Here is a 242,691-nt window from a genome sequence, read left to right on the forward strand (position 1 = left end):
ACATTCAATCCCTTGAACCATGCACTCGTCGAGACCTTAGGGATAATCGTGTGTAACCAACGACCGAACTCATCACCACTCCACATGCGCTGCCAACTTACGAGCGTATACTGACGAGGAATGTGAAAAAATTCATTATAGGCAATTTGCCTTTCAAAAAGTGTGCCTTCTGAAGCGCCCACCTTAGCTAGCGAGTCCGCTTTCTCATTCCCCGGAATCGAGCAATGAGAGGGAACCCATGCTAAGGTAATCTTGAATAATTTTTCGACCAAAACACTCAATAGTTGTCTTATTCTTGTTAGGAAATAAGATGAACGTTTATCAACCTTCATTGAGCGGATTGCCTCTATTGAGCTGAGACTGTCTGAAAAAATAAAATAGTGGTCGATGGGCAATGTTTCAATGATCCCCAGTGCGTAGTATATCGCACCCAGTTCAGCGACATACACGGAACAAGGATCTTTGAGTTTGAAAGAGGCACTGGAATTTTCATTGAAGATGCCGAAGCCAGTGGACTCGTTTATGAATGAACCGTCAGTAAAGAACATTTTATCAGATCCAACTTTCCCATATTCTGCCGAAAATATCTCCGGAATGTAATCGGAGCGTAGATGATCTGGGATTCCATGGATCTTTTGTCGCATGGACAGATCAAAATTGACAGAGGAATTGCAAAAGTATGGGAAGCAAACTTGGTTGGAGATGCCCGGTGAAGGGTGCACTTCATGGGTAAGGTACTCATGGTATAGAGACATAAAACTTGACTGAGGAGTCAGTTGGAGTAGATTTTCGAAGTTATCAATCACCAATGGATTCATGATCTTGCAACGGATGAGAAATCTGTAGGATAATTCTGTGAACCGAAGAGTAAGCGGGGGTACTCCTGCCAAAACTTCGAGACTCATCGTATGTGTCGAATGCAAACACCCCATGGCTATACGCAAGCAACGATATTGTATTCTCTCCAGCTTGAGAATATGAATCCTGGCAGCTGATCGGAAGCAAAAACTGCCATATTCTAACACTGATAATATCGTTGTTTTGTATAACTGAATGAGGTCTCCTGGATGGGCACCCCACCATGTTCCGGTTATTGTTTGGAGAAAATTGATTCTTTGCTGGCATTTCTGTTTCAAATACGCAATGTGTATTCCCCAGGTACATTTAGAGTCAAAATATACTCCAAGGTATTTGAAAAACATCGAGTGCTTGATCGTTTTGCCGGATAGGCCGTAGAGAATTCGATACCCAGCTTGAGAGCCCACGTGAACAGGTTGTTCAGGGTATCTTGCAAGGAATTTTGCAGAACGGCAGGATTACAATTAAATGTTGCCGAGAAAATTGCTCAATTCATGTATCTTTTCCACCTTAAAGACTGCCCAGAAAGTATGGACGCACCCAGATTTTAGTATAAATAAAACACAAATGTTAGAAACTTAGTTTTTCTTCGACATATTGTTAACATAAGATTAGTACAACAGCCCGGTGTTCTCAATTTCTGCTATCTATCGATTGTATGCAAGCTGGCGCACCTTCTTGCGAACGTTCTTCATGAGGTTCAGCACAGACTTCTTAGCGACGAGTCTAGACACTTTTTTCCAGTCCTTTTCAAATTGTTGAATGGTTTCTGCTGGAGAGACATGTTTCCTAAGATGTGCCTTCGTCAATGCCCAAAATTCGTCAATAGGGCGAATTTCCGGGCAATTAGGGGGATTCATGTCCTTTGGAACGAATGTTATATCTTTTGAGGTATACCACTCTACCGTTAGTTTCGCGTAATGGCATGACGCTAAATCCAGCCAGAAGACAACAGGATCGTTGTGGCTACGAATCATGGGTAGAAGCCGTTTTTTTAAACACTCCTTGATGTAAATTTCGCTGTTCATTGAAGCAGTTGTAATGAACGGTTGCGAAATTTTACCGCAGCCACATATAGCTTGCCAGACCATAGCCTTTTTACCAAATTTTTCGACTCGAACGGATGTTTCAGACTTGTCTAATACTTGCCCTTCTCGCGCCGTATAATACTGTGGCCCCGGCAAGGATTTATAGTCGAATTTAACGTATGTTTCATCGTCCATTATTATGCTCTTCGAATTCCCAGCAAGCATCGTATCGTACAGCTTTCGCACTCTGGGCCTGATCGATGCTTCTTGTTTTGGGGTTCGTTTTGGCTGCTTCTGCTTCTTATATGTTCGCAGATTCAAACGTTCTTTTGCGCGATGAACGTTTGATTTCGACGTGCCAACTTTTTTGGCCACATCCCGTTCGGATACCTCTTTCTTTTGCTCGAACGCCTTCATTATACATTTATCCAAACGAGGACTGGCAGGACCTTTTTTCGACCTGTTTTCGGTTTATCCTCAAAAGAGTTATCCTCACTGAATTTCCTGATCGCTGTTCGCACGGCTTTCTCACTAACACCTTCGATTTTTGCTAACTTTCTTAATGACAATCCGGGTTCTGTACACCATTTGTGCACAATTTTTCGCCGTTGTTCTGCTGAAAGGCCACGCATTTTGGAAAAACACTGCTAGAAAAAATATGCCACTGCACAGGTGCTGAGAGACAAAAGTAAACAACGGGACGCAGCCAAAAAAAAGGACCAAATATAAAGTATTGTGAAATGGCAGCGGTTTCTGACTGCGTCCATACTTTCTGGGGCAGTCTTTATGTCACAAATCACTTACAACTGCTGGATGTTTCAGTTATGGGCCCTTCCAAGCAGAAGCTGTCAGTTTCCCAGAACGATTGGCTACTCAACCATCCCGGAAAAACTATTTCTATACACGACCTTTCAGGTATAGTTGTATCGGCCTACAATGCTTCTTTCAATCTGAGTAATATCCTAGCTGGATTCAAAATGGCAGATTGCTATCCAGTCTCAAGACTTTCGGACAAGGATGTTGAATGTTCGGACAAGGATTTTGAATGTTCAAATGATTTCTCCTACTGAAGCGGAGGTAGCAACTGACCCATCGTGTAATATAACAATGCTGCAAAACATTGTGTGTACAGCACAGATAGATTTTACTTTGGCAACTTTGTCCCCGGAAAATGTTGAAGCACTGCCCCACACATGGGGCACATTCGGACAAAAAGGCAATTTTTAAAAATTCGAATAAACCATTCGTAATCGCATCAACACACACCTCTAACACGCTCATATGGTGTCCAAATGATAAACAGGATGAATTCAGGATTTTTTTTAAGTTTACAAAAAAATACTAAAAATTAAGGAAAAAAAAGTGTCCTCCTCTCTCCCCTACTTTTCCATGTGGCACAGACTATAGGTACACTTATTACGAAACTTCAGGAACACTATTACCATAATTGGCATATGGAAGTGACATTTTCAAACAAATTGTTTATACAATTAAGTCAATTGATCATCGTAATATCAGTGAGAATCTTCAAAAACAGAGTTCAAACTGCTAGAAAAAGCATACTTTTGTATACTTTTGAACTAAAATAGAGTATTTATTCGCAAATTTCTGTAAGTTGGTGACATATTTCATCCATTATTGGTACACTTACCCTACTGCAATAATCAAAACTCTAATCGGCGGAGTTGCATTTTTTTGCATTTTTTCAGATTTGTGACAAAACTCCCTGATTTTCCCTGACATTGTTTGAATTCCATGATATTTCCTGATTTTGAAAGTTTTCCCAGGTAGTCGACACCCTGTAATAGTTTGGCGGAGTAACGTACTTACCGGATATTTCATATTTTTTCCTGATTATCACTTGTTCTAACTGCGTAAATGATGGCAGAGTCATACAAATTTTGCTTTTGAGATTCCCAAAAATCGACACGGACAAACTATTTCTCTTTTTCTTTTCTGGATTCATCAACACTGGATTAGAGACGACTTTTATTTTCTACACATAATCAGTACAATTCGTTATTCTCTAATTACTAGAATACTATTCATTATTCGATCTTTCGGGTTTGGATAAGTTTCTTCGCATTTCCGTTCACTCTGAAAAGTATGGTCTTACTAACAATTTTGAACACTCCTGGAAAATGCTAAATATTATAAGATCTTTTCACTGGCGAGCTATGAACATTCTATGTACGGTAGCATTTTAATACGATCATTAAGACAATTTTTATATTACCTAAGTACTACCACAGATTCAACTACCATTGTAATGCCTATCGTCAGCGATTATTGAACCATTTGAGCAACCGAATATATGCTCATTCATAATTACTTGCATATTTTATTCAATGTGTTGCGTCACAACGTACTCTTTTTTTTTCAAAGGAAGAGGTACCACAGTTAATTATCGTTGTTTCGAGCAACTCAAAAGAATGAACTATAAATAAGAACACTACGCTAAGGCATCGTCTAGGTTTATTATATTAAGTAATAAGTTATATAGCAGCAAATCAACGGAACATTTCTCTGCCGGCGTGCATATTATGAATGCATCGAACTGAGGATGCGTTTGTGAGAAACATTCCTTCGAGTTGCGCATATAAAGTCTAATTGATAATAATTCATTAGAATACAACACTGGGTTGAAAATATCTATATTGAACAAAAGATAGGAAAGACTAACATGAAATAAGACACAGTTTGGATGGAAGACAGAACAACGTAAATTTAATAAGCGAGTTTTACAGGTAATGTATGAGGCACTTCGATTTTTTTTAGTTCAGTGTATTCCTTGCAGTGGAAAGTATGATGAAAGTTTTGTGCGGAATCAAAATCATAGTTTAGTTCAAAGTTGCACAAAAACATGATATTGAACATTTACTGATTGATATCACAGTATCATGAAAGTAGCATGATAGGCTTAGCTGTATGTGAGTTTCCTGAAGTACTCTTGTACTGAAAATATTACACAACGCGCGCAATTATTGTTTTATAATAGAATTCTGTTTATGTGATCAGTACTCATTTTGTAAATTGTTTGGTCATTTATTCATTTACGCGGTGTGCCTCAGGCTTTAGTGACCATGTCTAAGAGTGCAACTCAGATTACATACTTCCAGATGTAACACACTGCTAGGACAGATTTGAGGACGAATGGTGTAGTTTCTTAATAATAACCGTTGATTGGGCTGATGGGCGCTTGGAAGAATGGGTTGATCGAGTTTTGAAGAAGGAAAATTTCCTCAGGCCTTCCGTTGAAAATGAACGGACCCTTCAGATGAGTAATCTTCGAGTCTTGCACAAATGGATTAGGCCTAAACAGGGGGCGCTGCGGTGGTGGTCGTGCAGCGGGATATGGAAGAGCGTACGCTGGTTGTGGAATTGGAGCAGGAGTTGGGGTGCCGTTCCACTGGTAGATACCACTTGGTTTACCGTTAGATACGAAATTTATCGGCAAATTATAGAATGGACTCATTGTCACTGGAGGAGCCAATTGAGGATACTGCGGGACAGCCGGAGTCATTGGTTGAATAGTTGGTGGCTGGGATATATATCCGAGTCCAGGTACGAACATGTATGGAGTAGGTGGCAGACGGATGTAATAAATTGGAGAATTCTTATAGTTAGGACGACGTCGATTGGCAGCACCTTGATTCGTACGGGAAACAATTTCTTCATCTTCCAAGTTCTGAAGGTTATCGTTGGATGAGTAGTCACCAATGTTTTGGTAGTCCTGAGCTGCTTGATTGTTGTTTAAGTTGTTCAAATTGTTCAAATTGGGAAGACCCGTCGGGGACATCATTGGCAATGGGAGGTTGTTCATACTTTGAATGGCTGCCATACTCTGGAGAGCAGCCATATTTTGCTGGTAATTTTGTAGACTAACTAGTGGATTAACATTTGGATAACTCTCCAATGGGACGTAGTCATCGAAATATTCTAATGGATAGTAGGACGGGAAAGCCATTGGTTGTGGATAAGTTGGCTGCGGGTAGTATCCAAAGTATCCAAACATTTTGTTTTTCCTCTTATTGCTTTGAGCAGTTAGATTGTCGAAAAATCTAGACTTCAGTCCTTTGGATTTTCTAGATGACTCTTCAAGCTTATCACTTTCTGAATCCGCTATTGCTGGTTCCTTGGCTTCAATGTTGTCGACATCAACTTCCGGTTTGCTGTCGTCAACATTTTCCAACTCAGTGTCACTTGGTTCTTTGGAGAATGAGTCTGTGTTATCCTGCGGTGTATACTGGCGACCGATCTGCTGAACCGACGAAAGCACATGGGACCGATCCACGGGAGCTGCCAGCGTCTGATGCAGCAGTTGAGTAAGTAGGCAGTATAGGATGATTCGACACATCATGTTCATTTTTATCTGAAAGAAAGGAAGAAAAATTGTATGTTATTATTACGAGATTTATATGAAATGAGACATGGGTAGGTACATTTATTTTTGAATCATAATCATTTGCTTGCATTCATTTAAGTCTTATAATCAAGTGCTTGGTGTTACGGCGTGCAGAACGTGCAGAGCGATATGCGGCGGTGTGCAGGAAAACGGAGTATAGAGAAGGAGATTGAACGACAAACTGGCGCAACTCTGAAGAGAACCCAGCCTCCAGAAAGTCATCAAGGCTGGACGAGTGCGATTGGCAGGGCATGTTACAAGATTGCCGGACAGCAGCCCTGCAAAGATGGTGTTCACATCAAATCCAACAAGGAACAAGAAGGAGAGGAGCTCAACGAGCGAGGTGGTTGGACCAAGTGGACCATGATTTGGCAAGATTCGAGCAGAGCAAGAATCGGCTCTGCTTTCACGCTTTGACCGAGACAACAAATTATTTATGCTGACATTGGAATATTTCTTCTGTCCACAGTGTTCGTTCACATGACGCAGTATTTGTTTTCTGCATTTGCATTCCGAGCGACCGATTCACCTGCGACTGATTTGCAATAGTATGTAAATATAGTCTCTCGCTCGTCAATACATCAGTCGCTCGTTATTATAGATATGGGTAGACACACAAATAAACAGAAAAATGTATGGAGCAATTGGATTGATTCGAATTATCATCAATTTAAACCATCCACTTACAGAAAAAGATAGTGTAATGTATAGCATATCAAACGAATTTTGGAGAGTTTCCGATACGATTAGTATGCAAATCATAAAAATACGTTTGCAGCAAAAATAATTACTAACCTTAACATGATACATAAAAACGTGACTTCTTTTCTGATTTGAAACCCTTATTAAGAGACGTTGTCCTACGTCAAAATGAACTTGATTTATGTTTACAAAAAATATTTTATTATTGCATTAAAGCGCTAGATTCTTATAATCCGGACTTATCAAATCAGTAACATGCTCTATCTTTGAGGGTTTCGACGAAATAAAACATACTCAAAAATGATTCTGATGGATCTGGCATAATTGCAATTTTTAACCGCTACATATTTTTAACACATTTCTGTCCAATCTGAGAGATTATTTTATTTCACTATATCTTTCATTTCTGCTACATTCCAAGTCACCAAATTACTCTTCTTAGCCTTTTTTCGACGATTGCCCATTCCTCGATTGGGCGGAATCGGAGAGAATTGCATAGGTCAAGGACCTCAACTTCCTTGAGATCCACTCCGTTGTCACAATACTACTGTAGTACATTTCGGCTGTAATGAGAAAATGTGGTAGTATACGCTTTTCCTACACCCAAAATTAATTTTTAACGCATGTTTTGTCATCCCAATTTATTACATTAAGTCACCTTAATTAGGTGGAAGGAAGCCACAAATGGCTGCCACAATGGCGCTATTTCTTTCATCTCCCTCCCACACCCAAAAATCAATAATTTTGCGAAACAGTGTGAAGAAAATGATCGTTTCCGCACACTTCCCATCAAGTAATATCAACCAAACTCGAAACGATTACTCACAAGATATTAAATTTTCATCTGTGGTCCCAAACTTGAAAACAGAAAACTCCTATGCTTTCAAAAATAGTAAACGGAAAAGTATTACATTCAATCAAAATGCCTCGGCCAACGAAGAGAAGGGTTAAGGCTCTCCAACGTGAATATGTACAAACAATTGCAATACAAAAAGGCATCAGTCGACAATTTGACATTCCCCGCTCAGAATCGGCCCCCTATGTTTTTAGCAATTCGAATGTGGTTAACCCGTGACACTGCTACAGGAAGTACAATTTTATGGGACACAATTAGATAGTAGCAAACAAGCAAAACTTTCCAAAGTCAAACGAAGGTACTCAATGTATACTTTCCAAAGGTATACAAATTTTGAACTATTCCAGCTTATGGGTCCGAAACAGCACGTCAAATGTTGAAATGTCGACAAAAAGCTTTTTAGTTGCAATCGCTAACCAATTGTTTTCGATGAAATTTTTTCCGATCCTCAGAAATGATTTTGCTTTTGAATTTAGGATCGAGGAAAACCGATGTGTGTGACATCAGAGAATCTGCTGACTGCTTGCTAGTTGGAGCGAGAATGAGTATTATAAATCGTGATTGGCTTATTTATACCCAATAAGTTACAAACGGGCGAAGTTAATTTGCAATATCTCCTCTCTTCACAGTGTCCGTATGAACGAACGCAGCATTTGCAGTTCGAGCGAGCGCTTCGAGCACACCTTATGTGTAGTGGTATATAAAAACTATACTCCAGCCGTTCCTCGGTGTAGAAAGCACAGGTAATTCACAAAACAAATGTGTGAAAAATGGGTATGCTTCCAATTTTTGTTAATGTAAACCATTTATGAACTAGGGAATTGTAAAGCATAACATATAAAACAGAGAATTTTCAATTCCATTGATATGCAAATCAGTGTCTCTTCATCCGTCAACATCCGTTTACAGCAAAAATAGTTATTAACGTTCAAAATATTCCATGAAAATTTGACATGTTTTTTTATCTGGCACTTTTACTGAGGAACGAAATCTTGACGTGAAATAACTGAGGTTAAATTTCTTAAAACTGTGCAAAATGTCCATGATACTGCGTTGGAGTGCATTTAAAAATAAAACGCTATTTTAAGAGTAACATAACAGACATTAAAATTCATTCTGGAGATTCAAAGAGGCATTGGTTAAAAACAATTCCGGTTCATTTAGATATAGATAATAAAAATTAGTGAGATAAAAAGGTGGAACAAATAATCCTTACCAGTTGCAAATCGTTGTTGATAAATATTTTCAGAAATGGAAAAAAATATCTAGACTGTAAGGAAATTGTTAAGCTTTTATTATATTTTAATTATATTTTGGGTTTGCATAGTGACAAGCGTTGTTAGTCCATTTGATGTTTGCGCGAAAGAAATTGATCTTTGTTTGAAACTGGAAATGGATTTTCGGGTGATAAAACGCACTCCTATATCTTCTTCTATCTATACAAATAAAAATAGATCGCCGAATGGGTTGATAAGAGCAAAACTTGAGGATGGAATTGTTCGATTTATGGATGTCTTTAGTCTATCATATTTTCTTTATCAAACATTTATTCCATGTAACGGAGAAACATGGAGAAACATAAAGTGGTTGAAAAATCTTGAACGAGAATTGTGTCTGACAATAATCTTATATTATAACGACGAGTTTTGGTAGAAGTACTAAGAACTTCATAGTCATTTTAAATGGTCGATTAGAAGATCAATAAATGAACAGTTTTGCGATTGGACCCATGAACGTTCGTTTGGCAATAAAACGTGATTATTAGAAGGTATTGATAACAAAAACTTAAGGACGGGACGAAGTTTGCCGGGTCAGCTAGTAAAAGACCCAGTATAAACAAAAGTAATCATCAATGCTTGAGAAAAGGCTTCATAGAAAACTCCATAATGCATACACATATTTAAAACGCATTGTTCTGTATGTTCAAATAGAAAGATAAAAGGCGGAAAAAGCCAGGAAACCAGGAACAGTTACAGTTGGGAAATGTTTCAAAATGTATCAAACGAAGGAGAATTATAATATTAGGCTGTCAAAAAAGTCCTGCGGTATTTTTTTTTTGAATTTTCATTTGTTCATAAAATTAGTTACAATCATCTGTTTTAAGTCAAATATGCGCCGTTTTGTTAGATGTTCCCAAGAGATGCCAACTTCATAATACCCCTGTTATAGAAGCTCGCTTCCTTATTAGCAAAAAAAACTCGGATAGCCATTTTTTACAGGCCTCTTTTGTGGCTAACTTTTGACTACCTAGCTCGTTCGCCATGGACAAAAACAGGTGGTAGTCACTTGGTGCAAGGTCCGGACTATACGGCGGATGCAAAAGAACCTCCCATCCGAGCTCCCGGAGCTTCTGGCGCGTCACCAAAGAAGTGTGTGGCCTGGCGTTGTCCTGATGGAAGACAATGCGGCCTCTGTTTATCAAAGATGGCCTCTTCTTCATGAGTCCTACCTTCAAGCGGTCCAGTTGTTGACAGTACAGGTCCGTATTGAGCGTTTGGCCATAGGGAAGCAGCTCATAATAGATTATTTCTTGACAATCCCACCAAACATACAGCAGAACCTTCCTGGCCATTAATGAGGGCTTGGTCACCGTCTGAGCCGCTTCAGCGGGCTTCGACCACGACCGTTTGCGCTTCACGTTGTCGTAAGTGACCCACATTTCATCGCCAGTCACCATCCGCTTCAGAAACAGGTCGATTTTGTTGCGATTTAGCAGCGATTCACATGCGTCGATACGGTCAAAGATGTTTTTTTCCGTCAACGTGTGTGGCACCCATACATCGAGCTTCTTTGTGAATCCAAGCTTCTTCAAATGGTTAATAACGGTTTGATGACTTATCCCCAGCTCTTGGCCGATGCTACGGCTGCTACTATGCCGGTCTTTCTCGGCTAATTCAGCGATTTTGTCGCAATTTTCGACGACAGGCCTTCCGGAGCGTGGCGCATCTTCGACGACCTCTACACCAGAACGAAAACATTGAAACCATCGTTGTGCGGATCTACTCGAATCACACCTTTGAATACCATAAGCATTTATATACCATACCATAAGTTCACATACAATCCAGTTCACGTCATATCTTGTCACCACATTCTATACATTCGGACTAGGACGCTAAACTGGGACGCGAAGGAACAATTTGTATGATTGAGCGGAATACTGTTTCAACTATTTGATATGCAATACATGTTGCTGGCGCGAACCGCGCAATTCACAGATGTAGAAAGTTAAATAAAATTTACCCATGTTTTGCGCACGTATGAATTCAAGCTCCATAATGGATAAATTGAATTGGGTTGTCTGTTGTGATATTGGGTCGAACATTTAGTTCTGCCTGGATGGCTGATTATCGTTTCGCTTCTCCGTTTTTTCCCAAAGAAGCTGCATTACTACTAGAAGTTGATTCTTGTACAAAGGAAACACGTGAGTTCGAATAAGGTATATGAAGATGCAATGGTATTATTTCATACTTTTCTGTTGGATTAACCCCCTGTACCCATACTATATACCCATGACAATAAAAATACTCGAACGCCGGAACCGAATAACAAAATTTCAAGTTCAAACCATAGATTACCTTAAATTGTCAGACTAACCGACAAAACGCCATAAGGTGATTCATACAGACGGCTGTTGAATTAGTTTGTTCTTGAATCCCTCAATGAAGACAGAGAAAATATTTACCGTCAATTACACACAAACTGTAAAATAGATTCTCATAAAACGACTCATGAAGATCTCTCGTTGAAATGATATAATTCTTACGCCTACTTAACTGTGGAGGAAAAACAGAAAAACGGGAATGCTCCAAGATGTGGAAAGAAAGAAAAAAACAATCCTAATTAAACGAACTCTTATGTGGAGAAAGAAGAGCTAATCAATGAATATCTAGCACAAAAAAACTAGATTGTTACTTCAACAATGCAATTAAGCAAAATACCCCTTACCTTTCTCTCTATTTTACAACGGGCGGTAGTTTTTTTTTCCTGCTTCAATTTGCTTCGGAGAGATGGCCTGTAGGTACATTTACATTGTACGAGTAAATTAAATTCAAGTTTTGTTTCTGCTTTCTGCTAAATGGGCTCCCATAATGCTCACTCTATTTTCAGCTGGTAAACGGTGATGCATCAGCTGTTAAGCGGAGATAATGGAATGTTGAATTTCGAAAAACAAACATTCCATGTGTTTAACAGCGCTTGGTGCGTTTTTTTTATATTTTTAATGTTAATGAATTCATCTTCAATCACACCAAGCGACGCTGAATCATTTCTTGTAGATACATCAATGTTATTGGAACGTTGTCTGAATGTCGATGCTGTTCAGCGAACAGTTTAAATGCCACCCACAGTGTATATCATTTAAAATGCATGTTGATCGTCTGAATTGACGTGTTCCAGCATAATGAGATTCCCCATGTGTAACTGAATGCTGAAAAAATCGAGTATACCAGATACATCACAGTATGTACTTGAATGACATGATCAAACAGCAAGTTTCAGTCTCTAGATATGCTAACAGTTCCATTGAGACGTGCTGCGAATAGAATTAAATTTTGTAAAAATAGTAATAACACGTTTCGCGAGAGAATGTATGACACATGAAGAAATAGCGATTGGTCCGATTTTCCATTAAATATAGGTTGAACTGATGATGAATAGTAAAACATCGACATTGATCATTTTTATGTGCAAACCTTGAAACAAAACAAAGATTGGTGTGGCAGTGAAAGTATCTCAATTTTGTCAAGTGAATCTAAAGTACTTGCGGCGTCTTGGTGAAGCCCTCATGGTGTTAACGAACGATCGATTGTGATACAAACCCTTCCGGTTTATTCTCGGAATGATCTCATAATTTTGGAAACGTTGGGCCCAGATGGTATTCAGAGCTAATGGAAGAAAAAAAGGTATTCGTCGTACATCCAAAGACAGCTGAGGGCTTATATAAGGAGCAACCCGTGGCGTCATCTTTCTTCCCCGAATGAAAACAACGCATTGATTTCACTAGAGCACAGGCCTTTGTCCTATCAGGTCCTTACAAAATGCTAAGCGGCATTATCAATGCCAAAGTTTCTACTGATTAGGAACAGTACAACATCCTCACAGATTAGCTGAAAGGGGCAAGAAAAATACGTATGAATGCACAAACCAGACTATATTCATGGCAATAATTGGACAGACACTTCTAACCAGCTGAACCCCTATATCGATTATCGTAAGGTTTTTACATCCATACCACACCCGAATCCCGTCAGGCTATTGGAAATCTATAAAATACATCCCGCCGTTGTGAGATTGCGGCACCATGCAAAGAGGCAATAGAGCACGGCTCTGAATCTCAATGATATGGAAGATGTGTTGCAGATAAAGAGTGGAATATTCCAAGACAATTCAGTGGGACACACAAGCGAAACGGTCATGGTATGACAAGGGCGCCCACGAATATGTGACCCTTCCATTTTAAAATGGATGATCCCAAGATGTATGCCAATTCACGTCAGTATCTAGACATTGCTATCCAGGTTGTGGAAGACATAATCATGTACATTGCCATGGAGTCTAGATAAGTGCCGCTCTGTTTGCTTACTGAATGGGCTACTCACTGAATTGAGGGCTACGAGGTCTATGATCAAGAGTTAATAAGAGATATGGCTCGTGACGAGTTTTATAAATATCCTGAATTTCGGCTCTGACATCCAGACGAAGTTGAGAAATAAGTTAACGCGGAATAACGAGCACAATGTTTTGCTGAAGTACGATAACTCTGCGAAAATTTTGTGGAACGCCCCGACCATAACACGCTATACCGGGCTGTCTACGCCGCGGATAAAATATTTATTTATCCACATCTTCGACACAAAGTCATACAGATTGGTTACAGAGACTTAATACTATCCTCAAAAACTACTCTGTCAATGTCAAAATCAAAATATCTACACACGTCATTGAAAAGTCTGCAGCATTAGTCGAGTGCAATTGTAGCCATAGTCAGTACGGTTTCTTCAAATCCATAAAAGGCCAGTATTGCGAAACTGGCGGGCTGGTGCATGGAAACTGATGTCCTGTAGCAGACTACTGCAGTCAATATAATGACGAATGACAAAAACGAAAAATCTAATCGACTTGATAGCGTTTGTAGTCCGATGAGTGCATATCTCTGCTCTGCTCTGTGGAGGCAAATTGTCAGGGCATACCATGGAAGTCGGCGTAACGCAAATTTTACGAATCTTTTTTGAATCTGTTCATTTCGTAAAATGTGGTCAGTATGATATGGAGCCCAAATTTGCAATCCATATTCTAGAACACTACGAACCAACGAACAATACAAAGTTTTAATCGCATAAACGTCGTCGAACTGCGCAGCGTTGCGGCGTAAAAATCCAGACATCGCATTGGCTTTCGCGATCGAAATGGAGTTCATTGAATCGTAGTTTGTTGTCCAACATCAGTCTAAGATCGTTTACAGCATCGACTCTAGCAAGCGTCAACTGGTCCATCGAGTATTCGAATCTGATCAGTGACTGATCACGGGTGAAGGTGATGACCTTGCATTTGGCTGTGTTTACTTGCATGCCGTTCAACTGACACCACGTATTTAACCGAGCAATATCAGTTTGAAGTGCACAGCAATCTAGCATCGAGTTGATCGTACGGCATAGGTTAAGATCATCAGCGTATAGCAACTTACAGGAGCTTAAGTGGTCACACACTTCTTTGATGAATAAAACGAAGATCAGATGTCCCAAGTGACTGCCTTGCGGAACACCTGATGATATTTCGGTGATCTCAGAAACAGTTCAGCCAGCGAACAATTCACAGCGGTTCAGTTTTGAAGCGGTGATTTATGAGCTACTATATATAAAGCCTTCGAGAAGTCTTATGTACACGGCGTCTACTTGCCGACGCTTCTCAATGCTGCGGATAACTGTGCTGTTGAAGGTCATCAAGTTAGAGGTTGTCGAGCGCTTTTTCATGAATCCATGTTGAGACTACGAGATCATTGGCCGAACAGCTGAATACAACTTGTCATGCAAAAGTCTTTCTAACACCTTGGCCAAACAGCTCAAGATCGGCGCGACTGGAGTGAGACTGCTGCTTGGTAAAGGGTGTGTCACATCAAATTGCATCACGGAAAAAACGCTGTAAAAATTCGCCCAGTAGACCGATCCTTTTGAAAATTTTAGACAGTAAAATAAAAACTATTAAACAACTTTTGGCATTTTCTTTTTATTCATACTTCTAGCCCAAGCCCGTATGATCGCACCTTCCTCTTTACCCCGTCCATAAGGTTCTGTACAACGTCAGGTTGTAGTTTTTTTTAACAGAAATCCATTTTCTCTTGAAGTCCGCCTCCGATTTGACAACTTTTGGGTTCTTCCGGAGGGCCTGCTTCATAATCGCCCAATATTTCTCTATTGGGCGAAGCTCAATATGTGGCTCAATGACGTAGGTTTCGTCGTCCATTACCAGGCAATCCGGCTTCGTCAGCATTTCGGTGTACAGCTTCCGGGCACGCGTCTTCCCCACCATGTTTTGCCTTTCGTCGCAGTTAGGAGCCTTCTGAACCTTGTATGTACGCAGGCCCTCCCGCTGCTTGGTCCGCTGGACGAATGAACTTGACAAATTCAGCTTATTGGCGACATCCCGGACCGAACTTCTCGGATCACGTCTAAACTGCTTAACTACGCGCTTGTGATCTTTTTCACTGACGGAGCATCCATTTTTGCCGTTCTTCACCTCCCGGTCGATGGTTAGGTTCTAGAAGTATCGTTTTAGTACTCTGCTGACCGTGGATTGGACGATTCCCAGCATCTTACCGATGTCCCGATGTGACAACTCCGGATTCTCGAAATGAGTGCACAGGATTAATTCACGACGTTCCTTTTCGTTCGACAACATTTTTCCAAATTTACGAAAAATTGACAGTGAAGCATGGCCAACGTGATCTATACACTCTTATCTGATTATAAGCGAAAGCTGAAGATATAATTCCAAAAAATTAAATTTCTACAGCGTTTTTTCCGTGATGCAATTTGATCTGACACACCCTTTAGATCAACATACAGATGTGATGGAGGAACCTCAGCATGAACGAAAACGCGACGGAAGAATTCAGCAAAGAGATTCACAGAATTGACACTGGTGATGGAGTTTTGACTGCCAGAAGTTACGTCTAGAGGAATACCAGGTGATTTTTTTGCGAACATTCACAAACGACCAGAAAGCTGAAGGATTTTCTCTAAGGGCAGTCTGAAGCCGATCAATGCAGGGTAAGTTGGGGGGATTTGGACCACCCCTTAATCTCAAAAAGTACGGCTCAACTTGGATTTTTTATAATGTCATCTCCTACTATTGTTGAACCGCATGTACCTAACGTAAAAAAAACTTTGATAACTTTGGAACGCAGCAAGCACTTTGATTGTCAAAAAATGTGAGTTTTCCGATCGTGGTCTTAAGGTTTTTCCCGCTGATTAAACGAACTTTTCATGTATCACGCGTTCATGTATAAGTTATGTTCGCCTACAGAAGAGGAACAATTTGATGCAGCGAAACTGTACGTTTGATAACAATAAATTAATTAATTGCATTTTAATTTTTGCATGTTGTGTAGGGTGACATGGACACGTTTCTGTGGGGTGAATTGGTTCTACAGGTTTGAGGCTTTTCTTTGGTCTAATTGATTCCAGATGCCGCTGAATTACAAAAAAATATGGCAGACAACGTTGGATAAAGGAGGAGCTTGAAAGAGCAACGCAGGCCATCAAGGACGGAATTTCTTTGACCAAGCATCGAAAGTGTTTAACAATGCTCAAACAACAGTGAAAAGATCCATGCAGAATTCGACATGGTCTCAATGCATTTTTTATGGTGTGGAATCTGCCAAAGACACCTGGTATCGATCCCAATACACAGTTACCAATTGTAATATTATCGTGAACTATCGTGTAATATTTACATAAACATAAGTATGTTTTTTTTTCGATGAAACACACATTGGACCAGATCACCCCACAGACGGTTCAAAGAACCCCGCATGAAATTTTAATGTCAAAAATCATCTCTTTTATTTCATGACACATTTGGTAATTTAAAGTTTGATATAATGATTAAACATTATTGATTAAAAGAAAACAAGAGTAGCTCAGTGTACAATGTGACATTTTTTATTTGAACCGCATTGGTTTGAAGATATTAGGCGAGTTGCTTAGTGAGTCAAATTGCTCCCATTTCCCCTTCTCCCTAAAGCTAAATTCATGCAAACTACTATACTCGGTTTCTGCGAGCTGTACGCCATATTTCTTTTCTGCAGTCCTAGAGTGGAAGTAACGTTTAAACGCAGACGGTTTTGCAGCTTACGCTATTGCGGATTCCACCATGGTTGCCGGAATTTCATAGAAGGCATACGAGTCTATGTAATTTATAGAAGGCATATGAGTCTATAAATGTATACCGGTACCAAATCATGGATAATCTCATAAATATTGTCATAGAACACGGATAAGGCATTGCCCACGGTAGGAAGGTTAAGTAACCGTTCCAAATCCAATGCCGCTACTATCGAGTTAATATCTTCAAAATCGCATCGTGCAAAGTTATACTCACGGTATGCTCCGGAATCGGATGACTGATGATCTTTTATACAAATGTTCACTTTCAGTACGAGCGGTTTATGGTGACGGTCAACATTTAGAATAGCGGAAGGCGGTTCGAATGGAGTGGGGATCACTGACGAGTACCAGGTCGAGAAGCTTGCCATTTGCGTTGGCAAGATCGTTGATTTGTTTGAGTCTTGTAGACAGTTAAGAATCAACCAGAGCAACCTCCTGTTCGAATAAGTCATTGAGCGGCATAAATCCTTGTACATCTTCATCAAAATTTCATGCCAAATTGGGTAAATTATAATCACCCAATATGATGGTCGCGTCTCGTTGAATGTCGTTAGCTCTACTGAAATGTGCAGATAGTTCCAATCGTTCTCTCTGTAAATGGAATTGCCTCGAAGACTCCTGGAAGTGCTGAAGGTGCTGAATACGTAGCGGGACCGGTATCCTTGGTTAAAACTAAAGACCAACAGTACCGACATTCATCGAAACTACCATAGACTTCCATAAGAAATGAAAGCAAGATCTCCAACGCAGCATCACAGACTCTGGTGGGTTAGCGACATTCTGTCTACGACGAGTGATACGGGGTTAGCTTCACCGCGTTAAAGTTCCATGAATAGTGGATACTGAACCGAAAGACAGAAAAGCTGTTCGATTCTTGCAACTGGATTGCAACTGGGATAAAGGGTGTGTCAGATCAAATTGCATCACGGAAAAAACGCTGTAGAAATTTAATTTTTAGGAATTATATCTTCAGCTTTCGCTTATAATCAGATAAGAGTGTATAGATCACGTTGGCCATGCTTCACTGTCAATTTTTCGTAAATTTGGAAAAATGTCGTCGAACGAAAAAGAGCGTCGTGAATTAATCCTGCGCACTCATTTCGAGAATCCGGAGTTGTCACATCGGGACATCGGTAAGATGCTGGGAATCGTCCAATCCACGGTCAGCAGAGTACTAAAACGATACTTCGAGAACCTAACCATCGACCGGAAGGTGAAGAACGGCAAAAATGGATGCTCCGTCAATGAAAAAGATCACAAGCGCGTAGTTAGGCAGTTTAGACGTGATCCGTGAAGTTCGGTCCGGGATGTCGCCAATAAGCTGAATTTGTCAAGTTCATTCGTCCAGCGGACCAAGCAGCGGGAGGGCCTGCGTACATACAAGGTTCAGAAGGCTCCTAACCGCGACGAAAGGCAAAACATGGTGGGGAAGACGCGAGCCCGGAAGCTGTACACCGAAATGCTGACGAAGCCGGATTGTCTGGTAATGGACGACGAAACCTACGTCAAAGCGGACTTTCGTCAGCTGCCGGGCCTGTTGTTCTTCTCCGCAGAAGACAAATTCAGCGTTCCGGAGGAGATTCGCAAGCAGAAACTATCCAAGTTTGCCAAAAAGTACATGGTGTGGCAAGCGATCTGCTCTTGCGGAAAGCGGAGCGCCCCCTTCGTGATGACCGGCACGGTAAACGGGCAGGTTTACCTTAAGGAGTGCCTACAGAAGCGCTTACTACCACTATTGAAGCAGCACGAGGGCCCGACCATCTTCTGGCCGGATCTCGCTTCGTGCCACTATGCAAAGGACGTGTTGGAGTGGTACGAAGCCAACGGGGTCACCTTCGTGCCAAAGGAAATGAACCCGCCCAACGCGCCGGAGCTTCGCCCAATAGAGAAATATTAGGCGATTATGAAGCAGGCCCTCCGGAAGAACCCAAAAGTTGTCAAATCGGAGGCGGACTTCAAGAGAAAATGGATTTCTGTTAAAAAAAAATTACAACCTGACGTTGTACAGGACCTTATGGACGGGGTAAAGAGGAAGGTGCGAGCATACGGGCTTGGGCTCGAAGTATGAATAAAAAGAAAATGCCAAAAGTTGTTTAATAGTTTTTATTTTACTGTCTAAAATTTTCAAAAGGATCGATCTACTGGGCGAATTTCTACAGCGTTTTTTCCGTGATGCAATTTGATGTGACACACCCTTTATATACGCGTACTCAAGTCTACCGTGGTCGAAAAGAACAAGTACAAGTAATACATGTAAATAAATTATCACCAGTAGTGATGACTTTATGATTAACGTAAAGTCTCCTCGACAGAGGGCCACGCTTTAACTTAAGGTCAGAACGGCAGAAACACAATTTCCTTTCTTCCAATATCTCGTATTGCCAGATGCTTTGTCTCAGCTCACCCCAGCCATCAGCGATGTCCATATCCTCTATGTAGCGAAGAGAAAATTAAATTCACCCACCTACTCCGTCATCCTCAACGAGAGCGCTCCTTTTTGGTCTATAATCACCACAGTTCTAGATATGTGATGATGGAAGTTAGTTTTTTTTCACTCAACACTCGGTCGCGCTAGAGTGTGGAAAGAGAGCACACAAACTATCTACAGTGTAGCGGAGAATTTCACTGGAGAGTACACACTGGTTGTTGTAAAAGAACAGAAATGGCCTTCAATTAACTTTGCGCTGTGGTTCACTGAAAAAAAGAGAACCGAGGTGAAACATGCGTGTGGATTAAATGTCGAATGAGATTGCACTCTTCAGTGTACTCCTCAGTATGGCAGAGTGCGTGCTTTAGTGCTGGACACAGGTTTTCGCACACTCAAAACACTCCCAAGAGTAAAGAGAGAGTAAGAGAGTGTGACTCACTCGCACCAGGATTTCTCCCTACTAGCGCACACTGGCTCTTTATATATTCGCCGGTGAGAGGGAAAAGCGCATTGTTTCTCTTTGGTGAGTGTTGACTGTATCCTCAGTTTAGGCATGAAACTCGCGCGCGGGTGCATCGTTTCAGTGAAAATGCCATCACTGCCAGCCATCGCAAATTCCTACATTTTCTTCACTTGAATATGTTCCAGAATCGCATAGAAGTGCATGTAGAGTTTCCGAACACTGGTTTTTGTGGTAAAAGATTTGCTTCTTATTCCGGTTTGGTACTTTTCGCATTCGTAAACCTTTCATAGTTTTCTAGACAAACAGACATACCCCTAGCACTTTCTTTCTTTTCGGATTAATATGTTTATACAGTGCTCGAACTTTCTTGACCATCTCGGGGTTTATCTGAGCGCATTCACGGCCACTCCCTTCTTTCGACCGTTACACGCTTCATTATAGTGGTGATCACTTCGAACATGTTGATATTTGCGATTTTTTGTATAGCGGTAAATCGACGAGTAACTTCCGGATTTTCATTGTAAGTGCACAACATTCTTCACGATTGATTTGCTATTTCTAGGAAATTATTGTAAGTACAGTATCAGCGGTTATGAAATTTGACAAATGAAATCTATACCTTTTCAACCAATTTTACCCATAATTCAGATTTTTACTCACACGTTGGAAATGATACAATCGAATGTGTGTGTGCGTGATCATTCGAACCAGCTTAACACTGAGCAATTCAAAGTCGGGTCCTCGAAGGATCAGACGGTAATCTGCCTGATTCCGTACATCCTTTAAAAGTAATACGAAAGTCGAAATAATTTCTACGATCTTTGTGACATGAGGCCGAGCGATCGAGAGTCAAACACTCAGCGTGATCTTTGAACTATAATTAGGCTGACCAAACGTACCGTTTTTAACAGGACAGTAGCGTTTTTCCGACCCTTTTTGATTGTCCCGTCTTTTTATCAACTTGTACCGTATTTTGAGTATGAAGAGAAAATATATAGTTATCATTTCAATAACACATTGTTGCAAAAATTCAATTTTTCTTCTGACAGAAGCTCTACCTATTGTTTTTCATGGGCTTTGGGATAAATCCGGATTTCCTGAGTTTGGGGCCTTTTTTAACTTAATGGAGAGCGATACATTATTTTGAATTTCATTACCTATGGCCATATAAATCATAATTCTAGAGTTTGGGAATACCTAATCTGATTGCATCCATCTAAAGTTGTAGTCGTTCTTCTTCTTCAATGGCACTCACGTTCCTAGAGGAACTTCGCCGTCTCAACGTAGTATTACTTGCGTCATTTTCATTAGTACTTAGTTGAGATTTCTATGCCAAATAACACGCCTTGAATGCATTTTGAGTGGCAAGCTCTAGAATACGCGTGATCACAGTGCAAGTCGGAGGAAATTTCTTTGACGAAAAATTCCCCCGACCAGAACGGGAATCGAACCCGAACACCCGGCATGTTAGTTATGACGCTAACCACTCGGCCAAGGGAGCACATAATGTTGTAGTCGTACCTTTCTCAAATCTCGATCTAAAGTTTTAGCTGCAGGTCATCCGGAGACCATACGAATTATCCTAATGTGACCAAAAGCTTTGAAAATTGTCGAATGATGGGATTTGGCTCTGGTCATAAAGTAGTCACTTCCCTAGGAATCTTGATCCGGAACATGTCCGGTTTACGTCTATAAGGTCAAATAGGTTTAAATTAATCACGAATAAGCTATTTTTGAAAAATTATGAAGCTTGATACTCCAAATGACGGGTTTTGGTTGGTTTAGGTTCTGGAATCTATGGCACCTAAACATATTCCCGCCAAATGAAACTTGTTGCATTCAATTCGGTTCAGCCGTTTCCGAGAAAACTGAGCCTCAACATTGATTGTCTAGTCAAGCAAAAGAATTCAATTGCATGAGGCTTTTTTGTAAAATTGATTTTTCTCACTTGTTTTAATAGTAATTGTAACTATCTGGTTACTATTTCAATTCGTAAAGAATCAACGGAGTGTGAATTCATATGTTTTGCTTGTATAAATATCGTTTTGATTTGTTTAAAATGTGATTCTTTTTTCATGCTTAAAAATGGAAACGAAAATGCTGTTCAGAAAAAGATAAATTATTGTGCAATTTAATAAGTTATTCGATCAAAAACACTGACGAAAAGAACCTACAGATGATTATTGATTGTGTCATATAAAAAAGATTAAATTTTATTAAATAAAACCTTCAAAAATTTCAGTTTGTTTTCATTGGTACGTTTAATCAATTGCACCCGGTGACCAACTTGCCCCCGGATGACGGTACCAGTCATATGTTTTAGCAATGCATTTCGATTTACGAAATAGATCAAAAATCGCGCTTAAAACAGTAGTTCTCAGAAACCATGAAAAGCGTGAAAACGATTGTCTTTACGCTATAGGTAATGATCAATAAAATGAAAAAAAAATTAAACCTTCAGAAAGATGGTGAGCAAAGCTGGTGGATAGCGATGACTACATTGCGACATTTAGTTTTGAGCCAAACACAAATTAAAAACCATTAAAAAAAACAAGGGGAAATTTTGTAGTACCGAGTATTCATTTCGAATTTGAATTTGGATTTAAATATTACTCATTGTATTCGCAGAAATTTTACACAGCTGTCATCGACATATGTTTGACATTGGATATTGAAAGCCTCACTGTGAAAGTTTACAAACATTTTCATACGCAACTGAAAAGTTGAACAGTATGTATGCTATGCAGTATATGTATCTTTGTATGCAGCAGTATGCTGCATTGCTTAAGCGCGGTAACACGTGATTAAAGAAATAATGAAATCTTGGATCTTTTATCGAGAGGAGCATTTTTGACGGATTGTGCTCGTATTTTTTTCCAAAGGAGAAATGTCTTGCGCGATTATTTGAAACCCTATGCGTTAAACTACTACCTAATCTACCAGAGATCAGTTGGTGGCCTTCCAAACATTTCATGCCTTATTGAAAAAGACGATGCATTTGCCACTGGATTTTCTGTTATTTCTGATGATTTCATTAATGTTCTTAATAGTCTAGTAAAACTAAATACAGAAAGCTAAATTTCTCAAAGCCTATGAATAATTTCTACGATACGCTGTTGAACTTCATTGAAAAATGGAAGGCTAACCGAGGAGAAACACTACAGAATGTATTAAAGTCCATTCCTGAATGAGCAGTGATTGAAAGTAGCATTCGTACAAAGCAATTTAAATTGAGATAGACAAAACATATTGTATTAGTGAATAATGAATCATTGGAAATATAATAATTGGGACTAAAAGTAGGAACAAAAAATCTGTGCTAGTTGCAAATCGATGGGTGCAAATATTTTCAGAAATGGAAAACAAATTTCTAGAGTTTGAGAAAATCGTTAAGCTTACTAATTATATCGGAATACATTCAAGGCGTGTTACTTGGCTTAAGAAATCTCAACTAAGTATTCATAAATGACGCTAATTAATGCATACGTTGAGACGGCAAAAGTTCCACAAGGAACGTTAACGCCATTCAAGAAGAAGATTATCAAAATTCGATATGGAATGTGACAATTTCTATGATAAAATTTCCAAAAATCCTGATTTGCTTCGCAAAGTCTCTCCACCATCTGAATATGAAGGAATATTCGTTGTAGAGAACAAAGTACGTAAATATAAGAATGTTCGATTATTTGGGTTTATTCCCGGTTTCATTCTCTCATTCATGAAATACTACAAAAACTGCATTTTGTGTTTTTTTGCTTACGTGTCTTGTTTTTATTCCTGAACTTTTTAGTCAGCCTAACTATGATTGTTTGGCTTTGGAGCTGGAAACTTGGTAGCATCCATTACGGTTGCTCTCAGAGGAAAACCCATCCTTGAATCGTATTCAGTAAATGAGAAACAAACCCCCTTGATTTTGAATCGATGTATATGATAATCAAAAGAACTGATAATAATGTTTGATTAGCGTATAATCCACCAGTTCTATTTTTAGATTGACTCTGCAAAAGTTAGATGATTATTACTAGAGTTTGTTAAGCAAACGCTATGAAAAAAAATCAATACGTTGGTTAATCAATACTTGTGATAACCAAACATGGAAACTGTGTAAGAGATGCACGAAGATCCTCCAAAACTATCATTTGAAATTATGACAGGAGAATTTTATAATTGTCAGTAACATCATATATCATAATCTGCTTGACCTAGATCAGGGGCCAGCCTGTCATCGCGATCTTTTTTCCATGCGTTCCGTGGAGTGGTAACGTTGTTACAGCAAAAAAGCTATAATTTCATTAATCATGTTGACCACCCCATTGAGTTACCTTTTTCCTAGGTGGTAATGATGCGTAACAGTTTTTTTTGCATAGCGGCATTTTTACGATTTGAATTTTATCCTACGTACTTGAATTGATGTTTGTAAGTACTGCGGAACTTAATAGTTTTTAGCGAAACAAAGCGATTCATTGTCGTCTAGTCTATTGGTAAATTTCTGACCAAGGTGTTGATAACCAACGAACCTTATATATGAGATAATCAGTTGATATTTCTATATGATGAATGAAATTATTCGAGCATAGAACGGATTTCTTATTTTATCCACAAGAGTTAATTGATATTAGAATTAACATCGACTCAAATGAGAAGGTTCATCGAAACAAACCATCTTCACTCAGATTCTAATCAACGTTTGGTATGATAATTCATCCCAATCGTCGTTGGCTGACACTGATGTTGAATAAATAAAGTAATTTATTATATTAAATATATAATTCAAGCTGCTCTCATTTGCCTCCAGGCTACGTATCATCGAAGAAGCATTAATCAACAAGTCATACGAAACCGCACAGATGCATGATGAAATTGTGTAGCTCCGAACAAAGCCTATGACACGCTGGGCAACAGTAGTCTCCTAATGAGACAACCCTTTGCATGATGCTTTTATGAAGGCATCAAATTATAAATCATCGCCATAACGAAGGTAAGAGTAATATTAATCACACCTATTTCAGGACACAATTTTATTCTTTCCACAACAAAAACCAGGTAGAATAAGTCGGCGAGGAATGTCATTCCTCCAAGTTGGAAGCCTTCCCCACACGGCTATTAGGAAGCCTCGTAAGAGGGCAGTTGAGTCCAACATGGGACCCGTTTTGCACAAAAAGCACATGGACACGACTCAGACTGTTAACCCGGCATTCATCAGCAGAATGTTGTACCTTAACCCAGTATCAATCAGCGGAATGATGTTGTAATTTAATTAAACATGACTGGATATTAATCAAAGCATCAAACTACGCATGATAAGCTTACTAAAAGACAAATAAAATACATTTTCTCAACTGTTTGCATATGCTGGTTGAAGTATTTGTTGGTTTGTGAACCCGATGTAATTCATGGACTTCTATGTTCTTGTAACAAAATAAAATGACGTTAAACCTTGTTAGTCGTCTCAGTTCAAAATTCAACCAGTCATCCTACATTGTTTCAGCTGATTTTTACATGTAATGTAAATGCCGTTGACAATTCTCTGGCCAGAATAGACGACCCCTTGCTACTAATGGAAACAGCTACAGTATATTAATTGCGCTTAGATGGAATGTCGATGCCATGCCATATCACACATGGAATGTATTTCGAATGTCAAGTTCAACCAAATTTTGTGTGCTAGTGTTCACAAAAAGTGTGGCTCGTGTCCAAGAACTTCTTGTACAATGACAGACCACATGATGCACTCGGTAACTCTCGCGATGTTTCCTAATAGACATGTGGAGGATTCATAATTTGCTTGAAGGAATGACATTTCACAACGACTCAATTTACCTGGTATTCGCAGGAGAAAAATAAATAAACTTGTGGTCTGAAAAAGGTGTGATGATTGTTACGCTTACCTTCGTTATAGCGATGATATACAATGTGGTGCCCTCATAAAAGCTTCATGTCTAGAGAAGTATCATCATATGTCTTCTGTCGACCGAGATGCTTTGTGCAGCTACACGTGCATTTGTGTGCTTTTTCGATGAGGCCTCGACGCATATTCGGGAGCAGATTGCATTGTATATTTGATATAATAAATTGCAATAATAATGAAACGTTCGAACAATCATACAAAACGATTTAAGTTATAAATGGGAATTGAGTTTGTTTTTTTGAGCTTGCCCTTTCCGACGATATTCAGATCCAATTCAAATGGAATATTGTACATAAGTTTTGTAATAGTTAGCAAACCGATATTCAATTTCTATACAATGAAATTCTTAATATAATTCAAGTTTTGTTTAAATAATTGAAATAATTATTCATATCATTATCTGAATCGTTTGGTCAGTTGGTCATAAATCATGTTAGCGAATAGACGATCTATGGCTAGACTATGAATTTCCGCATCAGCTCTAATACGTAGGCTGAAACGCAAGTCATAAAGCGTGCAGCCAAGTGTGAAAAAAACAGTTACGTATCATTACCACCTAGGTAAACGGTAGCTTAATGAGATGGTCAAAATGATTAATCACATTATAATAACACCAGCAGTCTAAAGAATGTATGAATGAAAGATCGCGATGACAGCTGTGATTGATATGTAGGTCAAGCCGTTTCGAATACGTTAAGATCTACGGAAAAAGTATTGAAGGGTGAAAAAGTCAATGTGTTTTTTTTTAATAATTTGATCAACAGTAACCCTTCTTCAATATATGAAACCATCATCGATAATCGATGTATTGGCAATTTACTACGATGGCCTTCCACCATCTCTCGGGAAATTTCAATTGCTGAACATCCGGAACCACATTCATAGAACACTTAACCTTTCTTTACGTGAAATCTGTCAGTGGTTATTTGGCAGTTTCAAATGCAATGAAAGCATACTCATATCAGTTGAAGCCAGTTTGGGAAAGAATTGTATCTTGAAAACTACCGACTGCAACTAACGATCTATACTGGGGCTGCGGTGTAGAAGGAATTTAAAAAAACGAATTGGTTCTTCAGCTAAATTTGTTGGGTTTAAACCATTCTGTGGAATTCTCAAATCTTGTATGACAGGGGTTTTCAAATGGTGCAAACGTTGCAATTTTTTGTATTCAGAGAATAGAAGATGCAAAAAACCCTGTCGTAATGAAATCAGAGCTCAGAGTCAGAGAATTATCGCTGATTGACGTCATTTGGAGAGCTCTATAAACACTAACCAAATCGAAACTATTTAGTGCACTATTTCAGAATCATACGCAGCCTCTATTCTGTCCAAACTTTTATAAAACCAGATGCTAATCTTGCTACATTGTAAATCATTGTAAACAAACAACGCTTTAGTTTATATTATAGTGTATTGGTATTAGTAGATATTATACCCTGCATGCTCTTCAAACTGGTGTATACCCCACGAGAGCTGCTGTGATGGAGTGCGCGTCATGTTGGAGGGCACTACCTAATCGGCGCTCCGATGAGAAGAGAAATCCTGCGAGGGTGACTGTGACGGGGCGCGCGTCAAGTTGGAGGGCGCTTCCTAATCGGTGCACGTCTCGACAGGTAAACGGATACTGCCGCGTAGAACAGCAAAAGGCCTGCCTGACAACGCCTGATCGTGGCCTGGATGGAGGAACACCGCGAACATTTCGAAGGAACGAGCATCAAGGATGAAGCCATGATCAAAATGGTGCATAGCCCACGAGAGTAGTTGTGACGGAGTGCGCGTCATGTTGAAGGGCACTACCTAATCGGCGCTCCGCTGGGAAGAGAAATCCTGCGAGGGTGACTGTGACGGGGCGCGCGTCAAGTTGGAGGGCGCTTCCTAATCGGTGCACGTCTCGACAGGTACACGGATACTGCCGCGGAGAACAGCAATAGACCTGCCTGGCAACGCCTGGCCTGGCCTGGATGGAGGATCACTGCGAACGTTTCGACGGAGCGAGCGCCTAGGAGGGCGTCATCAAATCGGTGTGTACCCCACGAGAGTTGCCGTGACGGAGTGCGCGTCAGGTTGGAGGGCACTGCCTAATCGGCGCTCCGTTGGGAAGAGAAATCCTGCGAGGGTGACTGTGACGGGGCGCGCGTCAAGTTGGAGGGCGCTTCCTAATCGGTTCACGTCTCGACAGGTGAGAAACCCCGCGAGGGTGGCTGTGACGGGTTGCGCGTCAAGTTGGAGGGCAATTCCTAATCGGTTCACGTCTCGACGGGTAAATGGATGCCTGCGAAGAGGACATCAGCGCAGTGGAATTAATAACGAATAGAGAGAAAAAATATTGAGAAAAAGGGAAGGACAACGCTAGTTAGCGTTGAAAACTCGAGAAGTGCATGAGCACAGCCGCCCCCTGAAGTAGTCGCCTAGTTGTGGTCCCAGGGGGAATAAGGCAACGAGTAGAGGGCTTGGTTTTTGTGGGTGCGATCCCCACTCGACGTCTGGGTTAACCCTTCCCAGGTAAGGCTGGTAGAGCGTTCCTCACCTCTTTAAAAAAAATAAAATACCCTGCATGCTTTTCATGTGTGTGTGCAAGCGCTCAGCGTAAACAAATGTTATTGCATTTGTGTTGTCATTTGTAGTGTCAAGTTTGTACAGGGTGTGCCATTTAAAGTGGAAGCATCTGGCAACCCCATAACGTTGACAGAGATGTCAGATTAACAAATGTCATACCACGTTGGAAGCGTCATTTCAGTACAATTTTAACCATGGAACAATACACACCTAAACAACGCGCTGAAATTGTTCAGCTGTACATTCAAAATAACTTCTCAATTGTGTTAACTAAGCGTGCGTGGAAAAATAAAAATAAAGTTAAAACATCGCCTGGAGACAACACTATACGTCGATTATATGCCAAATTTATATCGTCTGGTAGTGTTGGTAATGCCAGTCATCTGTCCAGACAACGACCAAGACGTTTCGACGAGAATATTGATGCCGTTCGAGCCAGTGTTGCAGAGACTCCATCGACATCAGGTCGCCATCGTTCGCAAGAGTTAGGCATCGCTCGAACCACTCTCCGACGCATAATTCGTGTTGATTTGAAAATGTTTCCGTATAAAATTACCACGTCGACTTGATTTTGCGAAATGGACCATCGAAATGGCCAAAAATGAACGTGGCTTTTGGCAAAAAATCATAATGTCTGATGAGGCGCATTTCAACTTGAATGGAGGAGTGAATAAACAAAATTGTCGGTTTTATGCTACTGAAAACCCTCAATTCATCGAAACGCAACCTCTTTACGACCAAAAAGTTACTGTGTGGTGTGGCATTTATGCCGATAAAGTCATCGGCCCGTACTTCTTTGAAAACGAAAATGGAGCAACGGTAACCGTGAATGGGGAGCGTTATCGGACAATGATAACCGATTTTTTATTGCCATTTGTTCGTGAAAATGAATTGGACAATTACTGGTTCCAACAGGACGGCGCTACATGCCATACAGCGGCTGCCACGACCATATTATTGCGTTGGGAGGCGATCTGGCGTAGTGGTAACATCTATGCCTCTCACGCTAAAGGTCACGAGTTCAATTCTCACTCCCGACATTCTTCCAAAAATGGAAGTTGAAGTGACGAACCAGCCAAATGAGTTGAAAGTCACTATAATACAGATAAAAAAAAATTATTGCGCGAAATGTTCCCCGGAATATTAATATCGAAAAACGGCGATTATGACTGGCCACCGAGATCACCTGATTTGACGCCTCCTGACTTTTTTTATGGGGATATTTAAAATCCAAGGTATACACTGGTAAACCAAGGACCCTGGCTGCGCTGAAAGACAATATCCGACAAGAAATTGCTGCCATATCGAAACATTGGGCAAAGTGATGGAAAATGCCGAAAAAAGGGCACATTTTGCGGTCAAGGCCAGAGGCGGTCATTTACGAGATATCATAATCAAAAAGTAGTTAGAACAAATCTCCTTGGACCAAAATAAATGAATTTCAAAAAAAAAATTTAAAAATTTCACTTCTTTACTTTGCTATTGCAAAAACAAATCCTTCCACTTTAAATGGCCCACCCTGTATAAGACCAGTTACATTTTCCGTTGTTTTAGTTAGAGACAAATGAACTCTCAGACTTTAGAGTTTGTTTAATTCAAAACCGAACCGAACCGAACCGTTGTTTTAGTTGTTTTGGTCAATAAAGAGAGAAAAAAGTTGTTTTGGTCAATGAAGAGAGAAAAAGAAACAAATCGATGCATTTCACCATGAAAATGTTGCTATCAGAGAAATTGTTCGTCGGATTGGAATACCTCAAAATCGCATATGCAAATAAAGCCATTTTTGATTTCAAATGATTCCCGGGGGATAATTCGTCAAGTTTTGCCAAAAAGTACTCATATAAATAGGGCCAAAAAGGTTGAAGCTATCTGAATCTGAGAACGTTGAACGGTCTAAATTGACCGGACACTGTCCAGAAAGCATGACCGGAATAAATTGCAGCAGAAAACAACACTAAAAACTCGTAACAGAAACAACCGCTCAGAAAAAGTGTAGTAGGCTAGTAATATTGTGACGCGGAAAAAATAGTTATGAGTATAAAGCCTCACAGCAAACAAGCGTTATTCCTGTTTCTATTTTAATCTAGTGTCAATGTAAGAGGGGCGAAGTCCCCATTTCACGAGGATAAGGCCTAAGCCGCCAAGATGACGCGATCCGAGTCGACCGCCGAGCCGCCGTCGGAAGCAGCGGTGCCTCGCACGCAAACTTGTGTTCTACTGATTTCCCGGTTAGTTTGAAACATAGGATACGGTCCTTTAGCAAGGCCCAAGCGAGCTTTACCGAGCGTCGACGGCATATATTTCCCTGATGCATAACGTTTACCTGGTGCAAAATCATAACTCATACATACTCGCGCATGGTATCACAGACCATCTTCTACCCATGATGTTTCTCCTTACTACACTTTTTCTGAGCGGTCGTTCCTGTTGGAGTTGTTTTCTGGTGCAATTTAATCCGGGGACCCCGAATAGGTATCACTATACAATAACTGACAGGTGATAAATATTAATTCTATCAATATGATGCTGAAAGTTCGAAATACTTTCTAATCCCCCTAACTCCCAACGAGATATTGTCTACTTAACCAACAAGAACTTCATGAAGTAAGACATACCACTGTGGAAGGAAATAAAAAGTCCTAGAGCTATCACCTACATTCATACACCCAAAAATTAATGTTTAGCACATGTTTTGTCATCCCGATTTACTACATGGGCTGAAAACATGAGTTACGGGATGTTTCAACAGATAGCGCCACTAAAAAATTAACAAGATTCATATCGAGAGGTTCATCTGTCACTAGCTTATGTGTGAAGTTTCATGACATTTCGTTCGTTTGTTCATAAAATACAGTTGTTTTTGTGTCACTTCATGTGCATTAGTATAGAAAATGGTAAAAGACGAATATCGTATTTTGATCGCACATTATTTTTTGATGGGAAAAACTGAACAATCAATACAGTGGTTGACGAAATGTTATTCCACTTCTGCTTCTTCGAGAACAACAGTTTACTGTTTAACTTCTTCAACATGTATGACCATACGAAGTCCCCAGTTCTGCACCTGATTTACAGTATGAGAAAGTAATCCGTCCAGTTGAAACACGTAATGATCATTCGCGTACAATTTGCCATGCTTGGATTTACTACATTCTGCATATTTTATAATATAAAGCGTTAATTTTAGCGCCTTTTTAAATGAAAACAAGTGACAGTTTGCCACATTTGCTACACAAACCATCTTTTTTTTTAGATATCTGTCGCTATCTAAAATATTCCTCGAACTATAGGCCTACAATCTATCGTTTTGGACAAAATAATCAAACACATCCGCCAACGAATTGCACCAATATAAAGATAGTGTATGCGCTGCTGCTTCACCACTACAGCGAGGTAAAAAAAAGAATATATTGAGCCCGAAGTACATATACGAATAATAGGGCTGGATGTTATGTTGTTGAACGATGGTACCATTAGCACTTTTCGCTAGATCGACCCGTAGTCTAATATCGACATGACAGTCTGCAGGTATTCAACTGGTTCTTTCTAGAGACCAAAGGTCTAAAAACCTCTTCGTTTTGGCAGCTTATGTGCGCTGCGTTTCAACGGAGGCAGCCATCTTAGCCAAATTGTGTCTTTTTGTGCGATTGCTTTCATTAGTTTCATTGATTCGATACTCAGTGATTACTTTGTTTGCATAGGTTAGCGCCCGGCCATTTTCTGCATCGTGCGTGCGGTGCGATAGTATATGTCGCGGTCCACCTTGATCTTTTGTATTTCGTTCTTCTTGCCGTATTCCGGAGAGGAGCGGAAACTAGACTGTGCTGTACTTATCCTTAATTTCTGCAAAAAACGAGCCGCTGACATCTACTGGCCTCTGATGGAGGTTCGTGATTTCCGAAGCAAGTACCGCAAGTGGCCGTCTGCGGATATTTTCCTTTTGTGTGCCCAAAGGCCCAGCACATTAAGTTCTGCATGGGCAACGGGTAATAGGGCCTTGTTTTCACACGCAGATATCCGAAATTTACGAATTCGGATACGATTGTCGGTGTGTTTTCAAAAGCATTCGGACCCGTCTGTCGCTTGATCCGTCTAGCGCCGATGACCTTTTTGCCTGGAGACATTCGACAATCTCTTGCTCCGATATGTTGACGGTTTTGGCGCACTTAGTACTGGTGACGGGACACCCGTACCCGTGGTCCATACGTCAGGCAAGTCAGCGCCAACATACAAGAGTACGGACAGTCCAAACATTTATGTCCGGCACTGTGATCTTGTTTACCGCACCGGCGGGCAATTGTATGAACACGGAAGGTGATTCAACTGGTGAAATCCAAGATTTAGCATAATATGGTACGTTCCGTCAGAAAAATATTCAAGACACCAATGTTCTGTAACATCCATACGGAGGATCATCAAAGGTAATTTGCATACATCTTCTAAAGCTATTGTCTAGCGCCGCTTGATCGCAGAACGGACACGGGTGTATAGTAGTAATAGATTGGCAAAATGGAGGCCATGAAACATTGATTTGAACATGTTTTAACTGAGAAACCCTAGAATAGAAAACAAGCAAAAGAAAAATATTTGAAAGAAACAAAAAAAAATATTCGAAAAATTTATTAGCGCGCCCTGTAGAGCTAACAAATTCAACATTACAACACATTAGTACCCACTAGTACATTCAGACATTCTCAGTGCTTATTGTTGTTACCAAAAAATCACAATTTTCTCCAATTCCAGCCCATTTGTTGCACAATGTTAGATACAAATTTTTCAGTGAGGATTTAAAAATTCTCAATCACACTTGATTCATCAGACACAACATAAACAGGCATTGCAGATCGTATAAAAATGAATCACAGTGTCATTGCAATGGAATTGGTACTGAAGCTGATTGATTGAATCTATTTGAAGTCGCTTTTCAAGAACAGCCCCAACTAACAACCATTTATTTGATGCTGATGTTCAAACCTTGAAGGTTGCCACTACAAGCAACCCAATTACAGCGAGTAAGCAACATCAAATTTGTGCGCACAAAAAAGATTCGTGGTATTTTGATCTGAGGTCAAAACTGATCTTAGTTAGCAGACTAGGTAGTTTTATAGCCGTTTCATGTCCGCTATAAACATAGCATTCGGTGGTTAACGAGAGTGCATTATAGAGACTACTAGTTGCGCTCCTAATTCACTAATTCATAATTATTGCAACAGTTTGCTACATTAGCTAACAGCTACTCGATGCCGCTTTTATGTGGTATATTCAAATCCATTCATGGTAGATTTGAAGATATTTAATTCAAAATTATATATCGATAAAGTTCATGCAATAATAATCACTTCAGAAATGAAATCTCGATCTCACTTCATCAGAAAGAAGAAATAAAAAAAAATTTGATGTGACTAATTGGAAAAATATAGTGTAAAGATGATCAATCAGAGATCATTTATCAATCAGAGAAATTCTGAATAAAAGTGTTGGACTATTGGAGACATATAGGGGAAATGAGGTTAAAATGAACAGGGTTGGTAAAATGAACCAGCTCAAAAGTCGATAACTAAACTAAAAACCAATTGATACTTCTTCATTATCCTATTCTTAGAACATTTGAAGCTATTTAAGACACCCGATAATGCATGAAACTGTCAAATGTAAAAAAATAATAAATAAAACATAAATTTCTCTCGCCGTAGCCATTCGAATGTAATTTTGCGCGCATCGTATTCAAGGAATTTCCCATGAAACTTAAATTATTCGACCTGATATATTCGACAAATCATCCGTTTGGACAACTGTTCACATATTCAATGAAAGGTAAACAGATATTTTGTTTGGTTTTAGTGATTAATTCGCATTCGAAATGACTTTGTTGTTTGGGGTAAAATGGGCCACCACTAGATAACGACTTATAATGTTATGGTTTTCAAAGCTGATCTACCTCATCACATGTTACTTTTCAATGCGTTCCTTTCGTGGCTTTGACCCTGGAAAAATATGCCACCCCAACCAAAACCAAACCTCAATATATGAAGCGTTATGTGTTTCTTACTATGTTTTTGTACGTATGAGAAAATTCTAATTCCTACTTTAGGTGAACAAGTTCAGCTTGGTTCATACATGTACCTACTATTTCAATAATGATTTGAACAAATTTAGACAAGGAACAACGCATAAATCTATCTGATATGTGTAATTGTATTTTACCACCACCATGTGATCATTTTAACAGCATGAGAAAAAAATGATGGATTTTAAACCTTTTTTTCTTTTACTGAAAAATGTACCATTTTTTTATAATAAAAACCGTTTGGTATCTTGAACAACAATTAGTTAAGCTGTAATATTCTTTGAAGAACGGAAATTGTAGCGGTATGTGGATGCAGTAAATGGGCATATTCCTTAGGGTGTTCATTTTAACCGCTTTTCCCCTAACGTTAATATCATAGCTTTGAGCAGGATGGAGTATGAATCCATCGTCAAAGTATGAGTATAAGGTTAATGGATCGATGGAGGAAACCCTCAAATTTTATCAACATTCAAATTTAAATTAGTCAAAATATTAACTCAATTTGTTTCGGATATTAAGGGTGATTTTTAGGAGAATCGTTTTGCATTCGAAACGTCGTAGAAATGTATGAAATTATGACTCAAATCGACTATCGACGTCTGTCATTTACTTTTTGAAGATGATTTCATGTGCTTGGTCTTGGTGAAAACTACAATTTTGCACCACTTTTTCTAGCTAAATTCATACCCTTGTAATCTCCCGAGGCCCCAATTCGTAGCTGCCTTATCTGCATAGACGAGAGATTGTACGTGACACTATAGAAGATATTCTTTAGAAGTGGGGTATCGAATACACGATCTAGACCTTCATTTTGCATGTTTTTCCTAAAAATCAGGAGATATGGTATTGACAACGATTGTGTCACATTTACCCGAAACCCACTCACTCGAAAGACAGTTACCCGAGAGACATTCACCCGAATTGCACTCACCTGAATGTACATCTACCCGAACTGACACTTACCCGAATGCGACATTTACCCGAATGCAACAATTACCCGAACGTAATATTTACCCGAATGTAACATCTACCCGAATGCGAAGCATACCCGAAAGAATTAGGAAGTATTTGTATATTTATTTCTGATCAGTGTTATATGAAGGTCATATTTGACTCGTACGTTAATTCCCATTCAAAACGTATTTTTTCATGGGTAGTGCAATTTGAATAATAGTGGCGCTGAATAAAATTCTTTTCAAAATAATGAAAAGCGAAATAATGCAGTTTTATAACGTATTATAAAGTTTATCCATTCATATGATATATTTACTTAACACGTTGAGTGCCACGCGGTTTTATAGCGACTTTCTCGTCAGGCCACGCGCTGATATCGCAATGCGAAGCGCAATACTGGAAAATTAGAATCTACTCGATGGAAATTTTTGAACGTATTGGGGCCTTCGTTTCTTATCGTAAAAAGGTATTTCTGCTCCAAAGCAGCAAAATTTCTGCGAAAAAATAAATGAAAGTCTACTTTTTTCATCATAATTTATACTGTCAGTCGCGGTGACTGACGGCCTGAACGGAAAGAAAGTTGACAATTTTGGATACATATGTACGTATGGCACTCAAGTGCAATTTTGATTGTGAATTTATTTTTTTCACAATAAATTTATTCTGAGATCAAAATACATGATATGCATTATTAACCGGGCAAGCATAATGCACCAGGTAAACGTATGCCGTATGCCGACCTAACTAAAGGACCAACTCGGATTGCGTCACCTCGGCGGCTTGGTGCCGCCTCGGTTCCTTTTCCTCGCTAAATAGGGACTTCGCCCCCATTACATTGATATCAGAATTAATTTCATCACGAAACAATAAATTAATGATAAAAACTGCGCTGCGGTGGTAAATACGTAAGTACCATTTTTTCTTATCTATTCCTTTTCACATTTTCATAGATTTTTTTATGGTAAAGTTACCTGCTTAATTTTCGAAATATTCCATAACCCATGCTCATTTCTGAATAATCTCTTGGCCTTAAAGAGCAATAAGGAAAGGAAAGAAGACGGCATGTCAATTGTGCCTACACTAATATCTAAAAATGGCACAGCGAAGTCTTCGACATATTTTTCGAATTTCTTCATTAAAATTTCTCTTTTTACTTAGTAACAGGAGATTCGACAGAACTAATAATCTGATTTGTCGGAATTTTTCCTTCTTCATTCGTGGAGGCGATCTGGCGTAGTGGTAACATCCATACTTCTCACGCAGAGATCACGAGTTCAATCCTCACTCCCGACATTCTTCCAAAAATGGAAGTAAAAGTGACGAACCAGCCGAAATGTGTTGAAAGTCACCATAATGAAGAAAAAAAAATCCTTCTTCATTCGGGTAAACATTCCATTAAATCTTAAAATGTAAATGAAAATGAAAATGCGTTCCAAACACGTAGCAATTTAGATTTACTTTTATACTATCCAGTAGGGCGCGTTTTTTTTTCTAGAAACACAATCGCTCAACCGTGATTGTTTTCTGTATCCTAATTGATTACAGTACATGTTCTACTTGAGTTCTCCGCTCCGCATGGGAGTATCAGCTCCAGTGGTCAGTAACATTCACTGTATGTTGTTTGTTCTTTGCTATGACAACGAAGAATTGATTGAAACCCAACGAACCCTAAATGTGTTTAGGTATGTAGTGGCTTTTAATGAAACTTAGATTTCCACCGTTTTCGTATTCTTTTTTGCGTCTTATACTAGTCTAGACTCGTTAGCATATGAAAAAAATCGTATGCACAGGGTTATCCGTTTCGCTGTTCAGAAAATTCTTGTATTTCGACAACTCTCAAACTTCTAAGTTTGGCATTTCAAAACATTTTCAAAGATCTTGTGAGGTTTTCCATGAAAATAGTGAATCTTTCACGGAATGGATAACCCTGTTACACGTTGTTGGTATTGTCCATTGGAACTATGATTTGGGGCTGACTCTGGAACGTGTTACAGGCGCGAATTGATATCTGATGGCGTGAACAATTCACAACCCACTGTGCGGCATCAACCAAATCCACTCGCCGCAGGTGCTAAGCTAATTATATGTTTGATGAGCTGTTTTGGGTTTAATGGAAACGCCATTAACATTATTCATAATTTAAAAAAAGGCCCCTACGAATAAGAGATACATGATGGTATTATTGGCCGTTGTCTTGGTTGTCGGGATCAGTGTACACTGGAAAGAAGCATGGTATGTCTTTCGAATCACAATTAGATATTGAATCAGCTCAAACTTTTACTTCAAAATTAAAACGCAATGATTATGAGAGTTATGGCTGAAGACAACTAATAAAGTCAAAAAATCTGTCACCCTTCTAAATTTCAGTCGTCCGGAAGTAATCGGTTTTCTACATTATTATCTTAAGAAATTTTTATACAACGTCGGACAAAACATTGAGACCACTCTAATGCCAAAAATTCAAATTATTTTAAATGTCAATTCAAATATAACTTATGCGAAACCTAACGGCGAGCACTAGTATGACAACTTCGAAAACCGCAAGTTTAACGCAATCAAAGCAATCCGTTTTAGCATTACGCACTGAAAGCTGTCAAAAGTTGAAACCCAGTGCGACAAAATTTAAGACCAATTCCTCGTTTTGACTTGTTTCGACCGATTTTTGAAGAAAAATTATTGTTTCTCTGTTGTTTTTCATGCTCGTATACTAGTTACAGTCAACGAAAAATGGGTCGCGCGCATAATTGCACGGAAACAAAGCGGATGGTCATCCGCAGAATTTCCAAGGCAGGCAGCAGCCAACGTGAGATCGCAGAGTACTTGGGACGATCCAAAACCTTCGTGTCTAATGCCCTCCTCGGCCGCAAAAAATCCGAAATGACTGGACGCCCAAGGGAAACGACCGCAAAAAATGACTCTGCCATAAAGCGAGCCTCCAAGAAACATCCCTTCAAGGCCTCGAAAAAGATCCGAGACTGCCAAACTCAACCGTGTGAATTCGTTCCTCTCTCTCTCCCATGCACGTTTGCATGCATTGATGTTTGAGTTCACCGTGATTTAACAAACGCTACAGGTGAGCTAGATTATTTTTTGTAGCGTACACGAAAACTAATCACACGTATAAAATAGCGTGCAGTGTGTGCGTATAGTCGGTCTTCATATTTCAGCTTCGAAGATTTCGGGCTCTGGTTGCTAGTAAAACTTTGCGGTCTATATGTATATATATATTGCAAGGATAGCAACGTTAAAACGAAAAAAAAATTAATTGAATAGAGTAAATGATCTTGGTTTGTCCAATTTGGGGTGTTTTTACGCAACTAGTAAATGCAAATCGATTTTTCTTCATGAAAATCACACATAATCGATACGAGTTTGGGTTTGTTGAAAAGCCCCAAGTCTCTAGTTGCTAATACTACCATAAGGTGTTGAAATTATTCAAATTTTTATGTTTTTTAACGATTTTCCTTAAAGAAGAATTATGATCATGGTTTGACCACCTCTGATCATGGTTTGCCCAAAAAAATGATCATGGTTTGTCCGGTTTTAGAAATCTCCATTTTTGAATGAAAACATTCGAATTCACAATTAGATGTTGCATTTATCATTGCTTGAGTTTACTGTCATCATATTGATTCATTCATAATTTAGGCTTTCTTCAGAATATTGCCTTTTCTTGGGCATTTTAGAAGTGTTCACCTCAACACAATCAACACAGAAAAACCATACTTCTGCTATGCGCGAAGCACACCATAAACAAACATAAACAAACTGCAGCGCGCCAAGCGGTTGCCATAGAAATCATGTGGGAAAAACAACATTATTGAATTGGACAACTCATGATCAGAATTGAGTTCATCAAAATGCGTTAATTTAATGGTTTAGCTATGTAAATCCGATACAAATGGTGAGCAAGCATGATGTTTACAATATTTATAAGTGTTGTAATCCAGAAAAGGTCTGAATACGTGCCAAATAATCATCTGGTGATTGATTAAAAGTTAGCTCGAATGAGGGGCGCATTGACACAAATAGAAGGTGTATTTTATAATCCTTTAAAACATGTGATTTCGTAAAAATATACTATCAAACTACTATAAATCATGTAAAAGACAATTTCATTTATATGTTTCGAAACATTCGAAGGCCTTATTTGACACAGGAGCGCTGAATTAGAGCATTCAAAAAAGTGGGCAAACCATGGTCATATTTTCGACTGGACAAACCAAGATCATTTACCCTACCCTCTCTTGATCATCTAGCTAGCTAAATATTCACTTAGTGTTGCATATGAATCATTCGCTTTGCGTAGTTCGTATGATTTTGCTGCTTCATGATGCATGGAGAGGTTTGTTATATAATGAGTTAGAGGCAAAGAAGAATATAAACTCTCTGCACCGAAACCGTTCTCGACGGTTTTGGTTCGCATGCTCTCGTATCATGAAGTGTGAACCGAACCAGAGTTGTCTCATTCTCTTTTGTTCCATGATATGTAGCATGTAACAACAAAAGAATGCCACTGGGGGAAAATCTTCTCGAGGAGCTTCAGGAGCACCACATCCAAGACACGGTGAAGCACGGAGGAGGAAATGTGATGATCTGGGGATTGTTTTCGTGGGGTGGAGTGTAAGCCTCACGGGATAATGGAGGCAGATTCCTATATGAACATCCTACGAGAAAATCTGGAGGTTTCGTTGATCAAGAAGGGCCTTGAAGTTCGTGTTTCAGCAGGACAACGACCCAAAATATACTGCCACGAAGACCAAAGTTTAATCTTTAATTTGAACAAAATAAATGAGATAAATTTTGAAAAAATGGTGGGGTGGACGTTTTATTTTGTCTTCCAATATACTTCCAAGAATAAAATGGCGTATATCGATAACCAGAGTTTTTCGAAAATCTATATATATAAATGATTTGATGTCTGTTACTCACGATTTAACTCAAGAACGGAGAAACGGATTGAACGGAAGCGGTTTCGAATTGTACGTCATATCGAAGCATAATAAAGAATACAGAAACATAGCTCATTTTTTTTTTATGTTGTTTGGGTAATACCATAAGGGCGGTGTTCTGGCCGGATCTGGTGTCGGCTCACTAAAGGAAGCGGTCGTTAGAGGAGATGGAGCGGCTAAATATCGTTGTGGTACCCAAGATAGCGAACCCGCCCAACGTCCCCCAGCTTCGTCCCATCGAGAATTTCTGGGCAAACCTGAAGCGTGAGATCTACTCCAACGATTTTGTCGCAAAAACTGAGAAGAAATTGATAAATAAAACGAACAAAGAACTCAAAAACATGTCTACACGCATGTTTTCGTCCGCCATGGCGAATGGTCCGGTTAACTGCCGGAAGACCGCTCGCAAGGGCGTAGAATTTTTTGCAAGTAAGCTAATATAATTACCTTCCATGGGAAATTTAACAAACTCAATTATCTATCTTAGTTTTTTTATCACCCGAAAAAAAACTCCATTTTTATTGCAAACGTTATTCATATAATTTTCGCTCAAAATTAAAAAAAGTTTTAGAAAAATTTAATTTTTATTTTTTTTAGTGTAATTTTCATATTTTTTTGTTTTTTTTTTATGAAAGATTAAATTATTTTCTATATTTAATTCTCTGGCTAAATTTTTAAAGGTCTTAAAGTTTAAAGATAATTTTTTTCGAAAAATATTTTAAAAGTTTAGCATTTCAAAAAAAAATTAACTTAAAAACTATAAGAACTATAGAATTTTGGTCAGACAATGAAAGATAGTAAATTGTTCAAGCTTTCATTAAAAATAGCAAACAAATTTTGAAAAAATACATTAAAATTTTTTTCTGAGAATTAACATTCGTTTTCTTCAAAAACATATTTTTTTGAAATTGTGAACAAAAATTATAAAAATAGTCTGACAATTATTGACCTCCCATTCATTGGAAGAAAAACTGCTACTTTTGGATTTTTTTTTGATTTTTTTGTTTTGTTTTGAAATGTAAACACTTTCCTACGTCTCATTCTTTGACCAAAATTTTGTAGGTGTTATATTTTTGGAATTAGGATTTTTTTAAAAATTAAGAAAAAACTGGCCCTTTTCAAAAAGTAGTATAATTTTTGTTTTTACATTTCAAGTATGCACAGTTGCTCAAATAATCAATGTTTTACACTCACAATGTTTCACTGTCAACTCCTAAGACATGTTGGCATGGAATTCGTCCATTGAAAATGTGTACGTTATATCGAGGTAAAATGAACGTTATATCGAGTGAAGTTTCTCTGTATCAGGTGATGCGTCTTAGTCTGCGTCAGGTTTATATGCCAAAAAATTATATACCGCGAGTATAGATCACGTATATAAAAATAATTTTTGTGGGAACTTGAGTGTTCTAAATTATTTAAATCAAATTATCAATTATGAGTGGGACGAAGTTCGCCGGGTCAGTCAGCAAGTTGGGACTAAAACTTCTATGAGAAGCTATGACAGCTGTGAAACCACCATTAAACTGACAACACCTTATAAATTAAAAATATGCATATTTGATAAAAATTGCCAATTCATAACATGTGTTGAAGTGTTGAATTTTCCGTAAAAATAACGGAATTATTTTTCTCCAATCTAATATTTCGCCACCAAATTAAACATGACACAGTTCAAGGTCTATATTTGAATATTATTCTAAAACGCACTTACCACTCTTTGATCATCAGCAAGAAGTTTGAATTCCATATATATTTACACAGGCATAAATGTACATACGCTAACCTTTTAGCGGCGGCGGCGGCGGCTGCTGCTGCCGAGATACAAATGGTTTTCCTCTCATTAAGTGAACATCTCGTTTGCTATGAAAGTGGTATCCGAATGGCTCGCGTTTGCTGTTATTGCTCGTCTCTATTTAACGTAACTAGTTAGCTCTAATTGTAGCTCATACTGCAGATTATTAAAGAGAAAAACAAATAGCGCAATCATGCAGCAGCTCGCATGCCATTTTTTGTTATGATCTTTAACTAACAGTTCATAAAATAACCGCTGATAAGTGAACTTTTGTGAAATCAGCCCGAATAAATTATTCTTCATCTGTTTAGTACGGATTTTGTTAACGAGAATCATAATTATTCCCAGACAACACTAAGAACATAATAGTTCTATTATAGGATATATACTTTAATTTCGGCTTTCTTCGGTGGCCGAATTTCATCAAAGCGAGTCAACTCGTTGATGAACAAGTATGATTATTAACGTAAACATAAATCAGCGTTAAAAACTCATCGACGAGTAATACGAAAACAGAATTCTCATGAATCAGCACAAAATGTTGTGTTGCAAACATCATTATACTTGCTCAGGCGGCCACCGATATATGCTGATACTAATCATAGCAAACAAAATGATGATGCTGATGAAGATGATGACGATGATATACACATGTTCTTGGTTTTATGTTCCGTTGAACTCAGAACAAGACGTCCTTCCAAGGCCGGTCATTTATATAACCGGCGCTTTGCCGGTTTACGTTCAATTCTGTGAGGTACCATCACAACATAATACAACCTCACCGATCCGATGGAGAACCTTGTTATTGGAAAATATAGGGTGCTCATCGAAATCATCTCTTCACGCACCACTCCCATTGAGGACCTATTCATCGTCGCCACTTTATGCTGATCTTCGTCTCCTCATGGAATGTAAAGATTATATGTGGAACGTGTGGCGAATCGCTTAATTTATGATAAAAGGTTGTTCCACCAGAGGACAACAAAGGTATCAACAGCTGCCAATGAGAATTACGCATGAACCATGAAATCTCGAATGTATTTGAGATTGTAGTTGAACAGCCAAAACGCAAATATCGAACAAAGGTACAATGAACCATAGCATCCCAAAAATCATAAAATGTTATAACGGGAAAAACCGTAATCTTTCAGCTTTCAGTCCGATTACCTAAACTAACTTTAATTTAAATCTCCAGCTTCCCTTCATTTCATAGTTATACTCTCGTTCAGTTTAGAGTTTTAATTTTGTTTTCAGAATCATCTACACCCCACGTCGAAGCTATATGTACTTGTATGACAATTTATTAAGTAACATCGATTGATCCTCTAGGTCAAACGATAATAATTTTCTATAATATGTGGGGGCCGTGCTAAACATAAATCGCGCGCAACGTAGAATGCGCGAGTACCCATACAATCAGTCGATGATCGATAGCTTGTTTAGCTCGAAGCTGGTGGCTTCCTTATACAGCTTCAAGTAACCCAATATTCAAAACTATTATCTTATGCGTGTAATGAAATTTTTCATGGTAAAATTATTAATTGATTTCATAACGTTTAAACACGATCGCCTCTCCGATAATTGGTACGTGTAATCCAAGCCATTAATTGATTGCGAATTAAAACCACCTTTCCAAGGAGTACTAATGCACCGGACCGTTCCGGTTGTCACATTCAGCTTCTGCGAAGGGCTTCAGCAGGCGTGAGACCAGAATCTTGATCGATTGTGGTTTGCTTGCGTTGGCGAGATGGATATCGGCTAATATCACGGTTGGCTCGCCGTTTAGCCACAATGTAATGGAAAGCTTTTCCACATAGTTGGTAGTATTCTTATCATTGCTCCTCTTCCTTTCTTTCGCATAATCGTGAAGAGTACGATGAAGTAATTGATTTAACGAATTTATGTTGAGAAGAAAACACTAGTTGTACTCCCCTGTTATTATGGTATTTTCAAAGTACAGTAGAAGACATAATATAGACGACAATAGCAATCCATAGTGTCAAAATAATGAGATAGGAGACCTAAAAATATTTAAAGCTAGCTGACCTGGCGAACTTTGTGCCGCCCATAATTTTGTTTTGTTCTAAATAATTTCGACCATTCGCCTTTTCTCCCAACATTGTTCATACAGGGTTTTCCAACTTTAAATTCCGAAAGTAAATTGAAATAAAACACACTTAGAATTCGAATTTCGATGAAACTTTTATTTCAAATTAAAGTTTGGTTTATGCCATTATGTGTGAAATGCAACATCATTCAAATGTCCACCTAGGGCTTCCTCGCACACTATGATCCGGAACAGGTAATTTTCGATGACTTTTCGGCACATATGGGGCGGTATCTCGGTCATAACTTCACGAATGTTGTCTTTCAAATGTTCAAGAGTTTGCGGAGAGTTGGCATAGACACGGTCTTTCGCATAACCACACAAAAAAATTTGTTGATGCCAAACGTCTTCGAATTGCATGAAAAGTCAAAAATTGACTTTTCGGTACTTGGTCGTTTTTGTCTGAAAAGTCGATTTTTGACGAATTTTTTTTTTAGATAACAGTAAATCTCGACAATTCATGCAATTTATCAATACGGTGTCAATAGTATACTACTAGTTATACTACCAAACAAGCAGGTGACCACTTTACCCCACGTGACCACATTACCCCCACTACCCCTATATGCTTTGTCTCGTGTTGCGAACTAAAGTAAGTCACAGAGTATCGATTATTGAAAAAAATTCGAGATGACAGTAGATGCGTTTCATGCAATTTTAAGTCATTTGACATCAATTTTTTCTCGAAAACACCATTTTCATGTAAACCCCATTCAAACCCTCTCTCTCCTTGAGTGATTTTTCGATTTTCAAAGATACAGAATTTACGATTTTTTTTCAAACTGAATTTTAAATATTGAATTTATTACAGTGCATGAATAGATACCTTGATTTATAAAAATGTTGAACGCAACGCCAAGAGGAGGCAACATCGTTGGAGGCAGTTGTTAAGCGAAATCTTGAGCGATTTGAAGAGCTTAAACTATTTTTTTTCGTTCCAAGTTAAGTATGACCATAATCAATCGATAATCATTTAAACGATCCTATGACTAAACCGATTACGCTGTTCCTGAACTATGTTCTACCGTTCATCAACATCAATTACTCTTTTCAATCTAGAAATTCTCAATTCTCAACCTTATGATAAGACAAGAATGTTATTGTTGATCTTGTTGGGAAACTTATATTTGGAGAGCTACATGCAACGATTCACTGATGCTAACCTTGATGTGAAAGATTTTGAAGATTTTCTGAAAAAGCCTGAGGATGTTTACGTTGGTATCGATGCAGAAAAAGCTGAAAAGGATTGGATTCAGCTGACCTTCAAATCGAAATCATAAACATGTCACATGGTCCAGTCTGACTTAACACCGACCATTTGAAAGTCTATTTTCTACCGAGCACGTTAGTAGAAACAGTAGAAACAGAAAGATCTGAAAAAATGGCGGTATTGATATATTTTCGAAGCAATTTTTGAACGAACGAAAAATTGTTTTCAACAACGACGGCCCTTCTCCTAAAAATATGTCACCCTTCTAAACTCGAGTATACCGCGAATAATCGGTTTCCCACCATACATATATATATATATATATATATATATATATATATATATATATATATATATATATATATATATATATATATATATATATATATATATATATGTATATATATATATATATATACATATATATATATATATATATATATATATATATATATATATATATATATATATATATATATATATATATAGTTTTAAAATTATATTTAAGAATTCGGCTCCTTCAAACTTAAGTTACTGAGCCTGTAAAAATAAACGAATTAATAAAAAAAACAACGACGACGACGAGAACTTGCTAATGATACCAATACTATCCAAATAAATTTCACTAGCGACGATCCACATTGATGTCGGTTGAGTGCGGGTTGAGGTACTTTCTACGCCAAGTCGCATTGAGACACTCTGCCACAAAGTGCTAGACAAAAGGAGAAAAAAACTCATTCATAGCATTTATATTACAGTAAGCGACATTCTCTTAAATGAAAACCATATGTTTTAGTCATCTCTCTGCAGTCCTTCAATTTTATACGGTTCTGTAGGAAGACAAAAAATGGTAAGCTGAAATTGGAATAGACAGGTGAACTAACGGCTACAGGTGCCGAGCTCCGTTTTTGGACAGTCGATATCGCCTGACATTATGAACATCTATCTAAAATGGAGTGCTGTGGTTACAAACAGTCTATGACGGAGCCTGGAGAGTTCTCACGTATCAGTGCCGATGGAAACATGTTTTGTCTCTCCAAACGATAACTGCAAATGACATCCATGAGTGTTATTTAGCTTTTTTTTAGAGCAAGTAATTCATTTAAAAGCGAAATATAGGTTGATCTTGATGAACGCTGAGTAATTTCCACTGAACAATTGGATAAACCGAGAAATTCCGTTAAGCGTCCAGTGATGGGCCAGCTGAAATAGATATGCTTTCGTACATTTTCGGTGTACATAGGAATGATTTACAACTTCGAGGCAGCTCTCGTTGTAATAAGAGGGAAGCATTCTGGTAATTGTGTAGCGGAGAAATGAGACCTAATTTTGACCGGTGTGTTCAGCCGGTAAGATGCAATCGATTGCAAGAATTCACGCGGAATATACCTGTTGCTCTCAAACAATGCACAATAAAAACAGTTCAAAGCAAGTTTTCACTTACAGTCGGGAAAAATGAGCATGTAGTTATGAATGATGCTACGATATCCTATCCCGCTTTTTCTCTATGTGAAACGAAGTTCCTCTGTTCAAGATACTTGTTTGTTGTAGCTCGAAAGATGGAAACCTGATTGCAACTACCATAATCGAAGGCGACCATTTTTTTTGTGGGCGTTTTTCTTGGATTGTTTTTAAATTCTCATAATATTTCTCTTCAATCCAAATTATGATTTAGGTGAAGAATTTTGGAATTAAACTAAAGTGACAAAAATGAAAATTCGATCGTTTAATTTGTCTAGCAAGATCGCACATATGCGGGTGTTTTCGTACTTTATTGATGATCACCGATTTTGATGATAAGAAGAAGTTAACGAAATCACACTGCTGCGTAATGGATGACGAGACATATGTGAAGGCGGACTTCAACCAAATTCCAGGAAACCTGTATGTGGCTGCCAAGGATAAGTTGGCTGTTCCCTAGAACCTCTTGACACAAAAGATGCTACCGCAAGCACAATAAATGGACAGGTGTATTTGGAAGAGTGTCTCCAAAAGCGGCTCCTCCCTCTCCTGGATGCTCATGACGGTCCGACGATTTTCTGGCCGGATTTGGCATCATGCCACAGGACGTGCTAGAGTGGTATAAGGCGAATGATGTCGATTTCGTGCCGAACGATCCAAACACTCCGGAACTGCGCCCAATTGAAAAATACTAAGGCATTATGAAGGGGTACCTTCTAAAACGACCTATAGTGGTGAAGAATACAGAAGAAATGAAGCAAGCATGGGTTAATATACAAGAAGCTGTCAATTCTGAGGTCGTGCAGAGCCTTATGGCTGGGGTTAAGGCCAAGGTTCGCGCATTCGGTTATAAAGGCGAAATTATTTAAACAAATGATGCCAAAACTAACTTCAATTGTTTCTTTTAATCCCTGAGAATTTGATGATAACCGGAAAAAAACTCGAATTTTGAGAATGAATTTTGTGTGTGCGAATTTCAAACGGTACACCCTTTATCTATCGGACTATTGTGAGCCAGATGGAATATTCGTTATGGGTTCCCTAGCTCGGTCGGAGCTCAATGTGTCTAAGCCATCGTTGACTGCAGATAACTTTCAATTAATTTCAACTTTGAAGAGCCTCTTTCAGGAGATGTCACAAAAACGCAAACAGTTAGTAACAGCTTCAAATTAACTTTGAGATTTTGAAGGGTTTCATGGAAGTCCCACAATCCTCATTCAATGATTCATTCCACATCCAATTTATGTGTGTGAAACAACGCGAAAATAAACCATCCGTTATTTAGTTAGTATTCCAGTCTGTTTAAATTTTCCAAAGGGTTTTTTCTTCTCCAATGCAAGGAGCTATCAACATCGTGGCCACCTTCAGCCGAACGATCCGTCATTCCCATCAATGATTAGATCCATCAAATGGTCTTTTTGATTACGCTGTTTTTTCTAGCAGCTATAGAAATTACCAGGACATTGAGTCTAATTACAATGTTATCCAGAAATAATCCTCTGGTTTGTAAATAGTACTGCGCAAGATCTACTTCGCGCCATGAATACAAATAACACAGAAATGTCGAATCACGACCTGCTAGTAGAAGGAACACGTGCACTTGATCTATTATTAAAGCTTTCGGCAGGATCTCTTGCCAGCCTTGTTATCGAGAAGTCTATACAAATTAAACACAAATTTCTACATTACTCGGGAATTGATCAAGCAAATGAAACGAAATTTGGCATATGGAGGTTTTAGGTGCAATAAATGATTTTATGGCGATTAGATTCTCCACCCCCCTCTCTCAGGCTATGGTAGCCACCATACATGAGCAACACAAATTTATGCATTACTCGAGAATTAATCAAGCAAATGGAACCAAATTAGGCATATTCAGGTTCCAGGGTGCAATAAATGTTTCTATGTTGGTTAGACCCTGCACCCTCCTCTCTAAAGGGGAGCTGCCATACAAATGAATCACAAATTTCTGCATTACTCGAGAATTAATCAAGCAAATGAAACCAAATTTGGCATGTGGAGGTTTTAGAGTGCAATAAATGTTTTTACGGTGGTTAGATATTCCTCCCCCCTCTCTTAGGAGGGGGGGGGGGGGTGGCTGTCATACAAATGAAACACAAATTTCTTCATTAATTTCTCATATGTTCTACGCACGATGAAACGCACTCCTATATCTTCTTCTATCTATATCAATGCAAAAGTATCGCCAAATGTGTTGAAAAGAGCAGAATTCGAGGAAGGAATTGTCCGATTTAGGGCTATCTTTATTCTGTCATATTTTCTGTAGAAAACATTAATTCCAAGTAACGGAGAAACATGTTATTTGTAAGTGGTTGAAAAATCTTGAACGAGAATTGTGTCTGAAAATAATTTGATATTATAATGATGAGTTTTGTTAAAAATACTAGGAATTTTATAGTAAAAGGTAAATTCAATGGGGTCGATTAGAAGATCAATCAATGAACAGTTCTGCGATTAGACCCATGAACTTGCTTATAATAAGAAAACATGAATATTTGAAGGTATTGATAACAAAAAAAAACGGAACGAAGTTTGCCGGGCAGCTAGTTAAATATAGAAGGAGAATTAAATTTTTGATTCATCCCCTTTGTGTGGTGTGCACTTACTGTACAACTAATGTTACAGCAACTGAATGGTCAAAGCATATGTCAAACTGCCTTCAATCGACAAGCGATAGTCGACTGCGTCAGCGACAACCGGTTTCGCCGAGCACAGAGAATGCCGCCATCATCGGTCCTCTTACAGATAACGGACTTCGACGAGGTAAGACGTGTTTCTCGAGTGTGCTGGTTGATTCTTTACTTGCTATGGATTTCACACCCTTGAAGTCAGAAAATACCTTTCTCACATAAAAAAATTAATTTATCCAGAATCTCCGAGGAGAAGATAGACGATCATATTCGATGAAAGAAAAACTCCTACGCATATGTTCGAATTTCAACAATGACCGAGTCATAGAACTTTTTTTTTATACTTCGGACTCTATTGCCTCAAATTGGCTCTACATTTAAAACGTACGCTACGAAAGACGATTCTGTTGCTTTTATTTGAAAGAGGAGAAAATTTAGCACAGGATATATCTAAATTAGTGGATTCAAATAACATTTTGATAATAAAAAACTTGAAAGCTAGTAATTTTTAATGTGCTATTATTAATTTTATTCCAAAAATTCATATAAAACTTGATTGTTTCTATCAATCAAAATAAAGCTTTCTGGCATTCTAACAAAATTTGTTCTTTGACACCCAACTTCTATCTTTCTTAATGTCTGTCTGCAATATCGATAGATACAGAAACAGAAAATTCGGTACATTTTACACTTTTTCTTTTATAAAAGCGAAAATGAAAGCCGGGTCCCGCTGAAACTGTGAATTGTGTTTATGGTGTCGATACTACAACAGTTCAATAGTGCAATTTAATTTATTTTTAATTTTTTTTAATGTTTGTTTTAATGCAATACATAAAATTCAGATATCTACTGTAAACAAATGGACCGTTCGAAGCTAGCGATTGACCAGAAACATCCAGAATTGGGCAACAGAAGAGGCGTTGTGTTCCATCAGGCCAACGCAAGGCCACACAGTTCCCGGAACTTGATTAGGATGGCATCTACCGTATAGTCCGGCACCTGGCAACAAGCGATTACCACCTTTTTCTCGCATTACTAAATTTCCAGAGTGATAAGAAATTGGGATCAAGAGAAGATTGTAAAAATCTATCGCCAGAGTTTTTCGCCAATAAGTACCAGGACTTCTATGTAACACCATAAAGCTACCTTTAGAATGGCAACAAATTTTACAACAAAACGGTGCATATTTAACCTAAATCGTACAATCCGAAGCATGTTAAAAATAGTTTTGAATTTCATCCATAAATAATGAATAACTTACTAGCTCCATACGATAATCAAAAATTTACAATTACTCAATGTACGCATATAACGATCGAACCAAAAAGCGTTGTCCAAACTATGACGAATGCAAGATATTGTTATCGAAAACTATTCCAAACACGTTCCATTATGAAAACTAGATGTTTCTTTGAAGTAGTTAACTGACGAAGATATGCTTGCTGCAAAACACGGCTAGTTAGGCAGCTTTACATTCGTGCAAGATTTATGCATTCTCCATGCCATTAAACGAAAAATTCTCGTTATTGTATGGACGTTTATATTCAACGTATTTCATCTTATTACCGTTGAATCATAGAACGCCAGTGGGATGAAAAAAGGCCAATCTAAATGTTTCTAGAGAAAGCTTTTCACTTCGTTTCCGTCCGAAATCCCGGCTTCTCGAGCTATCAAGCGGAATCAATTGAAGTGTTCTGTTCACTCGACATTTTAATGACACTGACATTCATAGCCCTCTGGTATTCCATGCTGTGCATTGTGACATGAAGATATCCGAAAGATATCACACAAGTCACTTCGTTTATGCTTGTTTTAGATCAATTCCCTTTTTAGACAGTTCTTTTATACGCCTTCGGATTGCGGATTGCAAACATTAGCTCTGACATCTCGACTTTCATCTACATGAACGTTATTTTTCGCTGACATCCGAGTAACCGAGACAAACAGGTAATTTTCTCCATGCAATATTTCCCATTTAGTGCAGTGCACATAAATTGAGTTTATCGTGTTATCACGTTCATCACGTGCCTATTAACACCCGTCTTTATTTTTCCTTCTACCGACGATTCTCAACCTGACGTTTCTAATTCATTGCGCTCAAACTTCTGTTGCTAGTGCACTATCAATGAACCATAATCGGAATGTTTAATGCCATGATGCAAAGTGTAGTTAAGAGTAACGGAATATGTGTATGTTCATGAAAATGAATTGCCAAGAGACCATCGCTTTGGCTGCAAAGATACGCATCACAGCATCGCAAGAGTTAGTGGATCAGAAGTTAATTAATAATTTCGTTACCGCGTAGCTGATGATACGCCGAGCCCTATTTCCGCGTTTCTATCTGTCTCGCTATTTATCCGTCCATAATCAAGGGAATTGATAATTATACGTTTGAGACACCACCCGTTTATTGTGTCCGAACGAATGGTTTCTAGCCAAAGAAAAACCAGAATTTGTGCTCATTGTTGGTCATTTTTATGAACAATGAAATATCAAAATATTAGGCTGTCAAAAAAGTCCTGCGGTATTTCCGCGAGGTGTCGTTGTAAGCGCGTAGTTCTAGTTGTATTCATTGTATCGAGTCATACTATAGCTTGTTGGGAAGGTATTATATAGTATTATATTATAATTATATAGCGCTATAATATAGTCCTTGACAGTGTTTTGTTTGGTTAAGTCGTTCGTGAGTTATAGTGTCGCAAATATGGAGCAAAATAAAGAGAAAATCCGATATATTTTACAGTACTACTATGACATAGGCAAAAATGCATCTCAAGCTGCCAATAAAATTTGTGCAGTTTATGGACCCGATACAGTTTCCATTTCCACCGCACAACGATGGTTTCAACGTTTTCGTTCTTGTGTAGAGGTCGTCGAAGATGCGCCACGCTCCGGAAGGCCTGTCGTCGAAAATTGCGACAAAATCGCTGAATTAGCCGAGAAAGACCGGCATAGTAGCAGCCGTAGCATCGGCCAAGAGCTGGGGATAAGTCATCAAACCGTTATTAACCATTTGAAGAAGCTTGGATTCACAAAGAAGCTCGATGTATGGGTGCCACACACGTTGACGCAAAAAAACGTCAAAGATGTATCGACGCATGTGAATCGCAATAAAATCGACCCGTTTCTGAAGCGGATGGTGACTGGCGATGAAAAGTGGGTCACTTACGACAACGTGAAGCGCAAACGATCGTGGTCGAAGCCCGCTGAAGCGGCTCAGACGGTGGCCAAGTCCTCATTAACGGCCAGGAAGGTTCTGCTGTGTGTTTGGTGGGATTGTCAAGGAATAATCTATTATGAGCTGCTTCCCTATGGCCAAACGCTCAATTCGGACCTGTACTGCCAACAACTGGACCGCTTGAAAGTAGCACTCATGAAGAAGAGGTCATCTTTGATAAACAGAGGCCGCATTGTCTTCCATCAGGACAACGCCAGGCCACACACTTCTTTGGTGACGCGCCAGAAGCTCCGGGAGCTCGGATGGGAGGTTCTTTTGCATCCGCCGTATAGTCCGGACCTTGCACCAAGTGACTATCACCTGTTTTTGTCCATGGCGAACGAACTAGGTAGTCAGAAGTTAGCCACAAAAGAGGCCTGTGAAAATTGGCTATCCGAGTTTTTTGCCAATAAGGAAGCGAGCTTCTATAACAGAGGTATTATGAAGTTGGCATCTCGTTGGGAACAAGTCATCGAACAAAACGGCGCATATTTGACTTAAAACAGATGATTGTAACTAATTTTATGAACAAATGAAAATTCAAAAAAAATACCGCAGGACTTTTTTGACAGCCTAATATTTTGTTATGGTTAATTTTTGGTTGCAGAACTTTGAACGAATACAATGTGCATAAGTAGAAATGCGTTTAGCGTTGTCATTTGAACCACAGTTTATCTCAATGAGAATACAGGTAAACCTCGATATAACGTACATTTCACTTTCAAAATTGTACTTTGTATCGAATTGTTCGTTATATCGAAGCATAATAAAGTACCCACAAACGTAGTCTATATTGCATTATTGTGTTGCTGTTTTAGTAAAGTTAATGAATAACTTCAATCAGAAGACGAAGCCAGCCTTTCTCATGGTGTTTCCCCTCGTACTGTTGATTAAAGCTTGATTCATTTAAAAACCGGAATCACAAAACCAGCTATATTTCGGGATTGATTGAAGGTACAAAATTTGTTTTAGCATCACAATATATTGTTCTATCAGAAAACAAATATTGAAAACAAAATTCCTTTACACTTTGGAAATGTGTACGTTATATCGAGGAAAAATGTACGTTATATCGAGTGATGTTATATCGAGGGTACGTTATAACGAGGGTACGTTATATCAAAGTTTACCTGTAGAGGGTTATTGGCTTGTTTTATTTTTGGTTTTGACTGAAGATAGATTCATTTTTGCTCTCTAGTCACATTCACACTCATTAGAACAGCTTCATATGCACTTTTCACACACATTTATTTAACTTGACCCAACTTGGATTGAGGGGCTTGGAATGAAAGGGGTGTAAGTAAGTTGATCGATTTCTCTACATCGACTCTCTCTTGGTCATAATTTAGCTGCAAACTCATTCCCAGCTGTATTTGACAATATAGAAGATAGGTCAGAACCTCATCTATCGGATTCTATAGCAAACTCCAATTGGAACGTTTTTGCATTTGAGGGTACTTTCGTATTAGCGTCACCGGAGCCGAAAGACAATAGATAGCAATTACTTAACCGGGCAAACGTATGCCGTCCGACGCTCGTAAACGGTCGGTCGGACGTAACTAAAGGATCGTCTCCTATGTTCTAAACTAACCGGGCAATCGATGGAACACAGGTTTGTTTGCGAAAGGCCGCCGCTTCCGACGGCGGGTGCTATCTATTATATTTCGGCTCCGGTGACGCGAATACGAAAGTACCCATTTGAGTTATTAGCTAAAGAAAAATTTAATGAAGAGAAATCGATCAACTCACTTACACCCCTTACATTTTAAGCCACTCAATTGTTAATACATCCCCGATTTTTTATGTATCTTCAATAAATTTCACTTGCTCTCGCCGCTCAACATGCATTATTCTATTTTATGATTATTAGCTTAACAATCTCTGATTACCTATATATTATCTGATTTCTTTTACATTAATAAAATGTGCATCACAAAAGAGGGGCTCCAAAATGAAAGGGGTGCAAGTGACATCATCGATTTCTCTACATCGACTCCCTCTTTTGGTCATCACTTAGCTGCAAACACATTCTCAGCTGTATTTTACAAGGTGGAAGATAGGTCAGAATCTCATCTACCGGATTCTATAGCACACTTAAATTGGAACGTTTTTGCAGTTGAGTTTTGAACTAAAGGAAAAGTTGATGAAGAGAAATCGATCAAATCACTTAAACCCCTTTCCTTCTAAGCCTCTCAAAGATCTTTTAAAGTTATGTGCCACAAACCGGGAGCAAATTGATAACAATTTTCTGAAAAAATGGGTGTTTTGTTTATGTAATACCCAATTATTTTGAAAACCAGTACTGGTCACAAAACGTTATGAAACGTTATGAAATGCCATCTGGAATCAAAAACGTGTTCTTATTGAAACTCAATCATCATCTTTGACGCTCCCCTAAACTCGAAAACGAAGCTCAATCCGCGTTGACGACATTGACGACAAGCAGAGGCCGTATGTTTTTTTCTGGGTTTGGGTTGATTAATCGACGTAAATTATTCGTTCGCTTCGATTATTAGTTGTGTAGTATTCGTTCGATTAATAATCGATTTCTGTAGGAAGTATTGGATTGATCGATTAATCGAACGATTATCGGGGATCACTAAATGAGACACAGGAAAAGCTTCTGCGATGAAGAACTGACAGCGACAAAGGAATTGGTTGATGCCCTCGAACCAGTACTCGTCACTGTTGAACTGCTATGCCGGAAGAACTGCACCCTTTATGAAGCTGATGTCGAATTGCAGTTTAAATACAGCTATCGGAGCAATCATCAGAAATTTCGAAGCAACTACTTGAAGTCCTGATTGAAAGGATTGCAGAAAAACGTTTCGTATATGCAGATTTGTTCGCATATATGAATTATCTTTCTGCTCGTGGTCGTGACACAATTAATGATGACTTCGGCGTCTTCTATCAAACGTCACGGACTGCATTGATCAAGCAGGCATTCGAAATCGTTCGTAACTTAAGGAGATATTCTAGTGTAGAGACACGAATTTCGGACGTTTGTTCGAGTTCCGTAAAAATAAAACAAAGAATATTTTTACTATTATTTATATCATTATTTGTTCATCTTTCTACTAACAATAAAACAAAAAGTGAACGGAGAAAAAATATTCATAACTGAAATAGTTGACAGCTTATGAAGTGAGAGAGTTAAAAAATGTTGTGCCATGGCGTACAGAATTCCAGCCCTTCTGGTCATCTGAAACAAAAAAATCAAACAGATTCTGAATCAATAACGATGCCGCTATCGCATAAACCTCGGACAAGTTAAAAACATCTTTTTTGACAAAATGGCGGGCGTTTTGAAAACGAAATGCGGTTTAGAATGTTTTTTCTTACGTTTTTCGAATTTTTTTAAATAGTAAAATTTTAAAAATACCACTTTTAGAGTTTCAGAGGTTCAGAGGAAAAAAAGATGCCTGCAGATTGTATCCATATAAATTCGACTAGAATCGGTTCAGTAGAACTTGAGATATCGTGTACGCCAGTTTGAAAAAAGGAGTTTCGAGAAAAGCGCATTGAAAGTTCATTGTTATGGTCGTATCAGGTTAGATACCGCATCACTAAAATGGCTCTTACTCGACAAATTATAGGATTTTCGAAAAGTCCTTTCTAGGGTATATTCTTGAATGCCTAAACTACAGAAATACTAAGGAATAAAATTTGATTTTTTCAAATTTCTAGATTAAAATACTGCCTCAATGAAATTCGACAATTGTGGTATTGATTCAGTAGCTGGACAACAGGAGGGAAAAAACCAATGGACGATGCAAAACCTGTAGAATAATTGATCATCAATGGAAAACTTGAACGACGATTGCAGCAATCAAAGGTATCAACGTCCAGCCCAAGCTCAACGTCTATAAACGGATTGATGAAAACGCTCTGACAAGAGTTTTCGTACAAATGGCATCAGAGGCAAATACGTGACAATGGTATTCGATGCTCTTTGTACTGAACGCCCAACATCATTGAACTCTGACGTGCGTTTTCCTCTTCTGGAAATTTCGTTAAAGAGATCCGATAGAGATTCGTTAAAGAGATCTGTTGGATGAGAAATACAACCCATCGTTCCGGGAGCACTGCAAATTGTACTAAATCTAAAATGCGCACACACACTATTGTATCTTCTTGAATAAAATCAGTTACGTAGTCAAGTTAGCCAGAATCGGACGTCTTTTATTTCGGTTCTCGCTTACAGTCCTTTAAAAAATGCAGTCCACTCAAGATTGAAGGAACATTTTGGTCCTTCTATGTCCGGATACTATGAGAAGTTGTGGAAAGCACGTCGCGAGTGTTATTTCCGCGAAAATTCGTTGAGAAAAGAGAAATTGAGCATTCACCGAAGCCGTCGGTCGAATGTAGTGACGCGCTGTAAATTGCAAATGGCCGTCGCTCGAGAAAAATTGAACGTGTTGTGTCATGTTTACGCCATACACACCGGAAAAATCGATCAGTGAACAAAAAGCTGCTCAGAAGCTGAAACAAATTCAAGCGAACATGGAAGAACAGCTGCGAACTCTCACTCATCAGAGAGGGGCAGTGGAGGGCAAATTAACGCGTGTGAAAAGTGTTCTGCAGCACAGTGACGATGCACCGAATCCGAACATTCGAAATTTACACTTTCTTCGGTTGCATATGAAGACAGTCGAACAAGCATACAGTGAATATAATCAGTTTCAGAATTCTATTTATGCCCTGTCCCTCTCTGAGGAGCGAAGAGCCGAGCAGATGGAAAAGTACGTCGAATTCGAATCGATGTACACCGATTTGTCGATACGTTTGAGTATGCTGATTGAGGAGGCTACCACGAATCATGCAAAAGATGCCGCGACGAAGATCGAGTTCCCAGCGCCCGCTGTGATGACAGCGGGATCGGCGGCACCTTTCCTCCCTCCACTACAAGCGCCATTGCCGACCTTTGACGGGTCGTACGAGGGATGGTTTTCGTTTAAATCTATGTTTACGACCATCATGAATCGTTACAAGTACGAGGAACCGGCAATGAAACTTTATCATTTGCGAAACTGTCTCGTGGGAGCAGCCGCTGGAATTATCGACCAGGACATCGTCAATAGTAACGACTACGATGCTGCCTGGAAATTCCTGACAGAAAGATTCGAGGATAAGCGGCTCATCATCGACAAACATATCGAGTGTTTGTTCAACCTGCCGAGGTTTAGCAAAGAGCATTCGACAAATCTGCGGAAATTGCTAGACGTCTCCACTAAGAACGTCGAAGCACTCAAGAAACTGGAACTGCCAGTGGAAGGGCTTGGTGAGCAAATGCTTGTCAACATCATTTCATCACGGATGGATAAAGCGACACGCGTAGCCTGGGAGACACGACAGGAATCAGGAGTTCTGCCCAGCTACTCGAAAACCATGGCGTTCCTACAAGAACAGTGTAGAATTATTGAGAAAATTGAAACGAATACGAAAATAGAAAGTGGAAAAACAAAAGCGGGGGTTAAAACCACCACGCTAGTGAACACTAATGAACCGAAGTGTGATATGAAAATTGAACAAAAGTGCGCTGGTTGCAAAGGTAACCACGAACTCTGGAAGTGCGAAAACTTTAAGAAGATGACAGTGAGTGATAAATTTAATTTATTGAAAAAGACGGGTTGCTACTTCAATTGCCTGCAGAAAGGGCATCGAACGAGCGGATGTGCTTCATCACACAACTGCAGAGAGTGTGGCAAACGACACCATACTTCTCTTCACACCATCGAACATTCGGGAATCATACCAGCAAAAACCAGTGTGCAGATCGCAGCGAGGATGTTCAACCAACTCGTAGTGAGACGACTTCGAGCAGCCAAAGCGAGGTGATTCGATCCGGCACAGCTGCGACTTTGTGTGCCAGTGTAGGGAGTCAGATGAAACAGGCGTTGCTGTCTACGGCTATAGTAAAGGTCCGTGGATTGAACTCTGCTGCTTACCCATGCCGAGTGTTGCTGGACTCAGCATCCCAGATGCATTTTATTACGGAACGGTTTGCAAACCTGATCGGACAGAAGAAGCAGTCTGTTGATTTCATTGTGAGTGGCCTCAACGGTGCGAACATTCGACTCCGTCGTATGGTACGAGCGACGATTGAATCGTACGTCGGAGATTTCTTTACTGAAGTGGACATTCTCGTAGCGCCACGGATCACAAGCGACCTGCCAGAGAAACCGTTCGACGTATCGGAATGGCCGATCCCTGCTGACGTCAAATTAGCCGACCCGGAATTCAACAAACGAGGACGCATCGATATGCTGATCGGTGCCGAAATCTTCTGGGATTTGGTGAAAGACGACCGAATCAAACTTGGACCGAACCTACCAACACTCACCAACACGGAGCTTGGTTGGGTGGCGGGAGGCATTATCACCACCGACGCGCCAGTCATGGCGCGATCGCTCTGCCAAACGAGCAACGAAGAACTGAGTGAACTTCTACGAAGCTTCTACAAGCTGGAGGCTTGCGACGTGATCCAGCACCCCAGCAAGGCGGCTGACGAACAGTGCTTGGAACATTTCCGACAGACTCACCAACGAGACCAGGAAGGAAGATACTGCGTACGACACCCATTCAACGACAGGAAGGGTGAGCTGGGCGATTCTCGTGCAATCGCAATACGACGGTTTCTGTCTCTTGAGCGACGGCTGGACAGAGAACCGAATATCAAGCAGCAGTATTCCGCTTTCATGCGAGAGTATGAGGAGCTCGGCCATATGAAAGCTATCGCGGCCGACGAAAACGAAGATCCAAATTCCGCTTACTACATACCACATCACTGTGTAGTGAAGCCCAGCAGTACGACGACCAAGTTAAGGGTCGTGTTTGATGGATCTACAGCGACGTCCACTGGAGTGGCGATTAACGATGCACTGATGTCTGGACCGACCGTCCAGAATGATCTGACTTCCATTCTTCTGAATTTTCGGTGCTTTAAGCACGTGTTTACGGTGGACATCCCGAAAATGTTCCGCCAAGTTCGAGTTCTGCCTCCGGATACTGCGTACCAACGAATAATATGGCGTTATGATCGAAGCAAACCACTAGCAGTGTACGAACTGCAGACGGTGACGTATGGGTTGGCGCCATCTCCATTTCAAGCGACGATGGCACTCCGTCAGGCATCAGAGGATTACAAGGAAGAGTTTCCTCGAGCAGCGAAGGTGATCGAAAGGAGCACCTACATGGACGACATTGTTGCGGGTGCACATAATCTTCCGGAAGCATGTGTACTCCAGCAGGAAATTGATGGTTTGTTGTCGATAGCTTGCTTCGGTGCCCACAAGTGGTGCTCGAAGAGTTTGAAAGTACTAGACCAGATCGGCGACGAACTACGTGGTACGGACTTCAAGGTTGGTGATGAAAACTCGAAGGTCATCACCAAGACGCTGGGAATCGTCTGGAACCCTCCCGACGATTGGTTTTCGTTCTCCGTCACGCCAGGTGACCCCGAAGCTACAACGAAAAGAAAGATATTAAGTGAAGTAGCGAAGATTTACGATTTGCTGGGCTTAGTTGGTCCAGTTGTTACTACGGCGAAGCTGATTCTCCAGGAAGTGAGCCTTCTCTCGGTGGAATGGGACGAACCGGTCCCACAGGACATCGTACTCAAGTGGCGTAGATTCCGTGATGAGTTGACTTGCTTGAACTAACTTCGAGTACCACGATGGATTTCTTTGGCGAATGCGATGGTCGTGGAACTCCATGGCTTTTCAGACGCCTCTGACGTAGCGTTTGGAGCGTGCCTCTATTCTAGAGTCATCCACAAGGATGGCACCGTGACGATGCATCTGATCTGCAGCAAATCACGTATCCTTCCGAAGAAAACTAATAAGGGCAAGCCGATCACGACTCCCCGTGCCGAACTGCTCGCTGCTTTGCTGTTGTCAAGACTGACAGAGAAAACGATTGCTACGACTGACATCGGATTCGAGTCTGTGAATCTTTGGACGGATTCGCAGATTGTGCTCTGCAGGATAGGTAAACCAGCTGGTATGCTGCAGCAGTATGTTTCAAACAGAGTTGGTGAGATTCAGCGCATCACCAATTCCTTCAAGTGGAGATACATACCGACGCAGGAGAACCCAGCAGATATTATTTCGCGCGGCATACTTCCTCGAAAAATCCTGCAGAACCCGATGTGGTGGGGTGGCCCACCTATGCTGAAGAAGGCGATGATTGAAAACGTGCAACCTGAACCGATTGATGACGAAAACTTGCCAGAAATGAGAGCTGTGATCTCGCTAGTTGCGACTATTCCAGTGAAGCAATTGACAGTTTTTGAGCGAGCAAACGATTATGACAAGACGATAAAGGCAATGGCTTACTTCGTTCGCTTTGCGAAGTTCATCATCAGCAAGAGACAGACAGTGTTGAAAGGTCCACTCACCATCCTGGAATTGAGAACTGCATTGGTGGTAACAGTGCGGTGCGTACAGAAGGAAGTGTTTCAACCAGAATTACGAGCGATTGCGGAAGGCGGCCAATCCAAGCACCGCCTGTGCGGTTTAAAGCCATTCATCGATCCACGGGATGGACTTTTACGAGTGGGAGGCAGAATCAAAAAGCCGACATCAGATGTTGCTGCCAGCTGGACACCCGTTCACGGCAGCACTAGTACGGAATTTGCACCTGACGAACCTGCACATTGGACAGAAAGGTTTACTCGCGATAGTCCGCCAACGTTTTTGGCCGTTGCGAGTGAAATCTACAATTCGCAAGATTATTCGATCCTGTATTACTTGCTTCAGAGCGAATCCACAGAAGACATCTCAGCTGATGGGCGATTTGCCGTCGTACCGAATCCAGCCTGCGCCGACGTTCGCATACACCGGTGTGGACTTCGCAGGCCCGTTTATGGTGAAATCGTTGACTACAGCAAAGAAACCTCTAGTAACAAAGGCTCTGTTCATCTGTATGCTGACGCGGGCGATCCATGTGGAGCTAGTAAATGATTTGTCTACAGTTGCCTTCTTGGCTGCCTTGCGGCGATTTTCCAGTCGTCGAGGACTACCAAAGAAGATTTTATCCGACAACGCTACCAACTTTGTTGGGGCTCAGAACGAGTTAGAGGAGTTGGGACGTCTGTTCGAGGACCAGCAACAAACCAAGAAGATCACCGAATATTGCAGAAATGAAGGAATTGAATGGTCTTTTATACCGCCCCGAAGCCCCCACTTCGGCGGTATTTGGGAGGCCGGAGTGAAGCAGGTGAAGCACCATCTGACACGAATCGTTGGAGGACGTCAACTGTCGTACGAAGAGCTCTACACAGTGCTGACTCAAATCGAAGCTGTTCTAAATTCGCGACCGTTGGTGCCGTGTTCTGATGATCCGAGTGATCTTACCGCGATCACCCCTGCTCATTTCCTGATAGGCCGCGAGATGAAGGCTGTGGCCGAACCGTCTTACCTGCATCTGAAACAGTCAACGTTGTCGCGGTGGCAGCATGTCCAGGCAATGTTTCAACAATTTTGGCGAAGATGGACAGCTGAGTACCTACCGGAGCTGCAGAATAGGTCGAAATGGACTAAGAAAATTGATGTTCCAGTAGGTGCCATGGTATTGATGATCGATCGAGATGCCTCACCTTTTCAGTGGCCACTGGGAAGAGTGTTGGCAGTACACCCGGGGAAGGACGGCGTAACCCGCGTCGTTACTGTGAAGACATCGAAAGGCGAATACAAACGGGCTATCACCGAGGTGTGTATGCTCCCCTTGGATGGCGAAAGAGATTGAAACCAGTTGTTCCAACGCCGGGAGGATGTTGGATGAGAAATACAACCCATCGTTCCGGGAGCACTGTAAATTGTACTAAATCTAAAATGCGCACACACACTATTGTATCTTCTTGAATAAAATCAGTTACGTAGTCAAGTTAGCCAGAATCGGACGTCTTTTATTTCGGTTCTCGCTTACAGTCCTTTAAAAAATACAATCCACTCAAGATTGAAGGAACAAGATATTTTGTCGAAGACGACAAAAGTAATATTATTTGTGTCCCTAAGTATTACTTTAACCAACAAACTCAGTAAAAAAAACTCACAAAATGTTTTCTTGTAAATTAACCATTATCTATGGAAGCCGTTTCTTCAAGAAAATGGTTTATTTCAAAGTATTTTTACCAGTAATTAACCGGTTTTACCGGTAATTATTTTGTCATTACCGAATAACCGGTTATTGAAATTTTTGCACGGTAATTGTACCAAAACTTGTTTTTCCAAATGTTTATATGTAATTCTTACATTTTAGTGTTTTATAAATCTGTTGTAGATGGTTCGAGAAGCAAAACTGCATATTAAACTCATGATAGTTTCGCGTTTCAACTTACCCCGCTCTACGGACAAGTTGAAACAATGTATAGAAAACTAAACATTTTCAATTTTTTTTTTTCGAAAACATCCAGTGTGAATCCCTGTTTTTTACCGAAATTCATCTATTATACTTTGTATATGCTGCAAACAGATTTCAATTTAGTGATTTAGTGATTCTTTTGAATAACTTTCAAGTTGAACTTCGAAAAATTGTTTCAACTTGCCCCGGTGTATCTTATCACGTCTGCATATATCGATGTTTGGGTTCAACGTTTTTTGACATATACTACAGGTAAACTAGATTTTTTTGTATCGTACGAGAAAATTACTCACGCATATAAAATAGCGTACAGTGTTGTGTTCAGAAACACTGACAAATTTGTGAATTTTGTTGATATAAACCCGTTTTCACAAAATTGAACTCGGAGACAAAGTGAACTAAAGTTTTGTTTATAATTCCTCCCAAACTGCACGCTATTTACTAATACTAATGCGCGGACCTTCATAGTGGGTGGCACCATAAGCTATAATAATAACTTTGCCGATATCGCCTATTATGCCTCAATGTAATATCCCACCTTGTATGCATATACTTGATGCACATACACACGCACAGTACTCATATCCAGTCGTACAGCAACAAGCATCGCCCCTTTGGCATACCAACAGAGTGATTCGGTTTCGCAGAGCGCGTTGGGTGATTCCTCGGTAATAGAGGTCACACACATAGCATACCTGAAAACTGTCTATGTTCGTTGGTTGGAGTTCACGGTGGGAAAACAATAACCCGAATTAATGGAGTAACTACTTTTTTGCATCACTAATCAAGTTTTCGTTTCCCTCTATATGGATGTGAAATAAGATTGTGTACGCGGGCAACAAGATTCATGCCAGAGGAGTAGAAGTGTGGATTGAAGTCAGGTTGAATGAAGAGGTAGATTAGTTGTATTATTTAGTCACGTCAATTAGAATAACCATTGACTAGAATAGTTCATCAGTCATCCTCGCTCTCGAAGCTCGTCAATTCATTTTCTAGTCAATTCAAATCATGTAAACGGCGAATGCCGAAGTAGCCCTAGTCAAAGCGAAGTTATTTTTCATCTTCGAAGATTCAGGGCCCTGATTGTAACTATCTGATTACCATTTCAACTCATTCGGCTCCTCGGATAACATAATTCAATTCATTTCTAAGAAATGCGGTTGTGATCCTTCGATTATTCGGTGTCACAAGCTGGTTCGTCAGAATAGGGAAGATAATGTTCCATTGTCTTTCATTTCATTCAAATTGGGTGTTCCTGAGATTATTGAGAATGTGATTACATCTCAGAACTGTTGGCCTGTTGGAATATCGATCACTACTTTCGTAATTCGTAATCCGACTACAATTCCAAATGTGCAGCAAACCTCACCTCACCGTATTGCATCAATCTCAAACCAACAACGCCGAGCAGCCGCCCAACAAGATTCTGATAACGCTCATGGTTATTTTTTATGCAACCCCACAACCTCTGCCCTAATGGTGAACAGGGATCCAGCGTAACTTGTTCAGAGAATAAGCGCTCCATAACCTCGTCATCAAGTCCGAGTGTCGCTTGTATAGATCATAATATTATAATTTATTATCAAAATGTCGGCGGAATGAATACCTGCATCACTGATTATTACCTAGCATGTTCTGATGCTACATACGATGTATATGCCTTTACTGAAACGTGGCTCAATATCAACACATTGTCACGACAATTGTTCGATTCTTCTTACATAGTCTATCGTCTAGATCGATCAGCTGCGAATAGTTCCAAACTCACTGGTGGAGGTGTTTTGTTGGCTATTAGATCGAAATACATCTCACGTGAACTACTTCCTCTAGATGGCCAGAGTGTGGAGCAGATTTGGGTTGCTGTGACGTTTTATAACCACACTACTTATATTGGCATTGCCTATATTCCTCCGGACCGTGTAAATGACCCAGCCGTGATAGACAAACACATTTCTTCGGTTATGTGGATAATGAATCAAACAAAACTCCTCGGAGACTTCAATCTTCCTGGTATCAGTTGGATCAAAAATACATCCAACTACTTTTATCCTAATTCCTCGCGTTCTTCTATGCATCGTATGACAGAACGTCTACTGGACAGTTATAGTACTGCTGGTTTATATCAGATGAACGGAATATACAACAACAACAACCGCATTCTCGATCTATGCTTCGTAAATTTAGAGATGGTCCACAATACAACAATAACTCCAGCTCCATCTACTCTTGTTAAATTGTGTCATCATCACCCACCACTGCTGGTTTCATTACATGAATCGTCACCGCTCGTTTTCACAGACATAATCGAATCAACATATTATAATTATCGTAAATCAAACTTCGCAATGATGAATCGTTTCTTCTCAACTATCGACTGGAGTGACATTCTGAACGACCGCGACATCGATGGAGCCGCAATGTCCTTGTCGCATGTACTTCTTTATGCAATTGACCAGTTTGTTCCGAAGAAAACTATTAAGGATCCTCCTCATCCTCCATGGACAAACTATCATTTGAAGCGTCTTCGAAGAGAGAAACGACTTACTTTGAAAAAATATTCAAAATACCGAACTGATTTTTGGAGAAAACGCTACTCTGTCGCCAACAAAAATTACAAGTGTTTGAACAACATTTTATTTGGTGCTAATTTGACTCGCGTTCAAAGTAATCTACGACTCAGTCCAAAGGAATTCTGGAAATATGTAGATAAACAGCGAAAGGAGCTCGGACTACCTTCTGTGATGACACACAATAATGTTGAGGCCTCAAACAGAGAAAGCATATGTGCGCTGTTTCGGGAACAATTTAGCATTGTTTTCGTTAGCGAAAATCTCAACAACGATCAAGTTTTCAAAGCAACAAGAAATGTACCTCATCTGCCATCTGTCTGCGCCCTCACTACCATTAGCCCTAGCAGAGTACAATTAGCTTGTCGCGAAATAAAAAATTCTACAAATCCGGGGCCAGATGGTATCCCCTCCATTGTGTTGAAGAAGTACTCTGGTAGTCTATCGTCGCCACTGAGTTCGCTATTTTCTCGATCACTGGAATGTGGAAATTTTCCAAAAGCATGGAAAAATTCTTTCGTTTTTCCAGTATTCAAAAAAGGCTGCAGGAAAAATGTCAAGAATTACAGAGGAATCGCCAGCCTTTGTTCGGTGTCTAAGTTATTTGAACTCATAGTTTTGGAATTCATCTCCCATGCATGCAGTAGTTACATCTCACATCAACAACATGGTTTCGTTCCCAAGCGATTTACCTCAACAAATCTGGTACTGTACACCTCATTCATCGCTCGCTCTCTACAATCACGTCAACAAATTGATGCAATTTATACAGATTTCTCAGCTGCGTTTGATAAAATAAACCACGAAATAGCGGTCGCTAAACTCCGACGTCTCGGATTCCACGGCAACTTCTTGAACTGGTTACGTTCATACCTGACTGGCCGTGTGATGTCAGTGAAAATAGGTGACACTGTATCTTCTCCGTTTCCAGTATCATCGGGTGTTCCTCAAGGTAGTCATCTTGGCCCTTACATTTTTCTTCTGTACCTGAACGACGTTAACTTTTGCTTGGAGTGCCACAAACTCTCTTACGCCGATGACTTCAAGTTGTTTTGGCCCGTCAATTGTCTTAATGACGCAGTGTACCTGCAGCAGCAGCTTGACATTTTCGCTGAAAGGTGTGATAACAATAGAATGGTTTTGAATCCTGAAAAATGTTCCATTATATCCTTCTCGAGGAAACGTTCATCTGTCGTTTATGAATATAAATTGCGCAGTGTGATTTTAAGCCGTGTAGTAGCAATCAAAGATCTAGGAGTCATCATTGACAGTAAACTCACATTCAAGGATCATATATCTTACATCACCGCCAAAGCTTCTAGAACTCTCGGATTCCTCTTTCGTATCACGAAACAATTCAAAGACGTTTATTGCATCAAGGCACTCTATTGTGCGTTGGTTCGCTCAATTCTCGAGTATGTATGCATAACATGGTCGCCTTACTATCAAAACGGTATTCAGCGCATCGAAGCGATCCAGCGTAAATTTGTTTGTTTCGCTTTACGTAATCTGCCCTGGAATGATCCCTCTAATCTTCCTCACTACGAGAACCGCTGTAAATTAATTGGACTTAATCTACTGAGCGTACGTAGAGACGTAGTTAAGGCTACTTTTATATCGGATCTGATTCTCACGAATATCGACTGTCCCGACCTTCTTCAAACGATCAATTTCAACATTTGCTATCGAAACCTACGCTACTACACTTTTATTCGTCTCCCTCACTCCCGCACAAATTACGGGCACAACGAGCCCGTAACGAGTATGTGTCGAGTGCTAAACCGATGGTTTTCATCGTTCGATTTTCACCTGTCTCGCTCAACTCTCAAAAAATGTTCCTCGTAGTTCTTAGACATTAATAAAATCTTCATTTAGACTTAGATTTAAATTAGATTTAGATATCATTAGGGCACTAATGTAAAGGCCTGGCCTGTTGATATAATAAATAAAATGAAAAATGAGTGTGAATTAATATGTTTAGCGTCTATTATTATTGTTTTGACGTGTTGAAAATATGTTTCTTTACCATATTCGCATGGTAACGGAAATCACCCCGTCAGGTTGACGCCATGGAAACGGAAATGCGGTTCAGAAAAAGCTATTTTTTTGCAATTTAATAAGCGATTCTATGAGAACCACTGACGAAAAAAATCTACTGGAACGTTTCATATGAAAAAGTTTTAGATTTAATTGAATAATACCTTCAAAAATTTCAGCTTGTTTTCATTAAATTTAATTTTCATTAAAAGATTTGATCAATTTCATCCAGTGTTCAATTTGCTCTCGGATGAAGTACTTCAAAATTGTTATTCAATGCACATTCAAATTTGATCTCTGACAAGCTGACCCTGATAACTTCGTCTCGCCCAAAATGGATTTTGTCTAAATACTTTCAAACATTCACTTTTTCTTATTGAGTGACCGTCCATGGGTTCAATCGCAGAACTTTTTGATGTTTAATTTTGACCCTTTATAAATTCCTTTTACTATAAGTTTCCTAGTAGTTCTCCCAGAACTCGTCATTATAATATCAAATTAATTTCAGACCCGATTCTCGTCCAAGATTTTTCAATCACTTGCAAATAACATGTTTCTCCCTTACATGTAATACATGTTTGACACAGAAAATATAATGAAATGATGACATCTGAAATCGGAAGATTCCTCCCTCGAATTTTACCCCTTTGTTGGATTAGTTCTCGAGTTATGCAGAAATTTGTGTTTCATTTATATGGCAGCCCCCCTTAGAGAGGGAGGAGGGGTCTCAAACTATAACAAAAACCTTCCCCGGTCCCAAAAACCCCTACATACAACTTTTCTATAAACTTTTACTTAGTCGCGCTATAAACTTTTACTTAGTCGCGGCAATACATACACACACTCTTTACAGATACACGGGCCAAAGGTTGTGCATTCCACTGATCATTCAACAAGAGCCAAAGGTTGTACCGCTCATGACAACTCTACACGAGCTGATGTTTGCGCCGGCTAGTGACCATTCTATCCTGGATTCCTCGAGTCGAGAAGACGCACCACGCTAGATATGGGGTACAGACTAGGGGGGCGTTGCTGATTAATGGTCAGCTGCATCCCAATAGGAAGTATCCCGTATCGGGCACACGTACAGAACATTAGAGATTGCAACATCCCAATTATGAGAACACTTGTAATACTAACCTCGAGCCAACCGCGAGTAATCGGTTGCATATTACTAACATAGTTGTAAGGCAAACATTTTCGAAATATTGAACTCCCGGCCCCGTCAGGTTGACGCCATATGAGCCTTAATAAAAATATATATTTTGGATTAAAAAAAAAACTTTTCACGCCGGTCGGTTCTGTTGTTTCCAAGTCCATGAGAATCACCGTTAACTGTTCAAGCTAATCAAAGTTTACAGAAACGTTCAATAATTGTTTCACATCAACTAACATCATTTAATCAGTACCAAACTTCAAGTACAATTTTTCACTTAACGTGTGAATTAAGAATTCACCGTAACTCCGTGTAAACCGATCTGGAAGCAAAAACCGCTTACGCGGTCATGAATGGATTTTTCGAGATCATTTTAATGCATGATTATCGCTTCAAAAGTGAAACACCTTCCAAAAAAAATCTGTTTTCCACCAGCATTTAGGCCGCACTTCTTCATCTTGGACAAAACGAAGTAATTCACCACCAGCGGTTTGAGTTTGCTTGTTCCTGTCTTCGTCGGAAAGGTAAACTTTCATCTTCATTCATTGGATCTCTCGGCCCTAAACGCCAAAATGTTACACCGTAAGGTATTTGTTCTGCTGGGGAGCATCAGACGAAAATGAAAAAAAATGTATTAAAGTGGAAAGGAAATTTTCACACACTGAGTTTGATGCGCTTAGTCTTGCTCTAATTTTAATTCCTGTGTGATTTCACTCGATTGAATTAGCGTAAAAAGCAATGCGTGTTGGTTTGTGGTTTTCACTGTTTCTTGTCGCAATTACAGTCAATGATTTTCTCATGCTTTTTTTTTGTTTTGTCTTGTTGATTTGTATTGAGCCCGGAGCACAAAAATGGATCAACAATCGATACATTCGACCAACCGCAGCGTCGGCACGGTAAAGCAAAATTTTTGATTCGAGACGAAAGAAATCAGAAGCCAAGGCCATTCGAATTATTGTTTCATTTTTCTATTCATAGGATTATTGAAAGATGGTTTGAACGTTTTTAACGTCAACTGCAAGCAACTATATATTGTTGCACATATAGTTGCTTCGGAAAAATAATGTATTTGAGACAATTATTTACAATTTATTACTTCTACATTTCATAGACGCTTCTTCATGTACACTCTGTCCAACTTCTATTGGACCAGGTGATGATCTTGCTGCTTCGTGTCATTGTAAACCAACCAACGCTTCAATTTATATTCTAGTATATTGGTATTGGTAACTACTATACACTGTATGATTTTCGTATGTGTGTGGAAGCGCTGAGCGTAAACAAATGTTTTTGTATTTTTCAAGCGTCAAGTTTGTTTGATTTGTTTATTTTGGACTATAGGCTGTAAGCCCGTTAGCCTTCTTAAAATTAAACGTGAATACAGAAAACATAAAGCATACAAACTTAGAACTTATACATTCAGTTGGTCTCTAAAATATAATCTTAATCTTCTTCGAATTTCTTCTGATGTCATATTTACAGAAACAACATTTTGCAGCACGTTGAACTCACGCATAAATCTGGCTGTCGGTTCATGCTGGGTGTAATTTCTGTTCCTCAGGGGTGGGTCAAACATCCTCCGTCGACGAAGAGAAACGGGGCTGGTGTTAAAACGAATCCTGTCGTAGAGACGCGGGCTTTTGATCCGTCCGTTCAGTACATTGCAAAAAAAAAGTTACGTCTGTAATTTTGTGCCTGCTGCTAATGGTATCCAGATCTACCAAACAGCAGAGATCTTTATATGGTGGCCGGGATTCTTCTCTCCATCCCAGATTTCTTAGCGCAAATTTCAAGAACTTCTTTTGAACATTTTCAAGTCTTTGAATATATAGATCGTACTGCGGTCGCCACACCACACTCGCAAAATCGAGTTTGGATCGTACAAGGCAGGTGTAAATTTTCAGGATTGCGTGCGGATCGGTAAAGTCCTGCCCGAATCGACGAATGAATGCAAATAGTTTCAGCGCTTCTTTGACAATACACTCTATGTGGCAATTGAACGAAAGAGATCGATCCATCGTCACGCCTAAGTCACGAACATTCTCTACTTGTTGTAGATTCGAACCTCCCAGTCTATAGTCGAAGCTTATTGGCTGAACTCTCCTCGTAAAGGTCATAACGGAGCATTTGTTGGGGTTTGCGCTCAATCCATTGTTCTCGACGAACCTCTCAAAATTGTCCAAATCCTGCTGAAGCAGATGACAGTCAGCGATGTGTTTCACTGCCTGGAAAATCTTTACATCATCCGCGTAAATAAGCACTACTGCGTTGGTCAAGAATGATGGAAGATTATTAATGACCATGACAAACAGGATAGGCCCCAAATGACTTCCTTGTGGAACTCCTGAGTGGACACCAAATGACCTAGAGGAATTATTGTGTACTTTCACATATCCTAATCCATTCAAACATTTTAACATGAATGCCGAAATCAGCCACTGCGCGCATTATGCTGTTTATCCCTACCACATCGAAAACCTTGCTCATATCTGTATAAATACAGTCCACCTGATACCCTTTGGATATACTGTCCGTGACGGTAGAGCAAAACTCGCATATGTTCGTGACAACTGACTTTCCTTTCAAGAAACCATGCTGTGTTGGTGAAACACGGTCGCCATACGTTCGTAAAGGTGGGAATAAACAAGCCGCTCGAATAATTGTATAAGACCAGTTACATTTTCGTTGTTTTAGTTGTCTTGATCAATGCATCTGGAAAATGCCGAAGGAAAAAGCGCTCACTAAGAGAGAAAAAGAGAAAATCGATGCATTTCACCAAGAAAATGTTAGTTTCAGAGAATTATTGAGAATTATTACTCAATTATGTGACGAATCCTCAAAGATACTGTAAATAGAACAGAGCTCCACGTAAATCGAAACTCTTTAACTGGAATAAGCGGGAAAAAGTCTTTGCAATCTTTGAATTTAAATGTTGCTGGGGAGACAATTCGTCAAGTTTTGGCAAAAAGTCCTTACGCAAAGAGAGTTAGAAAGGTAAAAGCTCCTAATATTACACCAGAGTTTCTCAAAGTGGTCGGTTTCGCGGAGGTCGACATGAACCAAAACTTATTTAGAGGGTCGACGAGATCTAGCAACCGACCCCTATTAATTAACACAAGTTCTTATTTGAAGCTTTCAAAATACTCTATATGTTGTGCTACGTGTTCCAACTTGTTATAAGAATGACTGATATTTTAGTAGAATGTATTATTCTTGTTCTTTTCAAAAACTGAACAAGTTGATGAGCGTAAACATGTTCCTATAATTAAAAAGAAGTGGGAAGTAAAAAAGCGTGAACAATTTTGTACAAGATATGGTTTTTAAGCGTACAAGTTCTTCAGGCACGGTTTTATTTGATTTGTATTTAACAGGAGGCGATCTGGCGTAGTGGTAACTTCCATACCTCTCACGCAGAGATCACGAATTCAATTCTCACTCCCGACATTCTTCCAAAAATGGAAGTAAAAGTGACGAACCAGAAGAAATGTGTTAAAAGTCACTATAATAGAGAAAAAAATATCTGTATTTGCCACATACACGCGATTCAACCCTTTTGTATTGGGCACGGTTCTAGACTCTGGCTACCAGCTATTTGACGCTATTTTGCAGTTGAAACGTCCTTTTACAGACCCTCGTATTATTCAGTATAATTTTGGAACCAAGCAACGTATTATAATGATATTGGACTTATGTGAATTAGGTGACACCGAGGAAGTATATTCGCAAAAAGAACAAATTTTTATTTTTTATAATGTTGTATAGTTTGATAAATCTGAAAACACCTTCTAATGTGCATCGCAGTCTGATTAATGCACGTTTGGCAATAATACGTTGTTTGGCACCTGCCACAAGGTGTAATTTTTAGTAATTTTACCAAATTTTGATTTGATTTCTTATGCCATTTCAAAAGGAAACTTCAAAGAAACATGGATGTTTCAAGAAAGTGTATTCAGCCCACTTTCTTGAAACCTCCATGAAACACTCAATTCCCCGTAATCAGTGAAAAACTTTAATGTCCATAAGAGGGGACAGCCGAGTACAAAAGGTTTATACAAAGGAAATCATGATCAAATCCATGTCCAGATATTTCGCTGTATAACAACCTTCCGTTTAGGTTCTATGCTCGTTATGGAATTCATGGGACTTTTAATGATAATACGCTCATCTAAGAATTCAATTCAAGAGATGGCAACTAATTACAAAACTAAATAAAATAAATTAAAATAAGGTGATGGAAAATAATTTATGAAAAAGTTGCAAAATAGACCAAAACCCTTTTTTCATATTTTTCTACATTTATTTTTTATTTCAGGAAACTACTTTCTTTCTTTTCGTTTCTACTCTGATAGGTAACTAATGAAAATTTTCTATACAAAATTGACTATATCTTATAACTATAAGTGACTATAAATTGATCTATGACTAGGCTAGTGAGCATACCAAAAAAAACACCCAGTCCAAACATTGATGTACGTACCGAAATGTCAAAATACTCAAGATGGGCTTCACCGATTATTACCTGCAGCAGCATCACTGCGGGAGGAATCCTAACTATTTCTTCTGCGTAAAGTTCTCCCTCTCAAAGTACGACTGCTGTCTGCTTGAAGTGGAAAAAGTGAACGATAAGCTAGACAACATAACAGTTGGAAAAGCCCCACATCAAAACAAGCTTTTTGATCAGGAGATTCTCGAATCTACCAAAGTCGTCTACTTCGACTTAGTCATTAGTCATTAGTCAGCAATACTGAGCAATACACAGCGCATTGAACCATTTTCGATTTTTCATTTCAGGAACATTTACGCGTAAGTCGGAAAACAAAATACAACTGGCGACTGTTTACACTGACAATTCGGATGACGTCATCAAAAAAAAAGTTTACTCGCTAAAGAACTAGCCTTGTCTCTGTAAGCCGTGAGGTGCACGAAGCCGAAGCCCCATTGGAAGTACGAAGCCGGCACGAACACACGAAGCACAATGTCGTCAACGCTAATTTACTTCGTTTTGTTTTGGTTCGACTTTCTCGAACTGGACCCACTTGTTTCGGGTTGGGTTCGTTTTGTTTCGAGTCAGTTTTCGGCACGTTGGCAAGCCCGGGCGGTACGTCCACATATAGTCGGCTTTACCGGGCGGCCAAGGTCGCTCGGCGTAATGTGGACGCGTCTTTAGAGCAGTTTCTCATGTTTAGAGCAGTAACATGACTCAACAGTCGTTCGAGCGTTTAGTTGCTATCTCACTCTACAACTCGACTATCGCATTTCATTCTTCCCCGCCAAATGGAATTCATTGCATATTGATATGACTCCCCCCAAAATGAATTCGTCTCTCTCTCTCTCTCTCTCTCTCTCCCTCTCTCTCTCTCTCTCTCCCTCTCTCTCTCTCTCTTATGTATCACGTATGCATGTATCGATGTTTAAGTTCAACGTGGCTTGACATATACTACGGGTGAGCTATTTTTTTTGTATCGTACACGAAAATTACTCACACATATAAACTAGCGTGCAATGTTGTGTTCAGAAACACTGACAAATTTGTGAATTTTGTCGATATAAATCCGTTTTTATGTATGTTTTTTTTCACAAAATTGAACTCGGAGACAAAGTGAACTAAAATTTTGTTTAGAATTCCTCCTAAAATGCACGCTATTTACCAATACTAAAGGACCTTCAGAGCATAACTGTCTTAGTTCGTTAGTTTGAGTTTACGGTGGGTAGACAATAAACCGTCCATTAATGGTGTAACTACTTTTTTGCATCAGAAATCAAATTTTCGTTTCACTTTACGTGGAAGTAAAAATAAGATTGTGTACGCGGGTGACTAGATTCATGTCAGGGGGAGTAGAAGTGTGGATTAAAGTCAGGTTGCATCAAGAGGCAAATTTGTATTCATTAGTCACGTCATTTAGAATAACCCTTGACTAGAATAGTTCATCAGTCATCCTCGCTCTCAACACTCGTCAATTTATTTCCTAGTCAATCCAAATAATGTTGACGGCGAATGCCGAAATAGTCCTAGTCGAAGCTAAGCTACTGAGTGGAGAGTCCTTTTTCATCTTCGAAGATTTCGGGACCTGGTCACCCTTATTCTTGTTTACGGCCATATCTGACTATCGTTCGAACGATTTTATTCGCACAGTTTCGAAAAATAGCGTCTTGCTTAGAAAGATTTTCAGCTATTTTTGAATCTGTAATGGAGTTTTTATAAGAAAGATATCCGAATTTGAAAGAAAATCTGAACAACTGTGAAACAGATATTTATCACACTGATATCTTTGGTGTGTTGATCAAAGTTATTTTGCTGCTGCAAGGTGGCGATCTCAACTTGATTAAAACTAAATCAGGAATATCGGTATTTGTGAGCAAACTCATTCTTTATAAACAAAATTAATGCAGAAACGAATATTCACAGTATCCGCATTTGTCAAAATTTTCACAAAAAGTTCAATACGATATTCTATTATCACTCACCTGCATGAACTAAACAAGGCTTTTGCTGAGAGGTTTGAGGAACTCCTAAATTTAAAAATTCCTCAATGGATAATAAATCCGTAAAGTATATCAGTCGTGGAAGAAACACAGTATCCTGCATTGTGGAACGTTGCTGTAAAATACCTTATCGCTTTCCCATTATCAAAAAAGCCTTCCTATTGCCTTGTCGAAAAAGGCTTCAGAGTGGTAACGAATATTTTGACAAAACACCAAAACCGATTGAAAATCAACGAACGCGGAGACTTACCACACACCAATATTGAACCGGATTTAAAGAGATTGGTTAGGAAGTCATCAGTTTCATCCATCACACTGAATTTTTATATGTATTTTGTATGAATAAATGTATGAATAAAACTCGATATTTACTGAATTTTATGTCTATTCATTTTGTTGAATTATGATAAAAAATGTTGGCAAGTTTATTTACTCAAACAAATGCAAAGTTGGTAAGTTTTTTGTATATAGGAAAAAAACAAGAGATAGAATTTTTAAAGCAATTTGGCTATAGGAATCAATGGTATCACTTCATTATGGAAAAGGGGTCTCTCATTCTCAACAGTTTGAAGATCTCTGCCTTACACCATCTCATATCGGAAGACGTCTGAGTTTTGCCAAAGCTCACATGAGCCGACAATGGTATGCTATGACAAAAAATGTTTTCAAAAGAATACATTTTGCTATATATCATATCGAAAAAATCGGCGTTTTTTTACTTTTAACTTTGCTAAGTTATCTTCAGTGATGAAAAAAGGTTCAATTTGGATGGTTCTTATGGTTTCAATGGGTAATGGCGGGATTCACGGAAGGAGAAACAGGATTTTTCAACCAACAATTGCAGCTATTCATATCAACAAAAAAATTAACTTGACAAAAAAAGTACTTATTAGACTGATCGGCTCGCTCTCCAGACTTGGATCCTGTAGAAAATCTTTGGGAGATCCTAGTAAGCAGAATCTACGCTCAAGGAAAGCAGTTTACAACGGTTGATGAACTCAAGGCCGCTATTTCGGAGAGATGGAAGAATATCGATAAATCCGCTCTGCAGAATTTGGTAAATAGTATGCCAAAACTAATTTTCCACATTATTAACCGACATGGTAAGGTTACTAATTGTTGAAATGCAAATCTGTCAATTGTTTTAAATTTTTCATTGATAATACTTATGAATTTTGAAATAGTCTTAAAAAACTGGATAACTGAAATTAACATATTTAAGCACAATAAATAAACAAACGACTCTTTTGAACGAAAATGACTTACTTCATACTTCATACTAAGCATTAAACAGTGTTTGAAAATATCTTATTGAAATTCTAACTTTGTATTACAACGAAATATATGCAAAGGGGTCTTATAGAAATTGAATGAGTCCGCTAAAATCAGTTTAACATTTCTTTCAGTATGCAGGCCTAGTAATGGGGATATACTTTGAACGCTCCATGTTCGTGGAAACATAAGACAACAGACATAAGATACTGACCTGATTGTGTTTGTTGAGCCCAGAAAAATCTGAAAAATAAGTTAATATAGATATGAGTACATTTTAATATTGTTATACATTTGTTATTAGGTGTACCGGTAAGTTTCTTCGGTTTTATAACAGATGGCGTAACTTGATTATTATTCCAGTGAATCAAATTTCCAGACATTCGTTGGAAAGCTACTGTCATTGCGCGTCTTTTGAAGGATATGGCAAAAAGGTTGAAGCGTAAACAACATAGTATTTGCCACTTCAAATATGTCGAATTTCGTACCAACGAGAGTGTTTTTGCAGGGTACTCCTATTAGTATTAGGATCATTTTTTGAAAATGTGTTTTTGTATTTTATGTTAAAACAGTTAAGAAGACACAGTTCATCCATTTTTCGTCGATTTATTTTCATTACACAAAAGTCAACAATTTAGATGAAATGTGTAGCTCGATACTTCTTCTTCGGAGCATCGCTATCATATTTCAGTAATCGACAGGAAAACTGGCAAGTTGACTCGAGTGAGAGGAAGAAATAGTCACAATCATTTAGTTCAATGTGAACAACTACTGTATGCAGCAGGCAGCTTACATCGTTGAAACCGGAACGATGGCCATAAAACGTTAGACTTACATGGGAGAAGCATTCCGGTGCCGCTAAAAATTTGCGGTCCCATAGATGTTTCCGTCCTGCCGTGACGCTACTATACATGGCTGGCAAACCACGTTTCATGCACTACTGAAGGGTCTCATTGATAAATCAATCAAGTATTTTTCGACTGGCTTTAGCGACTGGAAGCAAGTGGAGGAATTTTACATGCACGTTTTTATTCAGTCAGCCACTCGTAAACAGTTATGAATGCGGTCGGTCAAATAATGGAAAGAGAAAAATTGAGTAACGATCGGATGTATTGAACACAACATCACCTGAGAGATTGAAAGATGTTCTATGGTGCATAATGGAGATGTGTCTGTACACATAGGACCCCTCTCTTTCCATCGGGGTGGACCAGGAACGAGAAAAATCACAAGACATTAGGGCCTGATGCTTGCTATGGCAAGCAAGGTATTCCTACAGGAATGCCCTGCGCATCTCTACTATATCATTTTAATTCATTCACATGGATCATCAGACCGATAGCGATGGCTATCTTGCGAAGTGGTGACAGTGGCACAACAGCGGACTAATAGCGGACAAACTCATTACTGCTACATCAATTCATTGTGGATTGCCCTTATTATTCAGAATATATTCATTCAGATGTCTGTCTTGTGAGTATACGTTGTTTTCTTTTCTCGCCATCGGCTCAGATATGTCCGTAAATGTGTATGAAATTGAATTCATTGAACTTGAATTATTTAAAACTATTCGTCGTATCTGGTTTTGATTGAGTTGAAATAACCTATAATTTGTCAATTGAATTAATTGACTAAGTCTATTTTTTCGAGTTCGGTAGACTTTTTTTCTCTATTTTGTACAATTCATTTTTTGAGCGTGACCATTTTCATCCTTCGGAACATTTTCTTTCTCTGAAAGAAAAAAAAATAACACTTAATCATCCCTACATTTGATTATGTTATTTACATTAATTACCAAACCTCTCAATGGATAATCCAAAATCTTTGTTCTGATAATTGCAATCGAACAAAAGCGAACGCATGAAAAATTAATCAGAATAGCGTTGTACAACAATTAGTTTTGATCCTTTTTGAAACCCTTAAGGTGAAGGTGGAAAGAAGGCACTAATGGCTGCCACAATGGCGCTCATTTCCTTCATCTCCCTCCCTCACCCCTCGCCCGAAAATCAATGATTTTGCAGAACAGTGTGAAGAAAATTATCCTTTTCGCACACTTCCCATCAAGTAATATCAACCAAACTCTAATCGATTACTCACATGATATTAAATTCTCATCTACCGGCGCACTGTATAGTGAAAAACGTCGAAAAACTGGAGCTAGTGCTCTGAAAGTTAAATTTTCATTTCTAAATTTTCCGCAATTCTTTTGTTTGTATAGGGGAAAGCTTCGTTATTTTTTCGACATTGATTCCAGACAACATCATCGAAACAGATATGTATATTTTTTTTATATTATAGTGACTTTCAACTCATTTGGCTGGTTCGTCACTTTTACTTCCATTTTTGGAAGAATGTCGGGAGTGAGAATTGAACTCGTGACCTATAGCGTGAGAGGCATGGATGTTACCACTACGCCAGATCGACTTCACGAAACAGATATAAAAACGACTCAATAAAATGTTATTCCTGAGTCATAGCGTTCCATGTCATGAAAATCAATAAAATAAAAATCAATACAATAATTTATTTTACGTTGAACACCTTCGTCGTCCATAGCGATTCGGTCGAGTTTCTTGCGGGGCCCAAATTCAACTGTCGGTGCGCTAGAGAAATAAGCGGGCAACGATACTAATAAATTCGGGTTCGATTCAGGACTACTTTTCTGTTGAATCCGAATTAAATCAACCGACTGCTGATTAGAAAATGAAATAAAAATAGGTTTTCAGTCAATTATACAGTGTTGGAAATGATAATAAAAATGAAATTTAACCGAACGTTCTTGCTTTATGTACTACATATATTCAATCGCGATGAATAATTACAATTTTATTGGAGAATATGGAATATCCTGTTCAATCGATTGCGAAGATTCTGTGAATATATCATACTGAGAACATGTGTCACATTTGTGGGAAAATAATCGTCATAAACTATATCACATTTGGCAACTCAGATTTTTCACGTAATTCGTTTTCATCGTTCTTTGCACTTGGTACTTAAAAATCTAAAAGAAGAAGCAAGTTGCATGTTTTTTTTCTGAGATTGAGAATAATAATTGCGCAACGCGGAAGAACCCCTGTTTATTCCAAAAAACAATATGTTTATTATGTTTTTTTAGACACACGTGTTTTTTTCATTCTTAAAAAGTTCACTGGAAGGCGTTATAGTAAATTTGAAAGCGAGGAAATTAGTAACGACGAAATAGTGCGAAGCGTTAGAAGAAAAGTTCGAGTATTATCTCATCGAGTTCCGATTTGGATATTGAGGAACTACACGTAAGTGAAGACCTGGACGATATGTTACAAGAACTTACTATAGACGACATAAAAATATTTATTTTTTCAACAGTACATTTTAAAATGTTATTTTTCACAAATAAGTATGTTCTACTATTCAAGCCATTTCGTTTGATAGCCATATTGATGAAATGAAAAAAATGTCCCATTTTGTGATGGCGGTCATTTTGGATTAACATTTTTCATAAATAACTGTGTTCTACTAGTCAAGCCCTTTCATTTGATACCCATATTGATGGGGTTTTGATAAAATATGTAGTTCGCCATTTTGTTGCGGCCGCCATCTTGGATTTTCAAAATTATAGAATACGCAGTTTTATAACGACAGCAGAGATAAAGGCGTTTCAGATCAATCGGTCAAAAGGAAGGAGGTTAAATTTCTGTTTATATGAGACAACCCTGCAGATAAACATACAAACATATTTACAGTAGGTAATGCTAAATAAAACTTTCAAAGTGTTAATGGGTCTATAATGTAAGTTTTAGCAACATTGGTTAAGAAAATTGTATTGCAGAGCTCGGAACACTGCCACGGCTGCCTATTCTTTCAAAAATAGTAAATGGGAAAGTACTGCATTCAATCAAAATGCCTCGGTCAACGAAGAGCTCCAACATGAATATGGGAAAACAAAACGATCAACGAAGGAAAATACAGGGTTTTCCATTCGGGCTTCCGAAAGTATACAGCCCGGCGCTGACAACCGTTTGACATAGCTGTCAACCAAAGCGTCATATCGTTAATTGAATGTCTGCCATTTTACAATATGGATCGTTTTAGCATCGCAACGTGTTAATTTTGTTAAATTATACTATCAAAATGATGAAAAACCGGCAAATGTTTTTCGAGCATTACGGACGGATTTTGGTCGTCATGGACGGCCTACAGAGCACACAATCGCTAATGTAGTGCGTAAATTCGATCAAACTGGATCCGTAGCGGATATTGTGAAACCTGTGCATCATCGTAATGTGCGTTCGGCCGAAAATATTGCTGCTGTAGCTGCCAGTGTGGAGGATGACCCGAATGTTTCTATTCCACGGCGTGCTCAGCAATTGGGCTTGTCAAACACATCATTGTGGCGAATTTTGCATTTGGACTTGCACCTACATCCATATAAAGTCCAACTGGTACAAAAATTAGAGCGTGTTGACCATGGAATGCGTCGGGCATACATCGATTGGGTGAACGAACTACAGCAGCAAAATGCTGAATTTTCGCATCAAATTTTCTTCAGCGATGAGGCACATTTCGAGCTCGGTGGCTATGTGAACACCCAAAATTTCCGTATATGGAGCTCAGAAAATCCACACGTGATTGCTGAGAGGCCATTGCATCCGCCAAAAGTCACTATTTGGTGCGCATTATGGTCTGGTGGAGTCATCGGGTCATGTTTCTTTGAAAATGATGACGGCGAGACGGTAACTGTGAATGGTGAGCGCTATGGCCGCATGTTAACCGATTTTTTTTGCCACAAATTGAAGATATGGATACGGATGACATGTGGTTTCAGCAGGACGGCGCCACGTGCCACACAACACGACCGAACATGGCCATATTGCGAACGAAATTTTAGGGACGCATTTCGCGTTTTGGTGATGCCACTTGGCCGTCCAGATCATGCGATTTGAACCCGCTAGACTTTTTTTTGTGGGGTTATGCGAAAGACCGTGTCTATGCCAACTCTCCGCAAACTCTTGAACATTTGAAAGACAACATCCGTGAAGTTATGACCGAGATACCGCCCCATATGTGCCGAAAAGTCATCGAAAACTACCTGTTCCGGATCAAGGTGTGCGAGGAAGCCCTAGGTGGACATTTGAATGATGTTGTATTTCACACATAATGGCATAAACCAAACTTTAATTTGAAATAAAAGTTTCATCGAAATTCGAATTCTAAGTGTGTTTTATTTCAATTTACTTTCGGAATTTAAAGTTGGAAAACCCTGTATTAAGGAATTATCAACATCGAGTTACTGTGCGGAAAAACTTAATACCAAAAGAGCCCCAATTCGCTTGTGTTATGCAATACATCTTTCTTAATCAATGTTAAAGTTGCTAAAACTTACATTATAGACCCATTATTTAGACCAATTTTATCGCGAATAAAATAAAAGCATTCCAAGGGGTTGTATGTGGAAATCGGAATGAAGCTAGGGATAGCTCAAACGGAATACTCTTAAATTCATCTTTTCAACAGATAATTATAACGAGATTTTTCTGTGTTGTGGCGGATCTCATTGCAGACTTCAGGTTGATACGTTTATACTCCATGTTGAATGTAGAACCTGAAGTATCGGCTGGAATTAGGCTTAGGTTTGCTCAGCAGTCTGGTCTCGAAAACGATTAACAGACCGTTTTCGGGTATCCAGTGAAGCAGGAATTCCTTTGTAAATTCAAGGCTAATACGGACATAGGTATTGGGTTCAATTCCTGATCGGTCAAGGATTTTTTCGGGTTGGAAACTTTCTTGACATGCCTTGGGATAAGTAGTGGGCCTGAAGTATCGGCTAGAATTAGGCTTGGGTTTGCTCAGCTGCTTGAACTCGGAAACGATAGAATCGTGGCCGGGGATCTGATAAAGCGGGAATCCCCTTGTAAATTTGTGGCTAATACTGACATAGGTATTGGGTTCAATTCCCGATCGGTCTAGGGTCTTCCCGGGTTGGAAATTCTCTCGACATACCATGGACTAAATATGATCAGAAGATGGCTTATAATGTTCTTTCGATTAGTAATCTATGTCTGCGAGATAACCAGTCCGTTTTCCTTTCAATTTCAATTTGCATACTGGTTAGTTAATGAAAAATATAAATACCGTAATATAATAATTATCAATAAGATAACTCGTCCCGCTCAAACCTTTGTAGGGGAATGAGGTGGGACCATCATCATCATCTATTAAACATAAAAATAATAATTGCATTGATTTTCATGACATGAAACGCTATGACTCAGGAATAATATTTTATTGAGTGGTTTTTATATCTGTTTCGATGATGTTGTCAGTGTCGAAAAAATAACGATACAATACACCAATACAAACAAAACAATTGCGGAAAATTTAAAAATGAAAGTTTAACTTTCAGAGTACTAGCTCTAGTTTTCCGACGTTGTGCTCCGGCAGATAAGAATTTAACATAATACTGAAGTAAAATGTTTGAACAGTGAAAAATATTTACGTTGGAGAGCCTTAACCCTTCTCTTCGTTGGAGGAGTAATTTTGATTGAATGTAATACTTTTCCATTTACTACTTTTCCGCAAAAAAGCATTACCAAGTTTGATTCCATTTACTTGATTAGTTCTTGGATTATTCATTATGAAGTTATTCTACATAAAACATCCAAAATTCAAGAAGTCGTTATTTTTTGTTCTTCAGTTATGATTTTACAAAGTTAACCGTTAAAAAAAAAAGTTAAAAGTTATTTTTGAAAAAAAATCCCCTCTTTTCAAAAATAACAATTCATAACATTTGAAATACTGGACCGATTCAGATGATCAATATATTAATTTCAATCCAATGGGTTGATTTTCTTTGAAAAAATACCACACTTACGTAAAAATTGGATTCTACTTGCATAGATGTGGCATAGTCACATAGGAATATTGCAAGAAAACTGAAAACATATTAACTTTGAAAAATAATAACTCTTACACGAAAAAAAGACACCTCTCTTTCCTTAGCTTTCAAGAAAAAATATAAAAAATATTGTGCCTTTGGTCCCGAGACCATGTAAACTATGAAAAACAATTACAACCAATAATTCCGAAAACAAAATTCTATTTTTTCTCGAGTCTAATATTTTTCTAAACAAGAATAGCTCATTGGCTTTAATTTGATATATCGATCATCTGAATCGGTCCAGTAGTTCAAAAGTTAGGAATTGTTGTGGTGGAAAAAAGTAGTAAAAATTGATTTTCGGACCATTTCGGACCAATCTTTAGAATACTAAGTACACGGAAGGGCGGATTGTGTCGCAAACAATAAACGAGATAAGTCATAGGTTCTTGAAAAACCACTGAAAGAAGCCTTTCCATCCGAAATGTTGCTGAATTGATTTTTTTTCGAATTATTATATTACATGGTGAGCGCTAAGACTGGTCAAGTGTGAATTAAAGGTCGTAGACAGGAGCTCGCCCCTGAAGTCTCACGGTAGGGTACGAGAAAACCTGTAAAGACAAATTCGCTTTCTCCACTACAAGGAAATATTCTTTCCTGGCGGTAAAGGTTGTATCGACACCGTGTCCTCGATATCCAAATAATATTCTGCAGTTGTATCCAGAATAGACGAACTCAAGAGAGATCATCGCAAGAAGAGCAAAATGGAGAAATACTGTGACTACTAGCTCGAGACCAGCGTAGTTACTCTCTATGATTGGCCTTGACAAAGGAAAGTGCATAAAAAACAATTGCGGCCTATATAATTTGAGAAGTCGAATTCACATACACGTATATTGGTTAGACCTGGGGTATAAATCCTTTGCAAATTCAGACCCGTAGACTTTACTACCAGGTGCTGACAAAACGCAACGTACAATGGAACGCACGGGGTTGGGTTGGAAACTTTCTTGACATGCCTTGGGATAAGTAGTGGGCCTGAAGTATCGGCTAGAATTAGGCTTGGGTTTGCTCAGCTGCTTGAACTCGGAAACGATAGAATCGTGGCCGGGGATCTGATAAAGCGGGAATCCCCTTGTAAATTTGTGGCTAATACTGACATAGGTATTGGGTTCAATTCCCGATCGGTCTAGGGTCTTCCCGGGTTGGAAATTCTCTCGACATACCATGGACTAAATATGATCAGAAGATGGCTTATATTGTTCTTTCGATTAGTAATCTATGTCTGCGAGATAACCAGTCCGTTTTCCTTTCAATTTCAATTTGCATACTGGTTAGTTAATGAAAAATATAAATACCGTAATATAATAATTATCAATAAGATAACTCGTCCCGCTCAAACCTTTGTAGGGGAATGAGGTGGGACCATCATCATCATCTATTAAACATAAAAATAATAATTGCATTGATTTTCATGACATGAAACGCTATGACTCAGGAATAATATTTTATTGAGTGGTTTTTATATCTGTTTCGATGATGTTGTCAGTGTCGAAAAAATAACGATACAATACACCAATACAAACAAAACAATTGCGGAAAATTTAAAAATGAAAGTTTAACTTTCAGAGTACTAGCTCTAGTTTTCCGACGTTGTGCTCCGGCAGATAAGAATTTAACATAATACTGAAGTAAAATGTTTGAACAGTGAAAAATATTTACGTTGGAGAGCCTTAACCCTTCTCTTCGTTGGAGGAGTAATTTTGATTGAATGTAATACTTTTCCATTTACTACTTTTCCGCAAAAAAGCATTACCAAGTTTGATTCCATTTACTTGATTAGTTCTTGGATTATTCATTATGAAGTTATTCTACATAAAACATCCAAAATTCAAGAAGTCGTTATTTTTTGTTCTTCAGTTATGATTTTACAAAGTTAACCGTTAAAAAAAAAAGTTAAAAGTTATTTTTGAAAAAAAATCCCCTCTTTTCAAAAATAACAATTCATAACATTTGAAATACTGGACCGATTCAGATGATCAATATATTAATTTCAATCCAATGGGTTGATTTTCTTTGAAAAAATACCACACTTACGTAAAAATTGGATTCTACTTGCATAGATGTGGCATAGTCACATAGGAATATTGCAAGAAAACTGAAAACATATTAACTTTGAAAAATAATAACTCTTACACGAAAAAAAGACACCTCTCTTTCCTTAGCTTTCAAGAAAAAATATAAAAAATATTGTGCCTTTGGTCCCGAGACCATGTAAACTATGAAAAACAATTACAACCAATAATTCCGAAAACAAAATTCTATTTTTTCTCGAGTCTAATATTTTTCTAAACAAGAATAGCTCATTGGCTTTAATTTGATATATCGATCATCTGAATCGGTCCAGTAGTTCAAAAGTTAGGAATTGTTGTGGTGGAAAAAAGTAGTAAAAATTGATTTTCGGACCATTTCGGACCAATCTTTAGAATACTAAGTACACGGAAGGGCGGATTGTGTCGCAAACAATAAACGAGATAAGTCATAGGTTCTTGAAAAACCACTGAAAGAAGCCTTTCCATCCGAAATGTTGCTGAATTGATTTTTTTTCGAATTATTATATTACATGGTGAGCGCTAAGACTGGTCAAGTGTGAATTAAAGGTCGTAGACAGGAGCTCGCCCCTGAAGTCTCACGGTAGGGTACGAGAAAACCTGTAAAGACAAATTCGCTTTCTCCACTACAAGGAAATATTCTTTCCTGGCGGTAAAGGTTGTATCGACACCGTGTCCTCGATATCCAAATAATATTCTGCAGTTGTATCCAGAATAGACGAACTCAAGAGAGATCATCGCAAGAAGAGCAAAATGGAGAAATACTGTGACTACTAGCTCGAGACCAGCGTAGTTACTCTCTATGATTGGCCTTGACAAAGGAAAGTGCATAAAAAACAATTGCGGCCTATATAATTTGAGAAGTCGAATTCACATACACGTATATTGGTTAGACCTGGGGTATAAATCCTTTGCAAATTCAGACCCGTAGACTTTACTACCAGGTGCTGACAAAACGCAACGTACAATGGAACGCACGGGGTTGGGTTGGAAACTTTCTTGACATGCCTTGGGATAAGTAGTGGGCCTGAAGTATCGGCTAGAATTAGGCTTGGGTTTGCTCAGCTGCTTGAACTCGGAAACGATAGAATCGTGGCCGGGGATCTGATAAAGCGGGAATCCCCTTGTAAATTTGTGGCTAATACTGACATAGGTATTGGGTTCAATTCCCGATCGGTCTAGGGTCTTCCCGGGTTGGAAATTCTCTCGACATACCATGGACTAAATATGATCAGAAGATGGCTTATATTGTTCTTTCGATTAGTAATCTATGTCTGCGAGATAACCAGTCCGTTTTCCTTTCAATTTCAATTTGCATACTGGTTAGTTAATGAAAAATATAAATACCGTAATATAATAATTATCAATAAGATAACTCGTCCCGCTCAAACCTTTGTAGGGGAATGAGGTGGGACCATCATCATCATCTATTAAACATAAAAATAATAATTGCATTGATTTTCATGACATGAAACGCTATGACTCAGGAATAATATTTTATTGAGTGGTTTTTATATCTGTTTCGATGATGTTGTCAGTGTCGAAAAAATAACGATACAATACACCAATACAAACAAAACAATTGCGGAAAATTTAAAAATGAAAGTTTAACTTTCAGAGTACTAGCTCTAGTTTTCCGACGTTGTGCTCCGGCAGATAAGAATTTAACATAATACTGAAGTAAAATGTTTGAACAGTGAAAAATATTTACGTTGGAGAGCCTTAACCCTTCTCTTCGTTGGAGGAGTAATTTTGATTGAATGTAATACTTTTCCATTTACTACTTTTCCGCAAAAAAGCATTACCAAGTTTGATTCCATTTACTTGATTAGTTCTTGGATTATTCATTATGAAGTTATTCTACATAAAACATCCAAAATTCAAGAAGTCGTTATTCTTTGTTCTTCAGTTATGATTTTACAAAGTTAACCGTTAAAAAAAAAAGTTAAAAGTTATTTTTGAAAAAAAATCCCCTCTTTTCAAAAATAACAATTCATAACATTTGAAATACTGGACCGATTCAGATGATCAATATATTAATTTCAATCCAATGGGTTGATTTTCTTTGAAAAAATACCACACTTGCGTAAAAATTGGATTCTACTTGCATAGATGTGGCATAGTCACATAGGAATATTGCAAGAAAACTGAAAACATATTAACTTTGAAAAATAATAACTCTTACACGAAAAAAAGACACCTCTCTTTCCTTAGCTTTCAAGAAAAAATATAAAAAATATTGTGCCTTTGGTTTGGAGACCATGTAAACTATGAAAAACAATTACAACCAATAATTCCGAAAACAAAATTCTATTTTTTCTCGAGTCTAATATTTTTCTAAACAAGAATAGCTCATTGGCTTTAATTTGATATATCGATCATCTGAATCGGTCCAGTAGTTCAAAAGTTAGGAATTGTTGTGGTGGAAAAAAGTAGTAAAAATTGATTTTCGGACCATTTCGGACCAATCTTTAGAATACTAAGTACACGGAAGGGCGGATTGTGTCGCAAACAATAAACGAGATAAGTCATAGGTTCTTGAAAAACCACTGAAAGAAGCCTTTCCATCCGAAATGTTGCTGAATTGATTTTTTTTCGAATTATTATATTACATGGTGAGCGCTAAGACTGGTCAAGTGTGAATTAAAGGTCGTAGACAGGAGCTCGCCCCTGAAGTCTCACGGTAGGGTACGAGAAAACCTGTAAAGACAAATTCGCTTTCTCCACTACAAGGAAATATTCTTTCCTGGCGGTAAAGGTTGTATCGACACCGTGTCCTCGATATCCAAATAATATTCTGCAGTTGTATCCAGAATAGACGAACTCAAGAGAGATCATCGCAAGAAGAGCAAAATGGAGAAATACTGTGACTACTAGCTCGAGACCAGCGTAGTTACTCTCTATTGTGCCTTGACAAAGGAAAGTGCATAAAAAACAATTGCGGCCTATATAATTTGAGAAGTCGAATTCACATACACGTATATTGGTTAGACCTGGGGTATAAATCCTTTGCAAATTCAGACCCGTAGACTTTACTACCAGGTGCTGACAAAACGCAACGTACAATGGAACGCACGTAAAGACTGACTTCTGACGACTCCCGACACCAAATTTAAATGAAGTTTCGGCTCGGAGCAAGAATCCTGTCGAATTTAAATTCATTATGAATTGGACAGGGATCTGCAGTTAGTGGAATGAAACCGGAGTTTTTGTGTCGAATAAGACTATTAATTAGAAATGACACAAAATGGAGGGCTCAAAAACAGATTTTACGTTCAACCAAATTGGTGCAAGTCGGAGGAAATATCTTTGACGAAAAATTCCCCCAACCAGAGCGGGAAACGAACCCAAACCCCTGCATGTTAGGTGTGACGCTAACCACTCGGCCATGGGAACACCTCTTACAATTTCAAATGCTACAATTTTCATAAAAACACGATGGAAATTTTATTACATTAGGTTAGAGAAAAATAAACCCACTTTTGTAGGGTGAAATTCAAAACTATTTTAATATGCTTCGGATTGTCCGATTCGGATGAAATATGCACCGTTTTGTTGTAAAATTTATTGCCATTCTGAAGGTAGCTTCATAATGCTTCTTTCATGGAAGTATTGGTCCTTATTAGCGAAAAACTCTTGCAATAGACTTTTGCAACCTTCTCTTGATCCCAATTTCTTATCACTCAGGAAGTTTTGCAATGCGAGAAAAAGGTGGTAATCGCTTGCTGCCTGGTCCGGACTATATGATGGATGTATTAATACATCCCAAACACCTATTCTGTTGGCCGATTCTGAACGTTTTTGATCAATCGCTAGATTCAAAGGTTCTAGTTGTTGACAGTGAAATCCGAATTTAGTATATTACACTAAAAAAATATATTAAAAAAAAATCGAAATCTCAAAAACTAAAAAAAAATAAAATAAATAAATAAAACAATAAAACTGCACATATTTAGATGTTACTGTATCGGCACCATAAACCCCATTTCAATTTCAGCGGTCTATCTTGAAAAAAAAGTAAAATGTACCGTTTTTTTTCTTTGTTGACCTTCATTGCTAACACCCTGTAACTCACAACTGAGTGGCACAAACAAAAAAACAGCAAGTGAAATTTGTTCTTTCAAATTCCGTCAACAAACATTTTTTTATGTTTTATGCCCCAGAAAGAATGGCAAGCAATTGAAAAGAGTGTATTTTTGGGAAGAAATATCAATAACTTTGAGTGAAGTTGAGATATTGACAACTCCTGCATCGCAAAATTTTTGTATTAGTATGTTCTAAAAGTCTTCCGAAGACAGTTTGTATGTAGAATCTGAAATACAAAAGTTAGAGCAACCAAACATTTTTTTTTTCATGGTGACCCTAACGCAACCTAGAAAAAGCGCTAAATCGGTTATTTCGAGAGATAGAAAAAAACTTTGTTCTACAAAGATGTTTCAAATAACTGGGACTACAACATTGTCGAACTATATTTACCTCTGTCTATAAAGATAAGAAAGTTACATTTTTTTATTTCATCGAAAATTTTGGTCATCCTATTTTCGACATCATGAAAATAAGCGCTCTATCATATGTAACAACTTTGTCGACGATAATTTTTGTCTAGAGAATAGCTGTCGAGCACTAAATGCTAATTTCCACTTAAAAGCATCTCCTAGACCATTATGCAATGTGGCACCTCGATATGTGGTGAAGCAATAGGTAAAGTATATTTGTATTGGGAAGCAAAATATGGTGACATAATTATTTACGTCCTATAAGACACTTCATATGGAAGAAACAAAATGGTGCTCAAAATATTGGGTTGGGGAAAAGAAATGTCGTATATTGTCAATATATGGCAACACTTAAACATATCTTGTGTTGTACTTATCGCATCGGGTCATACTATAAGGCTATTTATAGACGATTGTGGCTCCGCAAAGCTCATGCGATTGAGCCTTACAAATAAATGAATTGGAAAAAAAAGTCAAAGATGACGAACTGTGCTACGAGTGTCGTTTTGACAGTGTTGTGATTGTCCTTTTCAGTCTCAAGTTATAGCGCGTCAAAGATGAAGTCCACCAAGCAAGAAATTCGCCATATTTAACGTTTTTACTACCTGCGAGGTAAAACTGCAACGAAGGCGGCCGAAAAAATTCGTGTAGTTTATGGACCCGATACTGTAACGATTCGCACAGCACAGCGTTGGTTTGATCGATTTCGTTCTGGTGTAGTGGCTGTCGAAGATACACCCCGTACTGGTAGGCCAATCGTCGTGGAAACCGATAAAATCGTTGAAATCATCCAAGTAGACCGGCATGTGAGCACTCGCTCGATTGCCCAGGAACTGGGTCTAGAACCGTCTGGAACCATTTGCAGAAGATTGGATTCCAAAAAAGCTGGATGTATGGGTGCCACACGAGTTGACGCAAAAAAATCTTTTAGACCGAATCAACGCCTGCGATGCACTGCTGAAACGGAACGAGCTCGACCATTTTTGAAGAAGATGGTGACTGGTGATGAAAAGTGGATCACGTACGACAACCTAAAGCGAAAAAAGTCGTGGTCGAAGTGCGATGAGCCGGCCCAAACCTTCGCCAAGCCCGGATTGACGGCCAGGAATGTTTGGTGAGATTGGAAGGGAATCATCCACTATAAGCTGCTCAACTATGGCCAGACCCTCAACTCGGTTCTTTACTGTGAGCAGCTTGACCGTTTGAAGCAGGCGATTGACCAAAAGCGACCAGAAATGATCAATAGGAATGGTGTTGTTTTCCACCAGGACAACGCTCAGCCTCACACATCTTTGATGACCCGCCAGAAGCTACGGGAGCTCGGATGGGATGTCCTATTGCACCACCGTATAGTCCGGACCTGGCTCCAAAAGATTATCATCTCGTCCGGTCCATGCAAAACGCTCTTGGTGATACTAAGTTGGCCTTAAAAGAGGCTTGCGAAAACTGGCTGTCTGAGTTTTTTGCAAATAAGGAGGGGGGTTTTACAAGGGGGGGATAATGAAGTTGCCTTCTAAATGGCAACAAGTTTGCGAACAAAACGGCGCATATTTGACTTAAATTGGATAATTTTAAGTATGTTAAATAAAGCGTCAAATTTCGATCAGAAATACGACATTTCTTTTTCCCCAACCCTATACTAAGGGTTCAGATGATTTGAGCCAAATTTCTCAAGAAATCATGAACAGGCAAACCACATAAAAAAATCGTACAAAACTTCACCAGTAAAATCATGTTCGCGACATAATTTGAGAAAAGCCTTTTCTTGTGCGGTAGATAGGGACCGCATAAAAAAGTTTCTCCAAGAAAATAACTCAAATCCATGCCGTTCACCGTTCGATTTCCCTTCGTTTCCCTGCTCTACGATGGGATAGTTTGCCTTTCGGTTGTGTGTGGCTGTGTTGTGCTTTTAGTCGAAACTGTGTCGAAACTTGTTGCTATTAGAAATCATGCCATGCGCAACTTAAAGCATTTGATAGAAGGATGGGAATGATTTGATGAGTGGATAAATTAATAACATCGAAAAAAAAATAACTGGACGATAATTTCGTAAAATATGCTTCTTTTCATATACCGCACAAGAACAGAAAATCGCACAAAAAAAGGTTTTCCTGTAACTGTTTGTCTTTTAACAGATGACAATTGTATTGTGACTAATATCAATTATTTATGTGGCGAAAAAACCCAGAGAGCAGTCGTAGTTTTAGTCCCCGAATGCAGTAATGTTTTTAATGAAATGCTTCTTTATTGAAGACTCTTTCCCCACATTACACACAGACACTGGTAATCATATTCATATCATTATGGTATCGTAAAAATCGTAAATTCGTTACGTAACAAAATTCCATTTTTGTTCCTAAATAAATTCACGGGCCCCTATATGCTTGAGCAGCTAGCTTCAATTTTGGGACCGAATGAGGTGTGTTTCCAGAGCCAAGATGATAAAACACGTGTTTTAATGGATTCAACAGCAGCCAATAAGCAAGCACCAATAGATGCCATATCTACATAATAATCTATATCTCTACAAATTTTATATACTATTTTAAACCATGACTCTGTAGATACAGATTACAATTTTTTTGTGTTTCATGCAAAATTTACAGATTTTTCAAAATAACGTTGCAATAATGGCTTGATGTAAATAATATTTTTCCCATCTCACCTTTCTTATTCATATAGCGTAATAATAAATAAATAACATCTTTTATCTTTTTCTTACCAAAGCACAGGGGATGTTAATTCGGAAAGTGCACTCATACTGTCGTGGGAATAAATTTTCTTTGAAAGTTTATTTTTCAAATGAATTGAAAATGCACAGCTCAAAGCGAAAAGAAGGGATTAAATCAGAAATATTGACCCTCGTTCCATTGAAAATGCTGAAACGCTCTCACTGGAATCCGTCGCTAAACATAATCTAGAGAGATTCAACTACGACTGAAATCCTATTTTACTGTTTTTTTTTAACTACATTTTACTATTGATTGTCGAATTGAATAAAAAAAGCTGAAACACTTGAATTCACTCAGATTCGGACACTAGAACACTTTATCTTACTTTCTTGAGTAATATATACCTAGAATAATACATCAAATCTGATGTTCCAGTCTCAGACTTTAAAGATTTAGAAAAGCATCTGAAGATATCTATGTAGGTGTGGAAGATGTAGAAATAGAAGCTACTGAACTAGGTGAGAACAAAACAATAGCCTTTAGGACCATCTGCTGAACCATCAAATGGTTGGACGACTAAAGTTCAAAATAAAAAATAGGTTGTGCAGGCCACTGATCATTCAACAAGAGCCAAATGATAACTCTACACGAGCTGAAGATTGTACCGCCCAGTGGCCATTCTACCCTGGATTCCTCGAGTCAAGAGAGATGCACCACGATTGGTATAAGGTACGGACTATGGGGGCGTCGCTGATCAATGGTCAGTTGCACCCCAATAGGAAGTATCCCGTGTCGGCCACACATACATAGTACTGGAGACTGCAACATCCCAATTATGAGAATCTTTGTAATACTAACCTCGAGCCAACCGCGAATAATCGGTTACACATTACTAACATAGTTGTAAGACAAAAATTGTCAAAATATTGGACTCCCGGCCCCGTCAGGCTAACGCCACATGTGCCTTAATAAAATATATATTTTGGGGGAAAAAAATTAAAATAAAAAATTGAAATTTAAACAAAAACATCAAATTCCTGTCCTGTCCATATCCTAAGCATTAGCTATATAATAACTGTATGTTTTCCTCAAGCGTTGACAGTTCTCCAGTTTGGTTATTATGCTACTTTTTAATGCATTACTACCATTAGAATTTTGTGTGTACCTGAAAATTATTATAATGGAGGTATTTACGTTGCCCAATGTGAACAAGCATTGGTGACTGAATAAATTTCCATTGCAGACCAATGTATTTTTGCTACAATGTATATGTATCCTGGCCGTGGATACCATCAACATCGTTTAATCAATAATTTCTATGTCAATCATTGATACTAAATCTAATATCGATTTTAAAAGAGTGTGCGAACTGCCTGAATTCGAGGTTATTCGACATCAAGGAATAATGAAGCCAGTAATCATAAATAATGTGTATAGAGAACCAGACGAGAACCTGTTTTAAAAATATCATGGATCTTTTCCATTCATCATTTTGATCAATTGAATCTTGATCCAATACGCGTTACTACAAATGCTCCAGGACGCAGTGCTTTCAATCGTTGAATGTCGGATGGCTCATCTTTCCCGGGAGTTAGTAGGTACAATGCTTCCTCATGAGTATGAGAGATCTCAACTTGAAACGAAACATTTTAAGTATGGGTTGAAAGCACCAATCCCAACTGATGTCATCATTAATTCTCCGTCGATGTTTGTTCAAAATTCTATGAACTTGTCGAAAGTTCTTCCGATATCACTACTTAGAACATCCGAAGAACTTCCGTAAGAACATTTCATTCCAACCTGGGCAGATATCTAATTTTTTATGTTGGTCGAACGACTTTTACTTTGTGTGAAGATTAGCGTTACGTAACACAAGGGGAGGGGGGTTAGTCTTGCGTTACTTTTCGTTACATAGGGGGGGGGAGATGGTCCAAAATCGCATTTTTAGCGTTACGTAATTTGTGCACGACGCCTAACAAGTTAGGAGTAAATACTGAAAAGTACATTCTGTGTATGATTTGAGAAAAGTAGTATAGTAGTAGTGTAGACAAATTATGTTGTGACAATGTAATTTGCAAGTAAATTTTGACTAAAAGTTTAAAATGGGTCATTTGACCCTCCTTGGTATAGTGTTGATATAAACAATATTGAGAAAAAATAAAAAATCTATTCTTCCGCTTGAAAAAAATCAGTTTTTTTATTTTTTTTCCAGCTTTTTGAAAAAAATAGTTGGCATTTTTGATGCAGACTGATAAAAAGGCGGGACAATTAAAAATGGTCGAAAAAACGTTATTTTGCAACTTGCTGGAAGCTAATTCTGTATCGTTCAGTTTTTGGTTTAATAATTAGATTGAGACTATCGATTGTGATATATGATATGCCGTGCTCTACGTCATACTTCCAGTGGAATTCATTAAGGTGTCACATGATTAAATTTCCTAATCATTTAAACGGACATCAGACATTACCTGATCACAATCCACAGAACCGTGACGACAAAACTAATTGAGGCGTTAGGGCATTTCAAGCAAACATTAACGAAAACTGTCATTTAACGGTGTGTTCCCATGCTTTAATATTTTCAGTTCCTTTCCGGTGCGTCGTGATCGTGGCCAAGAAGTGCACCATGTTGCTTTCGACCAAGCCACACAAAAATATACACACGAAAGCATAATGACGAACGAGAAAAAAAAGTACGGTTGATGCGGGCGTTGGCCCTCTGAGTAATGAATTTGTGACGAACATGGCCAAATGAAAGGAAAAATTCACGCTGTCAGCGAAAGTGAGATTTGTTGCTTTCTTTTCGCGAAATGGTACAAATTATAATCATAATGCTTGTTTATCAGCTTGCAACTGAAACAGATTATAAGCGTTGAAGTTGATGCTTGTTGGATAATACGTTGCTTCGTGTTTATGAATTCTTGCATCGGATCCTTGTTTCACGCTTAACCCACCCGTTTCGATGATTGTATAAGTCTACAGTGAAAAAGTTGGTACGAGTGATCGAATCTAGTCACACAAAATTGTTTTTTCATGTTACGGTTACCAGTAGGGTAGGGCGGGGCTAGTTGGTCATAGGAGTTAGTTAGTCAGTGACGATATCTTGGAATCTGAGCGACCAAAAAATTTACGATCTATAGATGAAAAATAGCGAATCGCTGATGTAATAAAATAAGCAGATTGGAAAAAAAATTATTAACTAGGTTCAAAAATACGAACATGATGCTGATTTTTCCAAAAATCATTCACTCTTTGCGCATTATAAAATTGGTTCTGAAAATGGTTAATAATCCTGAAAAAAAATCGGTTCTAACGTAAAACAAAAGTTTATTGAATGTATTAGTTTTAAATGTTAATGGAAATCGCTGTTAAAATTATTTTTATTGAATGAATCATGAATATTATTTTTCATATATAGAGGGGCTAGTTAGTCACACGACAGCGGGACTAGTTGGGCATATAAATTGCACCGTTGTAGAAATTGCTCGTTTGAGAGCAACGCATATAAAATTTTCATGTATGCCGCGTTTCATTACCCAAACTATAAACAAATGTAGAAAGCATATGTTTTACTGCTAAACCCAGTGTATTTGAAACGAGACCACCACATACTAACCACTGCACAAACCACTTGCAATATAATGGTCATATTTATAGTTTTTGCTGTAAAATTTTCATTAAATATAATAAACAATAACATTGAATATCAAAACTAACAATAATGCGTACCTGAAGGTTATTTCTATATACTTTAGGGCGAACAGTACAAATGTCATCAACACAAATGCAAGCAAGAAACCGGCTGTGCGCCGCAGGGATGCCAGGTGATTTTTTTTAAAATGTCTTCACATGGTACGTATGTCTTCAACTGTCTCCACCATAATATCGGAGGAAAGTTCTTCACACAAAAAACGGAACTGTGATAGCTCTATTTGTTTATTTCAGCTTTGAAGTTTTGGTGGTAACTCAAATCATATCCATAAAACTATTTGTTGAAAATGTATGTAACCGGAAAACCTTAGATTTATGAAGTGGTCGTTTGAAAGATCTAGATTAATCTAATGTACAGTATAGGCCCAAAATAATACCAATGCAACGAACAATCATTCGAATTTTCGAGCGCAAATGACCCAATGTCTTCTGAAGACAATGGGCCTGATTCTCGAATACACTACGAATACACTTCACGGTGGAAACGGAATGAAACGTATTCGCGATGACAACGGTATGGTGTCGACATCTGGATGCGAGATTAGTTTCCCACTAAACTTATCATTATAATATCAAATTATCTTCAGATGAAATTTTTGTATGAAACTATTATATCACATAAAAAAACAAAGTTTTCCACTCACATTGAATACCAGTTTGATACGAAGAAGTTAATTTTCATTCATGATTTTTTTTATTTGAAAGTGCTCATTCTGCCTGAAAACTCATCATTATCTTCGACACTTCACTAACTCGTAAAACGTAGTTCAATGGCGTGCCGTTTATTTCGTTTCCACCGTGAAGTGTATTCGAGAATCAGGCCCAATATGTGTTCAGACCGCTTCGTTCGCTAAGACTAAAGCCCTACTTTTTTCGACGATATTTTTGCCCAATAGTAAGAATTTCATGGAAATAATATCTTTTAAAAATCCACGTACGTTATCATACTGAAATGTCTTCACATATTTGATAATGCTATCAAAATGTCTTCAAAATGAAGATATGTCTTCAAACCCGGCATCTCTGATGCGCCCCAAAGTGGAAGAGAGATTAAATGGCTGGAAAAGTTTGCCTGACTAATTTCCAACAACGATGAGAATTTGAATTTTTCATTCATTTATTTTTTTACTTGACTACATAATATTTGGTAACTGTTTTTGTGTTGATTTAATTAATTAATTTATAATGAAGGAAACTTCTCATGGAAAAATGCTTATTATTTGCTCAAAAAGCACATGCCTATTATTGACCAACTTACCCCGTGTGTAGGGTTAGTTGGCCAATTTATTATGAAATATAAAGACGTTAAATAAACAAAAAAATGCCAAATAAATAATTATCTGGTTGTTTTTCATTGAAAGGGTAAAAGGTAAGCTTCATAGTGGTACATAACATTCTAACGCAAAACTTCGTACTACAAATTTATTCAAAAACGACCAACTAGCCCCGCCCTACCCTATCTACTAGTTTTTTTTATCCAAAATATATATTTTTATTAAGGCTGACGGGGCCGGGAGTTCAATATTTCGACAGTGTTTGCCTTACAACTATGTTAGTAATATGTAACCGATTACTCGCGGTTGGCTTGAGGCTAGTATTACAAGTGTTCTCATAATTGGGATGTTGCAGTCTCCAATGCTCTGTACGTGTGCCCGACACGGGTACTTCCTATTGGGATGTAGCTGACCATTAATTAGCAACGCCCCCCTAGTCTGTACCCCATATCTAGCGTGGTGCGTCCTATCTACTAGCTGTATACGGTCACGGTCTACTAGCTGTACACGGTCCAATAATAACTCTGAGGAAAAAATCACAATTTTCATCAATTCCAAAAAATATACTAAAGAGGGTTTTTGTAGTGTTTTCAAAAACCTACTGCAACTTTGCAACAATTGAATGGGGGCAACAACAACGCCAAAAGTTCTATGACTTTTTTCTATTTTCGAATCATAGGTAAACAATGAAAAAAAAACTATTTCTGAACATGAGGATAAAACGCGAAACAAACTGAACGAAATTTCAAGGAATCAGTTTAAGGAATACCACGAAGATTGTAAAAGACTTTGGCACATTTCGAAAACATCATTATTTATCATACCTTCTATACCTTATCTTCTATTAAAATTGCATGGGACGTTTGTAAATTATACGTCCACAGTTAATTGATCTCACCTTTAAACGTGATTTCAATGCTCCTTATGTTGCTCTAGAGTGAATGCAAACGTATGTCGCCAAGGTCGTGAGTCTGATGCGTCCGTTCTCTGTTTCTCCTCCGGTTAAATTTAATTTTATTGGATTCTTACCTTCCGCTTTACACGGCAACCGACAGCGCCACAGCTTAGAGATCAAATCGAGCGGGAACAAAGCGTGGACTAGAGATACAGCAACACATAGCATTCTGACGATTGGCGAGTAGAAATTACCCGATATTAAATTTTTCATCTACGAACCTTGATGATCTTGAAGATAAATATTTATGGCGTGGAATAGAAGCAATCAAACTTGATTATTTGTGAGAAGCCGATGGAAGAAATCTATTGAATTTCAATAATTACAATACACGAATCAGCAGCCGACTTTGAACATCTTTTGTTGACATATAACAATCGAATTCAGGCCGAACCTTTCCCAATTGTTTCGTTTGTAGTATGTTTCATTTTTTTGAATGCTGCAATTAGCTTTCAATGCATTTTTCTGAATCCATCTAGTGTGATTATTTTCGATGTTTTATTGTGTTATTAATACTTTGCATACTAGTCAGTATGCATACAATTTCAAATTCTATACATCTCACAAGCTGCTTCCCACTTCACGCATACAAAAAGTTGAAATATTTGCTCAACAAAGAAAACGAACAATAAACGGGATTCATGAATTGTTTTACAAATATTTACACCCACGTCATGGAGAATCCCATTTTTTTCAATAACGTGACATACAGAGAGTACCCTCCATTTGAGTATCTTGGCATGAAGCAAAAAGCCACAACTGGTACATACCGCGTACAGATTAATAATGTGAAAGGCAGTGAAATCGGCTTTATTTTCGTCGTCCAATGGGTAATTCGACGGAAATATGTGGAACAGTGTTTGTCAATGAATTTAACCTGATGAGAGATTCAAATATCCATTTTGTCTCAGATGGGTTGAATTCAACATATAAATGTTTTTTGTGACGAACTAGGCCAAGTGCTTCCATTATAGCGAAGGAAGTATTTCAAGTGTTTCACGGCGTTTGGTAAAATCAATCATCCGCTTTTCCTGTTGTGTTGGGCTGTGGTATATAGGTATACATATATAAAAAAAACAAGAAAGCAGAATTTTGGTCGTTCACAACTGCATTAGGCTATAGGCACGTACACCTGAAACTAAATTAATGAGCTGTGGATATATGCAGAACTAAATAGACTGGTTCCGATACAAATTGTCCAATCCACAAATATAATTCAATACGCGAAGATGAGAAATTGTTTAAGTTTTGTCGAGTCTTCACTTACAGTTATTACTTGCAATATTCTACTTAGTACCACTCGTCGTGATTGAAATTTCGATGCCAAATAGTATACCTGTTATCTATACTAATCAACAGATTCAAAGATACGCGTGTACCACCTGTGCAAGTTAGGAGAACTCGCTTTGATGAAAAACTCGTCTTCCAGAACGGCTATCGAACTAGTACATCTAACAACAATTGTTTTTATTATTTGGCTAGAATTTTGCTCACGTAAAACAAACGACGCACTTTCTCCACTTTGAATTAATTCTAAAAATACCCATCACAATGTTTTATTGCACGTTCAGTGACATCTATGTAGGCTCTTCAGCAGCGAGCATTTGAGGTTTAAAATATACAACTGGTTGCTCATTCTGCTATATGACGAGTTATTTTCATCGAGTTACGACATGGATGTTGTGGTTCTAACCTGTTTTTTTCTTCTACCCGGCATGCAGGTTCAAGCCCCTCACAGCCCAACAACAGCAACAGTTCTGAGCTACAAGATTACAACTTCGCAACCCAGGAATGAAGAAAGTGAAGAGATAAGTGCTCGTCTTCATTATTTGCAGCCTCCTCTTAGATCCAAGTTTGGCGCGCTCTACATAACCGTACTTGCTGTAGTGTGGATCAATTATAAACTTCCTGTGAGCCGAGGAAGAATTCTTCGCCCCAGATCGATTGCCACAGGCCCCGAAGCATATACCGACCGGAATGAAGCACAAAGCAAAAAAAACCTAACTGATTGAAATCCAGATTCCCTGTTGAAGCGGTGAATTCTGATCACATAAATGGATATTTTCCTGGTGCACTTTATCATATACAGGTGACCGAATAGATATAATTACAGCGGCACTCTGAGCGGCATTTCGGCATTTACCACGAAGGATACAACTGTGGTATATTTATAATATTCTTACGCTATATATATTATACATTGATAATATTTTTATACGTCGTTTTATAACGTCGCATTTTAGTTTAAGATTGTTAAAATATTTGTATGTATGGAGCAGATCTCTCATTCTCTCAGACTGAATGTCGGGAATTGCACCAAAAATTCCAAACGATGCCAAGAATGTAAAAGCGCCTTCACATTATGCCGACCGGCCTGTACCAGGCGGCATATTCGGTTCGTTATGTAGTGTGGACACCCCATCGGATTCAAGAAGCCGAAGCCCTATCGGGTGCACGAAGCCGTCACGAACACACGAAGCACAATGCCGTCAACGCGAATTTACTTAATTTTGTTTTGGTTCGACTTTCGGGTTGGGTTCGGCATGATTCGAATCGGTTTTCGGCACGTCGGCAAGCGCGGGTGTCACGTTCACATTCATTGGGTCTTAAAAATGTAGACGGAAAGTGTTCTGAGAGTAAAAAAATTAGGAGGTTGTGTTCAAGACACGACCGCATTGTTGACGTAGAACTACGCTGTAGTTTGATTCAAGTCGGTTGTTTGATGATTCATTCTTGTGCTCGCAGAACAATACATTCTGTTATCCTTAGTAGAGAAAGTTTTGCTACTGGCAGGCGACACCAAATCACATACAAAATTTCAGATCTTTACTCTCTTGGTGACTAAATAAACGAAATAAACTCTATCTGTTAATCTCAACAACCTCGAAAAAAATTAGCACTGCGAGAATGCAATCCTAGTTGGAATCAGTTTTGCGACTGACACGCGAGCCCAAATAAATTAATAACTTGATATAACTTATTGAATAACTTGGTATTCACTAAATAATTTTTGGTGCACAACCTTAACACCTGCTTCACCATAGCGTCCGTTCAATGCATTGTTGACAGAAAACAAACAATGTTAACTGCTTGGAAAAAGGCTGAATATTTGCCTCAGCAGAAATGCATTACCAATACCCTAGCGTAATTATTTCCCTCCCGCTATTTCCCCTCCTTGTTTATATTTATCTTTACAACTGCATAATTTGCAACACCACACAATCGTCAAATAGCAACTAAATACACACACACACTTATCTTTGTTTTGCACTCTTCTCAACAGAAGCCCTTCCTGTTAACATTGCCAGTCTAAATTATATTAGCTGTCATCCTTTGTGGAGAGAGTTTTCCTACCGTCATGCGAAACCAAATCACTGACAAAATTCCAGAACATTTATCTTCTTGGTGAGCTGACGATAGCCTAGCTTGATGATCCCCCACACAATTGTGTAGCTTAATGCAATGGCGTCAGTTTGATGCAATGATTGCAGAGTAATTTGGTCGCATCCACAGCTCAATTCAAAACGAAGACAAGTGATGACGCAAAACAAGGAAGAACAAGTGATATGCATTGCATTGAATACAGAAAGATATTGAAAGTTTGCCTTCCTTCCTTACTTGAGACTTTAAACTTCTTCAGTTCATTTGTCTCTAACCTTCAAAAAGGCCCTTGGAAAACCTACTTTATCCATAATATTATTCCTCCACCCCCATTGCCTTGAGAAAGGCATTCGATCCCTCGCCGTCCAGCCCGCCCAGCAACTATGTTGTTCAGTCGATTTCCTCACGAAGAATAAAAGTTTATACTCTAAGTAAATATTCCTCTTCTTCTTCTTCTCCTTCTTTTCCTTTGTTCACGGAGACTTTACATCTTACGATTTCCCCTTCGTTGCTCGTCGATAAGTTGCTCGTTATTGACAGCTCTGTTTGGGAAAGCACACAAATGAACAGAACAAATGTATGACGAAATGGGAGTGTTTCTAATGTTCATCAATTTAAACCATATACAGACTATGGGATTGTAATGTATAGCATATCAAACAAATCTTAGGGAAGTTTCGATTCGCCAAAATCCGTTCGCGGCAAAAATAGTTATCAACGTAAACTTTATTTCATAAAAACGTGACCTGTTTTCTGATTTGGCACTCTTAATGAAAGACGTAGTTCTACGTCAAAAGAAAGCATGAACAACAGCAACATATAACCATTTCGCGAAGGGTGTCGTGTATGTGGCAAAGTATGCTTAAAGTGGGAAAGTATAATACAGGAGCCCCGTAGCTGAAGGGTTAATGGGCTTTATTTGCAATGTGTTCTTGTTCCACGGCTCGTACCCCTAAATCGAATGAAAGAATTCGGAGGTGTTTATAGTTGACGAGGAATTTTGTACCGTTGAGTACAACTGTGGTTGAAACGTTGAGCAAGAATGGGAATAAAATGATAAAATGAGCCTATTCTAACAAAAACCATCACTTCGCCTGAATCTTTCAAGATTTTCGGCTGTCAACAATGCATATCCTAGAATAGAAAATCTAAACAAATACTAAAGGAATTAAAATGTGGATGAAATACGAATTCAGCTGAACTATTTTCTACGACTTAACCATATACATCATTTTATGTTATGTTTCCAACTACCGCATTATGCAAGCTGGGCTTATTGCGTGCATAAGTGCGAATTAATTAGAGCTTCAGTTTGATGCACGCCAGACAATAATAATAAGACTGATAACATCGACATTATTATTAGAGGTATAAATAAATTTTGAGAGGCGTACATGGGATGCTGTAATTAGCATTGAATCGAATCGTATTATCATGATCCATGATCTTCATTCCCCTTAAAATATACTAAGATCTAAAGGTTAAGAAATAAAAATGATCTTCATTTATCACACACGTTCATCTTCGTTCTGTTACATGTCGCCTCTCTACGTAGTATCGCCTGCGTTCCTTTAAACAATAGTTCATTTAGATTTCGGTACCGAACAGCCTGGCTTGAATATGTTTTGAGTGACAAGTCTTGTTTCTTTCTGACAAGTTATAGTCAATTCCCATTGGACTCTGAAGCTCCCATCACGACATGTGTAATGCTAAATTCTCTGTCACTTACACATTCTGACTTATATTTTCTCAACATAATTTCATACAAATATATAATTTTAAGGCTGGAGACCCTTCGTACATACCTCACACATATGCCTTTCTGCCTCTGTCCTGAAACTCCGAATCCTTACCTCCACAGATGTTGGAAGTCTTTGGAAGATTGGGCAACCAAACCACGTGGAATCTTGGGTTGTATGTAAACGGAGAAAGGTGATTACTGTAGCACCTGTTCTCCATGTCAGAAGCGTTTTTTGTATTCAAGGTCAGGAACAGCCAATACAACGTTCTTATAACACGAATCGGTTGCACCACCACCGGAAGAGACTAGAATACAAAAGCCGACAGATAATCGACAATGAGGACACCTAACGGACGAATTGGCTTCTCGCATAGACATAGATTGTAAGATTGTGAAATCGCAGTATTCTTATTGACTGAGGACTACAACTGAGGTACCCAACAGGAAGTCTACCTGTGTACCTGTCGTAGAGAACCTAGAGGAGCCGCGATTATTGTTCGTTTATTGTGAAGCTGTAGCTGTTGCTCGGAAGATACAAATTCGAACCTTTCACTAAGATGACAGATATAACCGCGTACACTTAAAAAACGGAACCTTCATAGTTGAGACACCTGAAAGGTTGTGCCCAGGCACTCCGAATAAAAATCGATCGACTAACGCAGTACAAGAGAAGAAGTCTATCGCGAAAGTAGGTTCGATAAGTTGCTGAAGCAAAGCTCCAACAAAGTTCTTATGGGAACGAGAGAATCCCATTCAACACCAACACAGTGGAATGTGGCTAGCAAAATAGGAGGAACATGGCATTCCATTCCATTCATAGTTTTAAAAAGGCTTTAAATTTTTGCAGTTCATTCGCCTCTAAAGATATATTGCAACTAATTATGCCCACCCTATAAGATAATATCAAAAAAGCAATACGATTTGCAAGGAATTGGGCTTGCTAGATTTTCGTGCACATATTCTAATATAAATGGGTTACCTCAATTCATGGATCATTCCTCGCTAACAACTTGATGGAGCTGGATGTGCTATTCATCACTCCTCAAGCATTGTTCTCGAAGTTTTTTTTTCTTTTCTCCTCAACGAGTTGGTTTTTTTTTCTCGTGTGTTCTGTGGTGAATTAGTGCCCAAAGTGCCCAAAGCAGCCAGAACCGAGGAAGCAGCGCCTCTGCAGTGGTCTGGATCGGCGTCTGTAGTGGATCAATAACCATAACGGCATCGTCAACACGTGGTTGACGCTCAGTTGAGTACAACAATAACTTCTGCTATTGTGTTGTCTCCGTAGCGCGTGACTTTTGTGTCTCCCTTAATAGGGTAACAGAGCGCATATCGGAACAACAAATTTATGTGATTATTTTTATTTTATTTAAGTTTTTTTTTATTTTTTTTTACAAGTGAGATAAAAAAATTGTAAAGATAATAATCGTTCGTTCTAAGAATGGAGGAGGGTAGGGGTCTAGACATGGACATTTCAGACTCCCCCTCGCTTGCTCAAGCAGGGTGTAGTAAGTCCCTTAAACGGACTCCTTTGCCCGAAGATTCTTCTTCTGGGGACGAGTCAACTCACACTACCAAGCCCCCCTCCAAAAAAAAGATTGCAAACCTTTCCCCTGATTCCTCCAATACTTCCACCCAATCATCGACATCCCTTCCCCCCTCTGATGTTACTGTCCCCACTCAAACCTTGTCCACGAATTCCTCTCCTATTGTTTCCGCTCCCCGTGTCAGGGTTTATCCGGACGATGCGCCTGGCGCTGGTCCTTGGGTTGTTTTTTTCCGGCCCAAACCTAATGGTAAAGCCTTGAGGGTCGTACAGATTATGACAGATCTGAAAAGATACACCTCTGTTTCGGAAATTTGCAAAGTAAGACCGAACAAACTGCGAGTTGTCGTGACTAACCGAAAGGACGCGAACGATATTGTTGCTGATAAGCATTTCATCCTCGAATATCGAGTTTTTATTCCCTCCCATAACGTAGAAATTGGGGGCGTTATATCTGAAACGGGTCTGACGTGCAAAACTATAGAAAGTATGGGAGTTGGCAGGTTCAAGAGGCTTCCTTCGATGGAAGTCAAAATCTTGGAATGTCGCCAACTTGGAAAAGTTACCCAGGAAGGAGTAGAAAAGAAATTTACGCCGTACGACTCGTTTCGAGTCACTTTTGCTGGTGCCGCCCTCCCTGACTACGTTATGGTGGACAAATTGAGGCTGCCGGTGCGACTCTTCGTGCCAAAGCCCATGACTTGCAACAAATGCAAGTCAGTTGGTCATACAGCAGCTTATTGCGCCAACAAGGAGCGCTGTGCCACTTGCGGAGAGCAACATGAGGGGAAATCCTGCAGTGCGACTGAGCATAAGTGTCCATATTGCGGGGGATCCCCACACGTGCTCTCAGCTTGTGAAACTTACAAGAGTCGCTGGGATAAACAAAAGCGCTCTTTGAAGGAACGCTCGAAACGCACTTTCGCGGATATCTTAAAGGGCGCTTCCCCACTGGCTCAACAACAACCATTACCAACAAACAATGTCTTTGCTTCACTGCCAGTTGACGAATTGGAAGCGGATACAGCTAACGAGGGCACACCGTTTATTTTCAAAGGGAATTCCCGGCGCAAAAATGTGTCCACTCCCAAAGTTCAACGACAAGTCCCATCGGTGGTACCCCATGTTAGCTTGCCTAAAATATCGAGTGCAGCGGACAAGCAAAATCAGGTTCCTCCTGGCTTCCGTGGGAATAGTTCACCTTCGAACGACCCAGCACTCGAGGGGACATCAAAAACCCCAACTGTCCCTTTTTTTGCGTCCAGCTCAACTTCCCAATCGGGATTTATAAAGTTGACTGACCTTGTGGATCAAATCTTCACGTGTTTCAATGTTTCCGATTCCATCAGAACCATTGTCATCTCAATGCTTCCAGTACTAAAGATAATTTTGCAACAATTGATGCAAACATGGCCCCTCCTTGCAAGAGATAATTCTCTCTTGATGTCTAATTTGAATAGAGAGGTCGGAGATATCACTGTTTTACAGTGGAATTGTCGTAGTCTTATCCCTAAATTGGATGCATTCAAATTTCTAATTCATAAGTTCAATTGTGATGTTTTTGCTCTGTCCGAAACTTGGCTTTCTTCGCGAGATGATCTCTCTTTCCACGATTTTAATATTATACGCTTGGACCGTGATGACAGATACGGAGGGGTGCTATTGGGGATCAATAAGTGCCACTCATTTTTTCGAATTGACCTTCCACCTATTGGAGGGATCGAAGCTGTTGCTTGTCATGCAAACATTAAAGGCAAAGACCTCTGTATTGTCAGCTTGTATTGGCCTCCGAGAGCTGCGGTTAGCCGCAAACAACTTGTTGACATGTGCTCACTCCTTCCTGAGCCACGATTGATCTTGGGAGACTTCAACTCTCACGGAACTGCCTGGGGGGAACAGTACGACGACAATCGTTCATTGTTGATATATGACCTTTGTAACAGCTTCAATATGACCGTTTTGAACACTGGGGAAACAACACGTGTGCCTAAACCTCCTGCTAACCCAAGTGCTCTTGACCTCTCGCTGTGCTCGAATTCACTATCGTTAGATTGCAAGTGGAATGTAATCCAGGATCCCAACGGTAGTGATCACTTGTCAATCAAAATTTCCATCACCATTGGGTCGAATTCTTCTGAATCTATAAACATGGCATATGACCTCACAAGACACATTGACTGGAAAAAATATGCGGACGCGATTACTCTAGCCATCAATTCCAGAGATGGTTTACCTCCATTGGAGGAGTATAACTTCCTTTCTCGTTTGATCCATGACAGCGCGGTTCGCGCTCAAACGAAACCCATCCCAGGTTCCACCATTCACCGAAGGCCTCCCAATCCATGGTGGGATAGCCAATGTTCAAAGCTTTATGTAGAAAAATCGAATGCATTTAAAGCTTTTCGGAAACGAGGAACCATTGACAATTTTCAAACGTATTTAGACCTTGTAAATCAATTTAAAAACTTGATCAAAGGGAAAAAACGTGCTTATTTGCGAAATTTCGTGGGAGGTTTGTCACGAGAAACGTCAATGAAAAAATTATGGAAAGTGGCTCGAAACATGAGAAATCGCTCTTCATCGAATGAAAGCGAGGAACATTCACATCGATGGATTTTTAATTTTGCGCGAAAGGTTTGTCCCGATTTCGCTCCCGTGCAAAGAATTGTTCGAGATATACTACAAGATAGGTGCGATCTTGATTCCGAGTTTTCGATGGTAGAATTCTCTCTTGCTCTCCTTTCAAGTAACAATTCGGCTCCAGGATCGGATAGAATTAAGTTCAACTTGTTGAAAAACCTCCCCGATGTGGCCAAACATCGCTTGTTGAATTTATTCAATAAGTTTCTGGAGCATAATGTTGTTCCGGATGATTGGAGACAAGTACGAGTTATAGCTATTCAAAAACCCGGAAAACGCGCGTCCGACTTCAATTCGTACCGCCCAATAGCAATGCTGTCTTGTATACGGAAATTGTTGGAGAAAATGATCTTGTTTCGCCTTGAACGTTGGGTTGAAACGAATGCCTTACTCTCAGATACACAATATGGGTTCCGCAGGGGCAAGGGGACGAATGATTGTCTTGCGTTGCTTTCTTCAGAAATTCAAATGGCTTACGCCGAAAAAAAACAAATGGCTTCAGTATTCTTGGACATAAAGGGGGCCTTTGATTCTGTTTCAATAGAGGTTTTGTCAGACAAATTACACTCTCGGGGTCTGCCGCCTCTATTGAATAATATGTTATATAACTTGCTTTGTGAGAAACATTTGAACTTTTCTCACGGAGATTCGGCAGTAAGTCGGTTCTCTTACATGGGCCTCCCCCAGGGCTCATGTTTAAGCCCCCTTTTGTACAACTTCTATGTAAGCGACATCGACAATTGCCTTACACAAAATTGCAGCCTAAGACAACTTGCAGATGATGGAGTGGTGTCTGTCGTAGGATCAAACGAATCCGACCTGCAAGGACCCTTACAAGATACTTTGAACAATTTTTCAACCTGGGCCATTGGGCTAGGGATCGAATTCTCCACGGAGAAAACAGAGATGGTGGTTTTTTCTAGGAAGCATAGACCAGCAAAACCAAAGCTTCAACTTTTGGGTAAACCGATCACTCATGCTATGTCATTCAAGTATCTTGGGGTCTGGTTCGACTCCAAATGTACTTGGGGGGTCCATATTAGGTATCTGAGTAAAAAATGTCAACAAAGAATAAACTTTCTCCGTACAATTACCGGCACCTGGTGGGGAGCCCATCCCGAAGATCTTATAATGTTGTATCGAACAACTATTCTCTCAGTGATGGAGTATGGCAGTTTCTGTTTTCAATCAGCTGCCAAAACACACCTCATTAAACTCGAGCGAATTCAGTATCTTTGTCTCCGTATTGCGTTGGGATGTATGCCCTCAACGCATACCATGAGTCTCGAGGTTTTGGCAGGCCTACTCCCACTAAAAGATCGCTTCAATTTATTATCTCTTCGGTTCCTCATCCGGTGTAAGGTTATGAACCCATTGGTGATCGGGAATTTTGAGCAGCTGATCGAGCTAAATTTTCACTCCGGATTCATGAGTTCATATCATGAATTCATCTCCATGCAGGTTGATCCTTCTTCGTATATTCCCAACCGTGTTTGTTTTCCTGACTACATCAATTCCTCTGTGCATTTTGATCTGTCCATGAAACAGGATATCCATGGATATTCAGATTATCAACGATCGAGGATCGCTCCAACGATCTTCGATTCAAAGTATGGGGGTATCAATTGTGATAATATGTACTTTACTGATGGGTCCTCTATGAATGAGTCCACAGGATTTGGAGTGTTCAACGAAATTTTTAGCACCTCCCACAGTCTTCAGAATCCTTGCTCAGTGTATATTGCTGAATTGGCAGCGATATACTGGGCGCTGGACATCGTCGCCTCACGACCTGTTGAACACTATTACATTGTAACGGATAGTCTTAGCTCTGTCGAAGCTATCCGTTCAGTGAGGCCGGAAAAGCACTCGCCGTACTTCCTTGAGAGAATACGAGAAATTTTGAGTGCTTTATCCAGACGCTGTTATGTCATTACCTTTGTCTGGGTCCCTTCACATTGCTCAATTCCGGGTAATGAGAGGGCTGACTCATTAGCAAAGGTAGGTGCGATTGAAGGCGACCAGCGTCAAATCGCCTTCAATGAATTTTTTTCTTTAGTCCGTAAAAATACCATCGCTAACTGGCAACGCAAATGGAACGAAGATGAATTGGGCCGGTGGTTTCACTCGATTATCCCTAAGGTTAGCCTCAAACCGTGGTTCAAAAGTCTGGACTTGAGTCGGGACTTTATTCGCACCTTCTCCCGACTCATGTCCAATCACTGTTCGTTAGATGCGCTTCTCTTTCGTATCAATCTTGCCAGCAACAATCTCTGCGTCTGTGGTCAAGGTTATCACGACATCGAGCATGTTGTTTGGTCGTGCGAGATGTATCTTGTCGCCAGATCGAATTTAGAAAACTCCCTTCGGGCCCGAGGAAGACAGCCCAATGTGCCGGTGAGAGATGTGTTGGCTCGGTTAGACCTTGATTACATGACCCAAATATATGGTTTCCTTAAAGCTATCGATCTTCGTGTGTGATTGTACCTATGTCCTTATACCCTCCTTTTCATCCATTGCGAGCGATTGGCCCCCTTGGTATAAACAGTAAAATAAGTTGAAATGTAAATATACAATAGATTTAAGAATCGAGTGTGATCATCAACATTGTAACAATTCCCTTATATCCCATCCCTTTCCTGAAAGATGTCACCCTCTAAACTCGAGTAAACCGCGAGTAATCGGTTTTCCACCTTACTAACCATAGTGTTAGGAAAATTATTTATGTATAGTTTTAAAACATATACTTAAGAATTCGGCTCCTTTAAACTAATGTAACTGAGCCTGTAAAAATAAACGATTTATATAAAAATTCATGGACGAATGGAAGAATGCTTCAATAACATACTAGAGAATCTCCAGATACCACTAGAGTTCATCGAATGCAGCGAAGTAAAAACCGATTACCGGTCTAACGAGTCTATACAATAGAAAATTAAAGCAGTTCGCTTAGCATCACACAAGGGAAAACTATGCGGAGTTCCGTCGGGAGAGTTTTGCCATACGATGAACCCCTTGAGCAGACTACTCAGCAGAAGCAGCCAGGATCGCCATCAAATCAGAACAACGACCATAAATCATACCTCTTATATAGAAAACTAGGAACTGCTTACGGAATCAATAGGTGGAACTCGGAAGCTGAACCATGTATGGTATACAAACAAAAATCTAGATGAAACTCCAAAAAGAATTCTTGCTTCAATTCAATTTCAACCAGATTTTGAAAACAATCCTCTGTGTAGGCCAAAAAAAATAAGGCTGTGTAAATACGTTTCCAGTTTCTTCACTCGCGTACAGTTTCGGGGTGCTCAAGGGGACAAAAATGATTTAGAAGCAATTGAAAGAAAGTATGAGAGTAACGTTTACTAAGCACGCACAAAGTCGCCCATAAAGAGAAGCTACTTGCCACGTGTTGAAGGAGGTGAGATGTAACAACTCCATACTTTTCCCAGATCCAACAGTTATGAAGATATTTCGTAGAAATCACAAAAACCTGAAGTCAGATAGGCTACGATACCTATCGCGCTGTCTGTGAGGTGAACCACGATCTCAGTAGGGTAACACGGGGTGATTTGGTCATATGAGGTGATTTGGACCACCCCTCTATCTCAAAAATTACGGTTCAACTTGGACTTTCTATAATGTCATTTCCTTCTATTGCTGAACCGTATGTACCTAAAGTAAAAAAAACTTTGGTAAAACTTCACAAGTAGAGGGAAACGGTAGCATAAATACATCAAGTACTTTGAGCGTCAAAAAATGTGAGTTTTCCGATCGTGGTTTTAAGATTTTTCCCGTTGATTAAACAAATTATTCGTGTATTGTGCAGTAATGTTCTGTTCGCCTACAGAAGACGACCAATTTGATGTAGCGAAACTGTTAGTTTGATAACAATAAATTAAATTAATTGCATTTTAATTTTTGCGTGTTGTGTGGGGTACCATGGACACGTTTCTGTGGGGTGAGTTGGTCCTACAGATTTGGAACTTTTCTTTGGTCTAATTGATTCCAGATGCCGCTGAATTACAAGAAGAGGATGAACAGACAACGTTGGAAGAAGGAGGAGCTTGAAAGAGCAACGCAGGCCATCGAGAACGGATTTTCTTTGACCAAGCATCAAAAGTGTTTGAAAATGCTTGACCAACAGTGAAAAGATTCATGCAGAATCCGAGATGGTATCAATCCAACTTTTCTGGTCTGGAATCTGGCCAAGACACCTGGTGTCGATCCCAAAACATTGTTACTGATTGTAACATTATTCCAAAATACTTTACATAAACATAAGTATGTTTTTTTCGATGAAACACACACTGGACCAAATCACCCCACATACGGTCCAAATCACCCCGCATCAAATTTTAGTGTCCAAAAATCATATATTTCATTTTATGATATATTTGGTAGATTAAAGCTTCATATAATGATTATACATTATTTATTGAGAGACATTTTTTATTTAGACCGTATTGGTTTGGAAATATTAGACGATTTGCTTAGGTGGTCCAAATTCCCCCTTTTCCCCTACCCTGGATTTGGCGCAGGTGCATCATGAACTAAACTGCAATTTTTTATTCGTATATGAACTGAAAACTCCGACATCTCCGAAGGACATATATGCGCAGTGGTGAGAATATTACCGCAATCGAAAAAGATTTTTCGGACCACCAAAAAATGGAAATGGACACCCTAATGAAAAAAATAAAACAAAATAACAAAATAACCACCAATATCTGAGAACCACTATACCTGTTTGGTATCGAATAGCTGTATATGGAAACGGGTCGAACTTCATAACTTCAAATTGCATGAAAGAATTCATGAATATATTCATTATATAAATTCGTGCTAGTGTAAACGATTGATGCGATATCTATAAATCTCATTATATTTTTTCACATGAATACATCGCTATTCTAAACGCGCCGTAAGAGGGACGATTGTATACATCATAGCTGGCTGTAGAGCGCTAGCCGACTCAGTCGACAAATCGATTGCCTAGACCAGTGGTGGCCAACCTACGGCCCGTGGACCGCATGTGGCCCTCCGACGTTGTTCATGCGGCCCGTAGCCTGATTTGAAACAAAATCATATGAGCGAAATTAACACATGAAGGACCGCAAGTTTTGGGGAAAACTTGAACGCTTCATTTGTTCGGATTCCACAAATGAGATCGTTTCCTTCGATGTGGATGAGACGAAGGCGAGGCATCGGTAGGCCTCGTTAGATTCTTGGGAAACCAAGGATTTAACCTTCAAGTTTAGAAAACACTAGTTATTTCGTGATCCATCCGTAACAGACAGAACGCGAAACACGAGAAATCTCGTGAGCGGTCCACAATGTGTTAAGAATGAGTTGAAAATTCTTTCAGACAATTGAATAAAAATAACTTTGTGAGTAATTCTTATTAATCGTGTGTAGCCAGGCTGATCATTTTCTGTTTTCTTGCCCGATTTTTTCCGTGCTCATTTAACCTTCTGACAATTTTTCTAGTTAGTACTCTAAGAACGTTTCCACGATTTTGGCTCTGTTCTGCTTACACTCACAAAAATTCGTGCAAGTAACGACACGAATTCACATTGGTTTTTACGTTGGCAGTTACTCGGTTACAAGTAAATGTCAAACGATCTAAAGAATTACGAGAGTACCCATTGGGTAAACTGGTGAGTAGCCAAAAAACTTTGAATTAGCTCGGTAGTGAGTAGCCCCATACATGCAAATCAAATGTCAAATTTCGTGTATGGGTACGTTCGTAATTCTTTGAATCGTTTAGCATTTACTCGCAACCGAGTAGCTAACAACGTATAAACCCGGCTCGCAACGCTATCTCTCACATTCAAGCTGATTTAGATAAAATGGCTCAAGAAAAGTAGTTCGAGTGAAATCTAAAGTGGAGTTGGAGTATGTTTGTATTTAAAGATTTTCTATATTGAAACAAACAAAAAATATTGTAGAAACTTTTTGATGTTTGAAATAACGTCCAATTTAATCATGATACCGTATTTACATTATAGTCATAATTCTGTCAGTGGAATCGCGACTGCTCTCAGCATAAATTTGGAGCGAAGAAAAGTGGTAACACTGCAATCGTGTTGTTTGATGTTCCCCTTTCATCTCATCAAGTATCGTAGTCTCACCAGTATTTGTTCGGTTTTCTAGTAACGATAAAGTTCGGTCTGTACGAGAAGCGTGTGACAATTGTCACGTTATTTAAGTGCCGGAAAATTTCAAAACAGATCTCAAACCTGCTCAAACCGTTTTCTATCAATGAACGATTCGTGATCCGTACACTACAACAGTACAAAGAAATAGTTGAGATGGGAGATAGACCCAGGGAGGGACGTCCGAGGTCGGTAGGGGTGCACAATGTTATCTATGTTGTTCATGAACGCGTTCAACGCAATCCTCTTCGGAAATAAAGCTTTCATCATTCGAAATGAATTGGATAAATTAATTGATGCGTACATCGATACGTGAGTCATTTATTGACGCCCAGATTGAAGCGAATATGTTTGGAACGGTGCAAAAAACTCCTAGAATGGTTAAAAAACAAGACTAGCAACGAACCTACCATCTTCGCAAATGATTGGTCATTTGTCAATTGCATTTGCCTTAGGATCATTCACTTTGGGCCAAGTTTGAGGAGCGTGCGTGGACGCTCCCATTGGAATTACCAATCGTTAAATAATTTTTTCGAGAAGCTGCAGCGATTGACGATTAGACTTAACGTTTTTAATTCTGCGTGAAGAAGAGATGGTCGAATAATTTTGCCAAAAATTTCTGGATACTTTTATACCTTCAATAAAAGTTTAGGTTTCTATCTCATTTTGTTCTCGAGTTATGAATTTTACATGCTTTCTTATTTGAAGTAAAAAATGAGTCAAAAAAGTACCATTTAAATACGTATATTTTACATTTCGTTATGAATAGTACTGAGAAAAAAATCATTGCGGACCGCGGCTAAAATGAAAATACTAATGCGGCCCGCACCATGTCTATACCTGGCCATAACTGGTCTAGACTGTTTATCAACAAACAACATAAAACAAAAGTAAACTATAAGTTTGTTCCGGTTCCAGTTTTGAAAAATAGCTACTACTAGTTGCACCGAGATCACGAGACCATTAGCTATGTCCGCATACCAGCTAATCGCCCTGATATGGTAGGATACGATGAGAGAAAAGAAATAACAGCAATATCGTCAGAATCTTCAATCTACGATATTCTAGTATCACGAGTTGACAGAAGAATTAGAGACATTTAGAGGGCATCCGAATTATTTCACAATTGATGTCAGCAACTGGAATAATTCCACACTCTCTCACGTATTCTTTGGAGGATCTGCAAGTAACAGAGCGGCTCCTCAAAAAGCGGTTAAGCTTGGAATCTTTAACATGGTGCGTAATTTCCTGAAACCACCACAATTAAAAAACACGATTGCGCAGACACAGAACAAAACTCTATAATTTTATCGATGGAGTAACAAAGATTGTAATAAGAACTATGAACATATAAACATATTCAATTCGAGTATCGATGGTTACTTCTAGGATTCTCGAGTTTTTGGTTTCGCGATCAGTCAGGAATAAAATCATGTGAGATAAAATCAAACGTTAGGTCAATGTTAAAGCAATTTTACAGTAAAATATTCCGTAAAATTGATTTAACCGTGGAACGTTCTACAACAAAGTTTTTCGTAACATCGATTTAGTAACTCAATAACACGTTCGTCGCCCATGGCGACGTTTCTGAGTTTCTTGTGGGGCCCAACTTGCGGATAAATTATTAAATGAAGATCAAACTTAGTTTCTAGACAACTTTTACATGATTTAGCAATATTCTTTTCAAATTTGAAGAAGAATTGACAACAATAACACATGCCAAAATCATATTATACGAGTTTCGCAGAAAACTGCAGTACAAACCATTAACTACAAACTATTAATAAGTCAAGTATACAAAAGTTTGAGCGTCGCGCTCGTGACACAGATATAAAGTATTGTAAATATATAAGTAAGTAAATTGAATGTTTGTAAGTGCCGTTCTAAAAATTTTTATAGCATTAAAATAATATGGTTATAATTGTTTTTATTTTTCTACATATCCTATAGTAGAAAGGAGGAGGAGGAGCATATTCTATCTAGTTACTTTTAAAAATTCTATTCAATTTGAACGAGGAAAGTGTCACCCATATCTGGATGACGGGGCGACGACTGTGTTAAATTAGAAACTATTTGATTTAGAAAGAAAGAAATTTCAAGAGAAAAAATGTTGATACGCTTTGTGTAACTGTAAGCAATTCAGAAGTTCTACCGAATAAGTATTTAACAACCAGGTTCTTCCGTCGAATCAATTTATGGTTAGTATTGTTAGATCCTCTCGGCGTAGATTGTGACGATTGCTGTACAGGATTTCAAAGATAGTGCAGTAACATTTATCATCATAAAATATATTTATTGCCGTCCTGTACCATCGATTGTAAGGAATTGCCCGGTGACAACAGCCAGTAGGAATAAATGTTCCACATAACATTTATTTTTATTTAAATGTACACATAAAACAACCATTACTCTGTACGATCATCTCCAATATCTGTTATTAGCTAGTTTTGCTGCACAAAGAGTGGGGCGCTGATTACATCGCAGCGAAGCAACATTGGATTAAAAGGTTTTTACGATCCACCATCCCATCTCGCCTGAGTGATGTTTGATCTCTCTGACACAGAGGTCACCGAAAGAGGGGAAATAGAGTATTCGATCAATCACAGCGATAAATGATTTCTATTAAAACACCGAAACTCTCCATAACATTGGGCATTAAAGCTAAAACCGCATCTCCCACATCCACCGCATGTTTTCGACAAATTCATTCCATTCATCCCAAAGTGGATCATCTTCAAACAATCAACTTTGAGACGATATATTTACATTCTTCACGTCTGCTATATGCAATAAAATTGGTACCTCTTCCATCAATATTTATCGGTAACAACTCAGCAAGAAGCCTTATTTACTGAGTGATATTTATAGGGGAGATGGTGATGATTTCTCCGTAGTTACGAAGCGGCACCAAGCTCTAATTAGGCGCTATCTCGCGTGAAAATCGACAGTGCTAGTTTCTGAAAGAGATGATTCATTTGATTAGACTGCTGCTCAATTTTAGCTTCAGAGTTCTGTCAGTGCGTAAAAGGTGTGTGTGTAAACATACATCATGAAAAGTATACCATGCGTCAGCTTTATCTGATGTGAAAAGAAACTAAGGCTGGAGCGTGGACACAGTAGTAATCAAACACTGATGCCAACCTCGTATGTGAAGGTTGTATTGTAAGTACCTGGTTTCAGCCGTCTTAAATAGGATTGTATATGTTATCGATGAGATCCATCACTAAGAGATTCTCGTTCCATATTACACAACGTTCAATGTGTCAATATATATTAATATTAGGGTGGCAATGGATGTATGGGAAAAATTTCATCATCGAATTTTTAAAACCGACCATGTACATTTTGTTTATTGGCCCAAAAAAATTATCTGTGCAAAGTATCAGCTCGACCAAATTACATAAAAATGCATGAAACGAGATTGAGATCTGGTGTCATCTTGAAAAAAATTTTTTGGTCGTAAATTGGGACTTTTTGAGACTTAGCCTGAGAGGCAATGAAGGTATGGAAAAAAAATATTGAATTCAAAGAACCGACCATGTGCATTTTGTTCATTGGTTCAAAAAAATGACCTATGCTAAATTTCAGCTCAATCGGACATGATTTAGGGGTTCCTCAAAGCACTCAAAGTTTTGATTTTTTTGGCCACTCAGGCCAAAAGGTCGATTTTCGGCCAAAAATTTTTTTCGAGATGACACCAGATCCCGACGTTTCATGCATCTTTAAGTCATTTGGCATCGAAAAAAAATCGATTTTCCTAATTGGAAGATTTTCGAGGATCAAAAAATCAAAACTTTGAGCGCTTTGAGGCACCTCTAAATCATGTCCGATCGAGCTGAAACTTTGCACAGATCATTTTTTTGGACCAATAAACAAAATATACATGGTCGGTTTTTGAAATTTCACAGAACCATTTTCGCTGCCACCCTAATATGTATATACTCGATTGACAAGTTTTGTAATTTTTATCAACAACGTTGTATCTATTTAGAGTGCGATTCTCACAGTTCGATGTTTTATCAAAAACTGATACGATCATTCTACTATTCCACGTCATTATTAGGAATATTGTTTTTAACTAAGAAGTGTTCGCAAGAGTCAAAATTCCAATAACGAAAACAACTATAGAGCAATTCCACCCAAAATCAGCCGAAAAACAGTAAATTTTGACGCGACATTTTAAATGAAGGGTTGGTAATAGGGGTAAGTTGGTCAGTGACGATATTTTGAAATCTGAGTGTCCAAAATATTAGCGATCTATGGATGAAAAATAGCGGAATGCTGATGCAGTAAAATAAGAAAATTGGAAAATCTTTTCATTAAGTAGGTTAAAAATACGAACATGGTGCCGATTTTGCCAAAAATCATTCACTGTCGGTGAATAATCATGAAAAAATCGGTTCTAACGTAAAACAAAGGTTTATTGTATGTATTAGTTTGAAATGTCAATGAGAATCGATTTTAAAATTATTTCAATAAATTTTCATGCAATAGCACCGTTGTAGAAATTGCTCGTTTGAGAGCAACACATATATAATTTTCAGGTATGCCGCGTCTTTTTACTCAAGCTATAAACAAATATAGAAAGCAACTCACAATACTGCATCGAGTAATGTAGCATACCTGGAGGTTATTTCAATATACTTTGGGGCGAACGAAACAAATGTCAAAACAAATTCAAGCAAGAAACCGGCTGTGCATAGAGACCTCGGTTTATCGTTCGATTAATTCAAATAATCGAATATCTGCAATTTTAATCGAGTAATTTTGTATCGAATTATGTATAATCAAAATATGAATACATCGAATAATTATCACAGTAACGCGTTTAATGAAAAAGGGAACCATTTTTTCAGAAAATAAAGTGCTAATAGAGACCAAGCAGAAATTCTCAAACAAATATGCTACTTCAACAACATTCGAAGAACAGGTAATTTTGAACAGAAAAAAATGTATGTTAGTGCAATAAAAATACTGTGCATTATTTTCATAATGTGCTCTTTTTTCAATCGTCCGCAAAAAAAATCATTAAATGATAAACTTATCAATACAGGGTAACTTCGATATAACGTACATTTTACTTTCAAAATTGTACGTTGTATCGAATTGTACGTTATATCGAAGCATAATAAAAAACTCAGAAACGTAGCTTATATTACTTTATTGTGTTGCTGTTTGAGTAAGGTTATTGAATAACCTTAGAATCCGGAATCACAAAACAGTTTTATCTCGAGATTGGTTAAAGGTAGAAAACAAGCTTTAGTATCAAAATACAGAAAATTTATAGTTCTTTCAGAAAAAAATATTCGAAAAAATGTTCCTTTGGATTTTGAAAATTTGTACGTTATATCGAGGTAAAATGTACGTTATTTCGAGTGACGTTATATCGAGGGTACGTTATAACGAGGGTACGTTATATCGAAGTTTACCTGTATATTGAAATATCACTAAACCCATTATTCTGCACCATGTATATTTTAAAATTATATTTAATGTAACTTTTAAAATTATAACATCATAATATTTTTTTATTATAAATGTCTGTTCATTTTGATAACAAGAAATGAATATTTGCTCGATTAATCGAATACTGAAAGCCAATTATTCGAATGAATCAAATATTTGGAAATGGCCCACGATTAATCGATAATCGAATAAACGAAAAATTTAGACATCTCTAGCTAGCCATGTCCAACATATTGACCAACTTACTCCGTGTGTGGGATGTGTTGGTCAATTTATTATGGAATATAAGCACGTTAAATAAAAGAAAATTGTCAAATAAATGATTCTCTGGTTATTTTTCGTTGAAAAGGCTAAAGGTAAGCTTCATTGTGGTATATAACATTATAACGCCACTTCGTACCACATATTTATAACTAAATTTATTTAAAAATGACCAACTATCCCTGCCCTACCCTACTATTAAAAAATCTTTCTCAAAAATTAAATTTAGTTAAATTCAATCAAATCCCGAGAATGGTTAATATAATAGTTACGATTTTACTAAGTATTGAAATTTTCAAAATTTTTGAAAATTCATATCTCCATTTTGGTGAGTTTACCATGGCTCCACTATACGTCAAATTTTGTTAAATTGGCTTTCCAGTAAAAATATACAAAAAAAATAACGAAGGAGGGTGTTTTGAGATGTAAAAGTTTTTAATATTAAATTTCAATTTTGAGAAAGATTGTTTAATAGTACATCTAAAATATTATTTTTTTGAAAAATGTTCAATGATCTAGATTACGTCCTTTTGAAAAATCAGTCGTAATTCAAATTGATCATATGATAGTGAAAATCGTGATTTTAGGTAGTTACCATCATAAGTACCAAATTCCAAAAAAAAAATCGGAGACGGTCCGGTCAGCAGCCGGTTAATTTGGCGTGGAATTGCTCTATACCAAAACATAAAAGAAAAACAACATTAAAATTACTCTTTTTTCCAAACAGAAATCAAGAAGTATAAGGAACCGTATTTTACTATGAACGATCAGTGTCTTCTTGAACATAACTTGAACATAATAGGGGTAGAAGACATTCTTGCAATCGTCAGTAAGAAAATTGATAGCTAAATCATATTTTTGAAAATCTTATCTTCATCTCATAAATTAGTCGGACTCTCAGAAGAAATACAATGTAATTTGAGTGATTCCACATACAAGTCATAAAAAACCAGAAGCAAAACCGGAAATTTTCAACCGATTTTCTTCTTCATAACACCAATTGTCTGATGGTCCCATTGTGTTGCATATTTCATAAGCATCGGTGGCGCGGAAAAAAACGCAACCATTCTTGATTAAATCAATTCAAAAAAATCTAACGGTTGAGAACTTGCTTCTGCACAAAGACTAATTAACGCTACTACCGAGGAGGATCAACAACGCATTCGGTCTACCCTCGAACATGATGAATAAATCATCCGAAATATTGAACCTGTGGGAGAACAACTTCACACGTATATTCGAGAATTGTTTTTAGCGGTTCATAGAAAATTGGTTGATTGGCATGTGAAGCACACCTTTAGCTGCACCAAAAAGTATCATCAGATCCGAAGTATTCATTCGTACATAAAATAATCGTTTTGGAATTCAGTTCTCTCTTTGAGAACAATCGAGGTATTGTATTTTAAAGTTCTAAAAATAATCAACAGTATTTCAACACCATTTGAAATTTACTACTGAAAACCATAAGTGGCGACAAAGATCAATTTTATCAGATATTACAAGCACAAATTTCGCCTAAAATTTTTTCATATGTTCTTATTGCACTCTCGGCTCTATCTTTTCCAATCATGTATGCGGTGTCTAAAACGAGAAGTTCGATTTGATCATTCATCTGGGAATTTTAGAATTTGAAATGGTGTGGTCTATCCAAATAATTTTGAAGATGGTACGAGCATGGAATAACTGAAACACACTGTATGAATATCTTGACAAGAGTGACTTGGTGTGAACATTGTTATAATCTCCTTACATCCAATCTTTTTCCTAATGATAATGTGTCACCCTTCTAAACTCGAGTCGACCGCGAGTAATCGGTTTCCTATTTTATCAATTAAGGAAACATGTTAATATATTATAGTAGAAATATGTTAAGAGTTTGGCTCCTTTAAACCTGAGCCTGGAAAAATAAACGGATTAATAAAAAAAAAAGAGTGGCTTGAGCGAAAATGTCAACCAGAAATTCTCTTAAAATGAATAAACAATACATTAGAAAATAATAATGCTCTGTGAGATAGGAACATGTGAGAACTCCACATAAATCTCCTGCAATTCCTCAATAATAACAAGAGTGTTCTGGGTTTGTGTAAAAAGTCAGCCAATCGTTGAATATCGATCAGAATAATGATATAATACTCAGTTCGTCTATTTATACCATCACCCAATTACACAGGAAAGCGGAAAAATAGCTAGTTCATTGTAAAATAATCTAATTATAGCGTGAAGAATTAAAAAATTAATGCAAATGAAATTGCAACGGTAACCACGAAGGTTTAAAAAATATGAAAAAAATGTGCTGAGAGAGACTATCAGAAATAGCGAAACCAATTATCTCGTACCTCTTGCTTCATTTGTCCATCTCAATATTATTTGCTTGCGTTTAGTATTGCCCCTTGCTATGCAGCAGCAGCGATCGCACAACTGGATGTAAATTCCGCGCACGTCAAAATATCCACCAGTACGAATATAATAGGTTAATTACCATGCCGAAGTTTTTCGGGGGTGCGCAACCGTTACCGACCGAAATGGACTAATATGGGTGTGAAAAAAATGCCGGAGTGTTGCATCCGATTATCAAAAGTATCTACCTATTTAGGTGCTCATCGAAAGGGTCATAGAAATATAGGAACAATCAGTGCGTCCTACATTGCCAGTCTTATATGGAGAAACACAGGATGTTTTCGTGTTTTGGATTCGCTAGCTATTTTTCATCATGTTCCGTACTTGATATGATTGTAAAACACTCATTCAAAAAGCAAAAATATATTTATGATGGAATAACTTAGATAATGGGTGACAGCGAAATTACGAAATAACATAAATATATTAGACTAAGAATCGCACAGCTATCTGCGAATGACCTTGACCTCTAATTGAATCCCGCAAAAATAGCTAGTTCATTCCGAGAAAAATCAGATGAAGAAAAAGACATCAACGAAATTCTAAGCGAAAAAAATCAGCACACAATCAACCCGTGGCGGATGAAAAAGCGGCTCAAACGAACGATTTCGATGCCCGTTATAGCAATGAACTCGTGCAAATTCATACCGCGGCACTTGTTTCAATCTGGCCAGCGCCGCATTTCATCTGCTTTGCATGGTAATCGACACTATCATGCTCGTGATCATGGCAACGAGAAATGTATTTCAACGAATCAGGGTGAGACTTTTTACTAACCTTTGGAATTGTGTGTTTTCTTCTGTTGTATAATCACTCGATAGCTCAAAATCTCCAAAATTATCAGCTTTTCAATTTCACGGTTCACAGTTCCGATTCCATTCCCTGCCAAGGTACCAAGTCCTGTTTATTGTGCACTGTCTTCAACCAACTTTGAATATCCCAGACTGATCACACGAAATGTATTTCTTTCGGATATACACCTTATTTGTGAAATCACAGATAAATAGCGATCACTCACAATCACTCAGCACATCAGCTTCCAAACGAAAAAAAAAGATAGCAAAGGTCCCGTCAGCGGTTAATCTGAAGGAAATATCTCACCGCAGATATTTGAACTTACTCGACCTTTTTTACCGATGTATCAAAATTTGGAAAATCTTCTAGCTCTCAGTTTCATTATAAACAGCATCAGAAGTAATTATGTTCCTGTTCTCTAACAATATGGTTTGAACACCGAGCCAGAAATCAGCCAAAACACACACCGCCTGTTATTCATCCGATTTTGCAATCATTTAAACTTTTTCCACTCAAATTGCCAAGAAAAATTAACGTAATATGTACCGTTTGGTTTTGGTTTGGTTCGGAAGTTCTTAATTTTTGCCTCGGAATGCGCTCTTGGAGGTCACCAAAACAGCACAACCACTCTTCTCGATAGACGAAAACGGAATGATTCCTCAACATCTATTTCATACGCAATATAACTTTCGTGCAACTGAAATAGTGCGCGGTCGAGCAGGAGGCTTCTTCAGCTATGCTGGATGGGTTTGCGCGGTTTTCTTTGCGGACTTCACTCGACGCGGTTCTGTTGCCCACCAGCTGAATAGTTCACTTACGGGCATGGGGAAGTAGGTGAAAGGTGGAAACGAATTTTATAGGTGAGCCTTACTGCTGTAGACTAGGTAAAATGCGAACCAAGTCATTGAATTTGCGGATAAAACACCTAGCACTAGTGTAAGAGTAATAGTATCGGGTAGCACTTTTGTTGAAAATGGCTTCAAAAGAACGGATCATCCGATTCGTCTATTATATTGTACTATTAGTCCAATCTAAATTTGCATTGAAGCATTTAATGGCATTTAATTAAAGTACTCATTTACTCATCATATATGCTTATATTATTTCATCCATACAGCAATCAGGAGCCATCTCGTGCTAGGCCACAGAATGCAACATATATTATTCTACTTCGGAATATTGTATCTTGATATGCATCATGTACCTAACAATATCTAACGATCAACAAAAAGGTCCTATTTAAGACCACCAAATTGTTATCAAAGACTTTATTAACCTTATTTTTCATACATACAATTATTCAATCTTCCATGATGTGGAAATAAAAATTTGTTAGTGGATTTGGACGATTCTTCAGCTTTTCCGCATATTTCCTCCTCGTTTTATGAAGTTCTTCTTTAACCGTCGCCATCCCTAAGTCTCGATGTATGACAGTTCTCTCTTTGAGAACAATCGAGGTATTGTATTTTAACCCTCTACAGCCCAATCCCGCCTTTAGACGGGCTTCGCGGATTCTCTTTTCAATATATTCAGACATTATTTTCAATGTTCACCCCCACTAAAGGGTGTGTCACATCAAATTGCATCACGGAAAAAACGCTGTAGAAATTCGCCCAGTAGACCTATCCTTTTGAAAATTTTAGACAGTAAAATAAAAACTATTAAACCACTTTTGGCATTTTCTTTTTATTCATACTTCGAGCCCAAGCCCGTATGCTCGCACCTTCCTCTTTACCCCGTCCATAAGGTTCTGTACAACGTCAGGTTGTAGTTTTTTTTTGAACAGAAATCCATTTTTTCTTGAAGTCCGCCTCCGATTTGACAACTTTTGGGTTCTTCCGGAGGGCCTGCTTCATAATCGCCCAATATTTCTCTATTGGGCGAAGCTCCGGGGCGTTGGGCGGGTTCATTTCCTTTGGCACAAAGGTGACCCCGTTGGCTTCGTACCACTCCAACACGTCCTTTGAATAGTGGCACGAAGCGAGATCCGGCGGCTAAAAGATGGTAGGGCCCTCGTGCTGCTTCAATAGTGGTAGTAAGCGCTTCTGTAGGCACTCCTTAAGGACAAATTCAGCTTATTGGCGACATCCCGGACCGAACTTCTCGGATCACGTCTAAACTGCTTAACTACGCGCTTGTGATCTTTTTCACTGACGGAGCATCCATTTTTGCCGTTCTTCACCTTCCGGTCGATGGTTAGGTTCTCGAAGTATCGTTTTAGTATTCTGTTGGCCGTGGATTGGACGATTCCCAGTATCTTACCGATGTCCCAATGTGACAACTCCGGATTCTCGAAATGAGTGCGCAGGATTAATTCACGACGCTCTTTTTCGTTCGACGACATTTTTCCAAATTTACGAAAAATTTACAGTGAAGCATGGCCAACGTGATCTATACACTCTTATCTGATTATAAGCGAAAGCTGAAGATATAATTCCTAAAAATTAAATTTCTACAGCGTTTTTTCCGTGATGCAATTTTATGTGACACACCCTTTAGAACGTCTTTGGAATATTTTCATCTATCACACATACACATTATTTTTATGTTGGCAGCTTTCTGCTAGGAGTATTTTATGTTGAAAGTCGAAAAATTCGAGATAAAAGTGGAGTAGGTTTTTTAGATAAATAAAAAAAATTGGGCGGTAGAGGGTTAAAGTTCTAAAAATAATCAACAGTATTTCAACACAATTTGAAATTTACTACTGAAACCATAAGTGGCGACAAATGGTCAATTTTATTAGATATTACAAGCACGAATTTCGCCTAAATTTTTTTCATATGTTCTTGTTGCACTCTCGGCACTATCTTTTCCAATCATGTATGCTGTATATAAAACGAGAAGTTTGATTTAATCATTCATCTGGGAGTTTTGACGTAGGACTACGGCTTTCATTTCTATACCGGAGTGTAAAATCAAAGTTTCGAAACCAAAAGCGTTACACCGGGGACCGAGATTTTGAGCGTTAATAGCTCCTAAACAACTGATGAACTACGTTCATCATGAAAGCGCTGTTGAACGGTGTCACCAGGAGCCACTGTGATGCCAGTGATGCCACTGAAAAGGTGACCAAGAGGATATCAGCATCGAAAAACGGTTCCGCTTGAGACATCGAAGCAGCCGCCACACACACACATACACGCGCGGAACTCTTTTCGTTTGGTTGCCAGTATCCAGTATCGAGAAGATTCCGGAAAGATATCATCGTTGCTGAAAAAAAGTCTACCAGTTCCCCGTGGAATTGATTATTACATTCAAGCGGAAGAGTTTATTTTAATGTTTTCTATCCATATAACACTGCAACCAAAAACATTTGGTTTTGTGATTTTTCAATCAAGTACAATGAACAGGTGGTTATCGAGTTAGCATTAACCACTGGTGGGCTCCGAGTATCGAGGAGAATCTGGAAAGATGTTATCGTTGCTTTTTCATTTTTCGTTTTTCGTTTTTTTTTTCATTCATTCAGAATTGATTCAGATGCAACTAAAAACAAATGATCGCTAAATCAACGATAGTCCTACGCCACCCTTGCGGTTGTACCACAGATGTAAGCCACTTCCTATTTTAGAATTTGAAATGGTGTGGTCTATCCAAATAATTTTGAAAATGGTACGAACATAAAATAGCTGGAACACACTGTGTGAATATCTTGACAAGAGTGACTTGGTGTGAACATTGTTATAATCTCCTTAAATCCAATCCTTTTCCTAATGAAAATGTGACACCCTTCTAAACTCGAGTCGACCTAGAGTAATCAGTTTCCTATTTTATTAACCCTAGAATTAAGGAAACATGTTAATATATTCTAGTAGAAATATGTTAAGAGTTTGGCGGATGTACCAAGGGGCGCCAGTAATTTACCTTTGCAGTTTATTTTATACTCTTTCGATGATTTCGATTTTACTTGCTGAAGCTGTTTGCCAAAGTTGACAACCGTAATGCCAAATAGGTTTCAGCATGGATTTGTATAGAAGTAGTTTGAACTCTAGTTTTAATTTCGACTTCCTCCCGATTAGCCAATGTTTTTGATTTACCCGCAATTTAAATTGCGTTTTCTTTGCTTCTATGTGTTTCTTCCATGTTAGACGGCAATCTAGGTGTATAGCGAGATATTTAATTTCATTCGATTGAGGCACTGCAGATCCATTGAACTTGATTTGTGGGCATGTGTTCTGATTAGGCGTGAACGTAACGTGGACACATTTTTTTAATTTACTTTAATTCTCCATTTCTGAAGCCACTTTTCTACGACCGTTATGTGTTCCTGGTGATCCCGTGAAGCAATCGTTCTGTTTTTGTGACTGCTGAGAATAACTGTGTCATCTGGTAATGTTGTAGTCATTAAGTTCCGTGCGGTTGGAAGATCAGATGCGTAGATAAGATAGAGAATTGGTCCAAGAACACTACCCTGTGGAACGCCAGCATAAATTTCTCGCTCTGGTGATAGAGTTTGCTTATACCGAACATGAAACTTTCTTCCCAGTAGGTATGAACGCATAATTTAATATACTTGTGGTAACATATTTTCAATTTTATAGAACAGCCCTTCGTGCCAGACCTTATCGAATGCTTGAGCTACATCAAGAAAAAGCGCTGAGCAATATCCGCGGCCTTCATATGTTTTACGAATTTCTTCTGCCAATCGGTGCACTTGTTCGATAGTGCCATGTTTTGCTCGGAATCCGAATTGATGATGAGCGTTTCTTGATTAGGTTCCGATTGATTCGGAGTGAAAACTACTTGGAGATGGCTTGCGAAAATGGCTGCTTTTTCATCTTCACTTCTGGCCAAATTCCCAGAGGGGATTCTAGAGGGTCGTTTTAGACTCTTAGCTGCCTTCCATTGTGAGTAATTAGTATCTTGATTTGGCGACAATTCAGTTAAGTTATTATTGATTTTTGTGACAACGAAATCTAGCAGGTACGGAAGTCGCGCGAGACCCTTTAGCCAGTATGTCGGTTTGCCACATGATGCAGTGTCATAGCCAGAGTCAGTGAAAACGTTGTATAATACGCGACCAATCAGCCTTGAACCACAAAAGGTGTGTTTTGCGTTGAAATCACCAGCGACGATAAATCAGTGCCGTTGGAATGATAAGAAGTCTTTAAGTTCCTCTTCCGAAGGGTGGTGGTTCGACGAAAACTAGAGTGATGTTAGCACTATTTTCTTTGATTCACTCTTGATGCACACAACTGCTGCTTGGATATTTAGAGTACTGTGACGGTATCATGAATAGTGTGGAATATCTCATTTGATGAGGACCGCAGCCCCGTATTGAGCCCTGTATCGGTCCCTAGGGAATGGCGTTGAGCTTTTCGTTACAAAAAAACGTTGAGACTGACTGTTGCAAAATAACGGAATATAAAAAAAAATGTTTTTTTTTCGGATGTTTTACGCATGTGTGACTACTTGCTGGTCTAATTTCTGACTATTTTCTTTTCATACAATAAATGTCTTTGGAAGCGAGGACCGTCGCTGATGTTGTGCAAATGCTCTTGATTCGGGGCTCAACGCGTTAATGTAGTTTTTCAAACATATTCAAAAACAGTATGCAACAGACTTCCTAACGTTATCCTACTTCAACTATATGGTCGTGTCTCATACACAACTCTCCTGTGTCTATTTCTTGAGATAAACCATTGAATAATAGTGAAATGTCGAACATTTTTCATGCCACGATTCGATTGGTCCAATTTGTGCTCCTTAAAGTGAAGGTGGAAGGAAGCCACAAATGGCTGCCACAATGGGGCTCATTTCTTTCATCTCCCTCCCTCACCCATCGCACAATATTCAATAATTTTGCGAAACAGTGTGTAGGAAATGATCGTTTTCGCACACTTCCCATCAAGTAATATCAACCAAACTTTAATCGATTGCTCACAAGATATTAAATTTTAAAAGATTGACAAATCATGCGCATGCGAATTTACTACACCAAGGCTTTCGGAGCAGAATGATAACATTCGAAAGCTCTCGCACGAACACCCGGTTTGCAACCTTCCCAATCTCTCCGTTATGTCGCACTTACCGTCGATGTCGCGTCGGGTGTACCAATCTGCTGCTCTGTCTCATTCTCAATCCTCACATTCCAATTTTGGTTCCATTCGCTCTATTATTTCCTTCACACCTTTAAAATCCTTGACAATCAGGGAATATCAGGGAACTCAAACAATATCAGGGAATATCAGGAAATTACGTCACAAATCTGGAAAAAAATGAAATTCCACCAATTAGAATTTTGATTCTTGCAGTAATTAGAAAATTTTGATAACATCAAAAGCTGAGAATGTCTAGCTAGTGCGTGATAAAATAAGCTTTATGTTTGGCTTTGCCCCAAAGTATAAATATGATATCTATATTATATATAAAATCGTTATAAACAGGCGGAATTTTGCCCTAATGATATTAATGAAAACTACGTTCAAAAAATTGATGCCGAACCGCATTTCTTGAGTAGTGGAAGTTGAAACCAGAAGCTACTCTGTTGAACAGGCGTTGAAGACCCAATACGGTTGAGTTGTATTTATGTTTGGTACCACGGAATGGAACTCGGAGGAAAGCGTGGTCCCGTAAAGCGAGATTGAACCAGAAGGTTGATGTTCTCCAGAATCACTGGGCATTCTGTCCTAGCCAATAGCACATCATATACAGATAAGGCGCGGTTCATATCCCTTCGCACGTGCAACGTGTCAAGAGCCATTAGTTGGCACCGGCTTCCATAGCTAGATGGCTGATGAGGGTTACCCCAGGGTAATCGTCTTAAGGTGAACCAAACAAATCGTTTTTGCACGGCTTCGATTCTTAATTTTTTCAATCTTCAACGACACTTCTCAGTCGTCGTTTAACTTAATTAAAAACCACAAACAATCGATTTATATGAAGATATCGACGACCGTTCTTAAATTTCAAGACGTTCTTTCAAATTTCAAACATTGAGTAAACTAAATGTTTTAGGGACTACAGCTAAAGTACTAGTAGAAAATTTGATTACTAGTCTACATCTGGATTTTTTTCTGAAAAATTACTGGAAAATCAGGGAATATCAGGGATTTTTTTTCCGGGTTTTGTGTCGACACCCTGGTTAAAGGGTTTGTCACATCAAATTGCATCACGGAAAAAACGCTGTAGAAATTTAATTTTTAGGAATTATATCTTCAGCTTCTGCTTATAATCAGATAAGAGTGTATAGATCACGTTGGCCATGCTTCCGTCAGTGAAAAAGATCACAAGCGCGTAGTTAAGCAGTTTAGACGTGATCCGAGAAGTTCGGTCCGGGATGTCGCCAATAAGCTGAATTTGTCAAGTTCATTCGTCCAGCGGACCAAGCAGCGGGAGGGCCTGCGTACATACATGGTTCAGAAGGCTCCTAACCGCGACGAAAGGCAAAACATGGTGGGGAAGACGCGAGCCCGGAAGCTGTACACCGAAATGTTGACGAAGCCGCATTGCCTGGTAATGGACGACGAAACCTACGTCAAAGCGGACTTTCGTCAGCTGCCGGGCCTGTTGTTCTTCTCCGCAGAGGACAAATTCAGCGTTCCGGAGGAGATTCGCAAGCAGAAACTATCCAAGTTTGCCAAAAAGTACATGGTGTGGCAAGCGATCTGCTCTTGCGGAAAGCGGAGCGCCCCCTTCGTGATGACCGGCACGGTAAACGGGCAGGTTTACCTTAAGGAGTGCCTACAGAAGCGCTTACTACCACTATTGAAGCAGCACGAGGGCCCGACCATCTTCTGGCCGGATCTCGCTTCGTGCCACTATTCAAAGGACGTGTTGGAGTGGTACGAAGCCAACGGGGTCACCTTCGTGCCAAAGGAAATGAACCCGCCCAACGCGCCGGAGCTTCGCCCAATAGAGAAATATTGGGCGATTATGAAGCAGGCCCTCCGGAAGAACCCAAAAGTTGTCAAATCGGAGGCGGACTACAAGAGAAAATGGATTTCTGTTCAAAAAAAACTACAACCTGACGTTGTACAGAACCTTATGGACGGGGTAAAGAGGAAGGTGCGAGCATACGGGCTTGGGCTCGAAGTATGAATAAAAAGAAAATGCCAAAAGTTGTTTAATAGTTTTTATTTTACTGTCTAAAATTTTCAAAAGGATCGGTCTACTGGGCGAATTTCTACAGCGTTTTTTCCGTGATGCAATTTGATGTGACACACCCTTTATACAGAAATTTGTGTTTTATTTGTATGGAGCCAAAGGAGGAAGGTATTTCAATCCATCATATAGACATTTTTTCGTCCCTAAAAACCTCCACATGCTAAATTTGGCTTCATTTGCTTGATTAGTTCTCGAGTTATTAAACACCACTGAGAATAGTCAGTGGACTATGAAGAAAGTCGCCTTCGTGTTCAATTGGAAAATTTTGACTTCTTCCAGCAGTTTCTCCATCAACATGACTCATTCATTCGGGCGTTTAGTTGTTATCTCACTCTACGACTCGACTATCGCATTTCATTTTCACCCGTTAAATGGACTTCAATGCATATTGAAGTGACTTCCCCCAAAACGAATTCGTTTCTCTCTCTCATGTATCTCGTATGCATATATCGATGTTTGAGTTCAACGTGGCTTGACGTATACCACAGGTGAGCTAGATTTTTTTGTATCATACACGAAAATAACCCCCAAATATAATATAGCAGTGTTGTGTTCAGAAACACTGACAAATTTGTGAATTTTGTTGTTATAAACTAGTGATGAAACGGAAACCGGAAACCGGATATCCGGCAAGCTTCGAGACCGGTTAGCTGGATATTCGGCTCTTTATTTGCGAATAGAAAAATGGAAAAAACTACATGTGTGTGTAAAGCAAATGAAGGAATACATTTTAGAGACAAATAAACACATTTTTACATAAAAATAATGAACGATGATAAAATTTACCGTGTAGAATGTATATCCTTTAATAGTGTATCAAGCATTTTCTATTACAATCTAAAGATTGTTGTGGATACTTTGAAATAGTTGTAATACAGGTTGAGTAAGAGTAAGTTCTACGAATTTATATAAGCAAAAAACATCAATGAATTATTTTGATTCAAGATTAAAAAACCTAGAGCTTTTTGGTCCGAGGTTCAAGTCAGACTATTTAGGAGTTCTTGAAACGGAAACAGACCTGCCCGACCTTATAAGAGTACATAATATATCTTGCGATGAATCTTCTGTAATTTTCAAAGAATTTATGAGCATTTCAATAATCAAACCCTTTTTTTAATTAGGTATAAATTATGTTCATGAGCAGTTTTGTTATGATTTATCATGTCTTTTTTTTTCCAAAATATACATATTTTTTTTATTTAAATCGTTTATTTTTACAGGCTCAGTTACATAGGTTTAAAGGAGCCGAACTCCTTACTGTATTGTTACTAGTATATAAACATTTTTCCTTAATTCTAATGTTAATAATATAGGAAACCGATTACTCGCGGTCGACTCGAGTTTAGAAGGGTGACATATTTTCTTCAGGAAAAAATATATATTTTTATAAAGGCTCATATGGCGTTAGCCTGACGGGGCCAGAGTTCAATATTTTGACAGTTTTTCTTATTATCTATGTTAGTTATAATAAGAAAAACTGTCAAAATATTGAACTCCGGCCCCGTCATTGAACTCCGGCCCCGTTTATCTTGTGTTAATGAGAAATTATTGATTTTTGCTAATATCTAATATCCTGCCGATATGTCACTATCCGGAATTCGGCCGGTTAGCAAATATTGGCCGGATACCGGATATCCGTTTCATCTCTAATATAAACTCGTTTTTCTCTATGTTTTCTTCACAAAATTGAAATCGGAGACAAAACTAAAATTTTGTTCAAAATTTCTCCCAAACTGCACGCTATTTACGCTATTTACTAATACTGACTCGAGAACCTTCATATCATACCTGATAACTGCCTAATATCGTTGGTTTGAGTTCACGGTGGGTAGAAAATAATCCGTCCATTACGTCAATTACGTTTCTGCATCAGAAATCAAGTTTTCGTTTCACTTTATATGGACATTAGAAATAAGATGAGTACGCGGGTATCAAAATTCATGTTAGGGAGAGTAGAAGTGTGGATTAAAGCCAGGTTGAATGAAGAAGCAGACTCGTATTCATTAGTCACGTCAATTGAATAACCATTGACTAAAATAGTTCATCAGTCATCCTCGCTCTCAACGCTCGTCAATGCATTTTCTAGTCAATTCAAATTATGTTGACGGCGAATGAGCTCCGTCTTGTGCCATGATCATACTCTCGAAACAACCCTGAAGCTGTGGGCTCGTGACCATTTCTGTGGAACAGAGTAACGTTTCAGCAGGAACCGGCACCTTTCCATATGACCATAGAACCAGTAATAGCTGAAAAACAACGTTTGATATTGTCATGACACAACATTAGGTCTTGACTTGACATTAAAGGTCTACCTTGAAAAATCATCCGCTTTCAAAAAATTCCGGAAAACTGGACTAGTGGAATGGTTTCGAAAGCACCAAGCTCTAGAAGCCAAACTAAAAGGTCTGATTAAAGCAAAAAAGCGTGGATATTGGCGAAAGTTCGTCAATGGTTTGTCAAGGGAGACCGCTATGAGCACTCTTTGGAATACGGCTAGGAGAATGCGTGGCTGGAACCATACAAATGAAAGTGAGGAATACTCTGACCGTTGGATTTTCAAATTTGCAAGAAAGGTTTGTCCCGATACCGTTCCTGCACAAAGCGTCGTACGGGACATTCCGCTCCAATGCGACTATGAGAATTTTTCGATGGTGGAATTCTCAATTGCCCTCCTCTCATGTAACAATTCAGCTCCGGGGTCGGACAAGATTAAATTCAACTTGTTGAAGAATCTTCCCTACTTGGCAAAACAGCGTTAGCTGAACTTGTTCAACAAGTTTCTGGAGCTGAATATTGTCCCGCATGACTGGAGACAAGTGAGAGTGATAGCCATACGGAAACCCAACAAGCCGGCTTGCGATCACAACTCGTATAGGCCGATTGCAATGTTATTCTGTATTCGTAAATTGTTAGAAAAAATGATTCTACTTCGTTTGGACAAGTGGGTTGAAGCGAACAATTTGCTGTCAAATACGCAGTTTGGCTTCCGCCGAGGTAAAGGGACAAATGATTGTCTCGCGCTGCTATCTTCTGAAATCCAAATCGCATTTGCTCGCAAAGAACAAATGGCTTCCGTTTTTCTCGATATCAAAGGGGCATTTGATTCAGTTTCCATGGAAATTCTCTCAGAGAAACTTCATAATCGTGGACTTTCACCAATTCTGAATAATTTCCTGTACTATTTACTGTCAGAAAAGCACATGTTTTTCAATCATGGCAGCTTGAAATCTTCTCGATACAGTTTTATGGGCCTACCACAAGGCTCCTGCCTAAGCCCCCTCTTGTACAGTTTTTACGTCAATGATATGGAAGATTGTCTAACTAGAGACTGCACGCTGAGACAACTTGCAGACGATGGAGTTATTTCCATCACGGGTACTAATCCCGCCGTTCTGCAAAAATCCTTGCAAGATACCCTGAACAACCTGTTCACGTGGGCTCTCAAGCTGGGTATCGAATTCTCTACGGAAAAACCGAAATGGTCGTTTTTTCTAGGAAGCACGAACCCGCCCAATTCCAACTTCAACTATCCGGCAAAACGATCAAGCACTCGATGTTTTTCAAATACCTTGGATTATATTTTGACTCCAAATGTACCTGGGGAATACACATTGCGTATTTGAAACAGAAATGCCAGCAAAAAATCAATTTTCTCCAAACAATAACCGGAACATGGTGGGGTGCCCATCCAGGAGACCTCATTCAGTTATACAAAACAACGATATTATCAGTGTTAGAATATGGCAGTTTTTGCTTCCGATCAGCTGCCAGGATTCATATTCTCAAGCTGGAGAGAATACAATATCGTTGCTTGCGTATAGCAATGGGGTGTTTGCATTCGACACATACGATGAGTCTCGAAGTTTTGGCAGGAGTACCCCCGCTTACTCTTCGGTTCACAGAATTATCCTACAGATTTCTCATCCGTTGCAAGATCATGAATCCATTGATGATTGATAACTTCGAAAATCTACTCCAACTGATTCCTCAGTCAAGTTTTATGTCTTTATACCATGAGTACCTTACCCACGACGTGCACCCTTCACCGGGCATCTCCAACCAAGTTTGCTTCCCATACTTTTGCAATTCCTCTGTCATTTTTGATCTGTCCATGCGACAAAAAATCCATGGAATCCCAGATCATCTACGCTCAGATTCTATTCCGCCGATATTTTCGGCAGAATATGGGGGCATAGTTAGATCTGATAAAATGTTCTTTACTGACGGTTCATTCATAAACGGTTCCACTGGCTTTCGCATCTTCAATGAAAATTCCAGTGCCTCTTTCAAACTCAAAGATCCTTGTTCCGTGTATGTTGCTGAACTGGGTGCGATATACTACGCACTGGGGATCATTGAAACATTGCCCATCGACCACTATTTTATTTTTTCAGACAGTCTCAGCTCATTAGAGGCAATCCGCTCAATGAAGGTTGATAAACGCTCATCTTATTTCCTAACAAGAATAAGACAACTATTGAGTGTTTTGGTCGAAAAATTATTCAAGATTACCTTAGCATGGGTTCCCTCGCATTGCTCGATTCCGGGGAATGAGAAAGCGGACTCGCTAGCTAAGGTGGGCGCTTTAGGAGGCACTCTTTTTGAAAGGCAAATTGCTTATAATGAATTTTTCCACATTCCTCGTCAGTACACGCTCGTAAGTTGGCAGCGCATGTGGAGTGGAGATGAGTTCGATCGTTGGTTACACACGATTATCCCTAAGGTCTCGACGAGGGCATGGTTCAAGGGATTGAATGTAGGTCGTGATTTCATTCGCGTGATATCTCGGCTTATGTCCAATCACTACAACCTAAACGCACATCTCTATCGCATTGGGCTCGCAGCAAACAATCTTTGTGATTGTGGCGATGGCTACCACGACATCGAGCATGTTGTCTGGTCGTGTATCCGGTTCCATACTGCTCGCTCTCAGCTCTCTAGAGCACTGAGAGCACAAGGCAGACAATCGGAGATCCCCGTCCGGAATATCTTAGGTAGCCGTGATCCTGATCTTCTGCTTCATCTATACCTGTTCCTCAGAAACGCCGATGTCAACGTTTAATGATGTTTCCTTCGTTGTGTCCCCGTTTCATATCCCTCCTATCCGATCGATAAACTTTTACTTAGTCGCGGCAATACATACACACACTCTTTACAGACACACGGGCCAAAGGTTGTGCAGTCCACTGATCATTCAACAAGAGCCAAAGGTTGTACCGCTCATGACAACTCTACACGAACTGATGATTGCGCCGGCTAGTGACCATTCTATCCTGGATTCCTCGAGTCGAGAAAGACGCACCACGCTAGATATGAGGTACAGACTAGGGGGGCGTTGCTGATTAATGGTCAGCTGCATCCCAATAGGAAGTATCCCGTGTCGGGCACACGTACAGAGCATTAGAGACAGCAACATCCCAATTACGAAAACACTTGTAATACTAACCTCGAGCCAACCGCGAGTAATCGGTTACATATTACTAACATAGATAATAAGAAAAATTGTCAAAGCATTGAACTCCCGGCCCCGTGAGGCTAACGCCATATGAGCCTTTATAAAAATATATATTTTGGAAAAAAAAAAAGAACAACGGTCCGCCCGATCTTTTGATCTGAACTCACTGAGGTACCTTACAGGCTGAAATCAGTTCCTACCTGAAACCTTGCGAGCAATTGTCTAAACTTGTCAATGGTAGAAAATTGTTCACTTTATGGACATTCAAAAACAAAGTCTGTAACTAGGGGAAATGGGGGGAATTTGGACTTACTAAGCAAATCGCCTTATATTTCCAAACCATTACGGTCTAATTAAGAAATGTCGCTTTGTACACTGAGCTACACTTGTTTTCTCTCAATCAATAATGTTTAATCATTATATCAAGCTTCAAATTACCAAATATGTCATAAAATAAAAGAGATGATTTTTGGACACAATTTGATGCGGGGTGATTTGGTCCAGTGTGTATTTCAGCGAAAAAACATACTTATGTTTATTTAAAGTATTTTGGAACAATGTTACAACCAGTAACAATGTTTTGGGATCGATACCAGGTGTCTTGGCCAGATTCCAGACCAGAAAAATTGCACAGAGACCATTTCGAATTCTGCATGATTTTTTTCCCGGTTGTTCGAGCATTTTCAAACACTTTCAATGCTTGGTCAAAGAAAATCCGTCTTTGATGGCCTGTGTTGCTCTTTCAAGCTTCCTCCTGCTTCCAAGCTCCTCCTGCTTCCAAGGATGTTTATCCATCCTTTTTTGTAATTCCACGACATCTGGAATCAAGTAGACCAAAGACAAGCTTCAAACCTGTAGGACCAATTCACCCCACAGAAACGTGTCCATGTCCCCCACACAACATGCAAAAATTAAAATGCAATTATTTTCAGTTTCGCTGCATCAAATTGTTCCTCTTCTGTAGGCGAAGATAACTTTACTGCACAATACACGAGAAGTTTGTTTAATCAGCGGAAAAAACCTTAAAACCACTATCGAAAAATTCACATTTTCTGACAATCAAAGTGCTTGCTGTGTTCATGCTACCGTTTCCCGCTACTTGTGAAATTTTTCCAAAGTTTTGACGTAGGACTACGTCTTTCATTTCTATACCGGGGTGTAAAACCAAAGTTTCGAGAACGAAAGCGTTACGCTGGAGACCGAGATTTTGAGCGTTAATAGCTCTTAAACAACTGAACGAAATGGTATGATAAACACTTCATTTGAAAGATAAAATGTCTACGCGTCATATACTTGTTATTTTTTCATCCAAAAACTTGTTTCAATAGTCTTAAAATTGCTTTCAAAACAGGCTATTGAAATCACCAATCGGTATATAAGCGAGCGCCGCTCGTAAACCCACTCAGTTATGATTGAACAGCGATTGGAGCATGTTGTCGCTGTTGTTGTGAAGCTAATTTCATTTATCATGAAAACGCTGATGAACGGTGTCACCAAGAGCCTGTTTGTGCACCTAAGGCCAAAAGGGAATCCATCAGGAGGAGAGTGATGCCACGGTTCCGCTTGAAACATCGGAGCAGCCGCCACACACACACACACATACACATACACGCGCGGAATTCTCGTTGCTATCATCGTTGCTGAAAAATAATCTGCCAGTTCCCCTGGGAATTGAAAAATACATTCATGCGAAAGAGTTTATTTTAATGTTTTCTATCCATATAACACTGCAACCAAATACATTTGGTTTTGTTATTTCTCAATCAATCGCAATTAACAGGAAAGCTGCATAACATGAAAAACGGAAAATGTTTCACATCGCGAAAATCAAGTCATTTTCGAGCGATTATTTGCTTTCTACTCATATAATGCTGCGACCAAATACATTTCGTTTTGGATTTTTTCAATCAAGTGCGATCAACGTAAGACCACGTCTTTCGGCAATTTATTAGAGGTGCAATGAATCTTTAGGAATTCCCGCTCTACGCGCACTGGCAAACAATGTTTACTCAACAATTTCTCAAACGAGAAATGGGTGTTGTGAGAAAGGATTAGCGAACGCGAAAACGACAAACGGGAGAAAGATACGTTTGGAGGTTGAAGGAAATTGGCAGAAAACTTCTTCATTCTATCATTCAAATAATGTGATTCATACCACATCGTTTTGCCAGAAAGAGATTATTAATGTTCAAAGGAGGAATCGAGTCCTCCGAGGAAATTACCCAGCGCAAATTAGAGTCGACTATCGATTGCGGCATTCGTACACAAATAATGTTATAATACAGTTCCACCAAAGTGATTTCTTCGGATATATTCACTACATCATGTCATGTATTTCATATTCTCCATTATGAAATCCATATCCATGGCACCTATCGGTAACGAATTATTATCGAAACCACGATTTTCGCTAAATGCTCCTTTCAGTTAGACCTGTAAAAAACTTTTCTGAACTCTAATCCATCAAATTTGGAGCCCTGAAAAGGGCCGTTGATTATATGCTAAGCTAATATAGCACGCTCTCCTCGGATACGATGGGCCAGCTGGATGTCCTTGGGCATGATGTGACGCGTTTTGCATGGATAGCACACAAATTGGTATCTTCGAATAAGCCTCCTGCAGCGTCATAGCCGCGGAACTTTGGAAGCGCAAGTCGGTTTTGAAGTCCTGAGCAATTCCACGATCCAAATGCTGCAAAGGTAGCTGCGGATCAGCAATTCGGTTGACTTCTGATGGCGATGAATTTCACGCAAAGTTCCCGGTCGATAGCGATGTGGCTTCTCCACCTATCCTGCTACTGGTGCACTTGTCCGAGCTGACTTCGTGTGCCTTACCACCGAATGACTAACGAGCTGTCTGCGAAAGACTAACGAGCTCGAGTCCTCACGGTGCGAGAGTAGAGTAAGAAATGAACGAAAGCAAAGGAAGCGTCATTTTATAAACCATAAAAGTATAGAATCTAAATCCCACCCTTATTATATTCGTGAGTATACAGTAAGCTTATATAATAAAGAGGGTGGGGTTTACATTCGATTCTTTTATGTTTTATAAAATGACACTTCCCTTGCTTTCGTTCATTTCTTACTCTACTCTCGCACCATGAGGACTCGTTTCATCGAGACTAAGCAGACAGCTCGTTAGTCCTTCGGTGGTAAGGCACCACGAAAGCAGCTCGGATAAGCGCACCAGCCGCAGGAAGCGTGAAGAAGCCACATCGCTATCGACCGGGAACTTCGCATGAAATTCGTCGCTATCAGAAGTCGACCGAATTGCTGATCCGCAAGCTACCTTTGCAGCATTTGGTTCGTGGAATTGCTCAGGACTTCAAAACCGACTTGCGCTTCCAAAGTTCCGCGGCTATGACGCTGCAGGAGGCTTATTCGAAGATACCAATTTGTGTGCTATTCATGCAAAACGCGTCACATCATGCCCAAGGACATCCAGCTGGCCCATCGTATCCGAGGAGAGCGTGCTATATTAGCTTAGCATATAATCAACATCCCTTTTCAGGGCTCCAAATTTGATGGATTAGAGTTCAGAAAAGTTTTTTACAGGCCGAACTGAAAGGAGCATTTAGCGAAAATCGTGGTGTCGATGATAATTCGATACCGATAGGTGCCATGGATATGGATTTCATAATGAAGAATATGAAATACATGACATGATGTAGTGAATATATCCCCATATTGAAGAAATCACTTTGATGAAACTGTTTACCGTTTGTCGTTTTTAAGTGTTGGGAAAGGGCATTATTTTTGCTGAGTAAATTCCAAGAAAAAATCCATTCCTTCTTTAAGCGTGATTCATTCTGCTTCGGATCAACGGAACAGTGATAATCATTTCATACAAAAGATAAAATGTCCAAGAGTTATATGATTGCTATTTATTGAGTCGGAAAATTGTTTCAATAGCTTAATGATAGCTTCGAAAACAGGTTATAAAATGACGCTTCCTTTGCTTTCGTTCATTTCTTACTCTATTCTCGCACCGTGACGACTCGTTTGTTTGGGACCAAGCAGATAGCAGGTTAGTCTTTCAGTGGTAAGGCACACGAAAGCAGCTCGGATAAGCGCACCAGCCGCAGGATAGGTGAAGAAGCTACATCGCTATCGACCGGGAACTTTGCGTGAAATTCATCGCTATCGGAAGTCGACCGAATTGCTGATCCGCAAGCTACCTTTGCAGCATTTGGATCGTGGAATTGCTCAGGACTTCAAAACCGACTTGCGCTTCCAAAGTTTCGCGGTTATGACGCTGCAGGAGGCTTATTCGAAGATACAAATTTGTGTGCTATCCACGTAAAACGCGTCACATCATGCCCAAGGACATTCAGCTGGCCCGTCGAATCCAAGGAGAGGGTGCTATTAGCTTAGCATATAATCAACGGCCCTTTTCAGGGCTCCAAATTTGATGGATTAGAGTTCAGAAAAGTTTTTTGCAGGCCAAACTGAAACGAGAATTTTCATTTGGATGCCATACAGCATCGAGAAAATTCCGGAAGGATCTAATCGTTGCTGAAAAATAATCTGCCAGTTCCGTGGGAATTGAAGAATACATCCATGCGAAAGAGTTTATTTTAATGTTTTCTAATTATATGGCGAACACAGCGACCAAATACATTTGATTTCGTAATTTTTCAATCAAGTGTAATTAGCTGGAAAGCTTCTGAAGATTATTCTTTCCCATCAGTAGGATATTTTCGTATCCAATAATGGATGCATAACATGAAAAACGGAAAATGTTTCGTATCGCCAAATTTTCAATCGATTATTGCTCAGTCGCCGAAATTTTCATACTCAGAGAGTTCATTCTCCTCTAGTTTGCCTTCCAAATTGCCATCGTAAACCACACCTTCTCTCGATTCAATCACGCACGAAAAGCATACTGAAATGGTATTCTGGTGGTGAAACCCATTCATTTTTCGTGAGGCGTCGTGCACAAATTACGTAACGCGATAAGGGGGGAGGGGTTAGATGTTGCGTTACTTTCTGTTTATTAGAGATAGGAAATTGCGTTACGAAAGGGGGGGGGGAGGTTCAAAATCCGGAGTTTTGCGTTACGTAATTTGTGCACGACGCCTGAGGACATCGACAAGACAACATCGTTACTGAACGAGCTGAACGGCGAGGGATCGAGGTATTCATTACCTGGCTTGACCTGACCTGAACTGCAATCAGTTTGTTTTAACTGTGAGGGAGCGCAGAAAAGCCGATCGATCAGAAGGAGAAGAGAAGGTGACCAAGAGAGTATCAGCATCGAAATACGGTTCCTCGGGAATACATAGAAGCAGCCGCCACACACACACACATACACGCGCGCAACTCTTTTCGTTTGCTGGTTATCGAGAGGAAACCTGGAAAGAAATGATCGTTGCTGAAAAATAATCTGCCAGTTCCCCTTGGAATTGAAAATTACATTCAAGCGAGTTTATTTTAATGTTTTCTATCCATATAATACTGCGACCACATACATTTGGTTTTGTGATTTGTCAATCAAGTGCAGTTAACAGGAAAGCTTCTGAAGATTATTCTTCAGAACAAGGTTTTTTGTATCCAATATTGGATGCATAAAACCTTGAGTCTTCAAAGTAACACTCTCGTTTTTGAAGTCACCCAAATATTTATTTATTCATTCATTCAGGATGGATTTAGATTCAACTTCAAACAAATGATCTCTAAATCAACGATAGTCCTACGTCACCCTTGCGGTTATACCATAGATATAACCCACTTCCTGTTTTTTTACGTTAGGTACATACAGTTCAACAATAGAAGAAGATGACATTATAAAAAATCCAAGTTAAGCCGTACTTTCTGAGATATAGGGGTGGTCCAAATCACCAAATCACCCCGTGTTGCCCTAACATTAGAAGGTAATTTCATTTCACGAACCGGAAAATTTTTGAAATAAACGGCAAATCTATTTGATTTTTTTTCTTTTGTGTTCGTCGCATTTTTGCCGAATCAATGAGTTGAGATGAATTTCTCTCTCTCGCGACTAAACGCAGCACGTACAACACGACGTCAACCTAACAGTCCTTCTTTCATTTCTTATTCGTACAATAGTATTTCGCTTCGTGTATGCTTATCAGTAAGCGCCGTTCAACCAGATAACAAACGGAATACAACTAATCCAGCGTGATCTCTGAGGTACTTTGCACTCAGAACTGAGCATCACCAGCTCTGCTGCATTTCAGAAAAAAAATGCAACCAGAAACCCGCTCTAATTAAATGGAACACTGCCGGAAATGCATTTCGGGTATACGTTACATTTTAAATTGAGAGCTAACACAGTGGTATTTTAATCTCTCATCCGGACATTCACGGCTCATTTGTTTCGCCTGTTGTTTATTTGTTTGTTTCAAAAACGGATACAAAATAGCGCAAAGAAATCATAGTGTTGGAAATAAAAAGTGCATATACAAACATTTCGTCGTGCCTTTTCTCTTTGGAACCAACGAGCACATTCTGACGCCTTAGTTACTATGATACTTAGCCACACTATAGCCAAAACGGTTCGCTACGCTTTTTTTTCGAAGGCATGGTCAAAATCAATCGTTGCCAATCTTACAAGCGTGTGAAAAGTAGCCGCTTTTTGTACAAAAGACGACAAGACGACTGATCGGATTGCAATTGTTATATAGTTCATAATAAGACATTCGATTTTCGAGTGGAATGGAAAAAAATAGCACTATATTCAGCTAAACTGTACAGTACGTGTCAAATTAGGTCGTAAGCTGAACCGTTGCAAGTAAAAGCTTAACAATGTTCGGAACGAATCGATGGGCATGCTATATTGGCTGGTGTAACTAGAGTACGATGTGAAAAATGCAGTGTAAGCATTTTTTCAGTCCGAGGAATTTACATTTGGTGGTTCTTAGTTATAATACTGTATAACTCTGTTGAGAATACTTGTAGAAACCCGTAAAATTGGCATAGCTCAGAACGTTTATTTACTGCTGAATACAGTTACATTCCATTCTAAGAACAATGATCGAGTATAGTTCGTTCCAAATTAATAGTTACTGTTTGAATTTCACATTGCTTATCCATCGGAGCCGGTATTGTCTCCATTTCACTAGAGAGATAATTAAATTAATAATGAGCAATGATGCGTGAACACTAGTAAAAAAATACTGGCTTACGATGAATGTATATAGAGCAATTCCACGCCAAATCAGCCAGCCGCTGACCTGACCCTCTTTGATTTTTTTGAAACTACTGAAAGTGAAAATAACATTCTTTTCGTTATAAAAAATAGCTATATCTCGAGAACAGTTGATACTAGGACAAAATGGTATATGGATGCTTCAATTACCAAATCGATTAACTCCATAAAACTAGATGTTAAGAAAAATGATAAAATATTATGTGTTGTTTTTTGAAATTCTTTTCAAATTTCAAAATTTTAATTCGAAAATACGATGTAGAATGTATTATTGCAAACGCATATTTGATTTGACGACATATAGAAAGTATAAGATGGAATAAACTTGGAGTATTTGTTATTATTACTACATTTTTTTGTGATTAGGGGAGTTAATCGATTTGGCAAGTGAAAGCCAATTATTAATTCAAATTCAGTCTTTGAATATTTTTTATTACGAATTTGAAAATGTTTTTTTTTCAGATATTAAACATCCACTTCTATTTCTGTATCTTTCACCATTCATTATGTTATGCTTTTGGACATTTCGGACCCATTTATTAGGATGACGGATGACGAATCCGAGTGAATACAAAACTGTTTCTGGCTTTTCCGAGTATTCTGCCAGTAATTTGTATTGAAGAACCATCCGATTAATTATTTTCCCTACTCAAATAATTGTTATTGACATCATCCATTTTAATGTTATAACGATTTATTTAATTTTTTTAACAACTCACACAAAATTTGAAATTTATAAGTATCTGCACTTGTAGCAGCTTGAATTCAACTATTTTTCTCTTTTTTTTTCTCGAACTTTGTTCGGAACGGTGTCAACAACTTGATACGACATTAGTTTGTATGAGTCAAATTATTCTCTATCAGATTAGTCGGCCCGAAGGCAGTTTTGAGTTGCTAAAATTTGTACGAAAGTTATTCTTACGTCATTTAATTACTTGAAGTACGTTGTCCTGACCCTAATTTAAACTATTTTCTATAAATTTTCAGATATTCTCACCAAAACTTACCATTATAATATTATATAGGTGTACCGGTAAGTCTCTTCGGTTTTACAACAGATGGCGTAACTTGATTATTATTCCAGTGCTTGAGCTTGAGCTTGGGTAGACTGTACAATTCGTAGTTGCTCTCCGTGATTGACCTGAACCAACCAAATTGCACAAAGAACACACAGAATGACGCTTGGGACTAGCAAATCATTCTCGTTGTACAATTTTCGGTGATTCGAGCTTTAAATGGTCAATAACGACGCCGGCCACGTCCTTACAGTCACCAGGGGAGGGGAAGGAATGTTAGTATGATATTCGCCGCCCGAAAGCCAGAAGGGTCGCCTCTATAGCGTGGTTCCCTAGCGTTTATCATGGGAGGGATAGTTGTTAGTGGGGAAGGTAAGAATCAGGATTCACTATGGTAAGTGATGTGATTATGTTAACGCGGACTTTAAATGTAGTACTCTATTGCAATCTTTGATCGTGACGCAGGAGATTTTTATTCAGTTGCCTAACAAGGTAACCGAAAGATCTTCTAGAATAAATCGCATCGGTCATACATACTTTGACTTTTCACGTCAAGTATTTTAATGTCAAATCACGACGCCGGCGGTTATTAAAATGCTACCTGAGAAGGTAACCAAACAGACTCCGAGAGACAGTTCGAATCGGGTATAAATTGTGGGACTTTTCACACGTAATACTCTATTGAATACTCAAATCACTACCTAAGAAGGTAACTGAAAGAACTTCTTTATTATGATTCGAATCGGAGACTTGTTCTGTGCCTAACGCCAATACTGTATCGTATTTTTATTCGCGACGCCGAAGATTATTAATGATACATAAATCCAATTGAATTGTCATAGAAATAATGAGGATAATAAAATAGCTAAATAAAAGGGAACTTCTCCGTACACTATACGCTTTTAAACCAAACTACTTGTTGTAAGTGTGTTGTAAAATAATAAATTATAAGTTCGATTTTCAGAGAATGAAGAGAAAAGTAAACATAGCAAAATATTTTGGTTTATCTATTAGGCTGGTACACAATTACGATACACCTAATCATGGTGATAAAATCACTGCAATAATAAAATATTGAATTTCTGGCAGCCACTGGATCTTCTTCTTGCATCACTTTGGTTATATTATTTCATCGATAAATCACAAACACTGAAACTTGAAGCACGACAGCATTTTTAATTTCCCACATACACAAATACAGCCGCGTAGAGAAAGTCCACTCTACTATAACAAAGCGGATGGAGAGAAAACATGTCTTTGCGTGTTAAGGTGAAGGTGGAAGCTAGCCATTGTAGTAGTATAGGTAAACCCACGTGTAACAATGGGGTAATAGTGTTTGTGAGAGAAGAGCAAAGCACACGTAAATAGATCAATTCACTTATCTGACTGTGTGGCGCTTCATTGACGCGGGTCTTTGAATACATGTGAAAAAAGTGACAGGAGGGTTGTGTCCGAGACACGACCGCATAGTTGACGTAGGATTCCGTTAGGGTCTGAAAAGGGCCTTTTTGTTTTGTTGTTCGATATTGTTTGTTCACTCCACCAGTGTTAAACAGTGGTAAACAGTCGTTGGATGGTGCGTATCAGATAAAAGATATCGAAGTGGAACGAGATATGATGAAAATCGCCCTTTGTGATACTAGACGAGATGTCTCCTGTGTTATTTATGGATGAAATAAAGAAAAAAACTCACCAATGTGATATAAGATAATTACCAATACCGAACACAATTATCAATTTTTCTCATTAGTAAAAACTTGTTACTTTAATATAGAGAAAACATATTTGAAATGGAAAAGGTGATTTTCTTTTATAATTTTTACTTTCTGAGTGTTTATTCAACCCAATGCGAATTTTAATTGGACTAACAACACCCATACTATACTATATGTAGAGCATATGGGAAATAACTTTTTCTAATATTTCTTCACTTTTCCAATTTTTCTCGCCGTATAAACTTTCCTTGGGAGAAAATCAACACAACAAAACAGACAGCTTAAACCGAACGACCCGTTCTCGAGTGGGAACACACCTGGGTTTTTATTTATGATAATCGAAATAAATCATTCCACATATCAAGTCATTTTTAACACAACTGCTACCATATACAATTTTACACCTACACTTGTGCAAAAATTTTCACGATACACGATCGGTCATTGATATGAAATTTCACGAAGCAACCAACATTAAAGTTCCAAATTGAAATTTCATTTGCAAGAATTAATCGTATCACTCACCTTACTTGTAATATAAAAATGCCCCCGACTTGCATATATTTGCAATGCCGATTTCCCCCAGGCTACATTGTTTTGATGTCTCTTATAGGGAACACATTTCGATAGGAATAAAAGTTCCCCCTTCTTTCATGTATTTGCAATGCCGATTTCCCCCAGGCTGCTTGGTTTTGATGTCTCTGTTAGGGAACCGCCGCATGTGTCGTCAATTACGACCAATCAAAAGAGGGTATTTCCGTTAGGATAGGTGTTGAGATTTTTCAATTGTTCGATAGTTAGTTTTATGACATATATTATTTTTTTCAATATAAAAAATTGTTATGGAGTGCCGAAATCGATTGACGCAAAAATTTCATTAATCCATCATGAAATGACTGAGCATTAAGCGTTTGAAATTGGACAATTTTCAGGATGGGCTCGATTTTCGATTTTCAATTTGTACACCAATATGTTCCCGAAAAACGTAATCCTACGTCAAAAAATTAAAAACTCAAAACTGAAGTTAAATGTATGAACGATATGTTCCGATGAACAATTGCAAACATAAATATATATAGAAGGTGCATTTGCATATGAACTAAAATTCTAATTATACGCGAGCGTAACATGAGCAAATTTATAACACATGCGAATTGGGGCTTTTTTGATATTAACAGGTTCTTCCGCATCCGCATACTAACTCGATGCTGATCATTCCTTAATATTTTCCTTCGTTGGTCGTATTTTTTTCACACATTCACGTTGGAGAGCCTTAACCCTTCTCTTCGTTGGCCGAGGCATTTCGATTGAATGTAATACTTTTCCGTTTATTGTTTTTGAAAGCATAGGCAGCCGTGGCAGTGTTCCGAGCTTTGCAATACAATTTTCTTACCCAATGTTAAAGTTGCTAAAACTTACATTATAGACCCATTAAACGTAAAAATAATTATTGTATTGATATCAACACAATTTTATGCTATTGATTCTCATGACATGAAACGCTATGACTCAGGAATAACATTTTATTGAGTGGTTTTGATAGCTGTTTCGATGATGTTGTCTGGCACCAGTGTTGAAAATATAACGATGCTTTCACCTATACAAACAAAACCATGGCCGAAGATTGAAAAATGAAAATCTAACTTTCAGAGCACTTGCTCGAGTTTTCCGACGTTTTTCACTTTACAGTGCGACAGCTGATGAAAATTTAATATCTTGTGAGTAATCGATTAGAGTTTGGTTGATATTACTTGATGGGAAGTGTGCGAAAACGATCATTTTCTTCACACTGTTTCGCAAAATTATTGATTTTCGGGCGAGGGGTGAGGGAGGGAGATGAAAGAAATGAGCGCCATTGTGGCAGCCATTTGTGGCTAGCTTCCACCTTCACCTTAAGCGTTTCGCGAAAATCAAACGGGCTCCGCCAAGTGGATGGGCTAATTAATCACTTCATTCGTACAGAGAATTTCATTACATTGCACTAACACTTCGTTTCAAATTTTAAATTGTTTTCCCGATAGACTGAACACTTTTTTCAACGTATTAAAATTGTGAAGAAATGCTCAGAGCGCAAACGCGCGCGTCTGTCTTCCGAACTCTCCGTAACTTGATTATTATTCCAGTGAATCAAATTTTCAGACATTCGTTGGAAATCTATTGCGCGTCTATTTCAGTATATATCAAAAAGTTGAAGCGTAAACAACATAGTTTTTGTCACTTCGAATATGTCGAGTTTCGTACCAACGAGAGTGTTTTTGCGGGGAGTGTTACTTCATTACTTCAATATGAAGAAAAAAGCTGCGGAAAGTCATCGCATTTTGGTGGAAGTTTATGGTCCCCATACTCCAAATGAGCGAACGTGTCAGATATGTTTCACGTGCGAACAACTGCTTCAACGGTATAATATATAGCATCGAATCGTTACTGGCGATGAAAAGTGGGTTCATTACGACAATCCTAAACGTCGGGCAACGTATGGATACCGCGGCCGTGCATCAACATCGACGGCTGCGCCAAATATTCACGGCCAGAAGGTTATGCTGTCTATTTGGTGGGACTAGCTGGGTGTGGTGTACTATGAGCTGCTAAAAACGAATGAAACCATCACGGGAGACATTTACCGGCGACAATTGATGCGTTTGAGCCGTGCACTGAAGGAAAAACGACCACAATACGAGCAAAGACACGAGAAAGTTATTTTGCAGCACGATAATGCTCGGTCAAAACATACTTGGAAACGCTGAAATGGGAATACCTATCCCACTCGCCGTATTCTCCAGATATTGCTCCGTCCGGTTACTACCTTTTTCGATCGATGCAACGTGGCCTGGTTGACCAGCACTTCTCCAATTTTGATGAAGTGACAAATAGGATCGATTCATGGTTAGCCGACAAACCGACCGATTATTTCCGCAAAGGGATCCGTGAATTGCCAGAAAGATGGGTAAAAATTGTGACTAGCGATGGACAATACTTTGAATAATTTATTTGTAACCATTTTTGCAGAATAGAGCATTAATTAAAAAAAAACTAAGAAACTTATCGCTACTCCTATTATAAAATTACTAGCTGACCCGGCAAACTTCGTTCCGCCAAATCTGAGTTTTTGTTTTCAATACCTTCAAAAATTCACGTTTTCTTAATAAGCAAACGTTCATGGGTCCAATCACAGAACTATTCATTTTTTAATCTTCTAATTGATCCCTTACATTTTTATTTTTTACTATTTTATTTCCTAGTACTTCTACTAAAAATGGTCACTATAATATCAAATTATTTTAAGACACAATTCTCGTTCAAGATTTTTCAATCACTTGCAACCCCTCCCTTAGTGAGGGGAAAGGAGTGTCGAGCCACCATGAAAACATTATTTCCCCTAAAACCTCCACATGCCAAATTTGGTTCCATTTGTTTGATTATTTCTCGAGTGATGCAACTAAATTATTTCTAGTGAATATTTTGGTGAACAATAACTAATATAATAATCATAATAGTTTTACGTGTTTGATCCATTCGTTGATGGAGATCAAACGAATATTTGGCGATAAGAGCTATAACATACAGAGGAATTGAGCGCTTTAGACGATGACCGCCGACAACGATAACAAAAATCAAATGATTCAAACCATCTTAATTAAATATAGGGAAAGTGGGGGCATAATGGTCACCCTAAGGAATATGCCCATTTCCAGCGTCCACAAACCCATTCAATTCCCGTTTCTCGAAGAATATTATAGTTCAACTCATTGTTCTTCAAGATAGAAGACGGCGTCTACTATAAAAATTCGAAATGGTACACTTTTCATCATTAGGAAAAAAGGTGAAATGTCGAACTTTTTTTTTGCTTGGAGGTACAGTGGTCACCTAGTGGGGGCAAAGTGGTCACTCGCACATATCAAGCTAAATGGGATAGATTTAGGCGTTTTTTTCATCCAAATTTGTTCAAATCATATTTGATATAGTAGGTACATGTATGAAATAAGCTTAACCTATTCACCTAGAATCTCAATTTTAATTCTCTCATGCATACAAAAACTTAATAAGAAACACATAACGTTCCGCATAATGAGGCTTGGTTTAGTTGGAGTGGCATATTTATCCAGGGTCAAAGCCACAAAAGGATCTTCTTTAAAAGCAGAATGTGATGAGGTATATCAGCTTTAGTAAACAGAACATTGTAAGTTGTTATTCACCTATGACCACTTTGCCTCCAAACATCGAAGTAATTTCTATGCCAATTAATCGCTGAGTTTAAACAAAATATCTGTTCACCTCTCCTAGAATATTTGAACAGTCGTCCAAACTGATGATTTATCCAATATATCAGCTAGAATAAACTAAATTTCACGAGAAAATCCTTAGATACCATGCGCACAGAACTACGGCCGAATGGCTATCGAGAGAGCAATTTCTGTTTTTATTTGTATTTTTACATGCGACAGCTCTACTGAAGTACAGGGTGACTCGAAAGTCATTAAATTCTTCAAATATAAGGTGGCTATCTATACGGCATCTATAGTCAATAGTTATACTACCAAACAAGCAGGTGACCACTTTGCCCCCCATGACAAATTTGTCCCCACTACCCCTATTTCATTTACGTAATTGATGTGTTTGATGTAAAGTGTTAATATAGGGTTGGGGAAAAAGAAATGTCGTATTTCTGATCGAAATTTGAAGCATTATTTAACATACTTAAAATTATCCAATTTAAGTCAAATATGCGCCGTTTTGTTCGCAAACTTGTTGCCATTTAGAATTCGTTATCCCCCCATTATAAAACCCCCCTCCTTATTTGCAAAAAACTCAGACAGCCAATTTTCGTAAGCGTCTTTTGAGGCCAACTTAGTATCACCAAGAGCGTTTAGCATGGACCGGAAGAAATGATAATCACTTGGAGCCAGGTCCGGACTACGCGGTGAGGGCAATAGGACATCCCGTCCGAGCTCCCGTAGCTTCTGGTGGGTCATCAAAGATGTGTGAGGCCGAGCGTTGTCCTGGTGGAAAACAACACCATTCCTATTGATCATTTCTAGCCGCTTCTGGTCAATCGCCTGCTTCAAACGGTCAAGCTGCTCACAGTAGAGAAGCGAGTTGAGGGTCTGGCCATAGTAGAGCAGCTTATAGCGGATGATTCCCTTCCAATCCCACCAAACACACAGCAAAACCTTCCTGGCCGTCAATCCGGGTTTGGCGATGGTTTGGGCCGGCTCACCGCGCTTCGACCACGACTTTTTTCGCTTTAGGTTGTCGTACGTGATCCACTTTTCATCACGAGTCACCATCTTCTTCAAAAATGGGTCGAGTTCGGTCCGTTCCAGCAGTGCATCGCAGGTGTTGATTCGGTCTAAAAGATTTTTTTGTGTCACCACCAACACATCCAGTTTTTTTGGAATCCAATCTTCTGCAAATGGTTCCAAACGGTTTTATGGTCTATACCCAGTTCCTGGCCAATCGAGCGAGTGCTCACATGCCGGTCTACTTGGATGATTTCAACGATTTTATCGGTTTTCACGACGATTGGCCTTACAGTACGGAGTGTATCTTCGACAGACACTACACCAGAACGAAATCGATCAAACCAACGCTGTGCTGTGCGAATCGTTACAGTATCGGGTTCATAAACTACACGATTTTTTTCGGCCGCCTTCGTTGCAGTTTTACCTCGCAGGTAAATTTTCTTGCTTGGTGGACTCCATCTTTGACGCGCTATAACTTGAGACTGAAAAGGACAATTACAACACTGTCAAAACGACACTTGTAGCACAGATAGTCGTCTTTAAAAAGCCGTATAGTATGACCTGATGCGATAAGTACAACACAAGATATGTTTAAGTGTTGCCATATATTGACAATATACGACATTTCTTTTTCCCCAACGCAATATATAAATAAGTAAAAAATTAATAATGTTAATAAGTAAAATATGAAGTGAAAGAAAGTAATATATTTTTGTCTTAAAGTAGAAAATTAAATAAAGAAAGTCAATATTAATTTTATTATCAATTACAGTCTCGTTAGTGAAAAATAAGTTGTCTAAATGACTATTGGGTTCCGTTCATGAATGGGGAACCAAAGATATGACAGACAACTTCATTGGTGCTGATATACCGGCCAATTTGTTGGTGCATTATTTCGTCGTCGTCATTCAATCGAGAGGTAGTCACATCGATATTTGAAACACAGCCATATTGCTCTCTTATTCACGGACTGATATTTGTTTTTACTCCTTTTAACCGAACAGCGGAACTCCACATTGGTATGAATAAATAAAAATGAATATGGTACTACCCAACGATTTCCAATATGTCAATGTCTGCGTTACTTATATTTGTCAATGGTTGTCCGTTTCTTTGTTTCTATATTGAATATCCACTTACTCTTGTGATCGTGTTTTCCATCTGCAACGCAAGGCGATAAAAGCTTCAGATCACTTCAGTTGTTGATGGGAACCAGTGTTGGAAAAAACCATCTTAGCTAAGATCAAATGCATAGATTTTCGGGCTAGGTTGCATCGAAAACCTATAAATTCCAAACGAAAATTAAAATGACAGATCCAGGCAACCATTGAATATGAGCAAATGAACTTTTGTCCTTCAATATGTTTCGATGTTTATTTTTTCCACCCAGTGTCATTTTCATTTTGATTATCGGAAACGTTAGAACTGAATTTCATTTCAGCCAAATGAATATCAGCTGTTGTTAACTTCTAACCTGAGGCTGCTGTGTGCGGTTGGGTTTTGCAAATGTGGCAACCTTGCCTTGATGAAAAATTGAAGTTGTGGGGCAATTTACTCTTTATCATATTAGCAGACCGACAGCAATTTTACATTGTTAACATTTGAATGAAGATTATTACCTCATGTTATTTGAATACGTAGATGACATAGTCCTGACCCTAACTCATTTTTTTCTTCATTTCTTAACTATATTTCCGCTAAAACTGTATCCCTAATATAAAAACATAATCAGACACATTTTTTGTACACGATTTTTACCCACTTGCAGAAAATGTGTTGCTGCGTTACATACAAAACATATTTGAAAGGGTATAGCTAATTTCCATTTTCCATCTTCCGTCTATGTCAAATTGCCATTCATTATCACATTATCACAACTTGGTTGAACTTGAATCGAACGGATTACAGAATGGAAAATGCGATCCGTTCGAATTATTCTGACTTGAGCGTTTTTCAGAATACGGAAAGATAGTTGATCAGTAGACGGATCTGGATTTTTTTTCATTAAAATCGGTCGAGCCGTTTCGGAAGAGTTCGGTCACGAACATCATGACACGAGATGTTTATATATATAGAGAAGATCATTAGACACAATTTTTGAAAAGGGCGTATTTGAAATCATTGATACTTCTTACAAAAAATCAATCGTAACTCAAAATCCAGATGTCTAATAAAAATGTGGTGTTTGACAAAGTCGTTGGAAAATTAATGAACTATATAGGAAAAAATATTGAGAATATAACTCTCTGATTTTTTTGAAACTCGGTACGTTTAATGGAAACTCGTGACCGGAATAAATCGCACTAGAAAACAATTGCAACAGAAACAATCTCTCAGAAAATGTGTAGTAGGCTAGAAATATTGTGGCGCGGGAAACACATCATGGGTATGCCTTACAGCAAAAAAGCGCAATTTCTATTATAAATTATTTTTTTCTTTTTTTTTATTATAAAGACCCCATTCAAGAAGGATAAGGAATCAGGGCGGCCCAAGCCGCAAAAGATGACGCAATAAATCTAACAATAAATCGCCGTAAATCTGTGTTCCACTGCGAGCTTTATAGAGCTACGGACGGCATACGTTTGTCTGGTGCATTACATTTGCCCGGTAAATTTTTATAAAAAAAATCTAATATTAAATTCAATTATTGAGTAAGATATTTAAACAGTGCATGTCATTTTTCCTAAATAGTTAATTAAATTTCCAACAACTTATTCAAACATCATATTTTTATTAGAAATCTGGATTTTGTGTACGATTTTTTTAAAGAATAATCATGTGTATCGATAGAATAGAAATACTCTTACTCTGCGATGGCTACTGTGTAATAGATAAAAATGTGTATCGATAAAATAGGAATACTCTTACACCAAAAATGGCTACAGTGTAATATATAACAAAAATTATCGTTAGATAAAAAAAATGTACACGAATAAATTCGGCTCTGTTACAGCTGAATTTCTGAATGAGCCTATTGGAATAAACAGATGGGATAGAAAAGAAGCATCACGCGAAGGAGGATGCGGTTTTTTGGCCGGACCTGGCCACAACTGGTGAGAGCAGCTCTTTCTGGGTGATTGCTTGCTGCTAAGACACGACCGGCATCGGCTAACGCTTCCGCATAGAAATGTTCGTTTTGGCCAAGTACTTCTACATCGTTCGGCCGGTTGCTCCGACCTCTCGGCTCAGGGTGCGGAACGAACAGAACACTTTGCTTCCAGTCTCCCTTTTCAGCTTCTGTCATACTTTAAGGTAACACAGCACAATCGGGCGGCCGGAGCCAGGCTTTCGTTCGACGCTCTCGCCTTTATCAAGAAAGCGATTCCCGGAATAAAGCGCAGGAGAAAACGACTGCAACAGAAACCACCGCTTATAAAATGTGTAGTAGGCTATAAATATTGTGGCGCGGTATTGTATTTCAAAACAAGAATTAACCGGGCAAACGTATCGCCCCAGGCAAACGTAACGCCCCGGGCAGACGTATACCGTCCGACGCTCGCTAGAGCTCGGTCGGACATTGCTAAAGGATCGTATCCTATGTTTCAAACTAACCGGGCAATCAGTGGATCCCAGGTTTGCGTGCGAGACACCGCCGCTTCCGACGGCGGGTCGGCGGTGGACTCGGATTGCGTCATCTTGGCGGCATGGGCCGCCTCGATTCCTTATCCTCGCCAAATGGGGACTTCGTCCCCATTACATTGTCCTCAGAATAAATTTCGAAAAACGAGAACAAGAGAATAAATTTATAATAGAAATGTGAGGCACATGATGTTTTTCCCGCGCCAAATATTTCTAGCCTACTACACTTTTTCTAAGCGGTTGTTTCTGTTGCAGTTGTTTACTGTGGCGATTTATTCCGGTCACCCAAGAAAGCATGTTGAGGTGTTGTCATGACGATGTTGTAAACGCCGGATCGGCTATATCCGGCAGACCCTCACGATGCTCAACCTCTTCGCTTAGGGGTGAAACTGACAGTACGAACAAAGCATCAAGCGTAGTTGTTTGATTGTTTTCTCCATGGTTGCTGCAAATCAACTTATAAGCACGTCGAAAGGTTTTTGTAAAATGTTTAATAAGCGTAGTACCGTTCTGAATCATATTTCGGACGCTTAAGGCTGATGCAGAAAACAGATCTAAACTTTATGCACAGGTATTATTTGGTTGATATTTTTGATAAATAAGTTCAATATGCTTTCAATTTTTCTACTTTCACACCGATTTGATTGAAAACATAAAATACATCGAATAAAATGCTTTTCCAATGAAGCGAATAAGAATTAAACTTCAGACACTGTTGATAAAAAAAATCAAATTTCGGACAGACTGTATTCAAATTTCGCACAATTTATTTTGTAATTTGTTTCTACGAAAATTGATGAACGGGTAAATTCTAAGTGCTAACTCTAAGAAAACGTTGAACACAAACGATAATGAGTAGTGTTGTCAGATTTTTTTATTTTATAGTTTTATCATCAGATATCATCAGATTTATTAATTTTATAGTTATATCATCAGTGCATTAAGCATTTCAAGATATTAGTGCATTTTAGTGCATTTTAGTGCATCAGCGCATTAAGCATTTCAAGATATTAGAACAAAGTGTCCGAAATATGATTCAGAACGGTATTACGAAATTTGAACCATTGAATTGTCTTTTGTAGTTTTTTCATCGCCAGCTGAAATTAGTCCATGTTTTTAATGTATACCGCACAGGGTAGAAACAGACGCTGGCGACCACCTGCCAAAACAGAATGTGACAGACTAGGAAATTGGAGCAAACGGAGTCGTGTGAAGATCTGGATTGCCCAAACGCCCACTAGTACGCATTTGTTTGTTGTCGTTCCGAGAAACTAGTGAAAACAACGATAACAGAATCTAGACTCATTTAATTCCCTTCAATTTTTTACCGAGGAATATTCCCATTCGGAAATTATGATAATTTCAACTTCCAAATAATAAATCATATGGGGAACTGTACCAATATTTTATTTTACATTCTCTCCGAGAGCACTTTTCGGAAACGAAGATTGTTTATAGGAAATAGGCGCCTTTCTCTGTCGATTTTTTTTTCTTTCTTCGTAAATTCAAATATTTTTTAGCTTAAAATTAATTTTTATTGTAAATCAAAACCAGAAATTGATTTGTGTTCATACTTGAACTTGATTAGCTAATCATACATGCTGCAAAATTCAAGCCATCTGTTATGGAAAACTGTTTCCAAATTACTATAGAATGTTCCTTATATCGATAACCTAGACCAGGGTTTTTAAGATTTTTTTTATTGCAGAGCACTTTTGATAGCAAAACTATTCGACGGAGCACCTACATTTTTTTAATCAATTATACAAATCCTATTCGCATTGACTTTATCTAACTGGGCACAACTCTATCACGGTTGCGTGTCGCAGTTACACGACATCTCACCAGGAGGAAACAAGACAAATCACTATATGCCCCGTTAAAATAAATTAAAGAAGGGTTTGTCTCAATGTGGGTTTCCAAGCGGGAGCATTTGCTATAACTTCGCGGAGCACAATTTTCCCGCGGAGCACCATTTGAAAACCCCTGACCTAGACGGTGCGTTCTTATACTGCAAAAAATTAGCTAGGTAGGTCATTCAGATTTTTCCTGTACTGAAATAACTCGATTCAGGTATTATTGTTATTTTTTCACGAACCATGAAGAAAGTTTACTGGTGTTCGTTAATTGCCTAATCAAATTCTCGCGCTGTTTCACACCCATCGAAAACGAACGGGAGGCGTTGAAGAACTATGCAGATTTATTCGCAACACCGTTTGTGTAAAATTTGCCTGCAATCAACCTCGAATTTTAGTTACGCAAATTCACTCCAACCAACGCAAAGTAAACAGCGAATAATTGCTAGAGGGATGAGTGATGCTTTGATTCGTCTAGAGGCTATAATAACCAACCATCTGTTTAGTTCTGTTCGCTAAAACCACCCTATGCCCTTATCTGGTGGGCTTGAAACATACCGACTCTATCCGACTAATACATCTTAGCGTATAATCTCAAATTTATATACCAAAAAAAATTTAAACATTATTTCATTGATCTTCACATTCAACGGTAAACAAATCAATCAAACAAAGGCAAAATAAGATATCATTACATAAAAACTTCCTCTACTGGCAATTAAAATTACATTCGTCTACCGAAGATGGATAAACTGAGAATTTCACTTGAGTAATTATATTATTGTTTATAACACCTGGCAAGAACCCACGTTTCGGCAGTTTATCTGCTTCACCAAGAGATAAACGCTAATCTCGAAACGGCAGTAATGGTTAGCGATTTATGACGCTTTTATAAAAACGCACGCGAATGAGAGGGCATTTATGTTCGTATATACATATCTTAAAAGCCCTTCCGACATCCGCGATACATTATTCCTCAGCCGCCTAATTAATATGACCACCAACGGATGATACTTGAATGGACACACGACCGGCTAGACCCAACGGAATCATTTATACAAGCCGTTTGCTTATTACACCCATCACAGACACAAAATGACGACATAAACCGACTTTCGAACAGTCATTTCTTTCACTCCGAGAAACCCTTTCAACATACCGTGCATTCATTTGGATGCACGTTTACGGAAAACCCTGCTTTCGGCGAATGTTGCAAATCAAACATTCCCGATGTGATTTTCCCAGTCTAGCAATTGAGGGTGGCTCTAAATTTTAAGCCATCTTATTTTCCTCTTTTATCTTGTTACCGTGGAAAATTTTTCGAGCTCTCTGAGGAATACTTGATTGATATGATACATACCTATTTTTCGTGCCTCATTTCAGTTTTGAACACGCTTGAGTAGTAGCCTTATGGTTTGAGCATATCGTAACATTATCATGTGGACATAATTTTCGACATCAGAGACATGCAAGGGTCACCCAAATACGAATCCATGTTGTCTATAGATGTTTATTTTCATGCTTACTGTCGGCGGCAATAAACGTGTGATTATTATATGATTATTGTCGGAAATAAAATAACACAACCCGACGATGTGATGATTAATTCTAGTTAGTAGAGTTTTCCTTCCAAATTCGCTCACCCAAATGAATAACCATACAGGCAAAGCGCAAACGGTGGCCTTCACCACCTTGCAGGTGAATTCCTTGTTTATTGCCGTGAGAATGTGAAATGGAAAGACATTCAATTTGCTCAAGCATGTCGTATTTTTTCCCATTTGCGGTGTTTTCTTTTGCAGTTGAATTTTCTCCTATCTGATGAAATTTCACGTCACGTACACAAATGATTCCAAACTGTCGTATTCTCACCTCCTTCTGAACTTGAATGGATTGCACACTCTTGTATACTTTAACATCTTCTGATCAAAGATTAATGCAAAAAAGACCATGAACCTCTTAAATGGTGAACTTTCTGTACGGTCGATCAGAGATAGCATACAAGCGAGTTTAATGAGCTCTAGTTTCACGGAATGAAGATCCATCTACTCGAATCGTAACAATCAAATATTCGAGAACAGTGTTATCATTAACGGAAATAAAAATACGACGGACAACAATGGAAAAATTAATCAAATGAGCTCTAACCTACATTACGAATTTTACTTAATTCCAATACACACCGAATCGTTCAATTCACCTCATATATCAATCATTGGTTTGTGTCCCAATGTCATCAAGGTGTCTCATTGGTTCGAAACCAATCGTTTAAAAAAGAGGAAATATATTCTATTGGGAAGAGATATGCATAAAAATTATGTTATTTACAGCACAGAAGAGTTGGTTGTAGATGAAGCAGAATGCAAACAGTTGTCTGGAACTTTCCTGGATCCCATAATATGTCATCATAAGTCATAAGCATAAGCATATCAGATGTACCGGTTCCGAACCTGCTCACAAACAGTCTGATTTATCTAATTGTATTAAAATATCGTTCCAAAGAATGATGCCATCGGCATCATTGCTTGGAGTTTTCAGATTTTTTTAAGCAGATTAAATTGATATAGTTCTTTTCTTAATCGTATGATGAACGAGCATAATATTGAATAACAATAACATAGAAAACAATTTAACAGACTAGTTCTTCTCAGTTACACTGAAGAAAACCGACATAAATTACCAAGGAGACGTCTCAAAGTATCGCATCATTCCTGTATCTTCTGAAAACCAAAATACCAAAATTTAGTTTTACCTTCAGTGAGAATATTCGTATTTGTGGTCATTAAAATTGAAATTTATCATTGTTTTCGCAACGTCCCTTCTTTTGTCGGCTGATAACAAAAAATGCATTGGTATCTCTCTCCCGAAAACAAAAGCTCGAATTGAAAACGGGCGACCCAATTCCGATCTTTCAGTCCAGTATTTTTTATGAATATTTATAGAGGAAAGGAACCCGTGAAGAGCAGATTGTGCATTGTGCGTCTTGGGTAATAATGGGTGGGAGCTGACTTGATTAAAAACGAAATTATTCTCCTTCATTGGCAAGGGCTGAGCTATGCATGTTTATGTAGGGAGCCTCTTTTGTTAATCGGTGGAAATCATCATGGGTTCATGAATTCACTAAATGTTATCAATATCTTATGTGTGGCTACCTCAGTTTCAATGTCTTTTGTATTCGTCCATTTAAATTTTAGAAGTGTGAACCTTGTGACAGTCGCGAAGTTCCGTGCTATATGTTTTTGAGGTTTTTTCTTCTACGGAATAATAATTTGTTGAGCAATATATTATCAAATAATGTGTTTGGGTGATGTATTTTAAATCGAAATATATCAATTCAGTGCAATTGAAAATAATCAGAGAATCATCATTATAAATCAGGTAAAATCATATCATTATAAATCAATGAAATCATTATTACACCAATTCTTCGGTTCGGTGCCAGTAATCTAGTGTATCCGTGAAAGCTTCGGATAATGTTATTCGAATTCATATTCTAGACCCCAGCTCTGTCGTATATGGTGATGATGGTCCCGCCTCCTTCCCTACAAAGGTTTGAGCAAGACGAGTTATCCAAAAAACTTTTAAATTCGTATCCTTTATAACGTTTGCATTAAAAAAACAATAGAGTTTTTTTTCGGATGGTAATAAAAAACTAAGACAGATAAATGAGTTTGATAAATTTCCTGGGAGTCTTGCGTACCACATCGATATTCAGCCGCTCCATCTCCTCTAAAGATCGCTTCGAGTAGTGTGCCGACGCCAGATTCGGCCAGAACACCGCGCCTTATGGTATTTCTTGATGAACAACGCATCCTCCGGCAGGCAACTCGTACTATGAATTTCCCCGTTCACGGCCAGTTCGGAGCTAAAGAAGAGCGGCTTTGATATCCTCTTCTCGCTGATTTTCAGCCACAGCAGCACCTTCTTGGTGAACTTGGTGTGTGAAATAAACTTCACTTCGGAGCTCACTTCCTTCGTGGGGGAAGTAAAATATCAAGTGCCCTGCCAATCGTTGCCGTCCAGGGTGAGATAGGTCTCGCAGTCCATCACCACCGCTACCTCGCTATTCGCCGGGAAAATCGACTTGACCATCTTATTCAGCCGCTGCCGCTGCGTCATTGCCTGCAGTTCCGAGACCAGTGGACGGGAATTCCGCTTCCTGACATATATGTCCATGTTCGCCAGGTACTTTTTCACTATTTGGCCGGATGCACCGACCTCTCGGCCAAACGCATGAAGCGATGTAGCCACTTTTCCCTCGACCTTCCTCTTCGGCTTCTTGTCGCTCAGGGCCGTCGACCTTCCGGAACCGGGCTTTGTTTCGATGCTCTGTTTATTGTCCTATAATGCCAAGATGTTGTAGATGCCAGACCGGGCGTATCCGGCGTCCACAAAGTGCCGCACGATGTCAGTTTTCGACGCGGCGGGGTACCGTTCTTTGAACGCGCACACTTCTGAACGGAGTAGATTAGAATTCGACTGATAGATCTGTCAATTTTTTTCTGCTGACACATGGGTTACTATGATCGATACTGCACAGTTTCGTCAGTGCGTGTGAAGGTAAACCCATGAAAAAACGACAACTTTTGTCCATTTTTTTAATGCAAACGTTTTCTGTACCAGGCGCGCGACGCTCAAACTTTTGTAGACTATTCTTTTTAACTAATAAAATATGAAACAACAAAATAAAAATAGTCCATCATCACCAAGATCATGACAGACACAATAGAGGTACATGCAAATTAGAGAAAAAAAATTAATTGTCTATACAAGATAATCCGTTCAAAAAGAAACTTCGCCAGGTAAAACACTCATCGAAAAAAAATAAAAAGACTGCAAAAAACTGTTCACATAAGTTATCCGTTCATATAAACTTTCGTCAGTTGATATTTTCGTCATTCGGCTTTGCTTTCACGTGTGAAATACAGCTTTTCTCAGATTCTGCTAGTGTTGTTGTTGTTTTGGCATCGAGTTGAACACATTTATTCCTTTAAAATACAACGAATTTTGTGATGCACTTGTCAGGAAATGTAGTTGTGTGGACTCAAGAATGCATGTTGGCAGCACTGCCAACTACAACTGTCTCGCCATACTCGTTCATCCCAGCTTTTATGTGTACCCCCTTTCACAGCAACCCTTGAGCTCGTCTGACAGCTCATATGAGCACGGCACACGGATAATCGCACGCCTTCCTCGTTACAGCCATTGCAGAGCAAAGATGTGTTTGCGAGTCTCGGAGCAAAGCAGCATATCCCACGGAGCCCGGTGATTCACACATTGGCAATCCTGCCAGGAGCTGGAGTTTTCTGTAGTACGATTAATTGTTTCCGTCGCAGCTAATTGACTGTTTGGCCGATTATTTAGCGTGTGATAAAGTGAAAGAAGGTTAATAAATTTCGAACATAAAAACAAATACGTGGAAGTGAGAAAAAACATGGCTGTCGTCCTGGCTTAGTAATTGTGATTGGTGTATCATCGCCGGTAACTGGAAAATAGGTTGAACGTGAGTTTTTTCTATTTTCACTTTTTGTTTAGTTGTTAATTAAGGCAAAATGTGAAGTAATGTTGATGTGCTCCTGTGGCCGGGTGTTTAGTGCCACACATCATCATGCCGGGAGTTCGGGTTCGATTCCCGTTCTGGTCGAGGGAATTTTTCGTCAAAGAAATTTCCTCCAACTTGCACTGGAGTCACGCGTATTCTAGAGCTTGCCACTCAGGATGCTTTGAAGGCGTGTTATTTGGCGTAGGAATCTCAACTAAGTGCTAATAAAAATGGTGACGTTCCTCAAGGAACGTTAGTGTCATTTAAGTAGGAGAAGAAGATGTGAAGTGATGTACTTTTTATTTTATAAGAAAGGGCTTGTGGAAGGGATTGGAATCGTGTTAAATAGCGGATCGCGACGACCGCATTAGGTGTAAATAAAAGCGGATCGAGACGACAGCACTGGTATAAATTGAAAGCGGATCGAGACGACCGCGCTGGTATAAATTAAAAGCGGATCGAGACGACCGCGCTGGTATAAATTTAAAGCGGATCGAGACGACCGCGCTGGTATAAATTGGAAGCAGATCGAGACGACCGCACTATGTTGAATAGGAATATGATTGCGGCGAGAGCTCTTAATTTGATTGAAGCGGCTCGCGGCAATCGCAAATTTGATATCAGACATGCCACAGCAGATTATGTAAAAAAAAAATTAATACGGTGAAATTTAGATCAAAACTGGTAATGCAATCAAACCACATATTCTACGTCAAAAGACGCTATAGATCGTTCATGAGTGTCACCCTATTACGGCTATTTTTATAAACATATTGCAAGAACGCGCATGGTGGTCTAATATGTCGAAGAATGCAGAGGAATGGGTGACCTCGTGTGCGGTTTGTGCAACCAGCGTGAAACCTGAGAGTTCACGGGTTAGATTTCAACAGGCCTCTTTGTAATGAAGACGTACACATACAATAGTTTCGTGAGCGCGGTATCAATACTACTGTATTCCCAGCAAAATGGCCTGGGAGAGAACTGTATAGAACTGGTTAGTAAAGCAATGGTAGCACCAATTTCAACTGGGGCAAACAATAGAAAGGAATCGAAAGCAGAATCGCAGTTCGACCCTCATAAATATACCACGATGCGATAGAGATTCCACCACAGGACAAGTCGCAGCTCAGGAAGACTATTCAAAACGTAACGAAGCACAGCGACCAATACGTAATAGACGTAATCCGGCTAATTTAGAGAATATCGTTAGTGTTATGGAAGCTAAAGAATGAATTGGATGATAATATGATGCTGCTTTATAAGAGGGCAGCATCGAATTTTTTGGGAAAAAAGACGGGTGGGTAATGTCGGGGACATAACCGGAGTGACGTAGGACTCTACAAAGGGGACAGCTTTTGTTAAATATATATTTTAAATAAATTGTTTTATTTTCTTCTCCTACGTGAACCTATCTAGCTGAAAAATGGATTAGTTTACTGTTTACTCTTTATGAATATGTTGATGGTTCTGAAAAGAACCTTTGGTGTTGTGTTTTTGTTATCACTCGATATTCCCATCTTGTTCGGTTAAACCTTCCTGTTTAGCTATTGCGTTTGCCACTCGCCACAGCTTTCACAGTTGGAAAATTTCTTCCCATCCAGCTTGTGACATGTTGTTCAGTAAATTACATTTAATGCGACGTGCCGGAGAAACACTTTGCCACTCACTGAAACTAAGCTGCTCTGTTCTTGATGCGGGTTTTCTGATTGTCGTGAGCAGCTTTGCAAGCCAACTCGAGCACTCCGACGGCCGAAACTCTATAATCGCTGTTAGGTATACTGGTGCTCCGGCACCAATCCGTTCGGCCTAGTTACCCTTGCGGAGCAATCAGTGAATGCGACCAACAGGGAACTGGAGACCTGCACGGTTCGAGTGAGACTTTGCCTTTCCCTTAACTTGTCCTCCTTTGTTACGTCCACGATGCCGATGACGTACAACCACACGGGTATACGGTTTGAAAGAAAATAAGATATTTTTTTGGGGTCCGCGTGTTTTATACTCTAGCGGTACACACTCACAGGATAGAGACAAATCGGTAGACTCAGCCAGAGGGGCGAGTCCAACGAGACGAACGAATGAGCGTTAAAAGGGAGCGATGGCAAAAAAATACATTCATTACGATGTGTTCGCTCGTTGGATTCACATGCAGGCTAAAAAGGGTCCTTTTCAGGATCACAAAATTATCTTCAATCTAAAGAGTTTATTGTTTTGTTATCACTCGATATCCCCATCTTGTTCGGCTAAACCTTTCTGTTTAGCGATTGCATTTGCCACTCGCCACAGCTTTCACAGTTGGAAAATTTCTTCCCATCCAGTTTGTGACATATTTTACAGTAAATTACATTCAATGGCACGTCGCATTACCACCACTCAGTATCGGATTGGAGGTAATTTTAACCTGTAATTGAACATTTGCGATGACAGTGATACAGTGTCAACTTTCACTGTGGGGTCATAATTTGGACCCCGAACTCTATGTTTACAAAAATGTCCAACTAAATATGTCGCATTACAGGTCCGTCCAATTAGCTAAATGTCGAGATAAGTGTAAATTACTGTACTTTCTATCTAGAAGCAATTTAAGAATTGGTGAAAATCAATAAGCTCAGAACAACTGCCAAATTCACATACTCATCATATCCTGGCAAACAAATTATGAAAAAATCAATTTGTGTTTTATTATTATTTTGGATATTGTTTTAGAAAGCATTGAACTGTATTTCCTAAACTCTTTTTTGGAAGGTTTAATGGCCCTGAAAAGCGCCTTGTTTTATGAAATGGTTCCAATTTAGAAAACTTAGTACTCGTGGTTTTGAAAAAAACCATTTCGAACGCCCTCAATGCCGCCTTGTTCTGGATTTGCCACCAAAGCAGTTTGTATAAAGAACAAACTTTTTTCTTCTGCTACCTGATGCCGTTTTGCGATTGCGTTTGCCACTCGCCACTCGCTGCAACTGCCTATTGTCTTGATGTCCACCGAACCGAATGTGTTCTGTTCCGAATGCGGGTTTTCTTATCGTCGCGAGCAGCTTTACCAGCCAACTCGATCACTTCGGCGGCCGAAACTATATAACGCCGGCTAGGTGGACTGGTGCACTGGTACTAACGCGCTCGGCCTAGCTACCCTTGCGGGGAACTCCAGATCAACACGGTTCGAGCGGGATTTTGCCTTTCCCTTCACTTTTCCTCCTTTACCATGTCCAGACATGGCTGCTTGGGTTGGTTTGTTGATGTGTCGTGATGTGAACCGATGTGGTGTACGGTTTGAATGAGAATGATCGTTACGGCAGCGGAGCGGGAATTTTTAAGCTGACTGGCTGGCTCGAGAATTACGCATGTGTGAGACTGCGACCAATGTTTCGTTCATTTTTTTCTTTTTCCTTTCCAATCGTGCTTCATTCTATTTCGCTGCTGCTCTGGTTGCCCGTTTTGGTCGGTACGATTTGAGGAGCACATAATGGACCAATCAAAAATGGGCACATAGTGCATTTTGACAATGCTTGATATTTCACAATTATTCAATTATTTATCTCAAGAAAAATGAAATGTTATTCGTCATGATAGATGCGTATATATATTTCCTATCAATTGATGCAAAAACCTTTGCGATCTATTGAGAAATGCTCGAGTTATAAGCGTTCCAAATCTTGCATTTTTTCCTACTTGTTCAGTGCCTAGATTTCCATTTCACCCCCTATATCTTCCGGTTAGACGTAGTCCTACGTCAAAACTGAAGAGAGTCAAATTGTCCTTCATTTATTCCCCAGATTTCGATTTTTTAGAGAGGGGAGAGGATGTGTGGACTCAAGAATGCATGTTGACAGCACTGCCAGCTACAACTGTCTCGCCATCCTCGTTCATCCCAGCTTTTATGTGTACCCCCTTTCACAGTAACCCTTGAGCTCGTCTGACAGCTCATATGAGCACGGCACACGGATAATCGCACGCCTTCCTCGTTACAGCCATTGCAGAGCAAAGATGTGTTTGCGAGTCTCGGAGCAAAGCAGCATATCCCACGGAGCCCGGTGATTCACACAATAGTGTCCTTAATTCATTCCTGTTTCTAGTGTTATAACTATGAAAGTCACTTCCTCTTTCAACTCGAGGCAGCAGAACGTTAATTACTTTAAAAATGAACACCATAGTTAAATAAACAATTCTTCGCTTCACGGATAACCATTGCAGAACGTTCAGTATCAAAGATGAGGAAGTGAACCTATTACATGTTAGTGTTAATCGCATTATTTTATTCTGCAATTTTATTCTCATTTCTACGGTCAGCAAATCGAAGTTTCCGAAATCGTTCACAGTTCCAGATCTTGTGATCGTCCCTTCCGCAAACTCTACAGGGTATCCTTTCTCTTCCAAACGAACCTTGGAGCTGCTGAACCACTACTCCGAAACTGATGACTCGCCAATCGATCTCCTTTCTGTGGAAGCGCATTGCGGATTTCAACAGCAATACATTGAGCAGCGCCTCAGGACTACCGAACAGCATCCGCAGGATTTCAATAATCTTCAGGACTGTCTTAGGGAATAGGAGTCTACTTTTCAGCACCTCTAAAACCTCCCCTTTCAGGCACTCTTGCAAACGCACTAGGTTCTCGATGGGCGAACTGGGCTTTATGACGATGTCGTTTATTCCGACAGTTATTTTGTTTTACTTCATCTTCCTCGGAGCTTCCCGAGCTCTCTTCGTCGGTTTCGCAGCTATCTCCATCTTCGCTTTCCTGTTCTTCTTCTCCGCTATCACTCAGAGACTCTTTTTTTCCAGTTCATTTATTTGTAAGGCTCAATCGCATAAGCTTTGCGGAGCCGCTAATTCAAGGTTTGTTTATACAAAGTTTCAACTAATTTCTATGTTTAGTAGGATTCGACCGAATACTCGCGGTTTACTCGAGGTTAAAAGGGCAACATTTTTGTGGGACGGGTCAGGTTGGGGATATGGATATGAGGTATCGTTGTCTCAACCGAGGGTTGCCGCACGCACTGTAGCATTGTGCATAATGACCAGGGATAGCATCTGGTGTTCGACTAGCTGTCGAGGGTGGGCGACGGTGAGATGGGGGGACAAGACAAACAAACTAATAACGAAAAAGAAAAACACAAAAGCATTAAATACTTATACTAGACCGTTTCACAAACATATAGATCAACTGCATATAGCAGATGTCGCGAGGTCCCAACACGTTTCTAACAGGAACATAGGGTTGTCTTCCTTGGACCTCAAGGGCATTCAAAAGGTACTCTCTGGCTGCGTAATTATCCGTACATTGCCAAACTGCGTGATCGATGTCATCGTAACCGTTTCCACACCGACAGACGTTGCTTTGAACAAGATTTATTCTGTGGAGATGCACATCTAGCGAGTAGTGGTTGGACATAAGTCTACTCATTACACGAATGAAGTCACGACTTAAGTTCAAACCTTTGAACCACGCTCTCGAAGAAACCTTTGGAATAATTGAATATAACCACCGCCCAAGACTTCCAGTGTCCCAATCGGTTTGCCAACTCAAGAGGGAACTCTGACGCAGTAATTGGAAAAATTCATCGTATGAAATCTGTCTATCAAACAATTCGCCTTCCTGGGCACCCACCTTTGCGAGAGTGTCCGCCTTCTCATTGCCAGGAATTGAGCAATGAGAGGGGACCCAAACAAAGGTTAACTTATAAGATCTTTCGATCAGTGCACTCATCTGCTGTCTCACTTTTGTGAGGGTGCCTACTAGTTTTCATCGACTGGAGAGCCTCAAGCGAACTGAGACTATCCGAGAAAATGAAGTAATGGTCTGCAGGCTTGTTGGAGATCATCCCCAATGCGAAGTCGATTGCTGCCAGCTCAGCAACATAAACGGAACAAGGTTCCTGCAGTTTACGGAAGGCGCTTGAATTTTCATTGAAAACACCGAAGCCAGTGGATCCATTAAGGCGAGACCCATCAGTGAAGTATCTTTTCATGCAATTGGCTTTTTGGTACTTTCGGTTAAAAATACGGGGAATGAAAGTTGGTCGAAGCTGATCTGAAATCCCAAGTATTGCTTGTTTCATCGACAGATCGTATTCAATTGAGGAACTGCTGAAGTGAGCACGGTCTGGAGTAAACGATGGAAGACAAATATCTGATGAAATATAGTGATGATAAATTCTCATAAACCGAGATTGTATATTTAGATGAAGCATTTTATCAAAGTTTTCAATCACAAGTGTGTTCGTGATACCGCATTTCACCAGTATTCTGAGAGAAAGTTCCCAGAATCGGTTCTGTAGAGGAGTTACTCCTGCCAGAACCTCGAGACTCATGTTATGCGTTGAGTGCATACAGCCGAGAGCTATACGCAGACAATGATATTGAATTCGTTCCAATTTTAGAAGGTGACTTTAAGCTGCTGAGAGAAAGCAGAAAGAGCCATACTCCAGAATAGATAGAATAGTTGTTTTATAAAGCGTTATGAGATCTCCCGGATGAGCTCCCCACCACGTGCCGCAAATCGAGCGGAGAAAGTTGACTCTTTTTTGACATTTTTGCTTCAAATACGTAATGTGGGTATTCCAAGTGCATTTTGAATCAAACCAGACACCAAGGTACTTGAAGGTCAATGATTGGGTAATGTTTCTCCCCAAAAGCTTAAGTTGCAATTGGGCTGGGGACCGCTTTCGAGTAAACACTACCAGTTCTGTTTTCTGCGGCGAGAATTCTATCCCTAAGTTCCTTGCCCAAGAAGACAAGTTATCTAGGGAATATTGCAATGGTCTTTGCAAGTTTTCGGCATGGGGACCTCTGACGGAAACCACACCATCATCTGCAAGTTGTCTTAGCGTGCATTGTTCTGCCAAACTACTGTCAATATCTTTCACATAAAAATTATAAAGAAGGGGGCTGAGACATGAGCCTTGGGGTAGACCCATATAACTATTTCTGGAAGTTGTCAGCTATCCAAGGGTGAAGTTCATTTGCTTTCTGACAACAAATTGTACAAGAAGTTATTCAAAATTCCAGGAAGTCCACATCTGTTCAGATTGTCTGACAGAATTTATATCCAAGATATCCAAGAATACTGAAGCCAGTTGCTCCTTGTGCGCAAAGGCCAGTTGAATATCTTTAGAAAGCAACGCTAGACAATCGTTTGTTCCTTTGCTCTTGCGAAACCCAAATTGTGTACTTGATAGCAAATTATTTGTCTCGATCCATTGATCGAGTCTTCGAAGGATCATTTTCTCCAGCAATTTTCTAATGCACGAGAGCATAGCAATCGGACGGTATGAGTTATGGTCAGACGCTGGTTTGCCAGGCTTTTGAATTGCTATCACTTTGACCTGTCTCCATTCGGGTGGCACAATATTGTTTTCTAGTAGAGTATTGAATAAGTCTAGCAAGCGTCTTTTCGCGATATCGGGAAGATTTTTTAGAAGAACGAATTTAATCATATCGCATCCGGGTGAAGAGTTGTTCGATGAAAGAAGAGCCATAGAAAATTCCAGCATTGAGAATGGTCTGTCCAGAGGTCCACCGCTCGGAGACGTTTCTCGAAGAATATGTTGGGCTGGAACTGAGTCTGGACAGACCTTTTTAGCGAAATCGAATATCCATCGGTTGGAGTATTCTTCACTCTCGTTGGTAGATGAGCGGTTACGCATGTTGCGAGCTACCCTCCACAAGGTGCGTATTGAGGTTTCACGAGAAAGACCTTCGATGAAATTGCGCCAGTAACCGCGTTTTTTTGCTTTAACTAATTGTTTCAGCTGTATTTCAAGCTTTGAATATTCCTCGAAGTGTGTGGATGTTCCATGTCTGCGAAAAGCTTTGAAAGCATCAGATTTTTTCAAATACAATTTTGTGCATTCATCGTCCCAGCCAGGAGTGGCTGGTTTTCTTTTAAATGAAGCACTTGGAACTTTTCTTTTTTGTGCTTCCAGTGAGCTTTTATACAATAAATCGACGAAGAATCGATATTCTTCCAATGGTGGAAGTATATCTATTGATTCGACACCGATTGTTACCGCCGTTGCAAATTTTTGCCAGTCGATGTTCCTTGTTAGATCAAATGGAACTCGAGATGGTTCAGTGGATTGCGGGCTACACTTGATTGATATATTGATTGGCAAGTGATCGCTACCATGGGGATCATTGATGACCTTCCACTGACAATCTAATGATAGCGAGTTTGAGCACAAAGATAGATCGAGTCGGCTTTCCCGAGCCGGAGGTTTTGCAATTCGTGTCACTTCACCAGTGTTCAAGATAGTCAAGTTGAAATCGTCACATAAATCGTAAAAAATAGCCGCCCTAGCGTCATCATAAAGATCGCCCCACCCAGTACCATGGGAGTTCATGTCACCCAAAATTAGAACTGGGGTTGAGAGAATCGAAATTAGATTCCAAAGTTGACTACGGCTAATGGAAGTATTCGGGGGAACGTATACTGAAGCTATGCAGAGTTCTTTATTCTTTGCAGTTATTTGACAAGCGACGATTTCGACGTCTGATAGAGCTAGGAGAGGAATTTTATAGAAAGAGTAGCACTTTTTGATCCCTAAAAGTACTCCTCCATAGGAATCATCTCTATCCAGGCGAATAATATTAAAATCGTGGAAGTTGAGTTCTGTGTCAGAAGAAAGCCATGTTTCGGCAAGAGCGAATCTATCACAATCATAATTTTGAAGTAAAAATTTGAACGAGTCTAGTTTAGGCACTAGACTACGGCAGTTCCATTGTAGCACATTGATCATATCTTCTACTACGTTAGATGAATTATCCATCGAAAGATATGATTGATGCAAGGAAGGGCCATGAAGCAGTCAATTGCTTAAGATAAGACTTTAAAGATGGAAGCAAGGCAGAAATAAGGCTTCTGAGGGGGTCTTGAATTTTGAACGTGTTTAGTATGAAGTCCACAATGTCCGTAAAAGCTATCAATCCTCGATTAGACGCAAATTTTCTACGAGAAGATCGAGGAGCAGCGTTTTTATTTCTCTCTTCTCTGGGTAATGACGTAAAATTCTTGCTGCAACCAGGAACTGGCTGAGAAGGAGCCTTCGGATTCGTTTTTTTTGCTACTATTACCCTTGGAATTAGACAATCTTCCGAGGGTCATTTTAGCTTTCTTACGGTGCACCATTGGTGAAGAGAGCTTTCTTTTTGATGATTCATCCTTTATTGAAGATTCTGGTGCAGCCGAAGTATGACCCTCATCAGAATCAGAATCCGATTCTTGAGATGACAAAACCGAAAATTGGTTTTCATTTTGAGCGGCTGATGCGGTCTTTAGCATTTCAGCATAAGTCCGCTTGGAGCGTCCAGCGATAGAACGCTTCACTTTATCGGAGTGCTGTTTGTACCTTGGGCACTCTTGTAGAGGGTGAGGATTCTCGCCACAGTGAATACATTTTTCCACTGTTTGAGTGCAAGAATCCTCACTATGTTTATCGCCACATTTGCCGCAACGAAATTCGTTGCCTCAGTGGCTAACCGAGTGTCCCAACTTTTTACATTTGGTACAATTATAAACCCGCGGTACAAACAGGCGCACTGGGAAAAAAAACATTTTCTACTTTCACATAGTTTGGGAGAACAGAACCTGCGAAAGTAACTCGAAAAGAGTGCGAGGGCTTATAAACTTTTTTATTTTCTTCCAAAGATGCTTAATGCAGATTTCTAACATCCAGGATCTTTACAAGATCTCCAATCATCGAGTTTTTGAAGGAACCCGACGCTTGTTTTAGTTCATCGACACTCAGACTCGCGTCGGTTACTACGCCTTCTATCTCCACTTCTCGAGAAGGGATGTAGATGTGATACTCCCTGTTAAAAACTTCGTGGTCAACAATCTTGTTGGCCACATCAAAAGTCGGTGCTTCTACACGCAGTTTGTCCGGTCTCTCTTTATGTATCGAGACGCCCTTCTAATTACGCAGCAAATCTCTTGAAATATCAAGAGTTCTCAAAGCTTTTTCCTTGGGCCGAAAGAAAACAACCCATGGTGCCTTCGAGGACTGTTGATAATAACGCGTCCGCGCAACATTGGCATCAGCAGATGTCATAACGGTTGCGCAGACGGTGCGCAACCGCCTATGAAAACGAAAAAAAAAACTCGCACGCACACACACAACTCACACGCACACACTCGCGCAAAAACTCAACTTAAAACTAACTTAGACTAAAAACTAACTTAAACTAAAAACTAGCTCAAATCAAAAATATTCTTGAAAAAAAAAACAATAATTTCGTAAAAAAAAATTTAATAAATAAAAACTCAATAAAAAAATTTAGTCTGATGAGTTCGAACAACTTGAACAACCCTATTCAGGGAGCTATACAACGCTGCACGCTACGGTATAAGCACAATAGCGAGACGGCAAAAACTATTCTATTGTACTTCTCTGTTTGATGTTTGGTGAAGATACAAATGTGACGCTCAATGGAACCAATTCACAGAACACCGGTCCAGCGTCGCTGGAGAGGTGCTGCTTCCTCGCTGTTCCGGATGCGTTGGCACTTAACTTGTCACCAATGGGCGAAAGAAAAAAAAACAACAACCAAAAATCACTTTGGCGGAGGGGGAAAAAAAACTTTCCAGCTTCGATATTGTAGCGGAGGACGGACAATGTGTGTCCGTCTCTTGCAAATAATCGACGAGGAATGAGAGACTCTTGTTCTTCTTTTTCTTCTTCTTCAGAACTGTCATTGCCATCTTACTCCGCAATCTCTTTCTCCTTCTTCATACTTTTACATTTATCCTTCTCTTTCACTTTTCTCGGGTCTTCGGAGTGTCCGCACGACGTATCACTATTCTTTCGACCATTCGAAAAACACTCCGGCGAATTTTGTTTTTCAACTATTTTCTTAGCAGATTTTTCACTTTTGGCGTTGAGTGTTTCGGGTACGCACTTCGACTTTTAGCAGGATTCACTGGCACTGGATCTGTATTCCCAAGCTTTCCCTTCTTCGACTTTTCATTCTCGAGCTCTCCTTTCTTTGGTTTCTTCTTCTCCGGGTTCACTTTCTTCTGTTGCATATCACGCAGGGCCCGAAATCTTCGAAGGTGAAAAATGAAGACCGACTCTACTCTCAGTAGCTTCACTTCGACTAGAACTGCTTCGGCAGTCGCTGTCAACAAAAAATGAATTGACTAGAAAATTAATTGACTAGCGTTGACTAGCAAGAATGACTGATGAATTAGTCTATTCAATTATTCTAACTGACGCGACTAATGAATACAAATCTGCTTCTTCATTCAACTGACTTCAATCCAAACGAATTCTTCATATAAACCATAAAAAGATATAAAGAGGAACGAAAACTTGATTTATGATGCAAAAAATTAGTTACCCCGTTAATGCACGGTTTATTGTCTACCCATCGTGAACTCAAACCAACGAACTTAGACAGTTATCAGGTATGCTATAAAGGTCCTCGCATTAGCATATTAGTAAATAGCGTGCAAAATAGCGCAAACACACTGCCCGCTGTTTTATACGTGTGAGGAATTTTCGTGTACGATACAAAAAAAACTAGCTCACCTGTACCTTACCTGTTTAGTCGTTTTGGCGGAGAAACTGCCTGAAGAAGCTGAAAGTCATTTCCGACTGAATACGGATATAGTCAGTCAGATAGTCAGCTGACTATCCTCAGTAGACTATGACTAGGCCGAGCCCTGATATCACGCTTAACTTTTCAATAGGACCTATCTGTTTTGATCGATTTTCTTCATCTACATTCTCTACCGTTACTAACTCAGCATTTCCTGATTTGTTCGACAATCAGGAGTGTAGAATGAAACCTCGTTTATCGAAATATAGGGGTAGTGGGGGCAATTTGTTCAGTGGGGGTAAAGTGGTCACCTGCTTGTTTGGTAGTATTGGTAGTAGATCTGTCGCATGTCAAAATATAAATAAAAACAAAAATTGCTCTCTCGATAGCCATTCGACCGTTCGTTCCGTGCAAATGATATCTAAGGAATTTCTCGAGAAATTTAATTTATTCAGTCTGATTTTTTTATTTATAATGATACTATATCCCATTGAGAGATTAGATCTTCTTCACAATTTTTCGCCAATAATCCCGATCCATGGCTGCAGTTCTCCAACTCCCGGCTGCACCGATTCTTGCCAAGTCCTGCTCCACCTGGTCCAACCACCTCGCTCGCTGGGCTCCTCTCCTTCTTGTTCCTACCGGATTCGATGCGAACACCATCTTTGCAGGGCTGCTGTCCGGCAATCTTGCAACATGCCCTGTCCATCGCACTCGTCCAGCCTTGGCGACTTTCTGAATGCTGGGTTCGCCGTAGAGTTGCGCCAGTTCGTGGTTCATTCTCCTTCTCCATACTCCGCTTTCCTGTACACCACCGTATATTGTTCTGAGCACTCGGCGTTCGAAAACTCCAAGCGCTTGTGAGTCCTCTTCAAGCATCGTCCATGCTTCGTGCCCATAGAGAACAACCGGTCGAATTAGGGATTTGTACATGGTACACTTCGTACGGGGTCGGAGTTTGTTGGACCTCAAGGATTTGCGGAGCCCATAGTAGGCTCGACTTCCATTGACAATGCGTCTTCGAATTTCACGGCTGTTGTTGTTGTCAGTTGTTATCAACGAGCCAAGGTAGACAAACTCCTCTACCACCTCGAGCTCGTCGCCGTCGATCACAACACTACTACCAAGAAGAACTCTGTTGCGATCAGTCCCTCCTGCTAGCATGTATTTAGTCTTAGACGCATTGATCCCAAGCCCAATCAGCCCTGCTTCGTGTTTCAGTCGGGTATACAAGTCGGCTACCGTCGCATGTGTTCTTCCGATTATGTCCACGTCACAAAATTTTGTAGGCACCATTCAGGATTGTGATGGCCCGATAGTTCCCACAATCCAACTTGTCGCCTTTTTTATAGATGGGGCAGATTACCCCGTCTTTCCACTCCTCCGGTAGCTGTTCTGTGTCCCAGATCCTGACTATCAACCGGTGCATACACTCTACAAGTTTTCTCGGTCCTCCCTTGAAGAGCTCCGCTACGAGGCCATCCTTACCAGCTGCTTTGTGGCTCTTGAGCTGATTAATGGCCTCCTTAACTTCACCCATCGTCGGGGGTGGTACGTCGTCGTTGTTCATTGCACCGGTGTAGTCCTCCTCAACGCCGTCTAGGTCTCCTGTCTGCGCGCTGTTCAGGTGTTCATCGTAGTGCTGCCTCCACCTTTCGATCACCTCGCGTTCGTTCGTCAAGATGCCTCCTTCCTTGTTTCTGCACATTTCGGCCCGCGGCACAAAGCCTTTCTGCGAGGCGTTTAGTTTCTTGAAGAACTTCCGCGATTCTCGAGAACGATAAAGCAGCTCCATCTCCTCACACTCTTTCTCTTCCAGGCGGCGCTTTTTTTCCCGAAAGAGATGTGTTTGCTGCCTTCGTTTCAGTCTATATCGTTCCACGTTTTGTCGAGTCGCTCGTTGCAGCATGGCTGCGCGTGCTGCATCCTTCTCGTTCAGGAGTGCTCGGCACTCGTCGTCAAACCATTCGTTCCGTTGTCCTCGTTGTTCATACCCGATGACGGTCTCTGCTGTGCTGCTAATTGCTGATTTTAAGGAGTTCCAGCATTCATCGAGGGGAACAGCATCCAGTTCGTCTACCCCCGGTAACGCAGCTTCAAGACGCTGCGAATATGTTGCAGCAACGTTCGGCTCCTGTAGTCGTAAGTGGTACCGTGGTGAGCGCTGGTGTCTTATGTTATTGACGACTGACAGTTTAGAACGCAGTTTGACCATCACCAGGTAGTGGTCTGAATCGATGTTAGCGCCACGATAGGTTCTGACGTCGATGATATCCGAGAAGTGCCGACCGTCGATCAAAACGTGGTCAATTTGTGTTTCTGTTTGCTGTGCTGATCTCCAGGTGTAACGGTATTGGAGGCTGTGCTGGAAGAAGGTGCTACGTATGGCCATGTTCTTGGAGGCAGCGAAGTCGATAAGTCTTAGGCCGTTTTCGTTGGTTCGCTGATGGGCGCTGAACCTACCAATTACCGGTCTGAATTCCTCCTCCTGGCCGACCTGAGCGTTCAAATCACCGATGACGATTTTGATGTCGTGTTTTGGGCAGCGATCGTATTCACGCTCTAGCTGCGCGTAGAATTCTTCTTTATCGTCATCGGTGCTAGCTAGATGGGGGCTGTGGACGTTGATAATGCTGATATTGAAGAAGTGGCCTCTCATCCTCAATCTGCACATTCTCTCATTGATCGGCCACCAACCAATCACCCGTTTTTGCATCTCCCCCATCACGATGAAAGCTGTACCCAGCTCGTGTGTGTTGCCGCAGCTCTGATAGATGGTATATCCACCATGGAACGATCGCACCATCGAACCTTTCCAGCACACCTCCTGCAGCGCTACGATGTTGAAATTGCGGGCTCTCAATATTCCCGAAAGAATTCGGGTACTCGCAAGAAAATTGAGAGACTTGCAGTTCCATGTTCCGAGTACCAATCTCTAGTCCGTGTTCTTTGCGTGGGTCTAGTCCGATTGTCCTGTCTCGAATTTCTTTGTGAATTTTCCTGTGCGTTTTATTTTTACGGATGGCAGGGCCTGCACCAACCCCCTGTCTCGCCGGAGGACCGTCGTGCACAGCTCTTTTTAGAGTCCCCGCTGGCACGAAGACAGTGATCAGCCGCCCCTAACATGGGGATCAGACGCTGTTTTGAGCCGCACTTCCATGGTGAACAGACGCTCGGATAGGCTCCCTTCCCTGTCAGCATACGACCAAGATCCCACCGGGGTTGGTTACCCGATCTTCACTATGGTTACTCGTACCCCAGCCGGCACCACGGGGAGGTAGGGATAGGAGTTACTGGACAGGAAGCTAAGGACCACGAATGGGGTCTATTTTATGCCTGCAGGTACGCGAAGTACCGATGGTACGCTTAGTCCAGTCATTTACCAGCCATTATTCAGTCTGATATGTTGGACAAATCGTCAGTTTAGACGACTGTTCAGAAATTATAGAAGAGGTGAACCGATATTTTGTTTAATCTCAGCGATTTATTAGCATAGAAATTACTTCGATGTTTGGGGGCAAAGTGGTCATAGGTGAATAACGACTTACAATTTTCTGTTTACTAAAGCTGATATATCTCATCACATTCTGCTTTTTTTATCCCATCTGTTCATTTATGGCTCATTTTGCAATTCAGCTGTAACAGAGCCGAATTTATTCGTGTACATTTTTATCTTAAGATAACTTTTGTTGTATATTACACTGTAGTCATTTTTAAGCGTAAGAGTATTCCTATCTATCGATAAACATATGTTCTATCTATTACACAGTAGCCGTTTAGGCGTAAGAGTATTCCTATTCTATCGATACACAACATATGTAGCCTTTTTCGGCGTAAAAATATTCCTATTATTCGAATGTTCACAGTTGAACTGTTCTCAGCGGGACTGTTGATATGAGGCTTCCATTGTTGTGTTATTAATAGTGTCAATTACCGATACTGCAGACCGAAAATGTGAGCAGTAATGGACTGGGATTACCGTCACATGATGGTTGTTGCGTAAGAGCTAGAATAACACACAAAGATGGTCAGTTGAGGGGTCCTGAGTTATGAGCTCATGATCGTTCGTTTAGTAGCGGACATGCAACCAATTAGGCTACGAAGACCCCCTATTCTGCTCTTGAAGAGGTTCCTTTTGAAGCTTCGACACTGACCACTCTAATTAAACCAAGCCTAAACCAAGAGACTAAAATTCAGTCTCGTTGCGGAACGTTATGTGTTTCTTACTACGGTTTTATATGCATGAAAAAAAATTAATTTAGACTCTAGGTGAATAGACAAAGCTTATTTCATACATGTACCTACTATATAAAATATGATTTGTAAACATTTGGACGAAAAAAACATATAAATCTATCCCTTTAACATGATATGTGCGAGTGACCACTTTAGTCGCACTAGGTGACCACTTTACCTCCAAGCAAAAAAATGTTCGATATTTCACCTTTTTTCTAATGATGAAAAATGTACTATTTTGAATTTTCATAGTAAAAGCCGTTTGCTATCTTGAACAACAATGAGATGAACTTTAATATTCTTCGAAAACGGGAATTGAAGTGGTGTGTGTACGCTGAAAATGGGCATATTCCTTAGGGTGACCACTATGCCCCCACTACCCCTATGTAAAAATTGGTGCAAAATCTGTTTGCAAGGTCGTGATTTTCGAAAGAGAAAGTCAATAAAGAGAATCGATCATAACAGATAGATCCTTTTGAAAAGTTAAGTACCACATTATCCTTCGAGCTTTTCTTCGTACCTTCTTCTTCTAATTCCTTCTCACCATCAGCATCCTTGTTTCGCATCAATTTCAAACAATAGGGAAACTGGGGGGAATGTGATCACCCTAAGAAGCATGCCCATTTTCTGTGTCCACATACAACTAAATATTCCCGTTCTTCGAAGAATATTGCAGCTCAACTTATTGTAGTTCAAGATAGTAATCAGTTTTTATTATGAAAATTGAAAATAGTACAAAGTTGAAAAATAGAACATTTTTTTAGTGAGGAGGTAAAATCGTCACTCGCACATATCAGGCTAGAAGGGATAGATTTATGCGTATTTCATTGGCCTAATTTGTTTAAATCATTATTGAGATAGTAGGTACATGTATGAAATAAGCTAGGCCTATTCACCTAAAGTCGTATTTAAATTTACTCATACGCACTAAACGTAGTAAGAAACACACAACGTTTTTCATATTGAGGCTTGGTTTTGGGGTGGCGTATTTTTCCTGGGTCAAAACCACAAAACGGACTACTTCAGAAGCAGAAGGTGATCAGGTATATCAGCTTTTAAAAACAGAACATTGTCAGTAGTAATCCTCCACTGACCACTTTGCCCCCAAGCAACAAGATAATTTTTATGCGCAATAATCGCTGAAAATTAAAGCAATAACGGTTCACCTCTCCTAGAATACGTGAACGGTCGTCCAAACTGTTGATTTATCGAAAATATCAGGTCAAATAAACCTTATTTCACTAGAAATGCCTTAAATTCGAAACGCACAAAACTACGGCTGAATGGCTACAGAGAGAGAGCGATTTTTGTTCTTATTTATATTTTAACATGTGACAGCTCCACGGAAGTACAGGGTAACTCAAATGTCATGAATTTCTTCAAACATAAGGTTATACTACCAAACAATCAGTTGACCACTTTACCCTCACTTCCCCTACAGCTTTTCCTCCATTTCTATACGCAAGCTTCTTCTGGTGGGCTTCTTCTTCGCAAGTTTTTTCTACTTTTACGCTTTTTTAAACTCCAGCTCCATTTCTAGATTCCCCACAGGAAATAGTATTACGGCGTCAAATCGCAAGACCGAGGCGGCCAATTGACTGGGCCAATTCGTGAGATAACACGCTCTCCAAACTTGGTTTTCAATAAATCGATTATTAAATTCGCTGTGTGGCTTGTGGCGTTGTCCTGTTGAAACCCAAGTGAAACCCAAGAGACCCAAGTTCAAGTGCCTATCATCCGATTCGGGCCAAAAATATTCGGTTATCATTGAGCGGTAGCGATTCCCATTCACAATAACGTGCCGGTCTTGATTATCACGGAAGAAGTACGGCCCAATGACACCGCCGGACCATAAACCGCACCAAACCGTAATTTTTTCCGGGATGCAATGGTGACTCATGGAGTACGTATGGATTGCTGACTGACCAATAACGCATATTTTGCTTATTGACGAAGCCATTCAGCCAGAAGTGAGCCTCATCGCTGAAGATGATTTTTCGATGAAAATCCGGAACATTTTCAAGTTGTTGCTCAGCCCAATTCACGAACATACGACGCTCCTGGTGTTCAAGCGGTTTAAGTTCTTGCGTCAATTTGATCTTCGCCACAACGACGTCACAGAGATGCACAACACTTGAGAACGACGTGTAAGAGACTGATTTGGGTCTTCCTAAATTGATGCGCTAACGGCAGCAATATTTTCGACACTACGGGCACATCTTTGTCTCACTGGCACGGGAACATTTTGTACTGTACCTGTGGATTCAAATTTTTCCACTAGACGCTCAATTGTTGATCCGGCAGGACCATTATGACGACCATAAATTGGACGTAGCGCGCTTAAAGTTGAAGCCATTGACTTCGAATTTCGGTAGTAAATTTTAATAATCTCGATTCGTTGTTCGATCGTATATCTCCCCATTATGAAATGACAAACCTTACTGAAGACAAATGTCAAGAGAACGGGAAAAATATGGCGTCGTTTGCTGTCCCTTTTTGTCTACTTTTGTAGCGTCCCTATCGAAATACCCGTTATATGCAAGTTGAGGGAACTTTTGTTCCCACCGAGATGTGTTTCCTAACACAGCCATCAAAGCCAAGGTGCCTTACATTACATTGCGTTTGTTCAAATTCTTTACTTACACAGCTTGAGTGTTGAGTTCCGTTCGAAAATTGTTTCATTCAATCAATAATTTAATCAATACAAACAAATGAATACTAAGTCCAACGTCAACCTTGCGGTTATATCACAGATATGACGATTTCGATCGGTGGGCGATGGACATCATCTGATTGGCTTAGGGTTCTATTGCGCTTTCCAAATTCGTCATAATGAATGTGTGCAGCAGCCCCCATTGGCGACTCAAGCCGATAACCTAGAAGGTCAGCTTCTTCCGCTACGGACGGAGCAAGGAACAAAATGACTTCATCTCTTGCGATTCGATCCTTTCGTTTGTCTACAGTTGTCTACAGCGGGAAGCATATCGTTTTCGTTCGTGTTTGGCAGTCCCACGTTCCACACTTCCACTTCCTGATCCCGATCGACCAGTCACTTGACTTAACTGTGTGCTCGTACTTGAACATTTGAAACCGTCCTATTTCCGGATTCACCGCCGTTCGAGGCCGCCATCGATATATTAAAGCGGAGTTCTGTCATGCAGTAACCAGTATATCTAAGGATATCCTTCACCACCACATCGTCAAGAAATATATTACCGCAATAAACTCCCTCCCTCCGTTTCTTTTTCACCTACTGGTGGTGAAAACAATCCGATTGTCTACACTTAGTTCCTTCGAACGGTTGAGAGTCTGCTCTGAATTCGAGGAAAACCCGTGAAGGACTGTGTTTAGGAAATCATTCTACAATGTTTTTAAATCACAAAAAAAAATCAATTACATAAACCGATTTAATGCGGCCAAAATCGAACGAGTACTGCAATTATTTTTCTTTGTCGAAACAATAATAACTATTGAGTAATTGGATTTTATTTTTCGATCAAATTTGACGTTTTTTATCAGAAAAGAACTATAATAGTGGCATAGTTGTGCATTTTTATGCATAATTCCATTTCTATTTCGTTATCGATTCTGCTTTTCTTGGTTCAGAGAATATGACTCTGTATTCTGACTGCTGCCAAACTCTGATTTCTTGTAATTTGTGATTCGTTAGAATTCCTTTACATTTGAGTTATTTATGTGCTTTCGAACTACGAAACTTATACTTTTGGTACTACTTTCAAAGTATCATGATATGAAATACACCATAACTACTGTGCTAAATATTTCTTTCAGTTATATGAACAAATTAGATCTGTTACTTTTTCCGCGCTCAGCCGCAGACGTATCGTGCTTATAAGTGTGCATCGATATAGTACGATACACCTTCTTCTTTGGCTTGGCTCAAAATTAAGCGAACGTGCACTTATTGCATACTATACAGTGCCGCATGAGGCATTTGTAAAAAAATAGTCATTTCTTCTTTCCTCATCTGCGCTGTAGATAAAAAAATACATCAGACGAAGTAGATAAAACACTCATCTAAAATAAACCAAGGAACGCCTCGATTCAGCACCCGCAAAGCGCTGAGCCGTTCAAAATCTGAGGCAACCGGGCGGATTGTAAACTCATTAAAATGATTTATTGACTAAAACGAAAAGCAAAGATAAATGCTCATAACACATAAATGTGAAGATAACAATCAACTAAAAGAACTGCATTTCAAGAGTGAGCAATTGAGAATTCATACGTAGTACGGCACACGAACAGTACTGTGAAAAAAAAAGCTATTAGCTTCAATCGGAACAATAGACAACGGAATGTTTTTATGCCCTCGGAAAAAGTGCATCAGAACCTATGATAAAAATCATGATATTTGCAATAAATAATTTTAGCTGAATCATTTTCAAAATAAGACTAAATAATCTGTATTTTTGAAATAAATTGCTGAAGGTATATCGAAATATCGTAATTGATATGAAGCATTGCGATATTGCCACGCGACATTATAAAAACGTTGCTGTTCACAAAAAGATACAGGTCGGTCTCGATTATCCGGAGTATTGATTTTTTTTCACTTCGGATAATCGAATCCTCCGGATAATCGAATCATAAAAAAACGACGTAATATAATTATGATTTGCACTTATTTATTAAACGGTTTTATCTAGCTTGGAACCGTTTGTGTATTTATGACTTTGTAACTTCGTAACTTTGTAACTTTGTCTGTAGCGCTGTACCACATTAACAGAAATTTAACCCTCTTCCTGTTGATCGTTTGATCTGAAATTTGGAACACATCTTTATCTCTGGTGTTATTATAAAACTGCGCATTCAATGATCTTGAAAATCCAAGATGACGCGGCTATGAAAAAAATATGGCGCCATTTTGCGGTGGTGGTCATTTTAGATTTGCATTCTTCATAAACAACATTGTTCTACTAGTCAAGCCTTTCCATTTGATAACCACATTGATGTGGGTGTGAAAAAAAAATATATGGTTCATATTGTGGTGGCGGCCATTTCGGATTTGCATTTTTCATAAATAAGTGTGTTCTACTAGTCAATCCCTTTCATTTAATATTTACATTGATGGGGTTCCTAGAAAATATGTAATCCGCCATTTTGTAGTGGCCGCCATCTTATATTTGCATTTTTCATAAATAACTGTGTTCTACTAGTCAAACCCTTTCATTTCTAGATCAACATGTCAAAAGAGCCTACCTCCTTTCATCGATTCTCTTCATCGGCTCTCTCTTTCGATAACCACGGCCTTTCAGACAAATTTTGCTCCAGTTTTGCCATGTAATTTGATAAACAAGGTTACCTTTCACACTTCTTATCGTCGAACACATCGGACTATGCTGTTACTGCTGAATTATTAATGAAAGAGAATGTAGATGAAGAGAATCGATCAAAGAAGATAGGCCCTTTTGATATGTTGATCTAGATTTGATACCCATATTGATGAGGTTGTGAAAAAAATATATATATCATCGCCATCTTGTGGTGGCGGCCATTTTGAATTTGCATTTTTCATATACAACTGTGTTCTACTAGTCAATCCCTTTTATTTGATACCCATATTGGCTATTCAATAGAATTCAAAGAAAATCAATGAATCCAACTTTAATACGTTTTTCAATAGTATAAAAAGTATTGAAAAATCATGTCTCAAAACCACGACTCATATAATCAAATAACAACAAAATATAAACCTACAAAGGAAGAAATTAATCAACTCAACGATCCACTAAGCAAATAATCTGCAAGCTCGATCAACAAATCAAATTAGGAATTCCATGTAAACGGAAACTGCAACCCTTCATAACCTTCAACTGCAAATGTTGGTCATTTATATCGCTACAAGTTTGCCGATTTGAAAACATTGTTCGTTGTAGAGAACAAATGAGCCTACGGTTTCCCATAGATATGCTTAAAACATCCTTCACGTGGAATGAAACAACTTTTAATAAATGGTAAACCCAAAGTGTGAACTCAAGCTTGCGTTTACAAGTCAAGTATAATTTCAAAAGGACTACTCCACAAAAGAATAATGAAGCTGATTTATATTTGATTGTAATCTGATCAGTGATTGCCGCGTTTCTTACCATTCTCGTCGTTTAATTGCTATGTTGACGTTTACAGTGGGAATGTGTTAAACAAATGAACAAAATGTAGCGTGACAACAAACCATTCAGAACAGTTCGAATAGTAATCTTATTTGCAAATTTAAGTGTTAGGTAGCAGCAAATAATACTTCTCTTGACATATTTCATTGTAACGATTATAATTTCTCCTAGAGAGATTTGTAGTTGAACTGACCTGATTCTATGTCGAAAGATGGTGGAAATTGCGAATCGTTGGCACAAGTGAATTTTACCTGTGAAGATGCCTTGAACGTTTCAGAAGTAGTGTCCCATCATTGGAAACAAGATATGATGATATGCTTAAGTTATAACCAATTAGTCATGCCCGAGTAATGTGGTTCATACGTTGAAGCAGAGTCAAACGTAACAGAGCAGCAGTATTGAAAACTTTGTGTAAGAAAGTTGCTAGAGTACCATTCTAGGGAAGCGTTGATCAGTTGCAAATATTCAAACTATTGGGAGGACCAATCAAATCGTTCAGAAATATTGAGTAAAGCAACGGTCCAAGGTACTGCCTTGAGATAATTCTGAGCTGCTTGTAAAATTTTCCGATTGATCGGATTAAATTCATTCGCAAAGTTTTCGGATGGTGAGACTTAGCCCAGTGATTTCCAAGATGTTGTTTTGAAAAACAAGAAAAAAAAACAAAAAAAAAGTTCAAAACAAGGAAGTGTACTCCTTGTACGAGTACCTTTTCTCGAATAATATGCAGATATTGCATACATTATTCAGGAATCTTCAAGATGTTGCTCTCCGTATTTTGCAAGCGTAAAAACGAAACGGACTATAGCACATATGTTGCAGCAACATAAACAATTACACTCCCACGCTCCCGATTCGATTTGACTTACAGACCATTGCGCGTGGTGCTCAGAATGTAGATTTGAAGCGAAGTGTAACATAGCCATAGAGCCCTAATCGAGCAGCGAAGCTGCGTGTTTATTTTTTTTAAATGAACTCTCAAGGAAAACATACCCAGTGAAAAGAAGTGTATTGCAGTGTATTATAGAAGTGTGTTGTATTTTTGTGTATTTTTTCTAATATTAGAAGCATGCTTTCGTTAGTTTTATGAGAATATCTTGTTAGGTTATGCGTATTTAATCTATAATATATGAAAAATTATAAAATAATGCTATGTTTTAAATAGTAACTAAATATTCTATGTATTCTGAGAATAACTCGATGACTCGGTTCGCATACGACATAATCCATGGTACTTATGATGAAATGATTCTGAGAAACAGCATTGTTCATTGTTCGTATCATTTCGAAAATAAAAACGTGTCATTTTCGATATCGTTTTCTTTCATTATATTGTGACCGAAATTGAAAGAGGGCCCTCTTGGATTTCCATAAATGTATAATTTCTGAAACCAAAGAAATAGACAATACGATAGCTCTATACAAATTTTTTCGTGCCCAAATGAGTGATCTTCGGAAGGGAAAATATTTGCTCACATTGTGCTGCAGCCCTATCGATGACCGCCCTTGAGATTAGTTAAATGATATCTTTCGAGATTTAATAACATCACTCACAATCCATTTAAGAGCGTTTTGACCTAGTTTAGGGTTTTCGTTTCGCATTTTATGTATAAGTCAGCAGATGATTTTGCTAATGTATGTGGGCAACACACACTGTCTTCCTAGTTCTTTCTCTACTTTACCCCTTTTCACTTGCTTGACGTGTAATTTCTTCATTCGAGTAGGTAACAGAAGAAAATTTTCATTTGATTTCCTCTGTACACTACAATTAATTCTATCTGGTTAACCTAGATGTTCGCTCAGGAAAATTTACACATGAATCGTTCCGCAATTTTTTTTCCATCGATATATTTGATGTTCATTAATATTGTTAATGCGCACATACTGTTTCATGTGGTTGTTCAATTTAGATCGAAAATGGAGGTTATGTATGTTTCCACCTTTTAAACTTTAATTTTACAACATAATATGTAATCCTTATAATCTTGCGAATTTAAGATTTTTATCGGTTGATTTTGACTATATTTGAGTTTATTTGTTATTTATAAATATGTACGATAACATGAGCTGTATTTGTAACACTTTTCCGATCCAAACTATTTTGAGAAATAAATACAGGTAATCATTTTCTTTCACACAATATAATATGACATTCCTAATTTAAATTTAACAACATCTTCTGAGAGATAAGCAGCCATGAATTAAATTTTGTAAGCGATGACCGATAAGTTTTGCATTTTAAATGGTACTTACGTTCCCTGGCTAGTTTCTTCTTCGGATTATTGGGTCATTTCTTTTCTCGTTTGAGATATCGATGCCGATTAAGTGTTCATTATTACATTTTTCTATGAAGAAAGAATATTTTATCTTATTTCCTTGAATTGAAGAATTTCATGCCTCGTCTTAGTAGTTGGCAGAACCATCTCAGATAGCACTGAAACGTTGTTGATGTAAAGACATGGGTCATTTAAGCAACTTTGCATACATGAAACCTTCAAAAATGAATTAGACTACCTTTTAAAAAGGATAAAAAAATTCGCAACTTCTTAATTTTCTACAAAAAATTATAACTCAATTACTAAGATACCTAGAAAATTCTGTTCAAAGCATGAATTGTAAAAATTTGTTTTAATTTTCATGAAAAAAATACCGTTGCTTCATTTCGCTCATTTCGCTGATTTTAAAAATTAAAACTCATTTTTCTCAAAAACGTATTTTTTTAATTTTCAAAAAAATTATATGAATAGCCATTTCAATTTCCAGCAAGTCGTCCATCATCGGAAGATGGTCGTCCATCATCGGATGAACTTTCGTCGAAGACATCAACTTTCTATTCTTTATAGTTTCCGGAATATAATGTATTTTTAAATAATGTTTTATTCGTAACATTTTCGTGGGTAAAATTTCCCGTTTGACATGTTCTTGACATGTTTATAAATAGAAAAAAATTCAGAACATGTAAATCGCGATAATTTATACATCAAAATGTTACGAGTTAATAAGCAAACAAGTTCAAAGCAAACATGAAAAAGTGGTTGTCAGAAAAACGTTTTCCCTGTATAGGTTATTTATATATATTTTTTCAGAATTTTAAAAACACATGTTTTTGTGAAAAATGAATTTTAATATTCAAAATGTTTTTTTTTTCAATGATTTTTTTCAAAAAAATTGTTTGATATTTATCAATGAAAACACAAATAATTTCCTATATTTCATTCTTTGACCAAAATTTTGTAGATCTTATAGTTTTTAAATGAAGATTTTTCGAAAAAAAATAGTTGAAAGAAATTCAAAATTAAAATATCTATCAAACCTACTTTACATACTCTCTTCGTTGCCAGATTATGAATCGGGAGGCTATTGTTAAGAATTCAAGAGTCATGCAAGATTGTCATCTTACCTTTAAACAGCATGTGTCATATGTCGCCAGCAAAGCATCTTCTGTGCATGGATTCATATTTCGCTTTGCGAAAGATTTCAGAGACATTAAATGTTTGAAAACCCTGTATTGTTCTCTAGTGCGCTCCATAATAGAATACTGCTCAGTAGTTTGGGAGCCATTTTACGACAATGCAGTCAATCGCATTGAGTCCATTCAGAGGAGATTTGTACGCTTTGCGCTTCGAGGACAACCCTGGAAGGATCCTGTTAACCTTCCAAGTCACGAGAGTAGGTGTACTTTGTTGTCAAAAAAATGAAATGTATAAAATTATTTAAGTTTTCGACAAAAACTATCAAACAAAATACATCCAGAAAAAATATTTTGAAAATTAAATTTTACTTTTCTCGAAAACATGTTTTTTTTTAATTCTGAAAAAAATAGATATAAATAGCCCTTTTAATTTCCAACAAGTCACCCATACAACGTCCAACGTATTTAAATCAAGATAAACGAGGAAGATACGGTTGAACATCCAGCGGTTATCAACCGAAGGAGTAGCAGCAGAACACTCACAGAAATTTGCGGATCGATGAGCAGTTTAGTGGAGACATGAATGAATAGTGGAGGCATATCCACGGTACAATCAGGAGCACAGCGCGAGCAGTGTTGGGCACAACAGTGGCAACCACGCCCAATGAATGGTTAGACGTGGAGTGTCAGCGAGCGACAAATGAAAAGAACCGAGCCATAGCTCACACGCTAGCTACAACTGTGACACGTCAGAGCAGAGAAAGATATCGTGATGCTAGAGCTGCTGAAAAGAGACTCCATCGCCGGAAGAAACTTCAGCATTGGGAATGAATTCTTGCGGGAACGGAGGATTGCTTCTGCAGGCACGACGCGAGGAGCTTTTATAAAACGATAACCGGTAACAGAAACGACAGGAAAGGGAACCTGACTACCGATAAATCGGAGGTGGCCAGGTGTTGGCAGCAGCATTTCGATGGGTTGTTGAATGGTGAAGATGGAGTCGTCGAAAGGAATAGGATTGCGATTGGGGATGATGGACAAGGTTCCAACCAAAGTTGAAGTGAGGAAAGCAGTGAAGAAGCTGAAGAACGGCAAAGCAGCTAGGAAGGACGATCTACTAAAAGTCAGGGGCGAACAGCTACTTTGTTGTATGCATCGGGTTATCGAGCGGATATGGACCGATGAAGAACTACCTACGGACTAGTTGTAAGGACTCATTTGCCCGATTTATAAAAAGAGTCACCGCCTCGACTGTAGCAACTATCGAGGGATAACTCTCCTCAACTCAGCGTATCAAATTATCTCCCGCATCCTGTTTCATAGACTGAGGCCGTTGCAGGAATCCTTTGTTGGCGAGTACCGAAGTGGTTTTTGAGAGGGACGATCCACAATGGATCAAATGTTCACGCTGCGTCAGATCCTCGATAAATTTCGGGAGTACAATCTGCGGACTCACCATCTGTTTGTAGACTTTAGGGCTGCGTACGATTCAGTTAAACGGAACTAGCTATGGCAGATAATGCTGGAACATGGTTTCCCAACAAAGCTAATCAAGCTGATTCGTGCCACCCTCGATGGGTCAGCATCAAGCGTCAGGATAGCGCGTGAAACATCCGACTCGTTCGTGACGTTGAACTGGCTGAAGCTGGGTGACGGGCTTTCGAATTTACTATTCAACATCGCGTTGGAAGGTGCTGTACGAAGGGCTGGTGTGCAAAGAAGTAGCACCATCATCCCGAAGTCTCACATGCACCTGGGATTTGCGAACGACATCGATATTATTGATGTTAACCGTAGTGCAGTGGAAGAGGCCTGTGGACCTCTGAAGAGGGAAGCTGCGAGGATTGGGGTCATCATAAACTCTGCCAATACATGGTGGCTGGTAGAGAACGTGGTAGCCCGTCTGGTGTTGGTGCTGCGCTTGTGATAGATGGGGATACTTTTGAAGTAGTCGACGAATTAATTTACGTGGGTACATTAGTGACATGTGACAACGAGATGAGCCGTGAGATTAAGAGATGGATAGCGGCTGCAAACAGGGTGTTCTACGGATTGCGTAACCAGCTGAGGTCCCGTAGTTTGGAAATCCAAACAAAATTTGCGATCTATAGGACATTGATTCTCCCAGTGGCACTCTATGGCCATGAAGCATGGACACTGAAAGAGGCTGACAGGCGAGCTCTTGGTGTCTTTGAGTATAGAATTTTACAGTCCATCATCGGCGGCAAATTTGAAAACGGTGTACGGCGTAGGCGCATGAATCATAAGGTATACCAGGCATACAAATCGGCGGATATAGCCAAGCGTATAAAACACGGCAGGCTACAGTGGGCTGGGCATGTAGCTAAAATGTCGGACGAGCGGTCAGCGAAAGCTATATTTAGCAAGCATCTCGATAGAGGTTGTCGACTCCGTGGCAGGCCCCGCACTCGCTGGATGTGTGCTGTTGACGAGGATGCCAACGCACCTTTACATGGAAAAAGTTTTTGTGACAACAACTTTTTCATGTTTTCTTGGAAAAATTACTATTAATGTTCAACTCGTAACATTTTTATGTAAAAACTAGCTGACCCGGCAAACTTCGTCCCGCCCAAAATTTATTTTTCGTTATCACATTCACTTTTTTTACTATGAGCAAGTTCATGGGTCCAATCGCAGAACTGTTCATTGATTAATTTTCTAATCTACCCTTTAAAATTACCTTTTACTATAAAATTTCTAGTACTTCTACCAAAACTCGTCATTATAATATCAGATTATTTTCAGACACAATTCTCGTTCAAGATTTTTGAACCACTTGCAAATAACATGTTTATCCGTTACATGGAATAAATGTTTGATACAAAAAATATGATAGGATAAAGACAGCCCTGAATCGAACAGTTACTTTCTCGAGTTTTGCTCTTATCAACACATCCGGTGATCCATTTTTATTTATGTTGCTTTCGCAACGAAAGGAAACCAACTTCCGGAAATTCAACTCGTTTATTCGGAACCGCTCGAGGTTGAACGGTTAAAAATCTCCTACAAGTTATAAACACATTATTTAATTTAGCTCTATATTATATATCACTCTTCGCTATCTTACGTTTTGTGGGTTTCGTTAACTCGTCACCCGGATCTTCAATAAATCTCCTATTCTGTGCGTGTGTGCAGTGTATTCTGCATGTAGATAATTGTACAATCTATATATACATTTTTTGATTCACTCAAATTCATTTGAAAAATACCTGCTTTTAGCTTCTGCGAAATTTCGATTCGCTGATATTTTCACTTGGAATACTACAAAGACTTTCCGTATATTTAAACTTTCAATTCCTTCATCGTACCAATTTAACTTTGATGGCTATCTGCTATCTGTCTATCAAGTGTCACGTTGTATTGTGAAGTTGGCTATGAAGCGTACAGTCGTGCATCATAGGCAACTTCACAACACAACGCGAAGCGCTGCTGTCTCAATGATGTTGATAGGTAGGTGCGGCGGTCAGCGAATGTTGTACGCAACAGTCCCCCCCAGTGGTTGAACCCTGGTTCGACCCACTTCCATTCGCACCTACATCTAATACAGCCAGCTTGGTCGCGGGTCTCTCGTAGACTCCGGTGTTAGTCTGGACGACCGCCGATCGAACTTGTCCATCTGCAGAGGCTTTTACAGACACCACCCGCCCTTTGGGCCAACAGTTCCTCGGGAAATTCGGGTCAGCTATCACGACGACGTCTCCTATTCTGATCGGTTTAACTGGATAGAACCACTTTGTTCGACGCGTGATTGTAGGAAGGTATTCCGCAACCCATCTCTTCCAGTAGAAGTTGGCAAGAGCCTCTGATGCCTTCCACGAGCGGTGTAATGCCAATGGGCACTCGGTATACTGAACCAACGGTTTCGACCCATCCGACGACCCCAACAGAAAGTGGTTGGGAGTGAGCGCCGGCAATGAACAGTCATCCACGGGAACGTGTGTCAGAGGTCGACTGTTGACAATATTTTCGACTTGAATCAAGTAGTTTCTAAGTACCTCTTCCGTCGGTACACGCTGCGGTTTGACGTTTGCCAGAATTTTCTTCACCGACTGGATTAGCCGCTCCCAACAACCACCCATGTGAGGAGATGCAGGAGGGTTGAAGCGCCATGTAGTCCTTGACGTGTTAAATTCTGCCATTAATTGGTTCTGGTCCAACGCTGCTACTGTCTCTTTCAACTCTTTGTCCGCAACTACAAAGTTTGTCCCTCGATCGCTAGTTATCTCCAACGGAGTTCCTCGTCGAGCAAAACAGTTTCTGAGTGCCAGGATACACGAACTAGTGTTCAGAGAAGCGGCCAACTCGAGGTGTATCGCCCGAACGGTAAGGCACGTTATGATGACACCCCAAGGAATGGTCCGAAGAAGTCGACGCCAACATAAGAAAACGGGCGTACAAATGCAGCCAACCTAGCCTTCGGAAGAGGAGCCATCGCCGGTGGTGCAGGAGTGGCGCTCTGCAGCTTACAAAACTGGCACGCCCGTCTAACCCGATGGTAAACAGCTCGAACTCGTGGAATGTGGAATCTTTTGCGCACTTCGTTCACGCATGTTTCGTGACATTGATGGTGATATCGTAAGTGAACATCACGCACGACTAGCAACGTGACAGGATGATCCCGAGGGAGCACGATAGGATACCTGTTGTTCTCCTCCAAGAAGTCACATTCACCCAACCGGCTGCGAATCCGCATCACACCCTGTTCGTCGACGAACGGATTTACTTTGTATAGACTACTCTTCTTATCGAGGCGACGATCTGCTACTGCAAGGATTACGAGTTCGTTTGCAAAGCCATCCTCCTGCGCTCGCTTTAGGTGGAGCACCTCCGCTTCGAACAGTTCCTCTCGTGTCAGTGGTCCGATTTTCGACTGTTGGCCACCTTTTTTCAACCGAATGTTATCGACGAAACGTTGAACAAAGGCTGTAACACGTCGCAGACGGTTCCAGGAAGAGAAATTCTGCGGTAGTAGAATGGTGCGCACCCTTCCTACGGTATGGTGTAACATGCTCGAACGAATTTCCTCGACGGTTTCTATACCATTCAGCGACGATTTCGGCCACTCGCCTTCTAGTTCCCATAAGAACGGAGGTCCATTGAACCAACGACTGGTTGACGAAAGATCCGGTTTATTCTTCCATTTCGTGCCATCGTCGGCCACGTTCACCTTTGTACCCAGACATCTCCACTCTGAAATATCTGTCGCTTCCAAGATTTCCCCCACGCGAAATGCTACGAAGTGTGAATACCGCCGGTGATCTGATTGAAGCCAGCAAATAACGTCTCGAGCGTCTGTCCAAAAATACCGACGTTCGATCTTTATAGAATGGCCCGCCATGATAATGTTAGCCAAGCGTGCTCCGATAACCGCCGCTTGGAGCTCCAAGCGGGGAATGGAGACGAACTTGAGAGGTGCCACTCGGGTCTTGCTTCCGACGAGCGCACAGTGAATGTTTCCGTTCGTTCTGAAACGGAAGTAGGAGACTGCTGCGTACCCAATCTCACTAGCATCGACGAACGTGTGAAGCTCAATCCTCGCTTCGTGAATATTTGACTCTGCCCGATAGTAACAACGGGGAATTTCCACGGACTCGAATTCCGGCAAGATGCGCAACCATGTACGCCATTTTACAAGCAGCTTTTCTTCGATTTCATCGTCCCATCCTGTTTTTGCTCTCCAGGCCTCTTGTAGGAGAACCTTTAGGTACATTAGATAGTGCGCTATTAAACCCAAAGGATCGTAGATGGCCATCAGCGTACGGAGCATGTCCCGTTTGGTTGGGTTTTTGGTTCCGTTCAGAAGCTCCCTGTTGTGATCTGCGCAAAGCTTATATCGGAAAACATCCGTCGTAGTGCTCCACCACATGCCGAGAACCTTCTCCAATGCTAGATCGGAGCTCATTTCCATCGATTTTTCTTGCTTTGAGGTCTCGCCTAAGCCTTTCAACACGGCCTGTGAATTTGAGACCCAGTTCCTCATGTGAAATCCGCCCTGCTGATGGACGTATCGGACCTCGTTCGCCAATTTGATCGCTTGCTCCTCCGTGTCCACGCTTGTCAGCATGTCATCAACATAGTGCCGGTGGCGGATGGCGTCGACGGCGGCGGGATACTTGCTGGCAAACCGGGTTGCGTTTTCGTTTAACACGAACAGTGCCGTGCTGGGTGAGCACGTAGCTCCGAAGGTCACGACCTGCATAACAAAGTCGCATGGCTCCATTGTGTGTTCATTGGCACACCACACAATACGCTGACTATCTTCATCTTCAGAATTTATTCTCAGCTGATGAAACATCTCCGCCACGTCGCCTCCTAGACCTATCAAACGCTCTCGGAACTTATACAGCACGGGCGGCAGATCATTCAGCTGATCTGGGCCTTTCATCAGAACAGAATTCAGAGATACACCTCCTAAGGAGGCGGCCGCATCGAAGACAATGCGAACTTTCCCATGTTTGTTGGTATTAAATACCGGGAATATCGGCAGGTACCATGTTCGATCTCCGGTCCTTCGGCTCTCTTCAGATGTGAGCTTACGGATATAGCCCTTTCGCTCGTAGTCCGCCATTTTTGACCGCAATGTACCTGCTAATTCGGGCTCGCGTTCCATTCTTTTCGTCAAGCAACGATGGCGTCTCAACGCCATGGAGCGGTTGTTGGGTAATCGTACGTTGTCATATTTCCAGAGCAAGCCCACTTGATAGCGCCCGTTCTTCAAAGTTGTAACATCACGCAGTTTCTCCAAAGCTCGTTCGTCCTCCTTGGAATGAAGGTGGTTCTGTGGGGCGAATATTCCCAAACTGTCGAGAGCAAAGAATTGTTTGACCGTATCGTGCAACATTTCATCCGATTCATAAGAGTGGAAGCAGATATGATAGTTATATGGAGTAATTTTCGATACCTGGCCATCTTTGATCGAGCACATCCCATAAATCGTCCATCCAAGGCGTGTCTTTATTGCTACGGGTTCATTTGACTCCCCTTCACGACTCTCCAATGAATGTACAACACGTAAATTGTTAATGCCAATCAGTAACTTAGGTTGGATGTTTTTGTAGGATTCTATCGGCAACCCATCAAGATGAGAATACTTTTGGGAGAGCTCGTGAACGGACAGAGATTGTGACGGAAGCTTCAGTTCCTTAACGGTGTAGACATCCGTCAAATTGCATTTGGGACTTCCACCGCGTGTACCGGAAATGTCGAAGGAAACACGCATAGCATTATTCTCGTACCGACAAGTGTCAGCCGTCCAGCGTAAACATAATGGGTGCTTTTCGCCTTCCAAATTCAGCTCCTTTGCCAAACCTTCCTCCATCAGTGTGAGAGAGGATCCACTGTCTAAAAAGGCATATGTGCGCAACTCGACATTGTTGTTGTACAACGTAACAGGAACGTACTGGAATATAACAGCTTCGCATCCTTCACGATGAGTGTTACATGAATTAGTTTCCTGGGAACGACCAGCAACAGCGTCTTGTGGAACTTGAGTTCTCCCTTTAAAATGCGACGAGGTTGATGATATCGACTTATTCTTGGCATCGTTATGCATAAGCTGATGGTGCTTGTACTCGCAGCCATTCTTCCCACATGATTTTCCGGTTTTACATGGACCACGATGACTCCCCAGACAACTACGACATAATTTGTGTTCCCGGAGTGCATCCCAACGGGCAGAAAGATTCATCGAAAGGAAACGCTTACATGTTTCTACATCCCCACAACTACCATTGCAGATGATACATCGATTTCTTGTTACTTCATATTGTTTGGATTTAGGAACTGATTCGATATGCGCATTCAAGTATCCATCATCCTTCCTTCCACGGCGAATTTTGTTGTCGATGGGTGCCGAGAACGGTGGCATCGTTACCATACTTGCTGCTTCTGCCAACTTATACAACCAATCGCTAAAGTCGGATAACGTTACCAATTGTAGAGACTGACGATGGGTCGCCCAGTTTAAACGAATCATTGGGGGGAGACGTTCAACCAGATTGTGCAAAAGAGTTAAATTACAAAGATGCTCCTCTAACTCATAGGCTTTCACGGTAGCTACCATATTGCGAACGGCTAGCGCAAAATCGACAAGTGTAGCCAGCCGCTCCGCTTTGGGTGCTGGAATACCACTTATCTTCTGGAGTAACGAATGAACAATAATTTCAGGACGACCGAAAAGCATTCTCAAGGTGGAGAGAACCTGTTCCACATTAGTGGGATGTAACAGCTGACATTTAACCGCTTCTAAGGCTTTGCCTCTTAGACATTTCTGTAGACGGGCCATATTCTCCTCGGGCGAAAATCCACACAGGTTCGTTGTGTTCTCATACGTGGCGAAAAACAGCGGCCACTCTTCCGGCTCACCGCTGAATATTGGTAAGTCCCTAGCGACTGCATGACGTGCGGCGATTTGGCTTCTATTTAGCAGCGCCGTTCCTCCTATGGCGGAGGGAATGTCGTGAGAATCGAACGGGTAATATCCTTGAGCAGTATGACGCGGAGGGCCAGCATATGGTGCAAATGCGGATGCATTCGGGCGCATATAATTATTCGGTATAGAGGACGACGGAATATGCGGAGGCATATCGACACGAGGCGGCGGAAAGCACGTTGCATTCGGTCGGTGAAAAGCTGGTAGTGGATTAGATGTCGGAATATACGACCGTTGGTTTGTTCGAGGAGGATCAATCGCCGAGAAATTAGTACAATTATTGATTGATGGTGGAATATACGTTAGTTGTTCTCTTAAATGTGGAACGAAATTTGTCTTATTACGCTCTCGCCCCATAGAGCTTGAGCTTGAGCTTGGGTAGACTGTACACTTCGTAGTTGCTCTCCGTGATTGACCTGAACCAACCAAATTGCACAAAGAACACACAGAATGACGCTTGGGACTAGCAAATCATTCTCGTTGTGTAATTTTCGGTGATTCGAGCTTTAAATGGTCAATAACGACGCCGGCCACGTCCTTACAGTCACCAGAGGAAGGGAAGGAATGTTAGTATGATAATCGCCGCCCGAAAGCCAGAAGGGTCGCCTCTATAGCGTGGTTCCCTAGCGATTATCATGGAAGGGATAGTTGTTAGTGGGAGAGGTAAGAATCAGGATTCACTGTGGTAAGTGATGTGATTACGTGAACGCGAACTACCAACCACTCGACGAAACATAGAAATATCTTCAAAGGGTGACCTGAAAATGCATTTCATGGCGGTAAAGGATATTGAAGGGTGACCTGAAAAGGTCTCCTTTGTTCGACGAGACGAAAACTCGAAAATCATATACCGGAAGCTCGAACTCTGCAAACTGGAATATAAAAACATGAATTTAAATGTGTAATCAACGAATTTTCCCATGCTTGTTAAACAGAAACAAAACCTAATCCCAAATGAGGAACACATCTTGTATCATTCTTAACCACGCCAAATACTATCAACAACATAATATTAAAAATCCACAATTCCTAATAAAAATTCCAAATATAAAACTTTACATAGTAACGGAATTCCATTTGGATGCGTTGGGATAGCCGCTGCCCCCAAGCGGTGCGATGGAGGAGCGCTGGTCCTAAAACAGCTAAAAAAATAATAAAAAAAATATCTTGTCTGAAATTCAGAATCAATTTGAAATCCCGATTATCCGATACACGATGCAAAGAGAAGAGTGACGTAATCAATTTCTTTTTCACACCTTCCGGGCAAATCACGCCGTAGATAGGATAATTTGACTACTATGCGACAACATATATAATACACAACAAAACAAAACACCTTCACACCTGTCAGCAGAACAACACGTGTATGATAGAAATTACAAGAGATAGAAAATATAAGAGATGAAGAGATCTAGAGAAAGGGAGTACGATAGAAAAACTTAGCTTGCTGGATTGTACTCATCACTTCTCTGGGATAGATGTTGTTCTCTCTTTTTCTGTCATTCTCACCGATGCAGCGAAATACTCTCAGAGTCCTTTTCCTCACCACACACATGCAGCCCAAGGCAACAGAAGAAACAATAAGTGAGCGCATCTTACAGTTCAGTTCAACGAATAGTAAAACTATTCGTTGAACAAACGTTCATTTATTATATTGCACCATAAAACCAACTACAATCTAATTCACTGATGTAGAATATCTTTCGAACATTTCTCCCGAAACGTCTCAGATACAAGACTCCTCCATCACACCACTCGAAAACAAGTTCGACAATTTTGATGCTTATGTAGCAACATGTTTTAAACATACGAAAAGTTCGCCTGGCATTCCTGAATACCAGAGAGCATCAGGCACACACCGATGCAGGAGAACCGAAAACACACACCCCACTTCAAATCTTTAAAAATAATGCTGTAAACTGTATGTGAGAGAAAGTGAGAGAGAAAGAGAGAGAAAAGCGAGAGAAAGAAAGGAAAACTTATATGACACTGCCGTCCGCTTCTTCCAACCATGTCTACATTCCCTTCTCTAGTGATATTACCGCTGCGCTCTCGCTGTGCAAAATAACACGAGAAATATTCTCCATGCGCTGAAGAAACGAAAGCACCACACAATAATACAGCGCGCCGATCAATAGCCCAACATATATATGGCTTTCACAAACACAAGCAAGGTAAACTGATGGCTTCGTCCAATTCATTTCATTGCTAATTCACTCTTTTTGCACTATCCATCCACGAAAATCAAGCAAGCTTCTACTGATTTCAATTTCAGCATAATAGGAAGATCATTTTATCACTAATTTTGCAAATTATGACACTCCAAAGCCCAGACAACACAAAGAAAATGATGTTAACAAGGAGCGAAAATGTACACGTCCGCTCCTGTACGCTGCACAATCCGAACTCCTTTACGCTCTCGCCCCATAGTTGAAACAAACGGTAAAATATCGCGGCGGTGACCATTCATTGGTGACGAATGAGAAACAGGAGGATCTCTAACATTATTACTCGCTAAACCTATTCTATTGTCGGTTCCCTGAACAGTTGGAACTGTATGCACTGATGATTCTAGCAAAAGCTGGTACCTACGTAACAGAAACTTTCGCTCGATGGCTTCTTCTTCTTTTAACAACTGGATACGAAGCTCATCAGGAAACTTGTTCAGCAAATCGGTGGAGTGCGCGGGCGTGGAGTGGGTGGTAAATTTGACGTTCGTGGAGTGTGAAGACGTGATGAAGGCACTGGCATGATCGACGTTGGTGGCGTGGGATGACGAGGGGCTGGTAATGCTGACTGAAGGTGTGGTAATGGCTCATCTGTGGAAGCTCTCGGATGCGGCGATTGTGGAGCAGGAACTCTGGCATTGATGCATTCCTGGCAGCTCCAATCATGATTGGCTACATCTTCGTTCACTCCTACGCAGCCGAAGTGATACCAACGCTCACAGTCGTCACAGCTGACCATTTCGTCGGAATCTGGCAAGTGGCAGAGCGGGCAGGACTGCTACAGACCGTTTCCCTGTGCTGCATCTCTTGATCGATCTCTTCGTGACATCTCCAATCGATCCGGAAAACGAGATTTTTAAAAAACTGTTGCTTTCGCAACGAAAGGATACCAACTTCCGGAAATTCAACTCGTTTATTCGGAACCGCTCGAGGTTGAACGGTTGAAAATCTCCTACAAGTTATAAACACATTATTTAATTTAGCTCTATATTATATATCACTCTTCGCTATCTTACGTTTTGTGGGTTTCGTTAACTCGTCACCCGGATCTTCAATAAATCTCCTATTCTGTGCGTGTGTGCAGTGTATTCTGCATGTAGATAATTGTACAATCTATATATACATTTTTTGATTCACTCAAATTCATTTGAAAAATACCTGCTTTTAGCTACTGCGAAATTTCGATTCGCTGATATTTTCACTTGGAATACTATAAAGACTTTCCGTATATTTAAACTTTCAATTCCTTCACCGTACCAATTTAACTTTGATGGCTATCTGCTTTTGTCTATCAAGTGTCACGTTGTATTGTGAAGTTGGTTATGAAGCGTACAGTCGTGCATCATAGGCAACTTCACAACACAACGCGAAGCGCTGCTGTCTCAATGATGTTGATAGGTAGGTGCGGCGGTCAGCGAATGTTGTACGCAACAATTTATATAGATAGAAGAAGATATAGGAGTGCGTTTTATCACACTATCAGCCTCCTCTCCTTCAGAGAGAGGAGAGGAGTGTCTATCTTCCATAGGAACGTTTCGTGCCCCCTAGAACCTTCACATGCCGAATTCGGCAGAAATTTGTGTTTCATTTGTATGGCAGCCCCCCCTAAGAGAGGGGCGAGGAGTATCTAACCACCATAGAAACATTTATTGCATCGTAAAACCTCCACATGCAAAATTTTATTTCGTTTGCTTGATCAATTCTCTAGTAATGCAGCAATTTATGTTTCATTTGTATGGTAGCTCCCCCTTAGAGAGGGGGGTGGAGTGTCTAATCACCGTAAAAACATTTACTGCACCCTAAAATCTCCACATGCCAAATTTGGTTTCATATTCTTGATTAATTCTCGAGTAATGCTGAAATTGGTGTTTCATTTATATGGCAGACCCCCCTTAGAGAGGGGGGGCGGAGTTTCTAACCACAATAGAAACATTTATTGCACCCTAAAACCTCCATATGCCTAATTTGGTTGTATTTGCTTGATTAATTTCCGAGTAATGCAGAAATTTGTGTTTCATTTGTATAAAAAATCAAGATTTTTTTCCGCTTTTCAAAAAGTAGTCTAATTCTTTTTTTAATATCTCAAGTGTGCAAATTTACTTGAAAGACCCATGTGTTTATATCCACAACGTTTCACTGCTATCTGAGATGGTGATGCCAACGGCTAGTCGAGTTGGCATAAAATTCGTCTATAAGGGTCTGAGGTTATCACTTAATTCTGGAAAAGGGGTCAATTGCCCAAAATAGTTTGAAAATCCCTGATCTAGACAAAAGTGCAATCTACTTACTACTACTCAATGTTATTTCACATCATGCCCATCATTTTAGGATCTCACAGATATGTTACGAAACTCAACGTTTCTCGAAGAAGACCGCTCTCGGATCACATCAAGAGCGTGTTTCGCACAACTAACAATACTAACGGATTTTGCGGTCACGCTGCCTTCGAACTAACTGTACAGCATATTCGTAATGAGATTTCGATTAACAGCAAGAACCTTGCTGTCAGCAGGAGCAAAATTCCCATACGAACTGTCTTTGTGCCCATAGGGAACATAAACGAAAGCAAATTGAAAAAAAATCGTACTCTACTACATCGCATGTAAAATGCTCCATTATCGTTTCCCCCCAATTCACACAACTCATTTCATTCACCACCGGCATAAATTTCGTATGGAAGGCAGGTACAACTGTGCCACTTGAAAGCCAATTCCTGAGCTCCACCGCAAAAAAAAGGCTGCGAAATTTTCAGAAAGTCAATGCATCCAGTTCTGAGTCCCAAATTTTCGATTCAATTTGATACAACTTAAATGCGGTGCACGTATGTTGCAGGTTGAGGTTTCATTGGAGATTTATAATTAGTTTCGGAAAAATTCATCTTACTGCTTTATAACTAGAACGGTTATGATTTTAGTTATCACAAAATTGATATTTGGGTCATTTATCGCGATATGAAAATCAATCAAAAGTATAGTACAAGTACTTTTCTGTATAGTTCTGAGTATAAAAATACGGATATGTAAGTGGCACAATACAGTATCTATTATAGGTCATTATATACTCGTTACCCTGATTCCAAAATTGACGAACGAATCAATCGATCAAAGAAATGATTGATTGCTCATTGTCGGTGTGTTCGGAAATGCCCGATTTAGGTATCCGATTTCAGTACACGTTTGATCCTACCGAACGATTATCATTTCCTCCTTCATTGAAATCCGAAACATAACTTGTGGTAGCGAAAACGTTCACATTACGTTAATAATACACTCGAGACATGTAATTTGTTGTGTTTGTGTATTTGATAAGAATGGAATTGAAATATTGTCAAATCAATTGGTATTGCTTTCTGTATAATTGTTATTATTCTTCTGGAACCGACGAAGATAAATTCTCCCAAATGGCATCCTTTATGCCATTTCCGGTGCAGCATTACACACACATTTCCCAAATACGTTGATGCATGTTTTTCATACAACCATTATTTATAGAAGTGGGACTGAAAAGTAGCCGAAAAATTCAAGAAATTCCTCGTGGTAAGCGAACAGCAAGGTCAATGAATGCCGGTTGCTATTATTTAGACAAAGTTTGATGAGATTCATAATCAAAAAATTCATCAGCGATGCAAGAAAAACATGAACTGGTGGGACCGAATCCGTACTATGTAACTACCGTTTATAACTTTCTTCCCATGCTTCGACCTTGCATGACGTGTGAGTAATAATTTGCTCCACTCCAGCAATTTCTCTCGCGTCGAGGACCAGAAATTTCCACTTAACGCGACGAACTGTGCATTATGCAAATGAATCTTTTGTCTTTTGATTGACAATTTATGCTTATCTGCCGAGAGAAGATTGTCCAAATACAAAACTTCCGATGATCATATCTTGTTAACAGCGTTCACATGCGCCGGAAAGCTACCTCAAGCATCGAAGGAAAAATATAAACCTATGTTTGTTTCACACTACGAAGTGCGTTATAGCCAACGGAATCAAAACGTGCCGATTAACCATAGTTATAACTTTGACCAAACATTGTTGACACGATTTGGAAAACACAACTCCATACTAATCTATATCACAACAGAACATTTTATGACAACATAAAAATTACTTATGTTTACTATAACCGAGAAAATTATCAACTCAAGATATCGCTTAGAAAGCTGTCGCTTGGCACTGTTGATTACAAATCAGGTGCATGATACCAACAGATAAATCTATTCACAATAGCGTGTTAAGTCTAATATACTGACGCTTTTATTTATAACACGTTTCGACTACCTTTTGCGCACAATGATACATGATCGATGGCATGGAAGGTGGGTACAAGAATAACTACCCTACATGTTGTTGGCGGGTTTCCGTTTTATGCTCTAATAAAACGCCTGCACGCGAAGAATAACGAACTAATTGTCGTATTTTGCATTTTTGTTTCATTTCTGCAAGCTATATGAGGTGTGTCCAATTTGTGAACGCAAAAATGTAATGCATAGGCCAACGACATTTCCCATATCATAGGAAGTGTGCAGTTCAGTCGATTAATTTGGTAATTGATAGAAAAAGAAAGCTTAAATGCAAGTTTGAGTGAGAAGTGAAATATATAATAAAGTTATGCATGCATAATATAGAGAGAAATTCGAAGTTTTTCTGTTTGTGATATTGATGCACAGTATTGTTTCAAAAATCATTGTGAATTAAAAAATATTTAAACTTGCTTCACAATCACTATTCGTTTTTTGGCATAATCGGCATCATGCTTTGTGCTACCAACTGCAGAGCACGCGGCCAGAAACAGGATGACAAAATCGGCATCTCTTTCCCTTGGGGACAAGCGTGGACATAGGGGGTCTCCGTAGCCACATTGGTTGCGCGTTCGCTTAGTAAGCGATCGATCGTGAGTTCAAAACTCAGGGCCCTCATTGACCATCTTTGTGTTGTTACAGAATAGCTACGTCCACGCAACAATCATCAGCGATGGAGATCGATCCACGGTCGAAATAAGATCGATTCATTCATACAACTGCTCTGCTCTGCCAGACACATCGGGCTACTGTTCTATAAATAACTCAACAATGATCAAACAACTGTCTCCGCTGTCCGGTGGTCCAACTGGATAATGGAAGAACAGAAAGAATACCCTTACGCCTAAATGGCTACTGTGTGAATGTACCACCATATGTAAATGGTATAGAAGGAATACTGGCGAATGGCAACTGTGTAATGTGCTAATTATAGATATGATAACCATGTGACATATACACGATTAAAATTCGGCTCTGTTACAGCTAAAATACTAATGAGCCTTAAATAAATAAATGGGATAAAAAGACGGGTGGGTAATGTCGTGGACATAACCGGAGTGACGTAGGACTATACAAAGGGGACAGCTTTTGTTAAATATATATATTTTAAATATATTGTTTTATTTTCTTCTCCTACGTGAATACCTACCTATCTACCTGAAAAATGGATTAGTTTACTGTTTACTCTTTATGAATATGTTGATGGTTCTCAAAAGAACCTTTGGTGTTGTGTTTTTGTTATCACTCGATATTCCCATCTTGTTCGGTTAAACCTTCCTGTTTAGCTATTGCGTTTGCCACTCGCCACAGCTTTCACAGTTGGAAAATTTCTTCCCATCCAGCTTGTGACATATTGTTCAGTAAATTACATTTAATGCGACTTTGCCACTCACTGAAACTAATTGTTGCCTTGCCGAACCGAAGCTGCTCTGTTCTTGATGCGTGTTTTCTGATTGTCGTGAGCAGCTTTGCAAGCCAACTCGAGCACTCCGACGGCCAAAACTCTATAATCGCTGTTAGGTATACTGGTGCTCCGGCACCAATCCGTTCGGCCTAGTTACCCTTGCGGAGCAATCAGTGAATGCGGCCAACAGGGAACTGGAGATCTGCACGGTTCGAGTGAGACTTTGCCTTTCCCTTAACTTGTCCTCCTTTGTTACGTCCACGATGCCGATGCCGTACAACCACACGGGTTTACGGTTTGAAAGAAAATAAGATATTTTTTTGGGGTCCGCGTGTTTTATACTCTAGCGCAATTTAAGAATTGGTGAAAATCAATAAGCTCAGAACAACTGCCAAATTCACATACTCATCATATCCTGGCAAACAAATTATGAAAAAATCAATTTGTGTTTTATTATTATTTTGGATAATGTTTTAGAAAGCATTGAACTGTATTTCCTAAACTCTTTTTTGGAAGGTTTAATGGCCCTGAAAAGCGCCTTGTTTTATGGAATGGTTCCAATTTAGAAAACTTAGTACTCGTGGTTTTGAAAAAAACCATTTCGAACGCCCTCGATGCCGCCTTGTTCTGGATTTGCCACCAAAGCAGTTTGTATAAAGAACAAACTTTTTTCTTCTGCTACCTGATGCCGTTTTGCGATTGCGTTTGCCACTCGCCACTCGCTGCAACTGCCTATTGTCTTGATGTCCACCGAACCGAATGTGTTCTGTTCCGAATGCGGGTTTTCTTATCGTCGCGAGCAGCTTTGCCAGCTAACTCGATCACTTCGGCGGCCGAAACTATATAGCGCCGGCTAGGTGGACTGGTGCACTGGTACTAACGCGCTCGGCCTAGCTACCCTTGCGGGGAACTCCAGATCAACACGGTTCGAGCGGGATTTTGCCTTTCCCTTCACTTTTCCTCCTTTACCATGTCCAGACATGGCTGCTTGGGTTGGTTTGTTGATGTGTTGTGATGCGAACCGATGTGGTGTACGGTTTGAATGAGAATGATCGTTACGGAAGGAAGGAAGGTATTGTATTATAGAGACTTTAAACTTTTGCAGTTCATTCGTCTCTAGCCTTGAGAAAGGCCCTTTGAAAACTCTACTCTACTCTACTCCAGCGCTACCACCTCCGCCCTCTTGCCTTGAGAAAGGTACTCGATCCATCGCCGTCCAGCTCGTCCAGCAACGATGTTGTCCAGTCGGTGTCCACACAAAGAATGATCGTTACGGCAGTGGAGCGGGGATTTTTAAGCTGACTGGCTGGCTCGAGAATTACGCATGTGTGAGACTGCGACCAATGTTTCGTTCATTTTTTCTTTTTCCTTTCCAATCGTGCTTCATTCTATTTCGCTGCTTCTCTGGTTGCCCGTTTTGGTCGGTACGATATGAAGAGCACAAAATGGACCAATCAAAAATGGGCACATAGTGCATTTTGACAATGCTTGATATTTGACAATTATTCAATTATTTATCTCAAGAAAAATGAAATGTTATTCGTTATGATAGATGCGTAGATATATTTCCTATCAATTGATGCAAAAACCTTTGCGATCTATTGAGAAATGCTCGAGTTATAAGCGTTCCAAATCTTGCATTTTTTCCTACTTGTTCAGTGCCTAGATTTCCATTTCACCCCCTATATCTTCCGGTTAGACGTAGTCCTACGTCAAAAAAAGCGTGGACATGAGACTATCCCTCCCCCCTAATGTACACGTTTCATTCTTACAGTTTGCGATCAAGATGACAAGGTTTCCCACATTTGCTACTATGATGCCATTATCTCGCAAAATGACGTAAGCGCCAACGTTGACGTTTTTCTGTTTTTTTTTTGTTATAGAACGATAAAGAAATACAAATACTTTTAAAAACTGCGAAGTTTTGCAGAAATATTAAAAAATAATCCCGTAAAAGCTTCAAAACGGAGTGGCGCAAGCGCCATTTCCGCTGTGAGATGGTATAAGCGCCTTTTGAGATGACGTAAGATCAAGTTGATTATGATGCGATGTGATTTTTGATCTGATCTGATGACATAGAGTGAACGAGCTGGGACAGTAAATTTTACACAATAACATTTTTCGCAATGGACGTTTAGCATAATGAGAGTCACATGCGTTCATTCTTGTAAGAAACAACAGTCCATCCCCAAGCAGTGCCACATTTATAATAATCATAGTTTTATTAGGTATATATTACTCAACAAACAAAAAAAAATGGTGTCAATTGGACTGCCCCCTTAATAGCCGCAACCGATTTGTTGAACCTTCGCAGCCAAAACCTTATAAAACCTTGAGGAAGTTCTACAAGTTTTTCTAGTGGACCGATTCTGGGAAAAGCTATTTCATCAAAATCGGATGGACCGTTCCGGAGGTGGGGTGGGAGTTCTACCAGTTTGCAAAACTAAGTTTCGAGAAAAATGCGTTTTAAATTTTGAATCCGCGCTTCTTACCCAAATACTCCGGTACACTAACTAGCTTGTTACTTTGAAACGGAGCATCGGACAAAACTAAATTTTATGCTGCCCGCTCTCAGCTCTCCAGAGCATTGAGGGCACAAGGCAGACAATCGGATATCCCCGTCCGGGATATCTTAGGTAGCCGTGATCCTGATCTTCTGCTCCATCTATACCTGTTCCTCAGAAACGCCGATGTCAACGTTTAATGATGTTTCCTTCGTTGTGTCCCTGTTTCATATCCCTCCTATCCGATCTATAAACTTTTACTTAGTCGCGGCAATACATACACACACTCTTTACAGATACACGGGCCGAAGGTTGTGCCGCTCATGACAACTCTACACGAGCTGATGATTGCGCCGGCTAGTGATCATTCTTTCCTGGATTCCTCGAGTCGAGAAAGACACACCACGCTAGATATGGGATACATACTAGGGGGGCGTTGCTGATTAATGGTCAGCTGCATTAATGGTCAGAAGTATCCCGTGTCGGGCACACGTACAGAGCACTGAAGACTGCAACATCCCAACATCAATTATGAGAACACTTGTAATACTAATTTCGAGCCAACCGCGAGTAATCGGTTACATATTTGATCGACAGCAGGAGTGGAGTGATATGCGACGGTGATATATCGCGCGTAATTGTCCTTCAACGTGAATGATTCAGGAACAGGATCAATATATTCTGCTTCTATTCTAGGTACCACGACAAGTGTATACAGAAACAAAAACTGTTTATTTGAACCAATTTATATTATGAATAATAAATGGAATTGCGGAATAAAGTTAGAGAATGCTACTATATTTCACGACGTTTGTTGAGTAAAGTTGATCGTGCACTGAAGGGTCCTCTCCGAGATAATCTACTCGCAGCCTCCTAAGCGCACCACTATCACTAGTGGTCAACCGTTTAACGGCGAGTATGAGCTTGATCCATGATAGGGTGAAGTGGAAAGTGGTGGTTCGTGGATGCAATGCAGATGTAGGAGTTTTGAGTTTACGAACATCCTGGCCCCGGCAGAAATAACCATTTCTGAAGATGACTTCCTCCCGAGAATGAGGTGTGCGTTGGAGCTGCTCCTCTTGTAGACTCGTTCACATGTAAAGTAAAGACCAGTAGCCTATTTTTGAGAAAAATAATTATTGGAGAGGTCCTCACCTGGACCCTCTAGATAGAGGGCGTTGTATTAATTGTATAAAAAATTGATGATGATGATGATATGATGTTACATTCATTTGTTCGTTGCTCAGCTATTTTGCAGGGTTGCCAGAGGGTGTTTCTATCGGTAATATACAAATTTTTGCCACGGGACGAGTGAGAATTCCATTTGGTGTCTTCAGTGTGACGACACGCACTACTCCGTCTTTTCCAGGATGTAGCTCAATTATGCGTGCGGTTGGCCATCGCATTGGTGGCGCATTTTCGTTCATGATCAGAACAAGTTGGTTCCTTTGAAGTTCAATAGGTGGCTTGCACCGTTTTGTTCGAGGCTGAATGGGATGACAAATATTCTGATTGCCAACGTTTCCAAATGTCATGGAACAACTTCTGAACTTGTTGCCACTGATGAAGACGATTAATCGATATGTTCTCGTAGTTGCAATCTGGAACAGATTTCAGTGACGTGCCAACCAGGAAATGGCCAGGCGTAAGGGGTTGGAAGTCCGATGGGTCATCGGTCAGCTTTGTTAATGGCCGAGAATTTAAGCAACACTCTATCTGTGTCAATAGAGTTTCCATGTCGTCGAATGCGAGTTTCCTCTCGCCCAGAACACGAACGAAGTGCTTCTGTGCTGAATTAATTGCTGCCTCCCAAAGTCCTCCGAAATGAGATCCTCTAGGAGGATTGAAATGCCAGTGAATTTGGTTTTCACTGCACTCATGAGCGAACGATGTCTTGAACTCATCACTCCGTATCAGTCGCCGGAGCTCATTTACGGCACCAACAAAATTCTTGCCGTTATCGGTATAGATCTCCGAACAGAGTCCCCTTCGGGAAACAAAACGGCGAAAAGCTCGAAGAAATTTGGAAGTGCTGAGATTGGTGACCAATTCCAAATGGACGGCCTTGACACAGAAGCACACAAAAACTGCGACATACGCCTTTACTGGTGCATCTCGTCGGTGACGAGGTTGCAGGTGGATCGGTCCCCAAAAGTCGATGCCAACAACGGAGAATGGTCGTGAGATAGTCACTCGTTTAGTGGGAAGATCGGCCATACACTGTTCGACTAATATCGGCTTGGCCCGAAAACATGTTACACATGTGTGGACAACCTGACGTGCAATACTGCGACCACCCAAAATCCAAAATCGTAATCTAATGGTGTTAGTTAACAGTTGAACAGCTGCGTGGAGTAAACGCTCGTGATAACAACGAACTAATAGAGTCGTGAACGGATGTTTTCCTGGTAGGATCATTTGGTGTTTTGAATCGTACGATTGCGTGGAATTATTCAATCGACCACCGATACGTATAACATTTTCAGGAGTAAGTACTGGGCGAAACCACCTCAGCCGTGAGCTTGAGGATACTATATTCTTTGTTTGCAGAGATTTCCATTCTGCAGGGAAGCTATCCCTTTGCACTAACCTTACAAGTGTTAGCTCAGCTTGTTGAAGCTCGACCGTTGTTAGTAAGTTGTGCACCTTTCTTTCCGATTTTGGTTGACGAATAATTGAAAAATATCTTCTCCAATACGCTGTTATCCGCAATAGCTTTTGTTAGTTGGAGAACCTTGAGATGTATGTTTCGGCGAACGATTGTTGTTCCACAGCAGCAGAATGTGTGGACTTTCTGATTTCGGCGGATATTTGTGAATCACCAAGACCTATAGGTTTTTGCACAGGCCAGAATTTTCTGTCTTGTACTAACCACTGAGGACCTTCCCACCAGAGCCTACTAGTGATCAACTCCGTCGTCGAGAGTCCCCTCGAAATAATATCAGCAGGGTTTTCGCTGCCAGCAACATGACTCCACTTGCAGTTGGGAGTGGCATGTTGGATTTTGGAGACCCTATTGGCCACAAAGGTGGTCCATGTAGAAGGAGTACATTTTAACCAACTCAACACAGTCGTTGAATCGACCCAGAAATTGGTCACTATTTCCAGACGTAAGGAATCCAATACCTTTTGATGCAATTCAGCGGCAATCAAAGCTGCACACAATTCCAAGCGTGGGATACTTAATTGTTTCAGTAGCGACACCTTGGAACGTGACGTAAGAAGTGCAACCTTGATTTCGCCTAAACTGTTTGCTGTGCGTAAGTATACGCACGCTCCGTAAGCGTGCTCAGAAGCGTCAGAGGAAATATGCATTTCGATAGAAGTTGCATCCGGAAGTATCACTTGTCGTTCGATACGCAATTCGTTAAGACGATCCAATTGCATGTAGAATGTATTCCATTGATTTTTAATGTCTGTGGGCAATTCGCAATCCCAGTCGTATACCTTTCCATTTTCCTCTCTCAGACTCCATAAAATCTGCATGAATATTTTTGCAGTAACCACCACCGGGCCGACTAATCCTAACGGATCAAATATCCGCGCAATGCAAGAAAGCGTTGTACGTTTCGTTATTGGCTGTGTAACATCGTCGGGCTCCAGTTGTATCATGTATTTCAATCTATCAGTCATGGGTTCCCAATGCAAACCCAATGTTTTGATCGACTTGTCCTTATCAAGGCCAACAGATGATTCTAATGCTCGATTGTTTTCAGGAATATGCTTTAAAATTTCCGATGAGTTGCATGCCCATTTTCGGAGTTGCATGCCAGCAGATTTGAACATGGAATCCATCTGGTTATGGAGTTCGATTGCCTCGTATATAGTGCTTGTACCAGAAACGAAATCATCCATGTAAAAGTCAACCAGTGTGGCTCTGGATGCAAGTGGATAATTTTGTTCCTCGTCCTTCGCCAACTGTTTGAGTACACGAGTGGCAAGATATGGGGCTGATGCAGTGCCATATGTGACGGTTTTTAATTCATACATTCGAACTGGCTCCGATGATGAGGAACGCCAAAATATCCTTTGGTAAGGTGTGTCTTTATGGTGGAGATTTATCTGACGAAACATTTTTGTTATGTCTGCAATCAGTAAAAAAGAATGCAACCGCGATCTCATAACAATTGAGCGTAGATCGTCCTGGATTACTGGTCCAACTTCCAGGATGTCATTCAATGACAAACCAGTTGCACTCTTGCACGATGCGTCGAACACGACGCGAACCTTGGTCGTTGTGTGGTCTTCACGGATGACCGGATGATGTGGAAGAAAGAATGAAGATGGTGTAGTAGTTTGAACTTTCTCAATTTGTTGCATATGACCGAGTCTTAAATACTCGTCCACGAAATCTCGGTATTCCTTGGCAAGAGTTGGATTTCGATTGAAGCGGCTTTCAATGTGCCGAAAACGGCGAAGAGCGGTTTGTTTATTATCTCCAAGGTTGTGCACAAATTCCTTTTTGAAAGGAAGGCGAACCGTGTATCGACCATCTGGTTCACGAGATGTCGTGTCCGCGAAATAATTTTCACACGCTGTTTCTTGAGGTGAGAATGCCTTCATCGAATCATCTTCGATGGACCAAAAACGCTCCATATCACGGTGCAGATCTGATGTAGTAGCAATGTTACATGCAAATGGGATATTTGTGTACTTCTGATGTGTGTTGCCGGAGACGATCCAGCCAACCTTCGAGTTTATTAACCATGGTAATGAATTTCCCAATAATATACGTTTCGACGGGTTGAAAATATCGAAGAATAGCTCTGCCCCTATAATAACATCAATGTTACTCGGTTTGTAGAACGAGGGATCAGCTAATTGAATTCCGTTTGGAATGTCCCATGTTGATACGTCTACTGAGACACTAGGCAAGTCTACAGTAACCCGAGGAAGAACATATAGATCAATCTCAGCAGAATAATCGCTATGTCGGGATTTGAGCATCGACCGGAACATGAAACGTACTTGCGTTGAGGATCGACCTATTCCTGCTATTGGTAAATTCACCTTTCTGCGTTTTATGTGCATCCGCTGACTCACACGTTCCGTAACGAAGCAACACTCGCTTCCAGAGTCCAGTAAGGCTCTAACAGGAAACTCACCACCATTATCATCTACTAACAGGACAACTGCTGTGGCTAGTAGAACTCTGCGACTAACGTTATCATTTTTTATACAATTCGTGATTCCTGTATGCACTGCGGGTGTTGATGATAAAGAATATTCGTTCCTCTTCAAGTGACTGGGTTGATTTGTGGCTGATGATGATTGATTTGATACTGTTTGTTTCGATATATTTGATCTCTGAGAATTACACAGTTGGGTGTGATGTCGTCCACCGCATTTGCGGCAATTGCCCTCTGATGGACATTCCTTTAAAACGTGACCTCGACGCAGGCAATTACGGTAAAGCTGATTACGTCGAATGAATCGTTCTTTCTCTTCTGCGGACATTTTCGTCAATGTGCTGCATTGATAAATAGAGTGCTGACCAGAACATACTATACAATCACGTGATCCATTTTGGAATGATCCGTGATTCCCCGAGCGTTGAATGAAGACTCTTTTTCCGCTAACTTGTTGTACTTCGACAGGTTTAATAACAACTGACTGAAGTACGTTGAAGATCGAAGGTGACGTTTTCCAGGGTTTCTGCGAATTCTTCCCAATCTCGTCTGCTGACTGAATCTAATCGCGTACTAAGCAGGTGAATCAGAAGCACGTCCCAATGTTCGATCTGTTCGCCTAGTTGCTTCAACACTCGTACGTTGGTTTCGAATTTCTCAATGAGTGAATGTAATTCCTCAGCATTTTCTCTCTTTATAGTGGAAAATTCAAACAGTGACTGAACGTATATACGCTTCAGACGTCGTGGGTTTGAAAAATGGTCAACGAGCATCTTCCATGCAACAGGATAGTGATCCGTAGTTATTGGTATTGTCTGGATCACTTTTAAAGCCTCGCCAGCCAAGGAAGACCGTAAATAATAAAACTTCTGAATCGTTGATAAATTTGTTGAAGAGTGAACGAGTGAATAATACAAATCGTGGAAATTTAGCCAACTTTCAAACTCTCCACTGAAAATGGGTAACTTGATGTCTGGTAGTTTTATATGGCTCATTTGAGGAGGAGCATCATGTTGTGGGTTTTGTGCTTCCTGTTCACCAGGTAATTCCTTACTGTACTGAAGAAGTTTACCTTTAGTGCGGTAATAGCATCTGTTGAACTCGGTGCGATCCTTCAGATACGCATCCACGTCTTCCAAAACCTCCAATTCGGACTGCACTGAGTTAAACTCCGTCCATAATGCAGCTAGGTTATCTAAACGAACAGGAAGTTCCAGTGCATCATATTCTGCTTGGAAATTGTCGGCGAATTCTGTGATGCACGCAAACGATGCCAGTATACTGCGTTTACGATTCTACAATCCCCGAAGCTTACGCTCAGCTCCCGTCGCCATCGTGGAATAAAGCGAAATGATCTGCAAGCGAAAGACCACGCAGAACGGACAGGAAAAATAATTAAAAAGGAACGCTAATTACCTTCTCAAGGCAAACGGAATGCCTTGAATATTGATTCAATTATCCTCGTGAACAGTATTTGGCGTACGATGATCCTTCCAATTGTATTATGGTGAAGCCTTTGTGAGGGAATCACAATGCGATGAATGGAGTCTATTGTCCTATTACGCAATGAAGCCGCGTAAGTAGAGCCAACGATATTGTTCCACAATTACGTTGAAAGGACGAAAGGGCCGGATAGACGGATTCCTATCGACGTCGATCCGGTTCGAAGGACCAATGATCGACAGCAGGAGTGGAGTGATATGCGACGGTGATATATCGCGCGTAATTGTCCTTCAACGTGAATGATTCAGGAACAGGATCAATATATTCTGCTTCTATTCTAGGTACCACGACAAGTGTATACAGAAACAAAAACTGTTTATTTGAACCAATTTATCTTATGAATAATAAATGGAATTGCGGAATAAAGTTAGAGAATGTTACTATATTTCACGACGTTTGTTGAGTAAAGTTGATCGTGCACTGAAGGGTCCTCTCCGAGATAATCTACTCGCAGCCTCCTAAGCGCACCACTATCACTAATGGTCAACCGTTTAACGGCGAGTATGAGCTTGATCCATGATAGGGTGAAGTGGAAAGTGGTGGTTCGTGGATGCAATGCAGATGTAGGAGTTTTGAGTTTACGAACAATATTACCAACATAGTTGTAAGCAAAATATCGAACTCCCGGCCCCGTTATGCTGACGCCATATGAGCCTTAATAAAAATATATATTTTGGATAAAAAAAATCGGACAAACCTAGGATAAAAACTAAAACTCACCAATTTAAATGTTGATTACAAGGTATTTTATCGTCAGGCATCAAGGGTCCTTATTTCAATTCTTATTTCGGATGGATGCTAAATTATCCATCGAAACGCATCTTGTAACAGAACCCAAAACACATCCCCGCGTAAACTGTATCTGTTTCACATCGGATAATTTCATAGCTTAAATAAAGCTGCCTTTTTTCTAAAATCAAGCCGATGGTAATGTTTTGACGTAGGACTACGTCTTTCATTTCTATACCGGGGTGTAAAATCAAAGTTTCGAAAACGAAAGCGTTACGCCGGAGACCGAGATTTTGAGCGTTAATAGCTCCTAAACAACTGAACGAAATGGTATGATAAACACTTCATTCAAAAGATAAAATGTCTACGCGTTCTATACTTGTTACTTTTTGATCCAAAAACTTGTTTCAATAGTCTTAAAATTGCTTTCAAAACAGGCTATTGAAATCACCAATCGGTATATAAGCGAGCGCCGCTCGGAAATCCACTCAGTTCTAATTGAACAGCGATTGGAGCATGTTGTCGCTGTTGTGGTGAAGCTCTTCATTTATCATGAAAGCGCGGATGAACAGTGTCACCAAGAGCCTGTTTGTGCACCTTAGGCCAGAAGGGAATCCATCAGGAGGAGAGTGATGCCACAAACGGTTCCCCGGGAAGAGATCGCTACACACACATACACGCGCGGAATTCTTTCCGTTTGGATGCCATTCAGCATCGAGAAAGTTCCGGAAAGATCTAATCATTTCTGGAAAATAATCTGCCAGTTCCTCTGGGAATTTAAAAATACATTCATGTGAAAGAGTTTATTTGAATGTTTTCTATTCTTGTAACACTGTGACCAAATATTTTTCAATCAAGTACTATTAACAGGTGGTTATCGAGTTAGTATTAACCACTGGTGGGCTTCCAGTATCGAGGAAAATGTGGAAATATCTAATCGTTACTGAAAATAATCTGCCAGTACCTCTGGAAATTTAAAAATACATTCATGTGAAAGAGTTTATTTGAATGTTTTCTATCCATGTAAGGGTGGGTTTAGACTAGTGATATATTCATGTGAAGAAATATGATGAGATTTATAGAAATCGCATCAACCGTTTACACTAGCGTGAACTTCTATAATGAATATATTCATATTTTCGGTGAATTTATTCACCTAAAGTAGAACTGCATCCAACTTTAGTGATTTCTCACCAGTGAGAAATTCACAAGCGTTTACATATGCTGAATTTATTCAAGTTATATATACCACGGATAAGTGTATCATATTTATTCTCACCCGGTTACACCTATTTTCACGTGAATAAATCTATCTATAGCTATAGATCTCCCTAATGTAAACCCGCCATAACACTGTGACCAAATACATTTGGTTTTGTGATTTTTCAATCAATCGCAATTAACAGAATAGCTTCTGAAGATTATTCTTCCCCATCAGTAGGATATTCCGTATCCAATATTGTATGCGCCCGCAATCAATTCTTGCTCTGTCGCCGAAAGTTCCGAGCTCAGAGAGTTCATTCCCCTCTAGTTTGCCTTCCAAATTGCCATCGTAAACCACACCTTCTCTCGATTCAATCACACACAAAAAGCATACTTAAGCGATATTCTGGTGGTGAGACACATTCATTTTTCGTGAGGACATCGACAAGACAACATCGTTGCCTAACGTGCTGGAGGAGGTGGACGGCGAAGGATCGACACATACACGCGCAGAACTCTTTCCGTTAGGATGCCATTCAGCATCGAGAAAGTTCCGGAAAGATCTAATCATTGCTGGGAAATAATCAGCCAGTTCCTCTGGGAATTTAAAAATACATTCATGTGAAAGAGTTTATTTGAATGTTTTCTATTCATGTGACACTGTGACCAAATATTTTTCAATCAAGTACTATTAATAGGTGGTTATCGTGTTAGTATTAACCACTGGTGGGCTTCCAGTATCGAGGAAAATGTGGAAATATCTAATCGTTGCTGGAAAATAATCTGCCAGTTCCCCTTGGAACTGAAAATTATATTCAAGCGAAAGAGTTTATTTTAATGTTTATCCATAAAATATCCATATAATACATTTGGGTTTGTGATTTGTCAATCAAGTACAGTTAGCAGGTTAGCTTCTGAAGATTATTCTTCAGAACAAGGTTTTTCGTATCCTATATTGGATGCATAAAACCTTGTGCCTCCAACGTAACGCTCTCGTTTTCGAAGTCTCCCAAATATTCATTTATTCATTTATTTAGAATGGATTTAGATTCAACTTCAAACAAATGATCTCTAAATCAACGATAGTCCTACGTCACCCTTGCGGTTATACCATAGATATAACCCACTTCCTGTTTTTCCATCAAGTGCAAACATTTTGTACAGATCAGATTTTCGTAGTGTACATTTTTTCAGCAAAGTTTGCTAATTCACCATTCATGTCAAAAGTAATGAGGATTTGTAAACGAGTGAAATTTCTGTAGAGAAGACAATACACAGCAGAAAATGATCAGAAGCAGCCTGGGAAACTGGAAGAAAAAGTGTCATGAGTTAGAAGTAAAGAATAAAGCAGCTGCTAAGTTTTTAAACCTCCACTGTCGATCTTTGAAGTCTGAGTTGATAGCCGAGGAGAAAGAAAAACTATGAGCAATTCCAAATGAAATCGACAAATGACAAAACATGAGTATTTTTGATTCGAATGACTTTTGAAAATGGCGTGTCGATTTTAGTAGGAGAAATCTTTGATAATTTATATCTAAAAAACTATGAGTCGTACCGAAATAGTGTGTTAGAAAGAGTTATAAAATATTGATGTCTAAACATGAAAAAATATACACTGAGAAAAAAATTAGTACTCTTTTTTTATTTACAAAAAAAACTTTGAATTGCAATATCCAAAATACATATTTTTTAATTTTTTTTAATTTTTTCATATAAAGTAGAAGTCATGTAGAATATTTAAAACATGGGTCCATAATGGTAAAACTATTTTTGACGAACTTTGTGAAACATCGAATTTTTATGAATTTTCGAAACTTCGAATGTTTGTATGTTAACAATAATTTTTAGCCACAAATGATTCCTGATGTGATTTAAAACAAAAAAGTTCATTATAAATCCCCTTCTAAATGCAGCCATTCTCGAGATATTTTGAAACATATTTCTAATTTATTGTCTTTTTTATAGTAAATATTCCCTTTTAATATGTTTGTCGTGTTATACCGTCAAGTTCATGAAATTTTATGAATTTGCTTATAATTTCCAACAACTTTTCCAAATACATCATCATGGTAAAAATATATGTTTAGGAGTTACGTTGAAAATCATTTGAACACATGTGGGTTAATATAAAAGGTAGCGATATAAAAAAATATTTTTTTTAATCTTAATACAATTTTTTAACATGTTATACATGTTGCGCCAACAGAACACAACATTTATAAAAGGAAAAAATATAATTCTCTACAATTTGGTCAATTAATTCCTATATTTATCGGAGTTTAAGAGATACTAATAATAATACTAGAATTTTTATGAACATTTATTTTTATCAATTAACAATTTTGTTGTATATAATTTAAATTTAAAAAATAATTTCATTATTTTCTTATATTTCTATACACATTATGATAACTTGCTGCATTGTCGTTAGAGTACAACTTTGCTGCTACTTCATTCTCGGATACAGGTACAAAAGAATGATACTTTTGGGTACCTGGAATTTGTTTGGTGTTATTATACATGCTACTCAACTCTTCCACACCCTGATCATATTCTTCTTGTGACATATATGAAAATGACAATTTTGTAGGATAGTCTTCTTTTCGCTTCCTAGCCCAGTCAAATAACGTTTTTGCACTCGTAATCGGATGTTCATGCTGCCTAGCCAAACTACCTCTTGTTGCCATCCGTTTTAATGTACCACCAATTGCATTACAAGGTCCTTTGCCGTGTGATGTTGCAAAAAATGCTATTCAGCGTCAATGTCGTATTTCGATTTAAACTGACATAAACTCGCAAAATTTTTTCTATTTTTATACTGGGATGCAGCACCATCCGACATGAATTTTATTCTTTTTACCTGCATTTGTTGTTTCAAAAATGTTACCAATTTAGAAATAAATACTTGCACAGCTATTGTGTCATTACTTAAAACTTCAGATATAACTACAAAGCTTAAATTTGCCAGAGAACCTTTTTTATCTCTATAACAAACAACGAATGGATGGATTGTTGCTTGATCATTGTTCCAGTGATGACTTTGAACTTCATCTTGAAGCACAAATGAATAATTTTCGGAAAAATCGCAAATCACAGCAATCTCATTTTCTTGCAAATTAGCTTTTATATTGTTAAGAAACGTGGACTGTTGTGTTTTAATGTAATCATGAGTAAGTAATTTTTCTATTTTTTCGCAAAAATACGATACAAATTCTTCCACCGGTTTTACAAGAGTTTCTATGTCGCATCGATCAGTAGAAATCGATTGTTCATAAGTGATTTCAATTAAATTGCGTTCCTGAAGCTCATCTAGAAACCAGTTTCCAAACTCGTCCATTGTTGGGCATTTTTTACATTCACGAAGGTAACAGTATTTTGATCTATTTGATATGTTACATAGTGTTTTTTCCATATATTCTTTGCATTCAATGTTAAAGGAATATTTTTTGAGACTATGAAGCATAAGATTTACATTTTCATGGAATGTACAAACACAAACGTTATGATTTCCTGAACTACTCAGCAATTTGCAATGCTTCGGACGCATTGATGCAGTTAAACCCAATTTTGCAATTTGGATTAAGTTCCTTAAATCTATTGAAAGTTTCCCGTAATGATGTTATTAATAACCTTTTTTGGATGTGTTGACGCTTCCCATCTTTGGCTACAGAAACATAGTCTCTTTCTCCAGGTAATGATCGGCTGATATCGTCGTCATTATAAAATTCCGAAATATGATTTTTAACATCTTCACTAAAATTTGGTCCATATTTGCTATGTGGTGTCGACAATACACCTTTTTCATTTGCCAGTTTTTTGGCTTGAATTGCCATATATTTATTAACGCCAAATTCTTCTTCCATTTTTTGCACGGACCAAAACTGTTAAAATTCTAACTTTTTCTGATCTTGTTGTCTCTGTGTGGTCAAATTTCTCTTTGGGCTGATTGATAATCTCATCAAACTCTTTTGCCTTTTGTTTAAAGTTCGAACCTTCTTCATGTAAAAAGGAAAATAGATTTCTTTTAATACCTTTAGAAATTATAAAAAAGAGTACTATTTTTTTTCTCAGTGTATATTTTTTCATGTTTAGACATCAATACGACTTAATTCTTTCTGAGACACTCTTTCGGTCCGACACATAGTTTTTTAGATATAAATTATCAAAGATTTCTCCTACTAAAATCGATACGCACTTTTAAAATGTTACGTTTGAGTCAAAAAATTCCCAATTGCTGTGGAAAACTCTTATTTCCCCCAACCCAAACGGAATACAAACTTTCATTCGAATCAAAAATACATATTTTTAAAATCTACATTTTTTGGACGAAGTCATTTAGAATTGCACCTATGTTTGCTTGACAAGAACAAATGCTTGATGGATGAAATCTTGGAAATTAAAAACGTTGTAGCGGAACTGGAGAAAAATTATAATAATCAGGAGGAGATCGAAATTGAGAACCATATTTTTAGCGCATTAATTAAACAGAATTGTACACTCTACAAGCCATAACATGGCAAACTTTATTAAACAGCGAAGGATATGACAACTTATGTGCACATATACTTCACAAAATTCTGGATAACATAATACACTGCGTTTCATAACTATAGAACCACTCTATTTTTCTGAGTTTTCCAGAGATACAGTATTTGTCTGAAAGGAACATGCTTGCTATGAGCGTCAGTAAAAAATCGCGATTTTGCTTTCTTCCGTTTCCGAGTGGTGGTTTTCCGCGGTGAAGTTTTTGGAAAAGGTCCAACCTTTTCCGGGGACAAAGTTGCCAAAGTAAAATCATTCTGTGCTGTAGACGCAATGTTTTGCAGCATTGTTGTATTACCCGATGAGTCAGTTGCTACCTCCGCTCCAGAAGGTGAAATCATTTAAGCATTCAAAATCCTTGTCCGATAAAACCTTTCTTGAGAATGGATAGCAACCTGTCATTTTGAATTCAGCTAGGATATTACTCAGATTGAAAGAAGCATTATAAGCCGATGCAACTATACCTGAAAGGTCGTGCATAGAAATAGTTTTTCCAGGATGGTTGAGTAGACAATCGTTCTGGGAAACTGAGAGCTTTTGCTTGAAAGGTCCCATAACTGAAACATCCAGCGGTTGTAAGCGATTTGTGACATAAGGTGGAAAAGATACATGAATTGTGCAATTTTCTCGGCAATATTTAATTGTTTCCAAAGTGCAATGACTTTTTGATTTTTTTTTATCCCAACAGTTTATTTTATTAGGCTCATTTAGCAATTCAGCTGTAACAAAGCCGAATTCATTCGTGTACATTTTTTATCTTAAGATAACTTTTGTTGTATATTACACTGTTCCCATTTTGAGGCCTAAAAGTATCGCTATCTATCGATAAACATTTGTTTTTATCTATAATACAGTAGCCGTTTAGGCACAAGAGAATTCCTATTCTATCGATGCACAACACATGTCGCCTTTTTCCGGCGTAAAAATATTGCTATTGTTCGAATGTTCACAGTTGGGCTGTTCACAGCGGTACTACTGTTGATATGAGGCTTCCTTTGTTGCGTTATCAATAGTGCCAATTACCGATGCAGCAGACCGAAAATGTGAGCGGTAAGGGACTGGGATTACCGACACATGATGATTGTTGCGTGGACATAGTAGCTAGAATAACACACTAAGATGGTCAGTTGAGGGGCCCTGAGTTATGAGCTCATAATCGTTCGGTTGGTAGCGGACACGCAACCAATTAGGCTACGAAGACCCTCCTGATTTTTTATTTTTCGAAATTGACTTGTTTACGTTGCTTTTTGCTACTTTTTTCAAATGTTCCAGAAAATTGAGAAACAGTTTTCACGTTATGCAACCGTTAGTTGGGAAATTAACAAAGACAATGAACCCATTCGGACCATCTGTGAGGTAGAATCATGAAAACGTTCTATTCAAATCTAGTTCGGTAGCTCTTTCTATATTATCTTCGTTGATGCTGGTTCTATCGGTTTTCTTTTTGTAGCTTCGAACCATCATTAGGTCTGAGAATCAGACTAAATTGATGTTTGTTATTAAACAACAATCAGACATAAATTTTATGAGGTATTAAACAGTGTCCGAATGTGCCCCGTGAACGATGTCCAAATGTGCCCCACCACCATCCGAAGACAAATCATAATTTTATATAATAAATAGACCTTTATTTTCCCGTTGTATGCACGTTTTTTTTTTCATTTCATATTAGTTACTAACTGAGGTGGTGTACTTAAATTTCTAAATCGTTCACAAAGGAATTAGGGAAATACTTACAACTTCAAGCTCAAAAGTTTCGAAACGTGTATCAAAAAGGGCACTGTGTTGTTTTCGTAAGTAACAAACGACCAGGAGATGTCAAACCATATGACAGCTGTTGGTCGAAGGGTTGTTAACATACTTATATTTTTAATTTGGTTGAAAATTTTACCACCTAATTTTTACAAGCGTTGTCCGAAACTGCCCCCCTTTCCCCAATAATATATATGGTACTGCAATATAAGATGAATACGAGCGAGTGAAACAAAAGACAAATAAGATTTCCGCATACTTTTCCACATACACGGCCCAGACCGAGATAGATATTGCTCTCCTTCATGCTCTTCTTTTTACTCTTAGAAAACACTTTCCAACTTCATTTCATAAGCGTGGTAAAGCAGCCTTGCATTCCAGCCGGCCTTGGTTCGATCCCCGTTGATGACGTTTGGACTTTTTTTGGGTGCAATCCCAAAAAAGATGAAAAAAGAAAAAAAAGAGATATCTGCTTCCATACATACAAACATTTTAAAGCGTTGGGGTACAGATGATTTTATTTGCCCATTTGACACTTCAAGGCACGAAATGGCGTGGTTTCTGCCGAAAATGAAATGCTTTCTGACAACGCTAGTTTGGGTGTACGATCACTCCTCATAAGTTCTTGATAGGGTTTCGATCTGGTAAACAACTTGACCAGTTCAAAATCTGAAATCATTAAACCATGCCATGACTTTCCGGATTTTATGAATTGATACCAAATAATTAGTGGAAATAGAAAGAAAATCACCAGATTCATCACATAACACCCATTCCTCGCTAACAACTTGAAGAAGCTGGATGTGCTATTCATCACTCCTCAAGCATTGTTCTCGAAGTTTTTTTTCTCTTCTCCCCAACGAATTGGTTTTTTGACGTAGGACTACGTCTAACCGGAAGATATAGGGGGTGAAATGGAAATCTAGGCACTGAACAAGTAGGAAAAAATGCAAGATTTGGAACGCTTATAACTCGAGCATTTCTCAATAGATCGCAATGGTTTTGGCATCAATTGATAGGAAATATATCTACGCATCTATCATAATGAATAACATTTCATTTTTCTTGAGATAAATAATTGAATAATTGTGAAATATCAAGCATTGTCCAAATGCACTATGTGCCCATTTTTGATTGGTCCATTTTGTGCTCCTCAAATCGTACCGACCAAAACGGGCAACCAGAGCAGCAGCGAAATAAAATGAAGCACCATTGGAAAGGAAAAAGAAAAAAATGAACGAAACATTGGTCGCTGTCTCAAACATGCGTAATTCTCGAGCCAGCCAGTCAGCTTAAAAATCCCCGCTCCGCTGCCGTAACGATCATTCTCATTCAAACCGTACACCACATCGGTTCGCATCAAAACACTTCAACAAACCAACCCAAGGCAAAGGAGGAAAAGTGAAGGGAAAGGCAAAATCCTGCTCGAACCGTGTTGATCTGGAGTTCCCCGCAAGGGTAGCTAGGCCGAGCGCGTTAGTACCAGTGCACCAGTCCACCTAGCCGGCGTTATATAGTTTCGGCCGTCGAAGTGATCGAGTTGGCTGGTAAAGCTGCTCGCGACGATAAGAAAACCCGCATTCAGTACAGAACACATTCGGTTCGGTGGACATCAAGACAACAACAGGCAGTTGCAGCGAGTGGCAAACGCAATCGCAAAACGGCAGCTGGTAGCAGAAGAAAAAAGTTTGTTCTTTATACAATCTGCTTTGGTGGCAAATCCAGAATAAGGCGGCATCAAGGGCGTTCGAAATGGTTTTTTTTTCAAAACCACGAGTACTAAGTTTTCTAAAATTCCATAAAACACGGCGCTTATCAGGGCCATTAAATCTTTCAAAAAAGAGTTTACGAAATACATTTCAATGCTTTCTAAAATAATATCCAAAATAATAATAAAACACAAATTGATTTTTTCATAATTTGTTTGCCAGTATATGATGAGTATGTGAATTTGGCAGTTGTTCTGAGCTTATTTATGGCTGGGGACTTTCCCGATTATTCAATATTCATTAATTTTTAAATTGCTTCTAGATTGAAAGTACAGTAATTTACATTTAGCTCGACATTCAGCTAATTGGACGGACCTGTAATGCGACATATTTAGTTGGACATTTTTGTAAACATAAAGTTCGAGGTCCAAATTATGACCCCACATCGAAAGTCGACACTGTACCACTGTCATCGCAAATGTTCAATTACAGGTTAAAATCGCCTCCAATGCGACACTGAGTGTTGTTTCGGCACGTCGCATTAAATGTAATTTACTGTACAACATGTCACAAGCTGGATGGGAAGAAATTTTCCAACTGTGAAAGCTGTGGCGAGTGGCAAACGCAATCGCTAAACAGGAAGGTTTAGCCGAACAAGATGGGGATATCGAGTGATAACAAAACAATAAACTCTTTAGATTAAAGATAATTTTGTGATCCTGAAAAGGACCCTTTTTAGCCTGCATGTGAATCCAACGAGCGAACAAATCGTAATGAATGTATTTTTTTGCCATCGCCGCCTTTTAACGCTCTTTCGTTCGTCTCGTTGGATTCGCCCCTTTGGCTTAGTCTGCTGATTTGTCTCTATCCTGTGAGTGTGTACCGCTAGAGTACAAAAGGCGCGGATCCGCTGAAAAATATATCATTCTCTTTCAAACCGTAAATCAGTGTGGTTGTGTGGCATGGTTTCACATCACATCGCATCAACGGATTAGTGCCGGAGCACCAGTATACCTAATAGCGGTTATAGAATTTCGGCCGCCGGAGTGCTCGAGTTGGCTTGCAAAGCTGCTCACAACAATAAAAAAAACCCGCAAAACCGAACAGAACAGAGCACATTCGGTTCGGTGGCAACAACTAGTTTCAGCGAGTGGCAAACGCAATCGCAAAACGGAAGCAGGTAGAAGAAGGAAAAAGTTTGTTTATACAGACTGCTTTGGTGGCAAAACCAGCCACCGTAAAACACGGCACTTTTCAGGGCCATTGAACCTTTCAAAGAAGAGTTATTGAAAGTTTTTCACAATACCAATGCATTCTAAAGAGACATAATATGACATATAATATAAACTGATTTATTTTGTTTATCTTGTTCTTGAACTTATTGGTGGTTGGGGTCTTTTAAATTGATCATTCAGTTTTCACAAACCCATGCATGGTTTCCGAATTAAAAATGGCTTCAAATTACAACACATTGTATGCAGGATGGCATTAACGAATTTTCTCGGTAGCAAGAACTGCTTTCTTTGGTTGATAACTAATGTTGAAAAATGAATGACGTTACATCTGCATTGTATAGAAAAATAACTAAGGAGCAACATGATGAGCTATGTATTTCCTTATTCTTCTTTCTTTGTTTTTAAGAGGCTATGAACTTTGCAGTTCATTCGCCTCTATGTATTTCCTGCTGCTCTGTTCTTATTTTAAAGGGCTTTAATCCGAAGGTCATTCGTCCATGTATTTACTGTTGGTTTTTCAGAACGCTTATAGCTCGTTTATTTCTCGACAGATCGTAGAGTTCGTCTCCAAAACCTCAGTTCATTTTTATTTACTTTGTTTGCGGAAACTACAAATCTTACAATTCATTCGTCTCCGAAACACGGAAACAGTTTGAGGTACGGTAATGTGCTCAATAGTGAAATATATGATAGTGAATGAGCTGATGACCACCTATGCATCCCGTATCACAGCCATCATTTTGATTGTACGATATGTGCATACGCCGAAAGATGCCCGGCGTTGAACATTTAATAAGTACAAAGCCTTCGGAAAAAAATCAAGAATTAACTATAAGACAGCGAGAAAAAAATGAGAAAGTTTGTAAAAAAAACGCAAAAACACAACACCAAAGGTGATTTGCAGAACCCCCAACATGTTCATGAAGAGTAAACAGTAAACTAATCCATTTTTCAGGTAGATAGGTAGGTATTCACGTAGCAGAAGAAAATAAAACAATATATTTAAAATATATATTTAGCAAAAGCTGTCCCCTTTGTATAGTCCTACGTCACTCCGGTTATGTCCCCGACATTACCCACCCGTCTTTTTTTTCTCGTGTGTTCTGTGGTGAATTAGTGCCCAAAGTGCCCAAAACAGCCGGAACCGAGGAAGCAGTGCCTCTGCAGTAGTCTGGATCGGCATCTGTAGTGGATAACCATAACGGCACCGTCATAACGTGGTTGACGCTCAGTTGAGTACAACAATAACGTTATTCTTCTGCTATTGTGTTGTCTCCGTAGCGCGTGGCTTTTGTGTCTCCCTTAATAGGGTAACAGAGCGCATATCGGAACAACAAATTTATGTAATTATTTTTATTTTATTGAAGTTTTTTTTTATTTTTTTTAACAAGTGAGATAAATAAAAAAATTGTAAAGGTAATAATCGTTCGTTCTAAGAATGGAGGTGGGTGGGGGTCTAGACATGGACATTTCAGACTCCCCCTCGCTTGCTCAAGCAGGGTGTAGTAAGTCCCTTAAACGGACTCCTATGCCCGAAGATTCTTCTTCTGGGGACGAGTCAACTCACACTACCAAGCCCCCCTCCAAAAAAAAGATTGCAAACCTTTCCCCTGATTCCTCCAATACTTCCACCCAATCATCGACATCCCTTCCCCCCTCTGATGTTACTGTCCCCACTCAAACTTTGTCCTCGAATTCCTCTCCTATTGTTTCCGCTCCCCGTGTCAGGGTTTATCCGGACGATGCGCCTGGCGCTGGTCCTTGGGTTGTTTTTCTCCGGCCCAAACCTAATGGTAAAGCCTTGAGGGTCGTACAGATTATGACAGATCTGAAAAGATACACCTCTGTTTCCGAAATTTGCAAAGTAAGACCGAACAAACTGCGAGTTGTCGTGACTAACCGAAAGGACGCGAACGATATTGTTGCTGATAAGCATTTCATCCTCGAATATCGAGTTTTTATTCCCTCCCATAACGTAGAAATTGGGGGCGTTATATCTGAAACGGGTCTGACGTGCAAAACTATAGAAAGTATGGGAGTTGGCAGGTTCAAGAGGCTTCCTTCGATGGAAGTCAAAATCTTGGAATGTCGCCAACTTGGAAAAGTTACCCAGGAAGGAGAAGAAAAGAAATTTACGCCGTACGACTCGTTTCGAGTCACTTTTGCTGGTGCCGCCCTCCCTGACTACGTTATGGTGGACAAATTGAGGCTGCCGGTGCGACTCTTCGTGCCAAAGCCCATGACTTGCAACAAATGCAAGTCAGTTGGTCATACAGCAGCTTATTGCGCCAACAAGGAGCGCTGTGCCACTTGCGGAGAGCAACATGAGGGGAAATCCTGCAGTGCGACTGAGCATAAGTGTCCATATTGCGGGGGATCCCCACACGTGCTCTCATCTTGTGAAACTTACAAGAGTCGCTGGGATAAACAAAAGCGCTCTTTGAAGGAACGCTCGAAACGCACTTTCGCGGATATTTTAAAGGGCGCTTCTCCACTGGCTCAACAACAACAACCATTACCAACAAACAATGTCTTTGCTTCACTGCCAGTTGACGAATTGGAAGCGGATACAGCTAACGAGGGCACACCGTTTATTTTCAAAGGGAATTCCCGGCGCAAAAATGTGTCCACTCCCAAAGTTCAACGACAAGTCCCATCGGTGGTACCCCATGTTAGCTTGCCTAAAATATCGAGTGCAGCGGACAAGCCAAATCAGGTTCCTCCTGGCTTCCGTGGGAATAGTTCACCTTCGAACGACCCAGCACTCGAGGGGACATCAAAAACCCCAACTGTCCCTTTTTCTGCGTCCAGCTCAACTTCCCAATCGGGATTTATAAAGTTGACTGACCTTGTGGATCGAATCTTCACGTGTTTTAATGTTTCCGATTCCATCAGAACCATTGTCATCTCAATGCTTCCAGTACTGAAGACAATTTTGCAACAATTGATGCAAACATGGCCCCTCCTTGCGATGATCATCTCTCTTGATGTCTAATTTAAATAGAGAGGTCGGAGATATCTCTGTTTTACAGTGGAATTGTCGTAGTCTTATCCCTAAATTGGATGCATTCAAATTTTTAATTCATAACTTCAATTGTGATGTTTTTGCTCTGTCCGAAACTTGGCTTTCTTCGCGAGATGATCTCTTTTTCCACGATTTTAATATTATACGCTTGGACCGTGATGACAGATACGGAGGGGTGCTATTGGGGATCAATAAGTGCCACTCATTTTTTCGAATTGACCTTCCACCTATTAGAGGGATCGAAACTGTTGCTTGTCATGCAAACATCAGAGGCAAAGACCTCTGTATAGTCAGCTTGTATTGGCCTCCGAGAGCTACAGTTAGCCGCAAGCAACTTATTGACATGTGCTCACTCCTTCCTGAGCCACGATTGATCTTGGGAGACTTCAACTCTCATGGAACTGCCTGGGGGGAACCGTACGATGACAATCGTTCACTGTTGATATATGACCTTTGTAACAGCTTCAATATGACCGTTTTGAACACTGGGGAAACAACACGTGTTCCTAAACCTCCTGCTAACCCAAGTGCTCTTGACCTCTCGCTTTGCTCGAATTCACTATCGTTAGATTGCAAGTGGAATGTAATCCAGGATCCCAACGGTAGTGATCACTTGCCAATCAAAATTTCCATCACCATTGGGTCGAATTCTTCTGAATCTATAAACATGGCATATGACCTCACAAGACACATTGACTGGAAAAAATATGCGGACGCGATTGCTCTAGCCATCAATTCCAGAGATGGTTTACCTCCATTGCAGGAATATAACTTCCTTTCTCGTTTGATCCATGACAGCGCGATTCGCGCTCAAACGAAACCCATCCCAGGTTCCTCCATTCGCCGAAGGCCTCCCAATCCATGGTGGGATAGTCAATGTTCAAAGCTTTATGTAGAAAAATCGAATGCATTTAAAGCTTTCCGGAAACGAGGAACCATTGACAATTTTCAAACGTATTTAGACCTTGAAAATCAATTTAAAAACTTGATCAAAGGTAAAAAACGTGCTTATTGGCGAAATTTCGTGGGAGGTTTGTCACGAGAAACGTCAATGAAAAAATTATGGAAAGTGGCTCGAAACATGAGAAATCGCTCTTCATCGAATGAAAGCGAGGAACATTCATATCAATGGATTTTTAATTTTGCACGAAAGGTTTGTCCTGATTTCGCTCCCGTGCAAAGAATTGTTCGAGATATACCACAAGATAGGTGCGATCTTGATTCCGAGTTTTCGATGGTAGAATTCTCTCTTGCTCTCCTTTCTTGTAATAATTCGGCTCCAGGATCGGATAGAATTAAGTTCAACTTGTTGAAAAAAGTCACAGAAGGTTGTGTCCGAGACACGACCGCATAGTTGACGTAGGATTACGTTAGGCTATCTGTCGCATGCTGATTTTGGATGTTTGAAAAAATAATTTGTTAAACTCTTTGATAATGATCTGATGGCCCTGAAAAGGGCCGTTTGATTTGGTTGTTGGGTATTTTTTGTTCATTTCACAATCGAGCTTTCGGTATCAGTGATAGAAAGATGTTTCAGCTCCGATGCACGTTTACGAGATTGGCGCTCATATTGCGTGAACATATGTTCCGACATATTTACTCGCGTAAAACTTTATGGGGCAACAAAAACAACAATTCACTTCTGTTGTTTTTTGGCAGCGGTAGCTTTTTCGGAGCCGCTGCTGCTTATTTCTGTTTTTATTTTGGTGGTTTTCGTTGACACCATCACGTCGAGCTAAACGGCGAATAGCGAATTTGACACACTGGATATTGTCATGTAGAACCTTGCGATACGCTTCGATCCTCCTTTGCCTTCCTTGCCGCATGAGGTCATGTTGGTTGATGTTGATCTGATGTGACCACACTTAAAACACTAAAAACATATATGTTTACCGATCTGAGCGTCGAACAAAATGAGAAATCTGACTGAGCAGCAGCATCAGCAGAAAGAGAGAACATGCCTGAAACTTTCTGCTCATGATGTTTGCTGTTGCCATCAGTACTGGACCGATGCGGGACACAGCTCGATTTTTGATGTTAGGCCTCGATGTTTACCGCCGCTGCTGCTGCTACTGCCACTTAAGTTCGATATGAGACACAGCTCAATTGTTGGCCACTCAGATTCGATGCTTCGATGTCTTGAAGTTCAGTGCTGCACTTTCACGATTCCAAGAAGCGTGTGTTCGCACTTCTGATGGAGAGAGCGTGCCCGAAATGCTCCGCTCGCGATGCTTACTGCTAGCCGCGTCCACTGCTGCTGCTCTCCACTTGTTGTCCGTTCCACGTCCGTTGTAAAAATGAATAAAATCCACGAACGCTCCATCCTTTTATATCATTTGGTATGTGTGAAGTAGGCGCCTCCTACTCGATTGTCATGCAGCTTGCCGGTGAACGAACGAATCGGGCGCGAAAAAGAAATGACGTCAATTTCGATCAATCAGGCCTAGGTATCTTCTGTTTGGATAGTGGTTGAGATTTTTTAATTGTTCGATTGTTAGTTACATGATATATATTATTTTATTCAATGTGAAAAATTATTATGGAGTACCTACCGACAACGTATGATGCAAACATCTCATCAATCCATCATGAAATGAATGAGCAATAAGCGTTTGAAATTGGACGGGTCGCTCATTTATTTTCTAACGATCATTTATTTTCTAACCGGGAAGCAGTTGACATACTACGCTGCGCTTTTATGTACATTAAAAACCACTTTTAACATGCGGGGAAAAAATCTTATATGAAAATTGCCAGATGTCAATGTTGCCAAGCGTAGTTATTGATGGTTAACCCATCCGTTACGAGCGTCGTCTATAGACGACATCCGCGCGACGTCCTGTGTGTACGAATGTCGTCTATAGACGACATCCACGCGACGAGCTGTGTGTACGAGCGTTGTCTTTAGACAACATGAAATTCATACTGCTCTTCGATCACACCAGCGCGATGTGCATACTTTTCGGCGCAGTGCTTCGTACAGGGGTAGCACTTCGGCGGAGCACACTGCCGTAATGAAAGGGTTAAACCGACGCCGAACCGAATAGCGATGAACGCACCCATATCACGAACTTCGACATTTGATTTGCTATTATTGTGCTACTCGCCTGTGTAGTTCGCGCAAAGGCATCGGCAAAATATTATTTTAGAAAATTCCTTGAGGCATTTATTGCAAACCTTTCCCCTGATTCCTCCAATACTTCCACCCAATCATCGACATCCCTTCCCCCCTCTGATGTTACTGTCCCCACTCAAACTTTGTCCTCGAATTCCTCTCCTATTGTTTCCGCTCCCCGTGTCAGGGTTTATCCGGACGATGCGCCTGGCGCTGGTCCTTGGGTTGTTTTTCTCCGGCCCAAACCTAATGGTAAAGCCTTGAGGGTCGTACAGATTATGACAGATCTGAAAAGATACACCTCTGTTTCCGAAATTTGCAAAGTAAGACCGAACAAACTGCGAGTTGTCGTGACTAACCGAAAGGACGCGAACGATATTGTTGCTGATAAGCATTTCATCCTCGAATATCGAGTTTTTATTCCCTCCCATAACGTAGAAATTGGGGGCGTTATATCTGAAACGGGTCTGACGTGCAAAACTATAGAAAGTATGGGAGTTGGCAGGTTCAAGAGGCTTCCTTCGATGGAAGTCAAAATCTTGGAATGTCGCCAACTTGGAAAAGTTACCCAGGAAGGAGAAGAAAAGAAATTTACGCCGTACGACTCGTTTCGAGTCACTTTTGCTGGTGCCGCCCTCCCTGACTACGTTATGGTGGACAAATTGAGGCTGCCGGTGCGACTCTTCGTGCCAAAGCCCATGACTTGCAACAAATGCAAGTCAGTTGGTCATACAGCAGCTTATTGCGCCAACAAGGAGCGCTGTGCCACTTGCGGAGAGCAACATGAGGGGAAATCCTGCAGTGCGACTGAGCATAAGTGTCCATATTGCGGGGGATCCCCACACGTGCTCTCATCTTGTGAAACTTACAAGAGTCGCTGGGATAAACAAAAGCGCTCTTTGAAGGAACGCTCGAAACGCACTTTCGCGGATATTTTAAAGGGCGCTTCTCCACTGGCTCAACAACAACAACCATTACCAACAAACAATGTCTTTGCTTCACTGCCAGTTGACGAATTGGAAGCGGATACAGCTAACGAGGGCACACCGTTTATTTTCAAAGGGAATTCCCGGCGCAAAAATGTGTCCACTCCCAAAGTTCAACGACAAGTCCCATCGGTGGTACCCCATGTTAGCTTGCCTAAAATATCGAGTGCAGCGGACAAGCCAAATCAGGTTCCTCCTGGCTTCCGTGGGAATAGTTCACCTTCGAACGACCCAGCACTCGAGGGGACATCAAAAACCCCAACTGTCCCTTTTTCTGCGTCCAGCTCAACTTCCCAATCGGGATTTATAAAGTTGACTGACCTTGTGGATCGAATCTTCACGTGTTTTAATGTTTCCGATTCCATCAGAACCATTGTCATCTCAATGCTTCCAGTACTGAAGACAATTTTGCAACAATTGATGCAAACATGGCCCCTCCTTGCGATGATCATCTCTCTTGATGTCTAATTTAAATAGAGAGGTCGGAGATATCTCTGTTTTACAGTGGAATTGTCGTAGTCTTATCCCTAAATTGGATGCATTCAAATTTTTAATTCATAACTTCAATTGTGATGTTTTTGCTCTGTCCGAAACTTGGCTTTCTTCGCGAGATGATCTCTTTTTCCACGATTTTAATATTATACGCTTGGACCGTGATGACAGATACGGAGGGGTGCTATTGGGGATCAATAAGTGCCACTCATTTTTGACGTAGGACTACGTCTAACCGGAAGATATAGGGGGTGAAATGGAAATCTAGGCACTGAACAAGTAGGAAAAAATGCAAGATTTGGAACGCTTATAACTCGAGCATTTCTCAATAGATCGCAAAGGTTTTTGCATCAATTGATAGGAAATATATCTACGCATCTATCATAACGAATAACATTTCATTTTTCTTGAGATAAATAATTGAATAATTGTGAAATATCAAGCATTGTCAAAATGCACTATGTGCCCATTTTTGATTGGTCCATTTTGTGCTCCTCAAATCGTACCGACCAAAACGGGCAACCAGAGCAGCAGCGAAATAGAATGAAGCACGATTGGAAAGGAAAAAGAAAAAAATGAGGGAAACATTGGTCGCAGTCTCACACATGCGTAATTCTCGAGCCAGCCAGTCAGCTTAAAAATCCCCTCTCCGCTGCCGTAACGATCATTCTCATCCGAACCGTACACCACATCGTTTCGCATCACCTCACATCAACAAACCAACACAAGCAGCCATGGTTGGATATGGCAAAGGAGGAAAAGTGAAGGGAAAGGCAAAATCCCGCACGAACCTTGATCTGGAGTTCCCGCTCGTGTTGATCTGGAGTTCCCCGCAAGGGTAGCTAGGCCGAGCGCGTTAGTACCAGTGTACCAGTCCACCTAGCCGGCGTTATATAGCTTCGGCCGCCGAAGTGATCGAGTTAGCTGGCAAAGCTGCTCGCGACGATAAGAAAACCTGCATTCGGAACAGAACACATTCGGTTCGGTGGACATCAAGACAACAGGCAGTTGCAGCGAGTGGCGAGTGGCAAACGCAATCGCTAAACGGCATCAGGTAGCAGAAGAAAAAAGTTTGTTCTTTATACAAACTGCTTTGGTGGCAAATCCAGAACAAGGCGGCTTCGAGGGCGTTCGAAATGGTTTTTTTCAAAACCACGAGTACTAAGTTTTCTAAATTGGAACCATTCCATAAAACAAGGCGCTTTTCAGGGCCATTAAACCTTCCAAAAAAGAGTTTAGGAAATAAAGTTCAATGCTTTCTAAAACATTATCCAAAATAATAATAAAACACAAATTGATGTTTTCATAATTTGTTTGCCAGGATCTGATGAGTATGTGAATTTGGCAGTTGTTCTGAGCTTATTGATAGTTGGGGACTTTCCTGATTATTCAATTTTCACCAATTCTTAAATTGTTTCCAGATTTAAAGTACAGTAATCTACAATTAGTTCGACATTTAGCTAATTGGACGGACATGTAATGCGACTTATTTAGTTGGACATTTTTGTAAATATAGAGATCCAAATTATGACCCCACATTGAAAGTCGACACTGTACCACTGTTATCGCAAATGTTCAATTACAGGTTAAAATTACCTCCAATCCGGCACTGAGTGGTGGTAATGCGACGTGCCATTGAATGTAATTTACTGTAAAATATGTCACAAGCTGGATGGGAAGAAATTTTCCAACTGTGAAAGCTGTGGCGAGTGACAACAAATCCCTAAACAGGAAGGTTTAGCCGAACAAGATGGGGATATCGAGTGATAAAAAACAATAAACTCTTTAGACTTTTTGTGATCCTGAAAAGGACCTTTTTTAGCCTGTATGTGAATCCAACGAGCGAACAAATCGTAATGAATGTATTTTTTTTGCCATCGCTCCCTTTTAACGCTCATTCGTTCGTCTCGTTGGACCCGCCCGTTTAGCTGAGTCTGCCGATTTGTCTCTATCCTGTGAGTGTGTACCGCTAGAGTATAAAACACGCGGACCCCAAAAAAATATCTTATTTTCTTTCAAACCGTAAACCCGTGTGGTTGTACGGCATCGGCATCGTGTACTCAACAAAGGAGGAAAAGAGAAGGGAAAGGCAAAATCTCGCTCGAACCGTGGTGGTCTGCAATTTCCCGTAGGTGTATCCGCCAATTGCACCGGAAAAGGTTGCTAGGTCGAGCGCGTTAGTACCTGTGTACCAGTCCACCTAGCCGGCGTTATATAGTTTCGGCCGCCGGAGTGATGGAGTTAGCTGGCAAAGCTGCTCGCGACGATAAGAAAACCTGCATTCGGAACATAACACATTCGGTTCGGTGGACATCAAGACAACAGGCAGTTGCAGCGAATGGCGAGTGGCAAACGCAATCGCAAAACGGCATCAGGTAGCAGAAGAAAAAAGTTTGTTCTTTATACAAACTGCTTTGGCGGCAAATCCAGAACAAGGCGGCATCGAGGGCGTTCGAAATGGTTTTGACGTAGGACTACGTCTAACCGGAAGATATAGGGGGTGAAATGGAAATCTAGGCACTGAACAAGTAGGAAAAAATGCAAGATTTGGAACGCTTATAACTCGAGCATTTCTCAATAGATCGCAAAGGTTTTTGCATCAATTGATAGGAAATATATCTACGCATCTATCATAACGAATAACATTTCATTTTTCTTGAGATAAATAATTGAATAATTGTGAAATATCAAGCAATGTCCAAATACACTATGTGCCCATTTTTGATTGGTCCATTTTGTGCTCCTCAAATCGTACCGACCAAAACGGGCAACCAGAGCAGCAGCGAAATAGAATGAAGCACGATTGGAAAGGAAAAAGAAAAAAATGAGGGAAACATTGGTCGCAGTCTCACACATGCGTAATTCTCGAGCCAGCCAGTCAGCTTAAAAATCCCCTCTCCGCTGCCGTAACGATCATTCTCATCCGAACCGTACACCACATCGTTTCGCATCACCTCACATCAACAAACCAACACAAGCAGCCATGGTTGGATATGGCAAAGGAGGAAAAGTGAAGGGAAAGGCAAAATCCCGCTCGAACCGTGGTGGTCTGCAATTTCCCGTAGCTGTATCCGCCAATTGCACCGGAAAAGGTAGCTAGGTCGAGCGCGTTAGTACCTGTGTACCAGTCCACCTAGCCGACGTTATATAGTTTCGGCCGCCGGAGTGATCGAGTTGGCTGGCAAAGCTGCTCGCGACGATAAGAAAACCTGCATTCGGAACATAACATATTCGGTTCGGCGGACATCAAGACAACAGGCAGTTGCAGCGAATGGCGAGTGGCAAACGCAATCGCAAAACGGCATCAGGTAGCAGAAGAAAAAAGTTTGTTCTTTATACAAACTGCTTTGGTGGCAAATCCAGAACAAGGCGGCATCGAGGGCGTTCGAAATGGTTTTTTTCAAAACCACGAGTACTAAGTTTTCTAAATTGGAACCATTCCATAAAACAAGGCGCTTTTCAGGGCCATTAAACCTTCCAAAAAAGAGTTTAGGAAATAAAGTTCAATGCTTTCTAAAACATTATCCAAAATAATAATAAAACACAAATTGATGTTTTCATAATTTGTTTGCCAGGATTTGATGAGTATGTGAATTTGGCAGTTGTTCTGAGCTTATTGATAGTTGGGGACTTTCCTGATTATTCAATTTCCACCAATTCTTTAATTGTTTCCAGATTGAAAGTACAGTAATCTACAATTAGTTCGACATTTAGCTAATTGGACGGACATGTAATGTGACTTATTTAGTTGGACATTTTTGTAAACATAGAGATCCAAATTATGATCCCACATTGAAAGTCGACACTGTACCACTGTCATCGCAAATGTTCAATTACCTCCAATCCGGCACTGAGTGGTGGTAATGCGACGTGCCATTGAATGTAATTTACTGTAAAATATGTCACAAGCTGGATGGGAAGAAATTTTCCAACTGTGAAAGCTGTGGCGAGTGACAACAAATCGCTAAACAGGAAGGTTTAGCCGAACAAGATGGGGATATCGAGTGATAACAAAATAATAAACTCTTTAGACTTTTTGTGATCCTGAAAAGGACCCTTCTTAGTCTGTATGTGAATCCAACGAGCGAACAAATCGTAATGAATGTATTTTTTTGCCATCGCTCCCTTTTAACGCTCATTCGTTCGTCTCGTTGGACCCGCCCCTTTGGCTGAGTCTGCCGATTTGTCTCTATCCTGTGAGTGTGTACCGCTAGAGTATAAAACACGCGGACCCCAAAAAAATATCTTATTTTCTTTCAAACCGTAAACCCGTGTGGTTGTACGGCATCGGCATCGTGTACTCAACAAAGGAGGAAAAGAGAAGGGAAAGGCAAAATCTCGCTCGAACCGTGGTGGTCTGCAATTTCCCGTAGGTGTATCCGCCAATTGCACCGGAAAAGGTAGCTAGGTCGAGCGCGTTAGTACCTGTGTACCAGTCCACCTAGCCGGCGTTATATAGTTTCGGCCGCCGGAGTGATCGAGTTAGCTGGCAAAGCTGCTCGCGACGATAAGAAAACCTGCATTCGGAACATAACACATTCGGTTCGGCGGACATCAAGACAACAGGCAGTTGCAGCGAATGGCGAGTGGCAAACGCAATCGCAAAACGGCATCAGGTAGCAGAAGAAAAAAGTTTGTTCTTTATACAAACTGCTTTGGTGGCAAATCCAGAACAAGGCGGCATCGAGGGCGTTCGAAATGGTTTTTTTCAAAACCACGAGTACTAAGTTTTCTAAATTGGAACCATTCCATAAAACAAGGCGCTTTTCAGGGCCATTAAACCTTCCAAAAAAGAGTTTAGGAAATAAAGTTCAATGCTTTCTAAAACATTATCCAAAATAATAATAAAACACAAATTGATGTTTTCATAATTTGTTTGCCAGGATTTGATGAGTATGTGAATTTGGCAGTTGTTCTGAGCTTATTGATAGTTGGGGACTTTCCTGATTATTCAATTTTCACCAATTCTTAAATTGTTTCCAGATTGAAAGTACAGTAATCTACAATTAGTTCGACATTTAGCTAATTGGACGGACATGTAATGTGACTTATTTAGTTGGATATTTTGGTAAACATAAAGATCCAAATTATGATCCCACATTGAAAGTCGACACTGTACCACTGTTATCGCAAATGTTCAATTACAGGTTAAAATTACCTCCAATCCGGCACTGAGTGGTGGTAATGCGACGTGCCATTGAATGTAATTTACTGTAAAATATGTCACAAGCTGGATGGGAAGAAATTTTCCAACTGTGAAAGCTGTGGCGAGTGACAACAAATCGCTAAACAGGAAGGTTTAGCCGAACAAGATGGGAATATCGAGTGATAACAAAAACACAACACCAAAGGTTCTTTTCAGAACCATTAACATATTCATAAAGAGTAAACAGTAAACTAATCCATTTTTCAGGTAGATAGGTAGGTATTCACGTAGGTGAAGAAAATAAAACAATATATTTAAAATATATATTTAACAAAAGCTGTCCCCTTTGCATAGTCCTACGTCACTCCGGTTATGTCCCCGACATTACCCACCCGTCTTTTTTTCGAATTGACCTTCCACCTATTAGAGGGATCGAAACTGTTGCTTGTCATGCAAACATCAGAGGCAAAGACCTCTGTATAGTCAGCTTGTATTGGCCTCCGAGAGCTACAGTTAGCCGCAAGCAACTTATTGACATGTGCTCACTCCTTCCTGAGCCACGATTGATCTTGGGAGACTTCAACTCTCATGGAACTGCCTGGGGGGAACCGTACGATGACAATCGTTCACTGTTGATATATGACCTTTGTAACAGCTTCAATATGACCGTTTTGAACACTGGGGAAACAACACGTGTTCCTAAACCTCCTGCTAACCCAAGTGCTCTTGACCTCTCGCTTTGCTCGAATTCACTATCGTTAGATTGCAAGTGGAATGTAATCCAGGATCCCAACGGTAGTGATCACTTGCCAATCAAAATTTCCATCACCATTGGGTCGAATTCTTCTGAATCTATAAACATGGCATATGACCTCACAAGACACATTGACTGGAAAAAATATGCGGACGCGATTGCTCTAGCCATCAATTCCAGAGATGGTTTACCTCCATTGCAGGAATATAACTTCCTTTCTCGTTTGATCCATGACAGCGCGATTCGCGCTCAAACGAAACCCATCCCAGGTTCCTCCATTCGCCGAAGGCCTCCCAATCCATGGTGGGATAGTCAATGTTCAAAGCTTTATGTAGAAAAATCGAATGCATTTAAAGCTTTTCGGAAACGAGGAACCATTGACAATTTTCAAACGTATTTAGACCTTGAAAATCAATTTAAAAACTTGATCAAAGGTAAAAAACGTGCTTATTGGCGAAATTTCGTGGGAGGTTTGTCACGAGAAACGTCAATGAAAAAATTATGGAAAGTGGCTCGAAACATGAGAAATCGCTCTTCATCGAATGAAAGCGAGGAACATTCATATCAATGGATTTTTAATTTTGCACGAAAGGTTTGTCCTGATTTCGCTCCCGTGCAAAGAATTGTTCGAGATATACCACAAGATAGGTGCGATCTTGATTCCGAGTTTTCGATGGTAGAATTCTCTCTTGCTCTCCTTTCTTGTAATAATTCGGCTCCAGGATCGGATAGAATTAAGTTCAACTTGTTGAAAAAAGTCACAGAAGGTTGTGTCCGAGACACGACCGCATAGTTGACGTAGGATTACGTTAGGCTATCTGTCGCATGCTGATTTTGGATGTTTGAAAAAATAATTTGTTAAACTCTTTGATAATGATCTGATGGCCCTGAAAAGGGCCGTTTGATTTGGTTGTTGGGTATTTTTTGTTCATTTCACAATCGAGCTTTCGGTATCAGTGATAGAAAGATGTTTCAGCTCCGATGCACGTTTACGAGATTGGCGCTCATATTGCGTGAACATATGTTCCGACATATTTACTCGCGTAAAACTTTATGGGGCAACAAAAACAACAATTCACTTCTGTTGTTTTTTGGCAGCGGTAGCTTTTTCGGAGCCGCTGCTGCTTATTTCTGTTTTTATTTTGGTGGTTTTCGTTGACACCATCACGTCGAGCTAAACGGCGAATAGCGAATTTGACACACTGGATATTGTCATGTAGAACCTTGCGATACGCTTCGATCCTCCTTTGCCTTCCTTGCCGCATGAGGTCATGTTGGTTGATGTTGATCTGATGTGACCACACTTAAAACACTAAAAACATATATGTTTACCGATCTGAGCGTCGAACAAAATGAGAAATCTGACTGAGCAGCAGCATCAGCAGAAAGAGAGAACATGCCTGAAACTTTCTGCTCATGATGTTTGCTGTTGCCATCAGTACTGGACCGATGCGGGACACAGCTCGATTTTTGATGTTAGGCCTCGATGTTTACCGCCGCTGCTGCTGCTACTGCCACTTAAGTTCGATATGAGACACAGCTCAATTGTTGGCCACTCAGATTCGATGCTTCGATGTCTTGAAGTTCAGTGCTGCACTTTCACGATTCCAAGAAGCGTGTGTTCGCACTTCTGATGGAGAGAGCGTGCCCGAAATGCTCCGCTCGCGATGCTTACTGCTAGCCGCGTCCACTGCTGCTGCTCTCCACTGTTGTCCGTTCCACGTCCGTTGTAAAAATGAATAAAATCCACGAACGCTCCATCCTTTTATATCATTTGGTATGTGTGAAGTAGGCGCCTCCTACTCGATTGTCATGCAGCTTGCCGGTGAACGAACGAATCGGGCGCGAAAAAGAAATGACGTCAATTTCGATCAATCAGGCCTAGGTATCTTCTGTTTGGATAGTGGTTGAGATTTTTTAATTGTTCGATTGTTAGTTACATGATATATATTATTTTATTCAATGTGAAAAATTATTATGGAGTACCTACCGACAACGTATGATGCAAACATCTCATCAATCCATCATGAAATGAATGAGCAATAAGCGTTTGAAATTGGACGGGTCGCTCATTTATTTTCTAACGATCATTTATTTTCTAACCGGGAAGCAGTTGACATACTACGCTGCGCTTTTATGTACATGAAAAACCACTTTTAACATGCGGGGAAAAAATCTTATATAAAAATTGCCAGATGTCAATGTTGCCAAGCGTAGTTATTGATGGTTAACCCATCCGTTACGAGCGTCGTCTATAGACGACATCCGCGCGACGTCCTGTGTGTACGAATGTCGTCTATAGACGACATCCACGCGACGAGCTGTGTGTACGAGCGTTGTCTTTAGACAACATGAAATTCATACTGCTCTTCGATCACACCAGCGCGATGTGCATACTTTTCGGCGCAGTGCTTCGTACAGGGGTAGCACTTCGGCGGAGCACACTGCCGTAATGAAAGGGTTAAACCGACGCCGAACCGAATAGCGATGAACGCACCCATATCACGAACTTCGACATTTGATTTGCTATTATTGTGCTACTCGCCTGTGTAGTTCGCGCAAAGGCATCGGCAAAATATTATTTTAGAAAATTCCTTGAGGCATTTGTCTGAAACGTGCTGTGTATGACCGGAGCCGTTTCGCTATTTATATATATATATATATATATATATATATATATATATATATATATATATATATATATATATATATATGCATACATATGTCATTCGCCTCCCTTACCGCATCCAGTCAGGTTGGTTGATGGAAAGTATGTTTCTGACGTGATAAGTTTCCTGTTAGTTGCACATGATCAAAGAAAATGTAAAAGTAAACAGTATTTTTGATCGTTGTTTTATATCATTTTTATGCTAAGTGGAAAACAATAAATTAAACTCTTTCGTTTCAAAGCAATATCGAAAGTCCTGAAAAGAACTGGAATGGTTAAATGGGTTGTATGGAATCTGCTGCGTGCTAATGTAATGAGGTTTCAGTCGGATGTAGTAGTTGTTAACTTTTTGGCAGTGGTAGTTTTTTCGGAGTCGCTGCTGCTTTCCTTGGCTTTGGTATCTTCGGCTTCTGTGCGTCGGTTTGCAAGGGTTTCGTTGACACCATCACGGTGAGCTAAACAACGGATAGCGGCTTTGATACACTGGATGTTGCCATGTGGAACCTTGCGATACACTATTCCTTAACAGGGTCCTTTGTCTCCTTTACCTCCATAACCGCATCCAATTATATTGGTTGATGTGAACAGGAGTACCAGCAATGCACACTAGAAACACATATGTTTATCGATCTGAGCGTCCAACAAGAATGAGAAATCTGACTGAGTAGCAGCAGCAGCAGCAGCAGTAGAGAAAGAGAGAATGCCTGAAACTCTCTACTCATGATATTTGTTGTTGCCAACAGTAATGGACCGATGCGAGACACAGCTCGATTGTTGAGGTTCAGCCTCGATGTTTACCGCCGCTGCTGCTGCTACTGCCACTTATGTGAGACACAGCTCAATTGTTGGCCGCTCGGATTCGATGCTGCACTTTCACGATGCCAAGAAACGTTCTCGCACTTCTGACGGAGAGAACGTGCCTGAAACGATCCGCTCGTGATGCTTGCTGCTGCCACTAGTAGTAGACCGGTTTCAACAACCGTTGCTACTGTTTGCCGCTGCTTATGCTGCCATAGAAGCTCGATGTGAGACACAGCTCGCATTTTGACCGCTCAACTTCTATGCTCGCCTATATATTAGCCGCTTTCACTGCTGCTGCTCTCCACTTGTTGTTGTCCGTTCCACGTCCGTTGTAAGAATGAATGAGATCCACGAATGCTCCTTGCTTTTATATTATTTGGTATGTGTGATGTAGGCGCCTCCTACTCGATTGCCATGCAGCTTGCCGGTGAGAGAACGAATCGGGCGCGAAAAAGAAATGACGTCAATTTCGACCAATCAGGACTGGGTATCACTGTTTGGATAGGGGTTGAATTTTTTCAATTGTTCGATAGTTAGTTATATGATATATACTATTTTATTCAATGTGAAAAATTGTTATGGAGTGCCGTAATCGTTTGATGCAAAAATCTCATCAATCCATCATGAAATGAATGAGTAACAAGCGTTTGAAATTGGACATTTTTCACGATGCGATCGATTTTCATTTTTCAA

At 39.6% G+C, this 242,691-nt stretch overlaps 5 protein-coding genes and 1 long non-coding RNA gene across 6 annotated transcripts; 2 read left to right on the forward strand and 4 right to left on the reverse strand.

Annotated features, from left to right (window-relative positions):
* Positions 1-3,862: 3,862 nt before the first annotated feature.
* On the reverse strand, positions 3,863-124,007 carry LOC129762667 (RNA-binding protein 12). Its single transcript, XM_055761149.1, has 3 exons — positions 123,324-124,007; positions 77,099-77,127; positions 3,863-6,258 (listed from the first exon to the last, which is right to left on the reverse strand). Exon 3 carries the CDS (start codon positions 6,250-6,252, stop codon positions 5,053-5,055), a length of 1,200 nt encoding a protein of 399 aa, XP_055617124.1. The 5' UTR covers positions 6,253-6,258; positions 77,099-77,127; positions 123,324-124,007; the 3' UTR covers positions 3,863-5,052.
* LOC129761137 (uncharacterized) lies at positions 57,433-60,668 on the forward strand. The gene is made up of 2 exons (XM_055758844.1): positions 57,433-58,558; positions 58,660-60,668. The coding sequence occupies exons 1-2, from the start codon at positions 57,433-57,435 to the stop codon at positions 60,666-60,668; spliced, it is 3,135 nt and encodes a 1,044-aa protein (XP_055614819.1).
* On the forward strand, positions 60,801-71,411 carry LOC129761138 (uncharacterized). Its single transcript, XM_055758845.1, has 3 exons — positions 60,801-61,675; positions 61,767-62,718; positions 71,187-71,411. The coding sequence occupies exons 1-3, from the start codon at positions 60,801-60,803 to the stop codon at positions 71,409-71,411; spliced, it is 2,052 nt and encodes a 683-aa protein (XP_055614820.1).
* A 68,664-nt stretch (positions 124,008-192,671) lies between the features above and the next one.
* On the reverse strand, positions 192,672-196,922 carry LOC129761139 (uncharacterized). The gene has a single exon (XM_055758846.1). It carries the CDS (start codon positions 196,920-196,922, stop codon positions 192,672-192,674), a length of 4,251 nt encoding a protein of 1,416 aa, XP_055614821.1.
* Positions 196,923-199,311: 2,389 nt separating this feature from the next.
* Positions 199,312-200,294, reverse strand: LOC129762668 (uncharacterized). The gene is made up of 3 exons (XR_008740691.1): positions 200,156-200,294; positions 200,014-200,087; positions 199,312-199,949 (listed from the first exon to the last, which is right to left on the reverse strand). It is a non-coding gene; the product is annotated as an uncharacterized LOC129762668 (long non-coding RNA).
* Positions 200,295-209,930: 9,636 nt separating this feature from the next.
* LOC129761140 (uncharacterized) lies at positions 209,931-213,672 on the reverse strand. The gene is made up of 3 exons (XM_055758848.1): positions 213,654-213,672; positions 213,411-213,590; positions 209,931-212,410 (listed from the first exon to the last, which is right to left on the reverse strand). The coding sequence occupies exons 1-3, from the start codon at positions 213,670-213,672 to the stop codon at positions 209,931-209,933; spliced, it is 2,679 nt and encodes an 892-aa protein (XP_055614823.1).
* Positions 213,673-242,691: the final 29,019 nt, after the last annotated feature.

This window comes from Toxorhynchites rutilus, chromosome 1 (genome assembly GCF_029784135.1).
Source record: "Toxorhynchites rutilus septentrionalis strain SRP chromosome 1, ASM2978413v1, whole genome shotgun sequence".
In the NCBI taxonomy this organism is placed as follows: domain Eukaryota; kingdom Metazoa; phylum Arthropoda; class Insecta; order Diptera; family Culicidae; genus Toxorhynchites; species Toxorhynchites rutilus.

What these genes read in the sequence shown, in the direction of transcription:
- LOC129762667 (XM_055761149.1), bottom strand. Translation starts at nt 6,252, where the DNA reads ATGAACATGATGTGTCGAATCATCCTATACTGCCTACTTACTCAACTG.
- LOC129761137 (XM_055758844.1), top strand. Translation starts at nt 57,433, where the DNA reads ATGTTTACGCCATACACACCGGAAAAATCGATCAGTGAACAAAAAGCT. An exon ending in AAAGTGCGCTGGTTGCAAAG is followed by an intron (nt 58,559 to 58,659) that starts GTAACCACGAAC and finishes AATTGCCTGCAG; the next exon opens with AAAGGGCATCGAACGAGCGG.
- LOC129761138 (XM_055758845.1), top strand. Translation starts at nt 60,801, where the DNA reads ATGCATCTGATCTGCAGCAAATCACGTATCCTTCCGAAGAAAACTAAT. An exon ending in CCTGCACATTGGACAGAAAG is followed by an intron (nt 61,676 to 61,766) that starts GTTTACTCGCGA and finishes TACTTGCTTCAG; the next exon opens with AGCGAATCCACAGAAGACAT. An exon ending in ACAAACGGGCTATCACCGAG is followed by an intron (nt 62,719 to 71,186) that starts GTGTGTATGCTC and finishes TACTTGTTGTAG; the next exon opens with ATTCGAACCTCCCAGTCTAT.
- LOC129761139 (XM_055758846.1), bottom strand. Translation starts at nt 196,922, where the DNA reads ATGCCTCCGCATATTCCGTCGTCCTCTATACCGAATAATTATATGCGC.
- LOC129761140 (XM_055758848.1), bottom strand. An exon ending in ATGCTATTACCGCACTAAAG is followed by an intron (nt 212,411 to 213,410) that starts GTAAACTTCTTC and finishes CAACACCCGCAG; the next exon opens with TGCATACAGGAATCACGAAT.